Here is a 261,786-nt window from a genome sequence, read left to right on the forward strand (position 1 = left end):
CATTTGTTACACCAGACGGACAGTTTGAATTTAATAGAATGCCGTTTGGTTTAGCAAATGCTCCCGCCGTGTTCCAACGTGCTGTCAATTTAGTACTAGGAAATGCTCGTTTCGATACAGCGTTGGCGTATATGGATGACATATTGATCCCGTCATGCAGTTTTGAATAAGGTATCGATAGATTAAAAGTAGTTTTGCTAAAATTACGTCAAGCTAATTTAACTTTAAAGCCACAGAAATGTTATTTCTTTCAAGAACGTGTGGATTACTTAGGGTTTGAAGTATCGAGCGAAGGTATACGACCCGGTTCTAGGAAGATTGAATCTGTGACAAATTTCCCTCATCCTCGTGATGTTCACAGCGTTAGGCAATTCATAGGATTATTATAGTAAGTTTTTTTAGACGTTTTGTTAGAGGATTTGCTGACCTTGCCCGTCCATTGACAAAATTACTTAAGAAAGACGCTGTGTGGGCATGGGACGAAGAGCAAGAATCTGCATTCGATAGACTCAAGACGGCTTTGACTTCACGTCCTGTCCTGTCACTATATGATCCAAAGTTAGAGACCCAAATTCATACGGATGCTAGCAAACACGGTATAGGTGCTATTCTGCTGCAAAAACAAGTTAGTGGCCTTTTGAGTCCTATTGCTTACTACAGTAGACAAACATCCCCAGAAGAGTCACATTTCTCATCATACGAATTGGAGGCGCTCGCGGTAATATGTGCATTGGTCCGATTTAGGCATTACGTTTTAGGACTGCACTTTACCATTGTCACTGATTGCAATTCCTTACGTGCAACTTTTCTAAAGCGCGATATGGTACCAAGAGTTGCAAGGTGGTGGAGCCTAATCCAGGAATTTGATTGTGAGGTAGTGTATAGGTCGGGTCAGGCTATTTTACATGTAGATGCGCTTAGTAGGAATATTGCACCGTCTGAGAAAGTAGGCATTATCAGTGATATTGAGACGTATGATGTTCTAGTTATTGAGGATGATTGGCTTACAACCGTTCAATTAGGTGATTCAGAAATAAAACGAATTAGCGATATTTTATCAAATACGGATTATAATGACATTGTAGAGATACGCAAAAACTTTGTATTGAGGAAGGGTCGTGTGTATAGGATAACTGAAGATGGGTTAAGGTGGGTTGTACCAAAAGGCTGTAGGTGGCAGATTCTCCAGAAAAATCACGATGACATAGGTCATTTTGGGCTAGAGAAAACACTTAACCGAATTAAAGATCATTATTGGTTTCCGCGTATGCGTAAGTTTATAAAGAAATATGTAGGTGCATGTTTAGAGTGTGCGCACAATAAAATACCATCAGGAAAGAAACAAGGTTATCTGCATCCTATCCCAAAAATATCAAAGCCATTTCATACAGTTCACATTGATCACGTCGGGCCGTTCGTCAGTAGTAAAAGAAAGAATTCGTACATACTTGTCATAGTTGATGCGTATTCCAAGTTTATCATTTTGAAAGCGGTGAAAAATACTAAATCAAATACGTCTATCGCTGTCTTAAGAGATTATTTTGGTACCTTCGGTGTACCTACACGACTAATTAGCGATCGAGGTACATCATTTACAAGCTCCAAGTTTAAAGAATTCATGAGTGAGCTCGGTGTAAAACATGTATTGAATGCTGTTGCTTCTCCACGGGCCAATAGGCAAGTTGAGAGGTACAACAGAACTATCTTAGATTCGCTTGCTGCTCAAAACCATGGAAAGGACGAACGATTATGGGACGACCGCTTGCTTCAAGTACAATGGGGTCTAAATAATACTGTTAACAAGGGCACGGGAAAGTCCCCTTCAGAAATATTGTTTGGTATGAAACTCACTAGCACAAATGAAGGTCGGATCATACCGGAGATAGAAGTAGATATAGTTGACGTTAATAATGAAAATAACGAGTCAAGTAATATTATTAAAGTAAGAGAAGAAGTCGAATCATATGTAAACAAATCACAAACTAAACAAAAAGAAGACTTTGATAGGAAGAGAAAGGCAGCGCCGAGATTTGAGTTGGGGGATCTCGTTAGGGTAGCGCGAGAGACTCATAGTGTAGGTAAAAGTAAGAAGCTCCTGCCGAAGTTATCAGGGCCATACAGAATCGAAAAGGTACTTGACAATGATAGATATGAGGTTATTGACACTCCGTTGACAAAGAAGGGGTCTTCCGTCTATAGGGGAGTGTACGCATTGGATAAAATTTATCCATGGTTATGTTTTGGTAAGGATGGGACTGATGATTCATCTGAAAACGACGTGAGTGAAGATGAGCAGTCCAAAGAAGGAGTTGAGCAAGAGTAAAGAAAACATAAAAATTGTAAAATGCATGTTTCCATTCAAAGCGCGGAATTGGAAAATTAGATTTCTTAGATTTTGATTTTGTGATGCACAAAGTGTGCTATATTTAAAGCACAAGGTGTGTTACAGGTAATGCACAAGGTGTGCTGTAGGTAATGTACAAGGTGAGCGGTGCACAAGGTGTGCACACATGATGCACGAGGTGTGCTATACTTGATGTACAAGGTGTGCTATTCGTGATGCACGAGGTGTGCTATTCGTGATGCACGAGGTGTGCTATTCGTGATGCACGAGGTGTGCTATACTTGATGCACAAGGTGTGCTATTCGTGATGCACGAGGTGTGCTATACTTGATGCACGAGGTGTGCTATACTTGATGCACGAGGTGTGCTATACTTGATGCACGAGGTGTGCAGTATGTGCCTGGAGTGGTACGCGCGGCGTGCCTGGAGTGGTACGCCGGCGTGCCTGGCGTGGTATGCGCGGCGTGCCTGGAGTGGTACGCGCGGCGTGCCTGGAGTGGTACGCGCGGCGTGCCTGGAGTGGTACGCGCGGCGTGCCTGGCGTGGTACGCGCGGCGTGCCTGGCGTGGTACGCGCGGCGTGCCTGGAGTGGTACGCGCGGCGTGCCTGGAGTGGTACGCGCGGCGTGCCTGGAGTGGTACGCGCGGTGTGCCTGGCGTGGTACGCGCGGTGCGGCGCGCAAAGTGTGCATCTGTTGTCTGTGGTGTGTGTGGTTTTATCAAGTGATTTGTGGGTGTCGTGAAGTGCACATGTTTGCGGAAAACAATGTGAAGATAATTTTTTTTTTTTTTTCTGTTTTTTTTTTTATGTTATTGTATAATAATCAATCTCAATATAGATATCTCATGTGATTCAGTTGTCTTTAATATAATTATATCATATCTTTGTTAAACTAAATGTACACGAGGACGTGTACGAATATCAGGATGGACGAACTGTTAAAACGCTTACGTAATAAATTGTTTATTAGTTCCTAAATAGGATCATGATGAATAATTTGATCATACTTACACATATTATATCGCGATTTAGTGTAGTATATTGTATTTGCTGATAAGTTGGCAACATTATGATTCAAAAAATATTGTGATTTACAATTACCCACATGTTAGTTGATTTTTTTTAGTTAGTAGCTGAGGTTATAAATTGTGACAGTTTTTAGGATTATTATTCGTGCGCGCGCAAGTTAAGGTTGAATTATCCCTGTTGTGTAAATTGTATGGATTGTGTCTAATGTAATAAAACGTGGAATACAAATATTTGTGGACTTATTGTACCTGGAATCTAACATGTGGCTCGGGCCACTGTACCGACGGCCCGGAGTGTGCCCTGCCCGGGAAGGGCACCGCCGTGTCCTCGTCGAGGCAGTCGGCAGCGGCGACCTCTCGCACCCGGCCCGGGTTCAAGCCAAGGTCCGGGGCGAGAGGTACTGGGATGCCATCGTCTCCTTCTGTGTGGTCGAGAGACGACTCCCAGCCACCGTAGACGTGAGCCTGTGCGATGAGTTCGGGTGCCTTATCGGCCTTCCGTCTCCTGGGAGACACGGGCCCATCTCGGCGCGGCGGTGCGCGTTGTTCAACGCGTGGGTTTAAGCCACTAACAGTCTGACCTCACGCTGCACGCTCATGCTCTCTGAGTCCCTCACGCTGCTCTCCCACAGTGGGAGGAATCATTTGATGATTTATCATAAAAAGAGTCGATAATAACTTGAGCCGTTTCTAAGAATTAGTAAGTAGTCAGACGATTATACCATATTTATTACTTTGGTTAACTTTGACCAGCTATTATGAATTAGATCCAGATAAAGTGATTAATCTATCACACTGTCTAGTCAATTTGGGTATTATATACAATGACCAGTCATTATGTATAATATATAAGGTGCTTTAATATTACCTGCCAGGACTTGAATGGGGGGTAGTATTGCGTTTATAGATCACAATAGTAAAGATAAATAATTGATTATTTGTCATATTTCTTTTCATACAAAAACAAAATACGTATAAATTTGACTTAATTTATTAGTATAAAACCATCCAGAGGAGTTACCGCGTTGCCACTCCGCACCGAATTCTTTTCAATTTATTTCGCAAAAAGCGCGGCGCGGGCGGCGCCTTTCATACGCTGTTGCCATACTTATCAGACGGCGCCGGCGCGCGGCAGCTAGACAGACTGTCGTCAACGCGCAGCCCCGCCAGCCTGGCGCTGGCGCTGGCGCCGGCGCATGCGACGAACGGGGTAGTGCGGGTGAGGGTGGGGGCGCGCGGGGCTGCGCGTTGACGACAGTCTGTCTAGCCGCAGCCCTGCGCGCCCCCACCCTCCCCCGCACTATCCCGTTCGTCGCACGCGCCAGCCGACCGCCCGCGACCGCTCGCTAGTCGCGACCCGCCGCCCGCCCGCTCGGAAGTAACTTATTCCAACCAACTCGGTATTCCAACCAAGAATACCTTGAAATGGTATTGTGCTACCGCGAGTCTAACTCCGTATCTGCGCATGCAGTGAACTTGTTTCAGCTGAGGTTTGGTGTGCGAGTGAGCCATCACACCATTTTGAATGCCGTGTACAGGTTCTGTGAACACCTCCGCTTTGACCCGCCACCCGTTGACGTAGGCAGGCCTCCATATTCTGCCCATCTTGAAGAGCAAGTGCTGGATTTCTTCCGGCGTCATCCTCTTGCGAGTACCAGGGATGCAGCTCGTGTCTTCAATGTGAGCGACAATTACGTGTGGCGACTTTAATTGTAATTTATCGTCATTTGATAATAATCGTTATCGATAGTTTAAACAAATGTGATTCTTTACACTAACTTGTCAGTCCAAAGCCTGTTTTAAGTGTGATGGGAAGTTTATCATCTTATTTACGTCAGTTTTTTGGAAGAATGCGTTATCTGGTAAGTAATTACACATTTTAAACACTTCTTAGGTAGAGTCGAAACTAGTCAGCTGATTTCAGTTTTCATTCACAGAACAGATAGAAAGAGATAGCAGTTGTTTTCACTGACGAAGCGATACTACGAACGTAATTTGTGAACCACGTTATGCAGAGTAGAGCCAATGTTAATTTAACTTGTTTAATGTCTCAAATTGAATTGACTGTTCCGGGGAACGAAATTTCTTCACTATTGTAATCTATAAACGCAATACTACCCTCCATTCAAGTCCTGGCAGGTAATATTAAAGCACCTTATATATTTAATCACTTTGGCTGTAACATGTATACTTAGTCGCTCACATAAATGTTTCTGTTCAATCAGAGGTGTTCACTACTCAGGAAAACAAGGTTTTAAAAAATATTGTATTTTTTTAAATTAAATATTGTTATAATGTTCAACTATAAGTACTGTTCATTTATCTAAAATACTGTTTAATATTTTTCGTACACCTGAATATACCTACTTTATTTCTTGTAAAAAAGTTGGCAGCCCTAAAACTGTACTCTATGGCCGTCAGTTGGCGGGAAACTGTGAGACAGTGTGGCACGGAGTAGGAAGTTATGCATGAAAGTGAACCGATATCTTAATTAACGAATGGTAATTAAGAACCTACAGAGATACAGGTGGACCAACATTTGGCGACGAGTGAAAATATTATATTGGCGGCTTGTCCGTAGGTAAGTAGCGAACTTTATCTCATAACTTTTGAAAAGGCAGGAAGGTTTTAGTAGCTAGGTACGTTAAATTCAGTTTGCGGAATAAGTCCCCTACACAGCCGAAATCTGGACAAATTGGCTGTCTGTATAAAGAACCTTAAATTAAAGTATCTCCTAGTTAGGATGCTGGTATCGTATCCACTCACCGAGGCAGCTATAAAATTGTATGAGGCTCCAAAGAATTCACACGAAAGAAAATTGTGATTACCAGAATTTACACGGGTGGTCGATTCCGAGTTTAACTTGAAAAAATTTAATTGTGTGTTCTTTGAAGGATACATACCTAAGTAATTGTGATGTGTATTCATCATAGTAGCTATGGGTTTTTCAGAATGCCTGTAGCATAATGTTGTTATCACGTAAGGGTGCGTCCACATCTGGCGAATGCGCCGCGAATGCGCAGCACGCGAGCCGATCGCGAGCTGTTCGCGAGCTGCGCGCGTGCATTTTTGTTCGTGCGCCGCTTCTGCGCCGCCCGCGCGCAGCTCGCGCGCGACCTAAGCGCCGCACGCGAGCGGCGCGCAGGCGGCGCGCGACGTCTGCCATCTTCGATAGTACTGAGCCAATATACGGAACTGTAAGGGCGAGAACTGATTGCGCGCAGATCGCGCGCCGCTCGCGCGCTCTATACGAGCCTTGCGTGAGTTGCGCTAAAGAGGCGCACCGAACTATTGCAGTGACTGCACGCGCGCAGCTCGCGGACAGCTCGCGATCGGCTCGCGTGCTGCGCATTCGCGGCGCATTCGCCAGATGTGGACGCACCCTTAGGTACGTAGATAGGTACTTATGAAATTCATGTTTTTCCCACCAACTGAAAATAGAACATTCATTTGTTTTAAGAGTTGAGCCATTCAGTAAGGCATCGTTCAGACCAAACGTATTGTCGGTCGCTGACTGTGAGCGCGCGTTACGCAGTTTATTGCTTTTCCATATATATTGAAATTGTCGTTCACACCGAACCGACTATACGCTGTTACGTCGTCTGTTGTAGCTGACTCTCAGTGGCCGATTATTTTACTACGCGACTATGCACGGCGGACGCGGATTGGCTACGCGGACGCAGTTGCCGAATAGCGCCGCTCCGCCGCGTACGCACCGCCGCGCCTCGGTCGGTACAGCACGTCGATAATTAGTGTCCCTTTTATATAAACTTAAACGTATTAAAGATAGTAACTCATCGAATGTTTTACTGTCATACGAAAATATTTCTTGAACTTATTTGGATAAAGTCTATATTCGAAATATAAAGTATGAAATTGACCAAGAAAACATCTCTTCAAATTTAAGGGATGTACCCACAATCTCTTCTTTTTATTATTTTCGTCTTCCTCTAGAGCTTCGCAAATGGCAACTATCTGAATGCGCATCATTTAATTGAAATATCAGTAAAACGTCTGATTTGAAAAAAATAAATTACGCTAGTTTTGTCGTTTATAAAATACTACGAGCAATTTCAAATACTGAGCCCTTTTATGTGTAGAATAGTCAGCCGCTCAGCGTACGCATCTAGTGTGAACCTACAAGAGCCTATTCTTTTGTTCACACATGTAGCGCATCGTACGCTATAGCCTATTGTCGGCTTGGTGAGTACGCGTTCTGCAGATTGAGTCGACGTTCACACTGGGGCAGACAGTGAGTATAATACTCACAGTCAGCGGCGGACAATACGTTTGGTGTGAACAATCCCTAAATCGTTTTTCGTTCGTTTCGTTATCGTTGTGAACTAAATAGGTACTTACTTACAAATATAAAAGGAAATATTAAAACTATGCATCAAAATATGTATATTCATCAATTTATCAAAATTTTTGTTTCTATTGAATATAAAAGTGAGAAAGTACTCAATAACTGGGAATGCAATATTATTTTATGATTTAGTTTCAAACAAAATAACTTGTATTTTATTTTAAATAGTAAGTGGATCACATAATATGTATTATAATGATTTCTAGATCAATTAATGTTTATTTTACAATGAATAAAATATATTATAAAACGTAATAAAATAACTTATAATCATGATGAAATATTTGGTAAACTGAATCTTGTAAATAAATACATTGAGTTTCTCACAAACTCCCTACAACATCAATTAAGTAGCTATTTGTACTGGTACAGTTAACCATTTATTTTGAATATTTGAAAGTTATTGACGGGTACTTTAAATATTGATTTATTTCAGATTTTCTTTGCCTGTGATTTGGACCCTATAAAGTTTTCAAATTTACATTCACAGTATCTAGATAACTACATACCTACTGTATTGTTTCAGTACCAACTTCAAGAGGCTTGCTTACAATATGCACTAACAAACTAGTGGTTTATAAGTTGAAAGGTTCTTCAAAGATTGCAAACGACATACATGTGCTAGGCATCCAGTGAAACAAGTAGCACATTGAGGGATTGTGGTAAGTAGGATCATGTATGTTCAAGTACTTGCCCAGCTATACTGGTATGTATGCACCTATTCACAACATCTACACCCATCAACACCTCCAGAAGGTTTGTGGGTTGATTAACTAGTGAATGTTAATTAATAATGGTTACTCAGTCACCCTGGATCTCTTATCTAATCCTTTTTAATATAGACAACCTAGATTTCCTAGACAACCTAGATTTCCCAGATGGTATAGAACAGTATCATGCTGCAATATTAGCTGAAAAGTGTGGATCAAAAGTTTTGGTATTCAATAAATAGAATTTTTGGTAAACATGCTAACTCATAATTCTAATTTCAGTATTTTAACTGGTATGTATATAGTTAATGTGATAAAAAGTATATGGAATTTACCAATGGAGCATTTTGTATGCTATATTAACCCAACTGGTGCTTAATATTTGGTTTCCAAAATTTTGATGATTACTTGTGACTTAAAATTCAAAATGCAGGCTTGAGGGAATTTTAATTGGTATCATAATTGATTTGTATGAGGCGCTGGTTGAATAGTTTAACAGAGTAGCCCTCATTATAATACTGTGATTTGCAAATTATTTATATATTCCAGTTTTGCAATGCCCAACAAAAATTTTAGTGTAGGTAATCTTAGAAAGCTGTTTGATGAATGTGCTTTCCTAGTGGCAAATAACATAACCAAGACATCAAAATAGAATTAATATATATAATCAATAGATAAATAGAATAGATAAATAGAATCAATCTATCTTCTTGAAGTACCTACATACATTCTTAATGTTTCTTTTCAGTTGCAAGCTGTAGCTTGCATGTTCTTGGCATACTGATTGTTGTTGTTACTTTGTTCTTGTCTGTTTATATATCATCCACTGGTAAAACCTTGGGATACCACTGACCAAACAGTTGTACAGTATGTAATTTGTTTGTCCAAAGTACCTAGTTGCCCTGTAGCTGCTACATCTTGTTTGTAGGACTCGGTTGTTCACTAAGTATTCGACATCGGTGGACACACAGATTTAGAATCCCTCTACTATCTATGGGTAGACGGAGGCTGTAGAAAGGTTAACAATAGTTTCTGCAAAAGGAAAACTGCATCGACGGGAACAGTGTTTGTTAGTTGCTGTTCACATTTTTGAAATAAAGTGGAGCAGAAAGAAAGTAGTTAAGCGTCTTGGAGTCTATTCTATATTATGGTCTTTGTTTGTAATACGCGTCGTCTGCTTATGATTGTTTGAATTGTTCCATAGTATATTATGCAAAGTAAACAAAGTACCTAGTGCACATAGATATAATATTACTAAACAAGATTGCGCACGCTCAAAATATATATTTACGAAAATGAACTCTATTCTAACGCTATAAGGTACTAAATTGGTTGCATAATACACAGAGGCAAATCCGAGCCGAGAGGGATAGTTCGAACGGAGGCTGTTTGTCTCTTTCTAACACCTTGCCAGCATAAAAAATGTTGTGATCAAAGTTTTGTCTTCCCAAAAACAATTGAATCACTTATATTTTTATCTTATTTTAACAATTGTAAGTCAACAAATTAATAACAATCGCATTAATTTATTCGTATTTATTATTAAAACATAAACAACATAAATTTTTATTTTGCTTTTTTTATTTTCTAGCGGTAACCCTGAACATTCTTGGCGCGTAATCAGCATTTAAAATGTTGTTTATATTTTTTTGTATTAAATCAATTTAAACTATTAAAATGGTGAAAAAGTGTTGCGTTTCTACTTGCAAAAGTGAATCCTATGGTGGTTGCAATATATCGTTCCACAGGTTAGCTAATAATAACATTTTCGTAAACCAAACAACTAGGGTGCCCATGAATTCTTGTAACGAGTCAAAATATGGGTGATGGATTTTAAAACTGTTGTACTATTGTTATAGCTTCCCAAAAAATGAAGAAAGGCGACATAAATGGCTCAGCAGTCTATATATGAAGTAGAAATACAAAAAAAAACAGTCTTCACTTCGAATCTTCCTGCTTTTATACTGCTAATTTCCGCTAATTATTAAAAGCCTTTATTAGTATCTTAAGGTCACAAACTGCGTAAGTTAAAACTTCAATACTAATCTGTGTTTAATAATCTTAGCAAATTCGGATTTGTCTCACATAGCTTAATCTCATAGTCACCCTATTAGAAAGGGACAGACAGCCTCCGTACTAACTGTTTCACTCGGCTCGTTTTTTGGGTTTATATGCGCAGTCCTGTTTACTAATATTATGTCTATGCTAGTGCATTAGTGTGACACATACTGTGTCAGTCAAATTGTCAAATTGGTCAAATTGAAAAGGATTCGTTAGTTTAGTTGCCAAAGTTAAAAAAAAATTGCTCGGAGCCTTTTAAGTGGCTTGGTTCAGGAAAGTTAGATTTCTGGACAAATTGTTTTCAAAATCTCTCGGGGCAATCATTCAGATAATAATCTGACTAACTTCTTTTCTCCTTTTATTCAATTTTTATCATATTTTTATTAGGGACCTATCTTTTTAAAATTATTGATGGCAATTACGTTTCGTTATACGACTTCAAAATTAATAGACCTTCTTCTTTCGTGTCGATGACATGTCATAGTGAGACTACACTTTGTCAGCTCAATATGCCGCCACAGTGAGAACACGGCCGGATGCGCTCGTTAGGTCCTGCCGCGAGCAAGTTTCAGGGCACATGGGACATGGTCTGCACAGCAGCCCCGCACTCGCACTCAAGGTCCGCCCCGCCCGTGAAACCCCACCTGAACCGATTGTCTTTGCTCCGGCCGACCTGCGTTCGGACTTTTATAAGATACCTACTAGCTTTCCGCCCGCGGTTTCACCCGCGTCCCGAGGTAACTGCTTCCCGTAGGCGGATGGTGACAAAAATGTCTATCCTATGTCCTTCTCCTGGCTCTAAACTACCTCCCTGCCAATTTTCAGCTAAATCGGTTCAGCCGTTCTAGAGTTGTAAGTGGTGTAACTAACACGACTTTCTTTTATATATCGCACCTTTAAAGTAAAACCGTTACTAAACAAAAATTTTCATGAATTAAGGTATCAATGCCATCTATCTAAAACACACGTAAGCTACAAGATAAACTTGTCCTTATTGTAAAATTCTATTATTTGCGCCATCTAGCGGTAAATCAAAGCGTTACTAAACCGAGATATGATCGGCTCGCTAAATACAATATTGTATCTATACCAATAAGAACATGATCGTGGTAGAGTGATGACCGAAGTTTAAAACAACAGTGCTATTATTTGGATAAACACGGCTTGAAGTCACAAAAAGGTAAGTTGTTGATTTTTTTTAAATAGGTATAATGTTTCAATTGGTTTAGACACAGTTTTCGTGTTATGAAATTATGCAATTTACAATTCAATTTCATTGATAAAATGTTACAGTTTGTATAGTCACAGTTTGCTTTTATTTTTTTAGAGATTGATCCAATAACGTTTATTTCTAGAGTGTAACCATTTCTTTAGTCGCCGTTTGTCGATAAATTGTAAGTAAATTAAATCTTACACTTAATTACAATAGTGGGACATTTATGTTAGTCACGGTTTATTTCTTTAAGAAACGTACCTTTTGGATACATTTCGCCCATTGTCCTTTATAATAGTAACTAAAATTCCTGTTAGTGGCTTTTATGTTAATATTGATAAAAATAATAAAACTAGGTATTTATTTCAGGTCATGGCGCATTTTCAAAACCCGCGTTTGTCACGCATTTCAGAGGCTATGGAATCTAAAAAAGATTCTGTAAACACTGAAGAAACCAAGCAAATATCCATGGACGATCTAGATAATAATTTTACACGCGATGCTAATCCGATAACTATCGATACTTGTAGATCTCCTTCTTTATTGCAAGAGCAAATGCTACCATCGTCCTCAGTCTCTCGTTCTATCGTTCCTCAATAATCGTTCGTCGCGAACACGTCATCATCATCATCAGCCTATCGCAGTCCACTGCTGGACATAGGCCCCTCCGAGTGCACGCCACTGAGATCAATTTTCGGCTTCTCGCATCCAGCTCCTGCCAGCCGTCTTGGGCAAGTCATCACTCCACCGTGCTTACACTACGTAGGAAGTCCTACACTACGTTTGCCGAGGTCTCCAGTCTAGAACTCGTTTACCCCAACGGTTATCGGTTCTTCGGCTAATATGGCCAGCCCACTGCCACTTCAGCTTGCTGATTCGGTGGGCTATGTCGATGACCTTGGTTCTCTGACGGATTACCTCATTTTTGATGCGATCCCTCAGAGAAATGCCGAGCATAGCTCTTTCCATAGCCCGCTGAGCGACTTTAAACTTGTGGACCAGCCGTACCGTCAGTGTTCACGTTTCGGCTTCGTAAGTCATGACAGGTATGACAGGTACAATGACAGGTAGGACGCACTGATTGAAGACTTTTGTCTTTAGGCACTTTGGGATCGACGATGTTAGGACTCGACGTAGCTTCCCAAATGCAGCCCAACCCAACTGAATTCTCCTATTCACCTCGTCCTCAAAGTTGTTTCTACCTAACTGCAATGTCTGCCCGAGGTATACTATTTCCGTTTTGTCGAAGTTCATCCGTAGGCCGATGCGTAGAGAAGATTCAGCCAGGTCGTTCAGCATCTGTTGTAGGTCCTGCAGTATTTCCGCCATGATAACGATATCGTCAGCAAATCGCAAGTGAGAGATGTGTTCGCCATTGATGTTGATGCCGCGTCCTTTCCAGTTCAGCGTCTTGAACATAATCCTCCATTGTATTAGTGAACATTTTCGGGGAAATAACATCCCCTTGTCTCACTCCTCGATGCAACGGTATGGGCCTTGTTTGCTGATTCTGTACGAACACGTACTAGCATCAATCTTCAAAATTTCCAGCTCAAGCCTTTATATCAGTAAAGATTAAAATAAGTGACAGAAAAACAACGATTTAAAAAGCTTAATAAATAATTAATTATAATCCAAGTGATTGTATGGATCTCTATTTTGTAATAAAACATTATTAGTTTCGAAAGTTTTTTATTTATTTAGTAATATTATAACATCGCAATAATGAAAAATTTATGATTTTTAATTTAATTGTATAATAATGTTATTAAATTATGAAATTTTAATAGTTTTCTATTTAGTAACATTAGTTGCACTGTAATTTCATAGTAATATACAATAATGAACAAATAAAATTAATGGTAAAGTGTTATAATAATATAAATCAAAATAAATAAAGCTGTAAATATTAAAAATAACTTTTTTAAATGAAATGTCATAATGTAAACAGAGATCTATCATAGAAACTCATTAAATATCTTAAAAAGCCTGGAACTCAGATTTTATTTAGATAAAACTGTGACTATTTTCTAATATTGGCTCCCCTATAAAATTTCATAATTTCGTTTAGTAACGGTTTTACTTTAAAGGTGCGATATATAGATTAATATTACGCTCCGTTCCTTGCAGTCACGTACGAAGATCATCTAGGCATCAGCTACGAAAATAATGAAAAAGAAAATTCCACATTGAAATCTGATAAGTAATGTTGCTGTATGGCATTACAAATAAAACGTTTCCATGTCAATAAAATGCATACCATCAAACCATTCCTGGCTAGGTAGGTACTTATTGGAAATTATTATGTGAAAAATTTTCTAGTGGTAATAGCGATATGATAATGTGCTGGACGGCCCCCGGACGGCCTCCAAACTAGGACAAATCCGGGGAAACCCGGACGGATGGCAGCCCTACTTATACATATAAGCACTGACCTCTATATTTACCACTGGACAGGCTATTGTCAACGTGCTTTTGTGCCCTTTTGATAATCGCCATTTTGGCGCTGTTAGACGTAGCGAGTGTCCGTGGTACTAAAATTATTTTACAGTGAACCAATGAACAAACACTTCTCTCACAACCATTTGAAATTATACGTCAAAATTAGTTCTGTGGACACTCGCTTAGACGATATTGGCGCTTCAAATGGGCACAAAAAAATTGCTGTCAAACTTACGGAACAGCCGGTCCAGTAGTGAATATAGAGGTCAGTGCATATAAGGTGGTCTCATTGATTATATTGCAGCTGAATGGTCTCATTGATTATATTGCAGCTGAATGAGTTTAAAAAATTAAAACTTCGTTCAGTAGATAAGATCATGTAATATGATTTTAAGAACGATTTACAAACTAATAACAAATAATAATTTTAAGTAAGTTTAAAGCTACTTACTTTTTACATTAATTATAAAATGTTAATACTAATTATACTAAAATGATTTACATTTAATATTAAACGTTGAAAATTGATACCAATTGTTAAAAAAAATATGGAAACATTATTATAAATAGGTACTAAAATTAATTAAATTAAATTAATGTTAAAGATTAAAAAGTAATAATTTTTGATTCGTCTTGAGAATGACATTATCATCGTAGGCGAAATACATGTGTGCTGTCCGTGGCCTTGCAAGTGAGTGAGATGTTTGTAGCGATTATAATATGAGTTCATTTGATAATTTTAGCATTCACTATTACAATTATTATCACAGCACTCTATAATTGCGCTGTGAACCTGTTGCGGAGTCCACTACCTACTCTATGGTAAAACATGGGTGCCAAAAGGCATAGGTACAGGATAAATATATATATTTTTTACTTTTTTTACAAAATTATCCAATGATTGAGGAATTGTAATCAGTAAATCGTAGACGACGTCGGTGACCGGGAAGGGCTGAAATATAAACAGAATAAATATAGGTATTCATTTCGAAGCCTGAAAGAAGTTTAGTTCGAAGGTTGAAATGAAAAACGCGTCGAAAAATTTCAGCCACGGTGGCTGTTCTCATTTAAGGAGTTCACCAGTTGCGTGGGACGTGTGCACAATCATTCGCGCAGACACAGGTGCTCTCTCCACTCCTTCAGTCTTATAGCCCAATGGGACACAATCTGACGCGACCGGAGAGAGATCTGGGGCCCGATTCTCCTAAGTTAATGTCAAAATTGAATAGAAATTGAATCGCACTAGCAGTTTAAACCATATCGGGCATTCTGCTACTAATATAAGACCAATCTTATTCCAACGACATTCGATTGGTTTGCGATTGGTCTGCTATTTTGGTGATTTTGGTCTATACGGTAGTTTGCTCTACAATCATATTGCAATCGTAAATCATTTGCAGACAAAATGATTCATTATTGAATGACACAAAGGATAAAAACGTTTATTTCAAAGAAAAATAGCGGAATGCCACATACGCTTCAATCGCAATTGAGTCGGGATTGGATCTCAGTCGGATGTGACTGAGCCGACTGAGAAATAAACGTTTTTATCCTTTTCTGTCATTCAATAATGAATCATTTTATCAGCGGAATCGTGTCCCAGGGCCACGATTATAATTTAATCATTGAGACGTTTGACTCAAAACGTTTAACATTTATGAAATAGGTTTACACTCTCAAGCCTGAAAAGTACATAGGCTTTTTATCCAGGTGGTGGAAGTAGTTCCTGTGGACAGGAGTGGAATCCAGGGGAACAGCTACTAAGAACAAAAAGTCTTACTGGGCCTTGGTAACTTCACTCCTAAACTTCTTAGTGGACTCATAGAGCATCATCTTAACTTCTGGGTAGCATTCCAATAAGTCTTTCCAATTGTCCAGGCTTAAATACACTAGGTCTACAACCTGTGGGAGATAATATAATCAACTCAATGGTGGAACTGTTTTGATTCCTAATTATGTGGCTCAATGTATGTTGATGAAACTTGACAGTAATATATTATCAGAAAAGTATATAGGCTACGTTATTTGAATAAAGTCGGGCCGTTGCTTGGTGAAACTGCTAACAAAATATTTTTTGCATACATTTTGTGAAAACTGCTTAGCTATATATATAGATTATATTATTTACGGTCTTTAATTCAATTCGCTTCAAATAGCTCGCCTCGATAAAATACTTACAGTTCGCGAGTAATAGGAGAAATAGAAACCCACGTTCACGAAGAGCCCAGAAACGCATCCAAAATATCCATTCGTGTACAACACAGATACCAATTTACTCTCACCACTGCAACAAGTATACGAACTTCATTATTATTCATCATCATCATCGTCGCCGTTGCCATCAGAACAATTAATATCGCTAACCAAATGCGAACCCCGACCAGCTAAGTCCGGCCTTTTTTTTTCTTTCTTTTTTCAAAAAACCCGCGTTCCTTCTGACCTCAGTTGCCAGTTCTCAAAACCTTTTACGACCAAAAGAGTATTTAAACACTATTAAATTGAAAAACCTTGCAATTATCAGACTTTTGTCCCACTGCAGCGCAAAGGCCTCCCCTCACACATGAGTACATTCTCAGACAGAAGGAATGAGCGTTACTCTCCCTTAGATTGATGTGTTTAAAATACTTGCAGTGCAATTTCAATTTAAATAGTCTTTAACAAGGCCACAAAGAACGATCATCATCTGCCTAGAATTTTCTCAACGGGAATGTTGGGGTCGGCTTCCAGTGTAACCGGGTACACCTGAGAGTACCAGTGTTTAACAAGGGGCGACTGCCTATCTGACCTCCTCAACCCAGCAGTAACCAGGCCAACCCAATACAACTTGGTAAGACTGGTTGTCAAACTTTATGATCGATGGATCCGCGCGGCCTTCGAATTTAATGGGCGTAAGACGCTACGAAGCTAATTAGATAAGTGCTCACTTTTTGTCACTATACCACTTCTCCACTTCACCTTCATGTATGAAATAAGTGACATTAAATGTGTCGCCTTCTCGCACAATGCACTTCCCTGAAACAAACGTCAAACAGTACTTTAAGAGGTATTTTCTAATGGGAATATGTATGTTGCGCATTAGGCACATCAAGAAAAAAGAAATCAAGAGAAAAGATTAAGTAAGTACCCGCACACTGCAAACTTTTGGTCGGGCGATAGTTTGTGTGGGCTCATGAATCAGTATGGAGATGGATGGTAATAACTCTCATTACAACGATCAGATATTTAGTCGGAATCAGACCGACTGAACCATCGTGTCGAGTGTCTACCGCCTAATTGGTCAGCAGCGTGTGGGTACTAGGCAAATGATTCTTACCGGGAAATACTGTCATTCGATTAAGTCTGGCCGCTAACTGGCGCTTGAAGAAATAAGGCAGTTGCCTGAACGTCGCTGGGGCTTCTAAATGATGTATGTACAACTCACTAAACAAATCATGCCTCAGACTCGTTGGAGCTTTGTACGCTAAATCCGGTAGTCTCTCACCTAAAAAGTTTTTTTATATCTTAGAATACATTTACATCAAACGACCGACTGTCGTTTCCCAAAAAAAAGAAAGAAGAAAACGGGCCCAAATGTCGTCTTCATCTTTTCTCATCATTTCACACATCACCATTGGTGTAGTCCAAATGCTCGTGCACAATAATATGTCCTGCGAAGCTGGCTGATCTCCTGATATGAGACCAGCCGCCGCGTGGCCGAAATCGGTCGTGGACGCCATTAATATACTTATGTAGAACATAATAATAAAAAGTACCAAAAAACGAAACTAGCCTTTTTGCCTATCCCAAAGTTGATGCGTATACGCCAAAATACTGTCCGTTAATGATTTGCACAGTCCACAATTGCTCAAATATATAAGCATTTTCTTGACAGCTTCGTCATACAAGTACAGCTCACGATATTTGGTGCGGGCAAAGTTAAGCGCCATAGCCAATACATACAAATCCACTAGTTGTAGCACAAAGGTCATGAACACCTTGTAATATACCTCATTTATAGTTAGTGGCATTACCTAAAACAAAACGTCAAGTACTCGGTTAGAACCATAGACATAATATTAGTAAACAGGACTGCGCATATAAACCCAAAAAACGAGCCGAGTGAAACAGTTAGTACGGAGGCTGTCTGTCCCTTTCTAATAGGGTGACTATGAGATTAAGCTATGTGAGACAAATCCGAATTTGCTAAGATTGTTAAACACAGATTAGTATTGAAGTTTTAACTTACGCAGTTTGTGACCTTAAGATACTAATAAAGGCTTTTATATAATAATTAGCGGAAATTAGCAGTATAAAAGCAGGAAGATTCGAAGTGAAGACTGTTTTTTTTTTGTATTTCTACTTCATATATAGACTGCTGAGCCATTTATGTCGCCTTTCTTCATTTTTTGGGAAGCTATAACAATAGTACAACAGTTTTAAAATCCATCACCGATATTTTGACTCGTTACAAGAATTCATGGGCACCCTAGTTGTTTGGTTTACGAAAATGTTATTATTAGCTAACCTGTGGAGCGATATATTGCAACCACCATAGGATTCACTTTTGCAAGTAGAAACGCAACACTTTTTCACCATTTTAACAGTTTAAATTGATTTAATACAAAAAAATATAAACAAAATTTTAAATGCTGATTACGCGCCAAGAATGTTCAGGGTTACCGCTAGAAAATAAAAAAAAGCAAAATAAAAATTTATGTTGTTTATGTTTTAATAATAAATACGAATAAATTAATGCGATTTTTATTAATTTGTTGACTTACAATTGTTAAAATAAGATAAAAATATAAGTGATTCAATTGTTTTTTGGGAAGACAAAACTTTTGATCACAACATTTTTTTATGCTGGCAAGGTGTTAGAAAGAGACAAACAGCCTCCGTTCGAACTATCCCGCTCGGCTCGGATTTGCCTCTGTGTATTATGCAACCAATTTAGTACCTTATTGCGTTAGAATAGAGTTCATTTTCGTAAATATATATTTTGAGCGTGCGCAATCTTGTTTAGTAATATTATATCTATGGTTAGAACACGCGTATTAGGTTTGCAAGCTTCGAACACGTTCATGTCGCTCTGTGTCTGATCTCTCTCCGGTCGTGTCGGATTGCCGGCCCATCAAGCTATGTGAGTGAAAGAATGTGGAGGGCTCTTGTGTCTCCGCAAATGCTTGTACACTATAACTGTAAAGCGCAGTATGTCCTGCGCAGCTAGCTATTCGCCTTATAGTAGGGGAGCCCACGAGGCTAAATGGGGATTTACTCGAGCGTCGTAGAGACCTATTGGAATGCAAAGCTTAGATGATAAGAAAAAAATGTTATATGATATATACCTTTACATCGGTGGGGAAGCGGCTATAGATTTTTAAATATGTAAAAAAAAAACTGTTGCATAGAGAGCTCGAGCGCATCAGATATTGATAGCATCAATGCCCTACGTATTTTTAATAATTTACGTATGTTAATCTGATCGTTTGCATGATGCGGGTGGTTGTATTTAAGGGTTGAAAATGAAAAAAAAAATATCGAGCGCGTCAGATTTTCTAAGGGAGTGTTAAGTACACCAAAAAAAGCTCTCATTCACTAATCTGACGATTTCGATGGGACGCAAACTCGCGCCCATTTTCATAATGTGCAAAAAAAATCGCCATTTTGAAATACTCAAGCGCGTCAGATAAGATATATATGGTTCATCTATATGTTCTAAACGTACTGTCTCATAATCTGACGATTATCTAGAGGGATTCGCCTGATCTGACAAAAAAAAAATAGAAAAACGGTTCACTTTAAAGGCCATCCCTGCAACTTCCCGCTAATTCCATTCGTGGGCTTTGATATTGTACTTATGACATTTTTGAGCTCAAAATATAATTTATGTGATATTTTGAGTTCGCTGAGTTCAAAGAAATAATATTTCTATGCATTTCAGCTCTCTCAGCTCGAAAGTCTGATAAAAGTTTCATAGAACACTATTTTTGGAATTTCCAAACCGCAATAACTTTTGAATGGATCAACCAATTTTCACGCGGTTGGCACCATTCGACGCAGTTTTATCATCCTCGTAAGTAATTTTGCAATTTTAATTGTTCGAACCACAAATTTCGGAGTAATCCCGAAAAAACACTTTTTCGGGTTCAACGAACGAATCAACCGATTCTGACCAGCTTGGTGGCGATCGACGTGGTTTTTCAAGCTCAAAGGCGGATTAGTTTTTGAAGTTAATCGATAAAGCCGGTTAAAAGTTATTCCAAAAAAATCACATTCAAAAAAAAAAATCTTATTTTTTTAAATCATTGAACTTAATTAATTAAAAAGCTCAGGAAATAGCATGCAAATAAATAAGTGTATGCTTTTTTTGTAAATTACATGTATTTATAAAAAAATACTTAAAAAAAGCTGAAAACAATTGAATGTTTTATAATTAATAGATTAATTAATCATCATCTTCATCTGAAGAATCATCTTCCTCTTCTGGCTCAATTTCATCCTCAGATTGCGTATCTGTAACAAAAAATTAGTAAAATATTTAACAATATTTTTTTTATGAACAACGTGTTTTTTTAATTATTGAAGAAAAGAAATACCTGATTCTGGAGTATCTTCAAGAATATCAATATAATTATAAAACACGTTGTAAACAGTATGCCACGAACGAGTCTTTATGATCAGCTGTGATGGCGTCATGGCAACAGAAACCAGAGTAGGGACGGAGTGAGAGAGTAATAGATAGAGAAAGAGTGAGAGAGGAATAGAAACGCGGAGAAGGAAATGTAGGCATCACGCAGCTGCACGCATTCAACTTTATCGACGAATGTTTGTTATTTCGGCTTGCGGAAATCGTCAGATTATATATTTTTAATTATTCTTGAATTATTTCCTTCAAAATAAAAAAAAATTTAGCTACGCTCGAGAATGTCGAGATGACGTTTTTTTTTTACAACTTTGTTGCCCTCCCCTTTTTTTACGTCACCTTCAAATTGTCAGATTAGTGGAATATACACTTTTTAGGATGTAATTAACTGGCCCTACGTTAATCAGACGCGCTCGAGAATTTCTGATAGTCAATTTTTTTTTACTAATCAGATCCTGTATCCTTAACGGGTGGCCTTATATATGGGCCTCATGTTATGTGGAGGTACTTAACCACCACGGAGGTACGTAACCGGGTACAAGGTATCCCCCTGTATATTAATCTGCCGCGCTTTAGTAAATCCCAAAATCCCCGCTTGGGCTCCCCTACTATTACATGCAAGCAGCGGCTATAGCCGACTCGGTTATAAAGGCGCGGCTCCACCGCAGTGCACGCTGTGCACGGACACGCGGCGCATTTTAGCTGCGTGTATTCATTTGTTGGACAACGTGGGTCTACGTTTCCACTGAAGTACACGAATATGACCCACGACTATGTATAGCGTGGCACGTTCCACAACGTGTATGACTGAAAACTGCTCTGCGATAACCGAGCTGTACATAGTCGTGGGTCTTATTCGTGTACTCCAGTGGAAACGTAGACCCACACTGACAGCGTTGAGCTATGTAACCGCCTATTCGAGCAAGCCACGCGTGTATCAATGACGTCAATTCATGCGTAGCCTCTCCGTGGGTTGCAGTGGACACAACCACATACATTTTCTTACAAAGCGAAGCTTAATACACGTGCGTAGCCTCTCCGTGCACCGCCTTTACGCAAAGACCCATCAATTACATAATTAATTTAACCATGAAAGTCAAATTACGACACCTTTATTTTCTTACTTATTCTGTTGTCTACTCCACATCAACAGCTAACTCTAAGTATACACACGTAACTTTAACTTACCGTGTCTAAATTGGTAAGCGTTTGCGTCATTAAGATATAAGTGAATGCTAATACGTAATCGTGGGCCCAATGCCTCGGAACCACAAACGTTGGAACAGATTCATCTGGGTCATCTCCAGCGGGAATATCTCTGCTAACCCGAGCACAACCTGCATACATACCAAAATGCACACTTAAACATCCTAAATAAGGCAAAGTATAAACCTACTAATGCAGGCCGTATTCAGGAAGAAGGTTCGTACCTACCTAGCCGACATTGATCTACCAGCGCTTATTGGCGCTGGTCCATTCTATGACAGTTGTTTTTGCTTCATTTTGCTGATGTTATCTGCTTGCTTTATAGATATGTTGTGAGATGAACCAGCGCCGATAGCGGTGGTAGATCGGCGCAAGCCACCAGCTTTCTATCTCAGACATTATTTTCGAAGAAGCGGCTGCTTCTTGCTTTAGGAGGCGGAATCAACACTTTTTAAAAGCCAACGACAGCCCCAAAAATGTCCGTCCTTCACCACTTCCTATGTTTTTAGCCAGGAAGAAGACATGATGGAACAAACTCCTCAGCAACACAATTCTGTCTGTATGGTTGAAGTTGAAGCACAAGTACTGGCTTCATAAATAATGATTTGCATTAGAGTGACTCTTTGTTCTGATGAAAATCAAATATTACCTTCGCCTCGATCATCAGGGTGCATCCACATGCTTAAGTCAATTATGTTTGAAAAATTGCGCACGTCTAAAAGGCGGACGGGGAATTTACCCTCTGGAAAATAATTAGTTTGTTGAAAAAAATTAGCAAACTATCAGTGAGTATCAACTGGGGGGGGCCACCAGATTCACCTACACGATTCACCACGTCATGCTGAGTTAATCTTTATTTCGGGAGACACAAAGGAACGTTGGAACCACGTGGTGTGGTCTTATAGCCGTTCCCAATATTACTTCTGTTGGGAACGGCGCGAGCGGGTAAAACACAGCAATTATTAAAATGATGAAACTCACCACGTCTGCACGCGATGTACACCCATCCACAGGTAAAGCTGTGCATTATCAGCAATATAATAGAAATTTTCAAAATGACAGGGGTTAGTTGTCTCTAAAATTATACAAATTATTATTTAAATTCAACTTAACGTAGGTAATTATAGGTACGTGTTTGCGTAGGCCCTGCTTACGCAAGACTAAGCAATTCTTATCATAGCCGACGATTTTGAACTCAAACTCAAAAACGTTTATACAAATAAGGCTGATAAATCAGAGTTTATCGAACACCAAAATAGAAATCTGCCCCAAAAACGCCCGCTAATTCCATGCGCAACTTTGTCAAAGACCGCAATATTAAAAAAAAATTGTTGGCATTATTGTATGCATGTGAGTGTGCACGAAATTTTACGAAACTTCTGATGATCTATGATCTTGAGGTATCCAGCATAGCTTAGTCTACGAACATCTCCAATAATTTTCCGATTCTGATGAGACTTTAGACTAGTCTTGCTTTGCTAGTTCTTTGAATTGTCAAGATTTGTCTTATCAAGATTCATAAGCACCTATCTCATAAACCGTGAAATTATTTCCAATGAAATGTATATTTGTGTACCAGCTATTAATTATAATAGGCCATCAAATTAAACAGTCCAATAAAAAAATAGTAGTCCCCCACTAGATGGACGATCTGGCCTTGGTCTTCGGGAAGCAGTGTATGCGGGTTGCTGAAGATCGAGCAAGATGGCGAAGCCATTGTCCAGCAGTGGACGTCTTTCAGCTGAAAAGACGATACAAAACTCCAAAAATCAAGGGCCATACCTTAAAACTCTTACAGAAATTACGATGAAAGTCCCAGAAGGACTTCAATCTTAGTATTCTACCGTATTGAAATCTCCAATCATTGTGAATGATCGTACACAATGGTATGAGGAAAGTCAACAAATCTACGTACAACCCCCAGCGCTTGAATATTTTAAGGCCAACGCGTTGATGCGCGCACTTGTTTTTTAAGACAACAAGCTCAATCTGAAAATTGAAGTAAATAGTATTATATACTGGCAGATATCATTACATGTACTGTTCCATGTTAATGTAGTAGAGAAGAAAAATAATCAGTTAGTCTGTGATATTTAAGACTCCAGAACATTGAAATGCTACTAAAAAGGTAAAATCACTAAAAAACAAAAACTGAAATCTTACCTCGTAAAATTCACTAAGGAAGTTTATTAAATGTACCGCGTCGAATATAAATAGCAGTACGTACATCCGCACCCAGAGATTGTGTCCAGTTGGCAGGACAAACAAAGTGTGCACTATCATGGCCGTGACTAGAGGGCCCACGAACCACGTCAGGTGCAAAAAATACACGTACCAGTTGGCACCTCGAGCTTCTGTTGGATAACGGCTCCACTGAGAAAAAGAATATTCTCTGTATAAAAATCATTTATTCAAACTTGGCTGAAAAACAGCACTTAATGAACGTTAAAATTTGTAAAAGACAGCCCCGATGGGCGTGTCGAGCCGTCTTTAAAAGTTGCTTCTTTGTTGTCTTTAGTAGTTGGGGAAAGGCTAGCCGATGATGCTGATGATTTAGGTAGAAATCTTATAATATATTTCCACGGTACCCTAACTTGCTCGTATGGAACAGTGTTCTTACCGGAAGCCTGATGGTTTTGCGTCCTCGAAGCAAATATTGTACCGTGTCGTAGGGGTTCTCAACGAAGATGTTCTTCGTAGCCATGAAGTCGCTCTTTTGTTGTGGATTACGCGTGATCGTTCGTCTCACCTAGGGCCAAAAAGTTTAGCTCCTAACCACGTGAAGAAAAAAACAATATAAAAGAACTAATTAATATACGAGTATGTTATAAGCTGCTATTGATCTGTTACGGTGAGTTGCACCGTTTATTTATAACGGTAACTCAAATATTTCCAGTTATCAAATCATCTGAGGCTTGTCATGGTTTGGTTATCTTTATAGTTAAAGGGTGCAACTGACCCTTAAACAGTATTGTTTATTTCAAAAGATTATAGAGTTTTAAGGGGGATTACTTTGTATCTTGAGGGGACTAGTTAAAGATTATGACAAATGAATGTTATTTTGGCACCAGAGAAAAAAAACGAAAATAGAAAAAGTGCGAGTCGGACTCGCGCACGAAGGTTTCCGTGCCATCATTTTTAAAACCGCATCTACCTGTTGCCGTTATCGATATCGAGCAAAAATGAGCAAAAAATCACGTTTATTGTATGGGAGCCCCCTACTCTAGTTTTCAGTATTTGTTGTTATAGCGGCAACAGAAATACATCATTTGTGATAGAAATTTCAACTCTCTAACTATCACGGTTCATGAGATACAGCCTTGTGATTAGGGCATGCAATACCGGTTAACCGGTTTTGTTTTTACCGGTAAATCGCCCATTTTTGCGAGTTTTAAATTACCGGTAAAAATAATATGAAACCGGTAATTTACCGGTTTTTACGTTTTTCTGATAAAATATAGCAATTGTTCATTTAACGTCAAATCTTTGTTATGTAGCCTGAATATAATGTAATGTTGCATACATTACGTATTGTAAGAGTGTTAAAGTTGCTGTTTTTTAGGAAAGTAAACTTGTGTGTCCTTAACTATCTCTAGGTTAGATACAAATCTTCTTTCTCATTTTAATTTATAAAATCTAAACAAATTGTATTCATTCGGTTATTCTGTTTTTCCTCATAGCTGTCAGCTCATACTTGGTACAAATGTAGCTAATGCTTATTTTACCTTCTCTATGACCTTACTGAGCAAGGGCTTTTACTTCACCACCATGCGGCAGCTCTGAGGACACGGTGGAGCACACAGTCCAGGTGTGCACTGCCTGGGAAGGGTACCGCCGTGTTGTCGTCGAGGCAATAGGCAGCGGCGACCTTTCGCGTCCTTCCCTGGTTCAAGCCATGGTCCGGAGCTAGAGGGAATGGGAAGCCGTCGCCTCCTTCTGCGAAGCAGTCATGCTCGAGAAGGAGACGGCGGAGCGACTGCTAGTAGCACCTCTCATCCCAGCCGCTGTAGTGAACCAGGAAGACACCACGGGCGCCAAGGGTCGAGAGACGACTCCCGGCCACTGTAGGCGTCGGTCTGTGGGCGGTGAGTTCCACCGTCTGCATAGACAACAGACCCGTGTCAGCGGCGCGCGTTGTTCCACAGGCTCCTCAGGGAGATGTCAGCAAACCCAGTGGGGCCCAGCAGGGCCAAGGACTGTCGGGGCCGCGGGATTGTTCGAAAGAGTTACCGCGACCCTGGTCCATAAAACGCCTACTAAAAAACATGGGTTTTAGTCAGAAAGAGTCTGTCATGTGATGATTTACCATAAAAAAGGGCTTTCACTTCAATGAAAAATATATTTTTTTACGGTAATTCTTAGCGTTTATCCCGTCTTGTGACGGGGTCGGCTTTCCGTATCTTCCTTCTTCCACTTCGCTCTATCCTCCTGAATAGACATCTTCCTCTTCGATTCGCAGATTTTCATGTCATTCATTACGACACTCAAACACCACGGTTTCGGCCTGCCTTTGCGCCTTTGACCGGGTATATTGAGATTGAGTATCACATTCACACTGCCGATGTCCTCAGGTGTCACTCCTTTTTACATGTCCGTACCATCGCAGCCGTTTCTCTTGCATTTTGTCGGCGACATCGCGTACGGATGGTACTGACATGTTTTTTGTTACGGCCCATGTCACAAAAAACGTTTACCACCTTATACTTTGCATATTTATTTAGTTTTTGCTTTAAGACTACCCAATCTTATTATTATAATATTACATTAAAAAAAAAAATACAAAAATTACCGTTTTACCGGTTTACCGGTAAAAATATTTTTATTACCGAATTTTTACCGGTAATTTTTGTTTTACCGAAATTGCACGCCCTACTTGTGATAGACGGATGGACGGAAAAACAGGAGCAAACTCAATAGAGTCCCGTTTTACCCTGTGGGTAAGGGACCTTAAAAAGAACTTAATTATGTACCTGCTCTGTAATAGTACTCTGAAACGCTTTGAGTTCGATATATAGCACGTCAACAAAATCTTCAGCTGTAGCTGTCACGCGAACAGGTCGTACTTTAGTGCCCAGGAGCTGCCCAAATATGTCTCCCTAGAAGTAACAACAATCATTAATAATGTGCCAGTGCCTTCATCCCTGAAATCTTAAAATTGCTAGCTGTTTAATTGCGCTCAAATTCAAACGTAATGACATTGATATATTTTTAGATCAAATACTACAATATATAATATCTTCCACACTGATTTTTATAATAAAGAGGAAAAGTTTCTCGTTTGTACACTTTAGGCTTAATAAAGTCTCCGACTACTACTGGACAGATTTGATAAATTATTTCACTGTTGGGAAGCTAGACTATCCAAGAGTAACAATGTATACATTTTATCCGGGTATGGCAAAAAGTTCCTGCGGCACGCGGGTGCAATAGCGGGGGAAAAAGGTTGATTATAGTTAGAAAGTCCAAAACAAAACATTGTATACTTCGTATTCGTTACTTAAGTGGTCGCACGCACGATTGCTGTGCAATAGATCTCAGATTCGATTCCCCAGCCGAAGCTGGTGATTGATACTCCCGTCCTTTGGAGAGCACGTAAATTTTGGTCCTGTGCCTGATCTAAGACTGGGCTGTCGAATCTAAAGTCACATCGGGGGAATAGTGAGTGCACCTGTGTCTGCGCAAAAGCTTGTGCACCACAATTATGTCCTGCACAGCTGGCTAATCTCCATATATGAGAACAGCTGCCGTAGCCTAGCTAGATCACCTTGGACACCATTACTATACTTCGTACAAAATAATTTAAGGTGGACTCACTTTACTGAGAGTAATAAGCTTTTGACCATTTTTACTAAGCGCGACCCTTCCTCGATGGACAACACATACATAATTGATCATATCTTGTTCTCTAAATATGTCGTGGCCTGGCAGAAAGAAATGTATGATGCTGTTGCTCGCCAGCTGTCTTTGCATCTGTTCGCCTCCTTTAAATATCGAGTCCAAAATGCTAAATGTTCTATAATAAAAAAAATCATTATTTTAGCAAATACAGCACCCTTACCGAATGGCTTACTGTATGTAGAAGTTCTATAAAGATTGTTTACCTTTAGTCAAGGAGGAAGGAAGGATAGCCGAGATGCTATAGGGAAGATATGTGTCAGGCAACTTCTTGTGGGCAACGTAAGGTAGGTTTTACTACAACTAACGAGACGTTCCTTGTCAAATAATTTCAAAGACTGGTCTTGACTATTTTGATAATAATGGGCGGGTTCCATAGAAGGCTCCTCGTGCCCCCAATACATCGGCAGTTTGGCGCGCTACTTTTTTAGGAAATTACGTTATGCAATCTCAGCTAATCATTTGTTCTCCATGCCTTTAGTAATTAAATGCCTACTTAAATAGCAATTTACATGTATGTTTAACTTACTTTCTGTAGAAATAGGAATTGAGATCCTGTCTAAAAACAGTATTGATGCTCTCGTTATTGAGCTGGGCCAATTCTACAGCCATTGTTCTGTAAAGTAAAAATTATTTAGTAATCCATCATTTTTGACACTATGAGTAAAACTAAAGACCCTTATTTGTAACTTCATTAAAAAGGATCTATCTACATCCACCACAATTTATATGAAATTAGGCACCAACCTTTTCCAGCAGTATTTGAAATGAAGGACAGATCTCTCAATAATGGTCTTGTTAACTCTTTCGGATTTAAGAAAACTTTCGAGTTGATTGACAGAATGCTGGAACTCATAGTGTCCTCCGACATCCAACACCAAAAGCGTTAGAGAATAAGCTGAAATGAACCTACAAGACAAAAAATATACAAGTTCACAAACTGTATGATCTTGTAAAAGCTATGCATATTTGATCCAAAACGCACTCGAAATATGTATATGGCTTAATAGTATCCCACCCAAAACAAAAATGTGAAAGGCTGCCAAGTTCGATAATATGGAAATCCTTCGCCTATAAAAGAAGTGAGATCTGAATAAGTACCAAGTTCCATACACATACCTCAGTTAAAAATAGTTACTTTTTAATGATGTTACTTGGCAAGTTTTCACACACCTTCTTATAAACCTACTAAACGCAATGAATCAAGTATTTAATTTTCTAAATAAATTTGCCAAGTAACATTATTAAAAAGTAACTATTTTTAACTGAGGTATGTGTATGGAACTTGGTACTTATTCAGATCTCACTTCTTTTATAGGCGAAGGATTTCCATATTATCGAACTTGGCAGCCTTTCACATTTTTGTTTTGGGTGGGATTTCATTTATTTTTGTAAGGTTGTTTATTTTATTTTTTTCTTATGATTAAGTTACTTAAGGAAATGTCTCATTTATACTATCTTTCAGATTTTTGAATATGCACTATGCTTCTTACAAAGAAATGAACTAGATTAACTAAATGGACTAGATTTACCAACTGACTGACATGACATGTTATCATATATTATGTTCGTGGATCAAAGTTACACATTCGTTATTTTCGAAAGTGACTCACACTTGGCCGTTTTCAGATTTTTACTTTGACTAAATACAAACCTTTGTAACGAATTTCAGATCGGTACGACCATTCGAAGATATATTATATAAATATAGATAAATTTTGTTCGTTTTAGTTCCTTAGGGGTATAAATTTACAGTGGGTATTTTACACCTTCATTATTTTGAAACCGACTCACACTTGGCCATTTTCAGATTTTTCCCTTTACCTTGACATAAAGACCTACCTCCATGCCAAATTTCAAGTCAATACGACCATTGGAAGTGGTCTAGGTTTTTGATGAGTGAGTCAGTGAATCAGTGAGTCAGTCAGTGAATGTATAGTAAAAATAGCGATTTTCTGACGTCAATATCTCAAGACCTACAATAGGTATATTAATGAAATTTTGTATTTTAGATAAGTGAAGGGGTCTCAACAGATACTAGAAATTTGAAATGTGTAAATAAAATAGATTTTGAGTTATAGGGGAGTCGAATTTGGCCCGAAATGGTTCGTGTAATATAACCCACGGCCGGTGTGTCGCTTTTTTTGCTTGAACTTGGCGGACACACTGCCGTGTGTCTAGATATGGTGTGTTTATATAACCTAAGATTCCAGGGCCGCCAGACCCTACTTATTTTCTGGACAAAACATACACACATCAAAAAAAGTTTGCGATCACTTCGAAAAACTGAAATATTTTTGGTTACTGTAGATTATACTATGATTTTTTCTTCTTTTTAGATTCTTTATCTATATAAATATAAATGAAACCCGCTTTCCGTTGTCACGACATAACATGAAAACGGCTTGACCGATTTGGCTGAAAATTAGAGGAGAGGTAACTTAGACCCGGGAGAAGGTTTCGTCACCATCCGGCTACGGGACGCGGGTGAAACCGCGGGCGAAAGCTAGTTTAAAAATAAAGTATTAGAACATAAAACAATGAACCCGTTCAATTGTTTTTGCAGTTTTTGCAAAGGCTTTCAGTCCTAATAGCTTACGCTCATTCAGAAATCTGATTTAGTCAATTATAAGCGATTCAAGATATTTTTCGCGGAAAGTTGTGATTGAAAAAATGCCAAAAGGATTTATCAGAGGTTTTACGAGCTAGTATATAGTAACTTCGAGGGAAGAAGGATACACCACGAGAGTAATAGCACACAGACTTACTATATCCCAATCCTGTGTCGTGGCTACGTTGCAGAGGTATCACGGAATGGGGAATTTAGCTGACCGACCCCGCAGCGGTCGCCCAACTGTTTTGAAAGCTGCCCAAAGCGCTATATTAGATTGCTGGCAGCCCGTGATCCAACAATCAATGCCACTAAAGTAAAAGCAGAAGTCAGGGCCGCCTCTGGGCTTGAAGTTAGCACGCAGACCGTTCGCAATTGCTTGCACCAGGCTGGATTACGAGCACGGAGGTCTTGGCGAGCTCCGCTCAATTCCCAGCAACGTCAACAACGAAGATTGCAGTGGGCTAGACTTCGGCAAAATGAAGAAGGTGAGGACGATTTGGCAAAACTGTCTGTTCGTTGACGAATCCCGAATCAGCACTCATCCAGATAACCGACGTGTCCGTGTATGGAGAAGATCAGGCGACCGTGAAAGACAAAGAACTGCCACTGGAACAGTTCAGCAAGGCGGAAAATCGGTGTCCTTTTGGGGTGGCAATGGCATTATAATTGGAGCTAGAACAGCAGGCATTGACAGCAGACATGTACAAAGCAGTTGTTATTGATGATATCGTCAGACCATTCCGAGTAAACCATGTGCACCATTGTACAGTGGCACATTTGTACTGGTCGATGAAAATGCGCCCGGACATCAAGCTCAATTTCACTAATTTCAAACAGGGTATTCCTATTTAAAGAAAGCATACAACATAGACTTTTTCGTGATAAAGTTTTTAAAGAATTATAGGAGCTTATGCTATTGATCGCAAATGCACTAAACACACTAACACTAACCTATCATGTATACGTTTTGTCTTTCAGAATAAAATAAGTAATAAGTTTTTTTTTGTCGCTGGGTAAAAAATGCTATTACGCATGCCCTTCCCGTCGGGGGACGGGAGAGGGGTATGTGGGACTCCCCGGGAACGACGTTCCCGGTATACCCACTAAAAAGGCCCAGCGGCACTCCGACCTCGCCTGAATGGAGGGGGTCTGGGAATCTAGTGCATCCAGTCCCCCACCGGCGATTGCCCGCCTCACGGCAGGCCCCTCATGCCTCCCCCCAGTGGGGAGGGGTCCCTATGATGGCCGGAGCACAAGGGGCGATCCTTGTAATGCAGGCGGTGGCACCCCCGCGCCTGTCGCCCGCTGATCACCCCCCGGGGCGGATGGGGACGGACGTTGTGTTCGCCGTCTTCCACCCCTTCTTCGTCTGCGGAGCGGCGCTGCAAGAGGGTCGTTCTCCCGCAAGCGCTCTGCCGCCTCCTTCTGTGACATGACGTCCTCACAGAAGGAGGCTACCGCGTCCCATGCCTCCTCACTTCCCAGCATGACACCAATCACACTGGGGAGCGAGAGGTCATCCCCGACCACTGCCACCAGGGTGCGGCGGGGTTCAGTCCACGATGGGCACACCTGTAGTGTGTGCTCTGCTGAATCCACCTCGGCTTCACAATGGTGGCACTTTGGGGTCTCCTCCCTCCCAATCCGGTGCAGGTACGCTCCAAAGCAGCCATGCCCGGACAGCACCTGCACCAGATGCATCGAGAGGCAGCCATGCCGCCGATCGAGCCATCCATCCAGGACAGGCCCGATGGCATCCAGCGTCCGGCGACCGAACGTTGACGAGGCAAGGTCCTCGGCCCAGTGTCGAGTGATTGCTTCCCTCGCCTCCTCACGCACTTCTTCCCGTTCGATCGGGTCCGGGTGCCGGTCTAGCGCCCGGGGGGCCTGGGGGCCTAGGATCTTGCTCTAATATGTTTATGGCAATATCTATACATATAATAAAATGATAGGAAAGTCAAAACTGTACATTGAATTTTTTTTTAAAGCATACTTGGGGGTGGTCCATAATCGATTCTGAACCCAAATATGTAGTTTTTACAATTTTTGTCTATATGTCTGTATGTTTGTCTCGGATAAACTCAAAAAGTACTGCATGGATTTAAATCCAACACATAGGCTATATATTATCACGGTATCACCTACGGGGGTTGAGCAATGAATGATTAAATAAACGAAATTGGAAATTCTATATAGCTCACGCAGACGAAGTCGCGGGCAACAGCTAGTATTGCATAACTCGATAGTTGATCGATAAAAAAATCAAAAGCCTGTGTTGATCTGCGTTTTATAACCCGTAGGACTAGTGGTCGCAACCGCGACTGCTATGACTGGGGTCTCGAGTGTGTTGTGTTATTATTGAGTTTCAAATAAAACATTTATAGAGTAGCCGCCATTCTTTATTCTGTCCCAAAGAGAGAGATCCGTCAGTCACACCACAGGTTACATAATGTTGCACAGATTGTACAATATATAACATCTCCCCTTTCCTTATAACTAATATATTCTATAAAACTAAAATTATATTTTGTCTTAAGTGTAACATAGTCTTTCAAGTAATGTGGAAGTATGACCCTTCTACCACTCCTAGTTTTCATAGATTTAACAAAATTATCTGGACTTACACCGAGATTGGACTGGGAATTATTATATTTGTATGTCTCTAACCGACCACGGGACTACAGAGTCCCGGATTTTTGGAAGGCGAACGTGGGGCCGAAGCCAACACGCTGAAGCCCTTTTGAGACAACTTTAATGAAATGGTAACACAAAACCGACGATTATCCCTGTATAATGTACCCAAGGACAATCCCCGGTTCTGTGCTAAACTATTGCTAACTATGGATGAAAACTACTTGGGCTATTGTGATGGGATGCTAGTGGACTAGGAATGGGGAAACTACGGGAACTATGGCACCTGCCGATAACAATGTAATAAATACACGTAAAAATGGCAGGTGGAGACTCGCCAACTCACTTACTGGGCCCCCGGGAATCAGTCGCTAAATCGCAACAAGGGGGCAACAGGTACATGAGCGGCTGAAGGGTGAGGATACCTCGGCGGACTTTAAACGCAGATGACGCGCTCCCTGTGGGTCCAGCATCACCGGCCCACTCGCCACTTACCACGAGGCACCTACCCTCCGAGCGGGCTGCTAACCCTACTCTAGCGACTCCACTCTGACCGGCCAATGAAGGCAAGCCAAGAGGCGGGAGACCTATCCCCCGTCATGCTTCACTCCGGCAGGCCGGAGATGGGGGACAGTATACTCTCCCTGGAGCACTCGGATATATAGCCCCGCGGGGTCGCAACTCCTCGTCATCCGCCTCAGATGCCCTGCGGGGCGAATTATTATTATTATTATCCACATCGTTACTTGTATTTTCACACAAGCTATCTTCTATTACATTGTCCTCTAACATCTCATGTAACTTCCCACCAACTATTACATCCTTCCTATTTCTTTGTATTACATTTCCTTGTTCTGTCTTTATTTTAACTGACCTGGGGCCCAAGCCCTGTCCTACAATAACTCCACTCCTATGTGGCCCTGCACAATTTTCTTCTTTAATTTTAACAACCTGACCCTCCTCAACACCTGGTAAATAAGACTTATTTCTATCATAATATTTTTGTTGTATCAATTGTCTACTTTTTAACTCTTTTCATATATGTATGTCTATCCTTATTTTGTAACTGATTGTGGAACTTAGGTATTGTACTGTTTACTTTTCTATTAAACAACAATTCAGCAGGAGTTAAGCCTGTCTCTGACACTGGTGTATTTCTATAAATTAACAATCCTTCATAAATATCTCTATTTTCTTCTGTTAACTTCTTAAACATTTTTTTGACTGTTTGGAAATGTCGTTCAGCCAGGCCATTACTTTGATGGTACTTTGGAGATGACAATTTATGATAAAAATACCAAGATTGTGCAAAATTTTTAAATTCTATGCTAGTAAACTGCGTTCCTGGGTCTGAATATAGTACCTCTGGTACCCCATGCCTTGCAAAAATTATGCCTTTTCTTTTAAAGCCTTAATCGTACAATTTGTTGTTAAATCTTTCAACTTGTTAACTTCAACATATTTATTGAAAGAGTCCACCACTAATAGATATGGAATACCCTTTATGAAGAAAATATCGGTTGCTTAAATTTGCCATGGCTTTTCAGGCACTTCCTTACAAACCATGGGCTCACTCCTATTAGCATTTTGAAATTTCTTACAAGTGTCACAATTAGTAATTATATCTTCTAACTCTTTAGTCATAGTTGGCCAATACATAGTACTTTTGGCTAGTGACTTACACTTTACTATACCCAAATGTGCACTATGTATTCTGTTTAACATTTCTTGTCTATAGTACATTGGAATTACAATTTGACAACCCTTTAAAAGTAACCCTTGATATTCACTTAACTCATCTCTATATGAAAAACATACTTTAGCTAATGAACTTACCTCACATTTGTTATTTGGCCACCCATCCCTTACATATTTAAGAACACTCTGTAATTCTAAATCTTCTGCAGTTTTCTCAATCATTAATTTTAATTTCTGATCAGTTATCTTGAATTTGGTAAAAACTACTGCTACATGAGCTTCAATCTGTTTATCACTGGTCTGCATGCTAGGCAAATAAGTCCTACTCAAGTGATCTGCTATGACTAATTGTTTGCCGGGTTTATACACAATACTACACTTATGTTTTTGTAAATCAAACCTCATTCTTTGCAACCGGGGTGGGCATTTGTTCATTGGTTTGGCAAATATTGATATTAATGGTTTGTGATCCGTTTCCACAGTAAACTCCTGGCTATACAGATATTGATAAAACTTTTTACAACCAAATACAATAGCTAGGCATTCTTTTTCAATTTGACTATACATCTGTTCTGTATTGCTTAATGACCTTGAGCCATATGCTATTGGTTTATTATCTTGAAGCAAAACTGCACCTAATCCATCTTTACTTGCATCTACCGATAAAACCATTTGTTTATTTATATCAAAATAAGATAATACTGGAGGATCACACAATATTCTTTTCAAATTATTGTATGTAGACTGTACTGTGTTGTTCCATATGAAGGGAACATCCTTTTTCAACAATTGCCTTAAGGGCGATGTTATTTCTGAATAATTCTTAATAAACCTTGAAACATAATTGGTCATACCTAAAAATCTCAATAATTCAGTCTTATTTATAGGTTGCTTTAATTTAGTAATCGTTTCTACACGGTCCGGATCTAATTTTACACCTTCACTACTTAAGATGTGGCCTAAATACTTCACTTCCTGTACACATATCTGACTTTTTTCTTTCTTGAATCTAATATTAAATTCTCTTGCTCTACTCATAACTTTTGTGAGGATCTCATCATGTCTTTCTTTTGTTTCTGCGTGTTTTAACAAATCGTCTATAAATATCTCTACTCCTGGTATATCTCCAAATATTTTTATGAATAATCTGTGAAATACTTCTGGACTTGAGTTTAACCCATATGGTAAACGGTTAAAACAATACCACCCAAATGGAGTATTAAATGTTGTAAGCTCTCTACTGTCTTTGCATAATGATACCTGCCAGAATGCTCTGCTCGCATCAAAAGTACTGAAATATTTAGAACCAATTAGTTTACTTGTAATTTCTTCCAATGTAGATAATAAAAATTGTTCTCTTAAAATCTGTTCATTGAGGTGTTGAGGATCCAAACATACTCGAATTGAGCCATCCTGTTTACCTACTACTACCAGTGAGTTGACATATTCTGTAGCTGTCTCTATCTTCGATATGATACCATTACTTTCCATAAATTCTAATTCTTCCTTTAATTTTGGTAACAACTTAAATGGTACATGTCTACATGGCTCCACTTTCCCTATGGCGTCTGGTTTCAATTTAATGGTATACTCATAGTCTTTTACTTTTCCTATTCCTGTAAACAAATCCTTATATTTAGTAAAAATATTCTCCATTGTTATGCTATCTATGTTTCTTTGTAATAAATTTAAATTTATAATGCTAGGTAAACCTAATATTGGTTCAGATTCATTTCTACAGACTTGGAATTCCAATGTACTTATAACATCTTTAATCTTACATTCTACAGAAATTCTGCCAACAGTACTAAGGCGTGTTCCATCATAATTTAACAGTTTTAGGTTTGAAGGTTGAATATCTGTGATTTTAAATCTTTTACAGTCTTTAATTGAAATAACATTGCACTGAGCACCCGTATCTAACTTAAAGTATAGACTATTCTCGTTTATAGAATTAAGAAATTGTACCTTTACATTCCAAGACATCTTATTGACAGAACACACACGTACACTGCCCAGCAAGAACTCGTCTTCCTCCTCTTCACTCTCAACTTCTACCCTTCTTACTTGGGTGCTTGTAGGCCTTCTATATTCAGCACTTGTACACTTCTTCGCAAAATGACCAATCTTCTGGCACTTCATGCACTTCTTGCCTTCTGCTGGACATTTCCTCTCCGCGTGTTCCCATCCGCATCTTGAACACTCATGTTATCTGCCTTCTTGCTTTTTGTACTCTTTTATTCGATTAATTTCCAGTTGCTTTGTTTCCGAACCCGCAAATTTTGTTACTTGTTCAGCTGCCATTTCTGCAGTTCTACATATCAAAATACATTTATCTAAACTAAGTTCTCTTTCGCGCAACAACCGATCCCTCACTCTATTGTCGGTTACTCCTGCTACAATCCTATCCCGTAACATACGGTCTTTCATGTTCCCAAAGTTGCAGTCCACGGCCAGTTTCTTCAACTCAGTGCAGTAGGCGTCAAACGTCTCGCCCTGCGCTTGGGCTCTAGTAAAAAATATATGCGAAGACACACATTCATTTTTTATTGGCACGAAGTAATCATCAAACGCCTTGACCACCGCCTCGTACGTTGGCTTTTCAGGCACGCCCAGTGTATTAAAAATGTCAACACTCTGCTCCCCCATGCAGTGTAGTAGCACTGCCACTTGGACGGACTCCTCATTTTTAACGATACCGGCGGCCTGGCGATATATCTCGAAGACCTTCATCCACCTCTTACGGCCCTTTCACACGGCAGTCCAGTTTTTTGCAGGATACCGTTTTTTGCAGGATCCCGTTTGATCGCAAAAGATATTATATGCTAGTGTTCACACGAGCAAACCGCATGCAGGATCCTGCAAATTGCTGTTCCCGTCGTAATATCTTTTGCGATCAAACGGGATCCTGCAAAAAACGGTATCCTGCAAAAAACTGGACTGCCGTGTGAAAGGGCCGTAATATGCTTCGGCGGTTAACGTGGTCAATGGCGAAGGGGGTTTTAATCCGAACACCGCCACACCGCCATCCGTCGACATCTTGCAATTTTCTTCTTTTAATAACTGCTTGCAGCTTTAATTTTGCTGTTATTACCAGCACAGAATCTTTGTCGTTAACATTTATTTACTTCCGCAGCGCCATGTTGTGTTATTATTGAGTTTCAAATAAAACATTTATAGAGTAGCCGCCATTCTTTATTCTGTCCCAAAGAGAGAGAGATCCGTCAGTCACACCACAGGTTACATAATGTTGCACAGATTATACAATATATAACAGAGTGTGATTTCGGGCCGAAATCGCAATCGTGGGTTTGTCACAAACCCAAAAAACAAACCGTTTGTGGCTTTGTGGGGTGAAAGTTTATAACTTTCGAGAAAACAGCCCGTAGTCTGAAAGTTGGTGATTGATACACACGCGAATCGGAGAGCACGTTAATGTCGGTCCTGCGCCTGATCTTGTCGTGTCCGATTGCCACCCCATCGGGATATGAGAATGAAGCAATAGTAGTGAGTGCACTTGTGTCTGCGCAAATGCTCGTGCACTATAATATGTCCTGCGCAGCTGGCTGATCTCCTTATTATGAAAAACGGCGTACGCCGTACTACGTAGCCTATAATCGGCTACGAGAACATCATAATTAAATCAATCACTATTAGGTATAGTATTGCGAAGTGCGCAAAACATCGACTAAACTATTGATTTCTGCTACTTACTTGTCTGAAACGTCGGAATTAATATTAATATAACCTCGATAAAATCCGTAAAAATAGTTTTATTTAAATATAGACTAAACTGTTACGTATGCGCCAGCCCCGGGCAGGAAGAAAAGATAGCGGAATATGCCACAAGGAAGGTAGGTAAGGCGCCTTGTTATAGGTCAAGTAACGAACGGTAGGCGTCATCAGTTACTAGACCTAACGAGACGTTCCGATTCCTTGTCAAATCAAAAGCAACGTGTCCAAGATTGTTCTTGGTTAATTGGTGATTTTATTGTTATTAGCTCCAACCTTACCCGCCCTCTTTGGGTTCCATTCCTCGTCCCTCGAACACCCGCATTTTGGCGCGCTACTTTCTTATAAGATTTTGTGTTATGGCCCATGGCTTGCCGTAACTGAGCGTTTATGTATTTAACGAAAAGTAAAACGAACAGTACATACCAATATAGAATGCCTATAAACATTAGACAAATTCCAACACCGATGTTCTCTCGGTCGATTAAAAATCTACCAAAATGTAAACCCATCATGCCGTTTTCAGCAAGACTTAGGCTTTCAGCAAAGATCTGAAATGGTTAATAGTGAGAATGTTACGTCTACAAACTAATGACATAAGGTCGTACTGCGGATTGTATTAACCGATCCATCCGTTCTTTTGCGATTGGAGATTGATTTTTGACATCAGCTTCATATAAATTATCATCATCATCAGCCTCAGTTCTGGTCTGTGTGAGAGGAGGCCTGTGCCCAACAGTGGGACAGTATAAAGGCTGATGATGACAGTAATCAATAAATTACCAAATGCAAGTCGTCCCAGCTCAAATCAATTGGCAACTCTATAACGTCAGGCATCCAACAAGTGTTTCGGAGCGTAACATCCAATAGTCGCATACTTTTTGATTCAAAGTCGAACTTCACACAGCTCACCATGAAATAGTGACTGGCTCCAAGTACAACTAAGCTGTTAACCAGTTGCCATTTAATGATCTGAAATAAAAGGTTCAATATCATCTGCCTAGCATTTTCCCAACTACATATGTACATTGGGGTCGGCTTTCAGTCTAACTGGACGTAGCGGAGTACCGTTTTTTACATTGAGCGACTGCCTATCTAATCTCCTCACCACCACCGTCAGCTATCCACAGAACGACCGAGGCGTGCTTTGCTTAACCTTAATAACGATCGATCGACCTTCTCTGCTTTGACTTAACCCCAAGTTCTTCGACGAGTAAAGCGGAATGGAGAAGTCTTTAAATAACCAATGGAATTTCTCCGCTCATTACCTCTCGCAACAAATACCAATGAGCAGGCGGAGTTAAGATGTGAATAATGTTTAATTCTATTGGTTGATTAAAATACCTTTGTTAAGCAGCTAGTACAAAATATAAAACGAAACTTACATTGATAAAAGTTCCGTTCACAGTTGGAATATCACTAATGTATTGAAAATAAGCAAATATAATATAAATATGCGCAAACTTGCACAACGTGTTCATAAGAAAGCTGGTATCATCGTCGATTTCTGATTCGAGAATAGATTTGATGACGTCGAACCAGGGCACAGCACCGATTACGTCCAAAACAAATGCTTTTGATGCGTAATTGAGGAAGCATTTCTGCCTGTCAGTTATTTTAATACCGCGGTTGTCGTAATAAGGCATCTGAAAGGGCATCAACCAATGATTATTTCAAGCAGTGTGAACTAACTGCTCTGGTCTGCTGCTGGGCCAGAAGTCAGGTTCAAGTCAGTTTTCTTAAAACAAATAATGCATCTTTATATACAATTTTCAAAGTAAAAAGAAGTTTCTAGAAAAAAATACATTTATGTTTTCAGTGAATGTTACGCTCTAATACAGGAAATAGCATCTTTACATAATTTCCTTGGAGTTATGCTAAACTTTGAATCAAACAAAGCGAATCGAAAAACACTATTATATTATAACTGCTGGCTTGTTATAAAGCAATATATTCATCGTACTTATGTATTGAAGAGATATTAGATAGGGATACGATAGAAGTTGACATAATAAATATATGCCCGTCATAACACTGTCACTTATATTACTAGTAGATACTCACACAAAGTTTCATTATAATATCAATCCAGGAAATGCAGTCACAGAATCCACTGATCATCGTAAACACCCATCGATTGACAGCTCCAACGCCACCTTAAACCGAAGCCATAACTTACGTCACTAAAATATTCTATTATCCACGTCCTGACCAAAATGTCCAATATGAAGTATAATTGTCTAATTAAGAATATAATATCGGTCAATCCTGGCTGGTTTCAGCCGCAGCGACTTGGATTTGTGCTTATTACTGAGAGCTGCGCTGGTGTGCTCTCCAGTGACTGATAAAGCCAAGTTTTGCAATGAATGTATGATCACATTCACTGCAAATCAGCCCGCCTCTTATACAACATGTAACTTAATTAACGCTCATCCTGAAATTAGTTTGTTCAGAATCGTTTCATCATCCTCCGAGCCTTTTCCCAAACTATGTTGGGGTCGGCTTCCAGTCTAACCGTCGGCTTCCAGTCGGATTCAGCTGAGTACCAGTGCTTTACAAGAAGCGACTGCCTATCTGACCTCCTCAACCCAGTTACCCGGGCAACCCGATACCCCTTGGTTAGACTGGTGTCAGACTTACTGGCTTCTGACTACCCGTAACGACTGCCAAGGATGTTCAATGACAGCCGGGACCTACAGTTTAACGTGCCATCCGAAACACAGTCATTGGTGTCTAAGATATACTTAGAAAGTACATACAAACTTAGAAAAGTTGCATTGGTACTTGCCTGACCTGGAATCGAACCCGCGCCCTCATACTCGAGAGGTTGGTTCTTTGCCCACTAGGCCACCACGACTTCAGAATCTTGTTCAGAATCGTTTACTGAATCGATTTATATCATTTTTAATGTAGGTAATTTTTTATCCCAAAAATAATTAAAACTACGGAAATTATTGTCATATTAACCCTGTACAGTCAAAACAAATTCAAATAGACCGTAACTCAAAGTAATAAGACTTCGTGTATTGTCGGCTTTTTCCGTAGTTTCGTTATGTTGTGTCGAGTCGAGCGGCGCGCGGCGTGATATTTGCGTGCGTAGTAGTATGACCAAAAAGTTCTCCAAAAATTGGTATAACTATAGTTCGGCCATTCAGAGAATGCGTTCCTGACACGTCGCGATTGAACTGACGACGTAACTTTGCAATGGCGTTGCAGTTACGATAAAAATATTTTTGCTGGTTGTTTACCGTTTTAACAATTGAGGAGCATTAAAACAACATTATTATATCAATAATCAATGAATGTTATTACGTCGTCAGTTCAATCGCGACGTGTCAGGAACGCATTCTCTGAATGGCCGAACTATAATTTATTAAATAACAATGCATATACATGTTAAATTAAAAATTTAGTATATGTATTATGATTATAACATAATATTCTAATTAGGGTGTTTGAGGATGTGCGTTAATTACGTTGCATGTTGTATAAGTGTATGGCATGGCCGCAGGTGGTCGGGCCTTCAGCTCGTCTCGTCTCTTCTGTGCGCCGTGTCTTGAACTAGCACCTTGTCCCTGACAGTCTGCCTCCATTGTGCCCTATCCGCTGCCATTGCCTGCCAGCGTGACGGATGTAAGTCACATCTCTTCATGTGGCGTTTAAGCACGTCTTTGTACCGCAGGCGCCACCCTGCTTACGTTTGCCATTTTGCAGTTTTTGAGTTGAGGATGCGGTTTGCTACCCTTTTTCAGAAGACCGTGAGACATGCCCGGCCCATCGCAGCTGTCAACGCATCAGATAAGCCTCAATACCGCTAACACTAGCTCGTCTGAGTACTTCCGTACTACAAACACGGTCCGACCACTGGATGTTCAAAATGTCGCGTAGGCATTCCAGGTGGAATCTATCAATTGTTCGAATATGTTTACGGTACAGGCATCTCCGAGGCAAGAAGATTTGATTCTGATTTGAGATTGCCATGTACATTTTTGTAGAGCTTTATGTCATACGGGCGGAGCTCATGCACCTTGGCTGCAGTAGCTGCTCCTGTTTGACTTTTATCTTCTTTATCATCACACATGACATCCAGGTGTCTCCTTCACCTGGATGTCAGGCCCGCCCGAGTCACACCGGAATGGCAGCGGGCGGCAGCAACGGGGCGAGCACTTTCAGAGTTAAATAATTTTAAACTTCAACTACCTACATACTTACGTACGTTTCACCATAAATAGGAATTGTAAGGAAAGACACGATATTTATTAAACTATACTACTGTGGTTTTCGATTAAAATCATTATTTTAATGGAATCCTGCAATTTCTTTTAAAAGAGCTTTAAACCAGTTTGCAAGTTTTTTTCTCTCGGTACGGTGAAGTTCGGAAGCCAAATAGTCTTATAATAACATTATTTTCGTACCCAACACAGCGGCGGAAGCAATGGATACGTAAACAATAATGCATCTAAACGTCAACCAGGATTGCATAAACCTGAAAAAAGGAATTTCAATCGATTAGGACCAAATATCTAAAGTGGTCAGTTCCTACTGCTAAATTAATCTAAGACTCGTCCATCCAATTTTGTTATTTATGTGGAATTTCTTATGGAACTGCTATGCTTCGGTAAAATTATTTTGCACCAAGTTTAACTCACCTAGATTCCGGATCTCCCCAGAGTTCCCCTTCAAAGGGTAACGAACGCTGTTCTTGTATATCCGGCATTACTTTTGAAGTCGCCACCATAGACATCCTTGTGCTATAAATCCTGTCCCTAAGTTTATGTTGATACTAAAAAAGAATATGCCAATTAATATTTTGTATAAATTTAAGTAAAAAGCTTTTAATATGTGTTAACTGTGTGTATACTCACATCTCTATGTTTCAGTATACATTTTTTAAACATTTCATCGAACTGTCTTCCAAATTCTGTTGTACAAACTTGCAAGAATTCGTATTCAATTTTATAGCGCTTATAGATTTCAAAGAACCGGTGGATAGGTATGAATATGGCCTGAAGAAAACATGATAAACCAAATTAAATTCTTATTTGGTTAATTAAGGTACATTAGATTGTGACAATTATGTCAGTCTTTACGGGTAGTCTGAAGCGAACTTTACTGAATCATAATGTACATACTTTCCAAAGGTTGTAGCAACCGCTAGCAGGAGGGTATTGCTGCTGCCGGCCACACAGTGGGACCGGCATAGAATAAAAAGTGTCAAAAATGGATTTTGGACACTTCGATGAGTGTAATTAACTTACATTGGTGTAAAATGGTACAAAGTATGTTGCATATACATATAATACTTTAACTTTACTTTAAACTTTAGCAACTTGAGCAAAAAAACAATACGTAAAATATTTCGTAATTTTTTTGTCTAATTTTGTAATTAGACAAATCTTGGTCTTTTATTTCCATGCCAAAAAGTCACAAAAATAATAATGAGACCCTAACAATCGCTGTTGCTAACTCACGGATGAATAAGCAACCGATAACAAAACAAGCAATCTCGATGCGCTAACTTCTGGGGTCTAAAAAATGAGCGATAATTTATTATGACACTTAATATATTTGCAGTTTTGGATAGGTTCATATCGTCAAATATATGTATCATTTGTTGCTTTATTAGGGGGTTCAATTTTACTATTTATGTCCTTCTACGGTCCTAGCGGGAGCCGGCACAAATTACCTGTTTTTATATGTCGCTCGGCAGTTGTGTGTAAGTAAAGGTGAAAAAAATCTTGAGGATACACGGATTTTCCTGTCCGAAATCGCGAGTCAGCTCGTTCCTTTTCTTGATCAGATCAGGCCTGCCCGAGCCCAGCAGGACAATAAAAGGTCTGATGATGACAGTCTTACCAACGCACAATAGGTATACGTTTACATTTTGGTTTGCGAAAATCAGACTCAAAACTAATCTGCCAAAACTGTCAAAGATTGGTCTCTATAGATTGGTGATTTTATTTTGGAACTAATGGGCGCGCGGCTTCCCTAGAAAGCGTGTAAGGTCGGAGGTAGTAACGTTCCTCATCCCGCGAACACTAGCATTCTGGAGCACTACCTTCTTAGGAGATTTTGCGTTATGACATCTTCGTTGGTGATTTTGTTCTCCACGTACCTCGCAATCAGTGTATGTACTATAGGTGCTTAGCGACACTCGGCCGAAGAACACTGAACTAATAGCCAGCATGTTGCCGGGACCATAATACGTAATTAGCAGTTCGCCAGTCTCATCATAATGCTCCGATTTTACATAACCCTGAAATCACAAAATTATTGCAACTTCAACATTACAGACGTCAGTAGGTCAACCTATCTGTCTTTTAACAATAAATTGATCATACTAGCAATTTCTTTCGTTTACCTGTGGTTTGCACAGTTCAGTTTCAATGATACAATAAGAATAGTTAACAAGAAAAGAGCAACATAATAAAGAATGACAAAACTTGCCAAACTTTTTGGCGCCACGAAACAACAAGGGAGTCGCTGTGCAGAACCAATTTTAAAGTATTACGGTGGCAGTGCAGAATGAGACACATGCGTCCTTGTACTCGGAACTTAGTTGCGGGCTGCATTGAGTTCGGCGAAAACTGTACGTAAAGAAAGTTAAATCTCACCTGCACAATCCAAGTAACATTCTTACATGGAATTCCAAACATGACTAAGTTTGTGAGTTTCGGCAGCACCAAAAACTTAGCTTCGCAAGCTAACTCCCTGATGAGCGCGGGGTCAGCGTGCGTGAATGCACCCGACTCCCCGATCACTGTCTGAGCCACCTCGCCTTGCGCCTTCCAGTACACCTCCGTCGGTTCGTGTTCTAAAGAGTTCGAGAACATCACGTCCGCGCCCTGGTAGTACTTCCAATGACATATGAAATATCTGTCAAGTCTCTTCAACAAGTCTAAATGTATTTTATAATGTTCGTAAAATTTCTTCAGATTTGAAACAAATATCTGATAGTTCTTGGCGGATCTATATTTTAAATACATGTACGATACAAAATTTCCCTTATTGAAAATGAATAAAACAAAATTCATAAAGGTGACAAACATTCCCACATACATATCTGGAAGATTTTCCGGAGAGAATTCACAGAACACCCATTCGAATTCCCATGCAACAAGGACTCCGACCACAGGGTGAATTTCGCGACAGTCAGATTTTACTGTCCTAATACACATTATTTCTCCGAAAAAATACCTCATATTTAACGTCATGTAGTTTGTCATATCCAAAATTACGTGGCTGCACATCATTTGAATTGTGAAATAGGTTAGTATAAGTTTTCGGCATAAATCCACGAACGGATTTTTAATTATTAAATCCCAATTCAAATAAACACCTCGAAATAGGACGTAACATTTTAGCAATCGGTTGAACTGGAGAGTATTGTACATTGCTTCAGATGTTCCAGCTATAGAGAATATATCTTCAAACCAAAGCGTTGAGATTACATCAAGCAGAAAAGTAAAAGTCTTGAATCGTTCAAACATTACTGTTGCAAAACTGTCTGTAGACATTTCTAGTTTATCTACGGCGGTGCAAAGAGACACCCCTATATCTAGAATATAAACGGTGTCTGAATAAAATGTGAAATAAACAAACCACACGGGCAACTCAGCTTTAACTAGATTCGTTGGAAATGTACACAAGACCAATAGCACAGTGATTGCCACAATTCTATACCACGCGTGACCAAAATTAGAGATCGGATTTAATATCCACGGGAACGAGTATCTAGTGAACATGGATTGTGTCTGAAGCTCTGACGGGGCGCACAGCACCAGTTGTCCGATATATTTGGCGCAGTGGTATATAGATTCTTCTCGAGGCAAATCACATCTGACCTGCTCTTTAGTCTTCCCGCTTTGTCTGGACCACTTTTGAACCACATCGTGTATTTCCCACCAACGCCTTTTGATCCATGCAATACCTTCGTCTTCATTTCTATCGATGCCCCTTATCAAGGCTTTACAAGAATACAGCTTTTTTGCATGTTCAAGGCGAGCACGAGTTGTCCGCATGATAACATTTCGATCTGAAGGGTATCTATGTAGTGCTGTTATAAAAAGACTTCGTTTCACATAATATATTTCACAAAATGTTAAGCATCGTGTAATTACTTTTCTATTGTTATTAGGTGTATAGAAATTAGTGTCTCCGAATATTGTACCACTGGTTACAGACAGTATCGGGGTAGTTCCGTCATCTGTTGACAGGAGCTCAACTATGCCTGACTTTAAGTAATACAAAGTACCCGAAGCATCAGCACCTGTAAAAAATCTTTCCCCTGGCATCTTATATGATATGATTATAAAGTCACTCAGCCATCGCCGCATAGCTAAGGATGTCTTCCGTAAGGTAGGACTGTGATAAAATATTGGCCAAAGTAAATCTTGTTTAATTTCTAGTCTTAAATATCGTGGCATTTCTTGTTTATAAATACTAGGCATTTTATGAATTCCTTTTTGCTTTCTCCACATTGTAACATAATATTCTTCAACTTTTTTATGAGCATTTTTCGATGCATTTCTTCTCTTAGTCTCTTCAATAATTTTTTGTGTGACTGGATATCGGGTACAAATCCAACGAAGTCTTAGCAAAGCTTCAGCAAAGAATTTTGGTGTTAGTAGAAAATGTTTGCTTATATAACAAATGATGGCAAATAAGCAGCAAATATAAAATTCTGTCATTGTAGTAGGTACGATTTCATCGGAATAAAAGCTATTCTCAGTAAAAGAAAATACAAAACTAAATGCATATATGTAGGTACCGTATCCCTCATCAGTTTCATTGAGCTGAAAAAAAAAACATTTAGAATTTTAAATGACTACTACATTACTTGTCAGGGGTTCCTTCTATCTGGCAGAATTTTATTTGGTCGAATTTCATTTGGCATAACACACTTGGCATAATTTTTTTTCAACGAATGTTTTTAAGGCATAAAAATATTTAGCATAATTATTGTTTCACCGAATATATATATGCCCGAATTTACAGTTGCATACTTTTAAGATGGCAGAATTTTATTTCGCATAATTGCTTTTGGCATAGTTAGAGTTTCGCATTATTTCGTTTACCATAATGTATATTTTGAGAAACTATTATTTGGTATAATCTCATTTGGCGTACTATGAAGATGGTAGAATTTTATTTAGATTCAATTTATTTAGCAAATTGTCATTTATAACCTTCAATAAAAAAACATTGTATTAAAAATTGAAGCTAGTAACGAAAACGAATCGCTGCAAAACCGACTCCACGTAGTCTTGTTTGCCCTACCCCTATAGTGCAATTCAAAACCGCGTAGGCGCGGAGGGGCGAGTCGGCCTGCGAGCTGAGGCGCAGGTAGTTTTAACGCCCGCCGACGCGGCTGAGGTCCGCCGGCCAGCAATCCGAAGCTGCGGTAGTGAGCGTGAAAACCATCTGCGACGATAAGCTCGCATGGGACCGTCGGAGCCCCGCAGCGCCGGAGCCGTGACAGAAGCCATGCTTGCTGCATGTTGCATGCTTACTTCCATGTTGCATGCCTGCTTACATGCTGCATGCCTGCTTGCATGCTGAATGCCTGCTTGCATGCTTCCATGCTTCAGGCTTCTTTGCATGCTTCTTACATGAAAATAAAAATTCCAAAACTATACCAAAACATGATTCTGACTATAAACATTCTGAAATATGATAGTTCTGCCTTTTAATGACTACTTATATAAAATGTATGCCAAAAGGAAATACTGACTGGCAACTTTCTGCGAAATGATGTTTATGGCGATGTTTTAAATTTATGCCTAAAGATGTGTTTGCTTGCCAAAATTATGCGTTTTTAATTTATGCCAAATGAGTGTATGCCACACGATTTTCTGCGAAATGAAGATTATGCCAAGTGTTGGTATGCAAAATAAGATTATGACATAAAGGGGGACCCCTTGTCAGCGAGGGTACACGAGCGCTTGGCGCACGGGACAGTGACAGCTGACAGGACTGTCAATAGTGGTAATAGGTTATTGCACTGCGCCTAATTTTATTGTTTTATTTTAATTCCCAATTCCTACAGCGTTTTTAATTCAAAATAATAATCTGCCTAGCCTTTTCCCAACTACGCTACGTTGGGTTCGGCTTCCAGTCTAACCGGATGCAGCTGACTGGTTTTAGAAGGAGCCTATTCGGCTTATCTGACCTTTTCAATTCAGTGACCGTAGCAAAACAATACTCCTAGGTAAAATAGGTCGTCAGACTTATAGGCTTTTGACTGCCGAAGATGTTAAAATTACAGCGGGGACCTACAGTTTAACGTCCCTTCCGAAACGCGGAAGAATTCGTTATGACATGGTGGTCACCCATCCACGGACTGACGTATCTTTTTCGGTAGTGGGACATTATTGACAGTTATGGACAAAGAATAAGTATAAAAATCCAAATTAGAGTACCTTATGTTTGATAAAATCTCGCCAATCATAATACTTTCCTGGAATGTTGCAATTGTCACATAAACCTTCTGCAGTTAACAACAACCAAAAACAAGTTACACAGTTCAAAGTCATCAGCAAAACGATTGTGTAACCCGACAGGAGATTTTTATATGAATGTGTAGTAATCAAAGAGAAATAAAGCCCAATCCTATAAATGCTGTAAAGAAAAAAGATTTATTTTGACTGGTTTATAGTTTGCCAATTTAGTCTTGGACCCGTCAAACTCTTTGTAGGACAGGTAATTAGGCCGATTTTTGTAAGACGTGTGCGTTGCACTAGTCTATTCGTGTAGCTGTTTCTATTAGTGTACCTATTCTGTTTTTTTTTCTACTAAAATCGGTCACTGATTATCGGACGTGAACGGGCAGCCTAAATCTGTAGTTAGAGCATGAATGCACCAAGCCATGAACTAAAAGTCTGCTAATTGAAGCGAGGTGTCACATATCTGACCACATAATTCTATGAACATGGTACTTACACTAGATATTCATTGAATGCTAGTATATTTGGCCATAACCGAATAGGAGGACAACTTTCAGATGCCATGCGAAACATCGGAATCAATGAGATTAAATCTATTAGCAGTAATCCGGCTGATTTGGGCAGATGTTGGCGCCGCATTGCTTTGTCCGTCACTTGTCTGGGAATGAAAAACGAAATAAATAAATCTCATAAAGTTCTGAAAGTAGGTACCTTTGTCGCGATTCGCGATTTCCCACAAACCACCGTATCGATTTAACACTTTTTAATTGATTTTAGGGCTAATGTCAAAATTCTATCTCTAGTTAGCAAATCAACCGATGGATAGATAGGTTACATTTCAAATTATTATGATATCAAACCGATACTACAGACCGATAAGCCTGATTTCGCATCTGTAAAAACTATTCATTAAAGTGATACACAACCGCATTAGAGGACACCTTTTTTTTTGGTGGGGGGGAATCCTCATGGACTTCCTCCGCCTGGGGAGAGGCGGAGGGGTGTGCCGGACTCTTACCTGCTAAAACCCCCAAGTGTCCTTGCACGTGGGGGCGGAGCCGCGGGAATCCAAATTCTTCCGCAGCCCCACACTAGTGCTGGCCCTCGCTCGGGCCTAGTTTCTTGCACGGGGTAGTGATGTGTTCGCCTACCCCGTGCATCGCCTCAGAGGCACGCGCCGACAAACACGCGCGCCACCGCATTAGAGGACACCTAAGACCTAGGCCATCATCAGCCAGTCGAACAGGCCGGATTCCGCCCTTCTTTCACCCTTTTCAAATGGCCTAATTAAAAGGTTAAACCAAACATCAGTTGTTTGTAATGACTGACTTTTGTATGGTGTTTTAATTTTCGCACATTTTTATTCGACATACTTTGTTAGAAAAATCCATTTTGTTATTTTTTCGTATTTTTCTTTTTTCTTTGTGTTAATCGACATATTATACTAACGCATTTCATTTAATGTGATTGTGAACGAAAAACCCTATATATTTTCTTATTTTGGCGCACTTGCGCGATTGTTAGTAAATGTGAAACTTTGACATCACATTTTACATTTAGTTCTTATTTAGAGATTAGAATATAAAAATGTGGTTCCAAATAATATTAAGTTAAGAAAAAAAAAATATTAGGTGCATAAATTAACTTTGAATATCGTTTTATTTGTGTACATACTAAATAGGATGATTTCTTTGATAAGAAATGAACCAAAGTAAAACTTCAAATCGATTCAGTAGTTTCGAACCCTTAAAACAAATCGACAAACAAAAAATGTTGCTTCCTTGTTATATTAGTATAGATTACTAGCTTTTGCCCGCGGCTTCGCTCCCGTCAACTGACTTCTCTACTTTACCCTATTTTTTTTTCTTTATAAGAACCTTCTCCTAACAATAACAAATACACCAGAAAAAGAATTGGCCAAATTGGTCCAGGCGTTCTTGAGTTATGCGCTTACCAACACATTTAGCGATTCATTTTTATATTATAGATTACCTATGCACAATATGTAGAAACGTGTCGATACCATAAAGTGAATCACAAAAGTACAGATAAAAATATTTGATAAACGTCAAAAACGAATGGGTCTCCATGAGCTCACTACAGTACACTATTGGATATACCGCTTGTATTGGACCCTGTGAACAAAAATTATAAGTTAATACATTACGTTAAAGAACATACAGCTATGATAATATGATCTTCCGTCAAGAAGTTCTAATTCATATCTTCCGGCTCCATTTTCAGATCCGTTCAACAGTGCCATAATATAAGTATTGTCATCAGAACTACATACAACTGCTATTTTCATGTTGCTACGATCCTTGGAAGATTATAATTCCATTACCTACCTAGTTACATTCAGATCGACCTAATAAAAGTGTGTTAAAAGGGCGAACAGGTTCTTAAACTATTAACTACTACGTAAGTACCCACGCTACTAACTATTACAATACATGGTAGTTAGTGAAAAGTAGTTTATAAAAGTAAGTAGTTTTATAAAACCTCATATTTTATTTGTTACGCCTGAAAAGAACACCTTGACGGGCAATAAATATTTTTACTTTGAACTTACCAAGACAACTTTTATACAAACGCCGAAAACAATAAACATCTCGAAAATTGGGTGGAATGGCAGAAATATCAGGTTGCTCCATTGTATACCCGACTCTTGCAGGGAGACAGACTTGGCTTCAGATATTTTCCCCGGAACTGGTAATTTCTCATGAGACTTCTGTTTCAAAGGGTCATCGTATGCCTCACTCCTTCTAATCGGCATTTTAAAATATAATAACAATAAATTCCAAAATATTTATTTTAGAATAAAAAATAATTTCGTGACAGATTTTTAAATAGAATCTGTCAATGTATCATTATTTTTTATTTTTTACCACTGTTCTCTTCTTAAAATAATGTGTACACCTCTACGTGCCTCTATTGTTTCTAGGCGAGTTTTATAAGGGTGCGTCCACATCTGGCGAATGTGCCGCGAATGCGCAGCTCGCGAGCCGTTTGCGACCTGCCCGCGAGGTGCGCGCGTGCAGTCACTGCAATAGCTTGGTGCGCCTCTTTAGCGCAACTCATGCAAGGCTCGTATAGAGCGCGCGAGCGGCGCGCGATCTGCGCGCACTCAGTTCTCGCCCTTACAGTTCCGTTTATTATTTAATAAAGAGCGCGTCGCGCGCCGCCGGCGCGCGGATCGTGTACGGCGCGTAGGTCGCGCGCGAACTGCGCGCGGGCGGCGCAGAAGCGGCGCACGAACAAAAATGCACGCGCGCAGCTCGCGGGCAGGTCGCAAACGGCTCGCGAGCTGCACATTCGCGGCACATTCGCCAGATGTGGACGCACCCTAAGAGTTCCTCTTATAAAGCGACTTCACGAATAGGAGGTTCTAAATTCTGATCTTGGTGATAAATATTTTGAGACGAAAGATAAAGATATTTTATTTGTAAAGTTTTAACCTCTCAAGTTTTCGACGAATCGCTTGCCATTAACCAAAAACAGAAAAAAAAATGGATGAGTGTCTCTCTCAAGGATGAGTGTGGGTTTGATTCGAGGTCAGGAAAGCAACTTTTCTTGTATGTGTACTTTTCAAGTACATTATATTGGACACCCACCAATGACCGTTTCGGAGGGCACGTTAAACTGTAGGTCCCGGGTAGCATCGAACATCTTTGGCAGCCGTTGGGTAGTCAAAAGACAGAAAGTGTGACAACCAGTCTTACCTAGGAGTATTGGGTTGCCCGAGTAACTGAGTTGTGGAGATCAGTAAAACACAAGTACTGCTGAATCCGGTTAGTATGCCAGCCAACCTCAACATAGTAGGGAAAATGGCTAAGCTGATGTGATAAATATATTGATTACCTACCTGGTGATTAATGACCGGTACTTAAAATCGTGATAGAATTTAATTACAACTTCTCAAAGATTTTTTTGTTATATTCATTGGATCAGTCATCTTACAATCATTAGCAACTGATTTAATCAATTCTCTTTTTGTTTGAAAAGATTATAATCGTCCGATTGTCATCAGGTTTAAAACCTGATTATAGAAACCAACAGAATTTGAGGGCAACTCTCGAAAAACAGTTATAACTTATACCAGAAAGCGCTCAACCTTAGAAACTTCCTACAACTTACCATACCTTACCAAGAAACAACTTCGTTCGGGACTTTGATTCTTACATTGATTGAGGCTATCGTCAAAAAAGCTTCAAAATCATTTGGGTTCATAATGCGAATGTCCAAATCCTTTACACACGCTAAAACTCTTAAAATAGTATCACCTATGTCAGGAGTAACCTGGAGTACACATCACAAATATGGAATTCACGATACATCAAATACATAGACCGTATTGAGAAAATACAAAAACGTTTTATTAAGTACCTCTGTTTTCGTCAAAAGATCCTATATCAGTCAGTAAACCATTATACATAACAGGAGTATATAAGAGAGTTCATAAGTACATAAGAGACTTCATAAGAGAGTACATAAGGGGAGTACATTAGATACTTCATAAGGGGAGTAAATAAGAGGAGTGCATAAGAAAGTACATAGTTCATAGGAGGAGTACATAAGAGATTTCATAAGAGGAGTACATTGGACGCTTACCCGTCATCTTATGCTTATTATACGAAATAAGTATAAATTGAAAAACAGTGATCAAGTGAAGCATATATTCAATTATAAACTAGTTAACAATATATGTACCTATAATAATGTAATAGTATTTAAAATTAAATAAAACTTGGATAATTAATAAATAATGCTAAATATATCTAGTTTGTTCGTAAGAATATTATTCAATTAACACCTTAAAATAAAATATAATGAAAAAAATATATTTCAGAGCGGACCAAATGCTAACAAATATGCATAAGAAATAGCCTTGTAAGAAACTTTAAGAACTATAAGAAAAAGGGTTCTGAAAAATATTTTCCTTTTTTGCCAAATGCTGCAAAATCAGGTAACTGAAAAAGAATAATGTAGCTTAGCATACATTCAAATATAAAGTAATTAAAAGAAAAGGCTGAATAAAATGGGGTTTTACATTAATTAAAATCCTTACAAAAATGCATTTTGAAGTCTTTTTTTATTTTCAGCCCGAGCCTGAGCCCGAGTACGTTTCGCTAGCCCGAGGTTTACCATGTCTGTAACAAAAAACCGTATCTATACTTTATATAAACATATAATTTTTTGAAGACACTGAAGTGTACCCTGTCATGCTAGATAGATATAGACTTTATTAGGTACACCAATTTTACATTTTTGATCTTAAATCTAGTTGAAGTAGGTGACATAATGGGCGGTCTTATCGCTAAAAGCGATCTTTTTCAGACAACCTTAGTGTTAGGGTTCGTTCAGACAGACCGGCTCGGAGAGGATAGCACATTCTTAACACGTTGAAAATGGAGTATAGTAAGTTCAACTCAGTCGTGCGCGCGGCCTTATGTGTGGGTAACCCTTGTACACATACAGTGACTTTGTGTGCGTGACAAGAGGTACAGTCGGGTACAAATACAGTTATTTAGGGGTTGTATACGGCTGTTTAAAGAAAAACAGTTATTACGTAATTTAATGTTTATTTATTTATAATGATTCTGAATCGCTACTTGAAAAATCAAATGATGAATTTTCGGATTCGCTACTCTTCAAGGTGAATTATAAATTCTGACTCCATGTCAAAATGTCTATAGTATTCTTCTTTTTTCTTTTGTACATGTCGACAAGTATTATACCACATCCCTACATCAATTTGACTTAAACGTTAATTTATGAGTTTCATTATTTCCGTCTTATTTTGGTGGACATTATGCGAAGCAATATTATTTTTTAAAATTCCCCACACATTTTGTTTACATTTTTATACTAGATTATACGTTTTTTGTGTGATCAAGTGGAGATCAAAGGGGGAGGCCTATGTTCAGCAATGGACGTCCTATGGCTGAGATGATGATGATGATGATGATGATACGTTTTTTTACATTCTTAGTCCACACTTTTATTTATTGTCCGCGTACCCCGAGCTAGAAAATATGTAAGGAGTATTTAATTCATCTTAGATATTTCACCTCATTTATTTCTTAGATCCTGTCAATGTCAATTTGAAAAGCCGTATGAGAAAATAATGATAAACTGTAAAATGTAATAATAAAAAGCTTTGAATGTTGTTTAATTTTTTGAAACGCTTTACCTGACTCCTTAATAATTTCTTCGTGAATAACTAGTATTTTCGTAAACGACTGTACCCATAACAAAAAGCGATAAGAACACGTCATCCTCGGACGACGTCGCTGTCACACGAATGAAAGTTGTATATTTACAAGCCGACGCACACATAGGGCCGCGCGCAAATCTGAGTTGAACTATCTTTACTTAGTATTTAAAGTAAGGTTTATTTTTGCATGTGCACTGTTTTTGTCATTAAGAATGCTCGAAGGCGCTCGGTGTGAAATATAATAAGAGTAGCCGACCGGCTCCGATCTCGTACTTTTTCTCAGTCTTGCAGACGTTTAGCTCCGATTGCATCTCACGCAGCCTATCGGAGCCGATTCCGGTGTGAAAAGAAAAATGCGCGCCGATGTTCTCCGAGCCGGTCTGTCTGAACGGACCAGTGATGTGTTTTGGAAAGTAAATGAACAACATACGCATTTTTTGCGCTTTCTTTTCTCAATTCTTTTGTGACGCCATATAGCATCATCTTGACGTCTGGGTAACTCTCCAATAGATCTTCCCAGTTAGACAGTTCAAGATACACTAAATCCACCACCTGTAATGTATTTTTTTCTAAGTTAGAATTACATTCTAAGTGTATCTTGAACACTAATTACTGGGTAAAGGTGAAGGAGAACATCTTGAGGAAACCTTTCCCTCTTATTATAAAAACTGCCGCAAGTAGTGGTTTAAACCAGACTGAAGACGTCTTGGTTTGTTACGGTACTTACGATAGTCTTTACATCCTTATTACAAAACGTAGACTAAGAGAAGACTGTTTGGTACTTCGATTTGTCTGTGGTTCAAATAATATCCACAGATTATTATATTAGCAACAAATATTTAAATCATTCGTTCAATCGTTCCGAATTCAATGCGCCGTTCCTTTTTACATTATTTTATTAAGTGCATTTTGATGAAAAATATATAACTATGATAATAAAACAAATATCTATGCGGTTGAAAATATTACGTTTTATTATTTAAAGGTAATTTTATATTTCTTGTATCTTTTAACGATATACACGATCCAATTATTCTCTTTTAAACAACTATCGAGTGTGCGCGTATAACGGAACGTCAGCGCGCGTATCCGAGTTATGTTTTGTTTTTAGGTTAGGAATAACTTGGATTATTTTCAGCCCGATTTAAATGATTAAATAAGACTTTGTGCATCTAATTAGAACCTCTTCAAAATTAAGTGCACAATAACTTATAAGTACACAGTATATCGTGTGCATTACATTACCAAAAAAAGGAAACAACATAAAAGTAGAAAACTATCTTTTATTCCGATGTCTACTTATACAGTCAAACGCACTGATACATGTTGGAAACACAATCACACAATCTTGTTCCGAATCTTGTTCGTATTATTTCGAAAAACGTAAATCGATATTTATATCGAAAATTGTCGTCAGGTAATTTGAAGAGATTTTCTCGATGACGCACTCTGTTGGGTCCCCGGACACTCTCAATAGTATTCTAACACATCCAAGTATTCCAAATCACACATATTTATATCCACTTTCGTTTTTTTTCATCACAAAACAAATAGCCTCAAAAGTAAATAATGTCGGAATTTGACGTTTGACGACTAAGTACTGGAGTTAAACTAGGGGGCTCGATGGTTTATCTTTTGTACTACAGATAGTAATAGGACTTGCGATAAACTGCGTTTTGTAATAACGTTTTTTCAAGGTCGTACTTAAAGCTGGATTAAAGGTAGTACAAAAGCCGATACTTATTTGATACCGCGTTTTATAACTCTTATTATAAAACGCGGTATCAAATAAGTATCGGTTTTTGTTTAAGTTATTGGTTTAAGTCTGAAGTCGTTAATCCACTTTGAGCAAATGTGGTGATTAACGCTCGTGCCTTCTCTGTGAGAGAAGAGGCCGCAGCACAGGGACATTAAAAAGGAGATGATGATGAAACATCACAGTAACATACTTTATATAACAAAGATATCACCAACCGTTCGAGTGTAATACGAAAACTGAAAGCCAGCATTGCGAAACAGCCCAGAAATGCACCCAAAGTATCCATTGGTGTAAAGGACAGACATCAATTGTCCTTCGCCGCTGTAACAAAATCATCAACAAAATCAGTTACGCAGTTGTCACTTTTCAATGGCTTACTGCAGTCATTATGCAAATATATCTTTTAAACCACAGTTCCATATATTCTTAAACCTTATTATTTCCTATCCTTTAAATTATCTCTTCTGTTAAAAACGGTCCTGAAATCCTGAGTATGAAAGTAGGTGCAAGATTTACTTGAGATGCTTCTGGCCAACAGGATCTTGCATAAAAGGGTTTAATTACAGGCATAAGATTAAATAACAATTGGGTGTTGTCTGCTTCCCTTAAGGTATAGGAAGCATATACAACCTATGTAAATCAAAGATTTGCATCGGCTAATGGTGAAAAGGACAATGGGCAGATTGGTATACCCCACCAATAGCAATGTCATATATATCATTGGATAGGCCTTTTTATGTAGAACAATATTTACTATGACAGCTTTGCTGAAATGTTTGTCCGTTCTGAGATATAGATCAAAAACTGTGCAAAAGTTAGAACTAAGTAATCTATTGATAACTCAAGTTTTTAAAGGAAAATCTAAGAACTACTAAGTGTAAGTCTTGTATGAAAGAAAATCAGATTACAGTATTGATTAGCATCAGTTTTAAGATTGTTTGTAATCTATATCTCAGAACGGAAGAACAATAGAACAAAGCTGTCATAGTAAATGTTGTTCCAGTTAAAAAGACCTATCCAATGATATGTATGACTTTCCTATTGGTGCGGTTTCTCACTACGCCCAACATCCAGTTGGTACAATAAAAGGTTGAAATGCTACATAATAGTAACAATTATGGATCCTAACGGGCACAGTAGTACTTACAAGACTTAAAGTTATTAGTACTTAGATTTTCCTTTAAAAACTTGAGGTATCAATAGATTACTTAGTTCTAACTTTAGCACAGTTTTTGATCTATATCTCAGAACGGACAAACATTTCAGCAAAGCTGTTATAGTAAATCTTGTCCTACATAAAAAGGCCTATCCAATGATATATATGACATTCCTATTGGTGGGGTATACCAGGTCCCATATATTTGTGCCCATTGTCCTTTGAGATACAAATGTACATACAAACGAATCTTCTCAATAGAAATTGGTGTAGATGTTGATTCTTGGCTACCTAAGGGTGCGTCCACATCTGGCGAATGCGCCGCGAATGCGCAGCACGCGAGCCGATCGCGAGCTGTCCGCGAGCTGCGCGCGTGCATTTTTGTTCGTGCGCCGCTTCTGCGCCGCCCGCGCGCAGCTCGCGCGCGACCTAAGCGCCGCACGCGAGCGGCGCGCAGGCGGCGCGCGACGTCTGCCATCTTCGATAGTACTGAGCCAATATACGGAACTGTAAGGGCGAGAACTGATTGCGCGCAGATCGCGCGCCGCTCGCGCGCTCTATACGAGCCTTGCGTGAGTTGCGCTAAAGAGGCGCACCGAACTATTGCAGTGACTGCACGCGCGCAGCTCGCGGACAGCTCGCGATCGGCTCGCGTGCTGCGCATTCGCGGCGCATTCGCCAGATGTGGACGCACCCTAACATGAAAAATAACACCTTATACTCACGCATTATCAGTATACCACTTCTCCACTTCACCTTCATGAATGAAGTAGGTGGTATTGAATGTGTCTCCCTCACGCACTATGCACTTGCCTAAAAACAAAACGCGCTCTCTTAACACAAACAGCATATTTAAGTAAGCTCCCTAAAATCTCTCTTAAAATTTCTGGGATACGGTTACTTTTGTTCGTGTCAGCAGAAAGACTAGAACACTCTGTTCTATCTTCAGTATCCCGCATCCACTGCTTTTGACAACCTTAGTTAGATCGTCCATCCAGTGGGACGGCACTTCCCACACTGCTTTAAAGGATGATGGGTAAAATTGGCCGGTATATCCAATGAAAACCATTCGCATATCAAATTATAGCTTATACCCTAAGCTTCATTTTTTGTTATGGGCAAAACCTTGTAAACCACCGGAGAACGAAGATATGACACCTGATAGCATAGGACAGCCCATGGACTTGAACCACTTCATTGCATATGGGAGGGATGTTTAAGTGCATTATTATTGTCAATAATTGTCAGAACGAGTCACAGAAGGTGTCTGTGCCCATATTTTCCAAGTTTATTGAAAAAAAAAAGATTATTTAGCAGGTAGTATTTACAACGTATGGTGTACGTATTCCGCAATTCCGGTGAGTCTAACCGGCATAACCAATGAAAACCATTTGCATATCAAATGATAGCTTATACCCTAAGCTTCATTTTTTGTTATGGGCAAAACCTTGTAAACCACCGGAGAACGAAGATATGACACCTGATAGCATAGGACAGCCCATGGACTTGAACCACTTCATTGCATATGGGAGGGATGTTTAAGTGCATTATTACTGTCAATAATTGTCAGAACGAGTCACAGAAGGTGTCTGTGCCCATATTAAAAAAAAATAACATTATTCACAACGTAAGGTGTAACTATCCCGCTGTTCCAGTGAGTTTAACCGGCATATCCATTTGCACATCAAGAGATAGCTTATACCCTAAACTTCAATTTTTGTTATGGGTGGAACATTGTTAACCACTGGGGAAAAAAGATATCAGTCCTGTAAGCCTACGACTGCCTATGGAATTAAACTACTTTGGCACGTTTGGTAGGTATATAAGGAAAACCTATCTTCTTATTATAAATAACGTAGCTTTTCCAGCAGTGAAAGATTTTTCAAATCAGTTCAGTCAAGTCCGTAGCCCATTTAATGCAAATACTTGTCGTGAGTACTTACATAGACATCATCTAATGGCCAGGATAATACATCTTGGTTTGAATTATAATCATGTGGAATTGGAGGTGCGCTGGCATCAATCTATCATCACCAATGACTGTCGACTGTCCTGGCTTACAAGCCTGATGTGCCATATGATGAGAACTCTGTGAAAGCTGACAAACAACTTAAATAACTTAAACCCCTCATGTATCCTTGCGGACTTGACCACCCGTTTGGTTACTATTTGTGCATCACTACAAAGTATAAGACAAAGTCGCTTTTTCAATCCTTATATCCCTACGTCCCTTTGAAAGCTTAACTTTCCAAACTGCGCAACGGATGTGGATGCGGTTTTATAATATATTATTATATTCAAAGATAGAGTGATTGAAGAGGAAAGTTTGTATGTGTAATAACATCCGTTAAATAGTGAGGAAATGCTGTTTTCCCGTGCGAAGCTAGGGACGACGCCACAACCCAGGGCCAACTATCCTGGTGCCGCAGAACGAGGAAATGCTATCTCCAATAATGGAAATAGTATACGGTGGTAGAAGTAAAAGTTTTTATGTTTTGTTTTGCTATTTAAACAATGATGCCTAGTTAAGACCGATTTTAATTGATAATCTACCCTAAGCTCATTTAAATAAGTGATAAGTTGACGAAAATACATCATACAATGAATTTTTCTACTATGGATTTTATTTTAACAAAAAAAAATGGTGCAGAAAGTATAACTCTTTAGTGCCCGACTGTACTTATTTCCGATCGATTCTTGACATGAACTGTTTTATTTCAGTAGCTGTAGGGTATAAGCAATAATCTAATTCACATTAGAACTTTATTGGTTATCAGGCCAGGGTTCATACAAAATTGCCCATCATCCTTTATATATCCTTGATTATAAACGTCGAAAGAAGCGAAATAATTTTTATTAAATCTTTTTCAACATCTAGATGTGGTTGTTCTACATGCAAATCATTCTTTATAATACAGGTAGTTATTACATTAACCAATTACAAAAAAAAAATTGGAATAACGAGACGGTTGAAAATTCTCGTCACTGATGTAGGCTCTTACGGAAGAAAGTTTCGAACAATTTAACCAACCTGGAAATATAACTACCCTGGAGAATCTTGCGCATAACTGCCTTTTGAAGTAGTCGGGTAGTCTCCGATAAGTCGGGGGTGCTTCCAAATGGTGTATGTACAATGCAGTAAACAGGTCTTGTCGCAAGCAAAGGGGCGCTTGGTACACTAACTCAGGAAGCCAATCACCTTGAAGTATTAATTTAGACTATTAAATTATAGATCTACAAGCAACTCTAAAATTTAGATGTTGAAAACTAGAAAAGTAAAAAATAATGGCCTACACACACTAGGGTAGTAATACTGTTCAACCATAAGAAGCTTTAAATTGTCAAGAAGCTGAAAAAGCTCTAACCTAAAACACATAGGTGACTGTTATAACACACCTTTTTGCCTAGTCCAAACTTGATCCGCATATTTTTTTACCATTTCTGCCAGAGACACGCAGATACCATTGTTTATGAAATAAGTTAACATTGTCTGAACATTGAAGTCGTACGCGTAGAGTACGCGAATCCTATTGAACGCAAAATTGATGGCCACTGCCATGACCCATATGTCCAGTAAGTACATGAAGAATGTCACAAAAACTTTATAGTATACTTGTTTGAGTGACAAAGCGATCACCTAAAAGAAAAAGATAGATAAAATGAGGATTATGTTGTGAGGTAAATGTAGTGCATGATCGTCGATCGATATACATACAGGACGCGGATGACCAAAGAAACGATTAATGGATTGAGCGAAAGTCGTGCGAGATATGTACAAATAATACATATATACTAAACTGACTCCAAATATAAATTGGAAGGCTGATGATTTTAAAAGATTCATTAGGTAACTTACGATGACAACGTGTGATCTCATGCAGTTTAATAATTTCAGTCATATTTTTCATTTGGCATATTTTTACTCACCGTATCAATACTAGTATGGGTATGTATTAACAAGATATAAGTCATTGCGACGACATAATCGTGTGGCCAATATTTGGGCACTACAAAAGAGGGCATAATTCGGCCATGTTCGTCTGTAATGGCATTTCTCGTGGAACGGGCACAACCTGATGATAATTTATTGTAATTTTAGTCTCTTTTCTTCTGAAAAGCTCATAGATGTCGTCAAGGTATATAGCATATGCATTTGCATGTAAATTTGCAAATGCCATTTTAAGGTGAATATTTTTTATTGAATTTGCTAGTAGTGGTTAAATAGAGCGAGAGTGCAGCTGCTGGAGTCGCGCCATAACGCCAACTTCAAGGCGTTCGTGGTGCGAGTACCGACGTGTTTCCTGCACCTCGTGTTGGACGAGAACTTCTGGCCACAGGGCGTGGTGTTCCGTCGCTTCCGCGGACAAGTTCCACATGGACGCACAGACGTTGTGTATAAAAAGTGAAGTGCTACTAACATAGATTTAAGTTTTATTTACTATACTTCGGCCGTTCAGAGAATGCGTTCCTGACACCTATCAGTTAGTCACGACTAGTGATGGGCACAACATAACACTGAGTTCGTTACCGTTCCTTCAAAATGAACCGCCGCATTATTTTAAGATTATTTTCGTTTTAAATTGGCGGAATCATTTGTTTTATATTTTAGTTATTTAAGTGGAAACCAAAAAAAGGTAATATTCATATAATAAAATTGTTTTATTTATTCTTTGTTACAAGTACATTGAATTGAATGTGCGAACAGAATATTAATCAGACTCCGATTTGCTTGAGGAGGTGGTGTCTTCATCATCATCTTCGCCTACATGTATAATTATATTATTATCAATAACAGAATCAATCCTGATATCTCGGTCTAACAAAAGCCGGGTAATCAAATAAAAAAAGATCGAAAACACTTGAAAAACGTGGTCTATGCGCACGAAACGACAACGGACGACTGTTTTAGCGTCACAAAATGGCGGCCCATAACGCCATTTGGGGTTACCATTTTTAATCTAAGTATAAAAATGCGGTTTGGTCATAGTTTTATTTTTATATTTCATAAACGTTATAATTAAGTCTTATAGTCCATTATTTTCCAATTCTTAAAAAGAAAATCAAAACGTATTATTTTATATTATAACTGTATAAGAACAGATTACGATACTTGCCTGTTATTTTTAGCACAGCACTACAAAATATAAACCGCTGACATAACCTTGTAATAGCGCAGTATAGATTTAGAAAAATATTGTTTACCAAGTTATTTGACACTCAGTTTGGCACAAAATTATAACATTCATTGATTATTGATATAATAATGTTGTTTTAATGCTCCTCAATTGTTAAAACGGTAAACAACCAGCAAAAATATTTTTATCGTAACTGCAACGCCATTGCAAAGTTACGTCGTCAGTTCAATCGCGACGTGTCAGGAACGCATTCTCTGAATGGCCGAACTATAACAAGTTTTGTATATAATGTATGTATGTTCGTTTTAAGGTATGTATCTATGGGCCATTGTTGCCTGATTGTAAAAGATTAAATAAATAAATGAAAATAGTCGTTGAATTTTCGAGGAATGTCTATACGACGATACGTGAGCTTCAGAAACGTATAAAATTATCTCTTCTCTACTGCTCGGGTATGCATAGGTACCTAAATATTTTAAAAAATAGAGCGCTGTGATATACCAACTATTGCAATCACTAGCAACTGTCTATTAGCTTTTGACATGCTATCAAATGGAATTGCGCAAAAACATCGGTAATTCTTCGAAAATGTTGATAGTTGCTAATAGCTCCTAATACAAAGCGCCTAAAAAACTTACCGCCTTGTCTGTCATCAGGATGGACCCACTGGGAAAAATCTACAGTTTTGTTCAAGTGGCGAATATCACTCGGGAGCGGAATCGGGAATTTTGAATCTGTAACCAAAGCATACTTATTACAGCCCTTTCACACGGCAGTCCAGTTTTGCGGGACCGGCATTTTACTGTATCCTGCAAAACTGAACTACGTGTGAACACAGCGTCCGTTTTTGCAGGATTCCCGCTTTTTACTGGACGAACGATCAAGTTTCAAGTGACAAAACCGAATCGCACAAATCGACGGGAACAGCATTTTGCAGGATCCTGCATGCGGTTTGCTCATGTGAACACTAGCATATAATATCTTTTGCGATCAAACGGGATCCTGCAAAAAACGGTATCCTGCAAAAAACTGGACTGCCGTGTGAAAGAGCCGTTAGTGACCATTCGATTGCTTTTGTTATTTCACAGCCTGCGGTTTGACTCGCGTTTTGAGGGAGCAATTTTATTATTGCACCCGAATTAAAAGTGGCCTGTAACAAATATCTTTCAAGACTGTTCTAACCTTGAATTGTGTCACATAGAATCACTATAATATATAGCGGGGTTAGCCAAGATTTCTTTCCTGTTTTGTAGACAAGCAACCAATTTTGAACATATCTCTTAAGTAGGGAGACATTAGGTTCAATGTTGATTGGGAAAATTGAAGAGGTAGGTTCAGCTTGATGTGCTGACGTTTGTACCTACAACATGTTAAACATGGCAACTTACCTCGACATGCAAAAAAGATCCAGCCACACGTAAAAATGTGTAGCAATAATATCATAATCGCTAACTTCAAAACATATGGTGCTTTTTGACTCTGAAATTTTACAAAACATGATTAGTATCATGTACATATAGTTTTAATTACCGAGATGCAATTCAGACTGCCCGAAAACACTTTTTAGATAAATCAAATCAAAATTTCTGTTCGGTCTGATATCTCATCGTTGTAATGTGCGCACTACCATTCATCTCCATACTGATTTATGAGACCGATCAAACTACTGGCTGAGAAAAAAGGGTCTCTCAGTGCTACCAATAAGGCTGCCCACCCAGATCAGACTTGTGGAAAAATAGAATCGTTTTTTTCTAGGACTTTCTTACTAGGCTTTTCTGACCGATTTTTTTATATCGGGCGTGGGCTGGCAGGAATCAGTTACTGAACCTATACTAAATTAAAACAAAATCTCACCCGAAAACCCCTGCAGAAATGGAACTCAAAATCAATAAAGAATTTGAGTCTGAATAATCTGGTTGTCTGGTATTCCCAATCGTGCGTAAATAATGTAACAAGCGGAATCAATAGGGACAGAGCATCCACATATAAGCCCCAGTCTTTAAATTTCTTCAAGCCCAAACGACGTGGATTACAACGGTTCCTCGTCACAATCAGTTCCACCTGAAACATTAAAGAGGAGCTTATGACGTTTATTCTTTTCGTAAATCTTGAAGTTGTTATCATATATATAATATAGTGATCAGCTAGTCTCTAGAGCAGCCCTAGATTTAAACTCCAGGCTAAAGCAAACTGTCCCTGTAAATTTTAGGCAAAAATTTTGTCTATGACCATCTAATGGTCGTATTAATGTAACGTCATGAAACAGTAAAACTGGTTTATCCTTTGAACAGTTAGAAAAGTCACAACTGGTCCCTAGACCATATAGCCGAATATACCTAGTAGATTCGGTCAATAGTTCAGCCTAAGGATAACTAAATACCAGCGGCTGAAGTAGTTCAGAAAAACCATATTAAATTAAATAACACTTACTGTAAAAAACTCAGCACAAAAGTTCACTAAATCAATGGCATCCATGACAAAAATCGGGCAATACAATTTGAGCCACAAGTCGGAATCGTTTGGCAGAAGTATGAAGAGGAGTACCAGGACGGAGGACACGAACGGGTTCACCAGCCACGCAACGAACAACCACCAGGTGTACCATGAGCCTTCACAAGCTTCTGTAGGGAACTCGCTCCACTGGGAGGAAAGAAAAAGCTCTCAATACTCAATTCTCTATTAGCAGTCCATATGTTATACCCACATGTGGTACATTGTACAGTCTAGAAACAATATGGACCCTGTACCTCTTCATCTGTACTTTAATATAACTAGCTTCCGCCCGCGGCTTCGCCCGCGTCGAGTTCAGTTATATCGCGTTTCCAAGAGAACTCTTCAAAAGTCCGGGATAAAAACTAACCTATGTTCTTTCTTAAGGTTATGTCTCTGTACCATTTTTTTTTTTAATCATTTCAGTGGTTTAGACGTGGAAGCGTAACAGACAGACAGACAGAGTTATTTTCGCATGTATAGTATTAGTTGGGATAGTTGCGATAAAGAGGTAAGGAGGATTTTTTTTTTGTATTCCAATGGCTCCAGAACTATTGAATGGATTGAAAAAAATATTTCACTGTTGGGAAGCTAAAATATCCTCGAGTAACATATAGGAGAGTTGCCTATATTGTACCAGTTAACAAACTTCATAAGCTATCACAGAAACTACTTAATTTTAAAGGAATATATTACTAAAAATAAAAAGGTTGTTCTATTAGCAATAATTTTGTATTGAAAGAAAATTAGGAATTTAAAAAATAAATATGAAAATTAAAGTTTTTAAAAAAGTCTCAAAAAGTACAATTTAGGAAACCGGTTGCCTTAATTGTACCATAGGTTTCCTAGATTGTAGGTACTTCATATTCTAAATGAGATTAAAGTGATTTTTATTAACTAAAAGTAGAAACATGTTTATGAAAAATATGATTCCAATAGATTTGAATATTAATTATGTGGTTAATAAAATAAAGTATGGAAAAGTTTATTTTTCGGTTTATTTTTCAAACAATCTTAAGGCCTTTTTAAGTGGGCACGCCACCATCGTGGCGGTAAGTCCCCTCTTTGAGGAGTGGCTCGGGAGGAGTCACGGCGCCCTCACGTACCGCATGACGCAGGTCCTCACCGGACACGGTTGTTTCGGGAGGTACCTGCACCGCATCGGTCGTGAGGAGGCGCCCGGGTGTCACCATTGTGCGGACAGCCCCGAGGACACGGTGGACCACACAGTCCAGGTGTGCCCCGCATGGGAAGGGCACCGCCGGGTCCTCGTCGAGGCTTTGGGCGGCGGCGACCTCTCGCGTCCGGCCCTGGTTCAGGCCATGGTCCGGGGCGAGAGGGAATGGGATGCCGTCGCCTCCTTCTGCGAAGCGGTCATGCTCGAGAAGGAGGAGGCGGAACGCCAGAGAGTTCGCACCTCTCATCCCGGCCGCCGCGCTGGACCAGGTAGACACCATGGGCGCCGGGTGTCGCGAGATGACTCCCGGCCACCGTAGGCGTGGGTCTGTGGGCGGTGAGTTCGGGTGGCTCATCGTCCCTCTGTCTTTCTAGACGACAGACCCGTGTCGACGGCGCGCGTTGTTCCACGCGCTCCTCAAAGAGATGTCAGCAACCCCAGCGGGGCCCAGCAGGGCCAAGGCCTGCCGGGGCTGCGGGTTGTTCGAAAGAGATACCGCGGCCCTGGTACATAAAAGGCCTATGACGGAACACGACGATTTTAGTCAGTAAGAGTCTGACACTCCCTCACCGCTGCTAACCCACAGCGGGAGGGGTCATTTGATGATTTTACGTCGATAAAAAAAAAAAAAAAAAAAAAAAGGCCTTTTTAAGTCATCTTGTGTCTTTTTATAATACTTTTTATCTTCTCCAGACATCCGAAAACATTTCAATCTAATTTTACCGATACATTTTATTGGTAGGTGCTAGGTGTGGTAACACCTGGTACAAATTAGGCAACCCTAACTTTTATTTTTATGTGAGCCGGCATGATAACCTCGAAATGTTAAACATAAAGCAAGTCTCAAGAACGGTCACTAATATGTCTGCTTTCCAAAAACATACATAACAGTTGCAGTGTACTTACCGTTGCTACAAGAAATCCTTAGGTAAACACCCATATAATAATACTAGAACGCCGCAAAACATATTTTTGTTTACTACAATTTACTCTGTTGTGTTATCGAATCCAAAATGGTAGCGTTTGCGTCATTTTGGTAGTACTGCTTTTTGGTGTTACCAATTTAAAACTAAATATTACAGTTTAGTAGATTTTGAGGTGGTACAATTTACGAGCCGGTCCAATTTATGCAACTCGACCCTATGCTGTTTTGTCTGGGTGTGGAAAGAAATTCCCCCAGGATGAGAATGAGAAACAGTTTTATACAGGGTGGCCCATCCATAGGCGTTCAAAAGAAAAATTTAGAAGCTCTATGCTATGGGGTACCCATGACACTCACAAATGACGTGGCTTCCATTAGCAAAAGATCTATTCTCATCAGTTCAGAAGATTTAGAGATCACTCCCATAACCTTACAAACTTTACCTCTTAATATTTTTATTTGAACAACTGGCTATTGCTAAAAGCCAGATCTTGTATCAACATGCAACTTACTGGTAGTTTAATAGTTTTAATTCCCCGAAGAAGGTATTGAACAGTATCGTAAGGGTTCTCAACGTATATATTTTTTGTTGCCATAAAGCAATTTTTTGATTGCTTACTTCTCCTGATTATAGATTTCATCTGAAAAGATATTGCTTTCAATTATTACAGTAAATTAATCTGACGAGATGAGTCCAAAGTACATCATAGGCATACAATAATTTACACTACGAAAGATAACAAATATAAAGATAGATAGATATAGAGGTATATTTACTAAGAAGCTTGACTGTTTTTCTTAATAACTTAGTAAACTAAAAACCTGAACCCTATTGATTTGTCTAATTCAACGTAGATTTAACAGTACCTCGTCAGTGATGATACTCTGGAAGGCTGCTACCTCTATGTAAAGCAAATCAACATTATCTTCAGCTGTCGCCGTCACTTTAATAGGACGCAGCGTTACACCCTGAAGCTGGCCGAATATATCACCCTGAAGGCAAAATATAATATAAAACTTGTTTAAAGAAAAAAAGAGAATCTTGGAACATTATATTTGCAACTCCAAGTGACAAGAAATATCCATTTAATTCTTGCCAAACTATAACCATTCTGTCAAAGATTGGTCTAGTAACGTTTCTCGCTCTCTGAACATCCGCATTTTGACGCGCTACTTTCTTAGGAGATTTTGCGTTATGTCATCTCTGCTAGTCATTTTGTTTTCCGAGGGTCTACCCCTTCCTCTTCGTCCATCCACATTCACACGATTCTTTAGCGAATATAACGTAATAATTTCAAAATCATCACCAAAAAAGCTAACATTAACCTACCTTCGTAAGTATGATAACCTTCCTTCCGTCTTTAAATATGTTGACCCTTCCTCTATGCACAATGCAGACATTTGGGACGATATCCATCTCTCTGAAAATATCATGTCCGGGCAGAAAATATGCTACGTCACTCACGCTAGCCAGCTGCCTCTGTATCGATTCCCCACCGCCGAACATGGAGTCAAAGATTGTAAAAGTTCTAGAAAAAGTATATGACTTCAGAAGTAGTATTTTAAATATGTAGGGTAGGCTGCGTTAAGATATCATTACTGGGGGTCAAATTGGCGATCTGACGGTTCGTTATGGTTACATTATTGTTATAGTTACATGGTGCAACAGCACGTATAACCATTACTTAATAATGAAAATGAAAATAAAATTTTCTGGTCTACGTGGTGAACACAAAACTTACTTTTTATAGAAATAATAACTCAAATCCTGTCGAAATACAACGCCAATGCGATCATTAGTAAGTTGATGTATATTTATTCCTTTGGTTCTGTAAACAGAGAATATATTGAATGATCACACAGTAATAATATTTTCCAGGTCCATTTACGGCCAGCAAGACGTATTACCCATAATGACAAACGTAAACGAAGTCATAGGTCCTGGGCTATGACGGTCAGTGACTGGAGCGAAGAGACATCATGTGCTAACTGACAACTGACAGCAGTTATTTTACCTCCTGATGATTTTGTGCTATTAAAAAATTCACAAGTACCATAATCCCAAAAAAAGCCTGAATTTTCGTGTAAGTGAGCCACTTGAGTCCCAGTAGTTTTCCATAGTGACAACTGGCCCTGAAAATGCATTCGGGCGAATCTTAGGCCAACATCTAACCAACAGAGGGGACATCTCGCCCTTTGTCGCCTAACCCTTTAAATCGAGGCTTTTATGCAGGATGTAGTCCTTCTCGTGTGCATGCACATGTAGCAAAAGCATTATGTACATGCGTAAAAGAGTTTTGCTGAAGATTCTTAGCAAATAACACAGAAATACAGTTTTAATAACATACCTCAGCCAACAATATGTAAAATGTTCCATGCCTTTGTGGATGACAGCAGGCTCGACTCGCTCCGATTTGAGAAACCTCTGCAGCTGCAGCACGGAGTGCTGGAACAAGGTGTCTCCTCGCCCATTCAACACCAACAATATTAAAGTGTAACATGAAATAAACCTGAGAAGACAAATTACAACAAATAAAAATCCAACTTCATTGAAAATGATGTACAGATTTGTAACCTAATAATTTCGTTTAAAAACATTATTCAGATTATATTTGCTTTCACTGTACCAGTCTAACCAAGGGGTATCGGGTTACCCGGGTAACTGGGTTGAGGAGGTCAGATAGGCAGTCGCTTCTTGTAAAGCACTGGTACTCAGCTGAATCCGGTTAGACTGGAAGCCGACCCCGACATAGTTGGCAAAAAGGCTCGGAGGATGATGATGATTTGCTTTCACAGTACATCAACAGTACCTACCTACATACTGGAACAAAGAAACAACGCCTTTCGGAAATTGGGTAGAAATACTTACCAGAATAAAACACCGACTACGAATAAAATGAAGCCCACTCCCAGATGTGATCGATCGATGATAAATCTACCGAAGTTCATCCTCATCATTCCACATTCCGCCAGATTTAAACTTTGAGCAAAGATCTAGAAATAACGGGTAGTCAGAAGCCAATAAGTCTGACGCCAGACTAACCAAGGGGTATCGGGTTGCCCGGGCAACTGGGTTGAGGAGGTCAGATAGGCAGTCGCTTCTTGTTAAGTACTGGTACTCAGCTGTATCCGGTTAGACTGGAAGCCGACCCCAACATAGTTGGGAAAAAGGCTCGGAGGATGATGAGTAAGGAAAATTAAATTGAAATGATTTAACATTCCGTTTCATATTTTTAATAGATAGATATAGGTAATATAAATAGCTGTTAGCACTCGGTAAAAAAAATAATGTACATCCTTTTTCAGAGTCTATACTATCTGTGTGAATAGGTTATAGTAAGTTCAACTCAGTCGTGCGCGCGGCCCTATGTGTGGGTAACCCTTGTACATATACAGTGACTTTGTGTGCGTGACAAGAGGTACAGTCGGGTACAAATACAGTTATTTAGGGGTTGTATACGGCTGTTTAAAGTACAGTTATTACGTAATTTAGTTTATTTATTTATAATGATTCTGTATCGCTACTTGAAAAATCAAATGATGAATTTTCGGATTCGCTACTTTCACCAGTGTTAATTATAAATTCTGACTCCATGTCAAAATGTCTATAGTATTCTTGTTTTTTCTTTTGTACATGTCGACAAGTATTACCCAACATCCCTTCATCAATTTGACTTAAACGTTCATTTATGAGTTTCATTATTTCCGTCTTATTTTGGTCGACATTATGCGAAGCAATATAATTTTTTTAAATTCCCCACACATTTTGTTTCCATTATTATACTAAATTATAGGTCTTTTACATTCTTAGTCCACACATTTATTTATTGTCCGCGTACCCCGAGCTAGAAAATATGTAAGGAGTATTTAATTCATCTTAGATATTTCACTTCATTTATTTCTTAGATACTGTCAATGTCAATTTGAAAAGCCGTATGAGAAAATAATGATAAACTGTAAAATGTAATAATAAAAAGCTTTGAATGTTGTTTCATTTTTTTGAAACGCTATCTGACTCCTTAAAACATTTTCTCCGTGAAGAACTAGACATTTTCGTAAACGACTGTACCCATAACAAAAAGCGATGAGAACACGTCATGCTCGGACGACGTCACTGTCACACGAATGAAAGTTGTATACAAGGTGTTGATTTGCATTTGTGCCATAGTTCAGGAGGAGGACATACAATACGTAAATAATCGATTGGAATTACAGTAGATGGGAAATAACTAATATGCACTGCTTTTTTTGTCATTGTAATGTCGTGGTATTTCCGAAGTAATCTAATTTTATGAATGAAATTTATGAGTGATCGTTGCGTATGCTTTGTGTTTGCGTTTGTGTGAGGGTGCAGTACGGTTTTAACGCCAGTAACATACGCGCCAAGTTTAAATAAGGCTAGATGACATTTATGGAATTCCGAAAAAAAATTAAAGAAAAAAAATGACGTACCAATTTTTTTATTGATTTGGGTCGAGAATCATTAGCATAATTACCTCCTTGAATATGGCACAGATGCAAATCAACAGCTTGTATTTACAAGCCGACGCACACATAGGGCCGCGCGCAAATCTGAGTTGAACTATCTATACAATGTTTTAACGTGAAAGCCGGACAGGCAAACATTAATATTTACTTTATATGCCATTTATAATACAGATTAGTTTATAGTAAACTAGCCGCCCCGGCTTCGCTCGGGATATCAATATTTACCTACAATTTAATGGATGATATTATACCTACATATAGGTAACCTGAACAAGTGAAATCCGCAGTGGGTAGCTGCGTGTCAGACTGCACCAGAGAGTCTGCTAACAGAGAGAGATGGCGGGAGATCGTGAAAAAAGTTGTGTCCGCCTCTAATGTGGACGGCTCAACGTGACCACGACCGCTCTGCCAAGAGCGAATCGACAGAGAAGAAGAAGAATAGGTGACCTTTCTCTTCACTCACTTATTTATACTTTTATTAAATTCTAATACAAACTTTAAAAAATCACTATTAAAAATTTGCGGTCGGTTGCGTAGTTAAATTTTATGCGTACAAAGGAGGATTAGGCAGGAGAAGGAGGAATAGGGATATAGGGACAAAAAAAAGCGACTTTGTTTTATACTATATAGTGATACTACGTACCAGATGCAGTTGATCCCCGTTCAAACTGTCGGGTAAGTCAAAAAAGGGAGGCATCCAACAGGTCTCGTTGTTGTATTTGACGCTGGTCAAGGTCTTGGCCTTATTGAACTCGAATTCCACGCAGTTTATCATCAAGTAATGGCTGACACCCATCACGAGCAAAACGTTCACGATTTGCCATTTTATTATCTACAATAGAAATCATAATATCTTAGATTTGTTGATCGCCAAAGTATATATTTCAATCTGCAAGCGGTATCACCCGCATCTATAGGATTTATTTCACGTGCCAGGATAAAAAAGAAGCATATAGCTCAATAAATGGGCTTTCTAACACTGAAATATATTTTTTAGTCGGACCAGTTTTCCCCGAGATTAGGTCGTTAAAATGAACAAAACTAGCAATCTGACATTGAAACTTAATTGCACCATTGAGCTCTAACGATAACCAAACCATAACCAGTCGCATTATAGAATTATACTTACCATTATACAAGCTGTTGATTTGCATTTGTGCCATAGTTCAGGAGGAGGACATACAATACGTATATAATCGATTGGAATTACAGTAGATGGGAAATAACTAATATGCACTGCTTTTTTTGTCATTGTAATGTCGTGGTATTTCAGAAGTAATCCAATTTTATGAATGAAATTTATGAGTGATCGTTGCGTATGCTTTGTGTTTGCGTTTGTGTGAGGGCGCAGCACGGTTTTAAGGCCATTAACACACGCGCCAAGTTTAAATAAGGCTAGATGACATTTACGGAATTCAGAAAAAAAATTAAAGAAAAAAAATTACGTACCAATTTTTTTATTGATTTGGGTCGAGAATCATTAGCATAATTATCTCCTTGAATATGGCACGGATGCAAATCAACAGCTTGTATAAGTCAAGTTCACCGTCGGAATATCCGTTATATAGTCAAAATATGCGAACAAAATATACAAATGTGCGAATTTGCAAACGGTATTTATAAGGAAAGTTGCATCGTCACTAATTTCTTTGTATATCAAGGCTTTAAGAACACTAAACCAAGGTACTGCTCCCGTAATATCAAGCAGAAACCCTTTGGTCAAATAGTTAGTTAAGCACATCTTTTTATCCGTAATGTATAGTCCACGACTGTCGTAGTAGGGTAGCTGAAAGATAATTACATATTTATTTACACACCATTTTTACAGGATTTACTCAAAGCAATAGCTGTTTGAAGTAAGCTTCCTTTGATCTAATTAACGCTAGTTATACCTATTATGTAGAATCTATTTTTTGTGAGTGGGGCATGATTCTTAGAATTGATTCAATATGTCTTATAGTAGGCAACAAGACAATTTTTCGCATAGCGTGCCGAGTGAAGAATAGTTTAACAAAAAAGGTTTCGCAAGATAACATCCCTGGCAGTATAAGGATATAAAATACTAGCTTCTGCCAGCGGTTTCACCCGCATCCCGTGGGAACTACTTCCCGTACCGGGATAAAAATATAATAGCCTATAGCCTTCCTCGATAAATGGGCTATCTAACACTGAAAGAAATTTTCAAATCGGACCAGTAGTTCCTGAGATTAGCGCGTTCAAACAAACAAACTCTTCAGCTTTATAATGTTAGTATAGATGAAACAGATAACTCACACATAATTTAATGACGATATCAATAAATGCGATACAATCACAGAAGGCACTGATCATCATAAATATCCATCGCGATACTGCGCCCACTCCACCTTAAGCAAATATGTAAATAAATATATGACTTTTTTTTTAACGACGTCAAAAATCATCCAATGACCCCTCCTACCGCTGTGGGTTAGCAGCGGCGAGGGAGTGTCAGACTCTTACTGACTAAAAACCGACGTGTTCCGTCGTAGGCCTTTTATGTACCAGGGCCGCGGTAACTCTTTCGAACAATCCCGCAGCCCCGGCAGACCTTGGCCCTGCTGGGCAACGCTGGGAAATAAATATATGACCGGGTTCTCATTTGAACATCTTTGGCAGTTGTTACGGATAGTTAGAAAACAGAAAGTCTGACAACCAAGTCGAAAAGATTATTATTATACCGGAAGCTGATCAAAATATTGTTGAGAACAAGCTGTTTTAAAATTTTATAAAAACCTCAAAGGAGAAAAAAATGTTGAACTGCAAGTTTTGAATGTTTTTTTTTAGCCTTCTTAAACTTCAAACATCAAAATATGATTGTGTATGGGTATTTGTAACTCTTTCATGCAAAAACTACAGAATAGATTTATTATTTACGTACCTAACATCGATGCAGACGTAATAGATATGCATACAATGATCACCCTAAACAGCATCCATGTTTGCATAAACCTGAAAAGTAAATTATTATCCTTGTATTTTCCCTAAGGCGCATTTCACTGGGTATAAAGTCTGGTAGGCTAAAGTACACAGAAATGATTGACCAATACCACTGCGCTTAAAAAACACACGTGACTGGTGCTCGTCAAAGCAGCGTTCATAACCCTTCTCGTTCGTTTTTAAACAAATATCGTCGTTAAATGAACAAAATACAATAGAACTCCTAGACTGGAATATATATACCCTATGATGTAGCTGTTCCGGGAAAGCTTCTCCTGTTTGTAGTGTAGCTTCCTAACAGTGAAAAACTTTACACAATCAGTTCAGTAGTTCTGGAGCCTATTCAATTCAAACAAGCAAATCTTTCATCTTTATAATATATTGTTATAGATTACCCAGATTCTGGCCTCCCCCAAAATTGTCCCTCAACGGGTAGCGAACGAGTATCTTGTATGTCCGCAATCATTTTCGAATTGGAGATCATAGACATTCTTGTGCTGTAAAGCCTGTCCCTGAGTTTAGTTTGATACTGAAAATAAAACATAACTTAAATTTAAAAATGTTATTTATCATCCAAATTCAAATTCAAATCTTTATTTGCGTTCATGCGTGCATTTTGAAATACTCTTCTGACGTTACTTAAAGTCACATTGTACGAATGATATAATAAAATAAATTGACCCAATTTGTAATTAATTCTTATCATGATATCCAAGTTTGTGAAAAAAAAAAAAAAATCTAATCGGCCCAGTTCTCATAGAAATTAGCCCGTTAAAACAAACTCTTTAGCTTTATAATAGTGTGTAACCAAGCTATTTCTTGATGGATCTATATAGATCCATGTCATCCTTTCATCCACTTAAAGCTAGTTATTAACATACTAACATCTCTATGTTTCATCACATGTTTTCTGAATATATCGTTGTACATTCCTCCGTACTCATTAATGCAGTTTTCCATGTAAGATTTTTCAGTTGGATATTTCTTGTAAATATCCCAAAACTTGTTAATTGGTATATAAATGATCTGGAAGCGAAAGTGTAAAAAATGATATTATTTATTATTTACTATGTCTTTAGTGGATCCGGTTTGATCCATGATATAGTACCTACTATTAAAAAATTGTACTCAAAAGTAGATGTTGCCAAATTATATACAAGAGTTTTTATTTCGTTTAATAGATGAGTCTGATGATGATGATGATGACTCCAGAGGAAGGTTTTAGTAGGTATTTTTAACCATGAGAAGACGGGGTGGATCGCAATAAATTCCTCAAAGTATCATTTTAGTAGTCGCACAGACCCAAATTTCGGCGTGTATCAGATTTACGTTGACTTGTCTACGAAGGCCTAACTTACCTCTACATCAGTAGCTGCGGCATAGGATCGAAGCGAGACTCGGCCGAGAAATATTTCAACGATCGATAAGACGGAACCCTTTCCGTAGTAATCGGTATTCATTTCACCTTTCTCGTTAGCGTACTCCGATTGCACGTAACCCTAAAAGTAGGTAATTTTTTTAAATGTTCAAACTGTGTTAAGGTATAAATGTACAACAAAAAATCAAAATCAGTTAAAAAATATTGTCTCACCTGACCAACAAAAGACACATTTTTACTTTGTATTCCGAACCTAAGTATATTAGATTTCTTAGGCAGTACCAAAAACTTGGCAGCCCTAGCCAACTCTGTTATAAACGAAGTATCGGCATACTTAAACACCGGTGATCCACCTATAACTGCTTTAGCCACATTGCCTTGCGCTTTCCAGTATATATCTCTGGCTTCATCTTCCAAAGTATTCGGCTTCAATACGTCTGTACCTCTATAATACTTCCAATGACATATGAGATACCTATCCAGTCTTTTCAGCAAGTCTTGATGAATTCTATAGCGTTGATAATACGACTTGAGATGAATTACAAAGTTTTGATATTTCGTCACGTCCTTGTGTGTCAAAAACAAGTGCGATGCATATTTACCTTTACAATAAATCTTCACAACGAAGCCTATAAAGTACATAATAACCATTACGTAACTATCTAGCAGAGTCAACGGACTGTTTTCAGAATAAATCCATTCGAATGACCAGGAAATGGCAACACCGGCTATAGGAGCCATTGCAGTACAGTTAACTTGAAGTTTCTTCGAACACAATACTTCTCCATAGTAAAATATCATCGTCAAATCCGGGAAGTAGTTCATTAGTTCGAACACTAAATGGCTACTTATGAAAAAGAACGCGCAGTAAATCAACGCAATTTGTTTGAAAACATCTATTGCGGGATCCCTTCGAATGTCAAACTTTAAGTACTCTCCGTGAAATAGTACATAGACTTTAATCAATCTGTTAAATTGAAGGGTATAATAATACTGTGGTGGTGCACCGCAAAGATCAAAAATGTCCTCAAACCAAATAGTTGATAATAAATCCAGCATAAACGTCAAACTCTTGAAGCGTTCGAATACTACAGTCGCAAAAGTGCTCGTGATATTATCATTTTTCTTCACTGCAGTAACAAGTGAGACACCTATGTCGATAGCGTATATTGTGTCAGTCCAAAACGAAAAAAAGTGAAACCATGTCGGTATTTTAGGCGATACCAAGCATTGTGGATGAATGAAGAGCACCAGGCATACGGTGCAACTGACAATTCTGTACCAAATGAGACCAAAGTGGGAGCGCGGGTTCATAATCCATGGAAATTTGGAGTTTGTAAACATCGAAGAAATCTGCAGCTCCGTTTTATTACACAACACAAGTTGTCCGATATATTTAGAACAATGGTATATTGACTCGTCCCGAGGTAAGAAGCCCTTTAAAGCCTCTCTCGGTTCACCAGTTGCTCGAGTGAAGTTTTCAATAAAGGTGTGTAACTCCCACCAACGTTTTTTAATCCATAATATTCCTTCATCTTCGTTTCTATCCAATCCTCTTACTATTTGTTTGTTCGCAAATAACACCTTTGCGTGAGCCAGCCTGGCTTGAGCATCTCGAAGGATGATTCTTCGGTCCAATGGATATTTACGTAACGCTGTTAAAAACTTCTTGCGTGGGATGTAATAAAATTCACAGTACGTGACACATCGCGCCAAAATCTTCCTCTTCAAGTGAGGCACAAAAAAACTCACATCTCCAAAGACAGTTCCACTGGTGACCGAGATGATCGGAGTCACGCCATCGTCGATGGAAAGCAGTTGAATTATGCCAGATTTCAAATAAATTAAAGAGCTATTAGAATTCTTATTCGAAAAGAACCTGGCACCTGGCAGTTTGAAACTTATCACTGTAGCCTCTGTTACCCAACGCCGGAAAGGAAGACTTGTTTTCCTCAATGTGGGACTGTGGTAAAATAATGCCCAAAGCAGATCCTGCCTTAGCTCAACCCTCAAGTCCCTAGGCAAGCTGAATATAAACTCCGGGGTGGTTGTAATGCAACTCTGCTTTTCCCACAATATTCTATAATAAAGTTCAACTTGTTCGTGCGAGTTATCATTAGGATTCCTTCGTTTAGTCTCCTCAATCACTTTTTTTACGCGTAAATACTTGCGATTTAGTCCACGGAATCTTAACATTGATTCCGCTAAAGCATGTGGTACAAAAATAAAATTTGTCAATATATAGCAGACCAACAAGAAGACACAGATTATAACGAACTCGGCGATAGCTGCGGGCCTCATGTCGTCTGAACCGGCATTCATGGCAAAAGAAAATACAAAAACGGCGCCGTATACAAACGTAGCGTAACCTTCATCAGTTTCGTTAAGCTGAAACAATATTACCATTACTCTAGAGATAGTTGACATCACATCAATCATTAATTAATTAATTAATCCTTAAAATAAGCGTTAGTTAGTCTATCATCAGACTATCGTAATATATGACATTAAAAACTTCTGACTGTGACTTTGGGGGGGGGGGGGGGCAAGATCACCGCTCAAGCGCAAGATCACTAACAGCATAAACATCTATTTTTTCAGTGTTAGTTTATTTTGAAAATTAAACGTGAAACTTCATAGAAGATAAACAGTCGTTTAAAGAAATTGTCGGTGGACTTTGGTCTTGTTCTGAATCGTTCAACTAAATGGCTACCATTTACCTTATGCCATATGAAAGCTCGCCAATCATAATAAACATCATCATAGGGGTTATTACAAAGATCACAAAAGCCTTCATGTGTTGCCAACAACCAAAGACAGCTGACGCAGTTTACAGTTATGAGCATAACAATTGCGTATCCTAGCAACAGCATAGGATATGAATGAGTCGATTTCAGTGAAAAGTAATCTGTAATTCTGTAAACGCTGAAATACAAAAAAGGATTAATAGGGAAATGACCACAAAAAGTGGTGCTATGCTTTAGCCATGTTTTACCATTAATGGCCTTAACATTAAAAAAAAACCGGTGAAGTGCGAGTCGGACTCACGCACGAAGGGTTCCGTACCATTAGGTATTTATAAAACGGACAAAAAAATCACGTTTTTTGTATGGGAGTCCCGAAAATATTTAATTCTAGTTTTCAGTATTTGTTGTTATAGCGGCAACAAAAATACATTATCAGTGAAAATTTCAGCTCTCTAACTATCACGGTTCATGAGATACAACCTGGTGACAGACGGACGGACGGACGGACAGAGGAGCGAAAACAATAGGGTCCTGTTTTACCCTTTGGGTACCGAACCCTAAAAATAATAATTATATACTTACACGAGAAATTCATTAAACTTGAGTATGTTAGGCCACATTTGAGGTAACGGACAAGGATCTGTCGTTACTAGGCGAAAAAATGGTATCAAGGAGAGTATATCACACAGCAGCAATATGGCAGACTTTTGTAAATGTTCTCGTCTCATTGCTTTGTCTGAGACTTGTCTGAAATAAAATAATTATTCACATTTCTAAAGGCACGTTAAATTGGGCCGTGATTTGAACATCTTTGAAAGTCGTTACGGGTAGAAGCTAAAAAATCAAAACACCCAGACTTACTAAGGAATATCGGGTTGCCCGGGTAACTTGGTCGAGGAGGTCATATAAAAGCAGACAAAAGGGTAGGCAGATGATGAATACTTTCTAAGTCCAAAGTATATAATTAATCTGCCGGGGCTGCGGGTTCTTCGAAAGAGATACCGCGCTCCTGGCACATAAAAAGGCCTACGACGGAACACGACGGTTTTGAGTCAGTAAGAGTCTGACACTCCCAAAAAAAAAGGTATATAATTAATGCACACCAACTATGATTAGAGGAGCAGGAAAACATTTTGAGGAAACATAGAGCTTGAAATCGCCAACCCAAATTGAGCAAGCGTGATGATTAACGCTCAATCCTTCTGTGTGTGAGAGAAGGCCCGTGCCCAGCAGTGGTACGATAAAAAGGCTGATGGCGAATAATGATAAAAAAATAATAATGAATAAGTATTCATACTTCACCTATGCACTATATGAAGAAACGTGTCGATCCCGTAAATTGAATCGCACGCATAGTAGTAAGTGTACTTGATAATAATTAGCGCTGGATGGTGGTCCATCACGTCGTTGCAATGTACTATTGGATAAACTGCTTGTATGGGGCCCTGGGAATAAATTATAGCTATCAAACAAGTAATGATGGTGAATCTCCTTTTCCTAGTTTATAAGCCTGCTGAGACAGGGAATCGTTCACATAATCATTCGAAAGAGAAAGAGTCACCTTGTATAGATGTTTTATTTCACGAATGCGAGTGAGCTACACATGAGTGTGTAAATGTACATACATGCAGATTTTCAGTTTTATGACTCAAAGACCCAGGGCCACTACCTAGCGCTCCCGAGCTTACGCATACAGACAAAGACATTGTGCATTTACACACACAAGCATGGCTCACCGGCTTTCGGGTAGATGAATGGCTGATGAATGAATGAAATATAAAAATAAAAACTTCCTCCAGCGGTTTCACTATTTCCCGTAACCGGATAAAACGTAGATAGAAAAATCAATCAATAGTTTTTGCGTGAAAGAGGAACCAACATCTTTAAATACAAACTTTCGCATCTAGGTAATTAGTAGATCTTACCAGAACTGCTTTGATAAAAACCATGGCAACCACAAACATCCTAAACACCGGATGGAACGGCAGGAAGATTAGATTGCTCCATTCGATACTGGGCTCAGCAACCGTCACATATTTTTCCGTTCTATCTTGAGTTGGTCTGTGGGCAGAACTCTTGGTCAAAATAGCCCCTCCCGAACGCTTCCTGAGAGGGTCTTCATAAACCTCACTTCTTCTAGTAGGCATATTTGCATTTAAATATTGTTATATTTTTTAAAAACATTTATTTTCATGATCACTTGGTCGCTCTGATGAAAATTGACAACAAAGAATAGTGTTTTTTTTTCTTTGATTCTCATTTCGTTGATTACCAAAGAGGTTCTTCTTTTACGTGCTTATGACAAGGGGCAACAAAAAGTTCTCGGAGCAGATTTTTTAAGTAGGTATTCCGTGAAGCAGTTTTTAAGTCAAATTGTTCTCAGTGTTTATTGTATAGATTTAGTTTAAAACATACTGATTCATTATATTCTGTAGTGGAAATACTTAAAGCTCAACTCACATTGGCGCACAATCGAAGCGACCTCGACGCATCTATTTTTCACCGACAGCATATTCAACTCAGTTGCTCAATTATTTGAGTAGGTAATGTTTTATGTATTCTATTCGATTTCTGAGTCGGCCGGAATCGCTCTGTAAGTTAGAAGACACTTTCAATCGCACTTAACTGACTTTTGATCTGATTGCAAATTAACTCTACCTCTACATAGTAAATATTTTTCAACGAAGCCATGCTATAAACTAAGGAAGGCTATTTTAGGCAGAATAGATAAAAAATATGAATAAAAACCAAAAACTTATTAAAATTCTTTTATTATCACATACATACGATAAAATTACTCGTTACCTCTTACCCGTTAGGAAGTTGACACAAGTGGTATAGACCACGTTCATTTAGGGTCTCCCCACATTTATCGATGCAGAATCTTGCAGAAAAGAAGCCTTTATGTCTACTTAATAAGGGTGTTACTACGCACTCGACTTAAGTCGATTCCTTGTCGATAAATGTGGTCAGACCCTTACTATTTAATGATACAATTTGATTTTAAAACCTACGAAATGGAATATAATACATACTGGTCATGATAATATTTGTAATAACATTTTTGAGTACCAATATTGTTGTGAACCATTTATCGATAAAAAATATTTGACAAACGTGCGAATACTTAGAAGTATTATTAAAGAAAACAGTGACAGGACTTACAAAAAGTAGTGCAAATTCGCGTAATATATTTCAAATTATGTTATATAGACATAGAAATGAATAAATCACAATTTCTTCCTACGACACACATTAGTGCAAATACGCAGTAATTATTCTTATTATTTTCGCAAATTGCACTATTACCAAAAAGTGAGATAACACTTGTCCACTAAATCGACACTAACGAGAAAATGTAGACATGTCCGTGAAAGTTAGGTCTATTATTAAAATAATATTGAAGAAAATATCAATAAGTAAAAACACACAATTAGGTACTTAAAATCTTACGGAGCGATGGAAATACACTAGGTGTACTAAACATTACAACTATTTTATAATTATGTGTGAAAGTTACTAAAACAAAGTTTGCTTAACATATCGATATTATTTTATGATATCGATAAAGTTCAGCTCTAGGTATCGATTTTAATTCGATCATTTATCTCAGTTTAGCAAGTTTGTTTGTGTAACAAATGACTGATCACTGAGTCATGAAACACTGAAATCTTGTTCTTATAGTGTTTTCAATAAAGTCGTTTTTGTTTTGACTCTGTTTATTGACTTAAAGCTTTTGTGTTCTTTGCAACTCTTTCATAATGGAAAATCAGTCTTGATATTACGTTGTAAAATTTTATGTGAATAAAATAAATGGTTATTCTTTCAATAAACAGTGTCAAATCAAAACAGTTTTTGTTATGTTTTGACTGCGTTGTATTAATCCAGTAGAAAAAGGTCATATGTATAAGATGTTCACTTTATATTGTTTCAGAGACCCAAACAAAAATGTTTGCAAGCATTTGTGATAATTTCGTATGACATACAAAAATCTCTTATTCTTATTTGTTTCATCCTTTCCGCAAATACTTATGTTACGATCTCTTTAAACATTCTATATTTTTGCGTTTGTAGATTGCAGCATTTAATCGCAGTCAATCCATAATTATGCTAAATATTATGATAAGTTTTAATAATGAGTATACTCGGTGAATACCTGAAGCTAACTACGACCTTGTAACTTCATACCTTATCTAGTCAACCTTACCAAAATTGCATTTCATTTTAAGTATGGAGATAAATTTGAAACAGACTAGGTTACATTTGAATATAAAGTCGTATTTTGTATTCCGTGACGGCTTTAGTGGGGCGAAGCAGATGACCTCAAACCACAATAAAATCATTATCTATTTACCTTATTAACCTTATTTCAAAAACTATCTCAATACCTAATTCAAACTCATACTCCGCTCAATCGACCAAACAAACAAACTTACTTTCAATACACTTTGTATACTCATTATTAACCACTTATTTTACCCCCTTTTCATAACAAAGCCATTCACTAAATACACCTATTTCATCTATCAAACGGCATTTGTAAGTAGTTAGAAAGGGACAGAACTATCGATATCGATATATTATTTAGCGAACGGCTTTATTTTTTAAGTCGATTTTTCTACCATCTGTTATTCTTTATTTAATTAGTAAATCTGTTAGTTCAAAAGAAATTTTGAAGATAAGAATTTCACATGTCTGAATGTTTTCAAATCAACTTCAAAGAGGGGTAAAGAACTAGCCTCTAAAGTTTAATAGCTAAAGGTGATTTTCCAAGGCTGCGCCATACTGGCGGCCGGCTTCCTAACCACTAGGACATCGTTGCCTCGATGCAGAGTCATCTGCAGAGATGTCTGTTTGTCACCTTGCTGCAGCTTGGCAGTCTTGGGCGGGGTCTTGATGCCGGCGATCACTATGCGCTCTACCCACGACCGGGTTGGGTAGTGAGCGTTTTCGTGGATGAATCTGTGGGATAATTGGTGGTATTAGTAAAGTATACATTTACTTTTGCAAGTAACCCTCTCTTTTGATGAAATGAAACAGATTTATGGACAGGGTATTTACCGACTGCACAGTGCGGATAATTTTTTTACGTGTCAAAAATTATTTCATTTACGTCATAAACATCCAAAGTACTTTACGGCAGACTTAAATATATAGAGTAGGCACTCAAATTGAATCATCACTAAGGTAAAATGAACAACTATTTGTATGAAAGTGTAAGAACATCACCTTGCTGTAAATGCCCCTTTATCTGAACTATATGTTTTATTTTTCTCCATAAATAACAAAATAATGTAAGTTTTACTTTGTTATTCTTTACTATACCTATTGAGATAAACTTTACATATTAATTTATTAGTTTATTTTTATTTGTATTGTATTGCTAAGAGCCTAACTTCGCCAACAAATACGATCTAAAAGCATTTAGGGAACACTTAGTACGAATTTCGTTTTCACCAAAGTGTGTCCCTTATAACCTTTATTATTGGGGGAGCCCTTATTCTAAGTTACACTTAGTTAGGGAAACGTTAAGAGATTGTTGGTGAAAACGGGTATTAGTTGCCTAAAATGAAGGGATAAATAACTAAAATACTCACGAGTAAGTCATAGCGTTAGGTTCATACGCGAGTTTAGCGTAGATGTGTTTATTGTTCAGATACTCGTACGTCTCTCCGTCGTCTATGTATAGAGAGCCTTGTGCTGTGCCCTGCAATAACGGAAATATTGTTATTTACGCCTTTGTCCACGGTGTAGGCACAAAAAAAACAATAATCGATGGGTATCACATAGTTATAACACTCGTGGATAAGACTCATGGAACAATCAAGTTATTAAATAATAATAAAATAAAACTTATTACAAAGGGACGTCAATGCAAAAAAATACATAGGTTAAATGATTTACATACTACAAGTGCAACGAAAAGAAGTGAAATTGTAAAGTATAAGGCAATAAAAATATCTACAACTTTTGTATAGACACTTTCTACCTATTAAAATTTTTGTAATTTCGTGAAAATCACCAGGAAAACACCAATAACAACTTAAAATATTTGCATGACAAAATTTTAAGTGAAATATAGTGAGACCATATTTTTTATTGTATAGACCATATTATAGTGTATGTACCTACATTCTGGCAAGTAAATACATTTTATTTCATTTCACCCATAAAGTTGTTAATAAAATCAGCAAAACAACATGTTACTTACATTAGTATCGAGTGCAACCACAAGCGTGTAGGGATCGTCAGCCATGAGAGCGGACGAACGACGGACGCGCTCTTTACGGGGCACTATTGTACCGCCGCGCTGGAACACTGGGATCTGACGACATACAGACGTTTATGTAAAATATTGTGACCTTTAAAAAAATATGAAGGATTAAAAACTTTGCGCCCAGAAATGGCAGTTTTATTTTTAACATGATAACCTAAAGTGCGACCGAATCTTATATGCAATTGGTTAAATTGCTTAACCGCACAAAAAGGCAAACTGTGAGCTGCTGCCAGTAAATATGCTGTTGGCCCAGCTGTCATTCGTATTGGGTTACCCAGGTAACTAGGTTGAAGATATCAAATAAATAGGCAGTCAACCATGCAAAACACTGGTATTCATCTGTATCCAGTTAACCTGAAGGCCGAACCCAACATAGTTTGGAAAAGGCTAAGCAGATAATGAAGTTTTTTTTTTGTTTCACCAAACAAACAACTATCATCACGAGTCTTACCAATTTTGAGTTGCTACTAAATTGTGTACTGTACCTTAGCGAGCGTGACGTCATAGTTAAGGTATCCATTTGCGTGATGCGCGTGGTAGGAGTCCACGTCGTACCACAGCGTCTTCGATGCTGCTCCCGGCAGGTACACCTTCACGCTCGTCACGCCTGGCTCCACTACCGGACGGACTAGGAGCTTGTCGCCTGGGAATGACACAAATTATTTAGGAACCTTATCTAATTATGCAGTGATCTTGACGGGCTTAAGATTATATGATGCCATAAAAGTACCAAAACACATGAGTCATTTTAGTTCAGCAGTAATGAAACCTATGACATGTTATGTGAAAGCCATTCAATAATTTTTATTAAATTCATTCGATTTGAGCACCGCGTTAACAAACTGGGTCCAGTGTTCATACAAAAGTTCCTGTGGTCCTTTACGCAGAGGGGACTTCTACCGACAAGAAGGAATAACCTGTAGTATCTATAATTTTTCAGAGAAAAAAAAAATTGAAAAAAAAATTGACACGTAAATATTATAAAAAATAAAATAAAGGCCTTTTATATTTTATGATCCATCCCTGATAGAATCTGAATGAATGCTGTATAGATATACATACCTAGCAAGTACTGATCATCAATGGTATAGGTATCTTCCTCAGCGGGGAACTCGTAGAACAACGCGCGCATCACCGGCAGACCCTCGATGGAATGCTCGTAGAATAATGTGTACCTGGAGAGAGGAAATGATGTTTAGATTAATAATGTAATGTACTTTTCGATTGTAAATACGTCTTTCGCCACAGAGGGAACTCCGTGCATCCGGATAAGGACGAATGTCTCCTTGAAGTTTTATCGATGGAGAAAATCATCAAATGACCCCTCCTGCTGTGGGTTAGCAGCGGTACACTCCCTGTGTCAGACTTTTACTGACTAAAAATCCATCATGTTCCTTCGTAGGCCTTTTATGTACAAGGGCCGCGGTAACTCCTTCTTGCGGTCCTTGGTCCTTCGTCGATAAATGGGCATCCAATCGGTGTGGGTAGTCTTGAGATACAGCAAACTTAAGTTTAACCAAACAAACAAATCGTTCAGTTTTTACCCGGGTCGTATAAAAATAAACGATTCGTTTTCTTTCTTTAAAAGCGACGGGTTTTCTGAGTGATACCTCTCGGTTCGTACAAGCAGTACGCGCAATTGACGCGAAATGCCAGTACAAAAATGACGTCAAAACCTAGCGACAGATTTTTGCCGCTCGGTAAGTGTATACCCTAAATTAATTATTGATTTGTCTGCCTTACCAGAAGTCGATGAGCGCGTACCGCCTGCGGTTGGCGTCGCGTATGAGCGCGGCGGTGGCGGGCTCGTACAGCCACGGCTCGCGCCGCTTGGTCTCGATGTGCGAGTGCGCGCGGAAGAACGGCTGGAATGCGCCCGCCTGGGGACATGCCACGAACACATTTAGTGCTGGCCCGAACTTCAGAAACGACGTACTTTAAGAGCTTATTATACACTTGACTAAATTCAGTCACTAATTTCAGACAAATGTAATCACATTTAGGAAGGTAGCTTTCATGAAATCATTTATAAACCTAATTAGGCTACTGAATTTAGTCAAGTGTAATAAGCCCTTTACATATGTAACCTCATTTGAGTGTAGTGAATACTTGGGGACGACGTACGGCACGGGGATGTATCGAGCGCTCGAGCAACTCGAGCCGTTCCGATCTTATCGCGTGGGTAACAAACATGGCGTCTTTTGATTTGAAAATAAAGAATACAAGCGAACCCAACATTGTAGACGTCAAATCATAAGCAATTTTTTTATATACTTAGTGTAAAATTCTCCTTCACTTTCTATAGTCAAATTAATTTCATTCATTCCATTTTTCATTTGTAGCACTACCAATTTTAAGTAGATTTCCTAATAAAAATAAGTCTTCTTCATCCTTATTATATTTTTACAACTAATTAACTAAATACAGGTGAAGTCAAGGGAGCGAGAGCGGGCGCGAATGCGAAATATCAAACATATGGAGTTACATCTGATTGTCAGCGTGTAAAGTAGGATAGAAATGGCGACGAATTATCAAGCGTACCACCCCTGAAATGGCAACCATGACCATAATATCAAGAGTATTTCAAACAACTGACCTGATACCATCTTGTCATGAGCTCAGCCTCAGGGTATTTGAAGAAGCCACCAACATCAGAACCACAGAAGCTAATACCAGCTGCGGATAGCGAGAGGCACATCGGAACTGATACAGCCAGGAAACCCCATTCCGCTGCGTTGTCACCGGTCCAAACTGCTGCGTATCTAAAAATAATATGATCCTATTGTAAAAGGTACGCTTAAAAACTTTCAAGTGCAGGTTAACTGGTATTATAAAATCTCAATGGGTGTTTCACAGGGGTTAACCCTTATTTCGACAGAGAAGGTGATAGTGAACTTATTAAAATTTTATTGTATAACATAGTTTCCATGGTTTTTCTGAACCTCCAAAAAACTAAAAAAAAATCTACCCCCCACCCTTATGGAGAAAAGCGATGTCCGCCACACCGGACATTATCGAAACTTAATAAAAAAAGTGTTAAAAGGACTTGTCCGTCCTAGCGGACTTAATGTTAGGTCCAATGCTTTAGAAATTAACAAAATGTGGTAAAATTAAAAGTTTTCGCTAAGGGGCATGGCATTAACAATTTGTTCTTATTTCCTTGAACGTAAATGTAAGATCATGTGAGTAGATATTTCAGTAACATATTTCTCTTGAACATACATAACATAAGCTGAAAACCAGCGCTTAGCAACCCTCTTGGGGGACCTGAGCATAAAGCTGACGCTTGAATATTTTGCTTCCAGTATTATAGTTCTGTGTATATTTCTACTCCTAGTTAAATAAACGTTTATTCTATTATATTCTATTCTAAATACTTGTTTAGAAGTAATATGTTTATTCAATTACAACATTAATAAAACCATACCTTTAAATTATTATAGCACATACCTCTGAGTACCAGCGAAGGCAGATCGTGTCAGAATGAATGGTCTGAACTGGTTTTCAGATCTTTGCAGCATACCGTCGAAGGTCGCACGGATGTTCCATAGACCGTATTCATTGTGGATATGTCTGAAAGAAAAGCATTCATAAAAAATCTGCCTGTATTTTATTTTTTTTAGAAGGTTCTATCAGAAAGTCCAGACAAATCCCCATTTCGCTTAAGCCTAAATTAAGGAAGCCTTATTTGCCATCCAAAAAAATAAAGACACGTAGGAAAATTTATCAGCTTCTGCCTGCAGTTTCGCTCGCTCCCTGAAGGTACTACTTTTCGCACCCGGAATAAATTTTGCCTACATAATATTCTATTAATACACCACGCGGGCGAAGCCGCGACCGGAAGCTAGTATAAGCTATATCACTAAAAAGTTATATAAAATCCATTCAACCGTTTGTGCGTGAAGCAATCGTAAGCTAGCAGGTAGTGTTCATTTATTCTACACTGTGGAATTGAAATAATGTCTATAAAAAATAATACATCGTACCTATGTTCCCAGAAAGCTGCAAGTCCATCGTTACCATCCTGAGGCGGCTTGTAGTGGCGACAGTCCTTAGGCATTGTGATTTCGGGCCCGTTGAATACCTGTGTCATGAAAACATTTTTTTATAACACATGGCAAAATATTTATCTTGGATCAAATGACATCATATATCAAATTGGTCTTGCTTGGTGGAAGTTTGAACCTGCAATGGCACATGGTTAATACATGATTCAAATAAAAATCATCTTCCTAGCCATTTTCCTATTCTGTTCAGGACCACTATTTATGGGGCGACTGCCAATCTAACCTGGCAAGCCCTTGATAAGTCTATATACATATACTCTACTTACTCTTTTTCTGCCTTATGCTGTGTTCTTTTTCTTTCAAGTTGGAAAATGGCTAGGCAGATAATGTATAATCTAAAATACTCACACTGGGCTCATTCATATCGTTCCAGATGTGAACATCCTTGCTGGTGCCGGGGAAGTGCTCGAAGCGGTACCTCTCCGAGTAGTACTTGCTGGCAGCAGGGTTGAAGAAGTCCAAGTACGAGGAGGAACCGGGCCAGCACCAACCTGGTGACATTGATTATTAGTTGGTGAAGAAAAGATGGAAAAAAGCATGCTTTTAGTTGTAGTTTCCTATATATCAATATCCTTAAATATTGGTACGGTGGCCAGGTCAATAGCGTGCGATGGGCAGGCGTGCAGTCGGATGCGTATGGGTTGGAATGTGGGGTTCGTCAAGGTGGTTTAACATTTCCTACACTTTTCAACCTTTACGTTAATGACCTCATTGATAAACTCAGCAGCGTCAAAGTGGGTTGTCATATTGACGGAGTATGTTTTAACAATATCAGTTATGCGGATGACATGGCGCTGCTGAGTGCATCGCCTTGCGGTCTTAGAAAACTTATAGGCATTTGTGAAAATTATGCTCAGAGTCACGGTTTGACTTACAATGTTAAAAAGAGCGAAATCATGGTTTTTGAGACTAGGGGTAAAAGCCATAACCACACCTGCTACTCAATGGGTACCCATTAAAAAGGGTATTCCGTTTCAAATACTTAGGGCACGTTCTTACCCCCCGAGCTTAGGGACGATGAAGACGTGGAACGGGAGCGGAGGGCGTTGTCGGTGAGAGCGAACATGCTGGCCCGCAGGTTTGCAAAATGCTCAAAAGCAGTAAAAATATCACTCTTTTCAGAGCTTATTGCACATCTTTTTATACGAGCAGCCTGTGGGCTAGATATACTCAAAAAACATACAGCTCCATCCGTGTCCAATTCAACAATGCGTTCAGGGTGCTGTTGGGGCTACCTCGCTTTTGTAGTGCCTCTGGAATGTTTGCGGAGGCGAATGTAAATTGTTTTTTCGCTACAATGCGTAAGCGTTGTGCCTCCTTAGTGCGTAGAGTGCGGGCCAGCTCCAACAGCATGTTGGCCGTGATTGCAGACAGACTGGACTGTCCTTACCTGAGCCATTGCTGTAAAGTCTCGCATGGGGTTGAGCAGCGATGACTCGGGTTTATATATATGTTGAGTGTGATATTGTGTTCCTAGGATATATAACTACTAACATAGGGTAAGAATTTTGTATTACTAACAAATTTGAGTCTTGTTACTTGAATAAATGAAGTTTAATATAATATATATTTAATCACTAATGACGAATTCTCATAGTCTATCCGTTGAATTGCGATTAGAAATTGAATGATTGTGATAGTAGCCCATCAAAGTCAAAGTCAGGTAACTAAAATACGCCCTCAGACTTTTCTAGAAGCTTATGTAGTGGAAAGTGTTTTTTTTTTTCCTGAAGTGAGAACTCTACTCATCTAGGGAACAATTCAAGGAAAATGAAACCTGTTATAGTTCGGCCGTTCAGAGAATGCGTTCCTGACACATCGCGATTGAACTGACGACGTAACTTTGTAATGGCGTTGCAGTTACGATAAAAATTTTTTGCTGATTGTTTACCGTTTTAACAATTGATGAAATAAATTTAAAACAACATTATTTTATCAATAATCAATGAATGTTATAATTTTGGTCCAAACTGAGTGTCAAATAACTTGGTAAACAATATTTTTCTAAATCTATACTGCGCAATTACAAGGTTATGTCAGCGCTTTATATTTGTAGTGCTGTGCTAAAAATAACAGGCAAGTATCGTAATCAGTTCTTTTACAGTTATACTTATATTATAAAATAAAAGATTTGTTTTTCTTTTTTAAAATTTGAAAATAATGGACTATAAGATAACTTTTATGAATTTAATACAGCTAATTTCAGCTAATTATTAAAAGCTTATATTAGTATCTTAAGGTAACAAACTGCGTAAGTTAAAACTTCAATACCAATCTGTGTTTAATAATCTTAGCAAATTCGGATTTGTCTCACATAGCTTAATCTCATAGACACCAATAAGTAAGTAGTATAATATGTGCGCAGTCCTGTTTACTATATTATGTCTATGGTTTTTATTTGATTATCCGGCTTATGTTTAATGGACTTGTAGCGACATGAAACGCATACAACCTTTTCGACTCGCAACCTTCAATAGTCATGAAGAAAAATACAATGGAGTTCAAATGTCAAATTCAAAATTTTAAATTTTCAAAATCAGATTTTCGTTGTCGCAGGCGTACACATATAAATAGGGCGCCGCCCGTATAAATCATAGAGTATAGTAAATAGATTGGGAATAGAGAACCCACTTCGATTTTTTTCTGCAACCTTCAAACGATTTTTGAAGCGCCATCTGGTATCGTCTGCCGAAACAAATTGTTTAGGTGTGCGTACATCCCATTTCACACACATGTATACATCAGTATTGTCTACAGGTTATTCGTCATCTCGACAGACTAAACTCACCATTAAAGTGTCGAGTTGGTGAAACTCGAAATTTGTACATTTATCATGTCGTCAACTCGCCACTCAAGATTTTCATTCGTGTCCAGTTAGTGAAACTTAGATTTTATCACTTTTATGTTTTCGCCAACTGGATACATTGTGTCACAAACATCATCGGCCACTGAACGTCCATTTTGCAAACGTTTGAAACGCGAAAAGTTGATTCCCAAACTTGGCGAAAACATAAAAGTGATAAAATCTAAGTTTCACTAACTGGACACGAATTAAAATCTTGACGTGGCGAGTTGACGACATGATAAATGTACAAATTTTGAGTTTCACCAACTCGACACATTCGTGGTGAGTTTAGTGTGTCGAGATGACGAATAACCGTCTATAGATATTCTAGGGGAATTTGTTCATACGTACGTACTTACAAAATATAGCCACAGAATGTAGAAAATAGTTATTTATTGAAATATGGAAATACAACACAGATTACTACAACTCAACAGAACAACGTTATGTAGGAACATTTAGAAAGTACTTAGTAGGCGACCTGGAATTAAATAAAAATCATATTTACTTATGTTTATGTTTATTGTAATAAATTTGTGCTGAAAGTTTAGTTTCATCATCCTCATCACGATATTGGATTTTACCTGATAAAATTCGATTAATTGAGCGGCACCAACTATATACCAAAATATTTATTGTAATGTTTTCAAAAACATTTCTTAATTCTATCTTGTGGATATCGCAGGTGAAAGGATAATCCACAAATATGTCTAAAAACATTTTTATCTTTTCTTTTAATTTAGTTTTTGGCACATTCTTTTTCAAAATTTCTACTACAATATTTTGTATGTCTTTAAAAACTTTTTCCGCCACTATATTGGGATACAACAGACAATGTTTTCCTTTTGTATATTCTTTTGCCCTTATATAACTATTTGATTTTAATTGACTGTCGCCAGTTAGTTCAGTTTTGCAGTGCCTGCATGATTTAGCAACTTTTTTAAAACATTTAGCCAGCACCCACCCACATACATAATTGGCCTGACCAGCATCAGCAGGCTCAGAATTTAAATTTATAAAAGGCACCTCAATTTCGTCATTTTCTTCTTGCTGAAATGGTAGAACCTCATTACTGGGAACATTAGAAGTGTTTTCTAAAAGTTTGTCTTCCAAAAAGAAACTCAATGTCTGAAGACAATCATTGTCATCATTTTCACAGTTAGCGTTAAGTGAATGGGGTGAGTTATAATTATTTAAAAGAAGTGATTTATAGGCACCTTCAAAGCTAATTGTGTTGGGTGCCGTATTCCTCACCCCAAAACTTCTAATGTTCCCAAAAAAATTTTCCAGTGGGTCCTGGTTAAAGTTTCTGGTCATCATTGTATCAAATAAATATTTTTGGGATAATATTTTCCACAACTGTTGCATGCCCTCAATAGTACGTATAAAATTTTTTATTGAAGGTACCGAACTCGTTTCAATTAATCTTATTTTATTTTCCTTTTCTTTTTTAACTTTAATAAATTTTATTGATTTTAATACCTTTTTGGCATTTTCCCATAATTCATGATGAGGAGAATTGTTTCTAACACCACATTTATACATTTTTCCATGTATCATATTAAATGAGCTTGAATTTAAGGAATCAAATAAATTGTCCATCATTTTGGTAAATGTAATTACTTGGCGGCACTCATTAGATAAATCGCCCCTAGCAGATAAATGTTCTGCAGCTGTAGCAACACTGCGGCTAAAAATTTGGGTTGCGTGTTTGACCTTCATTTTTTTTATTTTCTCCACATAAATATGTTCATCAGTTAGTTTCTGACATATTTTTAATTCACCATGTAATTTGTCCGCTTCATAAATTTTCTGGTAATATTCCCATTTTATCGTCTTTTCAACCTTTTCTTCGAAGTCGAAATATTTTAAGTCCTTCGTAAGTAAATTGTTTCTTACCCCTTTCAATAAATGAGGGACATCAAATAATGGGATAATTTTAGATTTCCCTACTTCCATTACATCATGTCTCCATTCCTTATTTTCTTTTATGAATTTTATTCTACTATCTTCAATAATTTCATTCACTACACTGACATTTACTGTGCTTTGGTCGCACACTGTGCACAAAATATTAAGCCCTGTACCCTGAACATATTTAATGACTTTTATAGTCAAGGCTTTTAATTCTGCTTTGTTAACAGAATTTGTAAAAAAGTATGCAACAGGCTGTTTAAATTTTTTCTTTAATCCTTTGACCATGTAAACTAAAACATGGTCAGCAATTTTTTTACTACGCCAAGCGAATCCCTTTAATTTATCCTTAGATCCGTCGTAATGGATCTGCGGCGATATTGACATCTCGTCAAAAATAAGACAGCAGAGGCGATCTTCTGGACTTAATTCCTTCACAGTCTTTCTCATTTTTATGAATAAAAACTTATTTAGCCCCGACTCTATTTCAATTTTCGCAAGAAGCCTTTTTAATGATTTTATAGAGGGCAATGTAAAGTATTTATATAAAAGAGTATAACTCTTGGGACTCTTTTTGTACATGGAGAGAGACAAAACTTTTTCCTTTAAAGTAAACCTCCGCCCACGAGCTCTCTTGTGAGTTTGGGTGTACTGCATGTTTGTGAATATTTTTGCTGCAGTTGTCATATTTCTCGTTATTTTTTTTAAACAATTTGTATTGCTAATTTTATCAACGCTGGCTAATCTTTCTTTCAAACTACTACTCCGTTTACGTAACCGAATAATTTCGGTTTTTAAATTCTTCATTTGGAATCTTGAAATCTTTAATTCATTCTCCAGCGATGAAGTTGATTTCAGTTTTTCTGCAAAAAAAAAAAAACTTTTACTTTACTACTTTCCACACCCAGATAAAAAGTAGCCTATGTATAAACATTTTTTTTGGATATCTTATGGTATAAACTACATTGGCACTTACTTTTGTCTCCTTTAAGTTTCCGTCTTTGTTGTATACCATGTTTACTGCAATAATTATGTTCTGCTGCTATAACACACGCATTGGGAGGTGCAGCTGAAAATAAAATAATAATAATTCACCATTGTCATTGTAAACATCAAAATTACTAGTGTGAGTTACATGAGGATTATTAACCTAAATTGTCATTACAATAAATCAAGTTGAAGTGTGTTTGTAATGACTACACAACAGTTACATATTACTTAATGCAGTAATTAATTATGGTAGCTAGTTAAACATAATTTGAGAATGTAGGTAGCCAAGCGTTTACATACCAGTGATTATTTGCTTTGATGTAGAAGGCAGATCCCATATATTATGTTCAGGCATAGGAAGTTCAGTTGGTATATGTGGAGTTGCAGGAGGCATATGAGCATCTTGTGATGGAGCACCTGGAAATAGTAAAAACAAGTCTAAGATCCCACTAAACAACAACCTTCACCGAGTTGGTTAAGGGGTGAATGAACAGTATTTTATATCCAATTAAATATTACTATACTGCAAACAGGTGGCCTTAAAGGTATCTATGAAAAAAATGAAATTTAAAAAGCGTCGCCCCCACCCAGAATACAAAGGGGGCGGGATTCTCCATCGCGATTAGCTCCGGTACCCGCCTGGGGTATTATTACTCTATTTCGTAGTCGCATTAAATTATATTAGGAGCAATGTTTTAAAACTTAAGAAAAAGAAAAGTTAAGAGGTGAAAGAGAGAAGGTGACTGCAGAGTACATATTTTAAAGTAATAAGATATATATTTTATCAGACACTGAAGAGAAGGTAAAGGGAAAGGGAAGGTTAGTTGGGAAGTTGGGACCGTTAGTTGGAAAGGGTTAGCCGAGGTGTTATGACTATATTTTCTGATGGTACCTCATGTTTACCAATTGGCACAGGGTCGTCTAGTTCTTACTGACTTCTTTAAGCGTTCATGCCTTCCCCCATCACGTCAAGGTGGCCCCATGGGGGGGGGGATTATTATTATAAAAAAAATGCAGTATTTAATTATGGCAGCTAGTTAAACATAATTTGAGAATGTAGGTAGCCAAGCATTTACGTACCAGTGACTATTTGCTTTGATGTAGAAGGCAGATTCCATATATTATGTTCAGGCATAGGAAGTTCAGTTGGTATATGTGGAGTTGCAGGAGGCATATGAGCATCTTGTGATGGAGCACCTGGAAATAGTAAAAACAAGTCTAAGATCCCACTAAACAACAACCTTCACCGAGTTGGTTAAGGGGTGAATGAACTGCATTTTATATCCAATTAAATATTAATATACTGCAAACAGGTGGCCTAAAAGATTTCAGTTCAGTTTAATTGTGAATAATTAAGAATTTTGTTTTCTTAATGGCAATTTTAACTCAGTAGGTGGCATTGCGATCTAGTTCAAGAATAAAGATCTAAATCTTACCCTGAAGATGGAGAGTAGGAACAGCTATGTTATTTAAACGGTTGTTGCGATTCTTAAACTTGTCTGCAAAATGTATGTCACAGATGACTCGCTTTCTGTAAAATTTGATATCATCTGCAGTCTCCAGTTTTCCACCAACTATATTAACCCAGGCTTTGAATAACTCAGGATTCTTTTCTGGGTGTGGAAATTGATGTTGTGTCACACCTGAAAAATAAATTACAAAAATATGAAGTTTGTATGCTGATATTGTATAGTGTATGTATGAATGAATACCTATTACCTATGTATGTGTGCGCGTGTCTATCTATGTATGTCTATCTTATTAAATCATGTATCATTTCATATGGGATTCAGTAATAAATGGTTACTCGTAAGGAACTGTGTTTCTCTAAACGCCCAACCTTATAATTGACTGAGTTGGTATCTCCCGTGATGACAAGTTTATCCGGATGACTAGGAGCTTTCAGGAGCACGATTCTGGGGCCCGATTCTGTTAAGTTAATAATGTCAAAATTGAATAGAAATTGCATCGCAACAGCTTTTTTAACCATATCGGGCATTCTGTTACTAATATAAGACCAATCGTATTCCAACGACATTCGATTGGTTTGCGATTGGTCTGCCATTTTGGTCTATATTACCATAATATTCTTAGTCTATATTGCCATATTGCAATCGTAAATCATTTGCAGACAAAATGATTCATTATTGAATGACAGAAAAGGATAAAAACGTTTATTTCAAAGAAAAAATTGCGCAGAATCCTGCCCCTGCTAATTTTACTTTAGCGACATGCGATTCACATCCGACTGAGATCCAATCACGACTCAATTACGATTGAAGCGTATGTGGCATTCCACTATTTTTTCTTTTAAATAAACGTGTTTATCCTTTTCTGTGATTCAATAATGAATCATATTGTCTGCAAACGATTTACGATTGCAATATGGCAATATCATCATCCTCCGAGCCTTTTCCCAACTATGTTGGGGTCGGCTTCCAGTCTAACCGGATTCGAATTATTCCCAACTAGCGACCCGCCCCGGCTTCGCACGGGTAACAGTATTTCTCCATTATTTAATAGATGTTATTATACATAAAAACCTTCTCATGAGTTACTCTATCTATTAAAAAAAACCGCATCAAAATCCGTTGCGTAGTTTTAAAGATTTGAGCGTTCATAGGGACATACAACATGACACATGACAGAAAAAGCGACTTTGTTTTATACTATGTAGTAATAGTCCCCTCTAGCGCTGTCCTCCGGGGTGATAGCCGGGAATTGTCTTCCCAGTTATCACCGGGGTGACAATTTGTGCCGACTGTTCCCTTTGAAAACTGACTAGAGGGGACAAATGGGAAGTCTATTTCTCAGTTGTCACCGGGGGGGTGACATTTGCTACGGTTCCTTCTTCCTTCCAAAGAAAAAAAAATGTAATTACCATAGATTTCAGGTTTTTTATTTATTATGCTACATAGAATCTTCCAAAGAAAAAAAAATGTAATTATCATAGATTTCAGGTTTTTATTTCTTATAACAAACAACATTGTGTTTCCTTTAATAGGTACATCACATATTATTAATTTCTATTAACACCAATCGTTTTCTTAATTTTATTTAATTTAACAAGATTACAAACTGTGTTACAAATAAGCATGCGACTAATAAGCACTTTTAACTTAACCATTAGTGATTATCTGTGATTAGTATTAATTAAAGTTATCTGTGATTGTGCCTATTATAGGAAACATAATGTTGTTTTTGTTTTTTATAGTAGTATTAACTACTATAAAAAAATCGATTTTTGTAAGCCTGTTGACATTGTGTTAGTTAAAATAATAATATATATATTTTTTTATGTGATTCTATGTAACATAATAAATAAAAAACCTGAAATCTATGGTAATTACATTTTTTTTTCTTAGGAAGGAAGAAGGAACCGTAGCAAATGTCACCCCCCCGGTGACAACTGAGAAATAGACTTCCCATTTGTCCCCTCTAGTCAGTTTTCAAAGGGAACAGTCGGCACAAATTGTCACCCCGGTGATAACTGGGAAGACAATTCCCGGCTGTCACCCCGGAGGACAGCGCTAGAGGGGACTATTGGGAATAATTCCCGGATTCAGCTGAGTACCAGTGCTGTACAAGGAGCGACTGCCTATCTGACCTCCTCAACCCAGCTACCCGGGCAACCCGATACCCCTTGGTTAGACTGGTGTCAGACTTACTGGCTTCTGACTACCCGTAACGACTGCCAAGGATGTTAAATGATAGCCGGGACCTACAGTTTAACGTGCCATCCGAAACACAGTCATTGGTTTCTAAGATATACTTAGAAAGTACATACAAACTTAGAAAAGTTGCATGGGTACTTGCCTGACCTGGAATCGAACCCACGCCCTCATACTTGTGAGGTTGGCTCTTTACCCACTAGGCCACCACGACTTTGAGGCAATATGGCAATATAGACTAAGAATAATATGGTAATATGTACCTATAAACCAAAACGGCAGACCAATAGCAACCAATCGAATGTCGTTGGAATACGATTGGTCTTATAAATATTAGTAGCAGAATGCCCGAAATGGTTAAAACTGATATTGCGATTTAATTTCTATTCAATTTTGATATTAATAACTTAATGATACTATTAACAGAATCGGGCCCTAGGTACTATGAACTTGATAAAGAAAGCACTTACCCGGGTTGTGTGAACATCCCAATTCGCACCGCCTCGGCATGATTATATGCACTCAAACAAGCGTCTCTAATCGCTAATAACACAATAACAGTGTCTATTTCACAAATATCACAAAAAAGGCGTCTTTATCGCAAATAATACTAAACACTAATGGCGTCTTTTCGCAAGTTATGTGAAACAATGAAACAGAGGAGCACAGCTCAACTCACTCACTAATTCACCGAAAACACAGCGGATGAGTAAAACTCAAATCAACGCAAGTCAACAGCAGAAAACACTTAAATGGACGAAAACTTAACACACAAATTGTATGTACTGTACTCGCCATTAAAATTCAAATTCTAACTTCAGCATTGGCAGTTGGCACGGTTTATTGCCAACCAAAAAAATAATTATAGAAAAATAATTTATGTATATAAAATAGTGTACAGATTTAATAAAAATAATTGATAGATTTCCTACGTAATACTAATATATAAAATAATTTTTAGATTTCAATAATTTTAGTGATATTTTATGGAAGTTAATTTTTGATTAAAGAGCCATCTATTATCACTTGAAGATATTAAATACTTTAGGAAGAGGATTGCAGATGGCGCTTTTCTAAATTTTTTACCGAAATCTAGTCAAGTACGGCAGTGACCAGCCCCTGGTATAAATAAATTAGTCGACATAAATTCTTCGTGCGTAACTCATCTCCTTAAGACTGTTTCTGCTTTTCAAACTGACATCGGCGCTAAATAGGACTTCGATTGTGTTTTTTATTGCGTTCTTTTTACTTTTGGTGCATAATAATGCCTAAACGTGGACAAACATTGAAAAGTGGAGCCCGTGAGTTAATCATCAAGCTGCAAGATTACTTTGAGCGGGAGCGGCAAAATTGCGGACCCCTGATACCTGTCGAACAAGTACAAGAACGCGTCTCTCAGGCGCTTGGAGTTAGCAAACGAACGATAACAAATATTAATAAAGAAAAGTTCGGCTCGACTGGCATGGAAGATAATATTTTACGTACTCCGAAGAAGAAACGTAGAACTAAACCCGTGACAGATATTGACACCTTTGACGCCGATGCAATCAGAAATCATATATATGGTTACTATTCCAGAAATGAATATCTCAACAGGAAGAAGCTTTTGGCATCCTTAAGAGAAGCTGGACTGTTTAGGGGGGGTAAAACTGCTTTAACCAAAATCTTAAAAGATATAGGTTTTTCGTATAAAAAAACAGACAAAAGAAAAATTTTATTAGAACGATACGACGTAATTTTAAAAAGGATAAGTTTTTTGAGGGAAGCAAAAAAAATTGATAACTGGGATAATGTCGTGTTCATTGACGAGACATGGCTAAACGCCAATCACACGGTTTCCCGTTCCTGGACGGATGATACACAAGCGTCAACGTCAAAAGTACCAATGGGTAAGGGGGCCCGTCTGATAATATGCCACGCAGGTTCTGCAAAATACGGCTTTGTGGAGAACGCGTTACTGGCATTTCAATCAAAAACCACAAATGACTACCACGAGGAAATGAATGCCACTACATTTAAAGAGTGGTTCCAGAACGTGCTTTTGCCCAGCCTAGCAGAGCCTTCTGTAATATTCATGGATAATGCCTCCTATCACTCGGTTCAAATACAGAAACCCCCTACCCAAGCTAATAAAAAAGAAGAAATGGTGGCTTGGTTACAAGCAAAAGGCATTGACGCAAATATGCAGATGCTAAAAGCAGAGCTAATTAAATTAGTTAAAGAAAATAAAGCGGCAAATGTGCGATACGAAATCGATGAACTGGCTCTGGAGTACGGTCATCGCGTTCTAAGAATTCCACCGTATCATTGCCAATATAACGCGATCGAGCTAATCTGGGCTCAAATAAAAGGTTACGCCGCCCGCCACAATAATTCCCAGCCATTCAGCACGAAAAAGATGATGACCCTATTAAAAGAAGCCTGCGGGGAAGTCACAAGAGATGACTGGGCAAGGGTTGTTGAGAAGACTAAAAACCTGATTTTGGAACATTTTGACCGAGATATCAGGATTGATTCTGTTATTGATAATAATATAATTATACATGTCGGGGAAGATGATGATGAAGACACCACCTCCTCAAGCGAATCGGAGTCTGATTAATATTCTGTACGCACATTCAATTCAATGTACTTACTTTATTGCATAGAAATTGTAACTTTGTAACAAAGAATAAATAAAACAATTTTATTATATGAATATTACCTTTTTTTGGTTTCCACTTAAATAACTAAAATAAAAATTTAAATGATTCCGCCAATTTAAAACGAAAATAATCTTAAAATAATTTGGCGGTTCATTTTGGAGGAACGGTAACGAACTCAGTGTTATGTTGTGCCCATCACTAGTCGTGACTAACTGACAGGTGTCAGGAACGCATTCTCTGAACGGCCGAACTATAATAAGCAGAAAACTATCGTGTTAACCTCAACCAACTTAGAAAATAATATACCAAAGTTGGCCATAAATAACTTAAAAGATTTTTTTTTTAATGTTGAAGAATTGGTTTCAATGAACATCATTTGACAGCTTTCCTCCCAAAAACAAACACCCTCATTTCAAAACATTTTGTATATCCAAAATCTCTGAAAAAAAGGTACATACCTTCATAATCCTTGCCATCTTTATCCTTGACATAATACCCTAGCTCCGTAGCGTCCTCATGGAGGAAGTAGCCAGCCTCTCTCTTGATATGAGGGTCAATGATGGTGACCAGCTTCCGACCCTTGGCGGTCAAGTTAGCTACCATCTCCGATGGGTTGGGGAATTTCAGGGGGTCCCATGTGAAGTACCTGATAGAGGGAAAAGCAAGTTTTTATTTATATAAAAAGTTTGCTCCATTGAAGATTTTTTTCTTTAATTAACTCGTTTTGGAGAAAAAACTTGTATGTGTATAACTGATAACAAAATATGGCATACTAAATGTAGAATGAATATAATTGTAGGGTTATTGAGTTACAACTGCACAAAAGAATTTCTTCCTTACGATATGAGCTGTTGGGATCAATTTCAATTGTGTAGCAAGTTATCCTCGCTAGAGTATTCTTTGTACTCATTAATAAGAATGTAAGGTTCAATGCCATACGCGGTCGAGTACGGACGCGTTTGCGCTGCACTGTATGAATTTTAAATTCGCGAATTGCGCGGCTATAGCCGCTGCCCGGTTTTCGCTATGAGTGCACAAACGCTCATAGCCAACGAAGTGTTGGCATTTATTAAACATGCCATCGACTACATGGACGAGGTTAGCATCTTGCAGATCTGCAAGACCTCGTTCAAGGAAGATGAAATTAGCAGTGCTAAATTGCTGCTTTTCACGACGCTTGGCAAAGTTAGCCAGATGCCGTCTCGTCGAAGGGATGGCACAGAGAAGAGTCTCCAAGACATCGTCACGCTGTTGAAGGAGACCGACCCGGACGACGTGCCCGATTTCGTGGCGAAGGACCTGCACAAGCTTCCTCCCGTCACGTTCGACCACGTAGATGTCACCAGGCTGCTGAAGGACATTACACTCCTGAAGCAAAGCCAGGCCGAGATGCAGCATCAGCTGGAGGTGTCCAACAACACCATCAGTGATCTACGGGCAGAATTAGTAGCATTGCGCAATGTAATTTCTGCAAGTAGGTCACCTACCGACGGCGACAGAAATGTGAACACGCGTCGCGGGGCGCAAAATGCCTCCATCTGCAGTTTCGAGTCGGCGGGCTCGAATGCGTCACCTACTGCCGAGAATGCATGCGTTGCAACGTGTGCCGCCGCCGTCCCTGCCTCGACACCGGTAGAGACGATGACTCGTGTAGGTTCGTCAACCCCTAAACGAGCCTACGCAGCAATTGTAGCCGCTAAGAAGCCTGTTGAGCCACAAAACTCGCAGGTTAAAATAGCGGAAACCATAAAAGGGGGTAAGAAGCGCCGATCGAAACCAAACCAGGTTTTGAGAAGGCAGGTCGACACGTGCGACAAGGATGGTTAAAATGGAAAAATAAACCTCCTTGTCGGAACCAGTGCGGTACTGCGCTGGCGGGGCCCAATATGCTGCTGCGTCCAGCTATTCCGACGACGCAGCTGTACGTGTCCAGGCTGCACCATTCCACGAAGGTTGAGGAGGTCGTGGAATATCTGCGCGTGAAGACCAGCTGGACCTTGAGGGTCGTGAGGTTGGAACCGCGTCACAACACAAATTTTAACTCGTTCGTGGTGCGTGTTCCGACACAAGGTCTCGAGAAGGTCCTCAAGGAAGATTTTTGGCCAAAGGGTGTTCTGTACCGCCGGTTTCGTGGCCGGCTACGTGACACCAGTCAGCGTAACACGACGCCGACACATCGTGTGCATTAGTTTTAAGAATATTTGTTATGTATTTATAGTATGTTTAAGTTTTTATAGATATAGTATTGTATATATATATTGATATGGTGAATTTTTATGTATTAGTTTATAAGTATTGTAATGTACGATATATGTGTATTTGTATTTTTATGGGCCCTAGTTGCCTGAAATAAAGGAATAAATAAATAAAAAATAAATAAATATCGCTTGACACAAGATACAAAAGCACTTAAAAAGTCCTATTTTACTATAAATACTAACTTCTTCCTATCAGTGTACTCGATGTCCAGCCAGATGACGTCAGCGGGTATATCGTGAACGTCAAAGTTGTTGTCGACGCCTCGCACGTCGGCTTCGTCGACGTAGTTCCAGCGGCACTGGTGGTATGCTAGAGAGAATTTCTGCAAAGATAGATAAGTTAAGGAGGAATTAATATGTATAAGAATTACAAAATGTGTAAGCTTAGTATTTAATTACCACATTTACAATTAAATTAAAAACTATTCTAGTAAAAAATCTAAAACTAAAAAGCATACAAAAATTCGTCCCCATCGCTGTCGACTGGGAGCGTGCCCAAAAGGCAGGCAGCATTACCTCGTTGGATCGCCGGATTGAGTTGTAAGCTTTAATGTTTACAAAGGTCAAATAAGTCTTTTTTGTTATAAAACATATACGATAGTTTTTCTTAAAATGAACGGTATTCTTTGAAAATGTGAACGTGAAAATTCATAGCAAACAGTTATTTTGAGAATTGACGTTTACGTTGTCGGTGTGATTAAAAAACACCGAGTGAAAACAGTTACTAGTAATAAAGGAATAAATTAGGGATAAGAATAGTAATAGGATAAATAAGATAAAATAAAAATATACGTACGGGAGGCAGCGGCGCAGTGCCAGTAAGCGCGGTGTACTGTCGGAGCACGTCGGTCGGCTTCTCGCCCAGGAACACGAACACGTCGATGATACCAGACTCACTCATGAACCTGAAACAAAAAGTTTTGAGTTATAAAATGTTATAACTGTGTGTGGAATTATGAATTATAGGGCGAAAAGTCTTTATCAGACCGATACCTATTTTCTATGTAGCTCGGATAGGTGAAGGAAAACATCTTGAGGAAACCTAGGCTTTAAAGTTAGAAATCGCCAATCTGGCTTGCGCAAGCGTGGTGATTAACGCTCATTCCTTCTCTGTATGAGAAGAGGCCTGTGCACTGCAGTAGGGCAATAAAAAGGCTGATGATGAATTAAACTCCCCACAATTGTTATAGAAAGTCTATTCTATTCTTGGTTAATGAATTATTACAGGAAGTCGAAAAACCAGTTCAAACATGAATATCTTTTTCGTGACGAACAGATAAGATTCACATAGCTCTGTATCCAATTAAACCAGAAAGTTAATTGTTATATAAGCAGATTTTTTTCCATCGACCTATAATTTAAAAAATTACGATGATGACTTACCTGGCATACCGGTCGTGTCTGTATACCGTCCCATCGGGCTATGAGAGTGAAGAAACAGTGAGTGCACCTGTATCCAAGCAAATGCTTGTGCAATAATATGTCCTGCGCTGTTGGCTGATCTCCTTACATGAAAACAGCCGCCGTGGCCGATAATCGGCTAGGAGGACATGATCATACCTGGCATCGACGCGTCGCTTCTGTCCGCCGGTGACGAGGTTGACGAGCGAGGACACGACGGTGCTGTCGGCGTAGTTCACCACGTCCACCCACGTCTCCGCAGAGTTGTGCCAGAACACACCCGCGCTGCGCTTCGGCCTGGTGAGGAGAAAGGAATAGTATTAAATATATGCACAAAATATAATGTTGCAGAAGTATTCTAGAAGAGAAAATTGGTTGAAAAACCGCAGGGGTCGATCGATCATAAAGTTTATCTTGACTCGACGAGTTCTTCTGTTTTTCGGAAGGCAAATCCGGAACCGGGTCGGGTTACCCGTCTAACTGTGTTGAGGAAATCAGGTAAGCAGTCGTTCCATGAAGGCTGGTACTGGTCAAACTAATCGGAAACTAGTATTCAGCTATGTACAGTTAGAATGGAAGCCGACCCCAACATAAGTAGTTGAAAATAGGCTAGACAGATGACGATCAAGAGTACAGAATATAAAAAGTGGAGGGAAGAAAGAAAAATATCCTCTCAATCCAATCAATCCGAGTGGCAGGATAATATTATTTTTTTAAGATAAGTTGCACCATTTAACTATAACGATCACCAAACCAAAACCAGCCGTAAAACTGCTACCCAAAGGTCAAATCGGCAATTTGACAGTTGAAAATGGTTCGGTTATCATTGTAGTTAAATAATGCAAAGTCATATCTCATGGTCAGGTACATAAACCTGCTATTCTCCACTTACCCATGAGAATACATGACGGGTACAGCTCCGTAGATGGCCATGCGACTGTCGAGGTCATACTCGAACACGTCCAAGTTGTACAGACGATAAGGCTCGCCCGATGTTGTGGTGCGGAGAGAAAATTTGTCTGTGTGTTCTGGTATACCTGGGGGGCAAGAATTTTTATATTTATATTTTCAATATTCATCATATACTAAATAGAAAAGAGGATTTTTTTTTTGTTGTCACACACTGATCAGATTTGAAAAATTCTTTCACTGTTGTCCGGGTGTGGGAAAAATGTACCCTACCCCCGGGAAACCGCGGAAAACACTGGTATTACCCTAAAATACTGGAGAAATTGTTTGTTTGCTTCATCAAGCTAATCTAAGGAACTATTCCGGGTGCGCAAAGTAGTTTGGATAAGACTCGGCCAAAACCGTAAGAAATAACTGAGAGTAAAAGACCGCAAGAATATGTACATCGGCCAACTCTTTTCTAGTAAAAGTCGAGTTAGTGAATAACTTCAATTTTACTGAACTTACCATAAACATTATCAGCTTCAGGGAAGCTGATATCCAGAGAGATAGCCTCATTGCCGCGAGGCTTGCTGTCGTGATGGGACTTGAAGTTCTCACCCCAAGTGCCTTCCTCCTCCTGTAAATAAATAATTTAAATATTTAACTAATTTCATCGCTTCTTGAGTAAACTATTTCCCGCAACCGGACAAAAGGTAGCCTATATCTAAGTTATCCTGATATCAAGCTTAATATAGCTCGACAAGTTTCATCACAATCCATTCGGTAGGTTTTGAGTAAAAGAGGAACAATAAATACAATCTTCAGTACTTATAGTATTAGCATGATATAGTTGGGTTTTTAACTAACGAAAATAACTTCGTTATGGCAACTTGAAACCGCATCCAACTAAAATGATTTATTACGTATCACTAAACCTATAGGTAATAACTGCACAAATTAATAGGCATAAAGTAAACAAACGCGGCCTAATACCTCATTACATGTAACATAATTATCGTAAACATAACATAGAGCTGACCTCACGTACGCTATTAAAACTAAAGTTTATCTATGACGTCATTTGTAAACAGACTCTTCTGTAAGGATAAAGGAGTTCCAATGTCTGTGGAACAAAGTAATTAAGAAAACAGGTGATTGACCATGTGACTATATATATTGTATACAAGTTGTGATATATTTTTATCAATTGTATCCTTTACTAAGGCCCAAACAAAGAAGTAACTGCATTTATTTGTTAGTATTTTTTTATGTTTGGATTTTGTATTTTTTAACTTTTTTGTGTAATTTATATACTAGTGAAAATATGTATTTACTATACATTGTATACTGTTCTCATGAATTCTTGAGGTTCATGGTTTAATTAATGATTCGTTTAGTCAGGTTGATTGACTTTTATTGTAAAACAAACCAAAACGGAGCTGTAACATTTAAAAAATTACACCATTTTTTGGAATTAGGAACAATTTGGACGTATATTTTTTTTCCCCAGCTATCTAATGTACTTCTAACATCCATATGCGAGATGCACAAACAAATCAGTACACTATCAGTCACGTATTGAGATAAAGTCAAGATCAATGACATGACCACTAACTAATGCGTATGTGAGTCGGTCAAGCTGAGATTACGACATCGAGACTTAACTAGGTGGTACTGTGGTTTTACTTGCGCATATATGGAAACTTAAAAACGGTTGGGGGATATTACATTATATGCTTACTAATCACACTAATATAATGTAGTAGTAATAGTAGCAGCTATTATAGTTGCGAAAGTATATGAGTGGGTGTGTTTGTTTGTTACTTTATCACGGACACGGCTAAACCTGGTAGTAATATCGACTGCAAGCAAGCAATACCTCCTATCTGACATTTTTGTTACAAAAAACTCGTATCTTTTTTCTTTTACTATTAACTACCCTTAGACCCAAAATAAAAAGAAAAAAACTTTATTAATCGATACTATCCGTAAAAAAAGAAAACTTAGATTTTCAGTATCTCATTATACCTTGGAATAAGGATATTATTAAGTTTTATTGTTCCCCATTAAAATCCACCCGGAGTCAGATAGGAGGTATTGCTTGCTTGCAGTCGATATATATGTATCTTTACATCAGAATAGCAAATACCCACACTACTTTTTTCCGTGTGCAGGAAGTAGTGAAAACTCAGGAAGCAGGTGAAACCGCTGGGGTAGATTTTTTGAATACAGACAAGTACGTAAGTAATGGGTACATAATATAAATAGCCTAGATATCACAGGCAACTAGATACTTCCGCATACGATTGATGTCAATCGCTCAGCCCCGTGAAATGTAATATGTGGAATTATACTGTGGCCGTATAATTCGCAAAACAAACTACAGGCAAGATACGTACAGTACAGAATTAATTTAAATAAAATACACAGAAAGTCTAGTGCCCGGACTATCCTTTCTAAATTACTCTGAACTTCCCAGGGCTGGAAGGGACATAGACAATTTTTTAACGTTTATTTCTCGGGTAAAACCACAGGCAACAGACAGTATTCAATGTACCTAAGTATATTTCTGCAGTATCCTGGTTTCTTTCTTTGTATTCTATATTTCCGCAGTTTCCTCATTTCATTCTTTGTTCTTACAAATCCTATTGTTATTTAAGTTCTGACGCACAAATCAGCATTAGAATTGCATAGATATGGCAAAGTCTATCAGTCACGTATTGAGATAAGTGGGAGATCAATGACATTAAGCGTTGCGTGTGCGGATGAGACGAATCTTGACGATAACGGTGAACTTGCTAATCTTTGAAAAGCATTTTTTTTATTTGGCTTTTGAAGGCCTATTTATCATGTATATTTTTTAAGGCAACCGTCTGAACAAACCGTCTGTTCTAATAGACAGAGATCAGCCAGCGCAGGACATACTTAGTGCAGGTGTATTACGACACAGGTGCACTCTCTCTCATAGCTCGATGGGACTGAATCCCAACACGAGTAGATCTCCATAATAGATAATCCAGAGACTATGAACTGGAGTAGATCTCCATAATAGATAATCCAGAGACTATAAACTGGAGTAGATCTCCATAATAGATAATCCAGAGACTATAAACTGGAGTAGATCTCCATAATAGATAATCCAGAGACTATAAACTGGAATACGCTAGCCTCAGAAACTACTGAATAGAATTGAAAAAAACTTTCAGTTTTAGATAGCTTTTTATCGAGATGGGCTAACTTTTATCGTGGAGTTCACAGGATTGGAAGATGGTATCTTTGTAACCTAAGTTTGACGGACCATGTATACATATTCTTGGAACGCATGGTTCAAAGCTTTCAAGATATAACTTGGAACAATCTTTGTAAAACAGAAGATAACAGGATCTGAACTTTATCTTTCACGTAAATAGATAAACATAGAATGACAATAAAGGTGTGTAAATAAAGATATCTGACCCCGTCACCTACATAAGTTATTGATGACTAATTGTAAAGGTATTGTTTGATATTGACAAAAGTAATCAACAAAGTATTAACAAAATTGTTTGTTTTTATTATGAGTAGCTGTTTCCCGCGGTTATTATGAACATGCACCGGTTTTAGTATTTATTCTTACCAACTTAATATTGCATGTAAATGCGAAAGTAACTCTCTATCTCTCTGTCCTGCCTTCACACCAAAACCACCGAACCGATTTAAATGAAATGCGGCACACAAATACTCGAGAATATGAGAAAGAACGTAGGTAACTTTTTATGCGATGTAGTTCCCTCAATACGCGGGTGAAACTGAGGAGTACAGCTGGTCTTAAATAAACATTAAAGATATTTTTTTTTTTTTTTTTTTTTGACTCAAATATTGAATATGGTTCTAATACAACTACAACAATAATATTAAGATCTCATAAAGTTATTTACATGTATAACCCAACCAGTACATACAGAAACCACAATAAACATGAATGTATGTTTATAACATTACACCTTCACCACAAGTATTACATATTGGACAAAACACTATTGCAACATTGTCAGGCGAATACCTTTCCCACTATTACTACTAAGGTAAATATTTTTTTTTTTTTTTTTTTTTTTTTTTTTTTTTTTTTTTTTTTTAACTTTAAGTATAGCCCAACCTAGGGCACGCCACCATCGTGGCGGTAAGTCCCCTCTTTGAGGAGTGGCTCGGGAGGAGTCACGGCGCCCTCACGTACCGCATGACGCAGGTCCTCACCGGACACGGTTGTTTCGGGAGGTACCTGCACCGCATCGGTCGTGAGGAGGCGCCCGGGTGTCACCATTGTGCGGACAGCCCCGAGGACACGGTGGACCACACAGTCCAGGTGTGCCCCGCATGGGAAGGGCACCGCCGGGTCCTCGTCGAGGCTTTGGGCGGCGGCGACCTCTCGCGTCCGGCCCTGGTTCAGGCCATGGTCCGGGGCGAGAGGGAATGGGATGCCGTCGCCTCCTTCTGCGAAGCGGTCATGCTCGAGAAGGAGGAGGCGGAACGCCAGAGAGTTCGCACCTCTCATCCCGGCCGCCGCGCTGGACCAGGTAGACACCATGGGCGCCGGGTGTCGCGAGATGACTCCCGGCCACCGTAGGCGTGGGTCTGTGGGCGGTGAGTTCGGGTGGCTCATCGTCCCTCTGTCTTCCTAGACGACAGACCCGTGTCGACGGCGCGCGTTGTTCCACGCGCTCCTCAAAGAGACGTCAGCAACCCCAGCGGGGCCCAGCAGGGCCAAGGCCTGCCGGGGCTGCGGGTTGTTCGAAAGAGATACCGCGGCCCTGGTACATAAAAGGCCTATGACGGAACACGACGATTTTAGTCAGTAAGAGTCTGACACTCCCTCACCGCTGCTAACCCACAGCGGGAGGGGTCTTTGATGATTTTACGTCGCTAAAAAAAAAAAAAAAAAAAAAAAAAAAAAAAGTATAGCCCAACCTCGACTTCTAATAATACCTTTGCAATTGAGCCATTATGCACTGATTTTTTATCACTTAATTCATTCTCCCGATGTCTTAACTAAACTAAGCTAATTACAAAACTATTCAGTTTTAAATTTGAACTGCATTAACTGTAGAAGTAGGACAAAGAGGGACCTTCTTGCCATCCCTAAAGTATCTACCAACAAGTTATTTTTTTCTTTTGTCAGTGCATTCAGGCTTTTAAAGCAAAACAAACACAAAAGCACACTCACAACTTCCACAATATTAGTATCTTCATCATCAATCCTTTCTTTTTTGACTCGGAGAGGTTCCACAACCAGCTGTCCGTTGTCATTGAGCACCACTGCCACGTCTCCGGCCAGGTTTACGAACTCCAACTTCAGGGGTTCGGCTGTGATGATGACTTTGTGACCTTGGCTGTTGGTCACTGTCAGTTTGCCGTTCTCGTTGGAGACCAGTTTTAGGCTGGAACAAAGGTTTTATGATGAGAATATATGTACTTGAGAATACAGTTTTGAGTTCTTGTTACATTTTGCAGAAGCATATTGTATGGTTTTGTTGTTTTGGTATTCCTCAGGCATTTAAAAAACCAAACTTATTCCGATTTAAAATGACCCTTGGCTTAAGGCTCATTTTAAATCGGAATAAATTATATTATGCTGTGTCCTAATAAATAATTTGATAAGAGAAGTTTAAATACTGTGAAAGAATACTCTTGTACAATCTTTAGTTCTTTGTTTCGTTAATCAAATTATTTACTCTCTGGTAAATTGACCAGATGTGTGTTATGTGTCTTGTGTTAACCACATGGGACCTTCAAAGCACTTGTAACATTTACAGAATAAATTACAGAGTAACCCAGCATAATAGATAAATATATCCTCACCCATCAGCCTTAGGTTCCCCTTTCAGAGCCAGCAGCGTCCTGTACCTCGGGTACAGAGGGTCAGCCTCATCCAGTTCCACTCGGAACGTGCCATCATTAAGAGCAGACAGCCTTAAGGCATAGTGCCACTATGGAAAACAACAGATAGTTAAATTAAAAATAGAAAAAAAGTGGGTTATCACATCTTTGCATGGATATAAATCATTATGTACACCTAAATTCTTATCATCATCTTCAATTAGTGAAAATCTGTTGAGTCATGTTTTTACAAGTTTATTTCAGTTTATCACCAAAAGACAGAAAAACACTTTTTTGAAATGTACACATTAGCCTACTTTCTCTTGGTGTGTGTGCAATTCAAATTGCCAGATTGTAGAAACTCAATTTTGTATTCATTATGGAGTCAATTGATAAGATTTAAATCATTCCTGCAATTGATTAACCATATTGCATAGGTATTAATCTTTAATTGGCAAAATAGTGTTTCAGTCAATTAAGAACAAACAATTGAGAACACAATAGTGCTATTGAAATTGTTTTTTTTTTCTTGTATTTTTTAATTGAATTTGAAGAAAACTTTCCATCACATCTATAGGTAGAATATTTCTTTTTGGAAGATGAAATGATGCATGTTATGTTTAATTCCAGATATTTAACTGCAGGAAAGAAGTTTATTACAAAAATAGATTGGCACACAGCCAGTTTCCAATGCAAGTGTAAGATCATAGACAAAATAAAAGAATAAACATTTTTAATTACCAAAACAGTTTTTTCCTGTGTTGTTGTGTCCACTGTGTTGACTTCGGCTGACAAGGCATTCCCATGGACAACTACAGTGTCTAAATTAAGCGTATATTGTGACTTCTCGGGTTTAAAACCACGCAACCTCTTGCAGAAACCAGACTGGTCGCAAGTCTTAAAATTGTTCTTATCCACCCCATCGCTTCCACTTAACGCTAAAACGACGACCAGAAGAAGTCCTAAAGCCTTCATGCTGTAATATAAATAGCCATTTTAGTGCCAAAACTCTACTATCGCGAGGGGAATTCATCCGTGTTCAGTAATGTCAAATTCTTCATAAATATCACACCAAACACTAATAATGGTCATTTAGGAGTTGTGTTTTAGTTTAAATACGACGCAAAATCATCAATAACACTGAGAAAATGCGAAATATACCGAATATTATTAAAGGTTTAACACGACCTAACAAAGACCGGTGTCAAAGCAACTCCAAAACTTGATAACTTACCTGGTCGAATTTATGTAACTAACGCCTATAAATTGAAGTACAGTTGTGTGGTTGTTCTTCTATATTATCATAGCAACAAATATAATATTGTAATTATGTAGAGAATTGAAAAACTACGGAAATACACGCACGCGTTCGTTACGTGGAGATTTCCCGTTTGACGGGCTCCTGGCAACAATGTTGCCTACTACAATGTAAAGTTCTCCTCATTTAATGCAAAAATAACGACTACCAACTTCTTAAACTTATAACTTCACAAGCCTAGATCACGTTTATAGCTTATACATAATTTATAAGTACTAACTACCCTTTTTTGGAAGTATGGAGTAGGAGGACGGGAATAAAAAATTAACAAAATAAAAAATGTTTGTAACACATGCTAAAAGTACTATTGAAATGATTCAATCCACCTACTTCTTGTTTGTTGCATGAAAATGAAAATCTTTGTATATTCAAAAACAATTTGATGTTTGACTTTATATTCCCATTTGCTACCCTAATTTACGGTAAACCTCGAAAAGTTGTAACCCTCAAGGTCAAAGTGCATCTTTAGAACTGACCACACATCTTGCCAAAGTTAGTTGAGCTTGACTCGACTTAGTGCAAAGAAAACCGCGCCAGGTATAATACTGAATGCATCACAACGTATTTTATAGTTTGTACCTCAGAACTAGACAAATTATAAATTGAATTCTGTAATCGTTTAAACCAGTAATAAAAAATAAAGCCTTTTGCCAGGCCGATGATGTCTGGTACACAATCGACTAAAATCAATGTCAACACTGACATCTTTACAAACTGCATCCCTCAAAAATGCTGTCACCGGCTATGCAAAAAGTTACTGATAAAATTCAATTCATTTGTAAAAATACCGGAGTTTATAAATCACATTACTGCTCGTTAACGAAAATGGCTCAACCGAAGTGGAAAATTGAGAAAGAGAAGGTACTCAACCTTTCTCCAGAAGAGCGGAAGAAAGCAGGAATGTACAAGAATAAGACAGTCGTAACTCTAGATATGGTTGACCCTTGGCACAACTACACAATAAGGAACAAAAGCATTGTGGACCTGAAGCCTATCCAGGATGATTTAACAGAGTTCAGCAAGATTAAAATAGACAGCTCCCAGAATAAAGCTTTGTCCCAAAAAGTGTCTATTTTTAAAGGCGATATCACACAGCTAGAGGTTGGTTAAGTTGTAAAAATGTAAACATATATTTATTTTGCTTCCAACCGCGGTTTTATCCGCATCCCGAGGTAGATAGGTAAGTACTTCCCGCACATGGATTGATAGTTGCCATCAAAACCCATTCAGTATTTTCTGTATGAAAAAGTAACAAACTTCATCCATACAACCCGTGCCGATAAAGAATAGGATTAGAAATGGCGGCTCATTGAGCTGGGAGCGTCAGCATAAAAATGCAATAACAATAAATTTAACTAATAACTGAATAACATTTAAAATATTGTTACCGTTGAAAGTGTTTCGTTATTTCATGAATTAAAATAAAGCTTATGTTAGTTAAATTTGTGATCGTTTTGAGACTACATTACGTAGGTACACAAATAGTCAACAAAACCATTACCTGAATTGCGGTGAGGGTAAGGTTGGATATAAACTATTTTTGCTTCATAACTTTAAATAATCTCAAATTTTGATATCCATACTAATATTATAAATGTATAATCAAAGTCGTTATTTTTTTTGTCAGTCGGTACCAACGAGTGTGAGTATAGATGGAAATAATGTGCGAGCGAGAAGTGAATAGATGCACCGCCATTTCTAATCCCATTCTTTATCGGCACGGGTAGTACATTATAAATATGTGGAATCTTAGAGTCTGTAAAAACCATCTCACAGAGCAACTTTTGTAATTATTCTTAGCAATGTACCAAAGTAATATGGCCCCTAGGGTGACGTTCTCCCCAGCCGCCTCCAAGTGCGTGGTACAGTTCGAGCCTGTAACACCGGCGTCACCCGGGACCTTAGGTCGCAGGGAAGACTTCGGTCTCGCCCTCCTGCCTATGCTAAGAGCTGCTTCTCCCCCATCCCACCCCTTCAAAGTCCTGTCGTGTGCACAGCGCACATACCCATCCCTCGCACATACAGTCACTTCCAACCCCAGTCAAACTCCTAACCCTTTCCCAGTTTTTCCCCCAACCCCTCCACAATCCAACTCCACTCCTTACCGTGATCCTTGTGACTAAGTGGTTGCGGGCCCGTCCATCACTTATTCTCTGATGATGGCGGGTAGGAGTAAACAGTCACCTGCGCTAGGACCTGCGCAGTCGAGCGCCGTAAGTGGGGATGAAGGAATCCTGGGGGGTTGAGCCAAGCGGCGCTGGCGGTAATGCGTCCGTGCGGCAACACGCCCCCTTTGGTCTGGATTTCACGCGAAACGGTTGCCCTACCTTAGAGCCATGGGTTAGGGAAATGGCCAATCGTGTCCCGTCAGAGGGCCACAGGCGAGGGACGTGGGGTCCGCGAAAGCCGTCCTTGGGCGGCCGTAGCGGTGGTGAAGGTCATGCTGACGGTGCAAGTGAAGGTTGGAAGTCGGGACTTTCTGCTCCAGACTCCAGCCTGATCGAGTGCCCGATGTCGCACTGTAAGCCAGCCTCGCGTTCCTATATCTACCGGGTAGTCCTAGCGTGCCTACCTTCAGTAGGGCGCTCCCAGTTGCGGGCTCCATGGAGGGTGGGAGCTCGGTAGATGAAACTAAAATAATCAAAAATATGGATAACAATAAAATAAATTTTACCGGCGTAAGGGTGGAGTCAGCGAAAGCCGACGACACTCCTACGACCTGCGCGAACACCGCGCATTCTGCCCCCGTGGGCAAATGCGACAAAGGTCCAGGCATGGCGAGAACCGTGCCGAAGACCAAACGTCAAAGCAGGAGGAAGGGACCAGGTAAAGCTGGTACCGACTCCACAAACAGGGCGAGGGTTATAGGTACGGGTAAAACCAGTACCGACCCAAGCACCCCCGTGACGGTTCCGTCGGCGGCTCACCCCCTCGGCGGTCCTCACATAACACAGCACACCGAGCAAATTGCTCCACATGCCGGCACCTCCGGGCCATCTGCCTCCGTCAACGCGGATACGGTAACCCGGACTGAGGACTACTTCTCCTCCGCATGGCAGGTGCAAAAACGCAAGGGCAAGGGGAAACAAACTCCACAACCCCAACGCCCTAACCAAAACCAACATGGCGTGAGCTCCAAGAAGAGGAAGATCAACCCACGCCAGCGCAGGCGAGCGCGCATGAACGCGAACGCCGCGCCCGACACACCAGCTCTACCCGCTGCCCCAACCTCCGGCCAGCCATGCTTCTGTGCCGGTGGGCGTACACAGGCCCAGGCAGGCGAAAGCCGACCTGGACCGAGTGGTCGTCCGCCGGGCGCGGGGGCCGGCAGGCCGGTGAAGGAAGGGGACGAAACAATAAGCCCTGCAGGTGAGGTACAGACAGCTGCCAAACGCGCTCTGAACGAGACACTTTCGCCCCGTGGGAAGCGCAAACGACAGTGCCTGGACCCGTCCAAGCGGGCCACTCCTCGGGTAAGCTACGCTCAAGCAACCAAGGAGTCCCTGTGCATCGCAGTTACATGCGGCCACACCGGGATCCTAACAAAGGACGTAGCGGACACGATACTGACGGGGATACAGAAGACCATCCTAAAGGAGGCATGGTCCCCGAACAACAAACAACCGGGGCCAGCTTTTAGTGGTAAGCCGGTTTACACAGAAGGCGTCCTGAAGCTGTGGTGCTCCAACGACCACACTTTGACATGGCTTCAAAAAACCATCGCCGACTTGGCCCTTTCAACCGGCCACCAGCTGATCATCAAGAGCCAGTCGGAAATTACACGAAGGATCAGGTGTGGCATCCTGATCCCTAATGAACAGGGGGCCATCACCGACTCGCGAGACATCGGGCGGATTCTGGCATACCAGAACCCGCAGATCGCGGTCGACAGGTGGGTGCTCCAAAGACAGGAGAAGCAGCAAGGCGCCAGCTTTGTGGTGGTGGGAATCCCGGAGGAACAAATCGCGACCCTGATGAAGTCCGGGCGCCGCCTCGCCTTCGGGCTGGGTGCGGTGTACGTGAAATTCCAGGGTCACAACGGCAAGTTTGCCGATACTCCGCCGGGATGGGACCCCGCCACTTTCACCATCCAGAAACAGCCTGGCACAAGTACCACGACCAGCGAGGGCGCTGGCCCCACCGAGGGCCCTGCGGTGCCCGTACCCGCAACCGTCCCCTCACAGGACGACGACCCGGAAGAAGCCCTTCTGACGGGTTCAGACCTGGAGGGGGACGAAGTCGAGTCCGGGGACCTGCTGGCCGGGCTACAGCTTGGAGGAGACGAGGAGGGCGCAATCTGCGATGGCGTCCCCTTCTTCGTCGACAATTAAAATCCTCCAAGCAAACCTCCACCACAGCCAAACCGCGACGGCTCAGCTGCGCAAATGGTTGGAGGTTCAACACACGGCCATTGCCCTAATCCAGGAGCCGTGGGTCAGGGCCGGCCAAATCAGAGGACTCTCCAATCTTGGAGGTAAGATTCACGTAGACATACATCACGACCATCCCAGGGCGTGCATCTATACAACAAAAAACATAAAAACACAGTTTTTATCAGATTTCTGTTGCAGAGACCAATCTGCCATCTCAATACAGCAACCTGCTTTAAACATGGAGATCACCCTCGCCTCGGTATACATGCCCGAAGCAGAGGAGCCTCCTCCCTACGACCTCGCCCGCCTGGTGAATCACTGCGAGAGAGAAGGGAAGGAAGTGATTATCGGTACTGACTCCAACGCACACCACCCTTTGTGGGGAATGGATACACACAACGATAGGGGTAAGACCTTATTTGATTACTTATTCACAACCAACCTATCACTAATAAACACTGGATCAGAACCAACTTTCGTCACTAGACGAAGTCAAACAATTATAGACCTGACTCTCGCATCAGAGAGCGTAGCGGAGCTAATCACAGGATGGCATGTCTCTAAGGAGGCATCTTGCTCAGACCACAGATGGATCCGCTTTGACCTACAGGTCTGTATACAAGAAACACCACCGAAACGGAACCCACGCAATACGGACCGCGCGACGTACACCCGTACGCTCAGCACCAAACTTGCGCAACTCGGGGACCCTACAAATTACGTGGACACAGAACAAATTGACGAACAGGTAAGCTACCTCACACAGTCAATGATAGACAGCTATCAAACAGCCTGCCCCGAAACTGCATACCAGAAAACACCAGGGAAACAACCATGGTGGGGTGCGGAACTAGAACGCAGGCGTAAACAAGTGAGAAAAACTCTAAACAGAGCAATGAATACATGTGCCGACGAGGATTGGGACGACTATAAGGCGGCCAAATCAAGGTACAAGAAATGCATCAGATTCCGAAGTACCAGGGGATGGCGCAAGTTCTGTGGTAACATCGAGTCCTGTCAACAAGCAAACAGGGTAAGGAAAATCCTAGCACAACAAAACACACCTGGTCTGGGCACTCTCCGAAAACCAGACAACACACATACCACATCGCCGGAAGAAACGAAGCGCGTCCTAATTGAGACCCACTTCCCAGGATGCGTTTTCACGCAAAATGTAGAATGGCATGAGGTAACACAAACACCAACTGAAGAAGATTGGTCATACGCACAAAAAATCGTCACAATGGAAAAACTCCATTGGGCAATTCAAAGCTTCCACCCATACAAAGCAGCAGGTCCGGACGGAATCTTCCCAGCGCTCCTGCAATGGGGAGGACCATACATCTCATATAGACTATTAAGACTAATGAGAGCATGCCTGGCTTTTCGATATGTCCCCAAAAAATGGAGGGAGGTCAAAGTAGTCTTTATCCCAAAGCCAGGTAAAGGAGACTACACAAGCGCAAAATCTTACAGACCAATCAGCCTGACATCCTTTGCTCTAAAAACCCTGGAAAGGTTATGTGAGCGAGAGCTGAGGGACGGTGCGCTAAGAAACAACCCCCTGCATCCGAATCAGCACGCATATAGCTCGGGGAAATCAACAGAATCAGCGCTTCATCTGGTAGTAAGCCGGATAGAGGAGGCAATAGAACAAAAAGGCATCTGCCTTGGCACCTTTATAGACATTGAGGGAGCCTTTGATAAAACAAACTTCGTTAGCATAACAACGAGCTTACTCAGACACAGAGTTAACCCGATGCTAACTGATTGGATCACAAACATGCTCAGCAAACGCGTGGTACGCTTTGAAGATGATGACAAATCAGCACTAATAGCCAGAGGATGTCCACAGGGAGGGGTACTGTCCCCGCTCCTGTGGAATCTAGTGATTAATGATCTCATCACAAAACTAAACGCAAACCACGACTACACAATAGGTTATGCGGATGACCTTGCCATCCTCATCTCAGGCAAGGTAACTGACACTATCTGCAACCTTACTCAACAGGCCCTACGAATCGTAGAACAGTGGTGCAGGGAATTTGACCTTTCAGTAAACCCCACCAAGACTGAGTTAGTCATGTTCACAAACAAACGAACGTTGGGACCGTACAAACTACCTAAACTCTTCAATACAGAACTCAAACTATCCAACGAAGTCAAATACCTTGGCGTCACTCTGGACAGTAAGCTGAAATGGAGTAATCATATAGACAATAAAGTAAACAGAGCCAGCATTACCTTTTGGCAATGTAAGAAAATGATAGGGAAGAAATGGGGCTTATCCCCTAAGATAATACTATGGCTATACAAAACAGTGATCCGCCCCATGATCACTTACGGCGCCTTAGTCTGGTGGCCCAAAACTGACCAAACTACAGTCGCAAATAAACTGGCGCGAGTCCAAAGACAAGCCTGCATGGCAGCCACAGGTGGCATGAGGACAACACCAACGGCAGCGTTGGAAGCCATGCTAGGTCTGCCGCCGCTGAACCTCTTTGCACAGCAAGAAGCAGCAATGACGGCTCTAAGACTCAAAACCCTTAATCTCTGGAGCAAGTTGCCTACAAAACACACAACTATACTAAACAATCTTTATGCAGACTTTCCCATTATGCAGGCTATAAACGACCGCATACCCAAAGTCTTTATATTCGATAAGAAATACAGGATCCAACTTTTTGAGGATCATCGTTACGAGGGACATAATCCCAAAGAACTAAGAATTTTCACCGACGGATCCAAAACAAGCACCGGCACAGGTTCAGGCATCTTCTCAGAAGACCTAAACATACACATATTCACACCCCTAGGAGTACATAATACAGTATTCCAAGCTGAATGTATAGGCATCTCCCTAGCGGCCGAAGCAGTCATAAAGCGGGAAGTAACCGGTCACTCTATCCGAATACTCTCAGATAGCATGGCAGTAATACAGGCCCTAAGCAAACACTGCGCAAACTCCGGCCTTATACACGAGTGCCACCAACGGTTAAACAAGGTAGGCAGTTTAAATAACATAACCATTCAATGGATAAAAGGACACAGTGGCTCCCGAGGCAACGATGCAGCGGATGAGCTGGCGAGAAGGGGATCAGACCAAACAGCAGTAGGACCAGAACCCATACTGCCACTCCCCTTCGGCCACCTACGAACACTGGTAAGACAGCGTACTAGGCACAAACACAACCACCTCTGGACTAACCACAGCGCGTGCAGGCAGGCGAAGATGGCCCTCCCGACCATCAACGATCGCCTCACTAAACAGCTGATGGGCCTATCAAAGCAGAATTTACGTAAGTTTACGGCAGTTCTAACTGGACACGGCTCCTTCAATAAACACCTCTATGTTATAGGAGTTACAGACAGTCCCTTATGCAGAGCCTGCATGGGGGAAGAAGAAACAGCGGCACACGTGCTACTAGACTGCCCTGAAACCGCCATATACAGGGCTAAGTACTTCGGTAACCCAGGTACTATCCAAGAGATAGTCAGCAGAATTAAACCTCTGCTGGCTTTTCTCGAGGAGTTGGGGTGGATCGAGTGAATAAACACCCATTATCACCCTCACACGCAAAATACGCGCTTTGTCGTGGAGTTGCGGAAACCAGCCCGAGTAATCTAATCTAATCTAATCTAAATATGGCCCCTAAAAGTAAAAGTAACCTTATAAAGTAAAGAAATATTTATTGTCAGGTGGGTGCTATTGTGAACGCAGCTAACTCAATGCTGAGAGCTGGTGGTGGAGTGGACGGAGCCATTCATCGTGCAGCTGGCTCATATCTACAGGTAAAGGATATACAAATGAAAAACACATACCTAATGTTATTTCATCAATGAGGACAATACTTCACAAAAATAAGTTGTTATTCTAATATTTTTCACTTTCAGTACCGCCTTTTAATTTAATTTCCCAGAAAAGTACTCCAATCTCAATGTCCTCAAATCAGAATTTTATAATAAAATGTTTTGATACTTGCTAAACAAAGTAAAAGACTCGTAATTAATGCTGAGAAAATGCTACCCACACCCACATACTCAATACATACTCAACCTTCAAATAATTATTTTGCAGGAGGAATGCAATACACTTGGAGGTTGCCCAACTGGAGAGGCCAAGATATCTGGTGGATACAACTTACCAGCTAAATGTAAGTAAGACACTATTTTTAAATAGGATTAAATCACACTATTATAATAAAGATGAAAGTTCATGAATGTATGTGTATGCTTCTTCACCCAATAACAATAAGATACTTTTTATCTGGGTGCAGGAAGTAATTCCTTCAAGAAGAAGCAGATGAAACTGTTGGTAGAAGCTAGTAACTCTTTATTTTCTGTTGCCATCTGGGTGTTTTTAATTTAATTATGTAATTTGTAATCTCATATTACAAAAATAATGATAACCCTTGTACACTAGTGTAGTGGACAAGGATAACCTTATTTTTAAATAATATGAATTTTTTCCTTAGCCAACTCTAAATGGATTTTCCCATTGATTTCAAACTCTTGCCTACTTAAGTTTTTAATATTTTTATTTTTTACAGATGTAATCCACACAGTAGGCCCACAAGATGGTTCAGCCGAAATGCTACGCAGATGTTATAAAAATTCCCTCACGTTCCACGCATCTCACAAGATCGACTCTATAGCATTCCCTTGTATATCCACGGGAATCTACGGTTTCCCTAACCGTTTGGCTGCCCACATTGCTTTAGCTGAGGCTCGTCAATTCTTAGAGAAGAATGATGGGATGGACAGAATTATATTTTGTTTATTCATGCCGATTGATGTCCAAATCTATGAGACGTTGATGCAATTGTATTTTCCAGTAGTTGACCATAACTATGCTGAGAATATGTAAATGTTAATGTTGTTTTGTCACAGTGTAGTATATTAACATAATAAGATAATATATATGCTAGGAATCAGTTAGTAATCTCATAGAATGTGTGTTTTGAAGTCATTTGTTAGTAAAACTAAAGTTGGCACTAGTTTTGGGGAAAAGGGACAAAGTAACTTCTTCCAATATTTTCCGATTAAATCTACACTGTGACTAATATCCTAAAATATGCTTTGAAGATAATCACTGTTCAAAAACCTTCATAAGGTTGACTGAAAGTCTGAACTTGTTTTTTTTTTTTTTAATTTCCATGCTTTTGTATAGAATACCAAATCATGTGATATTTGGGCAAAAATTGTGACTTGTGATGTTTTACTGCAATTTTTACCAAGTTATTTGTAATAAACTTCTGATAAAATAAACTGTTTTAATAGCTAGCCTCTCCACAGCAAAAAGTTCATGGAAAACTGTTAAATACCTATAACTTTGTACCAAATCATATTTAAAAATTCATATTTACTTTCTCCGGTCCAGGGAACTGAAGAAAAAAATATTTAAACAATCATATTTATTTCTTTTTTTTATTAACATAATAATATTAAACTAATTACAAGTTACTGCACAGGTACATATTTACAAATTAACTGACTAGTCGTGCCATAATGTAAACAGCATAATTCATTTTTAATGTATGTGCCTGTTTTCGTTGGTAAATGGCAACCCCAAAAGAAGATTACAAACGCTGTCACTGCGCTGGATTGCCTGACCATAGAGATATAAGAAGACAATCCTTTCTTACACCCAATGCTTTTATTTTGTTTTATTACCTAAGCACGGAATAAGGAAAGATGAGCAGAGATAGGCAGGAAGGCCAGACACCTTTTTCTAGATCAAATTAGTATGGTGGGCATGACTAAAACGGATTTAGGGAGTTCAAGTTCTTTGAGATATCTGTCAATGATTTTTGGTATTACAAAAAAGGTCTGGTCCATAGAATGCGAAAATAGTAACGTTCCTCGTCCCCCGCTCACTCGCATTTTGGTAAGCTATTTTCTTAGGCGATTTCTCCGCTAATCATTTTGTTCTCCATGGACCTAACATTTTAATTGGCTAATAAAATACTATGTTTGTGTTGTGTTTTCTGATGTGTCTTCAAGGCTGTTTGCTGAGCGAAGGTGGCGGGACAAAACTCGCATTTGTAAGGCCGTTCACCAGTGTGGGTACGACGGTGATTCGCCAATATTCTGTTCGCCTGAAATAAATATTTGAAAAAATTATCGTCATTTTTAGATTTCATTACGGAATTTAATCAAGTGGGAGAGAAAAATGTATTGCAATTAGGACTTAAAAAAATATTTAAAAAATGTTGTTTCCCGCTACTTAACTGTGCCTCATTGGAACTAAATCCCGTATTGGATAAAATAAAGCCATGGAGTAGCTTCCCAATAGTCAAAGAATTTTTCAAATCTGTTCAGTAGTTTTAGAACCACAAATAAACAAAAATGTTTCCTATTTATTATATTGGAATATAATTGGAACATTGATTCTTATATTAGTAGGTATGGATAAAATATAAATCAGAAATACTAATACTTACACTAAATCCTCTTCCACATAGATCACATATTTTATTTTTAGGCAATGGTATCTTTTCGTGTACACCTTTTATGTGTTTACGCAAGCCATAACCATTCGAAAAATACTGAAACAAATACATTAAAATACATAAAGAAATAACATGGGCGTAGAAAAAACATATACGGTAATATGAGGAGCATATTAGTAATATAATAGATAGATAATTTCTCATTAAACATATAATTTACAAATTATCTCTATTATTTAGTCTGGGGTGGATCTTTAGTCCCATTTGGGCGCCAATCACTTGAAGGCGGAAGTCCCACTTGGGCGCCAACTTTTTCTATACTAGATGCATACCTACAATCTTTCATCTTTATGATTAATTACATACTTCGTTTTAAATATGCAATTGATATACAAGAAATAACGTTATTTACCTGCTAGGTACGCTATTTACTAAACAAATAAATGGACCTTTTGCAACAGTTAATTGAAAACAAAAAGATGGGACATACCTTATTACATATCTCGCAATAATGCTTCGTGACTTTCATATGCGCTAATCTGTAATGATTGTTCTTGTACACCATACGGGTAAATATTTTACCACAGTCTGGACATGGTATTCTGAAAAAAAAAACCTTTTTTAAGATGTTTTTGTATAATTTGTACATAATCCGTTAAAAGTTAATGTACAGAACACTACATAAGTGTTATATATTATTTAAGTAACCTCTATACATATAATAAATACCTTATATGCCTGTCAAAAGTAAATAATACATGAAAAAGTACACTCACCGTTCTTTCTTCTTAGGTTTATGTTTAACCGACTCCTGCAAATGTCTTTTATATTTATAAATGCTGGGAAACTGTATATCGCATTCCACACAGTACCGCATTTCCTTATTAGAGTCGAGAGCCTGCAAAGACGATAGTAGTTCCGGATGCTCAGCTCTTAAATGGCTCTTGTAGAATTTGTATGCACGGTACTGCCGATTGCATATGGTACATTGCTGGGGTTGGTGGTTCCTACTAAAAAAAATATATGTGAGAACATATAGTTTAGTTGTTAGAAATAGTTGTTGAGGGAAATAAAAAAAACACGCAATTTGTTACTGTTAACTAGAGCAGAAAAAACTGTGAAATCGCGCCTTAATGCTGGTATGGCGATAGTTTCGGGGCGTCTACACGGTGCATGTAGCTGGAGCAAGTCAACGTGCGCAAGTGACAAGAGCACGCGGGTTAGTATTTTGCTTTGGTACATGCGCGAGTCGCTGGACCCGCACTTTTTTAAAACAATATAATGTATCCCAACATGCGCAAGCTACTTGCACCGTGTAGATGCATCCTAAATAAGATATCAATGATAAATGCCCCGAAATAAACATGAATAACTCAATCTTTCTCTGTGTGAGAAGAGGCCTGTGCCCAGCAGTGGGACGATAAAAGGTTTATAATAAATACTTACAAGATATGTCTTTCTAGTTTACGCCTACTCGTGAACTTTTTATTGCAGTGATCACAAATAGCTATCTTATGCATTGATTTGTAGTGTTCGCTAAATACTCTGAGAGATCTGTAAGCCAAAAAATACCATTGTAAATACAGAAGAGAAATACAATGGGAATCCGAATATGAAGTAATATTATCATTAAGAAAATATATGTATAAAAATTTCGGCACCCTGATAAAAAGTAGACTATATGCTTCCTCGATAAATGGGCTATCTAACACTGCAATAATTCTTCATACTTCATACACACCAATACCTCCCGAGATTAGCAGTTTCAAGCAAAAACCTGATTTTTAATATTATTTAGATATTTCTCACTTACCCAAATTCCAATGAGCACTCCTTACAAGTATGAACCTTTGTGTGCGCTATGTTAAAATGTTTCTTCATTCCTCGGAATCTAGTAATTTCTCCACAAAGCTTGCATTGTAACATGAGTGTATGGACTCTCCAATGTTCTTCAAGATTGGACTGCGAATTTATATTTTTTTGTTTGCATGCCAAGCAAGATGTTGGGTATTCTATCTGTAATAAATTTTGTTATTAAAAGACGTAATAATTATATATACTTTCCATACAGCAGTTAATAAAGTATTGCTTTTGCAATGAAATAAAATTGAGTACATAGAGAAAATTTATCTTTGCACCACCTCATTTCAAACAGCCCTGTTTTTGATAACCGCTAGCATGCTAGTAATGTGGTATGGCAGATACTGTCAGAATCTGACTGCAAGGCTGGAACATTATTACGAAAGCAGAAACATAAAACTAATGTACCTTCAAATGACGAAAGGTTTGATGTCTGAAATAGTCCAATTCTCTTACATATCCAAGACTGCATTCCATACATTTATAAGGAAATGATTCTAAAGTACGTTTTGCTCTGTCTTTGTCTAAAAATTGCTCTATGGCCTCGTCATTTAAACAAACCTCCTCTGAATGCTCTTTACGATTGAACAAAACCTCTTTCTTTGTGATTGTCGCATATTTTTCATATAACTTTTTAATACTTTGAGATTGTTTTATTCTTTTTTTAGGTTTTTTATTCTCTATTGTACAGTCTAAATCATGTTCTAGTTTAAATTCTTCATAATCTGTATCGTTATTGTAAGATATATTGTCAATTTCATCTTTTATGTCTTCGTTATATTCTATTTTTATTTCTGGATCTATTTCTGTGATGTTTTCATCTTTATATTCAATAATGGTTTCGTTTTGATCAGGTAATTTATCTTTGTGGTCCAGTATAATATGTTTTTGTTCCTCTTCATCAATATATTTGTACTCATAGTCATATTGTTGTTTCTGTGTAATTTTTATATGTGACAAGGTGATTGGGAGGTCGCTCTGAAAGGAAAATTGTTTTTAAGTATCAAATAATATCATAAGATACAATATTAATTAAAAAACAATATGTGTCTGACAATAAACTCAAAAATATGTTTTAGGGCACAAATTAATATTAATAAATACTATTTCTGGGAAATATACTAAGACTTAACACTAAGAAAAATACTGTATTGTCATTGTGTCATCTACAGGGTATATAAAAAATACATGTTTACCTCGAAGGTCTTTACAAACTGTAAGAGCCTGTATTGAGCAGTCTTAATGCGAGATCGAAACAGTCCCAGTTTGTTTATTAACGCCACACATTCCCAACACAGCAGTAAGTCTTTAAATTGCTGAAATAACAAATAATTAATATAGGAGCACATAGGACCTATATTTTGTAGAAAAGGAAGTAAAATAAAACTGGTTGAATAAAGCTTCTAGGAAAATATTAATGCTGGCCATGAAACTTAGAAAAACTACTGAAAAATACGCACATGTGTTACATCTCCTCTGAGTCCATTAAACAATGTTTTGTTGTGACCAGTCACACATGCGAGGTTTCTATCAGCGCTTAAACAGCCATGGCATATCCATAAAAGACGCTCACACTCTACTTTGACATCCATGATTATTGATGTTTTTATGTTCAACACATTTATTTTTGTTTTGCAGGCGTATTTGATTTCGAAAAACACAAATTCGTGATTCGCGTTGTTTGACGTTTGGCTATTGACACAACAGTGCGTTCCGAAATTTCAATTTTCTTTCATTCCATTTCAGTAGGACAAGTAACAGCTGCTGTAACCAGCAACTAGCATAATACATTTAGTCGATTTAGTAAACAGTGCCAGCAACCCAGCACCTCTCTATTTGTGACATTTATTGTCAAAACAAAACGTCGTAACTCATAGACAAGACTACTAGACAATATTTCAGTTTTTCAGTCGATGTCATTTGTTCTATTTCTCGATTTGTTTTATAAATCTAAAATACTTCTATAAAGTAATAGGGCAGTATAAAACTCCATATAAATTGAGATAATCGAAACTATAACAGAATAAAACTGTTTGTATCCCAGTAAGGCAATGGAATGTTGTAAAAATCTAATGTTTTGAAACGTATATCAACAATGTCTTCGGGTCTAGAGCATGAAGATCTGGAGAATGTTGCTCTCGTTAGAATGGAGGATGTACAACCATCACGGGACAGGATAGACAGGACCGTAGACTTGCAGAGCCCGCCATCTGACGACGAGGAAATATTCGAGACGTGTATTATTGACAAAGTGGAGTACGACAATGAATGCGCGATTGACGATGATAGTGACTCGAATATCGGAAGTATGGTATCCATTCAATCTGAGGAGATGGTAGAGGAAGAAGAGGAATCTAGTGATACTTCAGAATTGATTGTTCCCGAGATTTTGGACCCACCCACAGAGATAATAAATGAACCAGTTGTGAGTGCATTTTCGCGCCCTTGAACATTAGATTGCTACTTGATATTGTTTTTTGGTGCTCTATTGTCTTTTGTTAGAATGTTTAAACATATTGAACTGAATATTTATTTGGAATAACTGCCTTGCATTCTTTCTGTTAGCCTTGATAACTTTTCCATATTTTTTTAATATTATTTTTTTCTTTTTTATTTAGCAAAGGCCAAAAGAAGTGAAGACCAATGCCAAACCAAATCAATCAGACAGTTGGCCAACATTAGAAATATTACCAGGTGGCGTTATTAAAAATGCTGTTGATTGCGAAACGTTTCCCTCCAAAACTGCAGACAAAACTCCCCGGAAGGGAGAGATGATGTATGCATGTGCCAAGTGCCCACAGGTGTTCAAATACCTGTTCTGTTTGGTTAAACATGTTAAATGGCATGAGGAACAGGCCAAAATGGTTGATAGGACACCTAATTTAAGTGAGTACAGCATTTTTTTTCTATGTTTTTTCTTTCAAAGAAAAATAACTTATATTTTACATGAATGATCTTAAGGGTCAATTCCCACTGAAAGAGCAGCTGCCGGCAGCGGCCGTAAGAGCACGGAAAATGTAAGAGCGCGGCGCGGTGCGGCGCCGCGCGGCCCGCCGCGCTCGCGCTCAATTCCTTGCAATTACGGCCGCTGCCGGCCGCTGCCGGCCGCTGCTCTTTCAGTGGGAATTGACCCTAATAGTCCTATTATTGATTGATTCAATATGCCCTTTATATGGTGTGCAACAAAGAGTATTTTGGAGCGGGTTATAGATATTACAATCAGTCAAATCAATTTCTACAATAATTAAATCAGATATTATTAACAAATAATATAAAATGCTGTAGTGGCCATATTGTGGTAATGTGGTGTTACTTATGAAGGAGATATAATTTAAAAAATAAATAAAGGTAAGTCTTGTTCACAGTTTTTCGTGAGTTGATTTAATAATTGTAGATCCACCAAACTTTATTGGCCATTATTTGAATTTTAATTTATAGCCAGTTGCCACAATATGGCTTTTGGTTGGTCTATAATCTTTCACAATATTTTTTTTTATTACGTTGAAATTTTTTTGTTTCAGGTACACTGGAAAAAGAGTTGGTGTTAGTAAAAAGAGAGAGAAATGATTTAGATAAGACATACAAAATGCAAAAAATTGAAGTTTATGCTAGGTTAGCTAATATTATTTATTCATACTAATAAGTACCTAAGAATAAATTGAACCTTTTCTATGATTTCTATTTTCATTCGTTTTTCCTTTTGATTTCAGGATTGCAGCTGCAATAGAAAAAATAAAGAATACAAGACACATTTTTAAATAAAAAACTTTTATACATTTGAATCATGGTTTTATTTAATCCTTCAATAGGCCTACTAAAGTCTACTAAATCTGTGATTAGATGCTTTGAAATGGAAGCCAAGTGCCATTCTAACTAAATTCATCAGTTCATAAAATCAGATTATCCTTTTTCAACTTCTCTCAAAATAGCACTTTTTCAAGATAGGTTATCGCCCACATAGGCTCTCACTTCAAAGCTTTACCCAAATTGGCCAAATATTAAAAATATTATCATAATATCCTTTTTTGTACTCCATTATTTCAGAAAAGGGTGAATCAGAAGAATACGTTTGCTTGCACACAAGTAAGAAGAAAGTAGGGTTACCAGAAGCAAAGAAAAGCAGACGGAAACAACCAAAGAGATTAAAGTCGTAGTAATAAGTCTCACTGGGTTATTTTTTATGAAACATTTTTATAATTTCCGCACACTCCACCGCCCCCATCGAATTTAGTAAATCATTAGATAGTTAAGATATTCAGTAGATCTTCACTTTTTTGCCTTAAGGTATGTTTTGAATTCTGGCTGCAGACTGCAACTGACGCGACTGCATGAAGTTGGTTGCAGCTGCACTACTGGTTTTTATGTAATAACATGAAGCATTTTGGATCGAAGCGCCCGCATTACGTGTCTTCGCTGTCAGATATCTGAAGCAGATTTCATCACAGGCGCGGCATGTACGGTCGGCAGCCAGAATTCAAAATGTCATTCAAAACCTTTATTCTGTGTCCAGAAACATTGGCTAAAAATATTCATTCGTCCATTTACACATAGTCCACAGAAAATAATATACCTACCTAATGTATGTCCGTGTATAATGTTGAATGTTTCAGTGTTACATGGTGTGTATTTTTAAAGTAGATCAGTCTTATCATAAGTTTAATATATGTTGTTGTTAATAAGTTGATTTAAGTGCCTGAAGCTCATACTTTCAATTTTCAAAGACTTTGATATATGTACAATATAGGAAGAAGAGAGATTCTAGACTTGCTTATGAATTATGTAAGTTGTACCTACTTATAATGTTTTGGTTTCCTTATGAATATTCTGAACTTTTATCAATAATAGATCTCTTTGGTGGCAAAAAGTTAGACAGAGATAATTACTGAGAAAAATGTAAGTATATCAAAATCTTTGGTATATTGGAATGCTTGGCTTGTAAGACAAATCGAATTGATGAAGTTATGAAATCGATTTTATAGTAGGTACAAGCCTGGAACATCGGAAGGTTTTAATTACTGCATGAAATTAATTTATTGACTACGCGATGGGTCTTGCTTTTATTTCATATTTTATCAGTAGTTTTATTCTAGCATTTTTGCGGTTATATAAATATCTGTCGCCCGTGCAATTTTTTGGGATAAAATAGAGAGTGCACAATCTAAATGTATTTATTTTGGCAACTATAGGTTTGTAAGTAAGACTTACTTACATAGTAAGTTTTTATTTCTACCTATAGGTACCTACTGCACAAAGTAATGGGGATATATTTGAAAAAGAAAATGAATTATCAGCAATTTTACTGGGCTTACGATTACTTTGCTATAAATATTCGTCAATTACATTTTAAGCAAAAAAAAAACCATCTTGGTACGTCGACCAATTTAGGCATTTTATTTTTGCAGATTGTCGTTACATTGAAAAATGAGCCTTATTACTTCAATACCAAATGCTATTTAAGAATGAAGACTTCACGGCGTTGTTAAGTAGATCTTTTATTGTGGAATTCTTTCAAATGTAACAACAATCTGTATAGATAGGCCGATTTGCCAATCATCAGTTAACTTCTATCTGAGAAATAAATATGGCGGTTTGACATACAAAAGAGTACGCTCACAAAAAACCGAACATATTCTTCAGATAAAAGTTCTCTGTTGATTGATAAATCCGGCCCTAAATTAATGATTGGACTATGTAAAAACGGCGTTTCTTATTTAAAATACTGTCTCGAAATAAGTATATGTATGTATAAATCTAAGTTAACTAACCACATCAGGGGCCCGATTCTCCTAAGTTTACTTAAGCAACATACGATTCACGTTCGACTGCGATCCAATCCCGACTCGATTACAATTGAAACGTATGTGGCATTCCGCTATTTTTTCATTGAAATAAACGTTTTTATCCTTTTCTGTCATTCAATAATGAATAATTTTGTCTGCAAATGATTAACTATTGCCATATGATTGTAGAGCAAACTACCGTACAGACCAAAATCACCAAAATAGCAGACCAATCGCAAACCAATCAAATGTCGTTGGAATACGATTGGTCTTATATTAGTAGCAGAATGCCCGATATGGTTAAAACTGCTAATGCGATTCGTTTTCTATTCGATTTTGACATTATTAACTTAGGAGAATCGGGCCCCAGGCCATAAATCAGGTCTAGTTCATAATAACCAATGTTGTTGAATTCATGTTGTTGTGTATAAATCGCTCAAAATACATAGTTATTCATACATATTATGTTTAGGTACTATAAGGATTGTTAATTTATATATAGATACTGGTTTTTAATTAGTTTAGGTAAGTATATTTGTGTTGTGTCTCTATTGTTTACGGTTCTGTTAGAATTTGAAAGAGAGCATCAAAAGGTTTTATGTTATTTACTCAAAAGTCTATTTGGGAATAAACAAAGTTTCTTTTCCATAACAACAATATTTCGTATTGTTTCATTATCTTTTGTGTTTCAGTTTTGACTTTCATAAATGCCAAATGATGATTCTTTTTTTTTACTCACTGTTTACTCTCGATGCTCCTTTCAAATTGTTTCATATTATATTTAAAGTTACTGTAGATAAAAATTGTATTACTTTGGTTCAAAAGGGGCCACTAATTGTTAGTCAATTAAAATAAGAAATCTATTGTCTGTTGTAACTTGTAAAACATTTATTGTATTTTTTTTTTTTTAACAATAAACTTTTTGATTTTTAACATTTCTTCTCAGTTTAAAGTATAATTTCTTTACATGTCTAAAATAACAAGTCATTATGTTAAAAAAAATGAAATCTCAAACAATATCAAATTTCCTGCTTATGAAAATGCACGCACTCTATACATTTGCCACTTTGCAACAAATATTCTTTTGAAACCTAAAAGCAACAAGTTACTTAAAAATGCACATTCTGTTTACGTAGACAAACTATTTAACCATTTAAGAATTCAAACGATTTCCTACGTCATAATTATAACTAAGGGGTCACGTAGACTATCAATTAATTATTGCATTTAATTGATCGTCTAGGCGGCCTCTTAGTAAAAAAATCATTGCAATATTATTCCCTAAAATCTAATTACATAATCTAATTTAATTTACATCAGTCTTTGTAGCTCTTCAAGTTCCTTTTTCTTCGTATTTAATTTTTGTCTGTCCGACGCTTGTGCCCAGTGCGGGGCATGCGTCAAATAATGACTACTTGCAAACTTAGCCTCTAATTTAGACAGACCGTCTTCTAACCACTTAATTTTCTTCTCTAGTTTAGCTCTAGCTGCAAATACAGCTATTTCAAGATCTTCCCCAAGTAGTTCCACTTTCACTTTTGTATCTTTATCCAACATGGCGCTCACGTATTTCTTATCCGGATTCGGTTTGAATTGAACTTCGCCACATCGCGAAAGATTCAAAAATACTGTTTCACTATTTTCTATGTCCGTTTTCAGTTTGTCATCTTCACTTTCAATGAACACGGAAGGTCTCAGTTTATTAGAAATGTTATACAAGCCCTTCATTTCTCTGATTAGATTTACAGTGCCTAAGAATCTATTGACTTGCCACTCGAAGTCGGCATCCTTCCAGTGTTTAAAGTCTTTTTGTTGCGGAAAATCTAAATACTTGTTAGTTGCGTCTTGGAAGTTATGTACGATGTTGTTGGAGAATGTTGGTACTTTGGGTATGAGTTCTTCCGTTAAATATACCATGAAAGGAGCGAGACACCGGAGAGACGTGTTGAGGACGGCGGACAATGTGTGCGCGTGGGCATAAGCCATCTTAGCATCCTTGCCATCCATTCCAGGCTTCGTAGCTTCCAAGTAAATGTCACAAAATTCATTATACATCAGAGTCCTTATTGCTTTTGTTGCCAAATGAAAGTCATAGTTATCCATGGAGACATTCACTTTTTCCACCATTTCTGCCAATCTGCTGAGGATCCATGTATCGAAGTATGTGAGATCGTCAACACTCAAGTTTTTGTCTAACTTTGGTAATTTCATGTAGGCCATTTGGGTGTATCTCACGCTCTGCCAGATTTTGTTGCCGAAGAGCTTGTTGGAGTGGCACGTCGCAATATCGAAGTTTACGTAATGCGACTTTATATCTTGCGAGAGTAGAGTAAACCTCAGAGCGTCAACTCCACATTCCGGTATCCCCTTCGTATTCGTATAGTTAGCCTGATGGTAAGCTAAAGCCTTGTCCATTTCGGCCAAACTCAGAGTTCCGTTTCTATGCATTTCTTTAGTTTTGTCTTTCAAATTCTGTAAACTAATGCCGTCTATAACATCCAGTGGATCTATAACGTTGCCTCGACTTTTGGACATTTTCGCGCCTTTATTGTCGCAAATAACTCCGTGTAGTAACACCTTGTTGAACGGTAGCTGTTCTGTTAATTCTAAGCCGAGTATAACCATTCTATGGACCCAAAACCCGAGGATGTCATGTCCAGTCGCGAGAAGGCTCAAAGGATAAAATGTACCGAAGTCCTTATCTCTATTGACATTTGGCCAACCTAACGCTGCGAATGGATATATACCGGAAGAAAACCAAGTATCAAGAACATCGGAGTCTCTTTCGGCTACAATCATGTCCGGCAAGGTTCTTAAGAACTTGGAAGCTAGCACTTTAGCGGCTGCTTCGTTAGTCGCGGCTACCCACGCTACATCGCGATCTACGCTACATTTGTAAGCCGGGATCTGGTGTCCCCACCACAGCTGTCGAGAAATACACCAGTCCCGATCGTCGCCGGTCCAATTCAACCAGTACTTCACAAACTTGTCAGGTTCGATGACTAGTTTACCTGTCTCTACTAACGAAGCTGCTCTTTCATTTAATTCACTACATGACAAGAACCATTGTTCTTTAGGTAAATGGTCTATGATCCCTCCAGTTCTACTGCACACGGGTAAAGTCATGTGGTGAGGCTTAATACCTCTCATGAGACCCATACCCTCCAACCTCTTAATCACAGCTTTTCGGCAATCGTAGCGTTTCGTATTATTAAAGAAGTCGCCACTGTTTTTCATTTTACCATTCTCGTCAATAACTTCTAGAAGGGGAATATTATGTTCTTTGGCTACTTCGTAATCTATTTTGCTGTGTGCGGGAGTTAGTTTCACAGCGCCAGTTCCTACTTCCATGTCGACAAAATCGTCGAATATAACGGGTATAGTACAGTTTCTAAATGGATGCCAAACCTTCTTGCCTGCTAGATGCGCATACCTAAAAAGAGAAATAATCATATCATACTCAACTTTGGAATAAGTGACTGAGTACTCACAAATCTTTCTCAATCCTAGATTTGAGTATTGAGTAGAATAGGTTAGTAAAAATTTTTGTGATTATTAACATACCTTTCATCTTTTGGATGCACAGCAATGGCTGTATCACCCAACATGGTCTCTGGCATGGTGGTAGCCACAACAACCTCCTCTTTAGATTCAAACACCCTGTATGCAAAGTGGTACATCAAACCAAACCTAATAGGACTTTCATATCCAGGCACGTTAATATCTTTGGGGCCGTTTATTGTGACATTTTCAACCTCTATGTCGGACACCGTAGAATTTAATGTGCTACACCAATTCACAAGTGCCTTTTTACGATATATTAGACCTTTGTTGAAAAGGTTTATAAAGGCTGTATTGACTGCGTGCGTGTGCCTCTGGTCCATTGTGAAGGTTTCTCGTGACCAGTCCAGGGAGCACCCAAGAGTTTTCAACTGGTTGCAAATTGTGTTGCCATGTTTTTCCTTCCATTTCCAAACTTCTTGAAGGAACTTTTCGCGACCAATATCGTAGCGGGATATGTCTTGTCTGGTTTGCAAGTACCTTTCTACAACACCCTGAAAATAGAGAAAATTTTGAATGTTAGTTAACTTACAACATCCATCACATTATGAAAGAGATGGCAATTTTTATAGGTGTGAACTGATAAACAGTAGAACCTGATAAAGGTCATTGAATTTATCAGATTAAAAGGTATTTCTGTTAAAAAATCATGGTATGGTCCATACACTTTTGGGTGAGTACTTTGAGATTGACATTAAACAATTATGTTATGAAAAATATGTCCAGCTCACAGCATCTTCGCTGTCTTATGTATCATAATGTATCCTGCTAACTGAAACCTATCGTTACCTGTGTAGCAATCCCGGCATGATCTATCCCTGGAAGCCATAATACATTGTGGCCCAGGGACCTCTTCTGCCTCACTATCACATCCTGTATTGTGCAGGCTAGAGCATGACCTGGAAATAACAATATAATGGTATATGATAATTGAATCTCTAAAATATATGCCTACTACTAGGTAAGTAAATAAATTGCCTCAGTATATTTATTTATTAAAAAGGGAAAAGCATGTTTCCATACTTGGCAAGACTATTTTATAGCTCCTTACTTCCTATATGGAAGTGTGAAAACCTTTGAAGGGTTCACTAAAAAAAAATAAGAGCCAATATATTGCAATCTAGTGACCAGTGAAGATGTCAATTGGTACTTGACTCCAATAGGATTCTTAGTGGTGAATGTATATAATCTATATCAGAACTTGAGTCTTAGAAAGTATTTTCATTTAGCATGTTGCAAACCCTTCGGTTGCCTCATAAAGTAGCTAAAAACTAGGTTACTATACAAACTAACCTAAATGGAGATTGCCGGTGACATTTGGAGGAGGTAGCACCATGCTGAACATAGGCTTCTCACTTATACTTTCGGCTTTAAAAAGATTATACTGCTCCCACTTCTCATATTTCTTCTTTTCAACGTTTTTGGGCTGGTAAGCAGTTGCCGATACATTTGGTTTGAGAACTACGTTTGTAGTACTAGTAATTAACCTCTGTTGTATGTGCAGAAATGGCACTCTATAATTTTGTAACCGTAACATTTTAGGTTTTATTGATGATTCCACAAATTCTACATTGGTCGATCTGTGTTAAACAATTTTATTTTTAGGGAAATCGTTTTGATTTTGACATTTTGAACAGATGATTAGATAACGTTCCGTTTGCACATTTTGTATTTCAATTTTACCTTAATGCAGTGCTACGAGAATCGTAATCGGAATATACAAAGTTAAACATTATTTATTGTTTAAAAACTTTCCACCTTACGTAAATTTATAAAATGAAATCTTATACACAATTTTGTTTGATTCCAGGCCCAACGAAAGCCTTTTTTTGTATCTATAGATAACATTACATCTACAGCAGCGTGTAATGGTTTGTAGCAGATTTGACTGATTTTGACAGCAAAATTCAGTGTTTCTCGCCAATTAATTTACCATTCATTACGGGAAACCATTACCAGAATTAGTAACCTTTTCGGCAGTCAATACCAAAAATACCATACAACTGGGAAAATAGAGTGCTTGTCGCAATAAAAGTTCTTGCGGAACGTATGAAATATACCTGCTCATTTTAATACAATGAGGTAAATTATATACTAGTCACCTGTCATCCTTCGTTACGACGCATTTATTTAAAGTACATACAATTTCATGGTGTGAAGTGTTTGCAAAGTAGGGGTAGTTTATTTTTTGCAACATGGGAAAGCAAAACGAAGATTTCTACTCTCCTCCTGTGGAAGTGTCAAAATTTAAAAAGGGGTTGTATTTCATGTCAATAACTTGACTTTATTTATCTATCGCCGAACAAAAACAATAAGTAACACTGCATTAACTGACCTCCATCGCTTATCTTATTAATCAACTAGCATCCGCGGCATACTGCGTCATTATCACGCTTGTTCTATCTACGAAACGGACTTAACCCTTGTACGAGCGATATGCACTATCATTACTTTAAGTTTATCTACCCACGATTAAGCACTGTCCACTCGCCTTGACTCAAAAATGTTGGAAAAAAGTCCATTGCGTTATTTGAATCCTTTTACCGTAGTGCGGGAGTATGTTCGGAAGCCCATCGAAGCTTTTCTGTTGAATCAGTACTTGGGGTATAAGAAGAAAACTGATCAAAGTTTAACGAGTGTTAAGGAATTGATGTATAGAGTCGCTATAGTGACTTTGTTTGTGACTGTTATACTGTGGCTGTCAATTTTTATGTATGTGGGCTTCTATAATATTTATATGCCCAATGTTACTCATGTGCGGCCAGTGCATTTTCAATTCAAGTGAGTATTATTTTTATTAAACTACTTATTTATATTATTAGTGATACTTCTGTTGCTTCAATGTCACGGTTTATCTAACCTTGACATCAAACAAACTATTTTATGCCTAAATTATGAACTAAAAATATAGAAATTAAATAAAAAATTCTTGATTTTTTGTTAAAGAAAAACTATTTTGCCTTTTCTGAAACAGAGTAAAAAAAAATTTTTTATCTAATGCTCTATCATATTCATGTCTTGTATGATTATTTTTACCTTTGTTTACCTTTGAAATTCAGATATATTTCTTTGGCAGCGAACCAAAAAATCCCGAGTTTACATTGGCCAGGACTGCTCAGGAATTTAGTATAAACCTTAATTTCAGACCATGTGAGGACAAGTCAGGGATATGCTCGTACCCATACGCTTACGTGCAGCTGACAAAGGCTAGTAACATCCTGATGCCTAAGCAGCCATACCGGATCAAACTCGTTCTTGAGATGCCCGAGTCTCAAGTCAATAAGGACCTAGGTGAGTTTTCGTTACAAGTATTTTATACATCTTTAAAAAAGTGTTTGCATTGACAGTATGTATTCTACTACTTGTATATTACTGGCCGTTTTCCCGCAGTGTCCCGTGGGAGCTACTGCCCGCACCGGGATAAAATATAGCCTATGTTACTCGCAGATAATATAGCTTTCTAATGGTGAAAGAATATTTATAATCGGTCCAGTAGTTTTTGAGTTTATCCATTACAACCAAACAAACAAAATTTTCCTCTTTATAATATCAGTATAGGTGGATGATTTTACAAATTCACTGTTAATCGTCAACATTAATCAGAACTCAGTTTAACTAAAACTGTGTTATGAATGTGTGAACATAAGAGAATGTGGCAGCAATTTACTAGTGACTAAAAATAGATGTTTTTCATGAGATAAAAATACAAAGTCAACATATGTGTCGAAGTTACACTTAAAAAAAAAAGGAATATTTTTGAACTCAAGGAAAAAACATATTTTTTTTTATCTACTTCATCTTACAATATTGTAATCCATGGAAATACCCACACAGCATAAATATACACTCTTGTAGAGATCAATCACCCTTCTCAGTTCAAGAGGTCAACAGGAATCAATCGAGCATAGATAAAAACCTTGCTTTATCAGAGTTATGAAACATTTTCTATTAAACGTGGGCAAAAGGTGAAACTAGGTTGCTTGTATTGAATGATTATCATGTATAGAATAGAATAGAATAGAATAGAATATCATTTATTTGCATAAAACATGGTATACAAGATGGTAAGTTAAAATATAATTGAACATACATGTTTTGCTCAATACATAAGCGTGCAAATTTTACATGCATAACAATACAATAATAAGTTATCTAATCTTATGCTCTAGGAATTCCTTGACACTGTAAAAGCTATTAGTAGACAACCATTTATATAATTTGATTTTGAATAATCTTATATTTAACATTTTGAATTCATTTGGAATTTTATTATACACGCGGACACACATAAACATGCAATTTTTATTGTATTTTGCAAGTCTTGGCAAAACATCTAATGTGAGCCTGTAAGGGTCGCGACGGCTTCGAGAATGAATATCGCTGGCTCTAGTGAACAGCTCTATATGTCTTCGGACAAACAAACAAATTTCTAAAATATAAAGGGACGGCAACGGTAACAAATCAAGTTTTTTAAATATCGGCCTACAAGAGTCGTCAGGTTGAAGCCCATATATTGCTCTAATGCATTTTTTTTGAGCGACAAACGCTCTATTTTGATCAGTGCTATTACCCCATATAATTAAGCCATAACGTAGCACCGATTCCACATATGCATGATACGCAGTAATTGACGTTTTAATGTTCGTTACGTTTTTGATCTGTTTTAGTGCATATACAAACTTATTAATTCTTTTGGAAACTGTATCAACATGTGCTTTCCAGTTGATGTCTTGATCCAAAATTACACCAAGAAATTTCGTTTGTGTTACCTCGTGTAATCTATGTATATTCATTTTAATATTAGATTTCGCATTTGATTTATTAAATTGTATATAAACGGACTTCTTTAAATTAATAGATAGGTTATTTTGTTTTAGCCATTCAATTAAACTCTCAACTACGTTATTAATTTCAGTTTCGTGGTCGGCAATTGTATTGTTTCTTTTATCAGATGTCACAATAATAGATATGTCATCGGCGAATAAAATACATTTATGATTAGTTATGTCAATTATCGAATTTATATATAATAGGAATAGAATAGGGCCTAAAACACTTCCCTGTGGGACGCCATATTTATTATAACTGATTTCAGAATAGTGTAATGTCAGATCATTATTATTATCCATTCTTGTAATGGCCACACATTGTCGTCTATTATTTAGATAAGACGATATCCATTGAAGTGAAATGCCTCTTATGCCAATTGATTCCAATTTCTGCAGCAATAAGTCATGAGAAACTAGATCGAAGGCCTTAGATAAATCAAAGAACAGTCCTGTCGTGTAATGATTATGATTAATATTCGTTAATATTATTTTTATTACATTGTAAATCGCTAACGTTGTGGATTTATTTTTTTGAAAGCCAAACTGTTCCTTCTTTATAATATTAAATTTATTACAGAATTCTATTAATCTTTTATACATACATTTTTCAAATATTTTCGATATAATAGGTATTAAGGTTATTGGACGGTAGTTATTAACGTCTGACTTCTCTCCGTTTTTATAAAGAGGCTTAACAATTGACAGCTTCAGAGCTTCAGGAAAAGTGCCAGTTGAAAATGATAAATTAATTAAATATGATAAAATTTCAATTAGTTCATTAGTGCATGCTTTAATAATTTTCGTGTTAATTTCATCATAGCCTTCAGAATTTGTGTTATTTAATGACATTATCACCTCTCTAACTTCATTTTTTGATACTGGTTTAAGAAACATAGAGTGGGCTATTGAACATTCGCTACAGTTTAGTGCTACACAATTACTAGAGGAATGCGCCATATTAATATAGTGTTGATTAAAAACTGTTGCTATTTCTTTGGGATCTGAAATCACCTTGCTATCAATTTGAATATATTCAATGCTATCCCTATGAGTGTTGTCCATGATCTCATCTTTTATTACTCTCCATACAGCTTTACATTTGTTTTCACTGTTGTTTATGAATTTGATGTTAGCGTTCTTTTTTGATGAGTAAATACATTTTTGTAAAATCTTTGAGTATTTGATGTATTTGGTTTTATTTCTTACATTTTTGCTCTTATAATATTTGAAGCGCAAATACCGTTTTGTTTTGCAACACTGTTTTAGACCTTTTGTTATCCAGGTCTGTTTTCTTTTACTATTAAGGTTCACTTTTATCTTTATTCTTGGGAAACACAGATTATGAAAAAGGCATACTAATTCGTGAAAAGAATTAAATGCTAAATTTAAGTCGTTCTTCGCGTAGGCATCGGACCATGACAGATTACCTATGCATTCCTTAAATTTCTTGATATTATCCAAACTATAATCTCTTTTATAAAAATTATATCTTGCCTGGTTTTGTATCTGTTTTAAGGGGAAAGTCAACATTTGTGCAGTGTCGTGGTCGGATAGATGAAGTGGCAGTATTGTAGCATTAGCATTGGGGATATTACTTAGAATGTGATCGATACAGGAAGATTTGCGAGTTGGACTGTTAATATGTAATTTTAAGTTATAATTGTATGATAGTTCTTGCAATTGATTAGCAATATTATTTTTTAGGAGCGTATTAATGTTAAAGTCGCCTGCCAAGACCACGCTTATTTTGGAATTATATTTTTTAAATATATGATCCAGGAGACTGTTTAATTTAATCAAAAAATTTGTGGGATCGGAGTGAGGTGTTCTATAAATACAGATAATAATCAACTTCTGATGTGGAAGTTCTACGCCACATACTTCGAAGGTATTTTGAGTCGCGTATGTACTTATGAAAGGTAATTCTTTATAAACGAGATTTTTTTTAAGCAGAATACAGGTACCGCCCCTTTGCTTTTCTCTGCAAAAATAAGCCGTCATATTGTAGCCATGGATTTTGACATGCGATTCACTACCTTTTTTTATGAAGGTCTCGGAGAGGCATATTGCGTCTGGACTATTGTTTATCTCTTGGAGTTCTTGTAGTGTAAGTTCAAGGAGCTCTTTTTTGGATAGGATACTAGCAATGTTTTGGTGTAGTATTTTAAAACTATGAGATCTCGGAATTTCTGACTCGAAATAACTTTGAATTATTTTTTATTACCGGAAAATAATACGGGATTGTTCCTTTTTTGGGTTTCTCGGTGGAGGTTATTAAGATTTCTGATTGTTGCCGAGAAAGGCTTACACGATCAAAATAGAACGGAATTGTTCCTTTTTTAGGTTTATTAAGTTTGATGTTCTTATTAGCACTTGATTTGTTACTTCGCATATGATTGACAAGGTTCCTAGGATCAAGGTATTTCTCATAATAATCATTATAGTCAATTAGATAATTAATTTTAGTACACAATTCGGATATGTTATTAGATTTACATTCAAGAAATTTACATTTTTTATAATTTATACATACATTTTTAAGACGATAATTAAGTTTATTAACATCAAAGAACTCATTTTTAAACACATTTAAGACAATGGTCATGTTATTATAAAATGTATCTAGTATAGTTTGTAATTGAGATAATACATAGTTTAAATTGTGATCATTTTCTCCTAAACAAATTACAAGTTTGTCATTATGATTTAATTTAGCGTAACGGCAGCTCATTATTATTTGACTACTGAGTGCGTTTGGTTTCGTATTCGCGGTGATCGTATACTTTTCATACCTCGTATTTTGTCTCGAATGTATCATGGCTGCTGCTAGACCAACACACTGCTGAGAGCCAAAGATAAAAACCCTACTCGTCGGTTCGTGCTTTTGCTCTTCGCTGTAAGTAGGCGCGTCGAGGTTACTTGTAGTATTTGTAGTTCCATGATTACTTCTTAATAATGCCTCTGTAGATGTTCGAGCTGTTATATTACTACGTTGCATCGTTTCCATTGTTTTTGTGAGAGTTTCAATCTGTTGTTGTGCTTCTTTCAGATTTTGTTGAAGATCCGCGATTTTTTGTTGAAGAGAAATAACTTCAATGCTCTTGTAAAAGTCGATATTCGTTTTATTTGGCAAAGGAGTACAAGGTGTAGAGACCGAGTTTTGAGGCAGTAGGGAGAGTCTTTTCCTCTTCTGTTTGAAAGCTGGGCTGTTTTCAGAGGTTATTGGAGAATAGCACAGTGATTTTAACATTTTTATTTCTGCAGTTAATTTATTTATTTGCTGGTTAAGATTGCTATTTTCTAGAAGGGTATTCTCTAGTTCATTTTCTGCACTATCCAGTTTAAGTGTAAGAACTTCTATGGTGTTTTTCATTTCCAAAACTGTTAATGTTTCAGATATTTCAGATATTGTGCCATCAACGCTGTGAGAAAGTTTATTAGGTGTATCAAATGTCTCATCTGAAGATTCATTTTCGGATAGTATGTGGGAATCCAAGATGTCGTTAGTTTTAAGGGTGGCTGTTGCAAATTGCTTATTTTCCCGGAAGTTATCACTAGGTCCTGGGCCTGGGGATAGATTTTTAAAATGTAGGTTAGGTCGTTTTCTCGTTGTAATGTTTGATATATCAGATATAGGATCGATAGTAGGGCCTTTTTTCTTGCATAGTTTGCATCGCCATTTCTTCTTAGATTCCTGGTCCATAAGACGGTAGGTTTGTTCCGGATAACCATCACAATCCGGCTCGTAACGGTTGTTACACGTTGAACATAAAGCTGTCTTCCTGATGTCGACTGACTTTTTGCATTTAAAGCATATAACTTTTTCAGATATTTTGCGGTCGCTTTTTGCACTATTTTTAGTCGACATTTTGTAATTTTATTTAGAATTGTCTTTAAATAATTCGTAAAAAAGTAAAGAAAAAGTAAAGAAGTAGTAAAAATCACAAAATTAGTATCGCGGCGAGTTGTGGCTGCCGAGATTCGAACGTAGACTCGTTTGAGTTCCAGAAGCGCACTTAGAAACCGCTGCGTTGCGAGCAAGTTTAGTTAAGCTTTCAAATTAGAGTACTGTTGCCCAGTTATAATAATTAGTGGTCGTTGACATTTCACCAATAGGATTCAAGATAACCATTTATGGTCACACAACGCACATCGTACACTCTATGATGAGTCACACTGAGTCACTGGTTCACGATTCCTTTGTTTATTTAAGTTTTTGCCGTTTTGTTTTTTGATGTTTATTAACACATTGTTTGACTTGAATAAAAACTGCTTTCGCGGTGCTTTTACTTATTACTTTGTGCATCGACTAATATCAATTTGATTGTTGAGAACTTGTATTTACTGTTTAATAAAAAATACTTCAACGGAGCTATCACTCTTCGTGTACGTCTGCGAGGACGCGCGCGCGCAAACTGAACAAGAAATGATGATGATGATATCCTGTTAACTTTTAAAAGACTATCAGAGCACCACTTGTGCAACAAATGAATGTTTCTTTATTTTCTTATTAGTGACCCGCGCCGGCTTCGCTCGTCATAACAGTATTTCCACACTTTTTAGTGTATGTAATTATACATATAAACCTTCCTCTTTAATCACTCTATCTATTAAAAAAAACCGCATGAAAATTGGTTGCGTAGTTTCGAAGATTTAAGCGTACAAAAGGACATAGGGACAGAAAAAGTGACTTTTTTTTATACTATGTAGTGATATATATTCTTTACTTAAACTTAACATTTACTTGCGAGCGAATCTGTTGCTTATCCTAAACTTAATTTATATGTTTTCATAACAGAATTGAACAATTGGATTCTTTTTACCATATTTTATTCCTTATGAGTGACTTAGGGCTTGCAGAAGGAATTTCCACTTCTTTCTATCAGCAAGTAATTTCATGTCCTTGTACGTGTAGATGTAATGGTATTTTTCAAGCATGTTTCTTAACACATAGTCAAAATCCATTGGTTCCGGTATTTAAATCATGCAATTTTGAACTCTAAGAAATGGACTTAAGATTCTTTTTATGACCTTGTTGCAGTAGATTTGTTAAATCCTTGATTTAATCTTTATCACACTGGACTGGACTTTGATTTATATTTTATTACTCAGAATACTTCCCTGACAAGTTTACCTATACAAATATCTCAAACTGATAAATAATTTATAATTATGTATGATTTCAGGAATGTTCATGGTTTGCGTACAGATGCGCGCTAAGGGCGGTTATCTTGTCAGCTCATCATGTAGGTCTGCTATGATCAGATACAGGTAATTTTAGTATCCATATTTTTACATTGTCTACAAAAATGAATTGCAAGAAGGCCCCCAAAACCCCTTACCTTAAATGAAGTATCCAGTGAAAGTATCTGTTTAATTAAAGCACATTCATATAACATTTAAAATAGTCTGTTTTCCTATTTTCTTTGCCATGGCAAACGACATTATAGTAAGTTCAACTCAGTCTTGCGCGCGGCCTTATGTGTGGGTAACCCTTGTACATACACAGTGACTTTGTGTGCGTGACAAGAGGTACAGTCGGGTACAAATACAGTTATTTAGGGGTTACGGCTGTTTAAAGAAAAACAGTTATTACGTAATTTAATGTTTATTTATTTATAATGATTCTGAATCGCTACTTGAAAAATCAAATGATGAATTTTCGGATTCGCTACTCTCACCGAGGTAAATTATAAATTTTGACTCCATGTCAAAATGTCTATAGTATTTTTCTTTTTTCTTTTGTACATGTCGACAAGTATTACCCAACATCCCTTCATCAATATGACTTAAACGTTCATTTATGAGTTTCATTATTTCCGTCTTATTTTGGTCGACATTATGCGAAGCAATATTATTTTTTAAAATTCCCCACACATTTTGTTTACATTATTATACTAGATTATACGTCTTTTTACATTCTTAGTCCACACTTTTATTTATTGTCCGCGTACCCCGAGATCTAGAAAATATGTAAGGAGTATTTAATTCATCTTAGATATTTCACCTCATTTATTTCTTAGATACTGTCAACGTCAATTTGAAAAAACTTATGAGAAAATAATGAAAAACTGTAAAATGTAATAATAAAAAGCTTTGAATGTTGTTTCATTTTTTGAAACGCTACCTGACTCCTTAAACATTTTCTCCGTGAAGAACTAGACATTTTCGTAAACGACTGTACCCATAACAAAAAGCGATAAGAACACGTCATGCTCGGACGACGTCACTGTCACACGAATGAAAGTTGTATATTTACAAGCCGACGCACACATAGGGCCGCGCGCAAATCTGAGTTGAACTATCTATAGTATACTCAAATGTTGTATTTCACGAAAGCGGATGATCCTCCCCAGCGACTCAAACAAAAGACAATGTACATTGTACAGTCAACTTCAGGTCAGTGGTAACAGTTTTATAGGAAAATCGTACTTATTACTATTGAGTTAAGTTGCATGCCAGTTACCACTGATGTGCAGTCCACCGTATAATACCTACATTTACAGCTTACACATTTTCATGAAATTAAACATCTCTAACAGTTTCGTCGACTCCACTTACCTTAGCTAATATATTCCACTATAATCCAGATCTCTACTGCATCACATAATGAGGACGTTCGTACTGTCGCCGCTGTACCTCGGAGGCGTTGATGAGGAGAAACAACAGCTCAGGGTAGAACTGTTCAGCGATTTCGAAGATGATCCGGTGAGTGATAAAGTTATAGTAAAGTGTGTCTGTGTAGTATAAAGGATAATGGTAATTTGAATGTCATTGAAAGAATATAAATACTTTAGGACAATACAAACAAATATGTATGAGTACATCAGGCGGTCCTGTTGCTAAAAAGTATCATTATATTTGGTGGTGTAGAAATGATATGGTCTATTCTCATCCGAGAGATATTTTCAATCATTAAACAATATTTCAGGATTTTAAGATTTCTCTAAAGCCTTCGATTGCGATCACGATAGCTCACTCTCAGCTCAATTATTATAATGGTATCCAAAACCTAGCACATGATGTAATAGACGCTTACTTACAGCAGGTTGCGATGCTTAGATGATTTATTCTACAATTTCTTCGAACTCCCATATCGATTAGGTGTTCCTCAGGGCTTGGTTCTGGGTCCATTCTTATTTATTCTTGTAATCAATTTATAATAATCAAAAACCTTGTATCTATTTATTTAGAATTTTACATGTCCCTCTATATTTGTCTATTCAACTCACCTTTCATTCCTAGATGATGAATATTATAATAACTTTACTTTTGAAACAGGACAAACCCGCAACAGACGCATACGTAGAACTGCAGTCACGTTTCGCTCAAGTGTACTCGAGCGAGCTGCATGTACAAGCACATTTCACTGGGTTACGTTACCTTATGTTCAACTGGCCCAAGATATCTGCTATATTTGGTAAGTTTACTTGATAAAGTACTATCAACCAATCAATGTCATTTATGATCCACCTTAAGCAAAGGAGATGGCCAAAAAAACACCCAGAGTCGACAGAAACTTCATATGTACGATTGGATTCAGTATAATGTAAGGATTAAAAAAAGTATTTCATATCATCTAAAAACCATGGGGTTCTCTTTTTATAACGTTTTTTCGATCATGATTTTAGTTCACAGAAAAGTTTACTTTTACTGTTTCATGTTCATTAGAAGTTGAATGCAGACTCATGATTGGACCGTTTTGCATCGCTAAGTCATTTGTTACATTTGACAATGTCACATGGCGCGATTTTCAAAGACAATTTTTAAAGACGTTTCATAGCCAGTTGTGAAGGTTGCATATAACTGCGAAACCTCTCCAAGTATGTAAGGTCGGTGCTTTCGTGTTTGGAGTGGTTAAATATAAGACCTTTTAATCACCAGGCAATCTCAGTAACTATGGGGATATTACTGTTGGCTAGTATAATCTTAGTGTACATAGATTTTTTTTATGTTCCTTGATGTAAATGATCTTTAAAATCAATATAAATTCAACGACCTCTTTTTGTGAAAATATGATATAGCTCCTATACCCCATGGATTTCAGGCTGGAGTTTTTGGCACCATCAAAGGTCTATCATAATGAACCTATTGGTAAGCATTTCATTGCTGTCGATTCTGGGTTTTTTTACTATGAAAATTTGGCCATCTCCTTTTCAGAGATAATCAAATACAATAAGGTCGACATTCGGCATGCATTGTCATGGAGGTAGTCTTTATTTTGTTGTCAATTTCAAACAATTTATTGACAGCAGATCATACATATCATTGGTCGAAAGTACATGTAGAGAAGCACATTATAAGAGAATTTCATATAATTTTACCTGTCCGAGTCACGAAAAATTATACCTGTACCAATATTAGATTATCAAATACAAAACTTCTTGTTGATCAATAACTTGTTGATCAACAACTAATAAACTTCTTGTTGATCAACAACTTGATGGGTTGTACTTACCAAAATGAGAAATTTTATTTTTGACAAACACATAGAATGTGCTCTGTTTTTCAGGTATCTGCACAAACTTGTTCTTCGTGTCCCTAGTGTTTGTACTGAGCTGGTACCATCTACAAGACGGCTTGCCCGACTTTATCAAAGTGAGTATTTTGGTTTTTAATAATTCATTAACAATAATATTTCCGTTAACTTGCTTCAATAGAGGTAAAGTGTTGACTATAGGCACTATCTAAATACATTTTTGGGTCACTATTTACTGTTTTATATACTTACTCCGTTTTCTTGTTTCAGAATAAATTTCGTTCTGAGATAAAGACTGAAGACGACGACAAAGATTTCATTGGAAAAGTTAAATTGGAGAGAGAAGGTGAGTTGGTACATTTAACTTTTACATAAATAAAAAAACTACTTTTTAAAATAGTTGCCCACAGCTCAAACGTTTTACAAAAACGGGCATTTATGTTAATCGTGATTTATTGGATATTCGAAGGGCCAGGCCACAACAGTGCGTTGCGGCGTCGCATCGCAAAAACAACATTGCACAGCTATGCGATTAATATGATATGCGTCGTTGATTTTTGCGATGCGACGCCGCAACGCACTGTTGTGGCCTGGCCCGAAGGGTTTTAGTGACTGGAATATTATATGTCGCTAGTTCTCTAGACAAGTACTTAATCTAAAATTAAAACAGTAACGTTCTACTCACTAATAAACAGCAGATTAAGGTTTTTTACATAGGTCTAATGATAAAATTTTCTATTTATTAGATTCTTCTTCATATTTCGAAGAGGATGCTCTTTTAAAGGAATTCCAACAAATTGAATCAAAGGAGGAAACCAAGAAGACTTAAATGTGATTACGAAATTATCTATACATTTTATTTTTAATTTGTTTTAATTATACATGTTACTTATATTTTAATCAAATAAATATGTAAGAGAATAACTGAGAACATTTTTGGAAAAAAGTTAGTAGTACAAATCGAAATATTTTTGAGCAACCAATATTTTTTTTGTGATTATAGTGCCATTTTAATTTCTGATCCTGGATTTTTTTAATAAAACTTGCATATTTTATTTTTTATATGCGATTTAAGTACAAAGAAGCATTTGTGATTGCATTTTTTTCTGTATTTAATTCAAGAAATGTTCTCAGTTTTACTCTTTAAAAACTGTAGGTAACTACTTAGATACCTTAAGAAATGCTTTAGGCCTAGTTTTCGCTAAAGTGGAGAAGTTTTTCAACAACCAATAGAATTTGTTGTTTAAATATCTCGTCCTATCCCATTTAGTAGTATTTCTGTGTGGAAAAAATCTATTCATCATCATCATCTCAGCCATAGGACGTCCACTGCTGAACATAGGCCTCCCCCTTAGATCTCCACAGATACCTGTTGGAGGCGACCTGCATCCTGCGTCTTCCGGCGACCTTGATAAGGTCGTCTGTCCACCTTGTTGGTGGACGAAAAATCTATTGGTTGTTTAAAAACTCTGCTTGGCTTTTAGGCCTAGAACTTTTCAATCTGACATTGGGCCAAGTAATGTGTTGCCAGATATACCGATTTTTTAGAATTGATGTTGTTAAGCTCTCTGAAAAATAAAAAAAATCTTACTTTTTTGTAGAAATAGCAAAAGTGAAAAATGTAACCTGGCAACACCAGAGAGGCGATAGTAGTTTCATAAAATCACATTAATTTACGACGTTTTTTTGTTGAGTTGCTATTGTTAGAGTTTATTTAGGCTATGTTAAAACATATCGATAAGTTGTCGTAGTAGTTATGTTACAAAATAACCCAGTAAATGTGCCCAGTAGAAATGAAAGTTACGAATTCATGACGCCCTGCGTAATAAACAAAAACTACTTAAAACTATATTGGAGTTTTCTAAGAATAAGGGTATGTTACAACAAAAATATTTAAACTTTGCAAACATCTACATAAAAACAACTGAACCAATTTAGATGAATTTTCGTACAGAGATAGCTAAAGCTTGGGACTGGACTATTAAAATTTGGATATAATCCTTGAAGAGTTCTATTAGGATGAGAGTGTGACTGAATTTGCACCTAACTATTTACGTATGTAAAAAGTAATTACTGTCTATCACAAAATAAGATATTGAAGTTTCCGAATCATGTACCTACTTAAAAAAGTTTTAAATATTACCTTTATATGCCTATAATAATTAGGTAAAAATCTGTCTTAATATACCTTCACCAAATACCTACAGCTTATTGCAAGTAATAGTAATTTAATATGTATTTTAATAATGTGACTGAACTTAAAAATAATAATATTGTATCTATGTTAGTGCCTTCGGAAAGTAGCGAATTTTCATGACTTTTCCTTTCCGCTTTCGATGTTGTACTTATTTATAAGTAAAGATATTATGGAAGGAATTTTATGTGATACAAGATGTTGCAATTAAAAAAAATATCGATGTCTGTTGGTATAATGTTTATTGTAAGCTTTATGTACGTTTTACTTAAAAAGACAATCTTATGATGTGTTAAATTCTGATTAAAAATGCCCTGACATTTAATTATTTAATCAACACACAGTATAATAGCTACTTATAAAATAATGGTTGATTTTTCTTTTAGGGTACCAAAGAAAATGTTAGCTATTAAAACATATTGCTTTTAAATTTTATATTCTATTTTATTATGAACGATAAAGTAGCTTATAAAATATTCGATTTGGCTCAAGTATATTTATTTAGCAAAAAATTTTACATACTAAATAAGCAATATACAGACAGACATAAAAATAATATGTGTATATAAAATACCAGGGAGATCTATAAATGTATTGAATGCATGATATTTATGAAGATTATAATGTGATAAATATTTTTTACTTTGGAATTAGAAAATAAATATTGATGTTGTCTAAACGGTTTTTTATTGTTTTCCACAATAAAAAGAATGTATTCACCACTTGCACTGCCTACGATACAGACACAATAGTTAAACAATCAGTGTGTATCATATTTAGTTATGGTACATAAGAGAGAAGTTATTTGTCAGATGGCTTCGTTATCAGGTGGTCGACATATCGTTGAGGACACGAAATCATAGACACTCTCACAATACTTTGGGTGAACACTTGTAATAAACACTCGGTCCCACAACCAAAAACAAGTAAAGTGGAACTCGGCAGCCAAATCACAAGACATTTCACCTCGCGCCTAGCAAGCACGTCCGGAGTCGACCGTGGCAGGGCCGTCTCTAGCTCATGTAGCGCCTGGGTGCAATCATCACCCAAGCGCCACCTATGTATTGACAGATTTTGAGTAGTACATACTGATCGAAGTACTTAGAGTAGTTAGTTATAAGGAATATAAATAAGAACGTTCGAACGAAAGTCACTTTTTTGGTAGGTGAAGGACGTAAAAAAATGTGTCCAAATCATTGTAGGCTCAAACTGTTGGCCAGATTTAAGTTATGATTTAAAAAAAAAAGCGCTGTAAAGTAAGAAGCAGTCGGAAACGCAAACTTTTTTGTTTTTGAGGACTCCATAATAAAAAAAATATATATATTTTGCTACATTATAAAAGGTAAGACAGCGTGGATTTGAATTATGAAATTAACAGGGTAATGTATGTATTATAACATTGCGATTTTTTTTTTAATTATTTGTTTGAAGACTCACAAATTAAACTGGAAATTATCTATACCAATATTATACAGGGGAAAACTTTGTTTGTTTGTTTGGTTGTAATGGATAAACTCAAAAACTACTGGACCGATTTTAAATATTCTTTCACTATTAAAAAGCTATATTATCTGCGAGTAACATAGTTATGTTATGTTATTTTACAGCCTTTTTTTTTATCGTCCCACTGCTGGGCACAGGCCTCCTCTCACACGGAGAAGGATTGAGCATTAATCACCACGCTTGCTCAATGCGGGTTGGTGATTTCAGACTTTACAGTCCAGGTTTCCTCAAGATGTTTTCCTTCACCTTTTTATCAGCCATTGGTGTCCAAGATATACTTAGAAAGTACATACAAACTTAGAAAAGTTGCATTGGTACTTGCCTGACCTGGAATCGAACCCGCGCCCTCTTACTCGAGAGGATGGTTCTTTACCCACTAGGCCACCACATACACATACACATAGGCGAGTAACATAGGCTATATTTTATCCCGGTGCGGGCAGTAGCTCCCACGGGACGCGGGTGAAACCGCGGGAAAACGGCTAGGGTACAAATAAAAAGAAACCGTGATAAGAGCGAGTGCCATTGGTGTTCGTTAATTCGGTGCCTCAATAAATCAGAAAATAGAACATATACATACATTGTCATCTAGCCGCGAGCTTAGCGAACGAGAATTTGTTCACTTAGTTGGAGGATGTTAAAAGTGAAAAATAATCAAAATGATCAATCAAACAAAGCGAAGGCGACCTTTTTAGAAACTTTGCTTGTCAGTATCATGATACAATGTGGAACTTCCTTATCAAACGGGTGTAATTTCATCGAAATTTCCTGGTGGTGGGGCGTCCCGCGGCACCCCTGAGACCGAGGCGCCCGGGTCGCACACCCTGCACCATAGGTTAAGACGGCCCTGGACAGTGGCACAATGCAAACTGACCAATACACGACTAAAATAAAGACGAACATGACGTCACACACTAGACTAGTAGCGTCATCTATTGCATCCAAGCTTAACGTAAATTAAGCTAAAATTTTAAAATAAAACAATACATAATTTTAAAGTGTTTTTATTACCATAAAGAGATGTTTACATTCGTAATCATGAGCATATATTTACAACCAAGACTTGTAACCTTATAGGGCCAAGCTACGTTAGTATAACTACATAATACAGAACTTCCCACGGCTATGAGACCGAATTTATCATAGATATGGAACGCCCTGTATAAAACTACATTTACACAGAGAGAATTTTAGCACGACTAAACCCCGTTCCCGATATTCTATATTATGTATCGCCTATAAAAGGCCTTACCATATAAATACCTAACTGACAAATACCCGGCTGTATTTTTTTATTGAACGCTCTATCATTTTCTATGTCTATGGATCGATACATAAAATTCACTCTGTGTAAATGTTCCTTAAGTTTATTGTGGATATATTGACATGTCTTTTTAAACAGACTGAATTCCGCCATTTTGGTCTGGCTTAAGGTCTTGGCACATATGAACGTCTCGCCAAACAGCGAAGCTGTTGTTAGGTAGCCCGCTGTCAAACCACCGTTGGTTGTTATATTGATGACAAGTTAATCGCTGGGTTGGAGCTGTGCCGTTCATGTGTGCCATGACCCTTACAGTCTTCTTAGTAAACTAAATTTTGACTGAAATATTACATTTTGAAGATTTTACGCCTACTGTTACATGGTTTTGTATTTTAATAATTTCGGTTAAATACATGTATTGATAATTTGAAATATGTAGTCTAATTAATACGTATACATTGTTATACAAATATCAATATTGGTACAGAACCACAAAGGTTGTATATTATAATGAAAAAGTACAAATTCTTAATCCTTGAGTTCTTTTCTTAAATTACAAAAATCTTCACAATTTCATGATTTTGTAGATTGACTCGCATAAGGCATAAATTCATGCCTTTCACATATCTATACGTCCTAATTCCCTCATACGATTACCAGTATTCTTACGATTACTGAATTTCTCCTACCGATTACCAAGTATTTTACCCAAAATAATTTCAAGTGATTTAACTTCCCCTTTTTTTCAAATAATCTTTCAACTTGTGATATCACAATTGATTGATTTGATTTGGTCGTTTTTTATTAACTATCATTTTTATTTATTTGATTACTGATATAAAATTCAAGTCTTTGCTTGATAAAGGGGCACAACTTTTTCAAGCAAAGAATTACAAGCTTCCGACTGCGGTTTCACCTGCTTTAGGGACTACTTCCCTCACCTGGGTAAAAAGTAGCCTACTTATATGTCATTCCAATGCATAAGCTAAACTTATTACTGTTAAGTTTTATCAAAATCCATTCAATAGTTTTAGCGTGACATACAAACTTTTGCACTTATAATAGGCGATAATAGAGTGATACCACCAATTCACAACAATCGCATTTAATTTAAAAAAATATTATAAAAGAACTCAAGTATCAAGAAAATTGGCCTTAATATGGTAATTCGAAAAATGTTTAAATGACATTAATGTAAATGGTTTATATAGCACCATTTTGTGGCAGTATACGATATGTACAAGTACAAATAGATTGAGAGATGAATTGAAATGTATGGTCTTTAAAATGCTTACGAAAAGCCGGCTTTACATTAGTTACTACATATGTTTTGGTCACGTAATTAACTTACGATAGATTTAGAAAATAAACCCTTCCATAAGTAGCTTATGGTAATTTCTTACAAGTGTATAGTCGGGGTAATGTAAATATAATAAAAAGTTACTCTATAGATGTGTTACAAACTCTTTTGTTTGCAAACAGTTCAGAAATGAAATTTTAAAAAATGTAAAGACCTAATATTGGCTTTAAAAGGGCACGGAGCCAATTATTAGATCATAATTTTACTTTTCAAGTAAACAAAAGTAGTCCCGATGATTTAAAATAATGTTTTATAAAACTAAAACTTAACAATTTTGTTTTTAAACTTATAATTATTCTTTACAATTTCTTTTAACATTAAATCCCGAACCCTTTTGACACATTTAATATCATTTTTAATGACAAAATTAACTTAATAATAGGAACCAAAAACTAAAATAATGTAGTACAACCTTCATGTAGTGTTCACACAAAAATGAGAAATTAATGTAAAATTTAAAAATAAAGCCAAATATCTTTTTTGTGGATAGGCCATATTTTAATGTACTTTTTTTAGATAGATCTTCAAATATCATAGTATTCTTTTTATGACATTCGACAGATAAAAGTACAAAAGTCCTATAAAAGGTACATTATTTTGATTATCAGTGCGAAAAAGATATGAAACTCAATTTTTTTCACTTATTTAAAACCAAAAGTATTTTTTTGTTATATAGTTTTGTATTTTTTTAAATATATATCGTGGTTTAATTCCAAACACATTGTATATCTATATAAGTTAGTTATAAGAACAAACATACTCCAGTATTTTCTATCTGCCTCTTAATTGGTCATTTTTTTATAACGTTCATTACCTTATAAAAAAATGGCGCAATTTTTTGTAAACATAGGTATTTACAATTGAAAATGAAAGTGAATGAAGATTTTACATAGCCATATAAATAAAAACAAAGTAAATAATTGACTTCATAATTCACAGACTTTAAAAAAAACTTATCCTTAATTTCTGAAACACGAATTATACTTGCAATATGAAATATTATTTTTGAAGGTTGATTAAAAATATTAGCAACCAACCAACATTTGATTTCACAGCAAATTAGAACGAATTTCAGAAATCTAGGCTGATAATAATACAAAACAGAATATAAAATACAAAAATATATTTTTATATAAACAATGTTCACTTAAAGCAACATATTTTGCAAAATATATTTCATGTTTAATTGCTTTATTTTGTGCTTGACGAAAAATAACTTTTTATAAAAAAGTTTTAATCTGAGATATAGTAAGTCTGTAATTAGCTTTTTTTTCAAGAAATAACTTTATTTAGATAGTGATCTTACCGGTGTATAAAGAGAATGAATCTTCTATGTTATATTGTTGTATGTAATCTTCATATATATATAATATATACATAATATGGATTTTCTACAATATTATTGAGAATGAAAACGAATATATATTTTTAATATACTTCCCAGAACTACAGAGCTTTAGAAACGGAATTAATATCTCTAATCTTTTATATGAAATACCATTCTACTAAAGATCTATTGAAGCCTTTACTGCCAACTAATTTTGAACCCAACACAGTTCAACGATAGCGCTCAGTTCACCGTAGCACGAAGATAGATGTATTATCGATTCGATTACTACTATTCGACAAATTTTGAATTCGAACGGTTTCAAAATTAGTTGTCATTAAAAAAAAGGTTTTGATAGGATCCCATACAATTTTGATTCTAAACTTTTGTATCGATTTTAAACAAAAAATATGTTTAAGTAGTCATATTATTTAGTAATACTGAATTTTGTTTCCAAAAATATAGACAATAGCTCTTATATTTATGAACAGTCTTAAAGGTATAAGTACCCTAAGCTGTGAAAAGAACTTATAAAAAATCTTAATCAATCAATGATCATGAATTTGGTTCCATTCCCGCAAAATCGAAATCAAATCCTAACTTTTCGTTATTCAAAATCATCCTCAAAAGTCATACTCCAAATGAGAAACAATATTAACAAAAGAACAGAGAAGAATTGAAAAATTTCAAAATCTGTATGCATTTTAACTTACGGATCCAAGATGGCCGACGGCCAGTGCGACGCCATATTGGATATTGTTCAGTCGTTAGAGATTCAGCTGGCAGTGGACGCGTAGCGGGATAGCTCTGGCAACACCATGCCAACGGCCTGAAAGAATTGTGCGATCTAACGTGAGCTTGTTAACAATACCGTCCGGTGTTTGGAATATGGATAGGATGGGAAAAGGGAGGGGTAGGGGGAGTTATGATTTTTATAATAATATATACCAAGTATTTAGTATCAAAATAATTACCATAATAATAGAAAATAACCATTATCTCACGATATGGGCATGTGATGCAGAGGAAAGAGGATCATGTTATGAGCAAGCTTTTGAGTATAAATTTGGATGGATATTGTGGAGAAGGAGAATCAAAGAAAACAGATTGTGTGAAAGTCGACATGGCTAAAAAACATTACTTGTGCGATGAAGGCAGATAGAAGACTATGGAAGAGGTAAACATGCTGCGCCAATCCCTTGTAAAATTGGGATATGGGCAAGATGTCGAATGAAGAAGAGGAAACATATGAATTTGTGGTAGGAATGTGCGTTTCCTTAAATTTCCTTTACCTCATTTTCGGCGCGTTCCTCATCACTTTGGTACTGAACATCCAGTTCGGAGCTGTTCACGCTGTTCTCCCAATCTTCTGAAGATTCCACTGAGGACGCGTCTAAGTCCATTTCTGGAGAAAGCATTGTAACTTAGCAACATTATAAATTTCTTTTTTTGGCAATCATTCAGAGACTTTCTATTGCCAAGACTTTCTTTTCTAATTCCCTCCCAGGTTTAACCTCCTTGAAGTCAAATTATGTCTACCGTACTATATTATATCCACAATTATTTTAGGATTTTTCAAGAATCTAAAAAAATACTTGTAAACTGTAATCTTACCAATAACCATAGGTTCATTATGTCTATTAGGCGGCACCGCGGGCAGTCTGAGAGCGGTCGCGTTGATAGCCAGCGCTTGGGCCCCATGTCGGCTGCTGCTCGAAGGTTGAGAAGACAGGTCTACTAGCGTGCTGTCTGTGGCGGGTAGCTCTTCCGCGTAACGTACGAGGGGATGTTCCTGGTAGGGACAGTGTTTTGTTAGAAGACAAATGTATTTTTACAGGATTTTTTAAATAGTTTTTGTTAATAATAGAGATAGAAATAAAGAAACAATAGAAAAGAATAAAAGCCAGACAAGGCAACCGATTGAAAGTTAAGTAGCGTTAAGGCGTTCCTTGGATGGAAGCTCATCTATCAATGTGGATATAGGGAATTCATAAAGATCCCTGTCTCAATAGAACTAAACTAAAACAATGTAATAGTGGCTAGGTCGCAGCCACTCATTTTCACTATAGGAACTTATATACATATAAACCTGAGACTTTGTTTGTTTGAATACGATAGTCTCAGGAACTAGTGGTCCGATTTGTTGTCCGAAAAGTTATTTCAGATAGTCTATTTATCAATGGAGCCTGCAATACTAGATAAGTAAGTACATACAGGATGCGCCAATTCGCAGATAGGATTCAGCCGAAGATCGATCATCTCCAGAACGGAAAGGTAACACGTGTCGAACTCTGATGGGAGATACGATATCTGAAAACAAAAGTCACATTATAAAATTATGAAGACAGAAGAGTTTGTTTTTTTGTTCGCTTAACCGGTTAATCAGTTTGTATATTGGCTAAGAACCTCGATCAACACTTTAAGAGTTTGTCGTCGGTAAGCGGCTGGATCTAAAAAAAGGCACGAATAGCTTGGACCCATTCCTGATAAGGTTGGTGGTCATGCAACAGCATTGTAAACATTATTTATTCTGTATATTTGAAGTAATAAAAAATAATGGCTGGCTATCAACTGCAGTGACCGATATGTCTTAGGTCATTCTCCCATAAAAATATACCGCCAAAGTCGACTTAGATGTTGAAAAATATCGTCAATTATAATTGTTCTGAAGAATAGCTGGTGTGATTATGACACATTCCTACATTCTATAGTCATTTCATAATTCGTCAGAAGAGACCTCTGCGTGAGGTAATTCCCAAAATAATCATAATTACCTTTAGTACATACGGCTAAAATAGAGAAATTATTACACGTTCTGGCAATTGTATATGCCTAGATTTTGCTTAACATTTTAACACAAAATATAAACCGATATGATGCTTGCCTTAAGTAGCTTTCAGATGAAGCATATACTATGTATTTAAAATTGAATAATGGGTATCTACTGGCTTTATATGAAGCTCTTTGTAAAGCACTGGTACTCAGCTACTTCCGGTTAGACTGGAAGCCGACCCCAACATAGTTGGGGAAAAGGCTCAGAGGATAACTCGCTTTATATGAAGCCCATTAGCCCGAAAAAGGTATAGTAGGTACAACCCTTGCGGGCTATGAGCCTCTTATCGGCTTGCTTTTGGAATCACTGCAGGTCACTTTCAAATTATCATTGTTACACTATCAATTAAGTGTAACTGAATTGGTTGTAAGCAAGGCCATCTCGAAGAAAAGTGCCCGTCACGGTGGCCGAGTGAAACGATTGTCACTTGATTTATGTAATGTTGCCTTGCACTAGAATTTGTCGTAGTATAAAAGGCGCGATTAAAAACCTGTTTTCTTGGTATTTTTTTTTATAAGCTATGCTGAATTTGTATGGTTTTGCAGATCTAAACATTGCGCTGGTACTCAGCTGCATCCGGTTAGACTGGAAGCCGACCCCAACATAGTTGGGAAAAAGGCTCGGAGGATGATGATGAAGATCTAAACATTATCTACCTATCTATAGGATCAGACAATAACAAGCAATATTGTTTCATACTATGTAGTGATAATATTACAATAATTCAAAAACGTACAAAAAGCCTACGAATGCGGAAGAAACATTTCTACATTACGTCATAACACTTGTAGCCATAAAAAAATAAAAATCTGCAACCTAGAACTGGTTTTGTCATGGTACCAATTATAATCGCGTGAAGGCCAATCCAGTAGATGCAAAAAATGAGGAAAATTTATTTATGGAGGTGTCTAGGTGTTTGTATATTATATGAATGATTCATATGTATGTACTAAACTTAATACATAATATAACTCATGAGTAATTACGTCTCAATTGCAGATGGTATGAATGTAATTGTTTGGTTCTCTGGTCTTGCTTAAACCTATTAATCTCGGGAGCTACTAATTCATTTCGAAAAATTCCTTCAGTTGTTTATCAAGAAAGGCTTAAGGGTACTTTTTATGAGGCAGCACGAAGTAGTTCTCACAGGAAGAGCGCAACAGCTTGTAGCATACCGTCATCTGTCTCACCCTTTCCCAACTACGTGGGGGTTGGCCTCCAGTCTAACTGGATGCAGCATGCAGTGTTTTGCAAGGAGCTACTACCTATCTGACCTCCTCAACCCAGTTACCCTGGCAACCTAACACTCCTTGGAAAGACTGCTCGACAGACTTACTGACTACCCATAACAACTGATAAAGATGAACTAGGACAACTTGTAACATAATCTTACCTGATTATTATTTAGCTGCAGAAACATGAGATCGGGACATTTCAGAATGGAGAGTGGAAACTCCTTGACTTTGTTGTTTCGTAAGTTGCAGTGCACTAGAGCCTCCATTTTGTCCATACTGCGGGGCAGCCTCTCTATTAAATTGTTCTCTAGGGTCAACCATCTGTGAAACAAGAAGTTTGTATAGTATAGTTTATACTAGTTAATACATATAATAAAGACGAAACATAGACATTCTCCCAAGATGCAGGTGAAACTGCAGAGAAACTGCCAGTCCTTGCTAAAATTAAAATTCCTATATCCTTTGACGTGTCGGGGGACCGCTCTAATTTATTAGCCTAACGTTAGAAGTAATTATATACTACTACATTCCTTCTTATAACTTTTTATATAATTTTGTTTAGATACGTGTTTTTTATACGAATGTTGTAATTAGGTAGTCTTCATTTGATTTGTGTAAGTATTTTTGAAGGTAAAAAGCGGTCCCCCGACACGTCAAAATTTTGTTTAGTCTGACATGCTTTAGTTGGTACTTACGTAGTGTTTAAAGTTATTTTTTGCTTTTTATAGGGTTTATCGTTTATAACATTTTGTCATAATAATTGCGTACTTTTTTGGGTCGGGGGTTTTTTTAAATTTATAATTTAATTTTATTTCATGGTTTTTTAAAGGAGCTCCTTAATTTTTCCTTCTTTTTATGATGGGTTCGCTATATGCGATCTCAGCCAAAGGAAGCTGTTTAACAATCCTCATGACAAACTGGCTCTGGGAGAATTGCACAGATTGAGAAACAATAAAGATTAACCTTTGGTGATCCAAGGTTATATACCATTCTAGGGTTTCATCCGCCATATCCCATTTCCAGCATTAGCTCCCAAATGACATTCCTTTCTAACAAAAAAAACCGCATTACAATCGGATCATCCGTTTGGGAGCTACGATGCCACATACACACACACACACACACACACACACACACAGACACGTCAAACTTATAACACCCCGTCGTTTTTGCGTCGGGGGTTAAAAAGAGATCCCTTGGGACGAGGGTAGAACATGGACTTGGCTGTACAGAGAAGTTTTTATTGCAGACAACTTTTTTGAATACAAAGCATTATGGAGGTTTTTAAATGAATCTATTTAAAATAAAATTGGTACAAATAGCTTCAGTTAAAAGAATTATATTATTATATTCAAAATTAAAATAAATAATTATGAAATAATATAGCAAATAGGAGATAAAAACTGTAAGGCCAAATCCAAGGTTTGTTTGTGTTCAAATGAGGTAACCTTGGCCAAAGTACAGTTAAACAGGTATCAAATAAATACATATTAAGGTCAATGTCAAGCATTACCGTAAAACACCTTAGAAAAAAACAAATACTGAATTATTATTCTTGTCATTCTATGTACTAAAAATATAATATTTCATAAATGAAATATAATAATCACAAAAAAATAATATTTATTGATGGCAGAGGTATGAAGGTAATTTAAACAAATACGGTTTCACCTACTACTACAACTACTGAGTTACCTGCTTTACACATCTGGATAAAAACGTAGCCTACACTATGACTACATAAAATGAACTGTCTGACACTGAAATAATTTTTCAAAATTGGTTTTCAAAAATGTTCAAACAAACTCCTTATTTCTGTTTTAAAATATTTCTGTATTTACAGATTAATCTTCTAAATAAATTTTTGAAGTAATTTAAGACACTGGTTTGACATGAATAGTGGAAAGGGGTCAGTGGACTGCGTTAAAGCGGATTTAAGCTTTATCTCTGCAGCACAAAGCTATTATTCCTCTAGGAAACAAGTTGAATATTAGAAAATCCCATAAATAGTAAAGAAAATATTTTGAGATAAGAATATGACTCTGTTCACCAGCATATTCACTTATTAACTTCAAGAGCCTCTTACCTTAGCTTAGATAACTTTGTTATCTCTTCAGGTAAAGCAATAATTTCATTGCCTCGCGCGCCAAAAGTGTCGAGTTTCTCCAACTTCCCTATTTCCTTCGGTATCTCCCGCAGCCCTATCCTGTTGCACCAGAAAGCCTCAAGGTTTTCGAGCTCACCAATTTCAGGAATTAACACTTTTAAAGGATTGTAACTTATGTTTAGATTCACCAGGTTTTTTAAATGACCGATCTCCGGCGGCAACTGAGTAATGTTATTGTAGTCTAGAGTTAGCGTCGTGAGGTTCACCAGCTGTGTTATTTCCACCGGGACCACTGTAATTTTGTTCCTATGCAAGTAAAGATGTTCCACATCAGAGCAGGTGTAAAGCAAATCGGGTATTTCGATGATTTCAAACGCGTTCAAACTCAGCCGGGACTTCTTTTTTGCTATGGCCTGTTCGATAAGGGCCAGTATATGGTTTTCACGGATAAATTTTAATATTGCACTCATTTTAGTATCTATTTTTGGTTACATTTCTATTGCGTTTTTGAATTTGTTGTGAATGTGACAGATGTGTCTGGGTCGCGAGATTATTATGATAAATAAACATCTGGATCTACATGCGAAACATTAGAGTGAGACGTTTATACACAGTTCCTCTTGTAAGAGAGAGAAATAATAAAAACATAATGAATCAAGGAAGTGGAACTCTGCTGTATCTTTGACACATAGACATAATATTAGTAAACAGGACTGCGCATATAAACCCAAAAAACGAGCCGAGTGAAACAGTTAGTACGGAGGCTGTCTGTCCCTTTCTAATAGGGTGACTATGAGATTAAGCTATGTGAGACAAATCCGAATTTGCTAAGATTATTAAACACAGATTAGTATTGAAGTTTTAACTTACGCAGTTTGTGACCTTAAGATACTAATAAAGGCTTTTAATAATTAGCGGAAATTAGCAGTATAAAAGCAGGAAGATTCGAAGTGAAGACTGTTTTTTTTGTATTTCTACTTCATATAAAGACTGCTGAGCCATTTATGTCGCCTTTCTTCATTTTTTGGGAAGCTATAACAATAGTACAACAGTTTTAAAATCCATCACCCATATTTTGACTCGTTACAAGAATTCATGGGCACCCTAGTTGTTTGGTTTACGAAAATGTTATTATTAGCTAACCTGTGGAACGATATATTGCAACCACCATAGGATTCACTTTTGCAAGTAGAAACGCAACACTTTTTCACCATTTTAATAGTTTAAATTGATTTAATACAAAAAAATATAAACAAAATTTTAAATGCTGATTACGCGCCAAGAATGTTCAGGGTTACCGCTAGAAAATAAAAAAAAGCAAAATAAAAATTTATGTTGTTTATGTTTTAATAATAAATACGAATAAATTAATGCGATTGTTATTAATTTGTTGACTTACAATTGTTAAAATAAGATAAAAATATAAGTGATTCAATTGTTTTTGGGAAGACAAAACTTTTGATCACAACATTTTTTTATGCTGGCAAGGTGTTAGAAAGAGACAAACAGCCTCCGTTCGAACTATCCCTCTCGGCTCGGATTTGCCTCTGTGTATTATGCAACCAATTTAGTACCTTATTGCGTTAGAATAGAGTTCATTTTCGTAAATATATATTTTGAGCGTGCGCAATCTTGTTTAGTAATATTATATCTATGCTTTGACATTATATAATTGTGGTATTGCCATGGCAATTAATAATATTTCTACCGGATCAATATCTAAAGTAATCCACGCACTATGCTACTGCGCGGCACACGGCACAAGTGACTATGATACTAAGAAACGATAAAAGATGACATGTTTCTGGCACCAATGGGAATTCTAGAAGAAATTATACTATCTGCTGTCTCGCAAAGCTGAGAAAACATTCATACTGGAGCCAGAAACCAAATATTGCAGTTCCAACAGTTGGCATAAAAATCCTATTCATGTACCAACAAGCAATGCCTGTTTTGTTATAACGAGAAGTCATTCATACCTAAATAGATTCAAATGTTGTTATTTTTAGGGCGTGATTTAAATTCTCTAAATTTTACTTACTTGAGTTGAAATCTAAAGTATTAACTTGTATACTACCTAGGACATGTTAAAGATCACCCGTACAAAGGATCGTACTGTACTGTATCGATTTTCCGCGGTAATTGTGAAAATGGCTGGCCTAGCTTTCATCGCCGCCTAAATAATTAAGTGGATAAAACTTTATAAATAACACTTGTTTACTAGATTATGTAAATATAATATTCTTCAAATGATCAGTGTAAATAGATGTTTCGTTACAGTTGATGCTTCAGAAGGCATTTGAGAGGAATAATCACAATGCAGTCATTTGTTTTTAAATTAATATTTTTATTCTTGGTTATTATACAGTGGTTTAGTGTCGATGCAAATGGTAAGACTTTATTTGTACTAATAATATAAGAGATAACCGAAGTCTGGTTGCTTTATGGGGGTATATTATGAGGTAGATAGCTAAACTCACAAACTACTTTGACCTTCACATTTGTATCAATAAATAAAAAAAGTTTAATTTCATTGCTATTGAATTAAATTATCATTTTAAAATGATGTGAAAACAAAAAAAATAACTTTACGCATATCTCAGAAGAGAGCAAAACATTTGAATAACAAAGCTCAGCAAAGATGTACCTAATGCAATCATATCACATGGATAAATAACTTTCTTACTACCTATATGTGAAATTGAGACACGTTTAATTTTAGAGAACTTCTCAATCTTAAATAGGTATTTTTACGATGTTAAATTCTTTCAGCTTCCCAAAACAAGAGTTCCCACCATCTCCGAAGGCTAGGAGACGATGGGTATTTCAAATCGAAGCCTTCGTACCGATCTTTTCAGCCAGTTTCCATCAGATATCACAAGTCTACGTATCCTAGAGCTGATGATCGGTCGGATTACGATATTACTTCCTATGACACGGAGTATGGGGGCGTTGTGTCCAACTTTACGTCTTCCATTTACGATGATAACCCTCAGCTGTATCCCAATCCTGAGTTCGTAGCTAGGAGTAATCAAGGTAAGTGCTACTTTATACCCTTAAACTAGCTGACAAAAGTTGAAATGGTCACAAATTCTTGAGGTCCCGTAAAGCAGTGTCACTGATTTCGACGGTAAACTATCTTGTTCTTTAAGTACTACACTACCTTAATTTATTATTTATTGTTTACAACTTTCCATTTGAAAGTATGCAACTGCATACTACTCTTTCAAACGACTTAAAGTGGCTTCTTTACAATACCAACTCAAGTAACTAATATGTATATTTTTTTAACAGTGATAAGCAAAAACTCAGAGAACAAAGTAGACCCAGAGCCAGATATACCAGATGATTCTTTAGCTGATGCGGATTTGAAGGAGCATAACATCATAGACAGTGTGACGTATCTATACGGGTTTAACAACTGCCACGGTGTTAGGAACGAGTGGATGATATTGGTGAGTTTATGTAGATGACATTATTATTTTACCACAGCTCCTCAGGAACCTTAAATATGAGACTGGTATTGAAAGACTTGTTATACCATTAAACCTATATACTAGCTTCCCCTATTGGTTTCATCTACGTCCCGAGTCCCGTCTTCGCGTACCGGTATAAAGCATATCCTTCCTCGATAAATGGGCTATGTACTAAAGAAATATTATTTAAATGTGCCCACTTAAGATCAGTACTCAAGCCATTCAATCTATATACGCGTACCGTGACTGAGAAGTTTACCTACCATCTCATACCAAAAGTTTTTTCAGTAGGTATGTAGAATTTTTCCAACATTAGCTCAACATTCCTATTTCTCTCCCAGATTTTCATTACGAGCGGCATAGCAGTGGTACTCCTCATTAGCGCAGTAATGTGGCTCATGTGGAGCGAGTACGCGGCTGAGTTCCGTCGCAGCAGCAAGCTGTATCCCATCAATATCAACTTGTGCTGCTGTTTAGCTGCTTGCACTATTATTTATATTCAGGCTGTTATGGTGAGTGTTATGTATCAAAGCTTTGCCAACTTGTATATTTACTGTATGTGAATGATTCGCGTAGTTATTGTGCTAATTAACGACCTCCTAAGACCCAAGGACGCAACTAGAAAGACAATTATTATTTTTCTCTTTAATTTTCAGTACCTATTTCCAAAGTCACAATACTATGTTTTATCTAAATTGGCTTTTTTGAATGAAATCAGAATAGCCGCACATATCAACTTCCTTACATTTCATATACTTCAATGAGAAGCTGTTTTAACTTGTCTACGTCCTTCTTACTCTATTTACATCTATCAATTTCTTGACTTCACATACCTTCTTTCCCAGGGTGTCTCCTCTCCCTCTCAATGCGAGAGGATAGCTCTCCTCCTGCATTACACGCACGTGTCCTGCGCGATGTGGATAGTGGCCCTCGCCGCTGCAGTTGCGGAATACTGCGCCTGCGACACTCTGTTGCCTCTCAAGTATAACTATCTGCTGGCTTATGGTGTCCCTGCTGTTGTTGTCATGGTAAGAATCGCATTTCAACAATTGTGCCATTTTTTTTTCAAGTATCCCCCGATCTTACCGCATTTGATGGAACAATAGCTTATATGATCTAATAATGGTAATACCTTCTGAAATTAAGAAAAAATTAGTCTAGGCACAGCTTATAAAATTGGCAATATATACGTTAAGTTGTCCAGCTGTTGAATAAACTGTATGTTATGTCTCTTTCTTCTCAGTTTAACTACGCCCTATCAATGGAACACTATGAAATAAAGCATTACTGCTGGATGTCTATAGAAAAAGGAATGGTAATGGGCTTCATGGTACCAGCCATGATCCTAATTCTTATCAACACAGCCATCATTATATTAGGCTTGCAAAGTGTCAATAAAAAGCAGGCAGAAACTCTAACAGCGAAGATACAAGAATTAGTAGACCATCATATAGCGAATTGGCCTAAAACTGATCAAATGGACGATAAAAATGGTAGTATCGATACTTTAGATAATATTTACACGCCAGGGAGTAGTAGGAAGAATACGGACAGTTCAGAAACATTGGACAAGGATTACAACGGGAGTGAAGACGATTGTCACTATGTGAATATGGCAATACCGGAAAACGCTGAAACTGGCAGTGAGGTGAGATCAGTTGCCAGCGTAAAAAACAACAAAATTATGGTAGTTTTAAATCTTTCTAAAATGGTAGCATTTAATAAAAATAACGTTGTTTTAGCCCAATTTAGCTCAAGCTGCAAAAGCTATGCATGACAAGAGTCTCCTTAACATGCTGTACATGGACAATGTATCGTGGAAATGGACTTGGAACACAGAGGGCAACGAACTGAAGACATATCTAAACTTATGTCTGGTCCTGGAGCCATTTTTTGCCATCAACTGGGTGATGGGCGTTGTGGCTATAGAAAACGCGGCACATTGGTCTACGCCTACAATTTACTTGATACTGGTCGTCGCTATGGTAAGTTTTGAAAAATACCGATGGTCATTAACAATTTCATTTGAAACTCGGGTACTTGTTTCAGGAGTATTTATTTTTATTATTTTTTTTCGACATGATATTGTTTAAAATGTAATGTAATGTTTTCAGTACATATACCTAACGACAACAATATGTACAACGTTGCCTATCGTGAAGCCAAAGACTACAGCACCGTGCTGCGAAGCTGTTATTAGTGAACCTACGCTTACACGAAATAGGTTTGTAATGTCTCATTTTCTTACAATGTACCTTCTTATTTAACTTAATTTTAGAAGATTCTAGAAGGGTTGTAAAAAATCTTGGTAAAATAGACGCTTCTCCGCTGGCTGAATAGCAGATACACTTAATATTATATTATGCCCAACATACTGGCAACATTCGTTAATTTAGGGTCAATCATTTGGATAATATATGATTTTGATGTTTTTTTTCGCTAACAGGACCACAGACAGCATCCCACTGCTAGATCCCACAATCCAGCAACCGATTGTCACTCCGGCACCAGCGGACACCATAAGTACCATAAGCATTTAATTAAAAGTTTTCCATTCGGTAAACATTCGGTGTCGTCAGTCCAGTCGTAAACACGACTTTATGTGTTGCACTATAAGATTGAGAGTCGTTTGGCCAGCGATTCAGGATATCGAGGCCTGCATAGCACTGGTTTTTAAAATGATGTGTTTTGGAAAGAATTGTGGGATGAAAGTGAGAGATATCAATATGCCTAAAAGTAAAGTGTGGCAAAATACTTACAGCACCAACAGTTTAAATTGTTGCTTAATATTATTAAGGCATTGTTGGAGTGAAGAGCTTTTTAAATGGTTCAAAGTGTAAAGAATCTCAATGGTGATCTGTCGATAGAAGGACGTAGTTAACATGATTAAAAAATGTTTGCGTTAACCAGAGTGTTAAAATAGTAATGGCTCTAATCACGTTATTTTATTTATTTATGTGGAATTGAAAAATATATTCAAAACTACCATTTTTCTTCTGAAAATTAACTGGCAACTCAAGAATGTTGTCAGACTTTTAATTTTATTTTCCTTTCGTTTGCATAAAATGTAAGCTCTGATTTTAAGTATTTATTTATTTAATTAAATACTAAAAACAATTTTAACAACGCTAGCTAACGTCATTTAATTATGCTATTTTAAGTGATTTTCAAAACGGCTATATAATGGTGATTCATTTCACCTACCTAATAAAATAAGCGCGTACGGTAAGAATACGAATGAAATTAAGGATATTAAAATGTGCAATGGGGATTATAATTCTTAGGGCCGACTGTAATAAGGAATTGTGTCTTCTTATCTTAATTGTAACTTAAAATATGTCTTATTATTCATATCTGAATAGTGTAACGTAGATATACTGTAACCCTGAATAATTCAGAACAGTATAATAATTCTCTCCAAAGAAATGCATTTACAATTTATTCATTAATGTTATTCGACTTAAATGTGATTCATAAAAGGAGTTTTAATATATTAAAAATGGTTTTGGATGGTAAATAATGAAAATAATTCAATTTTACTGATACCTACATGGTTTAATTTATGATGACTGATGTACGTAGTCATAATGTGACTTATATGAATTTAAGTCATTGCTTACCTACCTAATAAATGGTCAGTCATCATATTTTAAAAGGAGATAAGCGTTAAATATGGCGTAGATATCCATTTAAAAGCTTTTGTTTTAGTTCCGAGAGTTTTAAGCATTTTACGGATCGAAAAACCAATAAAAGGAGTGACAATTCATATCCAAAACGCACAACATTAATGGTCAGTATTCCAGAGCAAAATAAGAAAATTATAGATCTGAATGCAAAGATTATCCGGTACCAGCGATAAAAAATACCGGTCATTTAAAATGTCACTACTTTTATTGAGAAAAAAAAAATACAGACTAGATTTTTTAATCTATCAATAAGGACTTTTCTACCGCAAAGTTTACTTAGTATAAGTTATGGTAATTAATTACCGGCGATATATAATCTTAATTTACTCTTCAACTAATACCACATTTACCTACAGGCAAGGTCACAGTGCTGACAATAAATACATAAACTTAATATAAATAATCTACATTTACTTTATATTTATTAAGAATGAAAGAATGGGCGTAGCGAAACATAAGTACCTATAAACATAAAGACCCCCAATACTTTATCCGGAGTTTCCATTGGATATGTATCGACAATAAATCTTAAATATAACGCTGCCCGATCTATTTATAGCTACGCCCATGTTATATATTTTTGTTACAATTTGTAGCGAAGTTATAAGTATTTGAAGTAGACTCAGGCAACGATTTTCATTTTATTGATAGCATAAATATTGCCAGACTAAATAATTTACTACTAAATTGGGGTAAATATTTTTAAGATTATCGAGGCAAATGGCCTGATGAAAATAACACAAGAACTGCCTGATTTAAGTCTAAAGCTTAATTATGTAAATAAAATAAGTGTTTAGTTGTGTTAGTTTCAAAAAATTACCTCTGATAAAATTAAATATCAATTCTCGTGAGATGAAAATATTACTGTTTTGAAACTTACTACTTTAATTAGTAGTAAAGTTCTCATTTGTGATAGAAGATAGTGTGATAGCAATATTGTTGCCACGAGGAATTTTAATAAATGTTTTAAAATATCATTACCAGATTTGTTTTATTTCGATTGTTCTGCCAACACTATTTCGACAAAATAATCTTAACTCCTCTTTTTACATGCATGTCCTTTGGATGTTCGTTTAGATCAGTGGTTCTTAACCTTTTTGTCATGAGGGACCACTTTACCAAAAGTTTGTCTCGCCGCGGACCACCCCATTGGTTTGCCTAAATCGAGGGTTCTTTGATAAAAAATACAAGCACACTTTATAATTAGCACTCACTTCTTTATTATTTAGCAAAAAACTAAAAGCTACAGATTTTAATTCAATGAGATTTTTGTGACTACATTCTCTTTACTAACTTCTGAATTCTTGGTTCAGTACTACTCTAAGCTAAACGCATGTCGGTAGTGGCATGCAACAGATTTCTATGCTTGTTTTTAACAATCACAAGTGTTGAAAACCCACGGACGAATTTATAGCTTTGACAAGGGGGGGGTCCACTAAGTAAAAAAAAAACAGTTTTAGCTCCGACTAAATCTTTCACTTACAAACGCAATGTTCAGCGTTTACAAAACGCGAGTACTCTATTCTTTTGTAGGTAAGTAAATGTAAAGAAAGACATACACAGGCATATGTAATCACAAATGCGCGAGCGAAGCGAGCGCGAAATTTTTTTCTTGTACTTAACTTTTTGTTGTACTTAACTTTTTGTTTGTTGACAAACGCAAAAACGAGAGCATATAGGTGCTGAATACGCGAGCGAAGCGAGCGGGAAATTTTAATTATTTTTTAAGACTCAGAACCAAAATTACGTCCAATGTAGCCCAAACGTACTTAACTTTTTGTTTGTTGACCAATGTAAAAACGAGGGCATATAATTTCTGAATACGCGAGCGAAGCGAGCGGGAAATTTTAATTATTTTTTAAGACTCAGAACCAAAATAACGTAAAAGGGCTACATTTCAAACCTTCATTTTTTTCTGTTGGACAAATAAGATGGATAGCAACGTCGCGAAGCAAAGCTTCGCGGACCACTTGGAATGCCTCCAGGGACCACCAGTGGTCCGCGGACCACCGGTTAAGAACCACTGGTTTAGATAGAAACGAAAACAGAAAAGTATCCTTTCCGTTGTCGGATTGTGTGCGTTCGCGCAGCGGAATGTTGTTGAATTTAAAGATTTTAATTATGCAGATAATTAGTGTATGACGTCCTATAATTGTGTATGGTAAATAAAAATTTGTGTATGCAGCCATTGTGGAGAAATTCACCAAAAACAGATTCCGCTGGGCGAACGTTGGCGAACGTTGTCCTGGCGGAACTTTTTTTAATCCATAGACTTTAGAAGAAAAGAGATGTGTCCGAAAATTAGTGTGTATTTGTGTATAATTGATTATGTATGAATGAAATCAGTGCATGCATAAACTTCGGAGAAATTCAAGGTTCCGCTACGCGAACGTTTCGCCATTAGCTAGTTTTCATATAAAGCGCTTACATAGAGAGCTGTAGATTTTTACATACGTTGTTTTGAATTTGTTTATATTTGTTTAAAAAACAGATTTAGAAAAAGTCGTAGGGTTTAAAAGATAAAAATATAAACGTAAAATACACTTATTAGATCTTAGTTCTTAAAGTATGCAGTTTGGGGTCTAGATTTTCACGTTTACACAAGCCTTGTAAGAGTCTCCAACATGTTGCCAAGTATCAATGATGTTCCGTTAGTAATTAAAAAGTTATAGGATATTTTACCATGAATAGATCACTGTTTACAAAGCAGTCGAATATCACGACGTTCTAAAGGAATTGCGTGGTAAAATGTATGCCAATAATTAGTTTAATCATTCAACTATTCACTTGCAATATTTCATGTCATTAAATTCAGTAATTAAAGAAAGACAATTATAATACTGACGGAGCATCGAAAACCTACATAATCCGACCAAGTTCGGATAGCTACAAAAAAGCGGCCGTGCCATATGTCTAAGAAACGTTCTTAACTTGGAAGGTTAGTATTTATTAATATGGTACAGTTGCGTACACAAGCGTTAGGAAAAAATAAAACAATTGTATTTCTTGATTGAAAAATATTTTTTTAATAATAATGCCACTATCTACGATAAAAAATAAATCTTCAATTAACAAGTACTTTCAACTACTTTCATTCGCGCAGCGGAATGTTGTTGAATTTAAAGATTTTAATTATGCAGATAATTAGTGTAAGACGTCCTATAATTGTGTATGGTAAATAAAAATTTGTGTATCCAGCCATTGTGGAGAAATTCACCAAAAACAGATTCCGCTGGGCGAACGTTGGCGAACGTTGTCCTGGCGGAACTTTTTTTAATCCATAGACTTTAGAAGAAAAGAGATGTGTCCGAAAATTAGTGTGTATTTGTGTATAATTGATTATGTATGAATGAAATCAGTGCATGCATAAACTTCGGAGAAATTCAAGTTTCCGCTACGCGATCGTTTGGCCATTAGCTAGTTTTCATATAAAGCGCTTACATAGAGAGCTGTAGATTTTTACATACGTTGTTTTGAATTTGTTTATATTTGTTTAAAAAACAGATTTAGAAAAAGTCGTAGGGTTTAAAAGATAAAAATATAAACGTAAAATACACTTATTAGGTCTTAGTTCTTAAAGTATGCAGTTTGGGGTCTAGATTTTCACGTTTACACAAACCTTGTAAGTGTCTCCAACATGTTGCCAAGTATCAATGATGTTCCGTTAGTAATTAAAAAGTTATAGGATATTTTACCATGAATAGATCACTGTTTACAAAGCAGTCGAATATCACGACGTTCTAAAGGAATTGCATGGTAAAATGTATGCCAATAATTAGTTTAATCATTCAACTATTCACTTGCAAAATTTCATGTCATTAAATTCAGTAATTAAAGAAAGACAATTATAATACTGACGGAGCATCGAAAACCTACATAATCCGACCAAGTTCGGATAGCTACAAAAAAGCGGCCGTGCCATATGTCTAAGAAACGTTCTTAACTTGGAAGGTTAGTATATTTATTAATATGGTACAGTTGCGTACACAAGCGTTAGGAAAAAATAAAACAATTGCATTTCTTGAATGAAAAATATTTTTTTAATAATAACGCCACTATCTACGACATTTTAGTTAAAATAAGTAACGTTTATTAACGTTATTTTTAATCACGTAGTTAAGTAATTTATGTAAGTAATAATAATAAAAATATTTTTTTACACGGATATTTAAATAGAGAAGTACTTGTTAATTGAAGATTTATTTTTATCGTAGATAGTGGCATTATTATTAAAAAAATATTTTTCAATCAAGAAATACAATTGTTTTATTTTTTCCTAACGCTTGTGTACGCAACTGTACCATATTAATAAATACTAACCTACCAAGTTAAGAACGTTGCTTAGACATATGGCACGGCCGCTTTTTTGTAGCTATCCGAACTTAGTCGGATTATGTAGGGTTTCGATGCTCCGTCAGTATTATAATTGTCTTTCTTTAATTACTGAATTTAATGACATGAAATTTTGCAAGTGAATAGTTGAATGATTAAACTAATTATTGGCATACATTTTACCATGCAATTCCTTTAGAACGTCGTGATATTCGACTGCTTTGTAAACAGTGATCTATTCATGGTAAAATATCCTATAACTTTTTAATTACTAACGGAACATCATTGATACTTGGCAACATGTTGGAGACACTTACAAGGTTTGTGTAAACGTGAAAATCTAGACCCCAAACTGCATACTTTAAGAACTAAGACTTAATAAGTGTATTTTACGTTTATATTTTTATCTTTTAAACCCTACGACTTTTTCTAAATCTGTTTTTAAACAAATATAAACAAATTCAAAACAACGTATGTAAAAATCTACAGCTCTCTATGTAAGCGCTTTATATGAAAACTAGCTAATGGCCAAACGTTCGCGTAGCGGAAACTTGAATTTCTCCGAAGTTTATGCATGCACTGATTTCATTCATACATAATCAATTATACACAAATACACACTAATTTTCGGACACATCTCTTTTCTTCTAAAGTCTATGGATTAAAAAAAGTTCCGCCAGGACAACGTTCGCCAACGTTCGCCCAGCGGAATCTGTTTTTGGTGAATTTCTCCACAATGGCTGCATACACAAATTTTTATTTACCATACACAATTATAGGACGTCTTACACTAATTATCTGCATAATTAAAATCTTTAAATTCAACAACATTCCGCTGCGCGAACGCACACGTGTTGGGTTTCCCGTCCTTTCCCACCGCGCTATGAGAGTGAAGAGTTAGAGAGTAAACCTATGTCTGCGCTGATAATATGTTCTGCGTTGCTGGCTGATCTCCTATTATGAGGACAGCCGCCATTGCTCATAGCTGACAACCGGCTAGGACGCATTTATTATGTCAAAGAGGGTTTATATTTTCTTCAGTCAGTAAAATGAAACAACTAATTTCTCTTATATCGAGTGTATTTCTGGATAAATCGGTTACAAAATACTTATCCAACGCCCGCCATGTATCGAGCCGCAGCTCAAGCTTACATCCTTTAGCAAGATGAATCTCAAACGAAATTAAAATCGTACATTCTTTATATTACAATCTAAATAGTATAAAAGCCGACCGCGTTCGCTAACCAGTTTTACAATTAAAAAAGACGCGTACGCTGTATTTAAATTTAGTTTGAGCTTAATTTACTCTTTAGTTATATTATAGGAAAAAAATATATATAATAATTAGTATAATTTAAATTATTACATAATGATTCCTTTTGCTATAGTTACGAGGCTGTCGCGGAGTCGGCCGTGGGTTCACAGTTAGCTGTACATGAGTTCCGACCCGACCTGCGCGAGGCCGCTCCGGAGTGGAATCGACTGCAAAAGCTTAAGGATTGAAACGATATATAAAAAAAACCCATGCGAAACTGTGGGCCGCACCGCGAACCACTGACAATACTGACTAAGGCCACAGAGCGAGGGCTCCGTGCAATAGGTCTTGGTATCCGAAAGCACGAGGTCCTTCTGTGGCGGCTGAAGTTGTTTCCGTGGGGCGGTCGCGATGCGCCACACGTCGGTCGTGGCGATAAATGCTGACTTATTGGCGATCGGTGGCGCGCAGCTTCTCTTCAACAGCCTCCTGCGAGGCCTCCGAGAGGTCGGTCGCTTGGATGTACTTCTGTACGCCCACCAGCGACTTCTTTAGTGCGTCGAAAGAGCTGTGGACAAATAATAAAATGTTTTAAGATGGTTACGAATGTTACGATGACACAAAGGTTAGTTGAATGCTTTATCCTATGGAATGCTAGGATATTTGAATATCAGTTCACTGCCTCACAATGTAATTCGAGACGTTGCATTATGTATTTGCTTGTGTTTTTCTTGGATTATTCTCTGATAATTATCAATACATATGACCAAACTTGTGTATCTCAAATATCCCACTGTACCAAAGTGCAATTAATAACCATGACGTCACAAAAATATCGGACATTTAGAGAAAAGGATATCTAAAGCAAAACGTGACTTTCTCGACATAAATACGTCATCATTAGTATATATAGAGTATGTTTCACGATTAGTTATTGTATTGATAAGGATATGTTTGTTCTTAGTAACATGATTATACTGTATGCGTCACCAAATTATTGAAGTATAGGGCGTGGTCGATAGTTAGCTGTTTCATGAAATGACGTAATATTGTAAAAAGTAATTTTAAAATTGCGAGTGAATTTTTTTATTTTTCGCTTTTCGTGTCAATGCGCAAGTTAATTACACATTATGCAGTCCAATACATAATCAGATGATATAATTTAAATCAAACCTGTAATCACGATATAAGTATGAGATTTTAATCAAACATGTTTCAATAAATTAATATTTGATTTTGTCGATAACAGCCAGTCAAGAAAACCTAGTAATGCCACAGAATACAAGCATTATTCCCCAGAAATATAAAAGCATATTTTCCTACTTGTCTACATTATCGGAATTTTCTACAGAAATATTGACAATCACCGTCATGGCGGATCATAAACAAGATTTCCGTACGGCAACCAGCGCGTTCGGCCGCTATATATAATTTTGGCAGCATTAGCAAGGACTCTAGTTTTATTATGACTGAGTTTACAACTGGAGCGATGGGGAGTCAATTCTGGATATTGTTGAATTATCTACAATGAAATTCTGTTAGACAGACGAACAGGAGTGAACGATATTGCCATAGCTTTGGTATGATGGAGATATCCGATTGCGGAAAATGAGTTATCAACAAGATCTTAAAGTTAGCTTTTTTCTCTTTAATTTGAAAGCGATACGTGCGGCACATGTATGTTAATACATATGTAAATATGTAAAAATCATGATAGCGGGATGACTAAAAAACTTTAGAAAACTCGCGCACCCAGATAACATTCTATAACCATCTGGTATTTGTCCAATACGTATCATTTTACTGCACTTATCGAGGTTATAACATCAAGTAAGTATTGGCAATAACAGTAACCACTCCGCCTAGAAGCTTGAAGCGTGTGATAAGAAGGACAGTAGGATTATAAAGTCTGATGATGATTGGCGATAATTACCTAGAGTACAACATCTTCTTCTTAACCTTGGCGGTGTCGGGGCACCATGACATTAGGAACAGCTTCTGTTTCTTGCTAGCCTCCGACGTGCCCTGGCACTGGTGCGTGTACTCGAAGTCGAACAGGCCATATCTGGAAATATTGCGAATGAAATATGTTAATTATGCTTTAATTTTAAGGCGTATGGCAACACTGAAGTAGGAGCGGTAGAAGAGAGGAAGATATTGTCCAGCAGAAAAGTTAAAACTGGTAAAATGTCCTGTGTAAGAAAAACCTGTAGCATAGCATATTTTTTTCAACTAAGATTGTTAAGTTCGAGTTTTGTGCAAGAAGCCGCAGCCTAATGCAACAATTCAGTTACTAGATATGATACCTTAGAAAAATTGGCTGTCAATTTATCTGGCTTCGATGTTTCGATAACGTCACAAAATAACGAGCAAGTAAGTTGACAACGTTGCATTCTGGTATCCAACAAATTGCAGATTTACATAAACATAATTTCTCGGTCGTTTTCTGGACGTTAATAACATCTTGTAACGGTGTGATGATACCACGCAAATTATATAGGCTATTCTAATTATAAGCTTACTGACAGTTCCACAAAAATTATGATGAGATTCATAAAATCGGGATCTTTAAAGCAAACCCTGCCTCTATAGATCGCATAGCTTCGCTTTTCAGTTATTGAATATGCCTAACTTATTTTTTGGTAGTTGGATTATCATCAATGGTGGTTGTAGCATTAGAGAATCACTCTTGCTGATTACAACCACGTTCCTTCTGGAGCTTAAGAACAATCCTGAGGAAGCTATGCCTTCACAAATCAAGCCTAAGCTGCTACAATATTTTGTGGCAATTACCTGCACTCTCCAGTGCCGCCCTTCTGCAAATCCTCAAGGAACTGATCGTACTCAGCGTTGCGTTCGCCCACAGTTTCTACATCGATCTGTTTCTCGTCGCGGATGTAGAACACCACGTAACGGTGCTTCTTGTCCTTCTTGATCTCCTCGTACGTCGTTTTGCAAGCGTCCGAAACTGTCACACCAGACGCCTGTAGAAAGAAAGATAAATTAGTACTATAAACAACGATATAGAAAAAAACTTTTTAAAAGAGTAACCATGGAGTTTCCTGCCCGTTCTTCTCCATAGGAAGCTACTTTTGGAATGGGCAACTAGAATCAACTTTATTTATATTTTTTGACGTTCATAAGTGCTTGTGAAGGCCTAAATGAAATAAATGATTTGACTTTGAAACTCCAAAGTTAATTTCAGACAAAGTCGAAATGCAATGTTTCTATTGCAAAGAAGTGGTTAAAATTGCGTTGCAGTCACAGAATCGGGGGACATTATTACTTCTAATTGTATTTTTCATCCCTATTTTATCGCTTGCTTCAGAACCAAATGACGCTTTTCCTCAAGATAACGCCAAAAATTAAATTTAGGAGAAATTATCAGAATTTGAGTGGTGAATTACGAACCGCGGAATAAGCAGTGCACTGAACCGGTAGCTTCATTGCCAAATAAATAATCAAGTTGAGGAGTTTCAAATATATAGATTTATTCAAATAGAATAGAGGTATTTACGAAATCACCGTTGATTTTAATATGTAAGAAATGTAAGATCAAAGTGAAATTCTTATAAACGGTAATGAAATATCTCGAGTTTGTTTGTACGGGAACGTTTGGATCCTTTATTAAAAACACCCCTACATTCTAGCCGATATAATTAATGTTTTCGCTTTGAACACGAATCACAATAAGACCCCATATTGATTTACTATTGTAAATGGAAAATTGGTTTCACTATAACTTGGCCAACTTCGTCTTAATGTGGCAGATAAAACGATCGTGTTTCTGTTTTAAGGTCATTGTAGCTAGCGAAATTGCTGGTCAGTTTCAGACATCATGTCTGGAATGTTGGACAGTTCATAACGAACAACTAAACACCCTCTCGTTTAGAATTGCGGCAAAGACAAGTGGTTGCTCTGCAGCCTACATGAGATCGGAAACATGAAGACAAGATTGGACTCACCGTAAGGAGTTGACCCAAATGATCTGCTTATAAATAGTCATGTTCTTTTCAAAATTAGTAAATTAACACAAAGCTAGGCATCATAATTTGGTGTTTTTACTATACTCATAGAACGTGACTGGTCGAAAAACACTAGATTTAAGACTGTTGAAGTTAAGCGATCCCATAGAGCAGTCAAATGATGCATGAATGTGCTAATTACAGATGAATGCAAGACCACTTAAAGCTAGGGCGTTTCCTGGCCAAATGCCAGATAATCGCTAAGATCAAAAACATGTTTCAAAGTTCGTACACTGCTCTAAACGAGATAATAAATTCATTCTCACCGTAATACTAGAACGAAAGTCGGTGGTACTTTGAATCATTTTAACTGTGTGTGACATGTTTAGTCTATGATACGAGGTTATCTATTTTCTTTGTACTTCATGGTCTTGGATAGTGAATTTGTTTACATTTCAGCAGGCTGTTAGAGATATCATAATAATACGACCGTTTTCCCTGAAGGTTTAGGCTCTACCAGAGCGGAGCGGAGAAGTTATCAAACAGCCAATAGATTTTCTGCGCTCAGGGATACTACTGAGAGAGGGGAAATAGGATCAATCAAGTAATTCGACCGTAAATGTTTTGAAAAAATGCCGAGTTATCTCTTCACACTCGCTCCCAAAAACACAAGTACTTATTGTAGCAGCAATTTTTTACTTTAAAATAAATTACAGGCTCTACTTCCGACAGCACAATTCTGTCAAAACGAACGTTCAAAATTCCTATAGCAACATTTCCTGTGAAACCAAGTCCCGCGTGAACGGAACTGCTCAATAGGCACGGAATGGACGCCTATTGTCTCAGGCGGTGGGCCAACGAGTTTAAAATAAACTCGAGTTGTAATACGTAGGCATACGTCAGACGACTTCATTTTCAGATGCGGAGACATTTTTACGAGTGTTCCTGCGGTTTTGTAGTATCAGCGAAGATATTTTCTGTTTACTATGTAATAGTGTCAAATGAAGATTGAATCTTTAGACGAAATCTAGGCTAATCTGCTTTTCGAATCTTTGAAACTAGATGCATTCTGTATAATGTGAAAAGCGTCAGTAATTGTACAGTTAATAGTCTGAGTAGGTTAGAACTTATTTATGACATTCATAAACTAGAAAGGTATTTTCAAACTCATAAATCTGAGCGAAAACTACAATATTACGTATTTTCTTTGTTAAAATACCTATAAATCCGTACTGTGGCCACTAGATTTTCGCTAGTAACTCGGTTCACAGCTAAATAAATTATGTAAGTATGTAGGTAGTTCTGAAATAATCTGTGTTATATACGAAGGCAGCTGTTGTCACATTTCATTCAGTTCTATTTCAATTTAACACAAGGTTGATGCAGTTACTTCTAAATTATATTGACTTCGATAGATTTGCATTGTGATATGTTTATAATACTGCATCTCTGCCAAACGAATTGATCGGTAATAAGACGTATATCATGAATCGGATTTGTCTAATTCGATTTGAAAGTTAACAAGCAATTAAAACAATCATTAGTGTTAATTATACGGTTCGTTTCATCGGAATATGCATCGAGAGAATAGCTTTCTAAGACGAAAGGAAAGTCTGGGAGTAGTTCCATTGCAGAAATATCTGATACATAAATAATCTTATATCGATCTATTTGCAATGGCCATGTTCATTCTGCTGATAATATTTAGATCTCTGTTGTGCCGTAGTCATTCCGATATCAAGAAAGGAAGGAAATATCAAACCTTCTTCAAAAGAGTACCAGAGCATCGCAGACACCTTTCATACTCCATCTACCCTCTTTCAAAATGCAGCTTTATTACTTTAGATATAAAGTGCAGTTTACTCCGCAAGGGTAAATGTCATGAGTGAGTCACCGGGAATGTTATCATTTATCTGAGGTCGTGCTTCGAGGCACAAACGTAATGTTTCCATACATTTAAATAGGTATAATTGTTTCATCCATTTGTTTTGTATGTTGTTTGTGCAGGTGGTTCTCGGTTCAATGAGTAACGCTCCATTGCGGGATCAGTGGGCTTGGTCTAGAGTTGTTTAGTCAACAATACTGTAATGTTAGACTTGTCTATTTTATGCCTTGACCTAGTTGCTGAGAGGCCTTGTGGTCAATCGCTGGCTGGAAATCGCAAGTAATTAATACCAGGCGCTTGAATTACGATTAAAACATGTGGAGCATTAATAGGCGTAGTCAGTTTCTAACCCAGATGAGGGCAATTTCTAGTATCAATCATTCTAATCTGCAAATCAGAAAATTTTACGATCCACAAAATATGCAGACTAAAACAGTCTTCATGATTCACTATCGAAAAATCTTTGAACCAACCATTGAGCTTAACAAAACCGTAACATCGCTAGAGGCATCTAAAAACGACAGTCCCCCGCGTGGTGAGGTAAAAATAGCCCTAGTCCACACCCGCCGAAGACATTGGCCGTAGCACAATCTAATAATACGACGGTGCATGAACCAACACACGTGTGTTCTAATCCTTTGGAGATGTGCACATGGCTTTTAAGTATATCTTTGGCTTGGTATGTTCAAGTAAGATTTTTCGGAAACTTTTTTAATGAAAAAGTTCAGGAGTTTCGAATAGTTAACAGAGCAAACGCTAGTATTTATTAAGATCGGACCTCGTTGTCTGTCGGTGCAGCATTAATTTCAATTCGTCAATCAACATTTGAGTTGTTGAACGCATGTATGATATGCGAGCAACAGTCAACTCATTCTTCACTACGAACTACAATGAAGCTATTTATAACGCCGTATAAAAGCGAATCTATTTCTATTTCAGTATCTGATATGTATGATGCCATTGTTATTGCATTTCTTAATTTATATCATGTAAACATCAGTATATTTAGACACATCGTGGGTCTTGCTGCAATGATTGCCATGTTTTTGCACGGCGGAACCAACGGTCTTGGTTAGTAACACATATCACACTGCTTTTCAGATCCATACATATTTATATGTTCCGATCCTCCTCATTGTATTTCATAATGTTTGTTTCTCGTCCCAAAAAAACTAACAAGAGCTAATTGCCAAAATGGCACGAGAAATAATGTCCAGTTCGCGTGACATTTCAACATTGTTACTTCTTTGACATATTTTCAGACAACTTGGAAGACAGAATGTATCTAATTTAGCATCGCCTTTTGAATGTCAAAAGGTCTAAAACGTGAAGTACAAGTTGACCTTTCCAATTTAGTCTATTCTGATTCTCATCCTTGTGATGTTGTTGCTTTGTTCAGTTCAGATGTCGTAACTTCTGCTAAGAATTCGATCACCTTTTATTCGTTTGCCCTTTATGGACCCCTTTAATCGAACGATTACTGAGATCTATGTATGAACTTCGCATTACACGCCGGTAATTGCATATTAGCTTACATAATTTCTTCAAGTTTTACTCACTTCATTTCAGCTTATTTCGAATGAATAAACTCAATATAAAACATGGTTTAATACATTCCGAACACGTTTAGTTAATCGCCTTATACCTGCAATATTCTTGGTCGACTGGGTGCATTTACCAGACTGCACCATTTTACCGCATTAGGCGAGATTACAGTCATGCAATAGTACGCCAGTCGATCGATTGACCGTGAATCAGTACTGCAATTCAGAATTCCCGGATACCTTCTGAATAATTCACTAAGTTCTATTGAGTTGATGTAGCCTTTGAGAAGCCTTGGAATTGCGAGGCCAATTCCTTGAAGATTCTATGTATATCAGAGAGGAGTACAAACAGAATTGAGTGCATTGAAAATTAAAGCTTCATTGAATGGAATTACTAAGGTTCCATTGGAAAAGAAGAATTTGGTGGAATATTTTTAGCTGCATCGATTGCATGGAGACTGTTTTAGCATACATCTACGACTGAACATCCTGACCTTGAAAAGCGTAATTTACTGGAAACTGTAATTTTCACCGGATTTCAATTTTCTCATTAAAGCTTCAGCAATCTGTTCCAGTTTCAATAAATATCTAGACGTACCACTCTCGCACGGAACAAACATATAAAATCACGCCTGCAGTTGCACGTATATCTGTTCTTGTCATGTTTCACACATGAATTAGCTTTATTGTTCAATAAATGCATTTATTGCTCTCTCAAACTAGGCATTCCAAACTTTTTCTAATATAACAGAAGACGTGAAAAGAATTAATGTTTTTTAACAGCACGAATCGATCTACAATGAAAATCAAAAATAGGAAAACCAATTATATTTTGACGACGCAAAAAATCTATTAGTGTAAGTGTTGCCGGGAAGTCTTCATAAATCAATACATTAATTTCGGCGAAGAAATTAATAACATCTAGAGACAGACTTCTCAGTCGTGGTCTCTGCCTATCTATAACAAGACACGCCCTTTCTCTTGACCGACTTTTACAAATGGTGCGGGACGATTAGCATCAAAAGGCATGCCTTTTCTTTCGATGGCATTTACCAGCACAATAAGAACTACATTTCAGAAACTTGCAGAACCATTTAAAAAAAGTTTCTGCTACATACTCGAACTCGATAAGTTTTTTCAAATGTTACAGCGTATCGGATAATCAGCGGATTTGGAATACGATTACTTGTCTCATGACGCGAATCTGCGTAGAAAATATAAGCTACCCACATTAATTTACTGTCGTCCGACCGACGCTATTCTTGAACATTTGATTAATATTATTTAGATCTAGCTTTTGCTTGGACGCGGCGGATTTTGGAACAACACACAGTATAATTCTGAAATCACACAGTCGTTTCGCTTTTTAAATGATCTAATTTCATTTAGATTCGCGTAAATGTACATAGCTACTCTTCGAACTTTTACTGTTTCTGTGTCCGTTAGAATTGTTAAATTCACAACGTCTATCTACGAAATATCCTTGTTATTCTATTAGTATGAATCAATAGCCGGAAAGCGGATGACTACTATTACCTCATACACCTAAAATAACTACAAATATTAGGTGGTCAATCAGGAAAATTATACAATTTGAAGCGACAAATAAGAGGATACCATCAAGGACAAACTGATTCAAAAATTTGAAATCAACAAGAGTTGAAGAAAAACAGAAATGGGTGGCAAAAACGTATACTTTTCTGAAAGTATAGCAAGTAACGATCATGGGTTAATAATAAAGCATGACTGGCTGATGTGAACTGAAAACTTAGTGAAGTATGCTCCTTAACATTTTTGGATATAGTTACTTTATTTCAAAGCCAGCCAGTAACGAATCATACCATCATCACGGGTTTGGACATGAGACTCAAGTTGCAAATAATTATGATGATGTAGTAATGGCGTCATTACTTCGACAATTCCTTTGAAATACTTTGAATGTGTCATATTTATTTCTAGTAGTGTAATGAAAAGTACTCTAGTCGTCTAAATTGTTTTGCATATATTCGTAAGGTTAACTTCTTTCCTCTATAATTATCAGTTTCTCAGTTTGCGTTACGTTTGTCACATTTCTATCATGACGAGGCGAATCCGTTTTATGATTTAGGAGAATATTAATGTCGTTGAGCTGGGTTTTCGCAAGCTAAACTAGTTAAAGCGTACCAGATACATACGACTGATTAGCATGATCTATGAATTCATTCTAATTAGATAGTCATTCGAATTAATTAAGCGTATTTTGTTGATTTTATTGGGAATCAAAATATTTAATGTAGCTATCAGCATTCACATAAATTTTCATATTGTCTTTAGTCTGTCCCCTTACATAAATGCAAAAGCGTCAACGCGGGCGGCATTGTCCTATAAAAAAGTGCTGTGAAGGTCGTCGACCTTAATGTCAGTCGGTTAAGTATGCGTCACTGGCTGACTCAGGTGACTCGCAAATGTACTGATGAGTAAGTTACGGCTGACTGGACTACGCCATTTTTCTACACGCATTTCATTAACGTGGAGACGCCAATAAAATTGCAATGACAAGAGGTCACGGTTTCGAGTCAGCGAACTAGACTGTTTATCTAGATCTGCAGCGTGAAAAGAAAAATATATCACTGTCAAATTAGCACAGATTGTCAACGTAAAACGAGCTCAACAAAAATCCCGAGCTTTATTTTTACTGCTCTAGCGAGATGATATTGTACAATTTAGTATTCGCCCTCTGAGAGTCGTCCCCTCACGTACGTTCCCTTCAAAAGGGGGAGTTTTCGGCAGGGGACGAAGTGGTTCGAACTGTTTGCTTGATAACATTGTCCGTTGTAGGCTGATTGTCAGCTGTGTATTCTATAAAGATGGATTACAAAAGCTTTCCACCGCAGTCTGACTGAGTTCGTTCCCCTGTACAACGTCCAAATGAAATTCAAATGATCTTTATGACAAGAATAATTTAATAACCTGTTAATAACTAGTTTTGCTTTAGATTTTCACGTTTTAACAGTCTTATGAGTCATCATGATGGATTCTTTCAAATCTTCTGTCGAAACGGATCATTTTGAGTTATTTCTCTGAATTGCTGTCATGAACATCGTAATTGTTCGTTTCACGAGAATTATGAACATATTTTCCTTTCGATAGAGCGCGATAAATTAAATGATAAGGGAAATACATAATCATAATTGTTATCTGGTTATGCTCTTGACCTTGAGGAATGTGGCTTAACGAGATCGAAGTGTTTAGTCCAATCAAATGGATCTTAATCTATGATCTTTGCACGATCTATACTTCAAGTTCTAAATTGTCCTTTCTTCATCATAGAATCGGTGAGTGTACAAATAGGGTTCACGAACAAAGGGAAGCAATACTTATTATTCTGATAACGCGACTTCAATTTCTCTTTAAACATGATTAGATTCGATAAGTACATATAGGAAGAGTATTGTCAGAGAAGTCACTTGTCAAAGAAAACTGCTCAAATGACGAATCATAAACGCATTACTTGCAGGATCAGAAAAACGATGCCTTCATTGGTCACAGGATAATTTCGAGATAGTTCCATCAATGGAAACATGATCAATACAGATCAGCCCTGCCGGTTATAAATTACAGGCTTAGTACGCTCAGAGAAAGTCTAGACAAACATGGTCTGCCGTACAGGATGACTCATGAGAAGTACCATGACTCACTGTACGAGTTTTTCTACATTACTTACCATACATGGTTGGAAACTTCATTATAACTCAATTGGAGATAAGAGGCTTACTTTAAAGCTTTTCTATAAACGGGTATGTTTTAACTACATGATAGTCTACGCCTTTTCTGGTTTGAATCTTAATTCTTATGTGCTGGGTGGCGCGCCCGTGATCGCCTTTTTATAGAATCTTTGTGATAAATGAGACTACTTTTGAGCAATAGGGAGAGATGCATAATTAATCATCATACCTAATAATGAAAATAATTAGAATAGGAACATATCTTACAAGATTAATGAATCACCTTGTTGGTTACAAATTAAGTAAAATCACTATTCCATCGTAAATACCTCCAAATGAACCATTAACTGTAAATCCTGATGAATAATAACTTTTTGGAATTTAATTATGATATCATTTTAGACTCATCATCACTCATATCCTGTTAACTAGTCTCGATATGCATATTTGTGTAGAGGAAGTAAAGCACTCATAAATAATTTGTGATTAACCAAATTATTTTGATTCCATCTACCTACACCTATGTGAAAGTCACTAGAGTATGTGAGAAATATTGCAAAGTCATTCTCTGTTCACCTTGCTTGTTCTCGGTAGTCACCTCTAATCAGTATGTCATCTACTGCTTTGTGACTAATTGCCTTTTAGGACTGAGTCAATCGATTTACCTTCTTAGTTTTACGGTATTAGTCATAAAAGTTGGGTCAGAAAAATTAATGTTACTGTGTTGAACCAAAATTATCAAGTAATTTGCAACATTGCAAAAAGCTACCGTTTATAATATATCATTCCAGTTCAGTATCAAATAAACTAAAAGTTGATTGTTAACATGATGCAAAACTGAATTTTCTGAAGTAAGGTAGAAACAAAATTGGGCACATCATCCAAATGTATCCAGAGAGATGGGCCACTCATCATCCTCCGAGCCTTTTTCCCAACTATGTTGGGGTCGGCTTCCTTGCCTTGGGGTCTTGGGGTCGGTAGAGATGGGCCACTATAGACCAAAAATTGACTTTTGAAGGGACAGACCCGGAAAGAGATAATGGAATGGCATGGAGATTGTCATTGTTCCAACATTAGAGAGTTCTGGAGACATGATGGGGCGGTCTTTGCTCAGCAGTGAGGGGAAACAGTAAGGACTTATATGTTCAGTGTGAGATACCATTTGACAGTGACTTCTGTTACTTTAGAATTGAATAGCTAGCCTGTCTAGTAAGCTATATTTGCTGGCTTTGGTTTCCACAATTTTAAATTTGTATGCTAAACATGATAATGAATAAATTATTTTTACAAGAATACTATGTCTAAGAGATTAACTAGTTGGTCCGTTATGCTTTGCATGATGGGTGTGGTTTTAATATATATTTTTCTATTACAGTTACTATAATTCTGTAAATTGTAACTGTTAATTTTATAATGAATACAGTCACAAGTTCCAGTTAGAATACTAGAATCCAGTTGATTTTAAATGCCAATTATTTGTATATTGAATTGAGGATACCCACAATAGGAAGTTATGGACCAATTATGTCCTCCTTCCAGTTCTATAATTATAGGATATGAGGTCATTTATGTTGAATATTTTCCTTCATACAGATACTTTTAGTCATTGGGATTTATCACTATTCAGAAACGCTACGCCAATCAGAAATAAGGGGAAGGGAAACAGCCACAATGATAAGAAAATTAATCCTATAATTCAGTCCAATATCTGCAAAGTAGTTTGGCGTGATGCCATCTTGTTGGACCTTATTGTTTAGACGTAAGGACGAATTTTGCATGTTGCAAGTACCTGTCAAAATGTCTGGTACAGTTAGATTTTCGTCAATAGATTTGAATAAGTAACGACCTTGACATTGCTCGGCCAATACCCCCGGTTCATTTTTAAAATGACGTAGCACCGGGTGCGGTGTTCAGACGCCTATTCGCCCCAAAATAGACACGAAATCTATGTGACAAGCAGTGCCGCGATCACTACGCCTTATATGGTCAAACGCAAGTGCGATTGCGCGACGATGCATTCCCAGTAAAGTTCGTTGCCCTCGGCACGCTACACACCACTGATAACTCATCTGGCCACTACCCTTGCCTCTACAGTCCCTAAATACCGTACATCAAAGCGTAGGGCACTTCAGACTCGTCAAAAAAGGCGTTGCAGGAATAACCTTTCAAACGTACGTGAAATCCAATACCGGTCCATCGAGTCGCATTGTTCACTAGTCAGGACGCCACAGCCCGACATGTCCGCGGCCATAAACTTAAAAACACAACACGTGGCATCAAATCACTGAACGGTGACAACGATTTTTACGAAAAGGCGTGCAAACTCAGCGGTGGGTTGTGCGAAATATGGCGGCACCGGTCACTGAAGAATGCAGTCCCGTGAAATTGCGGCATTCCGATTCGTAATTCACCACTCTCGTAATAGAAAAACACAACGCGGCTGTTATGCACTGTAATTTATTTTCTTCACTTACCATTTTTTGATGTTAAACACGTAAAAATTCCACCACTAACTTCACCGACACCACGACAACGGCGACCGGAACGACACTGTTCGGAATGTTGGCTAACCCTTTTTTACGACACCCAATGAGCGCATGCGTCAAACTGACTGGCAAAATCAATACAATGTCCTTTTAAAACAACGCCAAGTTGACACTAATTGATAAGTACTGAGCAACTTTTTAATACAGATTTATATTTATCTTATAGTTTATATGTAAAAATTTTAAACATAAATGTTTATTCGAATAGTAAGCGGCGGAACAAGACGACAACTTTCAGAAAAGTACACTAGCAACTCTGTCGAACTACGCGATAAAACATACTGAGTACTCAAATAAAATTGTTATTGATAATATAAGTCGCTTCAATGTTGGTAAGATTAGATATCTCAGTACATGACACTTTGTAGAACCAAGGGTAAAAATACTTTTATTACACAATCAACTTTAAAAGTGAGTCACTGATGACGGCAGCACATCGGCCAATCAGAATTTAGTATTCAACAAAATGCCCATTTATGGACTGACGGAAACAGTCGCAAAATCTCAATGACGTTTGAATTTGCGCGCGTTTTGACTGGAGCCGAAGTTTACTTTTTGATTGCAACAAAGAAAAATATTATTTTGCGAGAATATTTTTAGCTGAATCATGCAATCTATGATATGATAATACAATTACGCTTTAGCTATGTGTTATCGGATAAGATGCAAAGATCATGATTCTAGTTTTGCTGTTTACCATTTATGGTAAGGATTTTCCATGAATCGGCACTTTTAGCTTCGCATATTATTATCTTTATTTTCCATTTTTTATTTGTGATAAGGGTTGTAGACATGTTTCAAGCACACTATGTGAAATATGTTATTGCACAATAATAATTTATTAGTATTTAGTAAAATGAACTTTTGCGTTCAAAAGTAATCGCTTAGCCTAACTACCTACTTAATTACTGATTGTAAGTAGGTACATTTCTGAACTGCATGTACATGCTTTAAAAATAGGGTATGAATAAATAAACGTACAAATAATTTGAAAAATAAAATTTTATTTTGCATTTTAAAACGAGAAATTTCGAGGTAAAGGAAATTAAAAGGAAAGGCATTACCTTTTACGAAAGTGAAAGTTAAACATTTCGAGTCACTCAAAACATGATATAAATGCTTTGTACATGAATTAAACATTCGTGAATTGTATCTTACATGTAAAAATGGTATATAAGGGCAATTTCTATATTTATTTACATAACAAGAGTTCTCTAATTATAGTTCAAGTCAGAATTCTACGAAGAACTTAAGACAATCATTTTCTGCTGTAGAATAAAATGTAGGCACTTTAGTGCTTAAAGGGAGAGAGAGGCAGAGGTAGACCGAGGAAAAGATGGATTGATTGCCTGAAAGAAGACATGAAGCAGAAAGAAATGGATGTAAGTATGACGTCTGACAGAGAGAAATGGAAGAAAAAGACATGTTACGCCGACCCCAAATGACTTGGGAACAGGGCAGGAAGATGATGAGATGATGATTTAGTGCTTAAACATGTTCTAGAGACCAACTTTTTACATTCTTTAATCTTATATTTACAACAACTGTCTTATTCCTAACTTAAGCATTCCCCATATACTTATGGTATCTCTTATACATAGTATAAAGGTTAGTCATGGTCATCTGCCCGACATATCCTACAAGTCCTCTCTTCAAGAAAGACATAGCATAAGTGCTGTCACAGGCTTGTATGAGCAAGGCGACGGAATTCTCTAGATGTTGGCGAACCATTTTGGTTGGTGCGTTTCGTTCTAAAGAAGTACAGAGGTCCGCCACTGTGTAGGCCGCTATGCGGGATACGTGCTTCTTGCGTTTGCTTATTGATTGTGTTAATCTGAAAATGTATAAATGCATAAATTAATTATACTCCATAGTGGTCCCAGAGTGGCCCTATTGGGATAAAACTCTGTACTAATACAATAACGAGGAAATATTTTCTCTTTTGTTCGCAACCTAAAGGCTTCGAGACTCCAAAACCGATGAAACGAAACCGAGAAAAATTCTTTCACTCTTGGAAAGCTACACTATCTCAGAACAATAAAGGCTATATTTTGTCCAGGTATGGGAAGAAATTTACCGGGACGCGAGCGAAACCACGGAAATCAACTCAATTCTTATTAAACATTCGACCGTCTTACCACAAAAACTTTTAAACGTCAGTGTAAAAGTTTACATGTGTCTAAGACTTGTCTAAAAAATGTCAGATTATGACGTTGAAATAAAGTCCATTTTGCAGCCACAATTTTTTTAGACAAGTCTTAGACACATGTAAACTTTTTGTAGTAGGACCACTAGTGACTAATATGTTAAAGCTGCTTAATATTTTTAAGAAGGCAATTATTTCCATCATTCGAAGTTTTAACTTATGCTGTACCTCTTGAAAGTATAGAGTCTACTAAGACTTCAAATGTTACATAATTTGATGATTTGAAAACTAAAGAAAAAAAAAACATACTTCTCAATAGAATGCGCGATTTCAGCGAGTTTTTCCTCTATGTGTCTTTCGACTTGAACGTGTGTCGTAGCTCGTTCACACAGCGACGATACTAATGCTCTGTAGCACTGCATGTAACACGGCCATCTGAAATAATACAGTTAAATACATTAGTTTTAACAAAAAAAAAAAAGGAAGAGGATTTTGGTTGCAGAAGATTTTTTCTTACTTATCATAGGTACCGATCTATAGAAAACTATATTATCTTACTGCAGATTTCAATAATCTATCTATCAATTTATTTGCTTCCTTAATACAAAGTAAAACAAAGGTGAAAAATAGACGTAGTTTTATGCCAATGACACCTAATAAACTTTCGTTAGTCCAGATCCTGGACGACAACAGAGATTATACAAGTCAATTATGTATTTTAAAAAGTAGCCTATAGCCTATTCTGATGTATAAACTACATTACTGTCAAGGTTCATAAAAATCCTTTCAACCATTAACACATCTAGAAGTCACAAACATACACACTTTCGCATTTACAACATTAGTGTGAAAAACCTTACCTGTCTTCTAAAACCTCTTCTCTAGCTAGCAACAAGTTATTGAGTACCGCAACACAGCCCTCAAACAACATGAAGAAAGCCTCCCAAGACACGTCACAGCGCACATTGAACTTGCTGCTTATAACAAAATGTACTATATGTTGTACTTCAAATGTTATATCCACGATACTGTAGTCTAAGGAAATCTGGAAATAGCATGATAAGACACAAGTTAATTTATACAATTATAGCTTTTGGCAGCACTGGTACTCAGCTACATCCGGTTAGACTGGAAGCCGACCCCAACATAGTTGGGAAAAAAGGCTCGGAGGATGATGAGCTTTTGGCAGCAGCTTTGGAGTTCCCAAGGGAATTACTTCCCGCACCTAGATAAAAAGTAGCCTATGGGCTTTGGCTACCCAGGCTATCAATGTACCAAACTTAATTTTAATCGGATAAGTATTTTATTTTGTAAGCGCGATCGACATTACATAGAGTTATTTTCTCATGAATATTATTAGGATGTGATAATTTGGAAAATAATTGTTAACTGTATGTATGTGTTGACTGTTGGCCAAAAATAAAAAAAATATTACGAAAATAATTGGACGTAGTTATGCAGAAACGTTCCAACCCACAAGTCACCCGAAATCGAGTTATTGTGATTGAACAGCCTAAAATTTAGCATATGGTTATCTAAACTCAATATAATTCAACAATAAAACCTCTAGTACCTTTACTAGTTAGAATAAAAAGAATACAACTGAAACGCGTAAATGCTTATATCTCAAATTCAAGTTTAATTTGAGATATAAGCATTTACGCGTACAGTGGGTTGGAACGTTTCTGCATAACTACGTCCAATTAATCCGGGACTATTCTGAAATTGCGCAGCTGAACTTGTGCAGGTAGACTCCTTTTTTGCATGCATGAAGTCAAAAAATATCTATTAAATGTCAACAAAAAATATTAATAAATAGTAGTAAGTTCAAAACATATACCTTCTTAGCTGCCAGTACTATTTCAGACAACGAATCCAAGTCCAACTTAACAATTTCACAAATATCATCATCGACTTTTATAACTTTTAAAACTACATCTTCAGTAGGAATCTCTTCATTTATTCTGACAACACTGTCTTCAAACTCGTAGTGTTGCCTCATCCAATTCCTCAAATTCTTACACGCGCGGTACATTAATTTTGACATGGCAACACATTTGGGGCCCACAATGTTTGCTTTCAAACATTGTGACCAAAGATATTTAAATACTTTACGCGATGATATTTCTGCAGTATTGTCTTTTTGTATGAGTGATGGTTTCTGTAAAATAAAAAAATTGAAATTAAAATTTATAATATTTTGGCACATTTTAAGAAAATGAAAAAATCTACTTTCACTTAAACTACAGAACATCCTTTTTATAAGTAAAAAAGTTCTGATCTTTTTTACTGCTGGATTCTGGATTGTAAAATTTGGTTCAACCAATAAAATAGTTTTTAATCTTTACAAGAACGACTTTAATGCCTAACTTAAAGTTTTCTCACACATTAAAAATAATTTTTACCTTCAAAACCACCAAACTGTTGAGATCTCCCACGAAATTCGTCACGTAGCAATCCACAGAAGACAATTCACATACAAATCTCAAAGTTATTCCCATTTCTTCCAAACAACTACCACTTATTCTTTTATTTGCTTGTTCTAATATCAATCTGGTTTTAATACATCGCCATATTTGAAGGAATAATTTGTCTTTCTGTTCGAAAATTGAGTGGGTTTCCAATTTCTTTATACGTCGTAATACTACGTTTAGCAGTTGGATTGAAGAGTCAATGTGTTGTGGTTTAGATTCTGGGTTTTCTATTGTTTTTATCTGAAAATAGTAACAGTTATATGAGTATTAATCAATTACAGTCCCAAAACGTAACCTTAATATCCTAAGGAAAAAGTGAAATTTTATTTGGAGTGAATGAAAAAAAGTAAAGGTACGGAGGTAGTTAACGAGAAACTGCACTGAATATATATTCTTTTCCAAAATAGCTTTATCTCTTGTCAACAGACTAAAAAGAGAAAAAGAGAGGTCTTAAAGAAATAGACATTTGCATACTTACAGCATTTACTACGAAAAATTCCAACGCAGTCAATAAGCATTCTAAATTCTTTACATCTTCGCCATCTGAAGCATCACAGTACCTCGAAAGAGTTAAAGAATAGGCCACCATTGCATTCAGTGTTGCCACATTACCCTCAGATTCTACCACACTATCTTCTAAGTTACCCGTAGCATTTTGTGAAAAGCTACTATTGCTGAAATCAATGTTTTTAAAGGAATCCAACAAAGATTTGTGTAGTTTTTCTTGTAAATCTGCTAATATAGATCTGAAGGCACTAGCAGTAATGGCTTTCTTCTGTTTTACTATCGATGGTAAAATTAGACAAGTGACTTGGAATACAGGATCATTAAACGATTCCATATCAACAATAGTTTTCTTATTTCTCTTCAATAGCTTTTCAACTATGTTTTTGACTTGGTCACTGTCTATTCGGACTTTCTTCACTGCTAACTCAAGAAGGCTTTTGATTATGATCAAACTGTTTGGTGTTTTTATTTTCAATGTTAGCAATTCTAATAAAGAATTGTCTTTGAAATTGAAAATGGCATCAGATGAGAATATCTGATACAAGTCTGGTCTTTGTAGACTTAATTCGTATACGCTTTGTAACACATAGTCAATATTTCGTTTAAGTTTTTTTGCAGAAGAGTTTTTCTTGATTGCCAGCAGCACAAAAATTGCTACCAGTTGGTGGTTTTCTTCTAAGTAATAGATCGGCAACTGTTTGAATATATTCACCGAGTTTTTAATGACATCTTGCGATTCAGAATTAATACTGATTTCATTGAAATAATTAATCATATCCACTTCTTTAGCAAAGGCAGCCATATTGAAATCCGCTTTGCCCAACGTTTTGCTTAACGAATCACTATTTTCAAAGCACTTAGCTACATTTTTTGCGGTTTCCAAAACCAACATGTTTAACAAATCTCTGTTGTTTGCTATCGCATCTATTTTCAATATTTCAGTATCTGTATCGGCTAAACAAAGTTTGATCAAACATTTGGCCAACTGTTTGATATGCGATTTGTCTAGATTGGTGAATAATATTTTACAGAAGTGTGTATTCTGTAAAAGGGATGGGTTGGCTGTGATTTGTTTGATCAAATGTGTTTTCGTCAAAGTTATTGTTGGGTTTAAGTCTTCTTGCTTGTTTCTTATTGATAGTAATTGAAGAGCCATTGTTTTGGCTAAGAGTAAATTGTCCTGAAAAACAGATGAATACACAGTTATATTTCCGCAAGAATTCAAAATTATATAATAGAACCGTTTTCTGATACATTTTTTCAAAGACAAGCAATTATTGAAATTTGGACTTCCATTAATATTAGGGTGCGTCCGTATCTGGCGAATGTGCCGTGAATGCGCAGCACGCGAGCCGATTGCGAGCTGTCTGCGAGCTGCGCGCGTGCAGTCACTGCGATAGTTTGGTGTGCCTCTTTAGCGCAACTCATGCAAGGCTCGTATAGAGCGCGCGAGCGGCGCGCGATCTGCGCGCACTCAGTTCTCGCTCTTACAGTTCCGTATACTGGCTCAGTACTATCGAAGATGTCAGACGTCGCGCGCCGCCTGCGCGCTGATCGCGTACGGCGCTTAGGTCGTGCGCCGCTTCTGCGCCGCCCGCGCGCAGTTCGCGCGCGGCGCAGAAGCGGCGTACGAACAAAAAAGCACGCGCGCAGCTCGCGGGCAGCGAGCAAACGGCTCGCGAGCTGCACATTCGCGGCACATTCGCCAGATGTGGACGCACCCTTATGGAGTCTAAGTCTAGATGGTGGATCTCAAGTACGCATTTTTTTTTTCAAAATAGTTTTAGACTACTATAATACATAGAATGTAAAAAACACTGTAATATAAAAACTAACCAAAATTACAACAGCTTCATCATCTTCAATCTTTTCAGCGAGAGCTACCCATTGCTTGCTATCCAAACAAGGCAACAAGAAACTGAGGTCGAAAACCGCCGATGTATCGTTATAAGGCGATATTTCCAGTTTTGTGTTACTGTACTTTATGTTCAGAAGCTTGAGTTGAGCAAAACTTTGACATAAATTGAGGAAGGATACTATTAAGGGTGGATTCTGTAACAATAATGTATGTTTGATTAATATTTTGCAATAGTTGAAATGTAATACTTACAGAAAGAAGCTAATTAAAGTTACTGAAGGTTTCTATTCTATTCATATTCATGAATATGACTTTCAACTCATATCTTGCTTACTGAAATTTTAACCAACTTAATCAAAGCCCAGTAGAATACCTGCTCTTGTCTGTGCAGAAAAGTAACTGAATAAATAATAGGATATAGCAAGTGGGTAGATTTCTGAGAGCTTAAATTCGTTGCATAGCTTGAAAATATCAACTGCTAGAAACAAAGGCCTGTTCTGGACCTTTTTGCTTGTACTCGCCATGCAACCTGATTATCTAGAAAATGACTAAGATAAAATTAAAAAAAAAATACTCACATAACTCAATTTCAGAACACACACACCCAATTTACCCAAGCACTCAGTTTCGAATTTGGAGTACATAGTCCAGAAATCTTCAGCTATATTCAATGGTACTGTGTGGTCGGCCATCTTGTTATGTTCTAGGAATGACGATAAAATGGCGGATAGTACTTCTGTTAGAACTATGATTGAGGGACCTGAAAAACAGGAAAGTAAATTAGTTAGCAAGAGTAAATTCAAAATAATTGCTTGTTTTTCTCCTAATTATTTTTTTTACTATATGCTTTTAGGGCTGAGAAGGGGCTCCAAACCTTTAATATATGACAAAGGAAATAACTAAACATTTCAATAATATAAGAAAATGTGTTACGATGACAATAAGGGGTGTATCATTTTCCCAGTAATAGAATAGCAATAAAAAGGTGTAGGTGTAACTTCATAATTACTTACTAACAAATCCTTCTTCCAACATCATCAAACAATGCACTTCAATATCTTTCTGAAGTGATTCCAAAAGCTCTTTATTTTGCCTGAACATTAATTCCGAAGTTAATTTCCCAAACAAAGCTACACTCGCTTCAGGGAACAAATTGGAACCATTTATTATTTTATTTTCCAACTTTTCACAATCTACTCCACTGGCTTTCGCTTCTTTTACCTTCTGTTTTAGTTCAAACTGCTCAGTGTTGCCAGCTTCCAAAAGAGTTTTCACTGATGGTAGAATTTGAGTAATAAAAAGAGTACCCCTGCTTAATTTGAAAAGTATTTCCAATAAGCAGTTCATGGTTTCTGTGTAAGATTCTATTATGCTCAAACTGGTTTTCTTTGCAGTCATAATTGGAGGTAGAATTAAATCGATTTTTTGTTCAATTAATACCGGATCTAATTTTAGTGCCATTTTTATTATTTGCAATGTAGTTTTGTCTAATTTCCCCTCAAGTTTCAGCTGTCCTATCATGACAGCTTGTAGGAATGATGTGAAATTCTTCTTTATTTCTACTTTTGATATTTTTTCACCGAAAGTATCAGTTAAGCGCACGTTAATATCAACTTCGTTTTTATGTAAAACCTCTAGCATGTTAAGGAAGAGTGTCCTCTTAGTTTTAGCATCATCTCCTTCCAATATTGAGGGTAGATTCATAGCTGGCACTATAAAGCTCTGTTCCATATTCAAAACGTTAGCGACCATAATGTAAAAAGCAAAAACAATCTGGTTCTCCTTTTGAAACGAACTTACAAATACGTCTATGAAATTGTGTAAGAATTTTAAGTCATTATCTGATCTATTTTTTGGAAATTCAAAGATTGTGTTCATGATTTTGATTACGGATTGTATGTTATCACCTTTTTCAGCTATTAATTCTTCAAGATTGTCTTTCCTGATTAAAGTTTGTAAGAAACTAATGAAATAAGTTCTCTTATTGATAGGAAATAAAATATTTTGACAGACATCTATGGCGTCTTTTCTGCATTCTGTATCTAAGAAACTGAAAACCGTTTCTAGGTTTTCACCGCTCAAAAATTTCATAATAAATTCTAATTTCTTTTTCGATTCTCTGTAGTACTTTATGAAGTTATTTAGAATTTTTTGACTAAGCTGTGAGTTTGTGTTATCATTTCTTAGAAACTGAAGAAGAGTGATTGCAATAGTGAGGTAATTGTCAATTTGTAGGCTTAACTGCGATGTGATTTTGGGGTTCTCTAAAAATGATGAGATGTACTGTATGTCTGTTATTTGTAACGGGTTCCGCTGTATGTATTGTGATACAATCTGAAATGGAAAATATGTCAAGTTAATTGCCTGTACAGGAAAATTTACTTTTAAACATTGCAATATTGTTGTAATAAACATTAAAGTGCCATTCTCTGTTTCTAAACTCATGTATTTTCTGCACAGCATTCTGGAGTGTATAATAAATGCGAAAGTAATTCTGTCTGTCTCTTTTGTTTGTCAAACCAAAGTTCTGTCAAATCATTTTAAATGAAATGTGTTACATACATAGTTAATTTAGAGCCTGAGATATAGGTAACATAGGCAAGTTTTAACTTGGTTGTGGAAAATGGGATCTACCGGGATGGGGTTTAACCCACGTAGGGACAGCCTAGCAGCCAAGTAACATGAAGAATACCTGTATCAATTTGCTTTTCAGCTCACTTGTCAAATCGTCAACCGATGACAACCATTCTAGAACATTCTTCAACTCTTCACTTGACAACTTGTTTTTTTCGGCAAGGGTATGAAGCCATTCAGCCACAATTCTCTCTTTGGGAGCGGTGGGGAAGTGGTGGGATTGCACCACATTTTTGGCCAGACATAGCCTTTTAGGCAAAGGAGTTTTGTCATCATCTAATCGACGCTTTAGTTCTGAAAATGATGTAATATAACTTTTGTAGTTAGGAACCAAATAACTTACTGGCTATAATGTAAATTAATAGCAATTGTGATTGAATAATAAGTCATTTTGTCGCATTTCACGGGATATATTTACTACTATATGATAATAAAAGAGTGTACAAAGAGAAATAAATAGAATATAGTCTATATCTTCGGAATTAAAGGCATGCTTTGAGGTTATGTTTTATAGTGATCTTTGAAGCATTTTTTTATTTCACGTGAGATAAACTCTTGCTTACCATTTAGTGGATTTAACGACATGTTGAATTACAACTACTAGTCGTGTAATAACGTTTTAAAAATCAACAAAAACAATTAAAATGTAACACAGTTCTTTCGCATGCTGTATTGTTGTTATTTGACGTTTAGATACTGCGGTAAACTTTATGTCAAAATGTCACTATTCAAAACTTTGTGTATGCTTGTGAATTTATGAAAACTGATAATGTAACTTCATTTTTAATAATTAGCTGCTAATATTTCACGTAAGTTCATAGCCTTAGTAAATATTTTATACTTTTCGGCACAAAAAAATAAAATAAAATTCGGCCTTACGTGGTCAAACTAAACGCAGTTTCTAGACGGGGCGGTCTCTGTTTTCGGGACGGTTTCGCTTGAATTTGTTTTAGGATGGTAAACACTAGTATGCGATGGTACATTTTGCTGTTTTATGTAAACCGATTTTAGTAAATTAATCAACCAATTAATAAATAAAATTATTTTTATTAACATTCAACAGGTAGGTACCTTCTCTTAGCAAAGTGGCGCAGAGTTAACCCCAGGAAATGATTTATTATAAATGCCGGTTCCTGGGGTATAAGCATTTGCTGCAAATGCTTGTATGAAATATGGCAGTTTTCCTTGGAGTAAGCTTTTAGGTCCCAAGTTTTGAAATCAATATTTAAGGTTGGCAGTGGCCGTAGGTACGGTACGTCCATGGTACCTACGTGATGGGTAGATAGGTTATTTGTGTCGTCGCACTTATTTGTTCCTTTCTATGTATTCCTCTATGTACTAATGGACTCCCCGTATACACTCCCTTTGCTTACTCTCCCCATATTCTTCTTTAGGTACTCCCCGTATAGATTCCTATATGCACTTACTATCCCTATTGACACTAAAAAGTTTTTGTGAAACCGGCCGAATTGAGAACCTCCCCCTTTTTGGAAAGTCGGTTAAAAATAATGTACGCTCTTAAATACTTCCTCATATACTTCCCATATAAACTCCCTTGTCTAACTTATATACTAGGTATCCCTATTTACTCTCTTATGTACTACACAAGAGATGATGTCATGTACTCTTCTTATGTAATTCCATAGCACTCTTTCGTTTTCGGAAAACATGCGCCAGAGTCGCTGCGCAGAAAACATTTTAGACAGGAATTAGTGGAGGTGCGAGAGGTGCATGTACGATCCTTGCTCGGAAGTTGTTAGAGAGCAACCCTTACGTTTGGCGAGAACTTAATTTTTATTTTTTTCACTTTAGGGAGCTAAAGTCCGTTCTATTTTAGTTAGTAATGCTAGAAGACATTATTATCAGTTTGTACCTACAACAAGGATCCTACACCGATTTTGATGTTTTTTTTATGGAGTTATATTGAAACATGAAGACAGACGTAGGATAATTGGAAGCCAGTATAACCGCGGAAAACAGCATGTCTAATGTTAATGCAGGATAATTTGACTTTGTAACTAGGTCCAATGTAAATCTTGACACCCATCAGAACATCTTCAAATATTATCGTATCAGAGTATCTACTCATAAGGAAAGGTCATCAGCAAAAGAGTTTGCATAACCTTTTAAGGAAGCCATCAAAACGCCCTTCAAAACAAAAAGAAAACGCCAGATATTTCAATTTAATAACGATAAGTGAACATCTAAACACGAAATGAATGAGTAAAAGCGATTCATTCATAAAAATGCCAGCCATTTTGTGAAAGGTTACATATTAAACGAAATGTTTTCTCCACGGTCGGGATGCTTCGTTAAATTAGGCCAAGGAGAAAATTTGCGCAGGCGTCAAAAAATTGATTTTCCTTACCATGACGTCACAAATACAAGATGTCCGCCATTCGATCAAGTTGAGCTCAGTATAAAATTTTTAAATTAAGAAAGAGGAGCCACAGTAACTAAAGGACGGTAGATGTATCAAGTTTATGCCAAATTGTCCGGTGACTGATGATAAAAAGGAATTCGTTTACATTTATTAGTAGACAGATGATATAGGAACGCGTGTGTTTATTCAGTCAGTGATACCGTAGCTAAGGAGACTGCAATGGTTTATCGTCTAGTACAGAAGAATTTCCTGGCCGTGTTCGACGTTACCACAGCGATGATGGTCAAGTTTATATGTTTATGTGAGTACAATATTCTCATTATTATACAATAACAACGAAATAAAAAAGACTTAGAGATAATAATTAATTTAATTTTCCATTGTTACTTTTCTGAAAAATATCTCGTGAAAGGGGAACAGGAAAATGTGATGAGCTAATGTTCTTAATTCAAAAGGGTCCCCCAAAGAGTTCGCGTGTTTGTGATTATTACTTTTTTTTGTGTAGGTTTAGGTCGTAAGTATTGTAACATACATCCAAATTGTGTTTTAATTTCTGTCGTGTTCATTCCAAGCTTTGAATAATTAATAAGCTCCATTAACGTCTACATACATTACACACTTTTCTTTGTTACACGGATAGCGTGTTTTTATAAATTAAATTAAGAGCTGTGTTATCGCGTGTAGAACACTTCAAGTTAATTAACGTGTCGAAGGAGTATTGGAACAATTAGCTTTTAAATTGCAAAGTATACGGCCTCCTTGGTTACGGGTTTTGATATAATATTTGATTAAAAATATTGAATGAAACCAAAAATAGTATGGCCTTAGTTATCGGGCGATCTGATAAATGTGTACAAGGTTAGAAAGGGCACTGGTTTAGCCCCATAGTGACCCTTGGCCCTTGACCGTAAAATCTCAACATGTAAGGGCAAATTAAATGAAATCAATCTCCTTTATCATCGCATTTTTATTTTTTGTTTTAGTAATTAATATATGAGTTAACTTAGTGTTAAGCTTTTATGATGCCATCTAGTTAAGGATGAGCATAGAGTACAGTGCTTAAAGTCCTTCGGTACCTACTATTAGAGTTAATGTTAAAGTATCTCTGTCTGTATGTCTATCGTGTCTTCACGCCAAAACAACTTAATCGTGGGTGAAACCATGGTGACCGTGATTACCAGACCTGGTTCAAACCGCAGGAATACCTACGATATTAGTTGTATAGTAGCTTCCGCCAGCGGTTTCGCTCGGATCGCGAGGTTACTGCTTCCCACACCCGGATAAATAGTAGCCTATGTTATTCTGAAATTAGCTATATTCCTACCAAGTTTCATCTAAATCCATTCAGTAGTATTTGCGTGAAAGAGCATCATTTCAATGTGTCAGTTACAATGTATCATTTAATTCTATTACCGTTTTATCTGTAAGTTGTATATTATTAAATAGATCCCGAGAGCTTTCCTACAACTTACATAATCTTTTAGTGGGCTCTTCCCAAAGGGGACGGAGAAGCTTGCCGGGATAACATTTTTAGTACGAAATTCCGTTATAAGCTCTTCCTAGAAGTGCTACGATTAATTCTGGAGCTCTCGTTACGGTAAAGGTTGGTTTAATTTAAAGAGTTTCATTTTATTTTGCCGTGTTTTTTTGAAGGGCTGCAGATGATTAGGAAGATTAAAAGTTTACTTTTTAAATGCACCTTATGGAGCTCAAAAAGTGTAGACATTGCGTAGTCATTTGCTTTCAAATTGGTTTAGAAATGCAGCTAGACTTTGCGTGGTAAATTGTTTTTTGAGGAAGTATCAATTCATAGATGTTTTGTTGTCCAAGATTTACACAGGTTTGACATAAATTATTTGTCTTCATTTGACATTCAATGTAACTGACATTTCCTACGTTAATGTGTCAAATAGGTGTAGGTGTTGTAATTAACGAAGATATCACCTAATTATTTGAATACCTTGATTCAAACAATACGTTCTACGTAGAAGTACCTATTTTGTTATTATTTATTCGATCTATTTCTTAGAAAGAGGCACTTAAATAATTAACTATGTAGCTTATTAAACTCCAGACTAAGTATATAAATGTAAAATGTCAACTTAATATAGGTAATGGGCTTAATACAAATATATATTTTAAAACATAAAAGTGCACATACAAAAATACTGTAAAATAAAGTGGGAACGGGGGCTTCTAAATGGACATCTATATATACAATATTTGATGACCGTAATAACGCTTTATGACATGACATAACGCCAAAAAATTATAAGCATAAAAAACAAATGCATGAAGCTAAAAAGCATTTTAATACAAACACTCATGTATTATCCCGAGTTTCATTAGAAAAAATAGAAGCTGCTGCTATTATCACTATAATTATCAGTTTTCCAATCACAGTTTCAAACAAAAAAGGCTAAAAGACTACTTACCGTCTTACCACAAAAACTTTTTAACGTCAGTTTAAGACTTGTCTAAAAAAATGTCAAATTATGACGTTGACATATGGTTCATTTTGGAGCCACATTTTTTTTAGACAAGTGTAAAACAGTGGTTTTTGTAGTAAGGCCATTAGTATTTAGACCCAATCATGCTTAAAACCATTGTTGAGCCAATACCCTAGTTAGCCATAAACCCACTACTTTTTCATTAAAAACAAATGAACAAAGACAACTCGATTCCAACATGGCCGCTGTTTGCAAGTTTGAAATTAAATCACGCTCCAGATGTCAGGGTGCATAAAGAAGTTGTTTCATACAGCCTTTGTGTTGATCTCGAGATGTTTGTCGGGTAACACGTGGATTGTAATTAAGTCGGATAACTGTTTGTACTGTTACTTTACGTTTGTGAGTTTTTAAAGAGAGGTTTTTGATTAATTCCAAGAAAGGGCGTTTATGGCAAAATTTTATTTTATGAGTGTCAATCTACACTTCTATCTATCTATACTAATCTATAATAAATAGGAAACATCTTTTTGTTTTTTTTTGTACCCTAAAGGCTCCGAATCTGCTTAACAGATTTCAATAATTCTTTCAGTTAGGAAGCTATACTACTTAAAGATGACATAGGCTATACGAACGCGGGTGAATTCGCGGGGAACAGCTATTATATAAGTAAACATAATTATTTTATACATATAATTTTGTAAAAAGTAGTCTGAAAAAATGAGACATATTTTATCTGAATACTAGCATCTAACCGTTATGTAACCGTACGGAATTAATACATCTTTTCAATCTCTACTCTACCTCAATTTCTAAATAGAAGCACGCACCCAAAGCGTGTCAAATTCCGTCACGCAGCTGTCATAGTCGTGTTCAATGACAGCTCGTGTCAAATATGTTATGTTAATTCTGAACAGCGTGACACTGTCACGTAAGAGCGAATGGGTTTGATGAAATCATAAAGAAATTCTGTATCTAGGTGGTCTAATAAAAATGGGCTGTGTTGAAGTTTTCTAGGAATTGGTTTTTGAAACCTACTTTTTCTCCTAGCCTGGATTGTCTCATTGCTGTGAAAAGGCCTCCCTATATTCTCTCGATCTTTTCAGTGTTCCCACCAGTTGCGGTTACCTGAGTAGGTTCTTAGACCCAACATTGTTTTCTAGTTGTTACCCGATTCCTCCACTATCCCGAGGGAAATACTTTCCAAATCCGGATAAACAATGTGCTTTTTGAAGCTCTAGATTGTCACCAAACTTTATTTAAACGGTACAGTAGATTGCAATGAAAGCGCGCAGACAGAGTTTCTTTCGCATTTATCAGCCAGTTTCTTCATCAAAAGTTAAAGCCAAAGTAAAAGTCAAAGTAATGTCTAAAGTAAAAGTAACGGTCAAATTCAATTTTTCTATTAGTTTTGCTGTCACTTTAGCCTTGAAAAAACGTATTTGACCGTTACTTTTACTTTAGACATTACTTTAACTTTAACTTTTGATGAAAAAACTGGCTGTTAGTAAGGATTACACGAACTTTATATTGCACATTTTTGCAGAATATAAAACCGACAAAATACATAATACACTTCGCTCCTAGATTTTAAGAAAGCTTATACTACCGTCAGTTTGTCGCCGCTTTGTGCGACACGACAATTTGCAAGCGGCACACAGCTATGAATTTATAAGAGCTAGTCCACTTCAAATCTACCCATCTGCTTACGCTAGAGGAATAATTAAACATAACACTCTGTGTTCCTAGCAGAGAAAATACGTGATACGTGGCTGGAGAATTTTCCTAGATAACTAAATAAAAATGTCGATTCAGACGTTAGTCCTGCTGGACGACTTTCATGAAAAGATTTTAATTAAAAAATTAATTTGTGTATGTACATTGTCTAACAATTAAATAAGAGTGATAGCCAATTAAAAATACGAAAAGTACAAAAAATACATTGATATTCAATGAATATAACCATATGCTCATTAGCACATTTTTTAGAACAATCTGTCCATTTCAAAACATCACTATATTTAATATACTCGTAAAACCACATCCAATTTCATCTACTTGTACTACATACGCCAGTCCAGCATCAGTTCCCATTAAACTTTACACAATACTTGTTTACCCGCACTTATGGGAGTATCCAACAATTTCCCACGAGCGTAGTCAAACCGTAGCACTACGAAACACTACGTGCTACGCGGCTACGACGCTACGAAGTGGGGTGACTACGGATTAAATTTTTGGTAACATTAACCCTGTTTTAAGGATTTTAAGGGTCATTGTCATCTTATCTTTTATTCGAAGGTTACGTCCGTTATATAATTTTTTATCTTTTTAATTTTTTAGATGGATTTACTTAAATATTACTATACAGCAGACTGATATTTTACTAATGAGGCACAGGTTAGGTACAAGTTAAACTTAGTTAATTAGGCTTTATTTTTAGTAAAGGTTAAAAAAGTATCATTTTATTTCGTCACAAATATTAATAAGTTGTGTACCAGTCACGATTCTCAGAAAGGACGTAAAAAAAATGATATAAGTACAATTACTGTCAAAACCACGAGTGGTACAGCTAATTACCAGTTCCATAGTTATTCTGACCTTTAGAAAGTTCTAGTAATTGGCAGTAGTAATAGTCGGTATTGTTTCAACACTGTTATTGTAGGTCACAGATCAGTGAGAGTGCGTGGGCTATGGGCACAGTTTAAATGTATTCTCTTGTAAACAGTTGTGAAGCTACGTACTGGCTCTTCGTAACAATGTGACTAAGGATGCGTCTACACGATGCAGGTAGCTTGCGCATGTTGAGGCACATGCGCAGGTTACATGCATTTTATAAACGTGCGGATCCAATGACTCGCGCTCTTGTCACTTGCTAACTTGCTCCAGCTACATGCACCGTGTAGAAGCACCCTAACACACGCATGTGCTCGATGCACGACACTCAGTACTGACAGCACCGAGAGCAGAGCATAAAAGCTCGTCGATGCACATGCGTGTGTGAGTGAGATTTTTACGAACGTTAGTACATAGCTTCACAACTGTCCAACTTTATTCTGTGCTATGGGATAGTTACTATCGCTTTTGTTTCCTAATATTTATTGGCTTTCAACCTCTTTATGTAGGCGTTAGTGTTTTGTTGCGTAACTTTATGGTGCCTAGGCTCGTGTTAATAGTTTTGGAAATGTGAAACGGATTTTCGAACGGAACAAGCTTTAATTTTTGGTTGAATATTCTAATATTACGTAAAATTATGAGAAAAATAAACATATTTTGTATTAAGTATTTAATGTATTTAATGACTGAACATGGTTCTACTTAATTTACTTTTACATTTATCATGTACCTCTTTGATTGTAAAAATTGGATTGCTTTTTTATTTTCATAGAAATATTTGAAACGTTTCTAGACACCGGTTTGATGCCAAAAGCATTTTTATAAAACTACTAACCAATTTCAGTGAAACACGTAAAATTTACAAAAATATTTTATCAAAATATGTACATAAAAAAACTGACAAAAATTCTTGCAACTTTGATATTTAATCACGTTCTAGATTGCTCTCAACAACGTGACAGAGTGAAACTCCGCAATGAAAAATATATTTTTCATGAAATGTTGGACTTACGCTGAACTTTTCAGTTTTGAAGCTAAAGTTCAAAGAGATAAGTTAAAGTTTCATGCGTCTTTTGTTTTATGTGTGCTTGTACTTGAAATTAGAGTGTTTTAACGTTTTTGGTTCCACGGATTAAGAATTTAACTAAAAAAAGTTATGTATGAGCGATGTTTTTGCCTATGTATATTGAGGTTACTATTATATTAGGCCCTAGCTGTTTTTATACGCGGTTCCACCCGCGTCCTGAAAGAACTCTTTCCTGTACGAGTAAAATAAAGCCTATGTCACTGGGGATAGCGTAGCTTCCCAATAGTGTAAGAATTTTTCAAATCGTTTATTTAGTTCCGGAGCCTTTACAAACAAAAAAATCCTCTTTATTATATTAGTATAGATAGATATAAACATAGAGAGAAGTTACTATAGATAGTGCTAAAAACTAAACAAACAATTAAACAACAGTTAGTAAGTGAATCACGTTAACTGCGCCTACTAACTGTCATGGCGCTCACAGCGAGTTCATTTGTAGTTATTGTTGAAAACTTTACCAATACGTACATTAACATATATTCAGGTTGTCCGGGTACTGGGTTGAAGAAGTCAGATAGGCAGTCGCTCCATGAGAAACACTGGTACTCAGCTGCATTCGATTAGACTGGCAGCTGAAACAACATAGTTGGGCAAGCCTAGACAAGTGATGATACTTATGTAGAAGTTATTCACATTTTTTATAGCTATTTTCCGAGGCTTTATTTGCATTATTCAATTTCTGAATTAGAACTCATCTCGATCAGTACGAACCGTTTGATCCCTAAATACAATCAAGTGATTGGAATGTGTACAAAGTCGCGTGGGTAGTCGGAAATTGGAATACCTCTTGAGAAACGATATCATTACGGAAAATACAATGTTATGCTAAAATATATTAATTTTCCAGTATGTATTTTTATCGTATTTAATATAAATATTCGAATCTGATTGCAAAAAAAACATTCAACAAAATAAAAAAAAGGAAATTCTTCAATTCAACACAAAAAATGGCGTGAAACTTCAAAAAAAATATAAAAGTTGAACCAAAACCTTATTTCGTTGTTCTTATATGGTAAATATTAAAAATTCAAAGTACATAATCACCCAAAATATACACTATAAATATTTTACACCCAATAACTGATCCCTCTCAGACGTAACAAGTTTCCTACAAAAATATGTCAGAACAAAATCCAAGTAAGTTCATACATGCATATATTAGTTACAGCAGCATGAGATCAATATATCCCCTTTGTTTGAGCGACCCTGAATCAGCTCTCTGATGGAGAAACTTATGTAAATTCTGATCAACTTACTGGATTTGTTAGTAGAACTATTTGTTCGGGGTGTGTGGAGTTCAGCTTTTTGGGTGATTTTTATTTGCGATGTTCAGATGTTTTTTTGGAGAAGTTTTGGATTGGCAGCCGTACTGATGGTCCAATTGGTAGGAATTTTGAAATATGACTTTTTTGTGTCTGTTCTTGAATTTACTGCTACTGACTTCCTAGATTAATGGACTCCTTCATTTTTAGTTTTTAATTAACTTTGTTATCCTAATGTGATTGTAATTGAAAAAAATACGTATATTATCCAATTCAATAATTTTGTATCAAAAGTCAATGAATTTAACACAATTTTCGCTTATCATCGAATCTCACCACTTAGGCACATTTACTGTAACACGAAAAATAATGTCTAGTAATAACGTAATAACACATCTACAGATAATTTCAATATAATGTTGAAAAAACAATCTTCTTGATGGATATTTTATGTGGGGCGCAAATGATGTTTTGATGAGAACATTTCATATTGGAGACACGGGTCATTTCTCTTGAAGGACATTGTAATATACACTTCTAGGGAATAAGGACAAAAGATTATGTTTTATGTCAGGTGAAAAGAGTCATTGTGTCATTCAAAAAGTCAGAAGTAATACGAGCCGCTTTTTGCACGTCAGAGTAGCTTTATATTGCCAGATTTCGCAGTACTTTAAGACTTCATCATCAGCCTTTTATCGTCTCACTGCTGAGCACAGGCCTCCTCTCACCTGAAGAAAGCTTGCTCAATGCGGGTTGGTGATTTCAAACTTTATAGTCCAGGTTTCCTCGAGATGTTTTGCTTCACCTTTAATTACCCATTGGTTTCAAAATTTACGGTAGGAATAAAAAATCTTTGAAAGTATCCAAAAATAACAGGATGTATAGGTAACTCTCAGATAGGTAACTTTTCTTCTTTTTTTATTATATAAAGGAATAAATGGAAAGCCGTTATGCTTTAAATTTAGCTTTAGCTTGCCAAAATCCATAAAATTTTATTCGTCCAGACCACTAGAGGTTTGATACTAACCTTACTGAAACGACGATCATAAATCAATAAAGAAATTGTCATTACGATTGAGAAAAGTACAGGTAAAGTTATAAAGTAATCTTTTGGTTTCTATCCAATAATGGAATCGACAGTTTTAGGGATAGATTAATTTGATTGATAATTGATTTATTTCAGTAAGTATCATGAAGTCAGTTTCAGCTAGATTAGGGAGGTGCCAGATTTTTTTGCTGTTTCTAGGTTCGACCCGCGTCCCTAGGGAACTATTTTCCGCAACCGGATAAAAGTAGAGTAGTACGTCCTTTTTAGATTATGATAAATTAGAATTTGGATAGATTAGAATCAAATTCAATTTAAATCGTTTCAGTAGTGTGACAAACAAACCGATACAGTAGGGAAGTAAGGATTTTCTATCTCACTACTCACATTAATAAAATTAGATACCTACTTGTAATTTTTGTGTTCATGATGAGATATGAGCAGGAGGATGATGATGATGAAATGCGCGATCATCCATCCATGTACCAACCGCGTCAAGCACAACTTAACCTTGATCGACCCTTACGACAGCCAACGTGTCTCCACCTACCTTCCATTAATAAAAACTATACCTTTCCATAGATTAATGGTTTCCACTGACCTTTATTACAGGTACCTAAGAATAGATTTATTGAACCGTTAAGTGTGCCCGTGAAATTATTTATTTGCTGGGGACGTTAAGAGTACTAGCATACTGCAGACTAAACAGTCGGCCGACAGTTGGCCGGATAGTTGGAAAAAGAAATTGTAAGGAAATCTCGAATTCAATCAAAGTTTTTATTCGGTCTGATGCCGAGTAAGGCATCGTTCACACCAAACGTATTGTCCGCCGCTGACTGTGAGCGCGCGTTACGCAGTTTATTGCTTTTCCATATATATTGAAATTGTCGTTCACACCGAACCGACTATACGCTGTTACGTCGTCTGTTGTAGCTGACTCTCAGTAGCCGATTATTTTACTACGCGACTATGCACGGCGGACGCGGATTGGCTACGCGGACGCAGTTGCCGAATAGCGCCGCTCCGCCGCGTACGCACCGCCGCTCCGCCGCGTCCGCACCGCCGCGCAGTGATGCCAGATTGGGGGGATTCCCCCCAAATTTGGGGGTATTTTCTGCCCACGGGGGATTTTTTGGGGGGAACAATCCTTTGGGGGGATCAGCGGGAAACTACACAAGAAACTGTAAGAATTTTCACTGTACATGAAATATTTTTATTGAGCCTAAGTTACTATGGACGTCTGACATTGTTCTTTTCGCAATTGTTTAAACGTGATTGATTTGATTATAATAAATAAGTGTTGATTACAGTACAAGTTGTTTTCCTCTTACCTTAAAGTAATTGTCAATCTTTCTTCTGGCTGAATAGCACGTCGATAATTAGTGTCCCTTTTATATAAACTTATACGTATTAAAGATAGTAACTCATCGAATGTTTTTACTGTCATACGAAAATATTTCTTGAACTTATTTGGATAAAGTCTATATTCGAAATATAAAGTATGAAATTGACCAAGAAAACATCTCTTCAAATTTAAGGGATGTACCCACAATCTCTTCTTTTTATTATTTTCGTCTTCCTCTAGAGCTTCGCAAATGGCAACTATCTGAATGCGCATCATTTCATTGAAATATCAGTAAACGTCCGATTTTTTTTTTAAATACACTAGTTTTATCGTATGGGAACCACGAGTGATCTCAGAGATCGTTTATAATATACTACGAGCAACTTCAAATACTGAGCTCTTTTATGTGTAGAATAGTCGGCCGCTCAGCGTACGCATCTAGTGTGAACCTACACGAGCGTATTCTTTTGTTCACACATGTAGCGCATCGTACGCTATAGCCTATTGTCGGCTTGGTGAGTACGCGTACTGCAGATTGAGTCGACGTTCACACTGAGGCCGACTGTGAGTATACTCACAGTCAGCGGCGGACAATACGTTTGGTGTGAACAATCCCTAAGTATCTATTCTCGGTCGGTCTGATACTGATCTTTGTAATATGCGTACTAACTCGGGTAACTGGGTTGAGGAGGTCAGATAGACAGTGGCTCCATGTACAATACTGGTACTCAGCTGTATCCGGTTAGACTGGAAGCCGACCCCAACACAGTTGAGAAAAGTAGGCAGATGATGCAACGTGCCTACTACCATTCATCTTCATACTGATATACGAACCCAAACTATCGGCCGACTAAAAGTTTTCAGTGTGCTGACTCTAAAAGATTCATTCTGCTTCAGCTACTTAGGTATTGTTTATAGTGAATTATAAAGCACTCTAGTGCCATTTTTAGCGTTAAGAGGAAGGCTGTAAACTTTTCCTCGTGACTTTTAGTGGGAACGTGGGACGGTAATTGATTCCTACTTAGAGCCCTGCCTCACTAGGACGCCAATGGCGACGTCGCCGGACACGTATCCAAGCAGTTAGTATTGAAATGTATGGAACCTAACTCACTTGGCGACGTTGGCGCGGTTGCCACTATAATATAATGTACGCGGTAAAGTGCACCTCCCTCACTCAGTCGCCAGTGTGGTCGCCAGTCAGCGTGCAATTTCTTCAGCGACGACGTAAACAATTGACTGCCGAGACGCCATGGCCACTCGAATTGGCGACCTTTGGATGCCAAAAGTAGCCAGGCCTGCGCCACTGGCGACGTCGCCATGGCGTCTCAGTGAGGCAGAGCTCTTAATGTTATAAAACTGATGCTAGTTTGTTTGCTTGAACGAGTGAATCTAAGGAACTGCAGGTCTAATTTGGAAGATCCTTAGGTTAATTTGGTTCACCGACAATACGAAGGCCAGTTTTCTTAAAACAACTGTTTACTCTGAATTTTGACTAAAATTTTTAAAGTAAACAGTTTTATGGGAAACTAAACGGCGTAAGGCGTAAAAAAAAGTCGTGGTGGCCTAGTGGGTAAAGGACCAATCTCTCAAGTATGAGGGCGCGGGTTCGATCCCAGGTCAGGCAAGTACCAATGCAACTTTTCTAAGTCTGTATGTACTTTCTAAGTATATCTTAGATACCATTGGCTGTGTTTCGGATGGCACGTTAACTGTAGGTCCCGGCTGTCATTGAACATCCTTGGCAGTCGTTACGGGTAGTCAGAAGCCAGTAAGTCTGACACCAGTCTAACCAAGGGGTATCGGGTTGCCCGGGTAACTGGGTTGAGGAGGTCAGATAGGCAGTCGCTTCTTGTAAAGCAGTGGTACTCAGCTGAATCCGGTTAGACTGGAAGCCGACCCCAACATGATTGGGAAAAAGGCTCGGAGGATGAGTTTTATGGGAAACTAACGTTTATATTGTCGGTGATCTAGGGTCGTATAGTGTTACATAACCCATTTATAGAGGAAGGCTAAGTATAGTCTAGGAACTGTTCATCCAGGTATGTGATTCAAGTCGGGTGTAGCCTCTAGAAGCTAGTTATTTACTATAGATAGATACTTAGATATTCAAGTCATTTTATAAATCACGGTACGTAGTGACTAGAGTTGAGCACAATCTATTACGCTCTTTAACCATATTTAACTTTGACTATATGTTTTTTAAATGAGCATGTTCTCATAGCATGACTGACAGGTGTTGTCCCCCAATCATCAACTATAGTTCGGCCATTCAGAGAATGCGTTCCTGACACGTCGCGATTGAACTGACGACGTAACTACATTCATTGATTATTGATATAATAATGTTGTTTTAATGCTCCTCAATTGTTAAAACGGTAAACAACCAGCAAAAATATTTTTATCGTAACTGCAACGCCATTGCAAAGTTACGTCGTCAGTTCAATCGCGACGTGTCAGGAACGCATTCTCTGAATGGCCGAACTATAATTAAATAACGATTTACGCCAAAGAAGCTTCACCATTCATTCAGCCTTTACGTACATCATACGTCATTTTGCATTCTTACGTCAGGGACGATCAAAATTCCCTCAGCGATGACGAAAATATATCGGTAACATATTATTACTCCGCTACGTAAAATGTGGCTGCCATATAAATATAGGCGTCAATTAAAATCCGTTGTAGGTATTTATGGGGACGATTGAAGTGTTATTTTTGTTGTTTTATTTCTAGAGGAGCTAGGTATTCGATATTTGTGGATAGTGACGTGGGTTATGTCGAATTAAGGTATTGGTTCTGCCTACGCTTTTCAGAATAGTCACCTGTGACTTTTTAAAGTTTCTGAACGTGTTACGTCACTAGAAACGTGCTTTGTAAACGTTAATACAATTCAAGATTTTTTTTTCAATTATAATTTCACAATTGGGCAATGATTTTGTTAATATTTCTTGGAATAGATCAGATTTTTTCTTAAAAACTCCAAACGTTTTGCTAATTTTAGTAAAAGCTTCTAAATAGCACGTATAAACATACTATATTTGGTATTTTCTTTTACATAAATGTGACATAATAATTACCTACAAAAGTTACACGCAAAAAGGTTGGTCGGTCACCTCGTTTAGGAAAGAATTATTTTTTATTTTTTGCGCGCCATATTGTTACGGGCGTCTGTAATTTAGCGGTCGCGTATGTTTTTATTAAAGCTTTTTTAGTAATATGCGGTGTATGTATACAGCCTTTACGTAAGGCTTTCATAATATTATGCACCTACATGCATACCTTTTTTATATTTGCGTGTTTATTTTTTCCAAAAAAAAAAAAAAAACGTCTTTTAAGTTCCTTTTAGTGTAAGATTAGAGAAAATCTCTTCCCTTTAGATACTTACTTAAATTTTATAATAAAAAAATAGTCGTATTATGAACTTCCTTTTACCAAGTCGGTTAATAAGAATAGGTGCAGTAACTAACACCTACATATAACGCTTCGCATACGAAATATACCTAAATTATCCGTCATTTTTATATTATTTTTTGAGGTCTCATATGTACTCGGGCTTCAGAAGTGCCCACAATATATCTGAATTACGAACGAAATATTAAAAAATTTCTAGACACACGGCAGTGTGTCCGCCAAGTTCGAGCAAAAAAAGCGACACACCGGCCGTGGGTTATATTACACGAACCATTTCGGGCCAAATTCAACCCCCCTATAACTCAAAATAAAACTTGCCAAGTAACATCATTAAAAAGTAACTATTTTTAACTGAGGTATGTGTATGGAACTTGGTACTTATTCAGATCTCACTTCTTTTATAGGCGAAGGATTTCCATATTATCGAACTTGGCAGCCTTTCACATTTTTGTTTTGGGTGGGATTAAAAAATTAAAATTACAAAAACATATTAAAATAAACGAACCAAGCAAATGGCCACACTAACTTTTAATATGTATGTGTTCGAAGAAAACTTAGAATAACTTAATTTTAGTTACCATGTGTTAATATTCCGAAACTTTACAGTATTTAAGTAGAAGTAATCTCCATAAACGGTGTGCCCTTTTTACATAAACTTATTCTAGGTAATTTTAAAGTTTTAGCTATAAAATGACAATGTACAACGTAACTTAGAGAATGAATGAATAAAATGGTAACCAAGTTTGAAACTGCTTCGGAATAATGACTATGATTAAAAGTTTTGAAAAATTTTAAAAAAATAGATATGAAAAATTATTTTTGATATTATCTAGACAAGATAATGAAATTTTAACATAGTTTGCCGTACTATCTCTTAAACAAGTATCTATTAAAAATAAAATATCAAGTGTGTACGTGAAACTTTGAAATTACTTATTTTTATTTGTATGTTTGCTACTCTCTCATGCTAAAACTTCTGCACGGATTTTGATGAAACTTTAATAAGTTATTAGCTATTTTAAGCCATGTGCAGTAAGTAAATAGTTTCCCCGAGACGCAAGCGACGTAGTGGTACAAAGTGCAATACAGTACATTTTCTCTAACAAGAAATTCTTTCTAAGCTTCGCAGTACCGTTAACTTCATAATAAGGTCAACGCTTTACTTAATTAGAATGATAAAAAGCTTAACTAAAATAATTAAAGTCATTTTGTCGGTCGTTATTAAGTTAAGAACAAAATAGCTTGAGGGAAAGTTCAACGACCTCAGAATGACAGCCGACAGCTACGTTCCGTTCCACGAGTCTTGTCACGGAACGAAAGATCTTTTCAGGCACTAGGCTGTAATCATAAGGCCAAATAATAAAAAGTAATGGTGGAAACCTCTCCATTTTTGTGTTATTTGCGCATTTTAACACGAACCAACTGTTACTGTGATAAAGGCATGTTTTTTCACGATGGTTTTTGTGCAGTTTAAGATTTTTTTCGCTTTTGAAATTAGTTAGGGAGGTATATGAAATTAGCATTACGTAATGAACGTTAATAGTTTTACAAAATGAAACGATAGAATTGTGGTTCGAGTTGTAGGAACAATAATTATTCTATTTTTTGTAGTTTATTTATATTTTATTTTATAAACCTTACTTGGACGAAATAACCTCTGATTAGTACCATCAGGCGAACTCGCCAAGTTTCAACCGAATAGTGACAACAGGGTGCGAAGTAATAAACTTGAATAAACCAGTAGGGTTGGTTAGCCTACTACGATTGTAGTCATCAGCCTCGACAACTACATGCCTCAATCAACTGTTATATAGAATCTTTAATGAAACAGCCGGAATGTGGGATAACGAGAAAATTTCCCTTTAATCGGATTTACATATTTTATTATTGTAATTTTTTTTGGGATAATGTTACAAGCCTTTCCTCTGTTTTAATGGAGATATTATTTATTCATAGGAACCTATGATAAAAGTGGTGTGGCTGTTAATGTGTGTGGGTTAATTAAATCGTAATGGGTTGAGCAGAGGTAAATAGACTATAGTTCTAATATAAATAAATATGTTATTTAAAATTATACAACAATTGAATAGAAGATGGTGGGAACACCTGGTATAAAAAGTAGCCTTTCTGAAAATATTTCTAATAGTGTAGGTAAGGGATAAAAGTTATAGGTATAAATAGGTCCTGAGATTAGCGCGTTTTAAAGTAAACAAACAAATTCTTTAGCTTTACAATATCATAAGATACATAGAAGAAGATTCCATCTTGTTCCTTAATTTGGTTTATTCATTGTGTTGGTGAACGCTCCTCGCACGTGGCCGATACTAATCGTATTAGTTAGATAAAACAAACTTGCCTTTAAGTAGTTCTTTTGGATTGGATAATATAGGAGGAATAAGGAGTACCTAAAGACTACCTCAATCAAGTACCTACCTAATTTAGGTATACGTAAAATTGTGCTGAAGGTGAGTTACATATCGGAGATTTGGTGGCAAGAAAACTTGTGTAGCTAAACGAGGGGATTCGCCTCTAAATACGTATACTTATTAAACTTAAGTTCTACTTTTAAGTATTTCTATCGCAGAAAATGTAAGTGTTAATGATGTTTCAGCAGTCTTAAAATTATGTGACGTTTCAGTATTCGGCCGTTAACAACATCACCGTATTTTACATAAATATAATAGGGACTTGTTCACAGCACTATTTCATTTTTGATTTTTTATTAGATTTTCGATATTGTATTACGTGGAGACTCCAGCTAAGAATATCACTTCTCGAAATTAAAATATCACTTCTTGAAATCCTTTTGTACAGAAAGCTTTTCAGTCTATTTCGGTTCGAAGATGCCGTAAAAACTTAAAAATCAAAGTTGGCACGTATAAAACTCGTTTGTCAAACAGATCACGTACTTGTACACATCTGTACACAAACTTGGGTCCAGATTATTCTGCAATACTAATGAAAGTCGCCACTGAACCGAGAAGAATTCTCTCGACGTGACATCGACTTTTCAGATATATAAAATCTTACAAATATACCTAAAGTACCTACAGAGAATTGAAGTTTTTGTTTGGAAGTGGTTGCGGTGAATAAATAATTTTGGAAAACTGGCCTAAAAAAACATCATCGTCATGTCCTTAATCCAATTACTATTTAGAGTCGGCGTTGCTTCAATTCCTCTTCCATATAAATTCTCACATTCTTCTATTTCCTTTTTAGATAATTATAAATCCATCCATCTTTTTTTGTCGCCTCCTTCCTTATTTAATAAGTTTATTTTCGATATCTTAGTCTATACATGACATGGACAACAAAAAAATCCATGGGGCCAAGTTGCTATAATAAAGGAACAAATAAAAAATAATACAGGATGGATTACCTGATTGGCTAAAGCCGGAAAGTACGGTCAGCTGAAACCACAAATCACAACCAGTCTAGACATATGAGTATAAGTTAACTTTTTCCTATTACGACTGTTGTGGAATTGGTTCTCGACCTGCACAATAAAAACTATTTGGTAGTCCGTTCTGCGGTCTTGCATCGTTTGTTCTGATTGGAAAGCTGTTTGTTCCCGTTTTTAATGGAGTTTTCTATCCAACATCACTACATCAGTGTTTTTATTGTCCCAATTGGTCCCACTGCAAAGCACAGGCCTCTTCTGATACAGAGATTGTGAGCGTTAATCGTCATGCTTGCTCAAGGCGGATTTCAGACTAGTCAAGTCCAGGTTTTCTCAACGATGTTTTTCTTTCATCTTTTTTAGTCATTAATACCTAATCACAACCAATACACTCATCTTAGCAAAGTTACATTGGTACTTGCCAGACCTGAAATCGATCGTGTGTTTTAACGATTAGGTCACTACGATTTTCCTATTTCCTTCCGATTATTGTGTTTTAGTAACTGCGCATTGCACATGATTGTCAACAATTTCGAATACGTTGTGTTATCCCAAGAGAGGTTCGGTTAATGTTTGCTAACCACTGTATGCAAATGTCAGCTAGGTTTTGACTCCCGGGTGGGGATCGTGTTTATAAAAGGTGGGGTACTAATTCAGAGTCGATAACAGTGCCTGACCTGAGGTCTAACCGGGGCCCTTTAAAACAACATAGATAAAGGGTTTAATTATCTGGTTTAAAACTCTGATTGGCTTCCGTCAATTACGTTTACGGCATTGAGTGGGAGAAAAAACATTATCAGTTTGTTTCTCATCATTTTTTCTAGACTCTACTAAACACTTAAATCGGTACAATAGTTTTGGCGTGAAAGTCACATAGACGGAACACCTTATTTATAAAACGTGGTGTTAAAAAGTACCAGCTTTAGTGCTAAGTTTAGATCATTAACTTTATTCAAGTTGATGGTTTAAACCTGGTACTATTTTAAGACCACGTTTTATAATAAGGTGGACAGAGTTTCTTTCTGTCTTGTAAGTATAGAAGGCCTCATAAATTTTTATGAAGTTATTTCAGTAGAAGTGTATCTAAGAATAGTAGAAGTCTTGAAACCGTCTGAACTCTAATCCCTATTATGATGCGGCGTCTGTGAGTGCTTTTATCGGCTTAAAGAACTTTCATACATCTATATTTTGTACTAGTCGTATCACGCGGTTTCTCTATTTTCTAAAGGTTTTTACGCGCCAGGGTAAATAATTAAGAACGCTTTTTTTACTCAAAATTCTATTATGATTAACATATTTATTTATTGAACATAGGGCTGGTTTTTAGGTAGGTATTTACCTAATTATCTCTGTAAGTAAATAATATTCAATGCCTACTGCACAATGATATGTATTAGAATATCATTGCTACTGCATTTATTTCTGTTTAGAATTGTCTCTTTTATTAAGCAAGAGTTAAAATACTAAATGTTACTTTTGGAAATTACTATTCTGATTGTTTCACAGAAAAGAATTTTAAAATAAGTATATCTATAGATTTTTATGTAATACTAATAATATTCCGTAGACTTTACTCGTTATTCTTATTCTTATTGTATGCGTTATTCAGTATCGTCATATGTATTTTAAACAAGTAAGTACAGAACATAGTTTGAGTTTTTCTTTTGATGTTCAAGAACAATTTAGGCTAAGCGGGTTTTTTTAATTGTCTGAACTAATTGGAGGGTTGAGATTCAAAAACAAAAGATAGACCATTAAAGCTCTTCTTCGCCTCTTAAACAAGAATTACCAATACTTTTAATCTTTTTTAATTAGCTTATTTGAGGGAATAATCTTACCCTGTCACCGAGAAGGTAATTCACCAATTGAATACAATACTTTGTAATAAGGATGATATGAACTAAACTTCATACATGTTCATACATAAACCTCGTAAACTGAATTGCTAAATGGCCCACCGCTTCTACAGCCGTGAATCTTGTTGTTCGTTATACATATAAACTTTTCCACAATGGACTAACTAGCGTAGTGTTGGGGTACGGTAGAAGTATCGATAGTTTTATTTTTTGTGTTGGTGTTATTTCTGATTTATTTATGGGATTCTGATAAAAGTGTCTGTTGTGTGTTATCTTGGGAAACAAAACCTGTATATGCATTACTAATGATTTTGTAGGTAAACTATAAAAAATGGTTCGATATATTTAAAAAGTGTAATCATTCTCGTTTCTTATACCTTAATAAATATGTTTTCATCTAAAGTGATACACAAATAAAGAAACTCCAGACAACCTTTGGCATAAAATTTCAGAAACAACGGCTCTACTTGAAAGTACAAAAATAACCTCAAAATTGCTATTTCTGAAGCGATGACGAAGCACTTTCGAGCGTTTAATTAATTCGCTCGTACACAAAGGTGTTTTGTACTAAAACCAGACTGGTATCATTTATCATTACTTTGAATTCTCGTCTGAATATGAGGGCTTTTACGGAAAATATTAATCATACGACGAGCGTCTTGTTGAATCGCAAATCTAGGTCAGACGTGTGTATAAGACAGATTATGTGCGTTTCACTGTTGCCGACGTAATAAAAGAACCTTTATTTGTCTCAAGATGTGTTGCGTCTTGATGCGTAAACAGCTATTTTTCTAAGCTAGTTGAAGGGCAAAAAAAGATCTTTGTTGTAAAAAGAATGTCTTAGGTAACCTAATGTAACATAAAAAATGTGTAACGCAATGGCTTTATTACATAGACACCAATAAACAGATGTGAATGTATCGATATTTATGTAAGTTGTCGATAATGTTACGCCCATCACTAAACGAATTACGCTATTATATGCACTCGACAATCTTTCCTTGTAGGCAGAGTCTTCTAACACGATACATTCTTCGAAATATTCTCTTTAAAATTATGTAGTTAAAGTTAAATAGTATCGAAAACTACAGCCTTAAAGATTAGTGAATAAATAAGTGTTTTTACATATTAAAGCGTATCATTTGGAATGAACAAAAGATAAATTAGAACGTTCGTGTGATTAATAAAAATTAAAATCGATTTGTGTTTACTTAAACGAATTATAAATTCGGGAAATTCATTATTGTTTGAGAATAACTATTTTGTAAAAATCAAGACAATGAGATATATGTTATTTTGATTTTGTTAAGGACTTTTTTTTACTTTTAATATAAAGTTAAAGTACCTACTGTCTAGGCTCGTTTCGTTACACCAATTCAACAATAGAACATTCCTCAATAAGTCTACTAAACAGTGTTATCAGTAACAAAGTGCATAGTGTGCTCATCTATGCGGTGTGTTTTGGCAGTACTGGTGGTGTGCTCAGTCCAGAGCCTGCAGCTCGACAGTCAGGCCTCCACGAGAAGACCGAGGGTCACGAAGTATAGCAAGACTACTGTTGCTCCTGGAGGATCTACGGTAAGGATCTTTGCACTCTTCATTTGCCTAGCCTTTATATTTGATTGGTTGTATTGTGATTTTAATAAAAACAGACCCCGTTTGTGATCTCTGGTGCATTGTACCTATTGATGTCAATGCTACTGAAGAATGCAGTATTTTGCATGAACCAACTGATTATGACTTTGACAGAATATCAATTTCTGTGGGCTGGAATTTTTCAAAGATACTTTCATCCCGAATCTCAAAGTCGGGGCATTTCTTTCGCAATGGTGGACCAAATAGTGCTTTTATGGTGCGTTTGGCAACTGTTCTACCAACTAGGTAATTGAGATATAATGCTTGTAAAATTATCCTCAACGTTATCCAGTCCTGTATCATCCAATTATTATTATTGACGATGACTTGTATTGGACTACAGAACTGGGATGATTTGTCAGAGGTCAAAGACACCATTTTTGCGAGTAATATACCTACTTGTATGTGGCTAACATGTCATGTTAATAAGATAACCGCAATATGGGACGATTCTAACTACTTTAGAAAACTGTCCATCAACATTAGAATTAACAGCTGATTAAGAAGCAAGTTAGGTATTTGGTTACGATATGCATTGAAAACATGGAAACGCCAATTTCCGGCGATTTAAAGAAATTGGAATGTGACTTTCTTACATAAACATATTTCTTACATAACCATACTTACATATATGTACATAGTCAGACTTACTCATTTCTAGCTTCAATTTACACTTTTTTCAAAAATTATCGGTTGTTGACTTCCAGGAAGCGGTAACGGAACGAAGCTTGAACACCGCGACGTACCGGCTGCTGGGCAGAGACGGCGAGACCTGCATACTGCTGATGGTGGACGCACTGCTAGACATATCCTACGTCACTAAGCTTAATGAGAGAGCCGTGAGTATCTGTTTAGTTTTCATCTTTCTTAATGGAGTGAAAACTTGGACCTTAAAAAGGCTGACCGTCAACGTATTGACGCATTTGACATGTGATGTTGACAAAAATGCTTGGGATCCACTGGACAGAGCACTGCATTAATGCATCTATTCTGGCACCCAACATTATAATGAGAGTCATCACTATATGTATGATTGCGTGGTGTGATATCGAAGTGAGGGTCTAGATTCCTGCCTGTGTTGACTGCCAAAGTTGTGCAAACTACAGTCAGGCTCATGACGGACCATCCCAACCATGGCTGTTACATTGAGTCATAAGCTCCTCATATTACCCATAACATGAAAACACATTTCAATATGTGAACTTTATATAAAGCATTAACGCCTACATAGTTATCTAGGCGGTTTAAGTAATTAACCTATGGCTTAAAGTTCAATAGAGCTTTTAATTAATTAAAATGAACTATCTTGTGGCTTGTTTTTAATGGATTCGTGGTAATGTATGGATTTATTATCGGTTTTTGTCGGTCAATTTAAATTTGCGTTAATATATATTCGCTGGCATTTGAGGTGTACACTTTAATGTGTTTTAATTTTGATCGAAATTAATATGCGGTGGTATGTTTTTAACCGAATCTATCAGACAATATACATATATTTGACCTTTCGGATGCGTCCACTCTGGTTGCCTCTCGTTGGTCACTTTTACGATCGATCCATTTTCCCTTTCTGCGGTTCTTATTAACAACAATTTACGAAAATAAAATTGAACCAATAGTTCGTCGTCTTTGTGACTTTTATATTAGTCTATTTTTAATTTCTTCATCTTAAATAGCTTATATTTTTAACTAATGTCTATCATTAACTTTCAGGATGCAAACACATTTGTCCCGAATAACGCCAACGTGGCCGGAGCGTGTAAAGAGAGCGACGCAGAAACACTGGTGCTGACCTTCAAGGATTTCGCTTTGGAGTTTTCGTTTTCGAAAGTAAGTGGTATATTCCGCACCTTTATTATAAGTGCCTACATTTATTTCTTTCATTCGCATAGGGGATCTGGCCAAGATTGCCGGGAAGCAGTGGATACGGGTTGCTGAAGATCGAGCAAAGTGGCAAACCTTGGAGAAGGCCTTTGTTAAGCCGTTGATGTATTTCGGCCGACACTACAAGGAGCAGACAGAAGCATAATACCTCCCTTTAAAAAAAGATTTTCCTATTCAATTATGTACTTTCAGTGAATTAATTATGTATATCACTACTAAGAGTAGTACATATTCAAGAATCATCAATATATGTAGCAGGCAGCTTCAACCTCGTCATATGTGTCAATAGAATAGTTACTAAAAGGTTGTTAGTAAAAAAAATCACTCACAAATTAATTTCATCTTCCAGACACCTGGCGGTGAACGCTGGTACGCCGACAGTCTTCGCCTGACATACAACTCGAGCGCTCGCATCCTGGAGCACGCAGCCAACCAGGGACGCAAGGTGACCCTCAGCACTGACTCCAGGGAACTGCTGTTTCCAACGCCTGTCGGGAAGTCCTACTCATGTCCTGAGGAAACTGTTATTGAGCTGGCGGAGGAAGACGCTAAGTGAGTTTATATTTACTAAACAGCTTGAAGAATCCATCATGGCTATTAAGGTTAACTGAAGAGATTAATGCGGTAAAAAAAAAATGCGATGTCGAATCTGTTACAATGGTACCGAATTTCCTCCATACCTATGTATGCTTCCTCTGCTCTTGAATTTGAATGTTATCGCAATAGTTTTTGGGGAATGATCTGTTCTTTGATATGGAGCTGCTTTTTGCCTCTCTTTAAAGATCACCTCGCAGAAAAGTTGTATTAATAAAAAGTATACTAGACTTCAATTCATTTACCTAACGCTTCACTCAATTTCTAAATAATCTTGATGTGGTAACTTAAACTTTTGCAGCCCCGCCACAATCCACCGAGCAAAACTGTACCTCCGCGAGATGCGGCTGCAGGCCTTCATGTACAAGCGCGGCGGCGAGTTCGGGCCCGCCTGGGCGTGCTCGCGCGCCGCCCGCGCCCGCGCCGAAACCGCGCCCGTCGCCGTCGGGGCCGCCCTTGCGCTCGCCACCGCCGCCACTCTCGTCGCCTACGCAGCTTGGCGCTACCTCAAGGTCAAGAAGGTACAGTATGACACCATGGAGTAGACAACCAACTGTCATTTTACTTTTTTGAAAATAGAATTTTTATTGCAACATACCAGGTTTTTGTACTCAACAGACGTTTGCGTTCGAAGTAGTGTTGTTGCCATATCGATATTTTTAGTTCGATAAATTTTATAATATTTTCGATTACTATTATGACATTTGAAGTAATGTACGTGATTTGAAGATAATAAATAAAAGAATACTTACTAAATTTCATCAAGTTTTAGATAAATTGACTCTAGATAGACATCTAAATTCACAGTGAAAGAAACAAATTGGTCTAATTATAATGTTTTTTTCTTTTTAAGGTAAACTTCTTTACACTTAAATGAAAGTGTATGTCTAATAAAAAAGTATTTTTCTGCCTATTCTTGAGTTTATCTTTTTTTATTGTTTTCAAATCGAAAAATGCCTTTTTCTAATCTTTATATTTTGACTGATCTTCCTCTTCAATTTCTTTGCATAAGTGTCTTTTTTCCAAAAACTATTTATAAAAGGAGTTTTGAAGTAGATCGTTGATATAGTGAGATCTATAAAGATTGTCTTGTATGCCAAGTGGTAAAATTTTTTAGTGCGGTAGACCAAACTGTTGTTATGTGTAAGAACTAAGAATCAAGTGAGATTTATTAATGATATTGTGCATCGTTTACACTTCTGTACATATTTGGCGAACTCGTTCAACAAACCAAAGAAAATTCTTTTCAAATAAAATTACAACAACGATATAAAAAAATACGAAACAAAACAACATTGTTTTGCTTTGTTCTATTAAAATATGTACACAAGTGAATGTAAGTAAATTATTGTATTATACATTTTTATAATAATTCTATCTATTCATATACATTAATTGAATACAATATTATTTTACCACGAGTGCTGAAAAAAAAAATATGGAAAAGGTGTCAAATGAAAATGTGCGAAAGATAAAATATTTTTTAATATTCGTCTGTTAAGATCATAAATATGCACAATACGTAGAATTATTATAAAAACGAGCGAAAAATGTCAAATTGAAGCACTTTATCGAGTAAAAGTGATGTGCGCTATCGATAAGATTGCTCGATAAGTCGATATTAGCATAGTTACAGTAAACACTATTAATCAAATAACTGTTTTATATTTATATGTATATTCAAGAAATCTCAAATAATCAGAAAATATTAAGTGATTGTTCAAAATGTTGTTGATGGTTGATATGATGTAAAAATGTATTTAATCCCCATGTAACCCCAAATAACCTAAATAGGATAGTTTTATGAATTGTAACTTGGTTTAAACGAGAAAATTGGCTTACATAATAATTTGAAATATTGTTAGAAATAGTTTAGAATAATTTAGATGTGGGCTTAGCCAGGAGTAAGTATTGCTTGTGTAGATTATGGTATAGCATGTCTCTAAAAGTTTAGGACACTCAAACCAGTTACGTTTATAAAAAAATAAGATAAGTTTCTCTTAATATAGGTACGAGAGATTTTCTCAATACATTGTGTCTCACAAATGCACAAAACTTTTGATTATATTATTATGCACAAATCTATTTGGGGACTTTGTATGGGATACAAAAAATGATATGGAAAAAGATGATACAAGTTGAGTTGTGGTATTCCTGGATTTGCAATGTAATAGTCAAGATAGCCGAAAATGGTTGAGGTAAACAAGTTATTAAATGGAAATTACCAGCAGGTAACTAAAGCCAAGTAAGAGAAAAAGTTGGTGTTACATTACAGTCAAACTGTGGGCAGGACTAAATAGTACCTATTTGGGAAGTCGATGTCCAACAGTGGACCAATATTATATAGGAGACAAGGAAAAGGCCTGACAACTCACCCTGGCTAAACCCACACAAATAATACATTAAGTTAACAAACTCGAATTATTTAAACATGTAATCATAGTTAATCGATCATTACTCATTAAATACATATCAAAGGATAATAAAATATACTTTTTAATTAAAAAATATCATTGTAATTATAATGAGGATATATTAATTTGTGATTGTTTGCGGTGTAGTGTTAAACTACATTCGTTATTACGTGTACAAGCAATAAGTACGTTTTTATTGAATGCCGTCGGTACGACAATGTGGCTGAATAGGTGTTGTATTTGTGCGCAAAACTTGGTCCCACTAGTGTCTTTATAGTTTTAAGTGATTAAATTAAGTACACATTGTATAGATACAAATTATATTACTTTTTAGCTGGTAATGCATCTTTTGTGTATATTTTAACTGCTGGAAACTGGTTAGCGTATCTTATATTCTGTTCTTAAGATAGAGAGATCATAAATATCCGTGTCTATATATTTTTTCAACTCTTTGTATCCTTTGTCGATCTACCTCTAAAATCTTCCATACAATACTTATATTTTTTTCGAAATATTTTGGTTTTCTACAGCTTGCATAGAATAGGAATATATTTTTAAACTATACCTCTTTTAGTATTTAAGTTGTTTATATAGGAAGACATAATTTAGTGTAATGATGATGATATTTTTTAATTGTATTATAATCTGTGGCACTAGTACCAAGTTTTGCTAGTTAAGATTTGCTGTGTGTTACGCTTCATGTCTGAGTCGAAATGACTTAATATTATTTATCATACTAATACTCATCAATTACTACACATATCGTTTATTAATAATATCTAAGTTAATGTGGACATGCGTTTGTGATCATTGTTGTATCATAATCATAAGTTATAATTTGTACGGAGTTAGGGCTAGGCTAAGTTAGATCTATAGTCCCTCGTAATCGCTTAGCTGTACATAGCTTAGGTTTGACAACAAGCTCCTTGCTTTGTTTTTCGTATATTTAAATTTTTAGATATATTTATTACATTACAATAGCTTTTCTCATTCTATTGTACTGTACATATTTCTTGACTAAGTAAGCCACTTTTCGAATTTTAAGATTTGGATAGCACTGTTTCATCTTCAAAGATTTTACTCTTAAAAAGAGCTCGACTTCGGATCGTGTTTGGGCTCAAAGATATTGAACGAAGTTTATAAAAGTGGGTTTCTAAGTTTTTATGCACAGCAATCCGTTCTGCCAATGAACAAAGTAGATGAATTTTATTTTCGCACAAAAACAATTGAATCACGAAACACAGATAAAATTAATAATGTTGAAGAGAATGTCGGATAAAGCCAACATTAGTCGGGCTCTTAATATCTAATAATAATTAATTAAATTCATTTTAAGGATTCTGATGTTTCTGAAAACTTTTTTCTACTAGATGAGAAAAATAAATAAAATATAATTCTATTTTCCTAATATTTTGTATTGTACTCCTGTAGATTTTTTTCCTCAATAGTTTGGTAGCATTACGTACATATCGGTGCATTTGTATTAAATGATATTGTACTAAAATATTAAAAGCCATACGATTTGTCTTCCAGTAACTGATCTATATATCAATAGCGAGTATTGTAGCTTATTATATACATAATTATGAATATAACGCAAAGGTGGTGATGTTATGTGTTTACATTCCCTCTATCTCTTCTATCAAGGTTTAAAACCTTTAAGAATGATACTTCATACAAATTAAAACCGAAAATTTTCATGTAAGTACTAATGAAATATGAAACACCAAAAATTATTATAATAATATTTGGTAAAACCATAATAATCACCACTGATTAATTTTAAGTGACATATCTCAAAATTATTGTAATTTAGTGCGTTCATTTATTGAATTGTCTTTATGAATAAATGACGACAAAATATGGTGTTCTCATTATTTATTTAGGAAATCCTTATATTAAATTAAACCTCACTGTATTCGTGTTTATCGACATAATTAATTACAAGCAGTTTCCCATCTCTACAATAAGAAACTGTAAACTACGCCATCTAGCGGGTCATATGAGTACAATTTGCAGTGATATAGGTTTGTTACAATACCTATAGATGGCGCTTTATGCTTCTCCCAAGAGTTGATCAATATTGGTACCTACTCAACTCAGACATGAAAATAGTTTTGTCAGTGTAATGTTATATAATCCACTTGTTGTTATATCATCATTGCTTATTTGAAAGACTATATAGCCAGAGATATGTTTTTACCACGCCCATATTTTGTCAGTTTTTCTTAAAGTTTTTGCAACCAAATCTTAGATAGTATAATCTGTATGTGATAGTATTATGTATATGTACTTAGATTATTTTTTTGGAGAAATTAAGTGGTAAGAAGTGGGTAGATGTAACTATGTAATACATAAAACCATAAGTAATGTCAGATAGGTACATTTATCAACATTTTCAAACTTAGTATACCTGTAGAAACATCGAATCTTGAATTTTATATGCAGTGATCATACTTGAATTGACAATATCTACCTTGACATCGAGTGAATCAAACTTAATAAAACACAATAAGCCCTTCTTGGTATCTTTTATAATCATCAATTGGTCACATCACCTGTAGCGTAGGGTAGCAAATCACTAGGGTTGATCCCTCGATGATTATCGATAATCACACGCGCGCTTAGACATATGCTGTAACAACCCTAGGGATAGGGATGCGTATAATCGTAAATTAGCCATGAAAACGGTGTATTTTGTTTGATAATAAGATGTTTGTTTTGTTGTTTAATAAAAAAGTTATTTTAAATTGTTTTTTGCAGTTTTGTTTAGGTTACACAGCATTGGTTGATACACTTTATATAACCATATATACCTACAAATTAAAAAGCTGATCTCAGTTACAACTAGTCCGATTTCAAAGATTCGTTGTTATAGACATGAGACGGACAGCGAAGTCTTAGTAGTAATAGGGTCCCGTTTTACCCATTGTGCACGAAACCCTAAAATAGCTGTTAGAAGATTCTTAAATAAATAAACAGTCTACATGTTCATGTAACCCGGAAAATTGGGTAGAGGAGGTCAGACACGCAGTCGCTCCTTGTAGAACGCTGAGACTCAGCCTCATCCGGTTAGACTGGAAGCCGAACCCTACATAGTTTGGCAGATGATGATGATATACATGTCTACATTTACATGCCAGTCGCAGAAAGATAATAGTAGCAGTGTAACACATATGGTACAACAGACCTATGAACCTGTTAAACCCTCCCCAAACTCAACTAAACAAAAATATCCACAAAATTTGACAAATAACTAATTTACACTAATAATAATTTATGGCAACACCGCTGTCCCCTGAGAGTCAATTAAATTCATTAGCGAGCACAGATTATATTGCAGGGGTCGGGTAACAATGTTACTATATCGAATAATTGTCTGCAAGTAATTGCGTGTCGCTGTCGACAAATTGGGATGATTTTGTCTACCCCTTTTTGTACTTGAAGACTTTGTTTTCAATCAGATGATAAGCATAGGCTGAGCATATTATTCGCCAATTCTGGGTGGCTAGGGTTCGATTTTGCTAATTTTTCTTAAACGACATACAATAGATATCCAACTGAGATCCAATCACTACTCAATTACGACTGAAGCATATGTGGCATTCCGCATTTTTTTTTAAATAAACGTTTTTATCCTTTACTGTGATTCAATAATGAATCATGTTGTCTGCAAATGATTTCCGATTGCAGTACGATGGTAGAGCAGATTACCCTATAAGTATGCTATGGAAAACGCTTCTAATATTACGATTATAACGATAATAAATCAAGAAAATACTGATTCCCTTAATTAAATCAATATTACATGATGAATCACGGGTGCTTAGTATAGGCTAAGCCTGATAAAAATGTGTACCCAGTTTTTTCAGAGATATTATTTTTTACTAGCTTCCGCCAGCGGCTTCGCCCGCGTGGTGTGTTGATAAAAAGTCTATAGCTTATGTGTTAATCCAGGGTATCACCTATCTACATACCAAATTTCAATCAAATCGGTCCAGCCGTTTTTGCGTGATTGAATAACAAACATACATCCATACATTCTCACAAACTTTCACATTTATAATATAAGTAGGAAGTAGGATTAATTTCTCGACATCGATACTTTTACTTTTAAATTCCAAAAAACATGTTAGTTTTAACCTTTAATGAAGTAAATGAACCTAACGTGTGTAATGTGCGGTGTCGACTAGCGTTGCCCCGCGACTTCGCGCCATTGACAGATTTATTGCCACAAAAAAATGGGAAAGGTCTTTCTTTTAAAAGAATTGCGTGGATATGTGGCTCATTTTGGGATAGAAAAGTTAGTAGTAGAAGAGTAAGATTTTAAATTAAATAAACATACACAATACACATATCCTTTACTTACACATGAGTAAGTGCAAATGTGAGTTTGTTTGTTTGTTACATTTTCAAATTGAAATGATGAATGAGATGTTTAGAATGTAGATACGTAATATAGTAATTACCTAGAGACGGAGATAGGCTGTACCTAAGTTTTTATTAGGAATCATGGCGCAGTTCCGTCGGTCGAGATAGTCAAACAAACAAATAACAAATTCTACATAGTATTGGATATAAACAGCTTGGATTTATCGGTCATTTACATAAAATATTTGAAAATTCTTTTAAGCTTTTATTCTTTTAATCAGCACCTATGTCAGGAACAAGGTTCAAGTAATTAGTTTGAAGAATATCTAGTTTATCCAAATGCATAAAGATGAGTCTTCAATATTTCGGAGAGACCACGAGAATTTCTAATGTTAAAGTCCACTCTATTCCAACGCTACATGGCAATTGGTTTAAAAAACAGCTCAGTAGCTATAATGAGGTGTCGTGTGACAAAAAATCCAAAATAAATACTTGAAATGCTTAAGTTTTTAAAATAGTCCTTCAAAAAAGCATCTGTGGAATTCGCAGAAATATGTTCTTCGATTTTTTGCCGCCAATTTGTCATTTTTGTGTCAAAACTGACAGATTTTCCATCGGAATTCTGCTTGACTTGTGCTAAGCTTTTGTAAGCTGATATTTTTTTTTTTTATAATACCGATTTGAAGAGTATTAATCTTAATTACATATTACAATAATTTGTTCCTGCCATTATTTACTCTAATCCTACTATTATACTAAATAGTTACTAATATAACAAACAAGAACAAAAAATAAATAAACATAAACCGTCTTACCACAAAAACTTTTAAACGTCAGTTTATGCCTTGTCTAAAAAAATGTCAAATTATGACGTTGACATACGGTTCATTTTGCAGCCAAAATTTTATTAGACAAGTGTAAAACAGGGGTTAAAGTTTTTGTAGTAAGGCCAAAAATCTTTCATGATGAATGGGCTTTAGTAGTTATACAACACTGAATTCTTTAAATCGGTGCAGGATAGTGCCTGAGTTTAGGGCGATGAAGCAAACTTAGCTCTATAACATTAATACATCCAAACTAATATTATAAATGCGAAAGTAACTCTGTCTGTCTGTCTTTCTGTCTGTCTGTCTGTCTTTTCTTCACGCCTAAACTACTGAACCGATTTGTGTGAAATTTGGTACAGACATAGTTTGAAACTTGAGAAAGGACATAGGATAGTTTTTATAACAAAAAATAAAAATAAAATTTATTACGGACATACAGTGCCATCTATTGGTCAAATGTCGAGCTGTTCCTATGCTCCGTAGATAGATGGCGTTAATCGCGCAATGGTGTCATTACACGTGTTCGGTTCATGTTATTGTTTTAATTCATCAGGAACTTCTCAAAAATCCCGCGAGATCGGGAACTATGTTCCACGCGAACGAAGTCGCGGGCAAAAGCTAGTATAAGATAAATACTTTAACTCCCTCTAACAAATAACTCTAAATTTCTATTTAGCAAAAGCTGAAACAATAGAACAGGCATCACGCTCCACTTGCAAGCGACGTCGCGTGAAATGCAACTGTCACAGTATTAGCAAGACGAGATGAATACATGCTATTTATAATATTTCTGATTTTGGGAAGTGTTCAAGGCGACAATGATTGATGCCCGGGACATTGAGATCTGAACGTGTCATACAAGAGCTTCTGTCAGCTTTTTCAGCCGCATCCAGTTAGAACTACTGGTCGTACCGGGATAAAATATAGTCTATGTTGCTCGGGGATTGCACAGTTTCCTAACAGTGAATGAATTTTTCAAATCGATTGAGTAGTTAGCGTAGACTCCCCTATTTCGACATTTAAGCTTTGTGAGACTCACACTGTATTTCTAAAGAAAGTCTGGAGTATCTTTTACATGCATTATTATCGGTAATGATTGAGATCCAATTTTTTTTTAATAAATGAAAGCCGGTCCAATTACATACGTAAAATCTTCTCTTACGTCTGAAAACCACATCAAAATCGGATCAACTAATAGGTACGTATCGTAGGTACATACCTACATTATGTGTATGTAAGTACAGGTGAAAATGAGTACCTCTCTTTTTGTAGTCGGTAAAAAATGGGAAGGAAGCCATTTTGAATATCACCGCCATGTTGTGTTCATATTACAAGAATACTTCGCGCGACAGATATAATAATTACGTTGTCACTGTATACCAGTTTATCACTGGTGTCGGGTTTCATGCAGTAACGCGCTGTCGTTACGCTGAAGGGGTAAGCAGACTTGTGAGAAGGTAACACGATGTATTACTTCAATTATTTCATGAAAATGGTCTTGTTTTTGCCTATGTAACTTTAACTATTCTTATACTTCCATTTTCTTGCCATTCGTCTTTGGAAAAAAACCTACAGAATATGACCTTGTTCAATATTTATTTGAAAATCGAAGGTATGTGGATGAATAATTGAATGATGATAACGCTAGACATATTCTCATCTAACAGAATACAATAGGCATGATGACAGTAATCAAAAATCATTAAAATAATATATTTATTAAATTAAACTTGAAGCTTGGAATATAAAACGCGCATTGTTTTCTTTATTAATAATGTGATTAATATGTATTTTTATAAAATAAAATTACGAAATAAGGCAATCCGCCATGATATCTTGAACACCAATCAGAGCTCGTGACGTCATTTCTCAAAACAACTCGCGCGAAAGCGCGCGAACGTCACATTTCGTTATTGTGAACTTCCACTGCGATCTTTGTTTTTAATTAATTAATTGTTTATAACACGAGTTATGGAGCCCGGATTTATCAAGGCAAACAGCGCTAATTTGCCTAGAATTGATATCATAATGCTGGGAAAGTTTTTGGCATCAAATAAAGATTTTTGTTCAGCTGAATTTAGAAATGTTAAAACTTCCATGTAAGTATACTAGTTTAATTAAAACACAATGAGAGATGAAACCTAACCTCGAAATAGTTATTTACATTATAAACTATGCTAGAATCTAGAGAACTACGTAATAACTTACATCAAAGTGATCTTCACAAAAATAAAGTTGTACCCTGGGCAATATTGCTTTTGAATCTCGCCTTGCAAGTTTAAGCCACTTGTTTCGTATTTTTTTATTGTGAGGAACGTACACAAATAACTTATCAGGAGTTGTTTTGGATGTGTTCTTACTTGGTCCCCCAGTGACCCCACAACACCTATGCCCTTTCGAATTCATATTTAATAACACAAAAAACTTAATTATTGCACGAGCGTTGTTTACTTGCGTCTTGTAATTTCAGTCGTGACGTCACAAGTGACACCATGCCACTGACAAGCGTTTTCGCGCCGGATTCAAAGTGGACAGAGAAAAATGCAATTATTTGATAAAAAATCTTCGCATTTTCTTAAAATTAATAATTTTTCATATAAAATAGACGTATACCTACATCATACAAAGGAATTTAAAAATTTGTCATCATGCCTATTAAATAGACCAGTGTAACTACTTATTGATTATACTGTGTTTGAGTATCTCACAGAGTCAAAGGTCATCGACAAGCTAAATTTTACTCATCTAAGCCACATTTCTTACCGATTTCAAGCACTATAAAGAGACAGATTTAGAGGAATTATGGGTCAGCGTTGACCTTGGTTCTCGTAATGGTGTAAATAAGAAATTATTCATTAATGGTGTCTATCTTCCGCCACCCGTAAATAATGAAACATTATCCCTATATACCAATAATGTTCACAAAATCTTAGCTCTAAATGAGCAAACTTTAATTTTGGGAGATTTCAATTTGAGCAGTATTACCTGGACTCTTAAAAACCACCTATTGTTTCCAGAGTGCAACAACTCCGATATAAATGCAACAATCACAGAACTCATGTCCCTTGGTGCATTAAAGCAATATAATTCTACACTCAATAGCAAATCTAAAATATTGGATTTAATTTTAAGCAACATGCATGTCGAAAATGTCCGTCGTTGTAGCCTCGCATTATCAAGAGAGGATCCTTTGCACCCCCCCATTGAATTATATCTAACTATCGAAGCGGACTGTCGATTACTGCCTAAAAAAGTTGTCACACCAAATTTCTTTCGAGTAGATTATGATAGGGTTTTGGGTCAGTTGATGGCCGTCGAATGGGAGCGAGAATTTGAATGCTGTTCCTGTGTTAACGATCTCATAGAAGTTTTCTATACCATTCTAAAAAGAATAATTTCTGATACTGTTCCTTTGAAACAGATTAACCGAAAAAAATACCCTACATGGTACTCACGGGACCTTATAAGGCTATTTAAACAAAAATACAAATTCCACGTAAGACACAAAAAATATAGAAATCCATTAGATTTAATTTCATTTCAAAAGCTACGCGATGACTGCAACGTCCTGAGAGCTAGTTGTTACAAAACTTATATTACTAGGCTGGAAAGCGGAATAACTAAAAACCCTAAAATATTCTGGTCATTTGTAAAAAATAAAAGACGAGGAAGTAGTGCATATCCCGCGCAGATGCATAATGCAACCAAAGTTGCTGACACAGGTGAAGAAATATGCAACATGTTTCGTGACACTTTTGTACAAGCCTTCAGCAAACCTTCAGTACGACCGTTGATCTCTGAGGATCCAGAAAATAACTGTTCGACAGCTTTTTGCACATTGTCACTTGAAAGTAGTGAAATTTATAAATGCCTCATGGGGTTGGATGAGAGCAAGGGAGCGGGCAGCGACGGTATACCACCCATCTTTATTAAACGTTGTGCTAAGGCCTTAGTTCATCCACTTCGAATAATCTTTAATCGATCACTCGTGGAAGGCTCCTTCCCTGAAAAATGGAAAGAAGCTCTTGTTGTCCCTATACATAAGTCAGGTGATAAACAATTAGTTAATAACTATAGGCCTATTTCAATATAACCCACCACCTAATATGGTATCTTAAGCAACAATTCACGGAACATCAACACGGCTTCCTGAAATCCAGGTCAACCACTACTAACCTGATATGTTTTATTACTTCCTTGACAAACTACCTAGACAAACGTATTGCAGTAGATGCTGTCTATACTGATTTCAGTAAGGCGTTTGACAGGGTGGACCACTCCCTCTTAATTAAGAAACTGGGACAAATCGGTGTTGGTGGCACTTTAATTGGTTGGTTCAAATCATATCTCGACAATAGGACCTCAAAAGTGGTCATAAACGGCTACTTCTCTGACATTTACGTGGCTACATCTGGAATTCCTCAGGGATCGCATATGGGACCGGTTCTTTTCAACGTTTACATAAACGATGTTGCATGTTGCTTTAAAAACTCACGGTTCTATCTTTTTGCTGACGATCTTAAAATCATGAAGCCTATTCAGGGTAGCGAAGACGCTCAACTTTTACAAGATGATCTAGACAGACTCTTTAGCTGGTGCGTGAAAAACAACATGCTAGTGAACACTAGTAAGTGTCACTACATACAATTCACTCGCAACAAACACCCTCCGGTAAATAGATACTACATAGATGGCACAGAAATCAATAAACAGCAAGTTGTCCGCGATTTGGGAATTTACGTCGACAGTCCGCTCAAGTTTGACGTTCATATTTTAAATACAGTGGCACGCGCCTTCAAAGTCCTCGGATTTGTCATACGCAACTGTAAAGAATTCAGGCTGTCAGCAACAAAAATTCAACTGTTTAACACCCTAGTTCGTCCAATCTTAGAATACTGCTCTGTAATATGGAACCCACATTACGATGTGTACGTAAAGCGTTTAGAGAGTGTTCAAAGAAGATTTCTGTATCATCTTAGCTGGGGGGATCATTTAGCTAGGCAGTTGACTAGCTATACAGAAAGATTAGGCCACTATAAAATTAAAACATTAGCCAGTCAGAGAGCGGTAATGGACGCAATCTTTTTGCATAAAATACTAAATGGGACCATTGATTGCAGCGAGCTGTTGGACTCTGTGAAAATAAATGTCCCAGCACGAGTCCCTAGAAAAAATGTGTACCATCTCTTTAGTATACCGCGTTCAAGAACTAATCTTGGTCATTATGCCCCTGTGCCGAGGCTTTGCAGGCAATATAATTCACTGTCTAAGAAACATGCAAACGAGATTGACATATTTAATAATTCAGCAATCAAATATAAAATAAATCTAAATAAGCTAAATAATATAGATTAATATTAATTTTGAATAATTTAACATAATAAATAAATAAATAAAATTTTCATTATTATATCATATAATATCTTTGTACTGTTTTATGCATGTTCATAAATAAATGAAAGTATTTGTACTTATAAAAAATTGTAAGCATGATGTGTCCTCCTGTAATTAAAGGAATACACATGCTAGATTAAGCTATGTCTTAGTTTTAAGAATGTGATGTGTATATTCTTTGTTGGAGGTCCAATAAATAAATAAATAAATAAATAAATCTAATTGTATTACAATGAAAGATTAGGGAATATTACATAACGCACTAGGAAAGAAATGAGACGATAAAGTTAAAAGATGACAAAAGAGTGAACTTATCATTGTTTTTTGCGTATTTTATCTGATTGGAATGCATTCAGTAAATGCATCGTTGACACAAATGTGCGATAATCCTCATCTTATTGTGAAGGACCAAATAAAGCTTCTCTAATCCGAGATAAGATATTGATTTCTTCGATTTACTCGACTACGACGAATTACAAAAGGTATATCCCTCATGTTTTATGTTGTTTGAATGTTAGCGTATTACATATAAAAATCTATTGCTTATCTGACTTTTAGAATACCTTTCATTGAAGAATAGTGAAGAATTGGGATGCTCTTTGGTAACACAATTTGTAAGTATACTAGATTCTGTAACAGTGGATTTTGTTTTTGACTTTGAATAACAACTGCTTAAGATACCTACAGGTCAAGCCTGAGAAACACGGCTAAAAGTGTTTTCTAAAACAACAATAGGTAAGTAGTTATGGTAACTTTGATCAATCGATCTTCAATGAGGTTATTCCGGATGACCTGCACCAAAATTGAATAGTATAAATAAAATTATGTCTACTATAGTACTATACCAGAAACATGATTATTATCAACGCAATTCCAACCCAACATTCAATAGAAAAATTTCACGCCCATCAACGTCTGTACAGCGCAACTGTCCGATTGAGACTAAACTTTTTTTTCAGTACGCCATTCAATGAGGCAAAGGCGTGACTCAGTTAATCCTGTGTTAGGACTGTTACACAATGGCGCGGTTGACAAATGAACACCCCCATTGTGCAAACGCAATGCGTTTTTATGGAGATTTTATCGAGACTTACTGGAATACAGATGTTAATATTGTAATAGAAATATTTCGTTATTATTTTGAACTAGCTCTGGTGAATGCTTTCAGCTTTCACGCTAAATCTACTGAATGGATGTAATTGAAATTTAGTACTACTTTAGCAAAGGAATTGAAAAGGTTATAGTCTGCTTTATATCCGCGTGTGAGAAGTACATAGTTTGAAAGCAAAGCTGATCAGAAAGCTGGTCTTCTGTAAATTAATTTAATCAGACACTTACTTCATTATAATAGTAGCTTCTACCAAAAATATAGCATCTCAAGTACTCAAACAAAACTCTTATACATATTATCCAAAACTTAACACATTTTTTTCTACCATCTTGATCTCATAAAGGCGTGTTAGATAATCCTCTTCCCGAATGCCAAACACAAAGCAATGCAGACCGCGGGTGCAAATGTACAACCCTATTGTGAACACTTGTGAGATGTAGGGTTGCTACGTTTGTTTGAGAGTAGTGGTTTTTAGTGTTGGCACTCGCATTTTGTAATAAGTTGGGTGTTTGTTTGAGAGTAGTGGTTTTTAGTGTTGGCACTCGCATTTTGTAATAAGTTGGGTGTTTGTTTATTTCTGCAAAGGTTTCATCATAGGGAAACAAAGTTATTTACGTTATTTATGTACTTCTGTTTTTTTTTCAGTGCATTCTTTACAAAATCGGGTCGCGTTTTTTATGGGTACCTTTTGCTCGAAGTACCTATTTACACAAAAGGAAAGAGATCTAATTTGGTCACCATATAAACATAATTATGCATAAAATTAATGAGTTGACTAGAAAATACAAGAGCTAAAACATAGAAAAGTTATTCCAAATTCCAAAGTTGTTTTGTGCATTAAAAAAAAAAAGCATTTTTCCAAACTAGCAAATGCCAACCCTATTACAAAATAAGCAACAATAAGTATTACATCGCTAAATGTAACGCGAACAATAAACTATTGCGCATTTGTCCCCCGCGGCCCGAGGGACAACACTATAGTGTCAAGTAAGTACAGCCCTTACGTTTGACGTAATGAAGTGGCGGCAAAAATGGGATTACGATAGCAATTGTCATGATTGAAACTAAGGGTATAAAAAAAACCGACCAAGTTCAAGTTGGACTCGAGCGCGAATGGTTCCTAATGGTTATTTTATGCCTGTATAGATTTATTATTGATTTGTTATAGATTTATGTGTACTACTCACCATCTTTCAATACTCGCTAGATGCGCCTATGTCGTGGCTCATAAAATACAGCCTTGTGACAGACCTACGAACCGACGGACAGCGAAGTCCTAGAACCAGGGTCCCGTTTTATCCTTTAGGTATGGAACCCTAACAATGGACGCTTTATATTGGTGTGCATCTGTAATTTGGCATAAATGCCTACCTTTTATGCGTGCCTACCTGAATTGTATGCCTTTTCTGTATGTAATTAGTATTCCTTGGTAAATTAACTTCATCAGCCTTTACTGTCCCACTGCGTGCTTTCATCATAGGTACTTACTATTACTTATAAATATTTTCACACATTAAATCTTCACAACACCAGTGGATTAAGATTAACACCAAAACAGCAGAAATCATAAATAACACAAACTGCTACTACCTAACCCATATCTATGATCGATCACACATTTCTACAAATACGTTGATAGGTGCATCTGATATCACGATTGTCACTTCGTCTCACGCGATTGAAATTAAAGATAATATTAAAGTAGGAAGTTGCCTTTTTTGGGATTATAGCGTGGTAGAAATAGTTCAGGTGTGAATCCTTGGTAGTATGATAAGTGTGAAGATTTGTCTGTATGTGTGGTTTCGAAAAAATATAGTATGGATATAGACTGTCGGCAAACGTAGTGTAGGACGTCCTCAGGCACGGTGGAGTGATGACTTGCGCAAGACGGCTGGCAGGAGCTGGATGCGAGAAACCGAAAATTGATCTCAGTGGCGTGCACTTGGAGAGGCCTATGTCCAGCAGTGGACTGCGATAGGCTGATGATGATGATGATGATGATAGACTGTCCTGAGTTAGAGCAAAGAATGGAGAGAAAGACCTATAATTTCAACAGGCTTATGAATCAGTATGGGGACGATTGGTAGTACGCACATTACTATGTTCAGGTAAAGGCCGGTAAGTGTAAGACTGTCTATTCAGATTTACATACGATTGGGTACTTTCAAAATAAACTGTAAGCCGACTATCGGTAGACAGTTAAGTCTGTTGTGTGTGGGGGCTCTATAGTTAAGTAAACCTCAGGTTTATAGAGGTAGGATATCTCAATATCAAATACTTATAGTACGTACGTACGTACTTATAGTAGGTACTTATTGATCTATCTAACGCCGGTCACAATTCTATGGGTATGATGTAGTTACGATATTATAGGTATAATTCATTTGTTTTACTGAATGATATGTACCTATTGTAAGAAGGAATGATTACCTAATTAAAAAATATAGAAATAGAGACTATGTTTCAGTACCTTAATAACTAACAAAAAAATATCTTAAAACGGATGGAGACGCACACAAAACACTGGAAATATGTAGAATCAGTGCACAACTCCTAAAAAAACTTTTCTTATAAAATACGTTTTTCATACAACTTAAATCCCAAAATCACTTTTTTAAGCATCCGTTAGAGTAAACGAACACCTAAACGCACCTGAATAATGCTGCCTTCCGATTGGTCGATATTTCTTAGGGGTGAGTTTGCTGCACTCTGATTGGTGGAACACAAACGGGGGTGGAACCGGCGCTCAGTGTCGTATAACAACCCTTATTAAGTGCGATTCGAGTGATTTAGGGATTTCGACGGAAGGGTGCTTGTTCACAAACGTTTGGATAATTAATTTTAATCATAGATTTTTGGTAGTGTTAGGTGCAGTTTTTATGAAATAACGACAGTGAAATAGGTTCTCCCAACGTTTTTAAGTCGAAAGAGTTAAAAGATATTTTCAGGTAACTAAGACATTACGTTTTTATGTCTGTCTGCGTCTCGGAGGACCTCGGAGGATACCTTTGAGTATAATAATATATTTGTTTATTTTAATAGTATATTTTACTGCGTAGCTGCTGGTTCTAGCCTAATGTATTTTAGTTCCAATTTCTACAAAAAATATTAGCAATATTTTTTAAGCCAAAATAACAAAAAGCATTAATAAGTTCAATCTTTTCAAAAGTGATAAATAATTGAATCATGAAAGTCTCCCACTGTCCTATTCCAACCAAATTCCCCTTAAACTCTCAAACAACATCACAAAAATACCAATCGTCATAACAATCACATATTAATATTTCTAATGGCGCCAAACATAACCTATAAGACCGCCCAGAGTGACAGCTAATTTGGCGGCAAAAGGCACCGCGGTCTCTTGTCACCATGTTATAGTAAACATGACACTTGATACTGTAAACTGACTTAAAGCTATCTTAGATAAGCAAGTAGGTTATATGCGGTCATTTGACCTTTTTTGTTTCATATTTTTATAAATAAATAACGTTAGTAATTCGAGTGGTTACGCGTGGCGGTGTAGGCGTACTTGATTTTTCGAAAAAAAAGAAATGACAAGAGACTTTGCCATACAAAATACGAGTTCCATAGCGAGGGTTTGAAGAATATTGGTTTTTATAATGATATGCTAGCGTACTTATGCGAGACTCTGCGACTTCCCTAGAATCATCATCAGCCTTTCTTCACCTTGGCACTGCTGGGCACATAGCTCCTCTCACATAGCGAAGGTTTGAGCGTTGATCATCATGAAAATCAAAATCAAAATCAATCTCGCCCAAGTCGGGTTGGTGATTTCAGACTTTATAGTCTAGGTTTCTTCGAGTTTTCCTTCACCTTTAATCAGTCATAGGTGTCTAAGTTATATTAAGTTAGGCAGTACATGCAAACTTAGAAAAGTTGCATTAGTGCAAACTGGGAATCGAACTCGCAGTCATATATGAGAAGTTGGTGCTTTACTCACTAGGTTGCCACGACTGTAAACTTCACTATCTGTTCAACTGATTACATTAAACTTAGATAAGCTTGCGTCTCAGAGACCAATACTTTTGTAACCTTCGGCAGAACATTAATTTAGCACAAAAATACCTATATATAACTATGTCTAGAAACAAATACCTAATTAGGTACCTACGTAAATGTTTATTTTGAAACAATAAACCAAGCATTCGGGTAATTAAACTGTATGTGTGACAATAACTTAATGCGTATTGAAATTCGAGTACCTACGTACTTAATAAAATTTGTATTTATGTACGTCGAAAAATCTCGATGTCATACTTATATCTAAGTAAGTAAATAATTGTGGATTTTTCCGTAAGTATACATCCTAATTGCTTAGTCATTATTAAAGCAAGTACCAAGTTGTAACAATTAGGTACAAAATGTCGAATCAGCTACTTTCATTCATGTAGACTAGATACAAATGTTATGTTGAGAGAATGAGGTCATTTACTTATCGAAATATCATTACAATTACTATTACGTACATTATGCTTTTATGCTGAGAATTTCAGTTCAATTTTTAAATTAGGCAAATAAAAATACAGCCATAGGTATACTTCCATACAATGTTCTGTGCATAGCTGCATCTAAAAGAAAATGATTGGTACTCCTCTGCGAAAGACAAATGGTAAATCATTATCTGCCTAGCGTTATTAAGGTTATAAGAAATGGTAAGTATAGTTAAGTATCCGTGTTAAAAAGTAAGTATAAAATCCCATACAAAACCAAATAAACCAACTAATATTAAACAAAAACATTACTTAACAACATCGTGGGACTCATCCTGACTTAGCATTTAATATATTTCACAACATTCAAGTTCAAACTTAGTGCTTATTTCACTCGCTTCATGTTTATCAAAGGTTTTGTGTTAGTTAGCAAAAATACAGGAAACTACCGTGTGAATGGACGTTTGTTGATTAGCCTTAATACTGGTAAAAATGCTTCAATTGCACTTTCAGATTTTATTATAAAGTTATGTAGTACATTTACTTATTGGAGTATAGAATGAAAATAATATTATGTTAAGAGTACGGTCAAACAACCAAAGAAACGATGGATGGATTGTGTAAAAGTTAAAAGAAAGAATATATCTCACTTGTGAGATAACCGGAGATAGAAGAGTAGATATTCAAGAAGAAAAAAAATCAAAATAAAATTGGTATATACACTTACTATAAATATAAATGTTTAAAAAATTGCATCAAAAAACTCCTCCTCATCGCTGCCGACCGGGAGTGTACCCAAGAGGCTGGCAGCATTGCCACGTTGGATGGCAATGCTTACTTTTTGGCCAAAATAAAAACCAGCCCTTATTAGGTAATAAGTTAGTTGTATGTTGTATATATATTTATTATTAAGATATTGTAAAAAGTTATTTGTAAATAAAATTATTCCTTTTTTCAGTTGATAAAAAAAAAATTGGTATAAGGGCAGACGGATGATAATGATTATGTAATAGGGTGATTAAATATGTAGGTCTATTTTTTTAGACTTACAGGCTACTTTTGTTTAAGTATATCCTAAATATCAATCGACTTGAACTTTTGTCATAGCGTCTAAAAATTATCAACAAAAGATTTTGAACAACTTTATGTTATAACAGATTTATAGGCCTAATCAAGCTCTTTTGAAACGTCGAGTTAGATGCACGGTTCCAGAAGACTAATGGTCTTATTGCGAAGGACCAGCAAGAAACTGGCTAACTTAATTTTATGTCTACTGTTTCCTAATGAAACCTTGTGGATCCACAGGCCCTAAGCAAGAATAGTTACATTAGAATATTAACTTCAGTGTAAGAAAACATTTATTTCTAAAGTAGGTATCACAGAACTATCACGGGCCTTGTTAATACTTATTTTCTTAGTTCTCGACATACAATTACATGTACCTATATCACAGAAAGAATACCTTCAAGGCCTTCCCAATTCCTCTATCTTCCTGCCAATCGCCCAAACGTTATTTCGTGAACATACCTCCGTCTCTTCGCGGTTTTAGATGTTGTATCCCCAAAAATCTTCAAAAGAAAAAGTAACTAATACCTTCATTTTTTTATTCACTTACTAGCTGTTTTTCAATATAGAATTCGTTTAAATATTATTAGTATAAATATTCGTTTTAAAATGTAGCCTATATTACTCTGAAACAATGTAGCTACGTCACACTTAAAATAATTTTACAAATCACTTCAGTAGCTTTGGAGCCTTTTGGCTACAAAAAATAATGTTTCCTCTTTGTTATTACTACAAAATACCTATAAAACGGGTAAGTATCAGTTTAATTCTCTCAAACTTATCTTCTCAAACTTCATTCACGAAAACCCTACCTCTCTGCCAACCGCCCAAACATTAAGTCGTGAACATACCTCCGTCTCTTCGCAGTACATTAGGTGTTGTATTCCCACGACTCAGTTCCAGGTAAAGCCGCCATCAGACACACGACACCAGGGAAAATGGCAACACTGCACAATGCACTTCTTACTTGTTCGTACGGATTTTTTTTTCTGATGGTTCTCTTTAAGGTAATATTTGTGCTCTATTATGTTATGTATGTCGTTTCTTATATTCTGCCTATCTATTGATTTGGTAAATAGAGATAGGATTTTGATATTAGTCTCATATAAGTATTTTCAAATTCTTATTTCTAAGCAAAATTACAGATTGATAAAATGAGTACTTATTAGGAACGGCTATTAGGATGGTTGCAAATGTTTTTTCTAGCTCGCAGTGCAGTTCAAAGGACCAATTTTGTAACACTTGGTTTTATAAATAGAAGATCTTAACAATAATTAAGATCTTCTATTTTACATTTCTATTTTTTTTAGAGAATTCTAAAATGTGCTGGTGTTAAGAAAATGGTTAGCTGCGTCGTTTCCATACCGTTTATTATAATTATTTATCATAATTTAATAAGTTTTACATTTGCAATATTTGTAACATCTTTTCAGGTATATTTTTGTCGGTTTGTTTAGTCAGAAGTCTGGTAAAGTTAAGAAGGTGCGTTGTAGTCTATAAACCATCTCTACTAAACAATGCCACATAGGAAAACTCAACACTTTGAATGGAACCTACGCAACGAGATTCACTTGACGAGACGATGTTTCCATGAAACGAAAATGAATACAGGTAGTATGCGTAGGTTGTACCTTAACCGCAAGTTATAAATCTATTGCGCATAATTTAAAAGTGGAAAGCGATGAGACCTCTTTTAGTACTTTGGTCCACAACACAGAGAATTACAAAAAACATTACCTAATCAGATGAAACCAATCAAAATTCGATGGCACTGGGAAATCGATACGCAGCAACAAACCCAGACCTACAAAACCTTGCTAGGCCCTAAAACCTCCGCCATTTGCAAATCTGACGGATCCAGTCGTAAAAATCCCGCCTTTTTAGAGGTCAAACGTTAAAAAAGAAAAATAAAGATTCAAACTTCGAACAGCGATGCTCCGCCCCGTGTTTCGTCTCTGTCTCACATTTGCTATCTCTGTCTGAGGCTTTGAAATGCGAGTAGCTTTTGTTACTCGAGCCCATGTCTTTGCGTCGCGAGGGTGTAAACTGTCTTTGTGAAAAATATATTATTAATTAAATTTTTAAATATATGTTAGGTATGTTAAAAATATTTTTTGAGTGATCAAGTGTCTTGTGATTAGTTTGGTTTCTGTGATTGGACTGTTTTGAGGTGAGCATAGATTTAATATAACTAATTAATTTAATGACTTTTTCTTATTATTTTTCTAAATTAAAGTATTTTTTATCACGTAAGTAGTATCGATTACGAGCCCTTTGGTTTTGCATACTGTGCGATTGCAACGGTCAAATTTTTTAAACCCATTGAACCAGTCATATAAATGGAGTGATTTGTTTTTTTTTTTTTACGAAAACACATAGGAACCTACAGAATAACCTGAATTTCAATAATTCCTTTTATAATATACTTTTATATATTTATGTTAGGGTGGCTTGAATAAAAATATGAAAAACTACTAGCACTAAATGAGATTTTAGTTCAACGCCCCCAAAATATATTTCCTTCTTCTTCTTTATTTTAAAGTTTATCATAATGCCTTTAGTTGTCAAGGCAAATTAATTTAATAATTCAAATAGCTTATATTTTCAGTATTGATCGATGACCGTTTTAATGAAAAAAATGATTCGTAAAATTAATTAAGTATGGTAATCCAGCACCAAGCATTTTATGTAGGTACCAACTTACATAATATTTTTATTAATTTAAAGACTAAGTTTGCAAATGCGTTTAGGTATATAAATTTAATTAAAAAGTTAAACAACTAAGGCCCAAGATAACCGACAACATAAAAGTCAGTTTTCTTTCAACTACTGTTTACTATGAATTTTCTTTTACTGGTTTCTAAGTTATAACGTTGTTTTAAGAAAAACAGATGTTGTTTATGTCGTCGGTGAAACGGGGTCCAATTAACGTTTCACTCCAAATTCTCACGAAGAACATATCTTCCAGCACCACGCCTCCGAAAAACGTTTGGCAGCATTTTAATTATAAGTACAATTCTACTATGTATTAGAGTCATCAGTTTCACCCGTGTCCACGCACCCGAATAAAAAATATCATAAAGGCTTTATCGATAAATGCGCTTTCTAACACACAAGTTTTTTTTTAAATCGGTCACGTAGATCCTGCGATTAGCGCGTTCAAGCAAATCAACAAACTCTTCAGCTTTATAACGTTTTATTATAGGTTTGTTTCAATAAAGGAAAAATGACATTCAGATAAAAATACAATCTAATAAAATTTTTCTTCGTGAATTAAGCTTATTTGCACGACCTGAGTGTCAGACTTCGTCAGTTGGTCATCTTAGGGGTGGATAAGCCCTAGCTGCATGCGTATCAAAAGTACGCGCAGCAAACTGCCCAATCCAAGACACATTTTCATTAAATAACACCGTTGGCTTCACATACAATATTTTGCAGTATGTCGGATCGCGACGGCTTTTCTAAAGCATAAAGTTTCTCAAACTCAAAAACGCTTATTTAAATTAGGATGTTTAATCAGCACTTTTCGAACGTCCAAAACAAAAGACAGCCCCCAAAACGCCCACCCTTCACCACTTCCTATGTGTTATTGCTGGGAAGAAGAAGAGGCGCAACAAACTCTCCAGCAACACAAATGTCTGTCTATTTGGTTTCTTCTTCATCTTCTTCTACTTGCCCTGTTCCCAAGTTACTTGTGGTCGGCGCAATATGTTTTTCGCTTCCATTCTTCTCTGTCAGGCGTCATACTGATATTCACTCCCTTCTTATTCATTTAATCTTTCAGGCAATCGATACATCTTTTCCTTCGTCTAAATTTGCCTTTAATATTTTTGCATACCTAAGCAATTTTCTAGAGCTACCTACTTAAATACTACATTTACATGCTTCAGCATGTATGAATGATTCACGTTTATGAAGTTTAGTTTTGACTTAGATGACTTAGAAAATACGGTGGTAATAGCGAAACAAAGTTGATCCACAGACATTACCTATTTACCCCAGGAACAATAACGCATGTTGTCTGATAACCAGTCTATCTAATCCAACCGTTTAATGAGATTTCATCTTGGACTGATATGTTTTCAGTTTTGTAAGTAGGATATGTAGATTGCGTTTAAAACACAAACTAACTATAATTTATTATTTCCAAGTTTAACCCCTAATTGCGACAAGTATGTCATTCGTCAAGTAGTTACTTGTGTAAGTTTTTAAAATTTCACATTTTTCGTATCCCCTCTCAAGATAACACCAAGAGCAAGCTTGGTGATGAACGCTCAATCCTTCTCCATGTGAGAGGAGGCCTGTGCCTGTAGGACGATAAAAAGGCTGACGATGATGATCATAAAACCAATAACCAGTGAGAAAAACTCGTTATTTTTCTTTAAATTTCTAGGAAAGTCACGCAGTTCATCGTAACAATTATGTTATCGGTTCATGTCCGTTGCATGTCATGTGTTATGAAAACACAACTTCGTATTTTTACCCGACACCAACGAAAATTCTTATAAATAAAATTATCGTTAATTGTCACGGATATACAATATCCGTCGCATAGTTTGAACCGGTGGTTTGTTTGTTTTATTTGCTGAAAAATATAAACAAAGTCATACATTAAAGTGGTTTTTCTTTTGGTAATTCGTTTTGTTATTGATTATTCTGGGTTAATCTGGTGGCTCGTGCATGGATATAAAGCACATATATGTAATCAAATACAATACATACGTACTGTGTTTGCATACACATGTAATCAAATACATACGTACTGTGTTTTGGGAACAAGGACCACTTATGTTTATTAAGAATAAATACTGTTACTTTACCGTGACTCTACAATATTCTGAATATCTACTCATAAGTATAACAAAAAAACTAATGAACAGTCAAAGGTTTGTTATTTGTCGGTAACATGCCGTCTAGATGATATGATCCTATCGGAAAATCTCGTCTAGTATTGGAAGTTTTTGCATCTTTTTTAGAAAACAATTGTAATACAGTCTAACATTTGGATTGATCTTTACTGATATGCTGCCAAAGAGTTTAGTTATTGCCTGAACGCGCTTATCTAAATAACTAGATACTAGACCGATTCAAAATATTGGTTTTGTTAGTATTTATCAAGAAAGGCTATGTGCTACTTTTTATCCAGGTGCTAGGGTAGTTCCCACGGGACGCGTATGAAACCACCGTCGGAAGTTTTTTTAATAAGAAGATAAGAGACTCGAAGGTATCTTCCTATAAGGAAAAGTTACTCAAGAGTTATTCCAATTTCAGATTCCAGCCTTGAGGAAGATTTTGTGATGAAATCCACAAATATAGAATCGTGTTCTGACCGCCTCAGTCCTTCGAGCGACTTGACAAGCGAGTCAGAAACCTCCTTACCACCGTTTCCCTACGACAATCAGAACGGAAACTTCTACCAAGCAGAGTTGAACGAAAAACAATACTTTTCTTGTAAACAGAAGTCCAGAAACGAGCAAAAAAGTCCAAAAGATGTTTACTTACAAGAAAGCAACAAAATGACGTTCGAAAACTATCTGTCACCTCCGAGGAACAAAAAATATTTGAATTTCGAACTCAAATTGCCGCCGACCAACGACAATATTTTTTCGCAATTGGAGACTGAGGATCGGATGCGTTCAGGCTACTTCAATGAGGTTCAAGATCTAAAGAGTTGCGTACAAAATGAGAATCATCCGAGTTTGTCGGATATGAAATTGAATCAGCAGATTTTTGATAGTGTTAATGTTAATAGCGAAAGGGATAGAGTGCCTCAGACTTATTTTGCGGAGAATGAGAACAGTAATTTGAGGAGATGTTTGAATTTTAATTCAGAACAAGTGCAGTGTGTTTGCGAAGCGTTGCAGCAGAAGGGTGATATAGAGAAGCTTGAAGCTTTTCTTTGGAGTTTGCCTCCTAGTGAACTGCTTAGAGGACATGAAACATTGTTGAGGTAAGTGTCTATTGCTGTTGCGGAATCGCTTTAACCCTTAAAGCCAACATGTCACAATTTTCGTTTTTTTTTTGTTCTTATGTAAAATAATTTAAATAGAACATAAAATTAATTACCTAGACATTAGATACTGTTTTAATAGGTATATCGTTTATAGCTAGGTCTCCTATGTCTAATTTGGATTTGTGTTTAAATATTATTTTTATTATTTTCACTCGATTCTTTTTCACTTATTTCTTGTTCATTTGTCCCGGTATCTGTAATCATTTATCTAACATGTTTGTAACAAGAATCTTTTATATCCTAGGGCCCGAGCACTAGTAGCGTACCATAGAGGAGTGTACCAGGAGTTGTACGCCATATTGGAAGCACACTCGTTCCCGCCAAGACACCACACCGCTCTACAGAGTCTATGGTTCAAAGCACATTATAAGGAGGCTGAAAAAGTTAGAGGAAGAGCGCTAGGTAAATACGTTTTTATTTTATCTAAATACTAAGTTTTATAGCTAAGACTACAATTTGAAGAAAATACGTTGTTGGTACGGGGCCAGTTTTACCGTAAATAAGTAATAGACATAAGTACAAAATTATTGAATATGTAATATTGGCAATATGCCTAACCATGCTTAGCAGCAGATTTTGACGCGCTTGAGTTTTTTCTCTGTGCATCATATTTCCGGGCGATAAAAATCCTGACCCCGCGGTTTCAGAAGTCATCGTTTGCAGTTGCTTTTCTTTATGGACGCCCTGAGGAACCTAGCGTTGCCGCGCGGAAAATCCTCTAGTCTGAACGTGCTCCTAATGTTAATCTTTTAATTATTTTTAGGCGCAGTGGATAAGTATAGGCTTAGGAAAAAATACCCGCTTCCCAAGACGATATGGGATGGCGAAGAGACAGTGTATTGCTTCAAGGAGAAGAGCAGGAATGCTCTGAAAGACTGCTATTACAGAAATAGGTAAGTTTTATTATGTATTTGCGTGTACAAAAACTTGAAACTTTGGTACAGTATAATACTTACGCTGTCGTATTTAGTGAAACAAAGACTTGGTACAAAGTTCTATGTATAGACTAATTGCATAAAAGTCAAAAATAATAATTTCGAAGTCAGATTCTTATTTCGACCTATCTAAACTATTTACTATTTGCGGATATTTGGTACACTTGGTTTTTATCCGAGTACGGGCAGTAGTTCCGTCGGGACGCGGGTGAAACCGCGGCGGAAAGCTAATCATGCAAAATCCCTCAATAAAGCGCGTTAAGCCGTTAAATCTGAGTTTCAAATGAAGATTTTTTACATTGCGTGTTTCTCACAGGTACCCAACTCCTGATGAAAAACGGGCCTTAGCACAGAAGACAGGTCTGACCCTCACACAGGTGTCCAACTGGTTCAAGAATCGGAGGCAGAGGGACCGCACACCACAGCAACCTAATAGACCGTGAGTGTATTGTTATTTATTTTCAACTTTTCAGCCGATTTCCCAAAAAGGAGTTTCTCAATTCGGATGTTTATTTTGACGAGTTTTTTCAGTATGTACTTCAACATCTACACATAGATACGTAGCTACTTATGGTATAAAAAGCTGAAGAGTTTGTTTCTGAGTTTTTTGAAAAATAATTTCCTTTTAGATGTAAGTCGGTACCTACATAGGCCTGATTTTATACGATTGCCTGAAGCAACGCGAGTGAAACCGCCGGCGGAAGCTAATCTTTTAAAGAGGAGGTATTTCTTAGGCGGACAGACGATTTTCTTTGTGTCTATGATATGCTGATATTGTTTATATGGTTCTAATTTTTTTAAGCAGGTTAACAGCAAAGCTTTTTAAGCTGTTAGATATCGTTCATGGCTGTTTATCATTTATTAACTTAAGATATTATGGTTCATATACCTACTTAGTTAACTTACTTCCGATTGCTCTCTAACAAATGAATCGACCAAGCTCAAAAAATTAAAAACACCGACTCTTATCGACTTCTCAAAACCAATACACAAAGTATGTACCTACCTATACCATAGAGCCATTAATCCATACCATAGCCAATACATGCCTTCGTAACCTTCAGAGTTAAAAAAACGTTGAGTCCGCCACTTCAAACAATGGTCCTTTGAGTCCAAACAATAAATTGTTAAACTTTATTTACTTTATGTTAAAATAAAACTATGGTCGTGTGCTTTTTTATGGATTTCGAGCGAATGGGTGCAGGTTTGGAACCTGCTGTACTTAAAAGCTTACATGGAAAACTTGATGAAGAAAAAATGGTTCTTTTATTGGTATTTTTGTACAGTCCTTTTTTTCACTGAAGGTGTAAAACATTGGGCGTCTGGGAGTCTGGTTTAAAGTTTGCACTGTATTCGGAATCTAAAGTTCTCGTAGTATCAGAAGCGAATTTTTCTATTTTAATTTTTTCTACAGGTAGGTAGCGTTTGATACCTATGTTTTACAAATATGTAATAAATATTTTGACTTTGATATGTAGTAACTTAAAAACTACATAATGCCATTTTTTATTAATTATTTCAGAAACAATCTCTGTTCTTTTAGGAAATTCATTTTTAGTTTCATTGGTGGTCCTCGTCCACCATATTATCTATCACATTCATGCTTCATCTCCTCACAAATGTCACAAGATGCCTAAACGTCCTACACATTTCTCAGAAATTTTGTTTTGACGAATATAAACTTTCTTTAAAGAAATAAGTTATGTACCTTCTGATAGTAAATAGTTCACTATTAACGCTCCCTCATACTGCAGACTGCAGTTTGGCCAACCATGAAAGTGTGTTAAATGATGACCTCTTACAGATTTTTGCTTTTTGTTACTAATCAGGAATTATTACAGTAGCCACCACATGTTTCACTCTTGACCGGCTTAACTTTGACAAAAACCTTTTTCGAGCATTTAAAATAGTTTTTTCCTCACTTGGGACTGGCCATTGTCATAAAGTCACATTATGGGTCATTAATCAATAGGAACAAAACTGCAGAGGTCATGAAAAACACGCACATGTGGTCTTTCGAAAATCAATGATGACGCTACATTATGTCGTATGGCCGATTTGTATTGTACTTTTTTTTTGTAAATAATTAGCTGACCCTATTTTTTTGTTGTTTCTTATAAGTACTTTGGCAGAAATAAAAAAAGTAGGTACCCATCTGCATCTATACCAATAATGTACCTAAATTTAAATCCAAATCCGTTTAAGAAGATTTTGCTTAAACACGCTGACTTAAGGAACTATGGTCAACTAAGTAAAAACGTACCTATATACGTCGTATATACCTACATATGTCTGCTATTATAAAAAAATCCTTATCGTAGTCCTAATAACACGGGTAAATCTGAATAGATCTAAAACAAAATGGTAGGTTCAGTTGGTCAGCAAATAATAAGCTATCAATCTCTTTAGGCTCAAGTTCATCGATAAGATCAATGATAGTCCTCTTTAATAACTGTTTACAATTATTTTAAGTAAACCGGACTAATGTCTTTAACCAATTTTTGAAATTGAAATTGTCTCAGACACACATTAATGATACATTCCCATATTACTCGTATTAGGTATTAGTCATAGACATAATATTAGTAAACAGGACTGCGCATATAAACCCAAAAAACGAGCCGAGTGAAACAGTTAGTACGGAGGCTGTCTGTCCCTTTCTAATAGGGTGACTATGAGATTAAGCTATCTGAGACAAATCCGAATTTGCTAAGATTATTGAACGCAGATTGGTATTGAAGTTTTAACTTACGCAGTTTGTGACCTTAAGATACTTGTAAAGGCTTTTAATAATTAGCGGGAATTAGCAGTATAAAAGCAGGAAGATTCGAAGTGAAGACTGTTTTTTTTGTATTTCTACTTCATATATAGACTGCTGAGCCATTTATGTCGCCTTTCTTCATTTTTTGGGAAGCTATAACAATAGTACAACAGTTTTAAAATCCATCACCCATATTTTCACTCATTTCAAGAATTCATGGGCACCCTAGTTGTTTACGAAAATGTTATTATTAGCTAATCTGTGGAACGATATATTGCACCCACCATAGGATTCACTTTTACAAGTATAAACGCAACACTTTTTCACCATTTGAATAGTTTAAATTGATTTAATACAAAAATATAAACAAAATTTTAAATGCTGATTATAGATAGTTCAACTCAGATTTGCGCGCGGCCCTATTTGTGCATCGGCTTATAAATATACAACTTTCATTCGTGTGACAGTGACGTCGTCCGAGCATGACGTGTTCTTATCGCTTTTTTTGTTATGGGTACAGTCGTTTACGAAAATGTCTAGTTCTTCACGGAGAAAATGTTTAAGGAGTCAGGTAGCGTTCCAAAAAATGAAACAACATTCAGAGCTTTTTGTTATTACATTTTACAGTTTTTCATTATTTTCTCATACGTTTTTTCAAAATTGACATTGACAGTATCTAAGAAATAAATGAGGTGAAATATCTAAGATGAATTAAATACTCCTTACATATTTTCTAGCTCGGGGTACGCGGACAATAAATAAAAGTGTCGACTAAGAATGTAAAAAAAACGTATAATCTAGTATAATAATGTAAACAAAATGTGTGGGGAATTTTAAAAAAATATATTGCTTCGCATAGTGTCGACCAAAATAAGACGGAAATAATGAAACTCATAAATGAACGTTTAAGTCAAATTGATGAAGGGATTTTGGGTAATACTTGTCGATATGTACAAAAGAAAAAATAAGAATACCTACTATAGACATTTTGACATGGAGTCAAAATTTATAATTGACCTTGGTGAGAGTAGCGAATCCGAAAATTCATCATTTGATTTTTCAAGTAGCGATTCAGAATCATTATAAATAAATAAACATTAAATTACGTAATAACCGTTTTTCTTTAAACAGCCGTATACAACCCCTAAATAACTGTATTTGTACCCGACTGTACCTCTTGTCACGCACACAAAGTCACTGCATATGTACAAGGGTTACCCACACATAAGGCCGCGCGCAAGACTGAGTTGAACTTACTATACGCGCCAAGAATGTTCCGGGTTACCGCTAGAAAAAAAAAAAAAAAAAATATGTTGTTTATGTTTTAAGAATAATAATTTATATAAATAATTTATTCGTATAATAAATTAATGCGATTTTTATTAATTTGTTGACTTACAATTGTTAAAATAAGATAAAAATATATGTGATTCAATTTTTTTTTGGGAAGACAAAACTGTTGATCACAACATTTTTTTATGCTGGCAAGGTGTTAGAAAGAGACAAACGTCCTCCGTTCTAACTATCCCTCTCGGCTCGGATTTGCCTCTGTGTATTATGCAACAAATTTAGTACCTTATTGCGTTGGAATAGAGTTCAATTTCGTAAATATATATTTCGAGCGTGCGCAATCTTGTATATTATATTACATCTAATGGGTATTAGTATAGTCTGTTTTTTAATCTCGTAGACTAAACTGACATTACGAGTGTGGTCAGTTTATTGCAAAATCTTAAATAGTGATGTGGCACGACCGAAACTTAGCGTTAATAAAATCAAGTGTCGTTTTTTTGCAATAAGTCATCCTTTTTTTTTTTTTTTTTGTTGTCGCTGGGTAAAAAATGCTATTACGCATGCCCTTCCCGTCGGGGGACGGGAGAGGGGTATGTGGGACTCCCCGGTAACGACGTTCCCGGTATACCCACTAAAAAGGCCCAGCGGCACTCCGACCTCGCCTGAGTGGAGGGGGTCTGGGAATCTAGTGCATCCAGTCCCCCACCGGCGATTGCCCGCCTCACGGCAGGCCCCTCATGCCTCCCCCCAGTGGGGAGGGGTCCCTATGATGGCCGGAGCACAAGGGGCGATCCTTGTAATGCAGGCGGTGGCACCCCCGCGCCTGTCGTCCGCTGATCACCCCCCGGGGCGGATGGGGACGGACGTTGTGTTCGCCGTCTTCCACCCCTTCTTCGTCTGCGGAGCGGCGCTGCAAGAGGGTCGTTCTCCCGCAAGCGCTCTGCCGCCTCCTTCTGTAACATGACGTCCTCACAGAAGGAGGCTACCGCGTCCCATGCCTCCTCACTTCCCAGCATGGCACCAATCACACTGGGGAGCGAGAGGTCATCCCCGACCACTGCCACCAGGGTGCGGCGGGGTTCAGTCCACGATGGGCACACCTGTAGTGTGTGCTCTGCTGTATCCACCTCGGCTTCACAATGGTGGCACTTTGGGGTCTCCTCCCTCCCAATCCGGTGCAGGTACGCTCCAAAGCAGCCATGCCCGGACAGCACCTGCACCAGATGCATCGAGAGGCAGCCATGCCGCCGATCGAGCCATCCATCCAGGACAGGCCCGATGGCATCCAGCGTCCGGCGACCGAACGTTGACGAGGCAAGGTCCTCGGCCCAGTGTCGAGTGATTGCTTCCCTCGCCTCCTCACGCACATCTTCCCGTTCGATCGGGTCCGGGTGCCGGTCTAGCGCCCTTTGCGCCGCCGTCCAGTCGTACACTCTGGCGAGCACCCAAGCCTCGAGCTCCCAAGGAGGGGCTCCCGCCAGAACGCACGCCGCCGCGAAGCTCACTGTGCGGTATGCCCTCGCCACCCGCTGTGCAATGGCCCTTTGTGGCCTTCGGATGGCAGCGGCGTTCCTCCGACCGCACAGTGAGTCTGCCCAGATTGGGGCCCCATACAGGGCCATACTCTTGAGTATGCCGGCGTATAGACGCCGGCAATGGTCGCCGGGCCTCCCGATGTTTGGGAGGAGCCATGAGAGGGCGCCCGCGGTCCTCATCAAGCGACAATAAGTCATCCTGAAATAATGGGCTTATTCTTGATGATTACGCATGGCGTTGCGTGGTCAGATATCCCTGGCAGTTTGTAGCACGTCGTGCAGCCGTGTGTACGTACGTGAATTGTGAATATAAAACTTTGAATGAATATTAAATTCGTCTATTATAGATAAAAAGTTACGATTCAACAAACCGGTATCGTAAGTACAGCACTGCACAAAAAAGCTAGCAACATTATATGTAAGTTTGACATTTTGCAAGTGTCAATTTAGTCTACGAGATTAAAAAACAGACTTTAGATGGTTAGGCGTTAAGTTTGTTTTAAAAGATTAATTTTTGTTTCAGTGAGATGCTAGTACCAGCGCAATACGCGGGCCCGCAAGGAGGGCTAGCTCAGGCCTTACTCCCAAATGCCTATTATCATCAGCTGCAAGACCCCACACACTATCATGGCTGTGCACCTTAATGTTGCCATATGAAGGACACCTTAGACGATCTATTAAATTGCGCAATATTATGAATTGACCGTAGGTATAGAGATTGCGCAATGATTCTAAGCGGTTAAAAATATTGCACAATATTTTTCTTGTAGGTAATATTGCGCAATTTAATTGATCGTCTAGGTGGCGCCTATCTCCAATATTACCAGTGCAAATAAAGTATTACTAGTTAAACAGACTGTGAAAAAGTGTTAAGTATTATCTATACATATAATAAATCTGTAGAAAAGTAATTTTTGTACATTGAAGAAATTGACAAAACAAATAGCCAGCATGTTAAAGGATAACTAACAGAACCCATTTCCATCATTTTTGTCATTTTTGTCTGTTTGTCTGTTTGTCTGTTTGTCTGTTTGTCTGTTTATCTGTTTGTTTGTTCGGGATTCACGTAAAATCTACGAATTAAATGCAGACAATGCTTATATACAAAAATTCTACGTAACTTGGGGTATTACTTAGTTTTTGTTTCATCGAAATCGATTCACTCTATCAAAAGATATGATTAATTTTGTGAATTCAAGATGTAAAATATTACGACACGCAATCTATTTGTCAAAACTGTACATTTGAATGTTGTACTTATATTAGTTGATCGGCCTATTATTAATCTTTACACAGAAAATCACACCTTTATAAGTAACTTCGGAAGAAAAAAAAATATGAAAATTTTGTTTAGCTAAGGTTAAAGTAGCTCCATCTGTGGTAAATAAAATACATCAAATTTGTCAAAGGAGCGAGGTGGTAAATGACAATATTACCATACATTCTTTATAGAGGATTATTATTTCAACAGATGGAGTTGTGTATTTTCCGTAATTCACCATATTTTAACACGTAGTGTAATTTTTCGATAGACATTTCAATAGTGTTTGTCAGTTTGCCGTGCCACATCAAAATCCAACTATAATTATTACCTTGATGAAAAGAAAATTAATAGTTCTCAGCCAAATTTAAAACGCTGCCATCTAAATTATTTTTTGAACATTATGTCAAAAATGATGACTTTAGTGGAACAATTAATTATCATTTAAAGTTACAGATGGAGTTCATATCAGGATTTTTTCATAAACATAGTTTAGCTTATCTTCCACTAATGTGGTGGCCTTAAAACAAATTACTTTGAGTGAGTAGTATTAAGTAGACCTTAATTATTTTTTCTGATGCAAAATATGTAAACTTAATCCTAGAAGAAATGAGGATCTATCTCTCGCAAGCGCTGCTAAGCGTGAGGAAGGTAATGCAGGATTCCGTAGCTTTAAAAACAAGCCCAGATACAAAGTGCAGATAAGAAATGGGAGCTCTCTCTGTTTAATACCATACACACGTAAAATGCTTTATGCGTCTGAAAACGTACAAATTACGCGCCGCATACCAGAGACATGCTTACTTTCAACTTCTGATCGCAAATACACTGTTCACGATTACGAACAGTCTCAGTAAGACCCGAGCCAAGTCTAAAAACCCTAAAAAACACCTTTTATATAAAACTACGTTTGATATCATTTAATCACAAAGACAGAATTGTTCTCTGTTGCAAATCCTATCCACCTATATCCTATCCTAATCCAGAATGCATTGCAGGTGTGCATTGCACAAAAACCAATGGTATCCTATTCGAGAAGTCAAAAGAGTTGACCTGCCAACGTCAGCTTCTGCGCTAAGCAAGTGTTCTTAATAGTACCATCAGAATTACATTCATCGTTGAATGAGGTGAATAAATTTTCAGAAACCACAATAACAGTAGGAGCCAAAGCGTATTATCGCTTCATAGAGCTCTGATTGGCCCCAGGTGACCAAGTCAGGTCTGATTTGTTCGTTTATCAGATCTTTGAAAGTGTTTCGGTGGATACTTACTGTCGTCCTGTTTACGTGTGACACAAAATATGGTATATAAACGTCCTCCGCAAGAGCGAAATTTTCCCGGTGTGCGGTAGTGACGCACAGTATACAACACTTATGTTTCTTTTGATTTGCTGGCTCCACCAAGAAATTAAAAATTGCGAGCGTACATTCTGAAAATCTTGGCAAAACTACAGGTTTCAAGTACGAACACATGAAGTGGACTCTCACAGATACGTACATTTTGCCTATTCGTGAACTAATGCAAACATTTCGGTGGAGTCCCGGCTTAGGCCTCCCCCACATTAGGCGTGCGCGATCCTCGGGCGTGTGAGTAGCGCGGGCGCCGCGCGTGCGTCGCGAGCGCGTTGCGTGAGCGTCGCGTTTTGTTGCCCTGCGGCATTTGCAGCGCGCTCGCGGCGCGCACGCGCCGCTCTCCTTGACGTTTAACTGCTAAGGCGTTTAGCGGGCGGCGGGGATAGCAGGCGAAGGGGTAAGAACGCAACTCGAGCGCCGCGTGCTCGCCGCGAGCGCGTCGCTTGCACTCTTCACACATGCCGCAGGGCAGCAAAACGCGACGTTCACGCAGCGCGCTCGCGACGCCCGCGCTACTCACACGCCCGAGGATCGCGCACGCCTAATGTGTGGTCAGCCTTACCATGAGTAAGTGAAACTATCCTACCCTATGCGCCTGCTGATGATGATGACTCATTTTATCATCCATCCAGCTATTCCCCAACTATGTTGGTGTTGGCTTCCAGTCACCGAATCTGTTTTAGTACCAATATTTTGCTTGGAGCGACTACCTATCTACAATCCAGTCAACTACACAAGACGATATCCATATTATGGTAAGACTGACAGACTTTCTGGCTTCTGATTAGTCGCAGCAGCTGCAGAAAATGTACAAATGACAGCTTTATCAGACTCAAAGCATGTAGACATAGATTATAGCTGTTTCCTGTGAAAATTACTTACGCACCATACGTAATAATTTTCCAAATTGGCTGAACAACGTCACAAACTTTACTTCTTTTGTTTAGATAAATGGTCACATCCACAACACAACCTTGATCAATGAATCTATGCGACTGCGAAGTGCTAATCCTAATTATACTGTCACGTGAAAGAATGCACCTACGGGATAAGTAGTATTTTGACGATTCTATATTGCCCACGCAGACGAAGTTGCGGGCAACAGCTAGTAAAAAATATGTACTTTGTTGTTTTCACGCACCATTTAGCTTATTGTAAATATGTAGTATTTTTAGTTTAGGGTTAACAAACTTATTTAGCAGCACTTTTGCACGATCAAACAGAATGAACCTTACCTAAGTATCGATAAAAATGGCTGTTATTTCAAGTGTCTCATCCTCCGAGCCTTTTTCCCAATCATGTTGGGGTCGGCTTCCAGTCTAACCGGATTCAGCTGAGTACCAGTGCTTTACAAGAAGCGACTGCCTATCTGACCTCCTCAACCCAGTTACCCGGGCAACCCGATACCCCTTGGTTAGACTGGTGTCAGACTTACTGGCTTCTGACTACCCGTAACGACTGCCAAGGATGTTCAATGACAGCCGGGACCTACAGTTTAACGTGCCATCCGAAACACAGCCAATGGTGTCTAAGATATACTTAGAAAGTAAATACAGACTTAGAAAAGTTGCATTGGTACTCGCCTGACCTGGGATCGAACCCGCGCCCTCATACTTGAGAGATTGGTCCTTTACCCACTAGGCCACCACGACTTTGTTATTTCAAGTGTCTATGGGTCCTTTTTTAAAAAAAGCCTCACGGGTTGGTTAGCATAAATAATGTGTTTTTTCATACCCACCAAAACTCTGAACAAATTACTTTCATAAGTCAATAATTACTCAAACTTTTAGCTAGGTAAATATCCAGCTGACCGTCGTACTCATTGAAATCATGGGATACTTTCCCAAAATGATCCCTTTATTTACGTAGGTACTTTATTATTTAAAACCCAATAGTTCCTAGTGGCCATGCACTCTTTATTTTATTTAGTTTAATTAGCAATTAAGTTTAAATGGTTAAAACTTAATGCAAGACATAAATAGTTGATTTTATAGCGTTGAATTATAATTTCTTATATAATGCATATTAGGGCTGTTTAAATTAATTATTAAAAGATGCCAACATATTTTCAGACAAATAGGTATGTACCTAAAATACATAGTGATCTTGGATACCTCCCTATTGTTTAAATTTTGTTCCATAGCAATGACATTATCAGAATGAAAAAAATAAGTATACCTAAATAATTGTCTACTAGATAAAATATTTAAATTTTTTTCATTTTTTTTATGTGTCCAAATGGTACCTATCTCTAATTATTACATTACACTAATACCTAATTTAAATCAAAATTACAAAGAAAATAACTGCGAATAAGGTATTATTTACTTTCCAAATTAATCGAGTGATGTTTTTTTTTTTTTATCCTGTTGACCTTGGATCTATGTACCCTATAGAACTAATAGTTATAATGTTACCTTTTTTATAAGGATAGTGTTTAGGAAAGAACATTAAAATTGTAAGTATTTTTACTTTTTCTCAACAATATTATTTTGTGATTTTGTGCTCAAAATAGTGAATTGTTTTATGTCTAACTTTAAGGTGCTGTTTAAGTTTCAAACCATTGTATTCTAGTCTGGAAGCGAATTAAAGTTCTATGAGAATTAAAATCGTTGCTTTTTTATTTAGTAGATTTTTTAAAATAGGTACATTACAAAATATTGATCAATTTAACTTGTTATATAATGCTCCTCAATTGTTAAAACGGTAAACAACCAGCAAAAATATTTTTATCGTAACTGCAACGCCATTGCAAAGTTACGTCGTCAGTTCAATCGCGACGTGTCAGGAACGCATTCTCTGAATGGCCGAACTATAATTTAATAGTAATAATAGAATGGCTGAGTAAGGGCCTGTAGGTACACAGAATAGACAGACACCGGGTAGGAACTGTTTTTATTTTGTTTACTAAATATTTAGGTAATGATTTTCTATAACTTGAATTCACTGAATTCTATAAGAGAGAATCTATAAACTGCAGACGAGAATTGTTGCATAAAATACTGCATAAAAAACAATAATCACATCAGCATTAACGCCATCTACTGGAGATGAGAGAAACTCAATGTATACCTAACGCTTTGCCACTTGCAAGTGCGAGGGCGCGATGCGAAGCGATATAATCTTGTTTAGTTTGTAGTTTTATCTCCAAAAAGTACCTACTACATACCTAAATATTTTGGTAGGTAAAGGTAAAGCAAGCGATAGGTGGGTGCGAGCATAAAAGATTTTTTCAAGTGATATCTAGATTGCAATAAGTGAAACAGCAAAAGTAAGCACTTATACAATATTTATTTACAATTTAGCAAAAT

General features: G+C 37.0%; 18 protein-coding genes across 24 annotated transcripts; 7 read left to right on the forward strand and 11 right to left on the reverse strand.

The window, feature by feature from the left end:
• Positions 1-14,954: 14,954 nt before the first annotated feature.
• Positions 14,955-22,133, reverse strand: LOC124643043. Its single transcript, XM_047181881.1, has 7 exons — positions 21,975-22,133; positions 17,934-18,174; positions 17,478-17,645; positions 17,089-17,176; positions 16,343-16,448; positions 15,945-16,066; positions 14,955-15,116 (listed from the first exon to the last, which is right to left on the reverse strand). The coding sequence occupies exons 1-7, from the start codon at positions 22,131-22,133 to the stop codon at positions 15,080-15,082; spliced, it is 921 nt and encodes a 306-aa protein (XP_047037837.1). The 3' UTR covers positions 14,955-15,079.
• A 1,596-nt stretch (positions 22,134-23,729) lies between these two features.
• LOC124643042 lies at positions 23,730-40,043 on the reverse strand. The gene is made up of 10 exons (XM_047181878.1): positions 39,948-40,043; positions 39,346-39,534; positions 38,989-39,113; positions 28,635-28,796; positions 28,417-28,503; positions 27,807-28,005; positions 26,963-27,088; positions 24,613-24,741; positions 24,156-24,365; positions 23,730-23,981 (listed from the first exon to the last, which is right to left on the reverse strand). Exons 1-10 carry the CDS (start codon positions 40,041-40,043, stop codon positions 23,730-23,732), a joined length of 1,575 nt encoding a protein of 524 aa, XP_047037834.1.
• A 2,178-nt stretch (positions 40,044-42,221) lies between these two features.
• On the reverse strand, positions 42,222-47,363 carry LOC124642883 (the record flags this gene model as incomplete). Its single annotated transcript, XM_047181633.1, has 4 exons — positions 42,222-42,345; positions 43,212-43,345; positions 44,672-44,818; positions 45,177-47,363. Coding segments are annotated over 4 exons (2,592 nt in total), but the record flags the coding sequence as incomplete, so codon positions are not given.
• Positions 47,364-53,908: 6,545 nt separating this feature from the next.
• On the reverse strand, positions 53,909-67,926 carry LOC124643021. Its single transcript, XM_047181857.1, has 13 exons — positions 67,848-67,926; positions 65,705-65,914; positions 65,129-65,335; positions 64,663-64,753; positions 63,913-64,008; positions 62,067-62,212; positions 61,536-61,776; positions 61,171-61,338; positions 58,865-58,952; positions 57,199-57,304; positions 55,655-55,776; positions 54,076-54,157; positions 53,909-53,977 (listed from the first exon to the last, which is right to left on the reverse strand). The coding sequence occupies exons 2-12, from the start codon at positions 65,747-65,749 to the stop codon at positions 54,106-54,108; spliced, it is 1,362 nt and encodes a 453-aa protein (XP_047037813.1). The 5' UTR covers positions 65,750-65,914; positions 67,848-67,926; the 3' UTR covers positions 53,909-53,977; positions 54,076-54,105.
• Positions 67,927-68,709: 783 nt separating this feature from the next.
• On the reverse strand, positions 68,710-73,147 carry LOC124642884. Its single transcript, XM_047181634.1, has 6 exons — positions 72,995-73,147; positions 70,733-70,857; positions 70,212-70,373; positions 69,606-69,692; positions 69,194-69,392; positions 68,710-68,856 (listed from the first exon to the last, which is right to left on the reverse strand). Exons 1-6 carry the CDS (start codon positions 73,145-73,147, stop codon positions 68,710-68,712), a joined length of 873 nt encoding a protein of 290 aa, XP_047037590.1.
• Positions 73,148-82,189: 9,042 nt separating this feature from the next.
• LOC124642858 (neutral alpha-glucosidase AB) lies at positions 82,190-113,660 on the reverse strand. Of its 2 annotated transcripts, none has more exons than XM_047181608.1 (20): positions 113,481-113,660; positions 112,988-113,222; positions 112,229-112,356; positions 111,633-111,807; positions 106,919-107,030; positions 106,395-106,539; positions 105,662-105,799; positions 104,898-105,006; positions 104,285-104,424; positions 102,302-102,489; positions 90,127-90,269; positions 89,698-89,795; positions 89,162-89,284; positions 88,308-88,473; positions 87,455-87,591; positions 86,774-86,886; positions 86,197-86,354; positions 85,646-85,759; positions 85,032-85,141; positions 82,190-84,396 (listed from the first exon to the last, which is right to left on the reverse strand). In XM_047181608.1, exons 2-20 carry the CDS (start codon positions 113,219-113,221, stop codon positions 84,183-84,185), a joined length of 2,745 nt encoding a protein of 914 aa, XP_047037564.1. In that variant the 5' UTR covers position 113,222; positions 113,481-113,660; the 3' UTR covers positions 82,190-84,182. The 2 variants fall into 2 exon arrangements, with proteins under 2 accessions (XP_047037564.1, XP_047037563.1); XM_047181607.1 differs by having other exon boundaries at positions 111,594-111,807; positions 113,481-113,659.
• Positions 113,661-114,259: 599 nt separating this feature from the next.
• LOC124642861 (macro domain-containing protein CT2219-like) lies at positions 114,260-123,201 on the forward strand. Its single transcript, XM_047181612.1, has 4 exons — positions 114,260-114,665; positions 121,637-121,729; positions 122,016-122,091; positions 122,488-123,201. The coding sequence occupies exons 1-4, from the start codon at positions 114,294-114,296 to the stop codon at positions 122,802-122,804; spliced, it is 858 nt and encodes a 285-aa protein (XP_047037568.1). The 5' UTR covers positions 114,260-114,293; the 3' UTR covers positions 122,805-123,201.
• On the forward strand, positions 115,405-118,346 carry LOC124642860. The gene is made up of 2 exons (XM_047181611.1): positions 115,405-118,038; positions 118,136-118,346. The coding sequence occupies exon 1, from the start codon at positions 116,168-116,170 to the stop codon at positions 117,893-117,895; it is 1,728 nt and encodes a 575-aa protein (XP_047037567.1). The 5' UTR covers positions 115,405-116,167; the 3' UTR covers positions 117,896-118,038; positions 118,136-118,346.
• A 149-nt stretch (positions 123,202-123,350) lies between the features above and the next one.
• Positions 123,351-127,940, reverse strand: LOC124642859 (zinc finger protein 436-like). Of its 2 annotated transcripts, none has more exons than XM_047181610.1 (9): positions 127,710-127,940; positions 127,446-127,565; positions 126,658-127,227; positions 126,203-126,405; positions 125,836-125,943; positions 125,166-125,396; positions 124,880-124,991; positions 124,381-124,485; positions 123,351-124,035 (listed from the first exon to the last, which is right to left on the reverse strand). In XM_047181610.1, exons 1-9 carry the CDS (start codon positions 127,839-127,841, stop codon positions 123,886-123,888), a joined length of 1,731 nt encoding a protein of 576 aa, XP_047037566.1. In that variant the 5' UTR covers positions 127,842-127,940; the 3' UTR covers positions 123,351-123,885. The 2 variants fall into 2 exon arrangements, with proteins under 2 accessions (XP_047037566.1, XP_047037565.1); XM_047181609.1 differs by having other exon boundaries at positions 125,166-125,399.
• A 190-nt stretch (positions 127,941-128,130) lies between these two features.
• LOC124642863 lies at positions 128,131-130,412 on the forward strand. 2 transcript variants are annotated; one of them, XM_047181613.1, is made up of 4 exons: positions 128,131-128,674; positions 128,868-129,135; positions 129,771-129,861; positions 129,960-130,203. In XM_047181613.1, exons 1-4 carry the CDS (start codon positions 128,345-128,347, stop codon positions 130,009-130,011), a joined length of 741 nt encoding a protein of 246 aa, XP_047037569.1. In that variant the 5' UTR covers positions 128,131-128,344; the 3' UTR covers positions 130,012-130,203. The 2 variants fall into 2 exon arrangements, with proteins under 2 accessions (XP_047037569.1, XP_047037570.1); XM_047181614.1 differs by lacking the exons at positions 129,771-129,861; positions 129,960-130,203 and adding an exon at positions 130,294-130,412 and having other exon boundaries at positions 128,132-128,674.
• A 2,480-nt stretch (positions 130,413-132,892) lies between these two features.
• LOC124642912 (valine--tRNA ligase-like) lies at positions 132,893-137,797 on the reverse strand. Of its 2 annotated transcripts, none has more exons than XM_047181664.1 (4): positions 137,693-137,797; positions 136,380-136,489; positions 135,594-136,084; positions 132,893-135,462 (listed from the first exon to the last, which is right to left on the reverse strand). In XM_047181664.1, exons 1-4 carry the CDS (start codon positions 137,697-137,699, stop codon positions 133,341-133,343), a joined length of 2,730 nt encoding a protein of 909 aa, XP_047037620.1. In that variant the 5' UTR covers positions 137,700-137,797; the 3' UTR covers positions 132,893-133,340. The 2 variants fall into 2 exon arrangements, with proteins under 2 accessions (XP_047037620.1, XP_047037619.1); XM_047181663.1 differs by lacking the exon at positions 137,693-137,797 and adding an exon at positions 136,884-137,442.
• Positions 137,534-151,771, forward strand: LOC124642913 (seipin). 2 transcript variants are annotated; one of them, XM_047181666.1, is made up of 9 exons: positions 137,534-137,672; positions 138,140-138,371; positions 138,736-138,881; positions 145,606-145,690; positions 147,010-147,127; positions 147,701-147,839; positions 148,932-149,017; positions 149,169-149,244; positions 149,645-151,771. In XM_047181666.1, the coding sequence occupies exons 2-9, from the start codon at positions 138,241-138,243 to the stop codon at positions 149,725-149,727; spliced, it is 864 nt and encodes a 287-aa protein (XP_047037622.1). In that variant the 5' UTR covers positions 137,534-137,672; positions 138,140-138,240; the 3' UTR covers positions 149,728-151,771. The 2 variants fall into 2 exon arrangements, with proteins under 2 accessions (XP_047037622.1, XP_047037621.1); XM_047181665.1 differs by lacking the exon at positions 137,534-137,672 and adding an exon at positions 137,722-137,846.
• Positions 151,772-153,584: 1,813 nt separating this feature from the next.
• On the reverse strand, positions 153,585-163,366 carry LOC124643032 (leucine-rich repeat-containing protein 10). 2 transcript variants are annotated; one of them, XM_047181868.1, is made up of 6 exons: positions 162,698-163,366; positions 160,770-160,932; positions 158,758-158,853; positions 158,158-158,335; positions 157,836-157,948; positions 153,585-157,390 (listed from the first exon to the last, which is right to left on the reverse strand). In XM_047181868.1, exons 1-6 carry the CDS (start codon positions 163,186-163,188, stop codon positions 157,319-157,321), a joined length of 1,113 nt encoding a protein of 370 aa, XP_047037824.1. In that variant the 5' UTR covers positions 163,189-163,366; the 3' UTR covers positions 153,585-157,318. The 2 variants fall into 2 exon arrangements, with proteins under 2 accessions (XP_047037824.1, XP_047037825.1); XM_047181869.1 differs by having other exon boundaries at positions 153,585-157,372; positions 162,698-163,358.
• Positions 163,367-164,783: 1,417 nt separating this feature from the next.
• LOC124643152 lies at positions 164,784-170,860 on the forward strand. Its single transcript, XM_047182026.1, has 9 exons — positions 164,784-165,108; positions 165,491-165,754; positions 166,013-166,173; positions 166,536-166,706; positions 167,040-167,222; positions 167,438-167,842; positions 167,937-168,179; positions 168,309-168,418; positions 168,641-170,860. Exons 1-9 carry the CDS (start codon positions 165,036-165,038, stop codon positions 168,732-168,734), a joined length of 1,704 nt encoding a protein of 567 aa, XP_047037982.1. The 5' UTR covers positions 164,784-165,035; the 3' UTR covers positions 168,735-170,860.
• Positions 170,861-175,274: 4,414 nt separating this feature from the next.
• Positions 175,275-189,359, reverse strand: LOC124642972 (cofilin/actin-depolymerizing factor homolog). The gene is made up of 4 exons (XM_047181797.1): positions 189,040-189,359; positions 178,261-178,451; positions 177,401-177,532; positions 175,275-176,035 (listed from the first exon to the last, which is right to left on the reverse strand). Exons 1-4 carry the CDS (start codon positions 189,040-189,042, stop codon positions 175,915-175,917), a joined length of 447 nt encoding a protein of 148 aa, XP_047037753.1. The 5' UTR covers positions 189,043-189,359; the 3' UTR covers positions 175,275-175,914.
• Positions 189,360-190,095: 736 nt separating this feature from the next.
• On the reverse strand, positions 190,096-199,428 carry LOC124643017. The gene is made up of 11 exons (XM_047181854.1): positions 199,294-199,428; positions 198,789-199,024; positions 197,110-198,430; positions 196,675-196,856; positions 196,075-196,290; positions 194,210-195,418; positions 193,663-193,971; positions 193,098-193,418; positions 192,118-192,302; positions 191,567-191,692; positions 190,096-190,945 (listed from the first exon to the last, which is right to left on the reverse strand). Exons 1-11 carry the CDS (start codon positions 199,313-199,315, stop codon positions 190,672-190,674), a joined length of 4,401 nt encoding a protein of 1,466 aa, XP_047037810.1. The 5' UTR covers positions 199,316-199,428; the 3' UTR covers positions 190,096-190,671.
• Positions 199,429-201,121: 1,693 nt separating this feature from the next.
• On the forward strand, positions 201,122-225,666 carry LOC124643116. The gene is made up of 6 exons (XM_047181971.1): positions 201,122-201,414; positions 221,051-221,160; positions 221,925-222,056; positions 222,928-223,044; positions 223,448-223,650; positions 223,994-225,666. The coding sequence occupies exons 1-6, from the start codon at positions 201,333-201,335 to the stop codon at positions 224,235-224,237; spliced, it is 888 nt and encodes a 295-aa protein (XP_047037927.1). The 5' UTR covers positions 201,122-201,332; the 3' UTR covers positions 224,238-225,666.
• A 22,956-nt stretch (positions 225,667-248,622) lies between these two features.
• Positions 248,623-256,579, forward strand: LOC124643031. The gene is made up of 5 exons (XM_047181867.1): positions 248,623-249,275; positions 249,583-249,740; positions 250,102-250,231; positions 250,590-250,712; positions 256,386-256,579. Exons 1-5 carry the CDS (start codon positions 248,623-248,625, stop codon positions 256,504-256,506), a joined length of 1,185 nt encoding a protein of 394 aa, XP_047037823.1. The 3' UTR covers positions 256,507-256,579.
• Positions 256,580-261,786: the final 5,207 nt, after the last annotated feature.

This window comes from Helicoverpa zea, chromosome 26, assembly GCF_022581195.2.
Source record: "Helicoverpa zea isolate HzStark_Cry1AcR chromosome 26, ilHelZeax1.1, whole genome shotgun sequence".
Classification (NCBI taxonomy): domain Eukaryota; kingdom Metazoa; phylum Arthropoda; class Insecta; order Lepidoptera; family Noctuidae; genus Helicoverpa; species Helicoverpa zea.

Excerpts from the sequence above, each read along its gene's own strand:
- LOC124643043 (XM_047181881.1), bottom strand. The coding sequence starts at position 22,133 with ATGTATGCAGGTTGTGCTCGGGTTAGCAGAGATATTCCCGCTGGAGAT. Across the intron at positions 16,067-16,342 it reads TCTCCTATTACTCGCGAACT|GTTGTAGACCTAGTGTATTT; the intron begins GTAAGTATTTTA and ends TATCTCCCACAG. Across the intron at positions 15,117-15,944 it reads AGTGAAGTTACCAAGGCCCA|CCCTTCCCGGTCACCGACGT; the intron begins GTAAGACTTTTT and ends TTTATATTTCAG.
- LOC124643042 (XM_047181878.1), bottom strand. The coding sequence starts at position 40,043 with ATGAACACGTTGTGCAAGTTTGCGCATATTTATATTATATTTGCTTAT. Across the intron at positions 28,504-28,634 it reads TTCAAATACTGCTGGAAAAG|AACAATGGCTGTAGAATTGG; the intron begins GTTGGTGCCTAA and ends TTTACTTTACAG. Across the intron at positions 27,089-27,806 it reads AGCTTATTACTCTCAGTAAA|GGAGACATATTTGGGCAGCT; the intron begins GTGAGTCCACCT and ends TGTTACTTCTAG.
- LOC124643021 (XM_047181857.1), bottom strand. The coding sequence starts at position 65,749 with ATGGATGCCATTGATTTAGTGAACTTTTGTGCTGAGTTTTTTACA. Across the intron at positions 61,777-62,066 it reads CCCATACTAGTATTGATACG|GTGATCGCTTTGTCACTCAA; the intron begins GTGAGTAAAAAT and ends TTTTTCTTTTAG. Across the intron at positions 58,953-61,170 it reads CAGGGTAGTTATATTTCCAG|GCAAGTGCATAGTGCGTGAG; the intron begins GTTGGTTAAATT and ends TTTTGTTTTTAG.
- LOC124642884 (XM_047181634.1), bottom strand. The coding sequence starts at position 73,147 with ATGGGTGTCAGCCATTACTTGATGATAAACTGCGTGGAATTCGAGTTC. Across the intron at positions 69,393-69,605 it reads AGTTATTATTTCTATAAAAA|AACTTTTACAATCTTTGACT; the intron begins GTAAGTTTTGTG and ends TACTTTTTCTAG. Across the intron at positions 68,857-69,193 it reads AGGTTATCATACTTACGAAG|GGTGATATATTCGGCCAGCT; the intron begins GTAGGTTAATGT and ends TTTTGCCTTCAG.
- LOC124642858 (XM_047181607.1), bottom strand. The coding sequence starts at position 113,221 with ATGAAGGCTTTAGGACTTCTTCTGGTCGTCGTTTTAGCGTTAAGTGGA. Across the intron at positions 102,490-104,284 it reads GAGTACACTGATAGGAAGAA|GTACTTCACATGGGACCCCC; the intron begins GTTAGTATTTAT and ends TCCCTCTATCAG. Across the intron at positions 86,887-87,454 it reads TACGCGCTCATCGACTTCTG|GTACACATTATTCTACGAGC; the intron begins GTAAGGCAGACA and ends TCCTCTCTCCAG.
- LOC124642861 (XM_047181612.1), top strand. The coding sequence starts at position 114,294 with ATGCTGTCACCGGCTATGCAAAAAGTTACTGATAAAATTCAATTCATT. Across the intron at positions 121,730-122,015 it reads CAGCTGGCTCATATCTACAG|GAGGAATGCAATACACTTGG; the intron begins GTAAAGGATATA and ends ATTATTTTGCAG. Across the intron at positions 122,092-122,487 it reads ATACAACTTACCAGCTAAAT|ATGTAATCCACACAGTAGGC; the intron begins GTAAGTAAGACA and ends TATTTTTTACAG.
- LOC124642860 (XM_047181611.1), top strand. The coding sequence starts at position 116,168 with ATGGAGGGTGGGAGCTCGGTAGATGAAACTAAAATAATCAAAAATATG.
- LOC124642859 (XM_047181609.1), bottom strand. The coding sequence starts at position 127,841 with ATGGATGTCAAAGTAGAGTGTGAGCGTCTTTTATGGATATGCCATGGC. Across the intron at positions 127,566-127,709 it reads TCAGAGGAGATGTAACACAT|CAATTTAAAGACTTACTGCT; the intron begins GTGCGTATTTTT and ends TTGTTATTTCAG. Across the intron at positions 124,992-125,165 it reads AAACCTAAGAAGAAAGAACG|AATACCATGTCCAGACTGTG; the intron begins GTGAGTGTACTT and ends TTTTTTTTTCAG.
- LOC124642863 (XM_047181613.1), top strand. The coding sequence starts at position 128,345 with ATGTCTTCGGGTCTAGAGCATGAAGATCTGGAGAATGTTGCTCTCGTT. Across the intron at positions 128,675-128,867 it reads AGATAATAAATGAACCAGTT|CAAAGGCCAAAAGAAGTGAA; the intron begins GTGAGTGCATTT and ends TTTTTTATTTAG. Across the intron at positions 129,136-129,770 it reads TGATAGGACACCTAATTTAA|GTACACTGGAAAAAGAGTTG; the intron begins GTGAGTACAGCA and ends TTTTTGTTTCAG.
- LOC124642912 (XM_047181663.1), bottom strand. The coding sequence starts at position 137,127 with ATGTTACGGTTACAAAATTATAGAGTGCCATTTCTGCACATACAACAG. Across the intron at positions 136,085-136,379 it reads ATGCCGGGATTGCTACACAG|GGTGTTGTAGAAAGGTACTT; the intron begins GTAACGATAGGT and ends CTCTATTTTCAG. Across the intron at positions 135,463-135,593 it reads GTGCATCCAAAAGATGAAAG|GTATGCGCATCTAGCAGGCA; the intron begins GTATGTTAATAA and ends TTCTCTTTTTAG.
- LOC124642913 (XM_047181665.1), top strand. The coding sequence starts at position 137,786 with ATGGGAAAGCAAAACGAAGATTTCTACTCTCCTCCTGTGGAAGTGTCA. Across the intron at positions 138,882-145,605 it reads TCAAGTCAATAAGGACCTAG|GAATGTTCATGGTTTGCGTA; the intron begins GTGAGTTTTCGT and ends GTATGATTTCAG. Across the intron at positions 147,128-147,700 it reads GCGATTTCGAAGATGATCCG|GACAAACCCGCAACAGACGC; the intron begins GTGAGTGATAAA and ends CTTTTGAAACAG.
- LOC124643032 (XM_047181868.1), bottom strand. The coding sequence starts at position 163,188 with ATGAGTGCAATATTAAAATTTATCCGTGAAAACCATATACTGGCCCTT. Across the intron at positions 160,933-162,697 it reads ACAAAGTTATCTAAGCTAAG|ATGGTTGACCCTAGAGAACA; the intron begins GTAAGAGGCTCT and ends CTTGTTTCACAG. Across the intron at positions 158,336-158,757 it reads TCTGCGAATTGGCGCATCCT|GAACATCCCCTCGTACGTTA; the intron begins GTATGTACTTAC and ends TGTCCCTACCAG.
- LOC124643152 (XM_047182026.1), top strand. The coding sequence starts at position 165,036 with ATGCAGTCATTTGTTTTTAAATTAATATTTTTATTCTTGGTTATTATA. Across the intron at positions 167,843-167,936 it reads ACGCTGAAACTGGCAGTGAG|CCCAATTTAGCTCAAGCTGC; the intron begins GTGAGATCAGTT and ends ACGTTGTTTTAG. Across the intron at positions 168,419-168,640 it reads CCTACGCTTACACGAAATAG|GACCACAGACAGCATCCCAC; the intron begins GTTTGTAATGTC and ends TTTCGCTAACAG.
- LOC124642972 (XM_047181797.1), bottom strand. Across the intron at positions 177,533-178,260 it reads GGCGGCACTGGAGAGTGCAG|ATATGGCCTGTTCGACTTCG; the intron begins GTAATTGCCACA and ends CAATATTTCCAG. Across the intron at positions 176,036-177,400 it reads AAGAAGATGTTGTACTCTAG|CTCTTTCGACGCACTAAAGA; the intron begins GTAATTATCGCC and ends ATTTGTCCACAG.
- LOC124643017 (XM_047181854.1), bottom strand. The coding sequence starts at position 199,315 with ATGTCGTTAAATCCACTAAATG. Across the intron at positions 193,972-194,209 it reads AATTTTTCGTAGTAAATGCT|ATAAAAACAATAGAAAACCC; the intron begins GTAAGTATGCAA and ends TACTATTTTCAG. Across the intron at positions 190,946-191,566 it reads ATCGCGCATTCTATTGAGAA|ATTAACACAATCAATAAGCA; the intron begins GTATGTTTTTTT and ends ATACATTTTCAG.
- LOC124643116 (XM_047181971.1), top strand. The coding sequence starts at position 201,333 with ATGGTTTATCGTCTAGTACAGAAGAATTTCCTGGCCGTGTTCGACGTT. Across the intron at positions 222,057-222,927 it reads CTAAGCTTAATGAGAGAGCC|GATGCAAACACATTTGTCCC; the intron begins GTGAGTATCTGT and ends ATTAACTTTCAG. Across the intron at positions 223,045-223,447 it reads TGGAGTTTTCGTTTTCGAAA|ACACCTGGCGGTGAACGCTG; the intron begins GTAAGTGGTATA and ends TTCATCTTCCAG.
- LOC124643031 (XM_047181867.1), top strand. The coding sequence starts at position 248,623 with ATGAAATCCACAAATATAGAATCGTGTTCTGACCGCCTCAGTCCTTCG. Across the intron at positions 249,741-250,101 it reads AGTTAGAGGAAGAGCGCTAG|GCGCAGTGGATAAGTATAGG; the intron begins GTAAATACGTTT and ends AATTATTTTTAG. Across the intron at positions 250,232-250,589 it reads GACTGCTATTACAGAAATAG|GTACCCAACTCCTGATGAAA; the intron begins GTAAGTTTTATT and ends TGTTTCTCACAG.